This window comes from Ranitomeya variabilis, chromosome 4 (assembly GCF_051348905.1).
Source record: "Ranitomeya variabilis isolate aRanVar5 chromosome 4, aRanVar5.hap1, whole genome shotgun sequence".
In the NCBI taxonomy this organism is placed as follows: domain Eukaryota; kingdom Metazoa; phylum Chordata; class Amphibia; order Anura; family Dendrobatidae; genus Ranitomeya; species Ranitomeya variabilis.
In genome coordinates, this window is record NC_135235.1 from 66,425,824 (window position 1) to 66,714,181 (window position 288,358).

General features: G+C 43.7%; 2 protein-coding genes across 2 annotated transcripts; both read right to left on the reverse strand.

The window, feature by feature from the left end:
- Window positions 1-7,107: 7,107 nt before the first annotated feature.
- Window positions 7,108-235,137, reverse strand: SEMA4G (semaphorin 4G). The gene is made up of 16 exons (XM_077258634.1): window positions 234,916-235,137; window positions 167,902-168,100; window positions 100,370-100,518; window positions 94,169-94,231; window positions 92,292-92,390; window positions 72,519-72,612; window positions 70,149-70,262; window positions 67,592-67,749; window positions 55,807-55,970; window positions 41,664-41,808; window positions 40,435-40,657; window positions 38,918-39,033; window positions 30,625-30,779; window positions 26,447-26,508; window positions 17,177-18,337; window positions 7,108-9,341 (listed from the first exon to the last, which is right to left on the reverse strand). The coding sequence occupies exons 2-15, from the start codon at window positions 168,017-168,019 to the stop codon at window positions 17,508-17,510; spliced, it is 2,490 nt and encodes an 829-aa protein (XP_077114749.1). The 5' UTR covers window positions 168,020-168,100; window positions 234,916-235,137; the 3' UTR covers window positions 7,108-9,341; window positions 17,177-17,507.
- On the reverse strand, window positions 182,600-185,538 carry LOC143767576 (uncharacterized). The gene is made up of 4 exons (XM_077255986.1): window positions 184,576-185,538; window positions 183,961-184,081; window positions 183,727-183,837; window positions 182,600-183,279 (listed from the first exon to the last, which is right to left on the reverse strand). Exons 1-4 carry the CDS (start codon window positions 184,726-184,728, stop codon window positions 182,600-182,602), a joined length of 1,065 nt encoding a protein of 354 aa, XP_077112101.1. The 5' UTR covers window positions 184,729-185,538.
- Window positions 235,138-288,358: the final 53,221 nt, after the last annotated feature.

Genomic DNA, 288,358 nt, shown 5'->3' on the forward strand with positions numbered 1-288,358 from the left:
GGGAATCTCGCGATACATGACCCCATCCATCCTCCCTTCAATACAGTTCAGTCATCCTGTCACCTTTGCAGAAAAGCACCCCCAAAGTATGTTTCCCCCACCATGCTTCACAGTGGGGATGGTGTTCTTGATATTGTAGTCATCCTTCTTCCTCGAAACACAGTGAATGGCGTTGATACTAAAAAGTTCTATTTTGGTCTCATCTGACCTCATAATCTTCTCCCATGCCTCCTCTGAATAATCCAGATGTTCACTGGCGAACTTCAAAAGGGCATGGACATGTGCCATGAACCTTACATGCCCTGCATAATTGTAATTCATGAAAGTGTAGTGTGTTACTAATTTTAATGTTTGAGACTGTAGACCCAGCTCTCTTCAGGTCATTGACTAGGTTCTCATGTGTAGTTCTGGGCTGATTTCTGACCTCAGAATCATCCTTACCCCATGAGATGAGATTTTGCATGGAGCCCCAGACTGAGGAAGATTGAAAGTCATCTTGTTTCTTCCATTTTCTAATAATTGTGCCAACAGTTGCCTTCTCATCAAGCTGCTTGCCTATTGTCCTGTAACCCATCCCAGCCTTGTGCAGGTCTTGGCCATGGTGGAGAGGTTGGAATATGATTGACTGAGTCTGTGGACCGTTGTCTTTTAAACAGGTAAGGAGTTAAAACAGCTGCAATTAATACAGGTAATGAGTGCAGAGTAGGAGGGCTTCTTAAAGGAAAACTAACAGGTCTCTGAGCCAGAATGTTTGCTGATTGGTAGGTGATCAAATACTTTGCATAATTTGCATTTTATTGCATGAAATAAGTATACAATGTGCTTTTTTTTTTAACTTCTGTCTCTCACAGTTGAAGTGTACTGTACGATATAAAATACAAACCTCTATTCTTTGTAGGTGGGAAATCGTGCAAAATTGGCAATGTATCAAATACTTATTTTACGTACTGTAAATCCCACTGAACACCTGTGGAGAGATCTTAAAATTGCTGTTGGGAGAATGCACCCTGCAAATATGAGAGACCTGGAGCAGTTTGCAAAAGAAGATTGGCCCAGAATTCCAGGTGAGAGATGTAAGAAGCTTGCTGATGGTTATAGGAAGCAATTGATTGCAGTTATTTATTCCAAAGAGAATGCAAGCAGATATTAAGTTGAGGGTACCAACAACTTTGTGTGGCCAATTTGGGGGTTTTATGTGGACATTATGTCCAATCTGCTTTTTATTGCTCTGGGGTTTTTTTGTGTTGTGCTAATAGACACAAAGGAAATAAACCGGTGTATAACAAAACATGTCTAACTGCAATAATTTTCTGGGAGAAATACTTCATTTTCTGGAACGATTTCAAGGGTGCCAACACTTCCGGTCGTGTGTCTGTGTGTACTATAAACACACACACACCTCAATGTAAAGAATAAGCCGTCTTGGAAGTGATATGGTCCTGAGGAGCTCTAATCTTAACATTATCGAGTTTGTCTGGGATTACACGAGGAGACAGAAGGATTTGCACAAGTGACATCCATAGAAGATCTGTGGTTAGTTTTCCAAGATGTTTGGAACAATCTCCCTGCAGAGTTCCATCGATAACTGTGTACAAATGTACCGAGAAGAATTGATGCTGTTTTGAAAGCAAAGGGCGGAAAGATTGATAGGATTTAGATTTTTCTTTTGTCCATTAACTTTGCAGCTTCCTACTGTCTAAAACTTATGCAGAGTATTGTATATAATAAAAAAAAAAAGACTATACTCAATTTTTACATAAAATATAAATATATTTGTTAATTTGTACATATCACTTCACAAAGGTAATGAAATAATACAGTCCACAAAATGCAATCATGTCCATGATGAATACCCTACATTTGGGGGAACATCCAATACATAATATACATGTGACCACAGTTGATGTCATTTTAATATGTATACGGTAAATATATTTATTTTTTAGAGCAATTAAAACATCAAAAAGGTCTTTGTAAAGGAGGTCTACTGCGACAATCAGCATCCTAACCCCTACATGTAAATGCCGTCATACGCCTTTATTCAGCATTTGCTTTCTATTGTGACTGCTGTTATTAATGTTTCACAATACACACTTCAGGTGATCACATTCTCCAGGCCATCTTACAATATATTTTACTTCTATACCCAGAGGAGCGGCGCTATTTTCCATACCAAGAAAAATTACATATTTTGTAGTGATTTGGATACTGCGATGACATGTTGGTAATATATTCTTAAATGCATATTCTTTGGAATTAACAATGTTCATCATATCAAAGATGGATTTGATTTGCCAGTGTACTATTCTTTAAGTTGAATATTCATAATGTATCTTTAAAACTGACTGTAATGGGAGACATTTGGGGATGTTAACACAGCCATGGAGCTGCAGAGTTAAAGGGAATCTGCCAGTAGGATCATCCCCCCTAAGTTGTCTATATAGGAATGTAGGTCAAAGGAAGCTGAATAAAATGATACCTTGATATCTACGATCCAAAGTCTTACTCCAAAGGAATTAACATTTTTCTTAATATGTAAATGAGCTGTTAAGATCTATGGGTCAGACATAGATCTCCCCAAGAGTCTACCTCTAAAGCTTATTGTAACTGAAAGGAGTCGTTACCATTGTGAGACACTTAGATCAGACTGTCACTCATTATATGTCTCACACTGGTAATGCGAACTGTCATTTAAAATAAGCTCTGGAGTCAGATTCTCGGGGAGATCTCGGTCTGTCCAATAGAATTTAACAGCTTATTTACATATTAAGAAAATATTGATTCCTTTGAAGTATGTAAGTGAGCTGTTAAGATCTATGGGCCGGGCATAGATCTCCCCGAGAATCTGCCTCCAGAGCTTATTTTAAATGACAGTGGGCATTACCAATGTGAGACATGTAATGACTGATAGTCTGTTCTCCTGATCTACATGTCTCACACTGGTAACTCCATTTTATTTACAATAAGCTCTGGAGGCAGATCTATGTTCGACCCATAGATCTTAAAAGCTAATTTACATATTAAGAAAACAGTGGATTTCTCTGGAATAAGACATCGGATCGCAGATATCAATGTATCATTTTATTCATCCTCCTATGACCTACCTGCCCATTAGACGGCTTAGGAGGGTTGATCCTACTGACTGATTCCCTTTAATCACCTATACATGGTGCTTGGTCATTACATTCATTACCAAGAAAAATGGTTGTCACATAAGGTCCTCAGTTGGTTAAATTGCAACAAAAATGTAGTCTCACTTAAAACAATGGTGAGTTAATAACCCCAGGTATAAAACTGCCAATGTGCTTCCTCTTGCATATGTAAAGGTAGGCAAATACTGTGAGTTCTACAGATTCATATAAGCATGTCTTGTGCCATCTGGCTCCGGGCTGCAGAAGCGGATCCAAGCAAAGACATTATTACTCCAGAGACCTTTTATGGATAAATATATTGTCAGTCGGCATGAACATGGGACTAGAGCCACCTAGGTCTCTTATTTTTCATTTTCAACGGTCATGTTATATTCATGCTTGATACTGATTAACACTAACAAAAAGGTAACAATTCTTTACACTTTTGTCTATATTGTGTGTCCATGTAGCAGCATGTAAAGAATGATGCATAATGTACAGCCGGAATTCTAGATTCACTAAATTGGTGTGTAAGACTCCTGGCACAAAGCATTTGCATATACTCCAGGAAAATATCCAAGCATTTAGATGTGAAATGTGTCCATAGGGCTCTATTCACTGAACAGAAGCCAAAAACATGTACTTTTAGCCCCCATTAGGGTTGATTTGCATTTTTTTTTTTTTTTTTTTAAATCACCATAAAAAAACCCCTTTGCACTTAAAAAGTTTTTCTCAAATTTGAAACCACATGGGTACTGTACGCCAAATGATTCCAATACAAAGGCATATGTTGAAGCTTTCGGCAGGAAATCTTCCCTGAACATGTCACTGATGAAACACCAAAGTCGCAGTTGGCACAGCGCCTAGGTAGCACATGGGTGTGAGGAGGTTATACATAGGCCGCCTATATGGGACACATGCTTTCGGGTACAAGATCTCTAGTAATGCAAATGCATGCTGTGCAGACGTCCATGTAAATGTATACAGAGGTTAATCTACCATCTACATTGTATGAGGAACAGGGCAAAATAAAAAGAAAGGCAGCTTTAAAAAGAAATGCCACTCTTTCCCATAGGATATGCCGAGTATTGTACATCAGCCTCATTCACGTGAATAAATCACAATCAAGATAACGGCAAGTGATCGGTACCTATATTCCATCTAGTCTTAGCACGAACGCTGCGTTAACTTTGGCTTTTAAAATTAAAATACAATGTAGAATTAGTAAATGTAAGCATTTTCCTGCTGTCGGGATTACATTACATTACGAAGATTTAATGCTGAAGTTCCTGCCAGAGACAATAACTAAACCGATGACAAGAGGAAACTTGTTTTTGTCGTTTTTGATGGTAGAAGTGATTTAAGTGCAATGATTGAGATAGAATAATACGGACGGAAAGGTACAGGCAATAAAGAGAACCTGTCATCACAATTTAACCTGTTAAAGTAAAAATATCGCCATAGTGGCCCTGTTATACTCATTTAATGGATACCTGTAGTGAAAAAATCCATAGCCCATGCATAGCTTCGGCATCGGGGCGGGACTGTGTGCAGGGTGTTCGGCTCTGCGGCGGCCCCTCCACATTTGTATGAGCCTCTTTTATATTGAACACTTGCGTTGTTTTTTTCTAGCAAAATGGAGCAGGTGGCTGCGCATGGGTAGATTGGGATCTCAACTCAAAGACAAGCAGAGATTTTGATCTGAGCATGTGCTGCCATTTTGCTGGAGACTAAGATTAATTGGAGAACGTGCCACATATACACCGAGTAATCTTCTAATAGATGCCATTGAACTCCGCAGCATAGGATGATGTGCTGCCGAGAACGATTATCTTTTGTAGACAACAAAAGATAGTTTCACCCGACAAACAAGCACAAAAGATAGTTTCACCCGACAAACAAGGATTTTACTTACTCATCAGATAATCGACACCCTGCAAGATTATCATGAAATAAGTGCTCCTAGGCTCGTTCACACTGATCTTGCAATGTAAATGGACTTTATCAGTCTGAATATTCTGGCATACGCCACTATCCCAGATGGCAGACATATTCTTCACTTCTGAGGTCTCGCAGTGGCACAGAAACTGCCTACAGGTCTGTATAGGATCACTACAAATGGCGAGACGGCGTGTATGAGGCCTACGTGATCAATAGATGTCGGTATTGCTGTACGCACCGTTCTGTAATCACAGCGCAGCAACTACAGCTGAAATGGAGTTCATTGATCTGTAATAAGAAAAATACAATTTGTACCCAACGCACATGGCTTCCTGCATCGACGGGATAGAAACGCTTCTTGTATTGTATTCTGCATCAGCATGAAGCTAAACGCTGCAGATCTACATGAATGAGAACAGATATATAACTTCCACAGACTAATATGCACGCTATGTATCATATTGCGAGAAAATAGTCTAAGCTGTGGGAGTATTGGCAGAAAAGTCACAAATTGACTACAATTTTACAAAAAAAAAAAAAAAGTCTGACATTTTCTTAACACATTTTTGCAGAAAAGTGTGTAATTTTTTCATTTTTTTTTGCCACTTTTGAGTTGTAGGTAGTAAAATATACATAATTAATAGTCATTCAAAACGGATTAAACCACATTTCTGAAGCTAAAATTCTCATTCCATCAGTGGAATGACGTAAAAACAATAAAAGACAATAGCGTTCTATATAAAGAGGTGAAAAATGTATACGGTAATTGTGTGACCCTTTCACAACTTGGGTGCAATTAACGGGCTTTCAGCAAAAATGACTTTGGATTTACTTTTATGATAACCTTCCATAACAGCGCCACTCCACTGTGTTGGTTGGCATTAATGACGACCTCTCCACTATTCTAACATGTCTACTTTAGTAAATACCTGACATTGCTATAAAATTATTCAGAAACATCTTTTTTTCAAAAACTCTGCATGAGAATTGGACTTTACCATTGCCACTTTCATAGGCAGTGTCGGTGTGGTAACAAGTTATCATGCCATACCCCAAAAGTATGGGTCTTAGGCCATGTACCATAAACAGTAGGGTTTTTTTTTCCACCACCGTTTTCTTGCCCAGAAAAACTGATGCATTCCCTGAAAAAAAAGTTGATGCGATTTCATGTAAACTCATGCTCATGTGCTTTTAAAGATGCTGCTGAACTGTCAATTTTTGGTATGTTTTTCCCTATAGTTATCTCTAGACAAAAAATTTTGTTTTTTTTTATGTGAATTTTTTTTAAGTGCAGAATCCAAGCATTTCTGCACTAAAAAAAAGCATAAAAAATGCTGCATTAAATCTAAATCAAACATGCACCAAAAGAGGTAAAAATGCATTAAAAAACAAGCAAAACAAAGCAAAGTGCTATAGTTAATTTTGTTATTGCATATTTTGGTGCAAACATCTAAAGAAAAAAGGCATTTATCACAATTCTCACTGATGGGTTTTGGTTGTTTGGGCAGGTCAAGAATGGTCCACATAAATCACATTACTTGCTGGAGGATTTGTCACAAATATGATATCACATTTCAGATCATGATCTTTATTAAAAAAACAAAATTAGTACTTTTTAAATTTTCACATTGACCACTGGGGCATTTTTAGACTTAATTCCTGTCTTTTCTTAAGAGTTTATAGGAGGTTCAGCGAAGTAAGGATTACAATGACAGAATATCTATATACACAGCTGATAATACAGGTAATACAGACTGATATTACAGGTTCCATAAATCACAGACGGCGATGTCACAGCTGACGCTGCTCCCCCTTACTTCACAATGACCTCTGCACACGCACATTAGACACTTCAAAACATAAGAGGGGCGGGGTCTGTTATTGTGGTTAATGTGCATGTGTTATTTCCTGAAACAACAGGAAGTAGGAGTCTAAAAAAATGCCCCACTGGCCGGTGTGAAAATTGCAACATTGATATTAATTTTAATAAAGATTGTGATATGAAAAAAACAACAACACAAACATTTTTAAAAGTACATTTAACACAAAAACATGATTTATTCAATAGGTTTTTTGATGATCACTTCCATTTAAATGGGGAGACAGTGGTTTTATCACAGCCGCTGCAGTGAAATATAGTATTACATGCGTAGTTTACAATGTCCATAAATGTCAAATTTTATTTAAAAAAATATAGTATTCATCTCAATTAAGCATTTTTTGCAGTCTTCATAAATTATTTTTGTGTTTTCTAGTTTCAATTTCAATTCATTACAAACAACAATAATAATAATAGTTATAAAATAAAACGATCCTGAAATAACAGATAATATTACACTACTGGGAACTCAATGTGACTTAATATTAAAAGCAAATAAAAAAACATTTGTGAATGCATCCAGTACAGATATAACACTTCCAAGTATTTGAGGGTAGTGTGAATAACTAAACAAAATAATGGGTGCAAAATATAAATTGAAACTCTATGGCCCCGTGCACATTGCGTCAGATTTCGGTGATTATTCTGAACAAAAATGACTCGAATCTGAAACAATCCGAAGCATGACATTTCTGCATCTGCTATTCTATTGGAAGATATGCCACGTATTTGTGGTCTCCATGTGCAGGAGCTGAGAATTATGTGCGGATCTTTGGCATGAGAGGTGCAGGAGAATAAGTGTCAGCCTCAGGTTTCTGCCAGCAGACGCCATAGTATAGCCGTCCGGCCAGCAGTCACCTTAGTCGTCTCTCCCATACACAGGAGCATTCGTTCTGCTGACTGCTTCCACATTCTCTGTGTGAAAACCGCTACCACAAATCTCTGCTGACGGCTTATCTCCTCAAGAACAAAAGGATCGGCAGTCAGAAATCAAACACGTCGGGTCATTACCTCCCCCGATATCTTTTGGTGGCCGTCATACACAATAGACTGTCGGCCGAACCTGTCGATATTGGCGGGTTCAGCAAACATTAGTCGGGACTACAAGGTGACTTTGGCCATGACACCAGTCTCTGTATGCCGCTGTCATATCAAAACATAATGCATGAATGGGGTCGAATTCAGACTGGCTAGGTAGTGTGGCAAGCAATTGGCAAAAAATCCAACCCGTTTCCGACTTGATTGTTGCGGTAGCTTGTAACCCACAGACCTATATTGTGGCCAATGTCGCCGTATAGCTCCAGCCTACATCTACCATAAGTGAGTTTAGCCTATAGAAAATGTTCTCCATCAACAGACAAGACACCCATAGCAGGGCACCATGACAGGATAGGGGAAGATGGCAAACAAATACGTAACCCGACTGGTCACTATGGCATCTCCCCCTATACCTGTCGGCACTAATGAATGGGACAAAGAAGGCCTCGCTTATCACTGCTAGTAAAGAAGAAGTGCCTCTGCCGCCCATAACCACACATTTTATTTTCACAGGGCAAAAGGAAAGTGGAAATTTTGGTTGGTTGCTATGCGTAACTAGGCACCATTTCTTAAATTGAACTAAGCCCAGATGGCCTGAGGAGAATGTGATCTGACATTCAGCTACATATGCCCACAAAAAAGCGTTATTCAATAATCGCCTTTGGAAATTATACCCATTCCTGTGAGATGAGAGACGCAATGGGAGACAGCAGGCAAACATGGCTGAAACAAGCGATACCGATATTCTAGATTATTATTAAACCACACACAAACAGTGAGAACATGGAGACCGCCTAGGCCGCCCCTTCAGAACGGCAGGAATGATTGCTCGGATGATGAGGCCTTCAAAAGACTCCGGATCCGTTGTAGTAGTAGTAACAACAGATCAGTTCACTGATAATCCTCCATTTTGTATGGATGCATCATAGTCCTAGAAATCATCGCTCCAGCTAAAGTGCTTCATTCAGCTTTTGTAGGATTTTGAGCAACGCGGGGGAAGAAAAAAAGAAGAAAGAAAAAAAAAAAACAGATGAGATGTGATCCAGGTGCATTTTTGGGAGTAAAATCCTGCTTGCGTGCATACATCTCCATCTTGCCTTCGTGGAATATTCGCACATTAAAGTGAGTGCAGTCACCCCAGAGGTATTAAGAGGACAGCTGGCGCCATTAACCGACCATCTTGGATAATTAGCTCCTAATCGCAGATGCCGTTATTTGCACGGTGTTCTTGTCTGGATAATCGGATAGTCATCTCCTCGTAATAAAAGGATCTGCTGGCGCAGGCTTCCATTTTTATGATCATCTCCGCTCTTCAGTTCTCTCATCTTGTGGTTGAATACTGTATGCAAGTCCTTGAGAAAGGAAAAATGTATAAGTCATCAGTTTGATGAATATTTATATTATGGACTAATAGCAAAGACACATCGCAAATCATTTTAAATTTTTTTCATTCAGCTGCCGCGATGAAGATAATCTCGGAGCAGTCATAAATACTCGGAGGTCAGCCGAGCGTGCACAGGAAAACCCGAGCAACGAGTACACTCGCTCATCACTAATAAGGCATCATTCACACATCAGTTTTTTTGCCATCAGTCACAATCCATTGAATTTTGAAAAAAAACAATTTTTGATGGATCCGGCGAACTACGGATGAAACGTGAGGCCATCCGTCCCCGGATCCGTCAAAAATTGTTTGTCCGGCGGCCGGAGACAACGGACAAAGTAACGTTTTTTGTGTACGTCGAAAAAAATAGGCTTCCATTTTGCTAGAATGGAAACCTATGGGCGCCGGATCCGTCAAATGACGGAATCTGGCGACGGGTGCAGTTTTTTTAGACTGAGCAGGCTCTGATTTTTTTAGGATCCAATTAGCCAGATCCGCAAGTCGAATTCGGCGAAAAAACTGATCCGTCGCATCAGTTTTTCATAATCTGCGATGGATCCGTCAAACCAACGGATTGTGACGGACGGCAAAAAACTGATAGTAAGGGGCCTTACATAGCAAAAACCTGATAGATTGAAAATTTGGATTTGGAAGCTGCAGTATGCAAATTAGCACTCTCGTAAAACGAAAAAAAGCTGCATGTATGCTCAATAGATGCAAATAAGAGATGCAACTCGCGAGTACTGAAGATGCAGATTGTCGTAAGCAGCACATATTCACTTTAAAAAAAAAAAAGCATATTTTTGGTCCCAGGTTTATTTTGTTTTGTGTTTTTAGGGGAAAAATAGACAGAGCTAGTATTACTTCAAAAGTGTGAAGTACAGTGAACAATATAGGCCTTGTTTACATCTGCTTAAAATGACAGACTTATAGGAAACTACTCAAAAGACCCTATTAACCCCTTTCTGACCTCGAACAGGATAGTACGTCCGAGGTCAGAAGCCCCGCTTTGATGCGGGCTCCGGCGGTGAACCCGCATCAAAGCCGGGACATGTCAGCTGTTTTGAACAGCTGACATGTGCCCGTAATAGGCGTGGGCAGAATCGCGATCTGCCCGCGCCTATTAACTAGTTAAATGCCGCTGTCAAACGCAGACAGCGGCATTTAACCTCTGCTTCCGGCCGGAAATGAGTGCATCGCCGACCCCGTCACATGATCGGGGGTCGGCGATGCTTCTGCATTGTAACCATAGAGGTCCTTGAGACCTCTATGGTTACTGATCCCCGGCAGCTGTGAGCGCCACCCTGTGGTCGGCGCTCACAGCACACCTGATTTTCTGCTGCATAGCAGCGAACATCAGATCGCTGCTATGTAGCAGAGGCAATCGTGCTGTGCCCGCTTCTAGCCTCCCATGGAGGCTATAGAAGCATGGCAAAAGTTAAAAAGAAAAGTAAAAAAAATGTGAAAAAAATAAAAAAATTATAAAAGTTTAAATCACCCCCCTTTCGCCCCAATCAAAATAAATCAATAAAAAAAGAAAAATCAAACCTACACATATTTGGTATCGCCACGTTCAGAATCGCCCGATCTATCAATAAAAAAAACCATTAACCTGATCGCTAAACGGCGTAGCGAGAAAAAAATTTGAAACGCCAGAATTACGTTTTTTTTGGTCGCAGCGACATTGCATTAAAATGCAATAACGGGCGATCAAAAGAACGTATCTGCACCGAAATGGTATCATTAAAAATGCTGTCTCGGCACGCAAAAAATAAGCCCTCAACCGACCCCAGATCATGAAAAATGGAGATGCTACAAGTATCGGAAAATGGCACAATTTTTTTTTTTTTTTTTTTTTTTAGCAAAGTTTGGAATTTTTTTTCACCACTTAGATAAAAAATAACCTAGTCATGTTAGGTGTCTATGAACTCGTACTGACCTGGAGAATCACAATGGCAGGTCAGTTTTAGCATGTAGTGAACCTAGCAAAAAAGCCAAACAAAAAACAAGTGTGAGATTGCACTTTTTTTGCAATTTCGCCTCACTTGGAATTTTTTTCCCGTTTTCTAGTACATGACATGGTAAAACCAATGATGTCTTTCAAAAGTACATCTCGTCCCACAAAAAATAAGCCCTCACATGGCCAAATTGACGGAAAAATAAAAAAGTTATGGCTCTGGGAAGGAGGGGAGCGCAAAACGAACACGGAAAAACGGAAAATCCCAAGGTCATGAAGGGGTTAATTGGGTCAGTCAGGGGCTGCTGGTGTCAGTCGTGGTATGGGAGCTTAAATTTAATTTTTCTGCTTTTTTCTTTTCTACTGACAGAACAGAAAAATAGAATATGGAATGCATAACGGTAACTGAAGTTAAACTAAACTTTCCTTTAAATTTAAGAATTCAAACCACTATAACTACACTCCCCATTCCACCAGGGATGATAGGACCTCTATACATTTCATAAATTAAAGAAACAATATAGAATAAAGAATTAAAGCAACAATAGAATATTGTGGACAAACACCTGTTTATTTATGGGGACAATTGGTCATTCCCTTCAAATAAATAGTATCCAAACCTTGCCCAAGTGATCCCCTATGGGAAGTTATTCTTGGTGCTGGAAGCTTTTGGCAGATGTAGTAGAACTAATTCTCTATCTCATAAGCTCAAACAAACCCCAAGAATTGGAAGACAACGCTTCGCACAATTGGCACTCACAATTAGTGTTGAGCGATACCGTCCGATACTTGAAAGTATCGGTATCGGAAAGTATCGGCCGATACCGGCAAAGTATCGGATCTAATCCGATACCGATACCCGATACCAATACAAGTCAATGGGACTCATGTATCGGACGGTATTCCTGATGGTTCCCAGGGTCTGAAGGAGAGGAAACTCTCCTTCAGGCCCTGGGAACCATATTAATGTGTAAAATAAAGAATTAAAATAAAAAATATTGCTATACTCACCTCTCCGACGCAGCCTGCACCTTACCGAGGGAACCGGCAGCGTTGTTTGCTTAAAATTTGCGCTTTAACTTCCTTACGCGAAGTCCTGGCTTGTGATTGGTCGCGCGCCGCCCATGTGACCGCGACGCAACCAATCACAGCAAGCCGTGACGTAATTTCAGGTCCTTCAGGATTTTAAAATTACGTTCCGGCGTTGTGATTGGTTGCGTCGCGGTCACATGGGCGGCGCGCGACCAATCACAAGCCGGGACTTCGCGTAAGGAAGTTAAAGCGCGAATTTTAAGCAAACAACGCTGCCGGTTCCCTCGGTAAGGTGCAGGCTGCGTCGGAGAGGTGAGTATAGCAATATTTTTTATTTTAATTCTTTATTTTACACATTAATGTTGTTTCGATACCGATACCCGATACCACAAAAGTATCGGATCTCGGTATCGGAATTCCGATACAGCAAATATCGGCCGATACCCGATACTTGCGGTATCGGAATGCTCAACACTACTCACAATGTGACATGAAGTTCCTGTTTTGTTAAGCTTTGGGCACATTTCTAGAGAACAGTAATTTGTTTTCATGGCTGAACCAGCAACAGATAAATGACATTGAAATGCAAAGGACTGTTCTGAGCTGTACACAATCCAAGCCGGGGAGAGAGGAAAAAAAAAAAAGTATGAGATGCAGACTAGGCATATGGGCTATGGAGGCTGAGTCAGCAAGAGATAAATGTACTCGGCAAAGGGGTTATATTTTCACCATCCTGAATGTTAATGCTGCCTGAGCTGCCGTTTAATGGAGGTTCCCACTAACAAAGTGAGCTCCGCTGACAACTGGGTCCAGGTTTCTATCAGATTTCCCCAAAAACAGGACAGAAACCCCTACGGACCCATTCATTTCAATGAACACTCTCTGGTCTCAATCTTGGCATTATTGTTTTTTTTTCCCCAGACACAAGTCTGAAAAAGAGCAATACTGCCAGGTCGGAGGCCACAGGGTGTCCACCGTGACTCCATTGGCTTCACTGAAGTGAATGGCTCCATCGGGGCTCTGTCTCCATTACCATCAGAATCCTTTTATTTCGGGGATTCTAACAGAAATCCAGACATAGTGCGCGGGCAGAGAGCACTGTATTAGTGTGAAGCTATCCTTAATTAAATGAGAAATAAATATCTCTCTCATCACTGATTAGACAACCCCTCTTTGTTAGAAGGGTCTCTTGATAATAAGGCCCCAGTACACATTGGATAAAAGTTGGCCAAACTCACCAGTTTTGGTCAACCATCTAAAGAGGACCACCCAACCATCGATGCGGATTGGGTAGCTTGAATTCGGTCACCCAATAGTTTTGTTCTGCATTGGCCGGGTGAGTCTGGCGATGGCTTACTGCACTCTCCCCATATTTCTATATAACGCTCGGCTGAGCAGAATATTTATGTGTATGGGGGATAACTGTGTACGGGTACCTAAAGATTACACAGATTTCCTCCGGCTGAGACTTCTGGTGGTCAGGTGAAATGCGTGGGAGAATTGTGCAGATCATCCATAAAAATCACTCAAATTAAGCTTAAATGCATAAAGCAAAGCGGTTCCTCCTCTGTAAAGAGCCAGCATATTGATTACTCATTCCATCTCTTTAAAAAAAAAATCTCTGCAAAACCTTATAAGGAGTAAAGCACCTAATTCACAACACAATCTTTCTGAGAGCTTACTCGACTCGGAAGAGGTCCAAAAAGCAATGATTATAATTGAAGTCTCACTTTTTTTTTTTTCTTAGCAGGAGAGGAGGGATTGGGCGATATTGGAAAGAAACTGACTTACATAAAAACATTATTACCTGCCGAATGAAGGACATCACCAAGGCAGACGTGTAATATACAGTGATTTAATAGGTTTAATATAATATGGATCATATACTAAAAATCTAGTATTGATCAACTACGGAAAACGGCTCCATGATTAAGGTTTATGACAAGTAGAGGAAACGTCCTGGAGAAGGTCTTTTGGGTCAAAGAGCCTTTAAATACAGCGCCTGTTAACATTTTCTATGAAGGGATAAGGGCTTGCTCAGGAAACCCTTTAATGTTAAATGTTTTATGAAACCTGGAGAATAAGAAATTTTTCTTTAAATCAGAGTCGATTTGATTTGAATTTTTAGAACAATAACGTTGCATTTTGCCAAAAGCGGTTTCCTCAAAACCCTCTTTATTTGATGGTGAATGTACGTTATTGTGCCTGCATGAACCCAGATAAGAAGACACTTAGTCCATTGTTACGGAAATGTCAAGTAAGAACGTGATGTAGGATGTTCCCTGGGCTTCACGAATATTTTTAGGATCAGTCTGATGGTTTCACAGATTAATCGGTTAATGAGTATGTGAACGATGGATCATAAGATGTGATGTTAATGGATTGGGCCATGGGACGTTAGGGCAATGCATGATGGTGAAAACTCCAAATATAAATTTTGTCAAGGTTACTAAATAATATACTTTGATAGAAAGCACTGAATGTCTAGCTAATCCTATTATGCATGGTAACAGTGGAGAGCTCTTGACGCCACTCGAGACCCCTTGTATTAGCCAAAATCCCCGAGCCGAGATCCGCTCTCACGCTGGACACTTCAGTGTATCACATGGTCACCGACTGACGTCAATGGATGACACAGGAATCACAACAAATCATTTCTGAGCCGCTGTTACAAATTCTGTAAAAAAAATAAAATCTATATATATTTTTTCCCATCAAGATTACAAAACCTTGGTGGAACCCAACGGAACCTGTACGGTGCCAGTAGGCCTCCGCTACAAGTCAATGGGAGTGGAGTCATAGCTTCCACTTTCTAGAGCCAGATATCACACTTACACTAGTTATGCGAAAGCTTCCAATGAGAATAGGGCAAGTTCACACAGGGCGTTTTTGCTGCTTTTTTTCTGCAGCAAAACCTGATCTTGGCAGGAAAGAAGCTGCAGCAAAAACGCATGTTTAGGTGCATTTTTGGTGCATTTTTTTTCTCTTTGCCCATGCTAATGTCCTTGACTTTTCAGCAGCAAACACGCAGCAAATAATGACACCTGAATTTTTGCAGTGTTTTTTTGACACCCATTCAAGTCAATGGGTGAAAAACGCTGCAAAACGCTGAAAGAAGTCACATGCTCTATGTCCAAAAAACGCAGCAAAGCACAAAATCGTGAGGACAAAAAAAAACCAATGTGTGTGCATGAGATTTCTGAAGTCTCATAGGCTTTGCTGGTACTGTAAAAAGCAGCTGAAAAATTAGCATTAAAAAACCGCAGCAAAAACGCCCTGTGTGAACTTACCCTAAAAACTAATCGCTGGGATTCAACCAGTCAACTGATGGTGGAACTGCCCAAAGAGGAGATTCATCTACCAAGTCAGTTTTCTGCCTTAAGCTGTGTTTTTGCTTCAGCAAAAGTCACAAGTGCTGCATTTTGCCCCCCTGCGAGCTTGTAATAAAAAACAGCTCTATAATGAGGTGATGAATAAGTAAAATGCAGTGTAATGAAGGCTGCAAAGTGATGTCATCTTATACACGCGAGATATCTTCTGTACTGAAGCAGTCACACCTTTTTTGCCCCCATGATCACCAATTTCTCTCATATCACTAGTTTTGAAGACTATTAAATAAATGAACAGCATTCTTTTCTCTAAACTTCATACTTTAGCAGATATGGATCACCTAGTATGACTGACTGATAGTAAAAAGTGCCCAATTTTCCCTAGTAGTGAAATATGTGCATTTTCCCCAAGTTATTTACGTGTGCCCCTGGCCCTCCGGTATAGGTTAAAAAAAAGGAGATAAACAGAAATGCAGAAACAACGGTGGTCACATCTATGTAGTGGCTTTTGTTCGGCGTTGAATGAGTTGTGCAACAGATCCAAATGGTGACCGAAGAGCAAGTAATTTTGTAATGGGGTCCTCACTGGAATATCTATCATTTCAATGGTCACAACTGAGGCTTCTAATGAGGGTCCTGATGCAAATGTGAACAGACGCTTAATAGGTATGGATGTGTCCAGGGTCAATCATTACGAGTGATGAGCGGACGTGCTGGAATAAGGTGCTATCCGAGCATGCTCAGGTGCTAACCGAGTGACTTCGGCATGTAATATGTTCGAGTCCCCGCACCTGCCTGTCTTGCGGCTGTTCGACAGACAACACATGCAGGGATTTCCTAACAAACAGCCAATCCCTGCATGTGTAATGGCTGTCGAATGACACAAGACCTGCAGCCAAGGGGACTTGAACCAATTTTCGAGCACGAAGAAGCCACTTGGTTAACACCCGAGCATGCTCAGATAACACTTCATCCAAGCACGTTCACTCGTCACTACTCATTACCTTTTTTTCATTTGGTTGAGGACCTTCATTTCTCACAAATCAAACACAATCTCACGATGTGCTAGCAAAACTCCTGACAAGGTACAACGCAGATAGCAAGTAATGGGTGGTCACTAGACTTGGTGTGAATAGATTTGCACGACCTGATCCATTGACCACAACAGTATTCTGTGGCTGCTGGTCGGGAGCCAAGAGCTCGGCCTATTTTCTGGCTGGTTCACTAATCAAAACAAGAGCAGTGGATCCAGTCAGATACGTGGTGGTTCTCACGTCTCCCACCATAGTGGTGGCAGATTCCTGCCGAATCGATTCGTACCAACTCCACACAAAGACCCACATAGCACATATCCATCTCGTCATGGAATCATGTTTTCTTGCGTCTCGCAACATACATCTTTTAGGATAAGACAAAATGTAAAGAAGAGCATTTCAGTCACTGAATAAAAATTACCCCCGCATTTGCGTACAGTAGCTATCCTACCTTTATTAGGTCTTATTTTCTTCTTCTTTTGCTTTGGTCACTTCCACAACACACTGGAGCGGGATTTTCCAGGCAAGGAAGACAAGTCTCCTTGTACATGTCCATCTTAGGGCTTACACTTCACAGCAGCGGAGAACCCAGGTACTCCTCAGATAAAGGTTTGTAATGTAAAAGTCAAAGACTTCCACAGTGTTGTTTGATATAAATAAAAAATAGAGAAAAGCATGAGTAAAAGAAAAAAATAAAAATTATAATTTTTTTTAATTTTTTTAAAAAGGGATGTTCATTGAGGTAGCATTGTGTTATATCACTGTCTCTTATCAGTTCATCGCTAAACAGAACTTTCATCCAACTTTTCAACCAGCTGTGTATGTTTCCTCTTCTCCAGGATTTTACTGAGCTCCTCCGTGAAGGAATTATACAATGGCGAGCTTGCCTCGTCATGTTGTCTTAAAAGCATATAGCTGTTCCCGTTCATCTTTCTCAACATGTTGGGAAGGGTGCTGATCCCGTTGGTGAACTCTGAGGGCAGTGGTGGTGGTGGCGGTGGAGGAGGAGGGTTTGCTTTGCTTGGAGGACTAGTTGGCGCCTCACCGGGAATAATCTGTAGACAGCCGTCAGAATAATTGTTCATCTCCTCTGACTTGTCTTTGAAGTTTGATGATACGGTCTGGAGCTCTACAGCATTTATTCTGGAGCCGCCTGTGGTGTATTTACCTTTTCTTTTCTGTTGGCAAAATATAGAGACTAACACAATAGTCAGGACGAGGCATAGCCCTCCGAGGATAGTAATTATGGAAATGTACACAAACTCCAACTTGGAAGAACCTTGAGGTGCAGGTGTTGGCAACTGGACAATTGGAGTTGGTTCTGAGGAGATCTTCCCTTTTGGTAGCTCCAACAAAACGCTGACATTATATGACGTCACTAGGGCCTGCAATCCGCTTTCTTCAGAGTAACAACTATATTCACCGCTATGTTCGAGAAGAGCATCGGTGATGAGAAGCCCATCAATGCCAACTCTAAGGTGGCCGTCATCACTGTCCAGTGGTTCTGAGACGTTTACAAACCACAGTGGCTTAGCCAGATTAGAGCGGAGGTCACATTGCAGAAGAACATCGTCCCCTTTTAAAACGGTCCTCATTTTCTTCATAGGAGGAGCTGAAAAACAAAAGGTTATGTATAATTACAGCCGAGATCGCGGTTTAAAAGACACAAAATGTCACAGTGCATTAATAAGCTTGGGATGGAGAGGAATCAATAAAAGGTCTAACGCGCCAATATATATTTACTGCTCAATGAGGCACAAAGAAAGTGTTTTGATTCTCCCTTCTGTTCTTAACCTCCGTCCTCCTCAGTCTAATATTGATTTGTCAGATTTGATTAAGAAAATCCCAGATGATAAATTCTGGACGCCGGCTATGTGCAGCGAATTCCAATACACAACACACCCATTGAAAGCATAAGTAGTGTAGATGGAGTCTCAACACGAGGAGGTCTCTAACACACTGCCAGGGTCGGAATAATTACCTATAAATCCCGGTTCTGAAAGGCTTCAGGGTTTTATTGCCATACCAATCACGGTCAGACAGCATGGCACACTTTCTTACATTAAGGAGCCCTTGTAGCTCCATGTAGGATCAGGGTTTGCTAATTTCCTTCTCATCGGCTTTACCAGTGTGATTTTTAAAGCACCAGAAATTTAAATGAATGTCACTTTTCACCATTTTTTTGCTTTTTGTATTCATTTGTGATGTTTTTACCTTTTTTTATTTTTCAGTTGATAAAGTATTTTGGGCTTGTATTTTGAAGGACGGGTTGTATTTTGGCATGGCATAATTTTGGGGTACATACAGCTCTGGCAAAAATTAAGAGACCACTGCAAAATTTTCAGTTTGTCTGATTTTTCTCTTTATAGGTATAATTTTTGAGTACAATGTAAAATTGTTCTTTTATTCTATAAACTAATGACAACATGTCTCCGAAGTTCCAAGCAATACATTTTGTATTTATTTTCTGAAAATGAGAAATGGTCAAAATTTAAAAAAAACAAAAAAAAAAAAAACAGTGCCTTCAGACCTCAAATAATGCAAAGAAAACAAGTTCATAATTTAGAAACAACAATACAAATTTTTTTAACTCAGGAAGGGTTCAGAAATCAATATTTTGTGGAATAACCATGATTTTTAATCACAGCTTTCATGCGTCTTGGCATGCTTTCCACCAGTCTTTCACATTGCTTTTGGGGGACCTCAGGGCCGGACTGAGCATCGGGCACTTCGGGCAAATGCCAGAAGGGCCGATGCTTGTAGTGGGCCGCTCGATCGGCGCATGCTGGCTGAGTGGCAAGTACCAGCGTCAGAGAACAGTGGCAGAGAACAGCAGCACGCAAGCTGAAAGGTAATAACTGCCTGCGAAACTGCTTCCCTAACTTTCACTGGAAGCACAGAGTCAGCGCGGTGACATTATCTCCTGCTCTGATCTCTCTGCTTCCATTCCCGGCAGAGAAGGAGAGCCCGGGGGAGGTGCCGGGACAGAGCTGCTGTGAGCAGGAGAACCTGAAGAGCTGCACATGGACATCAGCCTGCTCTGCACCACAGAAGTGTGTGTGTGTGTGTGTGTGTGTGTGTGTGTGTGTGTGTGTGTGTGTGTGTGTGTGTAATGTGTGTGTGTAGTCTGTGAGTGTGTAAAACATGAGTGTATGGTATCTGTAGTGTGTGTAATGTGTGTGCGGTATCTGCAGTGTAATGCTTGTGTGTGCAGTATCTGTAGTGTGTGTGTAATGTGTGCAGTGTGTGTAATATGTGTGAGTTATCTGTAGTGTGTTAGTGTGTAATGTGTGTGCGGTATCTGTAGTGTGTGTGTAATGTGCGTGCGGTATCTGTAGTGTGTGTGTGTGTGGTATCTGTAGTGTGTGTGCGGTATCTAGTGTGTGTGTGAGTGTGTAATGTGTGTGCGGTATCTGTAGTGTAATACTTGTGTGTGCGGTTTCTGTAGTGTGTGTAATGTGTGTGCGGTAACTAGTGTGTGTAATGTGTGTGCGGTATCTGTAATGTGTGTGCGGTATCTGTAGTGTGTGTGGTATCTGTAGTGTGTGTGCGGTATCTAGTGTGTGTGTGTGTGTGTGTAATGTGTGTGCGGTTTCTGTAGTGTGTGTAATGTGTGTGCGGTAACTAGTGTGTGTAATGTGTGTGCGGTAACTAGTGTGTGTAATGTGTGTGCGGTATCTAGTGTGTGTGAGTGTGTAATGTGTGTGTGGTTTCTGTAGTGTGTGTAATGTGTGTACGGTAACTAGTGTGTGTAATGTGTGTGCGGTATCTGTAGTGTGTGTGTGGTATCTGTAGTGTGTGTGCGGTATCTAGTGTGTGAGTGTGTAATGTGTGTGCGGTATCTGTAGTGTAATACTTGTGTGTGCGGTTTCTGTAGTGTGTGTAATGTGTGTGCGGTAACTAGTGTGTGTAATGTGTGTGCGGTATCTGTAGTGTGTGTGTAATGTGTGTGCGGTATCTGTAGTGTGTGCGGTATCTGTAGTGTGTGTGGTATCTGTAGTGTGTGTGCGGTATCTAGTGTGTGTGTGTGAGTGTGTAATGTGTGTGCGGTATCTGTAGTGTGTGTAATGTGTGTGCGGTATCTGTAGTGTGTGTGTAATGTGTGTGCGGTATCTGTAGTGTGTGTGCGGTATCTGTAGTGTGTGTAATGTGTGTGCGGTATCTGTAGTGTGTGTGTAATGTGTGTGCGGTATCTGTAGTGTGTGTGTAATGTGTGTGCGGTATCTGTAGTGTGTGTGTAATGTGTGTGCGGTATCTGTAGTGTGTGTGTGTAATGAGTGTGCGGTATCTGTAGTGTGTGTGTGTGTAATGTGTGTGCGGTATCTGTAGTGTGTGTGTGTAATGTGTGTGCGGTATCTGTAGTGTGTGCGGTATCTGTAGTGTGTGCGGTATCTGTAGTGTGTGTGCGGTATCTGTAGTGTGTGTGCGGTATCTGGTGTAATACTTGTGTGTGCGGTTTCTGTAGTGTGTGTAATGTGTGTGCGGTAACTAGTGTGTGTGTGTGTAATGTGTGTGCGGTATCTGTAGTGTGTGTGTGTGTAATGTGTGTGCGGTATCTGTAGTGTGTGTGTGTAATGTGTGTGCGGTATCTGTAGTGTGTGCGGTATCTGTAGTGTGTGTGCGGTATCTGTAGTGTGTGTGCGGTATCTGTAGTGTGTGTGTGTAATGTGTGTGCGGTAACTAGTGTGTGTAATGTGTGTGTGCGGTAACTAGTGTGTGTAATGTGTGTGTGCGGTATCTGTAGTGTGTAATGTGTGTGTGCGGTATCTAGTGTGTGTGAGTGTAATGTGTGTGCGGTATCTAGTGTGTGTGAGTGTAATGTGTGTGCGGTATCTAGTGTGTGTGAGTGTAATGTGTGTGTGGTTTCTGTAGTGTGTGTAATGTGTGTACGGTATCTGTAGTGTGTGTGTGTAATGTGTGTGCGGTATCTGTAGTGTGTGTGTGTAATGTGTGTGCGGTATCTGTAGTGTGTGCGTGTAATGTGTGTGCGGTATCTGTAATGTGTGTGCGGTATCTGTAGTGTGTGTGGTATCTGTAGTGTGTGTGGTATCTGTAGTGTATGTGCGGTATCTAGTGTGTGTGTGTGTGTGTGTGTGTGTGTGTGTGTGTGTGTGTGTGTGTGTGAGTGTGTAATGTGTGTGCGGTTTCTGTAGTGTGTGTAATGTGTGTGCAGTAACTAGTGTGTGTAATGTGTGTGCGGTAACTAGTGTGTGTAATGTGTGTGCGGTATCTAGTGTGTGTGAGTGTGTAATGTGTGTGTGGTTTCTGTAGTGTGTGTAATGTGTGTACGGTAACTAGTGTGTGTAATGTGTGTGCGGTATCTGTAGTGTGTGTGTGTGGTATCTGTAGTGTGTGTGCGGTATCTAGTGTGTGAGTGTGTAATGTGTGTGCGGTATCTGTAGTGTAATACTTGTGTGTGCGGTTTCTGTAGTGTGTGTAATGTGTGTGCGGTAACTAGTGTGTGTAATGTGTGTGCGGTATCTGTAGTGTGTGTGTAATGTGTGTGCGGTATCTGTAGTGTGTGCGGTATCTGTAGTGTGTGTGCGGTATCTAGTGTGTGTGTGTGCGGTATCTGTAGTGTAATACTTGTGTGTGCGGTTTCTGTAGTGTGTGTAATGTGTGTGCGGTAACTAGTGTGTGTAATGTGTGTGCGGTATCTAGTGTGTGTGAGTGTGTAATGTGTGTGGTTTCTGTAGTGTGTGTAATGTGTGTGTGGTTTCTGTAGTGTGTGTAATGTGTGTACGGTAACTAGTGTGTGTAATGTGTGTGCGGTATCTGTAGTGTGTGTGTGTGGTATCTGTAGTGTGTGTGCGGTATCTAGTGTGTGAGTGTGTAATGTGTGTGCGGTATCTGTAGTGTAATACTTGTGTGTGCGGTTTCTGTAGTGTGTGTAATGTGTGTGCGGTAACTAGTGTGTGTAATGTGTGTGCGGTATCTGTAGTGTGTGTGTGTAATGTGTGTGCGGTATCTGTAGTGTGTGCGGTATCTGTAGTGTGTGTGGTATCTGTAGTGTGTGTGCGGTATCTAGTGTGTGTGTGTGAGTGTGTAATGTGTGTGCGGTATCTGTAGTGTGTGTAATGTGTGTGCGGTTTCTGTAGTGCGTGTAATGTGTGTGCGGTTTCTGTAGTGCGTGTAATGTGTGTGCGGTATCTGTAGTGTGTGTGTAATGTGTGTGCGGTATCTGTAGTGTGTGTGTAATGTGTGTGCGGTATCTGTAGTGTGTGTGTAATGTGTGTGCGGTATCTGTAGTGTGTGTGTAATGTGTGTGCGGTATCTGTAGTGTGTGTGTGTGTGTAATGTGTGTGCGGTATCTGTAGTGTGTGTGTGTGTAATGTGTGTGCGGTATCTGTAGTGTGTGTGTGTAATGTGTGTGCGGTATCTGTAGTGTGTGCGGTATCTGTAGTGTGTGTGCGGTATCTGTAGTGTGTGTGCGGTATCTGTAGTGTGTGTGCGGTATCTGTAGTGTGTGTGCGGTATCTGTAGTGTGTGTGTGTAATGTGTGTGCGGTAACTAGTGTGTGTAATGTGTGTGTGCGGTATCTAGTGTGTGTGAGTGTAATGTGTGTGCGGTATCTAGTGTGTGTGAGTGTAATGTGTGTGTGGTTTCTGTAGTGTGTGTAATGTGTGTACGGTAACTAGTGTGTGTAATGTGTGTGCGGTATCTGTAGTGTGTGTGTGTAATGTGTGTGCGGTATCTGTAGTGTGTGTGTGTAATGTGTGTGCGGTATCTGTAGTGTGTGTGTGTAATGTGTGTGCGGTATCTGTAGTGTGTGTGTGTAATGTGTGTGCGGTATCTGTAGTGTGTGCGTGTAATGTGTGTGCGGTATCTGTAGTGTGTGCGGTATCTGTAGTGTGTGCGGTATCTGTAGTGTGTGCGGTATCTGTAGTGTGTGCGGTATCTGTAGTGTGTGCGGTATCTGTAGTGTGTGCGGTATCTGTAGTGTGTGCGGTATCTGTAGTGTGTGCGGTATCTGTAGTGTGTGTGCGGTATCTGTAGTGTGTGTGCGGTATCTAGTGTGTGTGTGTGCGGTATCTGTAGTGTGTGCGGTATCTGTAGTGTGTGCGGTATCTGTAGTGTGTGCAGTATCTGTAGTGTGTGTGCGGTATCTGTAGTGTGTGTGCGGTATCTAGTGTGTGTGTGTGTGCGGTGTCTGTAGTGTAATACTTGTGTGTGCGGTTTCTGTAGTGTGTGTAGTGTGTGCCATAACTAGTGTGTGTAATGTGTGTGCGGTATCTGTAGTGTGTGTGTAATGTGTGTGCGGTATCTAGTGTGTGAGTGTGTAATGTGTGTGTGGTTTCTGTAGTGTGTGTAATGTGTGTGCGGTATCTGTAGTGTGTGTGTGTGTAATGTGTGTGCGGTATCTGTAGTGTGTGTGTGTAATGTGTGTGCGGTATCTGTAGTGTGTGTGTGTAATGTGTGTGCGGTATCTGTAGTGTGTGTGTGTAATGTGTGTGCGGTATCTGTAGTGTGTGTGTGTGTAATGTGTGTGCGGTATCTAGTGTGTGTAATGTGTGTGGTATCTGTAGTGTTTGCGTGTGTGTAATACTTGTGTGTTTGTGTGTAATACTTGTGTGTGTGTGTAATAATGAGTAATGTGTACATAATGAGCCTGTGTTGTCCACCATGTGTGCTGTGTACATGTATGATGTGTGTCTGTGTGACTATTTGATGTGTATGTAATGAGGTTGTGTTGTCCAGCTGTGTGCGGTGTACATCATACACATGCGGGCTGGTGAATTTTTTTTGTGCCAGGGCTGCTTTTTGGTCCCAGTCCGGCCCTGGGGGACCTTATGCCACTTCTGGCACAAAAATTTAAGCAGTTCTTCTTTGTTTGATGGCTTGTGACTATCCATCTCCCTCTTGATAACAATCCAGAGGTTTTCAATGGGGTTCAGGTCTGGAGATTGGGCTGCCCATGACAGGGTTGATGTGGTGGTCCTTTATCCACACCTTGACTGACCTAGCTGTGTGGCATGGCGCATTGTCCTGCTGGAAAACCAGTCCTCAGAGTTGGGGGAACATTGCCTGAGCAAAGCTAGTCAAGCTAGAAAAATGCCTTTCATCAATGAGAAGCAAAGGAGAGCCCGGCTGAAGTTTGCCAAAGACCATAAGGATTGGACAAAAAAGGACTGGAGTAAGGTAATCTTCTCTGATGAGTCTAATTTTCAGCTTTGCCTAATACCTGGTTGTCTAATGGTTAGACGGAGACCTGGAGAAGCGTACAAGCCACAGTGTCTTGCACCCACTGTGAAATTTGGTGGAGGATCGGTAATGATCTGGGGCTGGAATTGGGCAGGTTAATCTTTCTGAAGGATGTATGAATCAAGCTGCATACAAGGTTATCCTGGAAAAACAGTTGATTCCTTCTGCTCGGGCAATGTCCCCCAACTAAAAATATCATGGTTATTCCTCAAAATATTGATTTCTGTACTCTTCCTGAGTTAAAACATTAGTATTGTTGTTTCTAAATGATTATGAACTTAGGTTTTTTTTTGCATTATTTGAGGTTTGCAAGCAATGCATTTTTTTGTTATTTTGACCATTTCTCATTTTCAGAAAATAAATACAAAATTTATTGCTTGGAAATTCAGAGACATGTTGTCAGTAGTCTATAGAATAAAATAACATTGTACTCAAAAATATACCTATGAGAAAAATCAGACAAACTGAACATTTTGCAGTGGTCTCTTAATTTTTGCGAGAGCTGTACAATAAACTGATTTACGTTTTTAACTCGTAAGGTCCATTTACAATGGCAACTAATTGTAAAACAGTTTCTAAGAACCTGTCCATATAAATTGGCAATCACCTGACAAATGAACAAAACGCTTGTTTGCCGGCTTATAGGTCATTTTTATCGGCAGCACATCATTCTGTATAAACAGGACATGTGCTGGGCATAACATGGCATTTCATCTCCACAGAACAATCGTATTAACGATCGCTATGTATGAAGAGAAGTTGCGTCAGCTTTATCAAAGCAGGCTAGCAGGAATGCTGATCGGCTAGCACGCAGCTGATCGGTGGTCATTTAACGCAACAATTCGCTTATGTAACTCACTATGGAAGAATAAGGAAAACAAAACAGTAATTTCCCCAATGTTTGTTTCTCCATGGTTTTTTTTTTTTTTTTTGCTGTGAACTATGCAGAAAAAAAAAAATCACAATATTCTGCAAGTTATTTTTAAATGGAATGCGCATTGGTGCCATAAAATTAAGAAAGTTATGGCTCTTGAAAGAAGGCAAGGAAAAAAAAAAAAGCGTAAAAACTGAAAAATTCCCTGGGCCTTAAAGGGTTAACCACAGCTAAAGACCCCTTATATAAAACGTACGGGATCGGCAGCGCTTCTGTGTTTAACATTGCGCATTTGGGAAGTTTCGGAGAACACGTGGGCAGACTTACGACTTCCTGAGACTTGGAGATTTTAGGTAACAGATCCCATGTGAGCGCTTATGGCAGGAGCATCTGCTGCTTTTTCATATACTTGATATTCTAATGGAAGGCTCGCTCCTCAGATTAACGGTGAATGCAAAAATACAACAACGCTAAAAATAACATCCGCATAGATTTACTGCTCATTTCATTGGAGCACTTTGTATATTAAGCTTTAACTCGTGCAGTCCTGTGCTCAGCGTCTCCCTGGCACAGCAGCCGGCTCAGTGAGTCGTAGTCTCTTGCGATCATGCAATACTGATGTTGTAAGAATAACAGAGCGTTTACCCTCGTCGGTGTCGATTAAACATCCTTCGTTACCATTCTGCATATCCTGCGTCATCTGTACCCTGCAAGCAGCCAAAAACAACAATTCATACAGTGAAGTGCGATGACAATCTCAGGCCTCAAGTCAATTGCAGGCACAAGACGTAATAAAATTGAAAGTAAAAAAAGAAAAAGCTAGAAAAGGAAGCACAGAATTCTTGATGACATCAGGAGAAAGGTAAACAATTGCTGCTCTGCTGCATTAATTTAAAGAGAACCCGGCTTAAGGTTTTTTTTTTCATCCTGAGAGCATCATGATATAGGGAGAGAGACCCCGATTCCAGCGATGTATCACTTACTATGTTGCTTGCTGCAGTTTTGATAAAATCCCCGTTTTACCAGCTGCAGATCTACCAGTTATTTGAATGCTGAGCCCTGTAGAACCCCGCCCACACCACTGATTGACCGCTTTCTGTGTACACTGGGCATAGGCAGAAAGCTGCCAATCAGTGGTGGGGGCGGGGTTATACAAAGCTTATGAATATAGAGGACTACATGGCAGCAGGTTTACTAGTCCTCAAACGATGATATTATTAAAACTATACCAAGAAGCCTAGGAAGTGACACATTGCTGGAATCAGGGTCTCTGTCTCTACATTATGCTGTGCTCAAATTAAGTGAAAAAAAAAAACCTGTTGACAGCTTCCCTTTAAATAAATTTCTGCATCATTGTGTTTAAAAATGTTACATTAGAAAATTGTAATAAAATGTAAAGAGTAACTCTGGTGAAAACAAATTTAATATTGCTAGAAGATCCTCAAGTACAGCACGTTTGTTTTGGGGTTGAATATATGGCATTAAATGACTTCCAGCGACTCTTGTCAGGCTGAATACAGTCATATAATGAGCCCAGTCCCAGCTGGCAATGGAGGTCATACTGTATAACTATGTCCACCTAGGGCAGTGATGGGCAACCTTTTGAGCTTGGTGTGTCAAAATTCGCCAAAAAACCGAGCATAACTTGGGTGGTGTGTCACCTTGATAAAAAACCATAATTTTGTGACATGTATAGTTTAAATAACAAATATGTATAATTATAATTATTTAACTTACCTGCTTAGTGACTTCTTTGTTCATCTGTCAGTTGGTTTCTTTTGTTGGTCTTGCTATTATTTAACTTGTGTGGGGTGCCATGAACTAAGATAAGTGAGGGGGAGGGGGAATTCTTGTGATGGCGAACCTGTGGCACTCCAGCTGTTGCAAAACTACAATTCCCATCATGTCTTCACAGCCAAAGCTTTTGCTTGGAATGGCCAGGCATGATGGGAATTGTAGTTTTGCAACAGCTGGACTGCCACAGGTTTGCCATCACTAAATTTAGTGACTTTTTTGTTGCTGAATTTCAGTAGCTAAATGTTCAATTGAAGGTTGGTATTTTGTACACTTCAAGCCCAAGCAAGCGCTACTAAGTTCATCTGTCAATCTGTTTCTTTTGTTGGTTTTGATATTATTTAATGCTGAGAATAAGGTCTCACAAAAGTAGGTAGAGGGAAAAATAGTGAGTAAAGCCATTGCTATATTTTTCAGGGTGCTAAAAGTGTCTGGTAACCTATTCCAGGCACTCCAAATTTCCTGTTCATAGTGGCACTCCTCTTGATTCTCCAAGCGGCACCTTTCTAGATTCTCAAGCTTTGACCTCAAGTCAACAAACACCTGAGCCCAGATGCTGTCCTGAAATTCTGCAAGTTGCATCTCCAAATCATCAATTTGTATCCACTGGAAACCATTTAATTCCAAACTACTGTAGACTACTACATCAGGATACTTAATTATTTTCATGGTCTGTTCTAGGCTTCTAAATTGATGAAATCTATCACTGAACTGGTCAAGTAACGAGTCTAAAACATGCTGATACTTTATATGCAAGGGTTCCATTTCATTTTGTACAGCTGCACTGGCCTTCTCAAAATACGTTGTTACTCGAGGAAAATACTTATAAGTTTTAGTTTCTACATCTCGCTTGAAGTTTACTTTCAAAAGCTTTTATGTATCCAAACATAACGTCAATACTTTTGCCAAAACCTTGTAGCTTTAAGTTCAGTTCATTAATATGAACAGAGAGATCTGTAAAAAACATCAGGTTGTTGACCCACTTAGAATCATAGAGCTGAGGAAAGTTTCCCAGATCCTTATCCTCAAGAAATAGCTTAATTTCTTCAAAGCACTCCACAAAGCGCTCCAGAACTTTGCCTCGGCTCAGCCATCTTACATTATTGTACATCTGCAGTCCACTGTAGGTGGAACCAACCTCCAGTAAAAGTGCAGAAAATTCTCGCTTGCGAAGGGGGCGAGCAGCTATTAAATTAACTATTTTTGTAACAACTGACATTAAGTCGTTTAATTCAGTGAATCCTGCTTTGGCACATAAAGCCTCCTGATGGATAATACAATGAAAAGGCACAATCGGATGTCCAATACCTTCCGTAAACAATTTAACAAATCCGACTTTTTTCCCCACCATGTTTGGTGCCCCATCTGTCGTCACTGACACAACTTTAGAGATATCAATGCTTAGGTCACAGAGTGTTTGCATAACAACCTTACATATTTCACTTCCTGATGTACTTGTTGGCACTGATACTAACTGTATCAACTCTTCTCTCATTGTGAGACCATCAGAATATCGACCAATAATGGCCAACTGAGCATGTGATGTGACATCAGTAGTTTCATCAAGAGAGATCGAAAAATATTTACAATTACTTATGTCTCTCTTTAATTGATGTTGTACGTTTGTGTTCAGTCTCATTATTCGGTCTTTTATGATATTTCTACTCAGTGGTAACTCAGATATTCTCTTAATAATTGCATCTTTATTCTGCATATCATGAAATAGAACTGGTGCACATCTTAAGAGAGTATCTTTAATAAATTCTCCCTCACTGAGTGCTTTTCCATGCTGAGCTATGGAGTGAGCAATGCTCAGACTTGCAGATGTTAAATTTGTAGAGCTTTTTACAAATTTAAGGATGGAATTAGATTGGCTCTTATGAAGGTGTAGCTGCCTGGAAATGTATTCCTTCCTTTCATCCTCACTTTTTTCCAAGAGCTGGGAATGATTAGTTTCAAAATGTCTATTTACATTCCACGTTCTGCTTACCACCGTTTCACTACATAAAACGCAAAATGATCTGCCATTTTTTTCTATAATGCCATACATCTCAGTCCATGTCTCTTGAAAGGGTCGGCTACTGCTACTACTACCACTCCCTTTACTCAACTTTGGTTTTTTATTTTGTGGCTTCTCCATGAGAGAAGATTTATAGTTAGCCCTGCAGGCAATTAGCAGAAATAGGGGTTAATAAGGATGCACCACAAACAGTAATGGTGGTGAAATGGAGTCTGTACTGCAAGATGGCGTTCCTAATGGCGGGAAACGGCACCCATAGCACAGGCCTCTTCCAGCCTCCCCCTCACTTATCTTAGTAATGGCAAATGACACCCCACAGTTCACTGGATGATGGTTGCTGTAGTTGTCACAGGGCCTGCAGACAGCAATCACAGGGCCTCCAGACAGCGATCTCCTCAGGCCTCAGAAGTGCAGCCTGGGACTTCTGGCCGGCGCAGCAGGGAGCAGCGCAATGCCACCCAACAGAGCTAGGGCGCAGAGCGGACTCTAGGCATGGGACCGGTAGGTCCGATCTTTCCGGCCGGCGAAGCAGGGAGCAGCGCAATGCCGCCCAAACAACACAGCTCCGACGCAGAGGCCTGGGACTTCCGGGAGCTGCGCCTGGCCTACCGGAAGTCCCAGGCCTAGACGCTCTGCACCGGAGCTCTGTTGTTTGGGCCCACAGACCTCCTGCATGGCATCCGACCCGCGCGGAGGCCTGGGACTTCCGGGAGCTGCGCCGGGCCTACCGGAAGTCCCAGGCCTAGACGCTCTGTGCCGGAGCTCTGTTGTTTGGACCCACAGACCTCCTGCATGGCATCCGATCCGATAAAAAATCGGATCGGATGGCATGCAATGTAAAGATGCAATTTCTATGGGGCCGCGGCCGGCGTGTCACTGAAAATGACTACGCGTGTCAGCACTGACACGCGTGTCATAGGTTCGCCATCACTGACCTAGGGCCCAGTCAGCTAAGTAGAGTAAGAACAATGCTAGAAAGCGATAATATCCATAAAAATATATATTTTACCAGTCTTGAGGTTTACGAGGTTTTCGACATGTGCTGCCATCCCAGCCACAGTAGGGATTCCTGGCGAGGACGCAGTCATAGCATGAAGTGTAGCGATTACAGCCAGACAGTGGGATCTGCAGCACTCCGCTCTGCGCGCCAATATACAAACTGTTCTGAAAATAAAAAAAATATATATAGGTATAAATTATATGTTCTATGGGTAGACATTTTATGTAATATCCAAGAGAAGATTATTTGCCCCCACTGAGCTGCTTTTGTTCAAAAATAGCGCCACCTCTGTCCACAGGTTGGGTGTGGTATTGCAGCTCAGTCCCATCCATTTCAATAGAAATGCACACTTTCTTTATAAAGAAGCCGCCTCATTAAAATTTATATTTCCTAATCAATCCTAATTATCTATGTAATGGTAAGTGTATTAAAATATTGAGAGATCACCATCTTCTCCAGTGTGGTGCACCACTCCGGTCCTGCTGTGCGGCCAAATCCCACGGCATATTCTGTGCGGAGTGGTGCAGCTTTCCCCATGTAAGTCTATGGGACTCAGACACGCTTATACTAAGATAGCGACTTCCGGTCCACACACAAACCCCTGCGTGATTGGGCTGGTCTGACGTCAGGTCACACAGGCCAGAAGAGGAGCGGAGTGGTGCGGGAAATGAAGGAAGGCGACATTTGGTAAGTATGATAATAAACACCATTACATAGATAATTAAGATGAATTACAAGATACGTTTTTTGTAAGACTTCTTTCATAATTACTGTTCTATCAGAGGAACTTTGAGATGAGTTCAGCAAGTTAATGACAACTAAAATAAACTGATGCAGAGGTCGAGAACAAAATGTCTTCTTCCCCCAAATAGCTTGTTACAAAGATCATAGAAGCAGTAAACAAGACCGAAGACCGGCGTAGAAATAATTGCTTGATCTTAACCCAAACTAATTACATGACCAAACTGAATATGTAAACCATGAAGTAGCAAAAAATTAAAGCAACAGTCGTCCCAATGGATACATTGCATTATGGCTGGTACAGGCCTGGGAGTGAAGGCACATAGCCTCTCTGCTCTGTGCAGCCACAGGTCATGCATTGCCCCCTTCCCCAGACCCTGCATCATGCATAAATGACAAATATTTTGGGAGATCCGTCAAATGCGATTTTACAAAATTTCAAGTTGAGTTCTCAAGAGGCAATAATGTGAAATACGAAGAACGAGCATCAATGTAACAAATACGGATACCAGGAGTTAAAAGCCAAAATAGCTCTAGAAACAAAAGCTTAAACTAGATATTAATTTGTTATCTAAGAGTCTCATTGAGAAGTGTTCCCCAACATACACCTCATTCAGCCATACAATGGTACATGTCAATTTTATACAGTTGTTTTAGGACTCTTTCACACTTCCGTCTTTCTTTTTCCATCACAATGCGTCATTTTGTGAAAAAAATGGATCCAGCAAATGTTTCTGCTGGGTCGTTTTTTTTTTTCTCATAGACTTGTATTAGCGACGGATTGTGACAGATCGCCATCCGTTTCATCCGTTGTGCACTGGATCCGTCGTAAAATTGCTGTCCTTCGGGCGGAGACAACGCACAGAGGAACGTTTTTTCTGTAAAGTCAGAAAATTGCTCAGCGACGCATCCTGCGCTGTCCGTCGTTGGCTATAATGGAAGCCTATGGACGCAGGATCCGTCGCTGACCGTCAAAAGCAGGAATCCAGCGACAGATGCCGTCTTTTGAAACTGAGCATGAGCGGAAGAATTTCCAGTCAGGGAAATTCTCTCTTGCTCGCTCTCTTTATACTATTGACGCTGCCTATGCAGAATCAATAGTAAAAAGACAGAATGTTAAAAATAATTTTGAAAATCGTGATATTCTTACCTTCCGGCGTTCCCCTAACCTTCTTGATGCTCCCATTCCCAGTGTTGCTTTGTGAAATTACCCGATGACGTAGCAGTCTCGCGAGACCACTACGTCATCACAGGTCATTGTCTCGCAAGGCATTACTAGGAGCAGGAGCTGCCAGGAGCATCGCGAGCATCGGGAAGGCTGCGGGGGCCGCTGGAAGGTAAGAATATCACGATTTTTTATTTTTAGATTACTTTTAACATGGGTTGTGTTGTGTATGCGTTTTCGCAGCGGAAAAACGAGGCGAAGACGCATACACCATGTGGGCACATAGCCTCGACGGATCCGGAAAAAAAAAGGACCCACTGCATCCGTTTTTTACAATCTGCACAGGATCCGTCTTTCCAACATTTTGACGGATTGTGACTGATTGTAAAAAACGGAAGTGTGAAAGAGGCCTTATAAGGGATTCAAAGATTCAACAGTAAATGGACTCACACAAAATTACAGATGAAACAATAGTTTACTAAAAAAAAAATAATAATAAAAAAACCCCTAAATTATTTTCAGCCTCTATAACTGGGCTACTCAACCCTGCCATATAGCAGAGACCCCAATGGATGAGAGCTAGTGATGAGCGAACGTGCTCGGATAAGGTGTTATGTGAGCATGCTCTGGTGCTAACCGACTGGTGCAGAAGGTGAGCGGACCATGCCCACGAGGGCTCACAGATGAGATCCGACCAAATGAAAATGTAACTAGGAGTACTCCTAGTTAGAAATACTTTATTTTGCATTTGCTTCCCATGTCTAAATGGAGGAGGGGGAGGGGGGATCAATTTCTTTTAATTTTGTTCCTTGGAAACGCAAAAAAATATTTGTATGAGTTTAGCCAAGTGATAAGTAATAACGTCTCATAACTGCCAAAACTCTGCATTTGCAAATGAGCAGAAGATGCAAGGAACCATCAATATGTGCCGCTACGGAGCCAAGTACTTGAGACAAAACTAATTTCAAGACTGTTTCAGAAGATTTATACAATTGTTGTCCCTTAAGATGCACTTTAATGATTACAAATTCCCTGCCTACAACCAACATTTCTTGCCGGACTCTGCATTTATATTCTACAATTAGGATGTGTTGCATCGAAAAGGGACTTCACAGCACATGGTCACATCACTGAATGACTGCCTTGGAACAACTACGTCCCTACAGCACTCTCTGCTCACCCTCCACTTCTCTCAGCTCCTGTCAATTGTTGAGACTTTTCGTTTTGCTTACTCTGGGATTGACACAGAACCATCAACATGTATGTCCCGTCCTGTGACCTCAGATTACAAGAACACATTTACAAGATGGGAGGGAGGTCACACTGCATGACAGCTATGTACAGCGTCGGACTGGAGCACCTTGGGCCCACCAGAGAAACCCACCCATTCTTGGGGCCCACTATGTAGCTACATAGAAATAGATACAAGACCACCAATTGTGCGGTAAAAAGTGCTAACATCAGGGTATAATATAAGGTAGTTCACGTCTTAATTATGTAGCAAGGGTTGGTGTAGCCCCCTCACAGAATATAATTTAGCCCCCTCATAAAATATAATGCAGTCCCCTCTCATAGAATATAATGCAGCACCCCACAAAATATAATGCAACCCCCCTCAGGTATAACGCAATCCCCACCATAGAATATAATGTAGCACCCTCATAGGGTATAATGCAGCCCCCCTGATATATTATAATGCAGACACCACAGAATATAATGTAGTCCCGAGAGAATGCAGCCCCACCACAGAATATAATGCAGCCCCCCATAGAGTATACTGTAGCTCCTCACATAGTATGATGCAGCCCCCCATAATATAATGTAGTCCCCTGAGAATAATGCAGTCCCCCCACAGAATATAATGTAGCCCCCTCAAAGTATAATGCAGCCCCTCTCCACCCCCATCACTGTCCTCATCACCACCTCCATCATTGCCTTCTCCACCACCCCTATCATTCTCCCCCACCACCTCCATCACTGCCCATTCCACCACCTGCATCATTGCCTCCTCCCCACCATCATGGTCCATTTCATCACCTCCATCACCTCCCCCCACCACCGTCATTGCCCATCACCTCCATCATTGCCTCCCCCACCACCATCATTGCCCATTTCATCACCTCCATCATTGCCTCCCACCACCACCATTGCCCTTCACCTCCATCATTGCCTCCCCCACCACCAACATTGCCCATCACCTCCATCATTGTCTCCCCCCACCAATATCATTGTCCTTCACCACACACACACAGTTCACCACAGCAGCAGCTCATCACACACACACGCAGGCGCACACACACACACACACACACACAGATGCAGGCACACAGCACAGCTCACCTCCCCGCAGCAGCAGCTCATCCCAGCAGCCTCTTCCTCGCTGGAAGCTTTCTGCCTGAGACAGCACGCTGGATGATGACGTCATCCAGCTGGGCTGTCTCAGACAGGAAGCAGGATGCCGGGAGGCGAGCTGCTCTGTGAGTGTGTGCCTGCATGTGTGTATGTGTGCATGTGTGTGTGATGCTTTGTGCGTGTGGGTGGGTGTGCGATGCTTTCTGCGTGTGTGTGGTGGGGCTTTACAGGTGGGCAGTGTTAGCTGCAGCCTGTGGCTAACGCTGCCCGCTATTAAAGAGAAATGGTATTCACGCCTCTCCATGCCTATAGGGGCATGGGGAAGCGTGAATATTCATTTTGCTTTAGCAGCGGGGACAGGATCCTGTCTCCAGCTGCTGCTACTGGCACAGGGCGGGCCCCCTTGACTCAGGGGCCCCATAGCCACTGGCTGGGGGCCCCTGGAGCAGTGGGGGCCCTAGGCAGCTGCTGGCCAGTATGCCAGCAGGTGTCAGTGCCTGGGCCCACCGGAGAATCCTCCGGTTCTCCGGTGGGCCAGTCCGAGCCTGGCTATGTACACAACATCTAGTTTATTTTTGCATTATTGCAGGAGTTATGAGAGATAAGAGGGATTAATATGGTTTTCTGTAAGTATCACTATTTGCAATAGCACAGTGCCCTCTATAGACAATATTATCTAGAAAGTTTACATGGAATCTGGACATTGTGTAAGAAATTTACTGCTAGTTGTCTGAACAAAATCTATCATAGAACTAGAGTAAATCTGAGCCTGTTACAGCAGGTCAGAAGCTATAAAGCAAGACTTGTAAAATTCACTGCATCATCAGCTCTGGTGCTGGATTTGTTGTCCATACATTGAATTACTGCAGCTTTTATACAAGACCTTGAGCATGAAAGTAGAAGGACACTGGGTTATTTCTCGATGTGCTTCATTCAGTTTTTACAGTTCACATTGTTTGGATTTTTTCTTAAAGGGCTTACCTGATATTGCCCATACACATTTGATATACACTAATGTGCAAAACTTTCAGACAGGTGTGGAAAAAATGCTGCAAATTAATGATGCTTTCAAAAATAGAAGTGTTAGTAGATTATTTTTTATAAATTAACAAAATGCAAAGTGATCGAACAAAAGAGAAAATCTAAATCAAATCAATATTTGGTGCGACCGTCGCCTTACCTTCAAAACAGTATCAATGCATCAGTTCTTGTCAGTATGCTTGCACACAGTTTTTGAATGAACTCGGCAGGCAGGTTGCTCCAAAATGTTGGATGTCCTGTGGATGTAGGCTTGCACAAATCCTTCTGCATTACATGTAATCCCACATAGACTCAACGATGAGATCAGGACTCTGTGGGGCCAGATCATCACTTCCAGGATTCTTTGTTTTTCTTTTGTTGAAGATAAAGGTTAAGGATATTTGATGTATGTTTGCTGCACTTGTCCTCTTGCAGAATATACTTGGAGCCAACAAGAAGCCTCCTTAACAGTACTGCATGATGTTTAAGTATCTGACTGTATTTCTCAGTATTGAGGACACCATTACTCTTGACCAAATTCCCAACTTCAAACTTGCAAGGAACTTCCACCATGCTTCACTGTTGCTCTCCAGCCTTTCACGGATAAACCGCCTTCTGTTACAGTCAAATATTTCAAATTTTGACTCAATAGTCTAGAGCATCTGTTTTTTTGGGGGTTTTTTGCACCTCTATTTCTAATTGTTTTATTCATAGTTGAGTCATTTGTCCTTGTTTCCCTGTTGAATATGGTTTTTGACCACATTTCTCCATGACTAGTGGACAGGAATCTCCTAACAGATGGGTCCCATTTGTTGCTGTCAGTTCTGAATTGATGGCACTGCTGGACATTTTCAAATTTTAAATGGAAGCAAGCATGTGTCTTTCATTTGCTGCCCTATGTTTCCGAGGCCGACCACTGAATCTATGGCTCTGAACTCTGTCATTAATTGGTGTCCTCGATGCGGAGAAATACAGGCAGATACTTATCAGGGAGGCATCTGATTATTATTCTGCAGGACAATGACCCCCAAAATATGGCCGATGTCAATAAGATCTAACTTTAGGATAAAGAAGAACAATAAGTCCTGGAAGTGATGATATGGCCCCCACAGAGCCCTGATCTCAACATGATTAAGTCTGTGTAGGGTTACATGAAGATATGGAAGGATTTGCACATTTCTACATCCAAAGAAGACATGTTAGTTCCCCAAGATGTTTGGAACAACCTCCTTTCAAAACCGGTGTACAAGTGTATAGAGAAAAATTGTTACTTTGCTGTTGTTTTGAGGAAATGGGGCAGTCGCACAAATGATCGATTGGATTTGGATCTTTTTGTTCATTCAATTTTCATTTTGTTAATTGATAAAAATAAAACTATTACTTTTACCATTTTTGAAAGCATTAATACTTTGCAGCATTTTTTCACATCTATATAAAACTTTTGCACAGCACAGTATATATTTCTGATGTCACTGATTTTACCAACTAACTCAAATGAATTCACAATGTAGGAGTAGGTTTCTTTATTGTTACATTTTATGATTTCGGCTGTATAGATCGAAGCTCTCAGCTCAGTTTTGTTGAGAGGCTTTCGAGGTACTGAGACTCCCCATCAATCAATGGAATAAGAGAAGCAGAGGCACGCAGATGGGAGCTGTGCCACTTTAGCATTGCTCACCTTTTTTTCTATGAAAAAAATAGTATTAATCTATCCAAGAAAAGCCACAAATCCAGTCACTGATGATGGTGCACCATGCTCATAGGAACAATTCCGACCTTTGTTCTTACACTATATCGAAGTGACATGGACGTGACATGTATAGGCATTTTGTAATAGTAGGAACTCTTCAAATTTAGTTGGTTTCTCAGTGATAAGACAGTCAAATTTTGGAATGACCGATAAGTTACCAGATTGTTCCAACAGATGCCGCAAACAGTACAAAGATTTATTCAGCTGGACAAAAATGGATCACATTGCCTGTGTCACATACACACTTCTCAGCATGTGACATGGGGTGCGTCTGCAAGGGTTAATTTATCTCCTCTCACTCAATCTCTGTTCTAGGCTATAAAGTGAGCATAAATCACATACCCTACACAGTCTACACACCCCCATTACTTAAGTAAACACGCTGCCACCACTCACAACAGGGTGATGAGTCCCCAAAATATTTTACTGTTAGACAATTCAAAAGGTCACAAACTCTCAGAAAGGCTATGGATTCTTTTAGAGCATACACAGGTAAAGCTTAAAAGATTTTAAGCTTTAATATAAAAATATACAGTACTTACAATAAAATATATAAAAATTTAAAAATAAAACAACAAATATGCAAAACAGTTATAAAAATAAAAAACGTTTCTGTCTACAGTTATCATGTGTTTCCTTGAGGGAAGGAGAAGTGAATTATGGAGCACATCAATCAGCATACGCAGCTCTCACATGTGAACAACTCTTTCTGTGTCACTCAGCTTTTTATAGACCTGAACATAGTCTCATATTTACAGGAGGACCCGGATTGGCCCATTTAAAAGATGCCGTTTGTGAATGGATGATGGGCTAAGTTGTGGCATTTTAAATATCGTGTTTCCTCCCTTTCCCTCTAAACAGGCAATGGCAAATATTCTTTCCTAGTTGCAAACCTTTTGCTAGCTCTTTGAAGCTGCCATATTTGACACCTCTAGCATTCTTCCAACAGTCCCCCACCCTGTGGTTCATAGTTCCAGCAATAAGAATAGGCAGATGTTATCTCCTTTTGGGTAGAGGCAATATGTGGATGCAGCCTTAACTAGTTATTCTACTGATATTATAGTTTTACTAACAAGTAAATACTTCCTTCACAGCCTGTGATACTGGCACAGCACAAAATATTTTGTCGCCAGAGGCTAGTGTCCCTTCCATGGCTGTCTACACTGCACTTTACTTGTCACATCTACAAAAAACAGGTCTGACCTAACAGATAGTAGGTAGCTTACAGTATTACACAGAAATGAAACAAATAGTAGAAAAACAAAATACCCTACCTGTTTTTTGGATACAACCAAATTTTCGACAGCCTGCGGCGTCTTGAAAACCTGTATTTCTTCTATTATGTGAACCTTGTTGTTGATAACGACGGCCTTGTGAATCCAGCCATTGTCTGCAGAAGAGATGATAAAGTCTGATTGAGATGGCGTTTGTGTCCTCTTTAGTACAAGACATGGAAACCATGACATTATGGAGAAAGTAGTGGGGAAGAGAACCCACAAGCCACAAATCTCTGTTTGCAGGCTGGAATAAATGGTTCTGGGATTTCAGGATACATTCTCACCAGACTAACGCACGTCTCAAGGCACAGCTGGCCATTTGGGGAATTTAGATAGAATTTAGATATTAGAAGAAAACTGTATGAATAGCGATTACCTACAATAAGTCTAGTCTAAAATGCACCACGTACATTTACATGGCAGCCTGTATCTTTTTTACTCACACAGAGGCACAATAAGTTTAATATTTGCTGGTTACGTGCATGCTTCATGAGAACGCCTAGTGTCACTTGCACCTTTATAGAGAAACATCTCAAAAACGTGTTTATAGCAAACACCGTTTCCTGGCTCCTACTCAGACTCACAAGCCATCGGGCTACTCCCGGTAGCGATCCAAAGGACTTGCAGTGCACTCACATTGTCTCTCTGGACTTACGCATCAATCTACTAGCCCGAACTGGTTTCCTTACGGAAAATAAACCAGACTTATCTTTCACAGCTTCTTACGAAGTCTTCATCACTCATTGACGTCTGTTAGCCCACCGGTTTGTCGTTAAGTGTCAGGCCCACCTGCTGTAATTCCCGGGGAAATAATCTTTACTTTGTGCCAAACGGTCTCTTATACACACACTTCTACCTAATGACATTATCGTGCTTCAACCCAGCCCTAAAATGGTCATGGTCACATCAACATAAGACTTTTAGGACAACGGTCTCCTCCTTCCTCAAGCTAGAATCAAGAAAACTCTAGCCGTTGTATGAACTATTCTCCTAGGGTTTGGTGTCAATGCAGCATGTAGTGGCCCTCCAGACCATTACAAGAGTGGGGTGCATGAAGTATGTAGGGTACATAACCATGCAACACAGCAGAACATTAGCAGCTTTTCTTAAAAGTCACCAGGTTATCTGCGAGGAGCATGATATAGGGATCGAGACCCTAATTCCAGCAATGTAGTATCCTTCACTAGGCTACTTGGTTCAGTTTTGAAAAATCTACCAGTTCTGTGAATGCTGAGCTCTGTTTAAAACACCACTGATTGACAGCTTTATGATACACTGTGCATAGGCAGAAAGCTGCCAGGGGTATGGGCGGGAACATTAAGAGCTCAAGAATCAGGAGGATTACATGGGCACCAAGTTTACTAGTCCTCTAGTGATAATCTGCTATAAAACATTGATTCTATCAAAACTACAGCAAGCAGCCCAGAGTGTGACATGGCTGGAATGGGAGTCTGTCTCTACATTTTGCTGCTGTCAGGGTAGGCCTACAGAAGAGAGGACGTCGTCATACAGACCTGTCCCTAGAAACAGCACGTCATACTGTTCTTTATTCAGGGCTGTGACTCGATCTACAGCGATATGGGTATAGACGATATTCTTCTTAGAGAGAAGCTGTTGGTCCCCCATTGGTTTAACCACATTAGATACCAGAGGATGATGCTTCACAAAGTCGAGGACATTATCCGGGAGATCTTGTGAAGAGTTGTAGCCACTGCTCCGAAATTCATTTGTAATACACTGTGAAGAAAGAATATCCAAGTAAGTAAAATATGGATAGAAACATGTTCAAGGGAATAACTCTAATGCAACGAAAATCATCCACATATGGTGACTTCAGCATTTACTAGGACACCAATGATTAAAACAGGAAGAACCAAAATCTAAAAACAACCATTTTATAACTTTCGAACAGTTTATAAAGCCGACTTTTTTTTGGTCATCATGGTGCAATAAAAAACACTTAATTATACATATACAACAAGGTTGTAACCGATTTAAAAACCCCTTCTACAAAGTGTGATCTATGGTGGGACATCAGTCCCTACAGATCAAGAGTCATCATTCTGCGAGACTTCAGCTTTGGAGAAACCACAATTCCTGTCCTGACGGATGTATTCAGAAATAAGAAAAATTATTCTATCTTTAAATGTTCATGTCAGGATTTTTATCTAAAGCAGAGGACACAGAGCCTGGCGGAGTTCCGGGAAGTGTTGCAACTGGAGTGACCAGGAATCGGGAAGGTGAGTATGTTGTTTTCTTTTAATAACATGCCAAGCAAATTCCCGGGAAGAGAAATACCAGCTGGACAACCCATTGGTACTGTGCCGATTTTCCAAATATATCTTTAGAGTAGCGAGTTCATTTTTTTTCCAACTGTAGTGGACACAGAATCCAACTGCTGTTATATATTGGACTGACGGGCAGGATAATGCTGTAGATCCCAAAGCCAGGAAGCCATCAGGCGCTTCCTCTGCACTAAAGGAAAGTGCTCATCTACGTGGGAACGGTGCCTGTGACACGCGACCATTGTAATAACAATCACTGATTCTCCGTAGGAGAAATGTGATGATAAAAGAAAGCAATGACAGTGAAGGAAGGGGATGGATTCTGAAACCCTAGCCTCAGGCACCTAGTCCTGCCAATGAGGAGAACATAAAAGGTAAGAGCGACTTGTGTAATTCAATAAATTGGCTCATATAATGAGAGTGCACTTAGAAAATACTCTATAGAAATAATCACTTACTGAACCAGGTCTTGGTTTGGGAATGTTTCCATTATATTTGATCCATTTTTTGGAGGACTCTTGATATACCATATACGGCCCTTCAAATACTTTCTGAATATCCGGTAGTCTGTATCGACAGACTGCTGAGATCTTCATATTTCCCCTATGTACAAGAATGGAGACAAATAATCATATAACAAAACACTCCACTAGTGGACGACTCACGGCTCGGAAATCACTGAACAATAAATGATGACAGAAGGAAGCAAGTAGACCGTAAAGAATTCAGAGAAATAAAGCAAAAATATTATTATAGGTCATACAAACCCCCAAAAACCCTGTTATAGGCAAAGAAAGTGCACGAGTGTACTAAAGTCGTTTTAGGCATGACATGGATGAGGCATAATGGAAGGGAAAGGTTAAATCCAAAGTGAAGCCAACAGAACCAAGAGAAAGCAATTCTTCTTTTTCTTCTTCATCTAGATAAATAGGTTTCTAGCCCCCGGCTTAAAGGAAGTAATGTACATGAATTTGTTCCGATTAACGGAGTACGAAGCAAACAAGAGAATTATTTGGAGTGATTTTCTTGTGTGCTCCATCTCGAATACTCATTTTATGCAATGTGCGAGCAAGCGGGTGTTTGGACAGGGAGAGGAATGACAAAAACAATTACAAGGGAAGGTTTGAAATTCTGCAATATTCTGTGACATCACATGGACCAATAGTTCCCTGACAGACTAGAAAATTATTCTTATTATTTTGGACAGCTAGACATTATTAACCCTCGCTCTATCACGTAGCTGGAAGTCATCCTTAATTTGCAGAAAGAATTGCTATGTCAGTGTACCATGCTTCCTGGCTGCCAATGCATGTTGTGGGACAAGAGGAATATAAAAGATTACCATGGTCAACTCCTGAAAATGCAGCCCTAGAAGGATTCTTGCTGGACCTCATCATGAAGATCTTTTACGTAGAATTAATTTTAGTTGCCATAACCAGCAACAAGAGTAGTAATTGTAAAAGCCTCTGGTAAACCCCTAATTTTTACCAATAAGATTCCTGAAATGGATTTAGTATGTTTGAAGCTTTTTCTCCGCGAAGAGTTTTCATAAGGAACTAATATTAAAATGTTAGGTGTCAACCTATTAATGCAACGCAATTTTCTGCAACTACTAAAGGAGCGGAATCTTTTTAAATTTGAATGATCCATTAGTTCAATACATCTGTCTCTCAGATGTTCTAGTCATCCAAATAGTGGTCCTAATTATCCCTTTATTTTGTGTTTATCTATCTAGAAAGTTTAGGCCCAAATGCACTTTAGATAGCTGTTGGCCAAACGATGACCTGACTGGCAGTTTTTTCTACTGACTTTCCCATATACAGGAGCAGTAAAAGAATTGGCAGTCCAAAATCAGACATGCTGGATTCTAATATCCCTAGATGATGTCAGGGGAGGGGACGGGGCACCCATTTAAATTAGACTGTCAGCCGAACCAGTCACTATCGCTGGCATTATTCTATTGTGTATTGGGGTCTTAAGAGTGTACGTACTATAGAGTTGGGACCAGTGGCGTAACTACAAAGTTATGGGCCCCGATGCGAACTTCCAAATGGGCCCCCCCCCCCGCCATAAAATTCAATGTAACCCCCATAGAATACAATGCAGCCCCCATCATAGTATAATGCAGCCCCTCCATTCAGGGGCAGTGAGAAAGACACGAGCAAATGGTGACGAGGGGGCAGGGGAGAGGGAACAAGGGGGCAAGGAAGACAGGCACAAGGGGACACATGGGGGCTAGGAGGCAGGGGAGAAGGTTACAAGGGGACTAGTGGGCAAGGGAGACTGACACAAGGGGACAATGGAGACTGACACAAGGGGCACACGGGGACAAGTGGGCAAGGGAGACTGACACAAAGGGCACACGGGGACTAGTGGACAAGGGAGACTGGCACACGGGGACACAGGGACTAGTGGGCAAGGGAGACTGACACACGGGGAATAGTGTGCAAGGGAGACTGATACAAGGGGACTAGTGGGCAATGGAGACTGACACAAGGGGACACACGGGGACAAGGGACAAGCACAAGGGGACAAGGGAGACAGGCACAAGGGGACACACAGGGACTAGTGGGCAAGAGACCGACACAAGGGGACAAGGGATACAAGCACAAGGGGACACACAGGGACTAGTGGGCAAAGGAGACTGACACAAGCACAAGGGGACAAAGGAGACTGACACAAGCACAAGGGGACATAGGAGACAGGCACATGGGGACACACAGTGACTAATGGGCAAGGGAGACTGGCACAAAGGGCACACGGGGACTAGTGGACAAGGGAGACTGGCACACGGGGACACAGGGACTAGTGGGCAAGGGAGACTGACACACGGGGAATAGTGTGCAAGGGAGACTGATACAAGGGGACTAGTGGGCAATGGAGACTGACACAAGGGGACACACGGGGACAAGGGACAAGCACAAGGGGACAAGGGAGACAGGCACAAGGGGACACACAGGGACTAGTGGGCAAGAGACCGACACAAGGGGACAAGGGATACAAGCACAAGGGGACACACAGGGACTAGTGGGCAAAGGAGACTGACACAAGCACAAGGGGACAAAGGAGACTGACACAAGCACAAGGGGACATAGGAGACAGGCACATGGGGACACACAGTGACTAATGGGCAAGGGAGACTGGCACATGGGGACACAAGCATAAGGGAGACAGGCTCAAGGGGACACACGGCCCCCTGACCTGCCAGAGCCGCTTGCAGCTGCGACCGTGGTAGTTACGCTGCTGCCTCACACACACACATACTACAGATATCACACACACACTACAGATATCACACACACATCATACTACAGATATCACACACACATCAGTTATCACACACACTACAGATATCACACACACACATATACTACAGATATCACACACATACTACAGATATCTCACACACACACACACTACAGATATCACACACACATCATACTACAGATATCACACACACACTACAGATATCACACACACATCATACTACAGATATCACACACACATCAGTTATCACACACTACAGATATCACACACACACACATATACTACAGATATCACACACATACTACAGATATCTCACACACACACACACTACAGATATCACACACATCATATTACAGATATCACACACACACACACACACACACACAGAGACATACTACAGATATCACACACACACTACAGATATCACACACACACATCATGCTACAGATATCACACACACATACTACAGTTATCACACACACACTACAGATATCACACACACACTACAGATATCACACACACACTACAGATATCACACACACACACACACACACACACACACACACACACACACACACACACACACACCAGAGATACCAGCTCATATACACAACTCACAATCTCCTCTCTGGTACAGGGGTGGCTGATGTAAACCGGCTGCAGCTCCTCAGCTTCTCCTGACTAAAGCGGCTCTGTCCCGCACCTCCCCCCTGCTCTCGCCTTCTGTCCCGGGGTTATTTTGGCTTTCTCTTAAATACGATCTCCTTCAGACGTACATGAGATGTATGAGGGGGGAAAAATACAGACTGAGAAGCTGTCTCATCGTGATGACTGGAGCTGCTTCCTGTCTCTCACGTGCCCCGGTTGCCCCCTTCCCCTAGATACGCCTCGGACTGTTGCCGTGCAGGAGGAATCTCCTGCACTGCAACATGGTGTTGGGTGCCAGCACAGCCCGCACAGTGGTCTATCCAGCACAGCCCGCACAGTGGTCTATCCAGCACAGCCCGCACAGTGGTCTATCCAGCACAGCCCGCACAGTGGTCTATCCAGCACAGCCCGCACAGTGGTCTATCCAGCACAGCCCGCACAGTGGTCTATCCAGCACAGCCCGCACAGTGGTCTATCCAGCACAGCCCGCACAGTGGTCTATCCAGCACAGCCCGCACAGTGGTCTATCCAGCACAGCCCGCACAGTGGTCTATCCAGCACAGCCCGCACAGTGGTATATCCAGCACAGCCCGCATCTCTCGGCCCCCCCCCCCACTCTCCTTACCTTTCCTCTTGCCAGCGTTGCTTCCTGCTCCAGTCTCAGGCTCGGCTGCAGTCTGCCCGGGATCGCGCACCCGCAGTGTCAGAGGCAGAGCGCGGAATGATGGGAGAGGGAGCGTCTGTAGACGCTCTCTCCTCCGTCATTGCATTCAACTGTACCGGAGTCATAGACGCCGGTATAGTTGAATGCGACGGCAGGGGGGGTGAGTCGACGGCGGCGGGGGGAGGCGGATCGAGCGGCCCATGACTGGCACCGGCTCTTCTGGCATTGGCCAGTCCGGCCCTGCTCTGACCTGCCGGCCCCGGGCCCCTGACCTGCTGGGCCCGGTTGCAATGGCGACCGCTGCAACCGTGGTAGTTACGCCCCTGTCCATACTGTACAATGGCCACACATAGTGCTCCATACTGTACAATGGCCACACATAGTGCTCCATACTGTACAATGGCCACACATATTGCTCCATACTGTACAATGGCCACACATGATGCTCCATACTGTACAATGGCCACACATGATATTGCCTACAGTATAATGGCCACACATAGTTACTCCTACACATGCGGCTGAGCTCCGTACACATTGCACATGCGGCTCCCCTCCGTACACCTCGTACACACACGGCTCCGCTCCGTACACCTCGTACACACACGGCTCAGCTCCGTACACCTCGTACACACCCAGCTCCACCTTGTACACCTCGTACACACACGGCTCCGCTCCGTACACCTCGTACACACACGGCTCCGCTCCGTACACCTCGTACACACACGGCTCCGCTCCGTACACCTCGTACACACACGGCTCCGCTCCGTACACCTCGTACACACACGGCTCCGCTCCGTACACCTCGTACACACACGGCTCCGCTCCGTACACCTCGTACACACACGGCTCCGCTCCGTACACCTCATACACACACGGCTCCGCCTTGTACACCTCATACACACACGGCTCCGCCTTGTACACCTCATACACACACGGCTCCGCTCCATAAACCTCGTACACACGGCTCCGCTCCGTACACCTCGTACACACACGGCTCCGCTCCGTACACCTCATACACACACGGCTCCGCCTTGTACACCTCATAGACACACGGCTCCGCCTTGTACACCTCATACACACACACGGCTCCGCTCCATAAACCTCGTACACACACGGCTCCGCTCCGTACACCTCGTACACACACGGCTCCACTCCGTACACCTCATACACACACGGCTCCACTCCGTACACCTCATACACACACGGCTCCACTCCGTACACCTCATACACACACGGCTCCGCTCCGTACACCTCGTACACACCCGGCTCCGCTCCGTACACCTCGTACACACCCGGCTCTGCTCCGTACACCTAATACACACACGGCTCCGCCTTGTACACCTCATACACACACGGCTCCGCCTTGTACACCTCATACACACACGGCTCCGCTCCATAAACCTCGTACACACACGGCTCCGCTCCGTACACCTCATACACACACGGCTCCGCCTTGTACACCTCATAGACACACGGCTCCGCCTTGTACACCTCATACACACACACGGCTCCGCTCCATAAACCTCGTACACACCCGGCTCCGCTCCGTACACCTCGTACACACCCGGCTCCGCTCCGTACACCTAATACACACCCGGCTCCGCTCCGTACACCTAATACACACACGGCTCCGCTCCGTACACCTCGTACACACCCGGCTCCGCTCCGTACACCTCGTACACACCCGGCTCCGCTCCGTACACCTCGTACACACCCGGCTCCGCTCCGTACACCTCGTACACACCCGGCTCCGCTCCGTACACCTAATACACACACGGCTCCGCTCCGTACACCTAATACACACACGGCTCCGCTCCGTACACCTCGTACACACCCGGCTCCGCTCCGTACACCTCGTACACACCCGGCTCCGCTCCGTACACCTCGTACACACCCGGCTCTGCTCCGTACACCTCGTACACACCCGGCTCTGCTCCGTACACCTAATACACACACGGCTCCGCTCCGTACACCTCGTACACACACGGCTCCGCTCCGTACACCTCGTACACACCCGGCTCTGCTCCGTACACCTCGTACACACCCGGCTCCGCTCCGTACACCTCGTACACACCCGGCTCCGCTCCGTACACCTCGTACACACCCGGCTCTGCTCCGTACACCTCGTACACACCCGGCTCTGCTCCGTACACCTAATACACACACGGCTCCGCTCCGTACACCTCATACACACACGGCTCCGCTCCGTACACCTCGTACACACCCGGCTCCGCTCCGTACACCTCGTACACACCCGGCTCCGCTCCGTACACCTCGTACACACCCGGCTCCGCTCCGTACACCTCGTACACACCCGGCTCTGCTCCGTACACCTCGTACACACCCGGCTCTGCTCCGTACACCTAATACACACACGGCTCCGCTCCGTACACCTCATACACACACGGCTCCGCTCCGTACACCTCGTACACACCCGGCTCTGCTCCGTACACCTCGTACACACCCGGCTCCGCTCCGTACACCTCGTACACACCCGGCTCCGCTCCGTACACCTCGTACACACCCGGCTCCGCTCCGTACACCTCGTACACACCCGGCTCTGCTCCGTACACCTCGTACACACCCGGCTCTGCTCCGTACACCTCGTACACACCCGGCTCTGCTCCGTACACCTAATACACACACGGCTCCGCTCCGTACACCTCATACACACACGGCTCCGCTCCGTACACCTCGTACACACCCGGCTCTGCTCCGTACACCTCGTACACACCCGGCTCCGCTCCGTACACCTCGTACACACCCGGCTCTGCTCCGTACACCTCGTACACACACGGCTCTGCTCCGTACACCTCGTACACACACGGCTCCGCTCCGTACGCCTCGTACACACACTGCTCTGCTACATCCACACAAACCCCTCCTGACCTCACACAAAAGCTTACCCTCCTCCAGCACGATGACAACCAGCACTGCACTACTGTCCTGCACTACATGGAAGCCCTTGGTCATGTGACTCCGACTCCTCCCCTCCTGTGATCTCATCACAGGTCCTGTGCGCACAGAGCAGCTGCAGCCATAGTTGTGGTGTGCGGCTCTCTGCGGTGGAGGGGCTCTGCTGCGGGACAAGTGCAGTCCCACCCGTGATCGCGCATCCACTGAGAGAGTGCACGCGCACCAGGGCCTGTAAAGAAGGTTTATTTAAAGGGCCGGCGGCCCATTTTGTAACTCAGAGTCGGGGCCCCTAAGCACTGCGGGCCCCGTCGCAATTGCGACCCCTGCGACCGCGGTAGTTACGCCCCTGGTTGGGACATGTCTGATGAGGTCTCTGGAGCAAGGAGGTTCAGTCCAGGTAGGTAGGCTGCATTAATTTCTTCAATGTATGATGATAATCTGGGTAAAGGTCCTACAACAAAATGAGCAAAGTCCTCCTGTCCCAGGTGGCCAGAAGTCTGACAGCATTAAACACATCCATAAGGGGTGCAAAAGAATGTACAAATGGTCCACCTTTAATAAAACAGTCACAGAACAAAGTTGGGTAAAAACAAAAAGAACTTTACTTCTTCTTTCTTCCCATAAAGTGGCACAATTAGGCTACTTTCACACCAGCGTTTTTTGCATACATCGCAATGCGTAGTTTTGGCGAAAAAACGCATCCTGCAAAGTCATCTGCAGGATGCGTTTTTTCCCCATAGACTAACATTAGCGACGCATTGCGATGTATTGACACACGCCGCAACCGTCGTGCAACGGTTGCGTCGTGTTGTGGCGAACCTCCGGCCGCAAAAAAAGTTACATAACTTTTTTTGTGCTGACGGTCCGCCATTTCCGACCGCGCATGCGCGGACTCCGCCCACACCTCCCCGCACCTCACAATGGGGCAGCGGATGCGTGGAAAAACAGCATCCGCTGCCCCCGTTGTGCGGTGCTTGCACAGTATGCGTCAGTACGTCGAGCCGACGCAGCGAGACGGCCCAGTACCGACGCTAGTGTGAAAGTAGCCTAAGCGTGACAAAACTTGTAGGTCATGAGAGCTTTGTGGTCACACTTTATGGTGCTATTGCTCAAACATTCCAGAACACAACTTGAAGTATCTGTAGAAACTATAATTATCACTCTCACCCCTGCCACAGAGGAGTCTCTGACCTGAATTACTTCACAAGGACTTATGGACAAAGTTGGCTAGACAGCTCTTTAAACATTATCGTAAACTTACAATTCAATTTTGTAACACAACTTTTGGCATACAAACATGGTCACTCCTACCATGCTACTGCTCATTTAACTATACCATAGGTTTGATTCAACCAGGTCACTTTTTTTTTAATATATACATTTTATAAAACTTAAACAATAAGCTAACAGGTACTAGTCAAAAAGGTGCCACAAATGTATACAAAGTGATATACAATAAAAAATGGGGACTATCAGTGAGGAAGTGTTGCTCAAAAGAAGAGAGGAATCCCCCCCCCCCCCCCCCCCCCCCGAAAAAATCAAAACACTTCAAACGGGGTGGGAGGTTTGTGCCGGTGGGTTAAGGGATGGATATACCCTCCGGCTACTTCACTCTTGCCACAACCACAGATACAAAAAGTACCAATCAGCGCTCGCTCACGAAGATGGATTAATATGCAACCAGTTCTTGCAATTTCTTGGAACTAAATACAGAAGAACCATGTGAGCTGGTGTCAAAACTGTTGTAACACTCTTGATGCATTGAAGAGGTGTCTGAGAATTGATTTTGGGTTAAATTCCAAGGGAATTTCGCTATGGTGAAAGAGAAAGAATGCCAGGGTGAATGGGAGAGCTTAATCTGAGAAGGTTGATCTAATCTTCCAGACATCTCTCCAGAAGGAAAAATGTACAGAACAATCACAAAAAGTAGGTAATAAGGTTCCTTCAGCATTTTGACAATGCGAGCACTGCGATGGGAGTAAAAGTATCAAATGCGTGTAATTTACCGGGAACACTGTACCACCTAGACAGCACTTTATAGCTCATCTCATGAGCTCGGCTAGAGATGAGGGTGCCATGGGCTAAGCAATATAGCCTCAAAAGCACATTGGCTGAAGAAGACAGTCCCATAATGACATTGGCTGAAGAACACCGTTCCTAAATGGTGAAGGAGGAAGGCAACCTGTGCAGGGGAAGAAACCAATACGGCACAAATCAAGACGAGATGGTGTCTAACTGGACCAGAGCTCGAACACAAGGATTTAAATTGGGACTTGGGTTGAGCATACGAGGACACCAGATGTAGAGAGGTGAGAAAAAAAATGGAATTGGCTGGCTCTGCCAATGAACAGCGCACAGGGTTCTGTAATATCAACTTTAACAGGTCACTCTACGGTCCTTGTTTTAGACAACTTTTCTCTACAGTCTGCTCAATAGACCCTTGATGGTTAATGTCTAGTGATGAGCGAATATACTCGTTACTCGAGATTCCTTGAGCACGCTCGGGGTCCTCCGAGTATTTTTTAGTGTTTGGAGATTTAGTTTTTCTTGCCGCAGCTGAATAATTTACATCTGGTAGCCAGCATAAGTACATGTGGGGGTTGCCTGGTTGCTAGGGAATCCCCACATGTACTTAGGCTGGCTAACAGATGTAAATCATTCAGCTGCGGCAAGAAAAACTAAATCTCCGAGCACTAAAAAATACTCAGAGGACCCCCGAGCGTGCTCGAGAAATCTCGAGTAACGAGTATATTCGCTCATCACTATTAATGTCCCCCGGAGCTCCATCCATTCCACGCTTACATTGTGATCAGCCAAGCCGCTAATCATCTGATCTCTGGGCCTTGCACAAAAATATCAAGATCATTTCACCCAACAAGTCTGGGAAAAAATAACAGATGATCCTCTGTGCAGCATCACCATAGGCTACTATGTCATACTCTCTCATTCTTCAAAACCAAAGTCTCTCCAGCAATAGGCAAGTTGGTCTAACCTCCAACCACTGTTGCTCCACAATTAACACTCCCAGTGGACTGGCCTACAACTCTCTGCCACTTTTCTACTAGAGTCGACAGACAACAGTTCTAACTCTCAAAATAGGCCCAACAGAGGCTCCCTTGACACCCCATCCTTCTGCAAACTGCCTCCCTGGTGCTAAACCGCCTCTTTCTATTAGCTTTTCCTTCTTTATCAGCACTTCAGTGAAAACATTTTGCATGACAACACACGGTCCCCACGGCTTCATGCTCTTCCTAGTCCCACGCTGATGCTGGTACCTTCCCATTATGGACAACTAAGAAATAAAACATTTTTGCTACGGCCTATTGGGACTAGCATGGTAAGCTCTACTGAGTACTACGGCACACCGGTGTAGAAATCCAGGACTAACAGTGCTCAATCATCGCATAGCACACAATCATATATACATGGCATAACATACACAGTATATTTGTACGGCACAATGTACTTACACAGAGCTGCACAATAATCTTTGCTGCAAAGCTCCTCTCTGCCAAACACCACTAAAAGGCACAAAAATTACCATAGACAAATGTAGTTATCGCATGTTGTTACAGTAAAGAAGTCACATGATGGGGGAAATCGCAAAAAGTCTGCACACTTGATAATTTGGGAAGCAAAAATATACGGTTTTCCAGAAAGAAATACATTTTTTCCAGCTTACTGAACAATCTAGTTTCAGAACTGTGGCAGATGGATGATGCCAATCAAGCTGTTTGTGGATGGTAAGAAATTTATTCCTCCTCAATATTTACTAGATAACTCAGTAGATATTAGCAAACAAACCCCGTATGGCCGGGCGTCATTCTCTAGAATCTTGGCCATATTTCACATAGTTTTCTTTTGGCGTGATTTTGGGCATCTGTTAGCAGAAAATGCTTCTACTCAATCAAAAGGCCCCCTCTCACTCCTCATTGTCACCGCATGAAAGGTCGTCTTGTATGAAGTCAGTGCCAGGCGGCTTGTGAGTCACAATTCTAAAGATACCAGGTCCTAGACTGGCATAAATCCAGGAGATGGGACCATTAGGATAAAAATACCACGTCTCATATACTAATGATGTCTAATTATTCCTCCTCTGTCATCACTAATGAGAACTCTTGTGCTTTCAATAATCTGAAAAACACTTTACTTTTTCCAGACAATGACATATCCCAAGGCTATTAAATGGCTTGTATCATTCTTCATTGTTCAGCAGCGCACCGCTCCCCTGCCTCCAGTATACCTGCTTACCAGGGGTGGAGCATTTGGGATTGATTGACAGTTCGGACCAGCAGCATGGCTGCGCCACTGACCTGGATTTAAGGTTCCCTGCCGATGCTGCGATATGAGGCATCTTTGCCTCTGCAACATCTGAGCAGCTCAGTGGCACCGAATCTGGTGGGATCCAGCGATCCGAACAGCTTCAGAACAGCGCTTACAAGATCTATTGGAAAGAGATTATAAGTAATCCTTGTCAAAGAGCGTAAGAAACTCTGCTAGACTATAGAGGTGGCCGGTAACCTGGGCAATAAGCAGAAATTAAAAATACCTTATGCTATTAAGCATAGAGAGGATTTTTTAAAAATTGCTAAATTTCTTATTTTTGTAAGCACTTTAGCAATTGTAACCAAGTTATTTATTGATGAGAATAACCCTGTAAAGTAATGGAAAATGGTATGGTTATGCTATAACATGATTGGTGATAGCCGAAACTCTGGAGCACAATGGATTCTAAGAATTAACAGAATAAAAATATAAGAATAAATCAGAGTTTGATCAGAGTGTCAGCATAATGTGATCTGATTCTGTAGGATGAGGGAATCAGAGAACACTAAGGAGAAGATGGAGAGAAAAATGTCTCCATCTTCTCCATTGTGTCAGTGTGTGGAAATCGGACTGCACGCAGATGTCATTCGAGCAAAGTCCGATGATATCCACACACTCATTGATGTGCATGGTGAAGTGCAATCCGAATATCAGATCAAACTCTGACATGCAGCAAAAAAAAAAAAATGGACATGTCCACGGCCCCATAGACTAACTTTGGTCCGGGTGCGCACTGATGTTTTGTTGGATCACAATCCAACCGAAAATACGGCCGTCAGCACCTGCCCTTAGAGTGTGCAGGTACAAACACCCCCCAATTTGGTGAAACCCAGTTGTCAATTTGCTTGTAAATTTGGAGGAGGAACAAGAGGAACCGCACAATACAGAACTATAACAGAAGATGATCCAGACTTGCTATTCCATGGGAAATACAATTATTAGGATTGCTTTGCAGTCTTAAAATTGGGTTTAAAGGCATATTTCAGTTTATAAAAATGATCAACCTATAGACTGGATACTGAACAGTCGACTTATGTGCCTTATTTTTACCAGACCAGGGCTGAATGGAGTGGGAGGTCACACATCGCCAAATACAGTGTAGAACAGGTGACATTCTGGCAATCAGTAAGTTCCCAGTAGTGGACCCAAACCAGTCACCAGAATGTCCTATTCACCAAGGGGATAATACCTGTTGATAGTAATAACCCTTTAAATAACTAGAGAGCAAAGTCCTGGGAGCAGAACATTTAGAAAACTTTTCTCCGCTGGGCAAGAAAACAATGCTGCATGTCCCCGCAGAGTTTGCTCAGTGTAGGACACATTGTTTATACAGACGAGTAATTCTTTCTTCTATCCAAGAACTTTTTCTCTGTATGACAGGTCGCACATCTGGATTATTTAAACCTGGAAGCCGAGCACAGAGATTCATACTGAGAGGAAGACAGCATGCAGACAACAATCTTCATAGTCAGGGATCGGTCATGTTCCACTGATTAGAAGGAAACTTAGGACTGCAGGCATTTAACCATTTCAGAAAATTTTTCACTAAATGCTTTAACATGTCAATTCAGTAACAGGCAATTACATAAATCCCGCCACTAGTATGAAGCACCATACGGCTTTATATTGAGGGGCATATTAAAGTACATGTTATGATCAGTAACAATGTGCAGTCTCCTAAGCTCCGCTGTTCGTTGTTCCTGCCTTTGGCTTTGTATCAGCATATAGGTCTGGTGGAAGTCTGGACCTTAAAATTCTTATTACCGTAAAACGAAACTGTCAGCAAATAAAACCGCATCCATAGTGCTAATCTGCAAGCAAATACCCCGCTCCTTGAGTGACATCTTGCTCCGCCACATACACGGTCAGTCAGGGTGTAATTACAATGTATGCACTGACGGATCACGGCTCCATCGTCACCCAGATGACTGGAAGGAAGTGGCTGCAGGGAGAACGCAACTTTATTTTCTCCCTGCACCAGTACTTCCAATCATAATGCCAAAAATAGTTTAAATGGTATTTACTTGCAGATTAGCTCTACAACTGTAGGTAAAATAAAATCTTTTTTATTTTTTGCTAACAGGTTCCCCTCAATTTTTTTTATCATAAGGAATAGAATCATGTTAATGTTTGACAGAACCCACAGATGGGAAGGCATATACCATTCTACTATAGCATTGAGAAAAAACATGTGTTGGCAGGTATCATGCACCTGTTCACTGCACCAAGACCAATGGACTCTTCCTGACAAGACGCGATGTCTTCTCATCCCTATTAAAGAGGACCTGTCCCCAATGGCATTTTTTTTTTAAATGCACCATTTGGTTCCAGAGACCTGGGCCTTTGTATTTAGTACAAATTGTTATGGTTTTTAATAAGGGGACATTATCTCCATGAAAGCAACGTCCTCTTGCTAAAAATTAGAAAAATTAGCAAACTGGGCATACTAAATAAAAACGCCAATATCTGTGGAACCATATGGTGAACTTTCCAAAAGAAAAAAAGCAGATTACTGAGGGGAGGAGCAGAAATAAAATGAGAGCAAAAATTGGCAACTTTTGACTTGGCGACAGGTCCCCTTTCATCTGATGCCAAAACATGTCAGCTAGCTAAGATTTAAGTAAATAAAGTGATGGTCATATATGTAAACCACAAATCAATGGTGGTCCAAATGGTCAGAAGCCCACCAATCATAAATTTATCACCAATCTTCTTTTGGAGAGATTGCTTGTGGATCATTTTATGGATCTAGGGCAGATATAAAATAGAAAACCTACCATTGAAAAATAAAGGCTGCATAGAAGATGGTTTCATCCCAGTTTCCCACATCCAATGTGTAGGCACTCTTTAAAGTTTCATAATATGGACTAGAGCAGAACAATCTCGCCTTCAGGAATGACGTCCATTTCTTCTGAAGAATCTTCCTGCCTCCTATATCACTCTGAAATTGTAAGAAAACGGAATTAATCTTTTCTAAAAGATAAAATATAAGCAGGAGGCAAACCAAATCTTAATCCGGGTCAGTCACTAGCCATAATTTTATTTTAACATGGTATAAAATCCTATGTTCTCTTGAATCTGATTTTGTGCTACTGTTCCCGAGATATAGCTCTTGTGCCAGGTTCACATGTTCAGTATTTTACATCAGTATGTGTAAGCCAAAACCAGGAGTGAATGATAAATACAGAAGTGGTGACGTGTTTCTATTATACTTTTCCTCTATCGCCCCACTCCTGATTTTGGCTTACAAATACTGATGGAAAATACTGACCAAACACTGAACATGTGGACATAGCCTTAAAGTCTTACTTTCAAAGTACATATTTATATTCAAGGACGATTGGGCCATTTCTCAGAAAAGGATTCAGGAGAATTTTTTTTAGATTTTTCCTACTTTGGTTTTTGCGCTGTTTTATGAGTACCTGCGTAAATACTGTATGTTACATGATATGAGGTAGGAGTATATTATATAGCAGTATTAAGTAGAGTAGCTCTGAATCCAGCAGTCAGACACAATCCGGCAAATTTTGAAAAAAACAGATCCGGCAAAAGTTGCCGCTGGATCCGTTTTTTTCTCATAGACTTGTATTAGCGCCGGATTGCGATGGATGGCCTCACGTTTCATCCGTTTGTCGCTGGATCCGTCAAAAATTGTTGGTCCGGCGGCCGGAGAGAACGTACAGAGGAATGTTTTTAGTCTCCATCTAAAAAATGGACAGTGACGGATCCAGCGCCATGCGGCTTTTGCTATAAATGGAAGCCTATGGAGCCGGATTCGTCAAATGACTGAAATCGGCGACCAATTCCATTTTTTACATTGAGCATGCCCCTTAGCAGCATTTTCCATTCTGGTTCTTTTCTCTCCCTCCTCCCCGGACCAGCTAGTGCCCGGATATTACCTAGTCGGATCCGGCAAAAAAACGGATCTGTCGCATCAGTTTTTCACAATTTGCAACGGAACCGTTTTTTCTTCAAAAGTCGCCGGATTCAGCCTAACGGCGAAAACCTGATGTGTGAAAGTGGCCTTACTAGAAGCTGCAGAAAAATGTGCTCAACTCTCTGCCTCTGCCTGTTGGGCTCCTCATTTCTACTCCTCTTCCCTCTACATAGACTTTAATAGGAGCTGTAATCTGATACCTCAGTGAGCTACCTTGGGGGTCGGGAAGGAATTTTTTTCCCCATGGTGGAGCTTAGCGTATGTGCACATGTTGCGGATTTCTTGCAGAAATTTCCTGAAGAAAACCGGAAATTTTCTGCAAGAAATCCGCATTTTTTTTTTTGCGTTTTTTTTCCGTTTTTTTCGCGTTTTTTTAGCATTCTGCAAGCGTAATTAGCTTGCAGAATGCTAAAGTTTTCCAAGCGATCTGTAGCATCGCTTGGAAAACTGACTGACAGGTTGGTCACACTTGTCAAACATAGCGTTTGACAAGTGTGACCAACTTTTTACTATAGATGCAGCTTATGCAGCATCTATAGTAAAAGATAGAATGTTTAAAAATAATAAAAAAAATAAAAAAAATGCTTATACTCACCCAGACGATCTCCTCACCGGCGTCCGTTCCTCTTCCTATAGCTGGTCTGTGCGCACAGGACCTTCCGTGACGTCACGGTCACGTGAGCGGTCACATGACCGCTCACGACCAATCACAGGACAGTGACGTCATCGGCAGGTCTTTCACCGCACACCAGCTACAGGAACCGAAGCGACAGCATGCAGTGGAGGCGGGAAGACATCGAGGGTGAGTATAGGACTATTTTTTATTTTAATTCTTATTTTTTGACCAATTATATGGTGCCCAGTGCGTGGAGGAGAGTCTCCTCTCCTCCACCCTGGGTACCAACCGCACATAATCTGCTTACTTCCCGCATCGTGGGCACAGCCCCGTGCGGGAAGTAAGCAGATCAATGGACCCCTAGGTGTGCGGAATCCCCTGCAATTCCGCATTTTAATGAACATGTTGCTTTTTTTTCCGCGATGCGATTTTTTCGCGGAAAAAAAGGCTACATTTGCACAAAAAATGCGGAATACACTTAAAATAATAGGAGGCATATGTAAGCGTTTTTTTCGCGTTTTTATCACGTTTTTATAGCGAAAAAACGCGAAAAAAAACGCGAAAAATACTTAACGTGTGCACATGGCCTTATTCTCACCACATGGGTTTTTTTTGCCTTCCCCTGGATCAACATGTTAGGGCATGTTAGGCTATGGGTTGAACTAGATGGACTTAAAGTCTTCCTTCAACCTTAATAACTATGTAACTACCTTGTTTTTAATCAAGATTACTTTTACTTGTTTTTCAGTGATGTTGGAGTTTTCAGAGAACAGGGAGGATGGAGACAGACAGGATTACAAGTGGAGAAAAAAACCCCACATTTTGACAATAAGATACCGTATATTAGAAAGTTTCTTACATTCACTTGCATTATTAATGCCAATCATTTAAATTTCCATAAAGAAATTAAGGGCATAAAATACCAATGTTCAATGAGGTTGACAACTGACTAGGTCAAGTATTCTAACTTTTTAGATGCATCAATGGAGCCCAAGTGGTGGATAGGAATTCAGCAATGAATCTGAAAACCCGAGCTGTCTTGACCGACCACAGGTCTCTTTAGCTGAATTATTCAGCCTTATATGCCTACGAGGCTTTGGAGTTTGGGTCAGGGACCCGCGGACAGCCAAGAAGTAATGCTCCATATGCGAGCAGTGCTTCACAGACATATAAATTTGGACTTTTAATGGGATAAACAACCCCCCCCCAAAAAAAAAAAAAAAAAAAAAAAGCCAAGCGCTTTGCCGGATATGTTTGACCTCTAGCCAACCGGCAAGGCTCCAACTGAGGGATCTAGTTAGCTCCATATGCCTTCAAAATAGATCTTCTAAACAAAAATAATTTTAATTTATATAGCACCAACATATTCCACAGCAGTTTAGAATTAGGCAGGAACATGAAGAGACAATAAAAACATCACAAATTAGGAAGAGGGAATAGTGCATTGAGGTGATGGGTTTGTTTAAAGAGATGGGTTTTTAAAACATGCTTAAAAACATGGGGGGCTAGGTATTAGTCGGATTGTTCAGGGTAGTGTGTTCCAGAAAACTGCTGCAGCACAAGAGAAGTCTTGGAGACGGAGGTGCAAAGTTTGGATAACGGAAGAAGTTAGTCTTCGATCAGCTGCAGAACGGAGAGCACAGGTAGGGTGGTAGATTGAAGTGATGGAGGAAATGTAGGGTGGTGCAGAACTGAGGAGAGCTTTGTTGGCGAGAGGAGTTTGTATTGTATTCTGTAGTGACCGGGCAACAAGTGCAATGACTGGCACAGGATGGAAGCATCGGTGAAGCGGCTGGACAGAAATACAATGCTGGCTGCCTCCAACAGGATCTAGAAGGAATTATGTAAACAGACATGACCCTTTAAGGTTTAACTCCACTTTAAAATGTATGTGCATAGAGAAAATGTTCAAAAGAATAATTATAAGGATTTTGATGTATAAATATGTTCATATGTTCAGCCTTTTTGTTTTAGTCTTATAATGGATTCCAATTTCTACAGACACCAAGTGGTGAAAAGAAGTGACTTGATCATCCTTCCGGCATTTTCCGCTGAGAAGATGCATTATGCTTTTCAATACAAATCAATGGGAAAGCTCTCAAATGCCAGGAAGATACCTGGACATCTTTTGGAGCCCTTTGCCATTGTTTTTTTTTTTTTTTTTGCTTAAAAAACGGTAGCGGTTTCTTCATTATTTAATGGAAAAAAAAAACATCTGGAAAACAACAGTAGAGGGACATCACAAAAGCCATGGGAAAATACTCCAAAAGAAACGCTAATTGCAAAACAATACGAAAAACGCTACTTAGGAAACAACAACACAAAAAATGCTGCAAGAAAAAAAACCACCAACGTTTCCTGAAGAGTCTTCGGCTTGAAAACGTAGTGGGTTCCACAGAGTTTAAAAGATTGCATGTGCATATTCTGTAAACGAATTATGAAGAACTTCTTGAGATACGTCAAGATTGTGTTCAAACATGCAACATGCTTATCGGGGAAAGGTCCTGCGCCCTTCACCATAACTCCAGCCAGATATGGGAGCAATGGAGGCCATTCCTGTGACTCACCGACTACAGCACCTACATCCTGACCTGGTAAACAAGGCGTTATCTGGAAACAGGATCACAAACTAGAAATGGAATTGTGAAATGTCTACGTCAGCTAATGCAAACGTAAAATGTCTGAATCCTTTATTTTCTCTGCATTATCTGTTGGCTGGATCTAATCCCAGCCGTATCATCATTGAAATATTGGAGCAAGGGAATTTTAGGTGTTATTATTACTTTAATAGTCAGGCATTGATGTACATTGCAAGTATATAATCGAGACCTGCCATGTATTAGCTCACAATAAGGTCAACGTGGCGATTTATTATTGTTTATGAATATCTGTTCTCGCTCAATGAAGGCGAAAACAAAAATGGCTCCCAATGACTTTGAATGGGGTGAGAGCGTGCATGCTCAATCCGTATTCTATTTCAATAGGGGACTCTGCTACCCTCCGTTCTATTGACAGGTGGGAGTCAGGGGTGTAACTACCGCGGTCGCCATTACGACCGGGCCCCGCAGGTCAGGGGCCCAGGGCCGGCCCCTGACCTGCGGGGCCGGACTGGCCATCGGGCACTTCTGGCAAATGCCAGAAGAGCCGGTGCCAGTAGTGGGCCGCCCGCTGCACTGTTCCCCCCGCCCCCCGCCAGTGCCGCCGCCGCCGCATTTAACTATACCGGCGTCTATGACACCGGTACAGTTCAATGCAATGATGGAGGTGAGAGCGTCATCTGACGCTCCCTCTCCCATCATTCCCCGCTCTGCCTCTGACAGTACACTGCGGGTGCGCGATGACGTCATATCATCGCGCACCTGCTGTGTCCTGGGCAGACTGCAGCCGCCGGGAGCAGCGCGGGCAAAAGGAAAGGTGAGGAGAGTTTTTTTTTTTTGTTTCTTTTTAACTGGACTGTGGGGCCATTATCGGGGGGGGGTAGGGAGGGATGAGATGTGGGCTGTGCTCTATATACCCCTGTGCGGGCTGTGCTGTATATACCACTGTGCGGGCTGTGCTGTATATATCCCTGTGCGGGCTGTGCTGTATATATCCCTGTGCGGGCTGTGCTGTATATATCCCTGTGCGGGCTGTGCTGTATATATCCCTGTGCGGGCTGTGCTGTATATATCCCTGTGCGGGCTGTGCTGTATATATCCCTGTGCGGGCTGTGCTGTATATATCCCTGTGCGGGCTGTGCTGTATATATCCCTGTGCGGGCTGTGCTCTATATATCCCTGTGCGGGCTGTGCTCTATATACCCCTGTGCGGGCTGTGCTCTATATACCCCTGTGCGGGCTGTGCTCTATATACCCCTGTGCGGGCTGTGCTCTATATACCCCTGTGCGGGCTGTGCTCTATATACCCCTGTGCGGGCTGTGCTCTATATACCCCTGTGCGGGCTGTGCTCTATATACCCCTGTGCGGGCTGTGCTCTATATACCCCTGTGCGGGCTGTGCTCTATATACCCCTGTGCGGGCTGTGCTCTATATACCACTGTGCGGGCTGTGCTCTATATACCACTGTGCGGGCTGTGCTCTATATACCACTGTGCGGGCTGTGCTCTATATACCACTGTGCGGGCTGTGCTCTATATACCACTGTGCGGGCTGTGCTCTATATACCACTGTGCGGGCTGTGCTCTATATACCACTGTGCGGGCTGTGCTCTATATACCACTGTGCGGGCTGTGCTCTATATACCACTGTGCGGGCTGTGCTCTATATACCACTGTGCGGGCTGTGCTCTATATACCACTGTGCGGGCTGTGCTCTATATACCACTGTGCGGGCTGTGCTCTATATACCACTGTGCGGGCTGTGCTCTATATACCACTGTGCGGGCTGTGCTCTATATACCACTGTGCGGGCTGTGCTCTATATACCACTGTGCGGGCTGTGCTCTATATACCACTGTGCGGGCTGTGCTCTATATACCACTGTGCGGGCTGTGCTCTATATACCACTGTGCGGGCTGTGCTCTATATACCACTGTGCGGGCTGTGCTCTATATACCACTGTGCAGGCTGTGCTGGATATACCACTGTGCGGGCTGTGCTGGATATACCACTGTGCGGGCTGTGCTGGATATACCACTGTGCGGGCTGTGCTGGATATACCACTGTGCGGGCTGTGCTGGATATACCACTGTGCGGGCTGTGCTGGATATACCACTGTGCGGGCTGTGCTGGATATACCACTGTGCGGGCTGTGCTGGATATACCACTGTGCGGGCTGTGCTGGATATACCACTGTGCGGGCTGTGCTCTATATACCACTGTGCGGGCTGTGCTCTATATACCACTGTGCGGGCTGTGCTCTATATACCACTGTGCGGGCTGTGCTCTATATACCACTGTGCGGGCTGTGCTGGATATACCACTGTGCGGGCTGTGCTGGATATACCACTGTGCGGGCTGTGCTGGATATACCACTGTGCGGGCTGTGCTGGATATACCACTGTGCGGGCTGTGCTCTATATACCACTGTGCGGGCTGTGCTGGATATACCACTGTGCGGGCTGTGCTGGATATACCACTGTGCGGGCTGTGCTGGATATACCACTGTGCGGGCTGTGCTGGATATACCACTGTGCGGGCTGTGCTCTATATACCACTGTGCGGGCTGTGCTGGATATACCACTGTGCGGGCTGTGCTCTATATACCACTGTGCGGGCTGTGCTGGATATACCACTGTGCGGGCTGTGCTGGATATACCACTGTGCGGGCTGTGCTGGATATACCACTGTGCGGGCTGTGCTGGATATACCACTGTGCGGGCTGTGCTGGCACCCAACACCATGTTGCAGTGCAGGAGATTCCTGCAACAGTTCGAGGCGTATCTAGGGGAAGGTGGGGGGGGGGGCATGGGGGGGGGCCCATTTGGAAGTTCGCACCGGGGCCCATAACTTTGTAGTTACGCCACTGGTGGGAGTACCTGTGAACATCAACTTACTTTCCCTGAGAAAAGGTGAAACGTTTGGATAGTAGCTTTGAATTCAAGATTTCCCATCATCTAGTTTCTACAGCTCCTACGCAGACCTACAGCTTTTCTTTACTAAATTTGCAAAAATGTCTACATTTCTGTTTTTTTTTTCCAGTCAAGATGGGGTGCAGAGTGTACATTAATGAGAAAAAAAATGAACTTTTTTGAATTTACCAACCGGCTGCAAATAAACAGAGTGAAGAACTTAAAGGGGTCTGAATACTTTCCGTACCCACTGTATTTGTCTCCACAGTACAATAGAAGTGTTAGACTGACCCTGCAGCCATACTACGCGTTATCTGCCACCATGACCATGCAGCCATACTACGCGTTATCTGCCCCATGACCATGCAGCCATACTACGCGTTATCTGCCCCATGACCATGCAGCCATACTACGCATTATCTGCCCCCATGACCATGCAGCCATACTACGAGTTATCTGCCCCTATGACCATGCAGCCATACTACGCATTATCTGCCCCCATGACCATGCAGCCATACTACGCATTATCTGCCCCCATGACCATGCAGCCATACTACGAGTTATCTGCCCCTATGACCATGCAGCCATACTACGCATTATCTGCCCCCATGACCATGCAGCCATACTACGAGTTATCTGCCCCTATGACCATGCAGCCATACTACGCATTATCTGCCCCCATGACCATGCAGCCATACTACGCGTTATCTGTCCCTATGACCATGCAGCCATACTACACGTTATCTGCCCCCATGACCATGCAGCCATACTATGCGTTATCTGCCCCCTATGACCCTGCAGTCATACCACGCATTATCTGCCCCTATGACCCTGCAGCCATACTACACATTATCTGCCCCTATGACCATGCAGCCATACTACGCGTTATCTGCCCCTATGACCCTTCAGTGCAAACAGAAAAAATGCTTTAAAAATGTGTTATCATGAAAGGTTACATGTAAAAGCAAGAAACTTTGCACTTTACCGTTACGTGTTTAGTGTTCACTGCTCCTTGCCTTGGTTACTGACCACATCTGCACTATCAGCGATGGCCAAACTCCCAGGCAAGGAGCACAACGCTTACAAGCTCTTCTCTGAAGCTGGTTATGTCACTGGATCCCACCATTATCATCGCTCTTCCACTCCCCCAATGCACTGGAGACAAAGCAGCCTCTACTTACAGCATTGGATAGTGCACAGATCAGGCCAAGGGCACGACCATACCACTCGTGCAAGCGGTCAATAAATCGAGAGTGCACCACCTCCTGGCAAACAGGAATCCAAGTTCCAATCAGGGCTGTTGAGTCAAAGTCGATGTGCATTTTAGTGGAGTCGGGAGACGGTATAAAATGGACCGACTCCTAAAATATATAATACATTGGGTACACTAGTACAATGCAGGATGTGCTGTAAATGTTTTTCATAAGAATTTGGGAAATTTATGAAATGTCCTATAAATGTCTGTTCTGTTCCTAATCTAAGGATTTCGGCTTTTAGTTGAGATGAATCTGTGCTGCACTTTCTCTACATGCTCAGTAGTGATCAGTCCTCTGGAGTCGTAGCTGAGGTGAATCTGTGCTGCACTTTATGTACATTGCTCAGTAGTGAGGCAGGGCTGTGGGGTCGTAGCTGAGATGAATCTGTGCTGCACTTCATGTACATGCTCAGTAGTGACCAGTGCTGTGTAGTCGTAGATGAGATGAATCTGTGCTGCATTTTATGTACATGCTCAGTAGTGAGGCAGTGCTGTGTAGTCGTAGATGAGATGAATCTGTGCTGCATTTTATGTACATGCTCAGTAGTGAGGCAGTGCTGTGTAGGCGTAGACGAGATGAATCTGTGCTGCACTTTATGTACATGTTCAGTAGTGACCAGTGCTGTGTAGTCGTAGATGAGATGAATCTGTGCTGCATATTATGTACATGCTCAGTAGTGAGGCAGGCCTGTGGAGTCGTAGCCGAGATGAATCTGTGCTGCACTTTATGTACATGCTCAGCAGTGACCAGTGCTGCTGAGTCGTAGATTAGATGAATCTGTGCTGCACTTTATGTACATGCTCAGTAATGACCAGTGCTGTATAGTTGTAGACGAGATGAATCTGTACTGCACTTTATGTACATGCTCAGTAATGACCAGTGCTGTATAGTTGTAGACGAGATGAATCTGTGCTGCACTTTATGTACATGCTCAGTAATGACCAGTGCTGTATAGTTGTAGACGAGATGAATCTGTACTGCACTTTATGTACATGCTCAGTAGTGAGGCAAGGCTGTGGAGTTTTAGTTGAGATCAATCTGTGCTGCTCTTTATGTACATGTTCAGTAGTGACCAGTACTGTGGAGTCAGAGTCGTGGAAATTGAGGAGTCAGAGGTTTGGCTTACCAACTCCATAGCCCTGGTTCCAAGGAAACGGATCCTAAATATTGATGAGAAAAACCCTTTAGGGTATGTTCCCACTATGACCTTTTGGTGAATTTTTGATGTTACAGATCTTCTGCGCCATTTCTGCACCGTTTAAGAAAAAATGGTTACTTGTGTGTTTTTTGCTCTACGTATTTTCAAAAATTCACCAAAAAACAACTTAGGCACACAGCCTTAATGACTCAATTTCCACCTAGGGGTAAGTGTTGTACAAAATAATGATGGATGCTAAGAACTTATAATTTAAGGTATATTCAGGCTCAGTAAAGAAAAAAAAAAAACAGACCCATCAGACTTTTGGAAAAAATATTCTCAAAACGTACCCAATATATATAGTTTATTTAACAGAAATACATCTCGTGCCTATAGCAAAAGCAAACTGGTTATATGAAAAGACAAAACTGTTTTCCCAGTATAGGCAGCCCTGTCCTATAAAGGCAATGTTCGATACTGCAGCTCTGCACCAGTGAATTCAAAGGGACTGAGCTGCAATACCAAAAATAGCCCATGAACAAGAGTGGCGCTGTTTCCGGGAGAAAGCTATGTTTTCCTTATTTCATATAATGTTCATCCTTATCATGTAAAGTGATTACCTCTACATCTTATGCAAACACGATGACGTGACCAGATACACACTTGGTTGTTTGACAGTCACAACACAAGCTCGATGTACAGATTCACGTTATGAATGTCTGCACTTTGCGAAATCTGTTTCCAGCAGGAGGAAATGTTTCACAAATTGATAAGAAATAAAGCTATTTACCATCTGTCTGCACTGGATCCGACGGCGTGTAACAAAACAACAATGAGATCACCGGGAAAACATGCTTTATACGGATTTCTTGTCAGACAACATTCATTCATTTATGGCTTGACTTTAAATTGGGCAAACATGAGCTATTTTGTGATATTTTGGAACAAACAGGACGAGACGCATTTATTGCCTTCGGTTAACGCAAGAAACATGTTGGATAAAGTGATGAGCTGGGACCATTTCACTTCATAGGCGAGACCGTGCCAGGTACTCAAATTGGAATAAATCGCTGTTTTTCACTAGTGGGTCTGGACGGATTACAGAAAATAGACATTGGATTTGGTTTCACAGAGAACAATCAATGATCGACCCCCCCCCAAAAAAAAAAAAAAGAACATAATGGGTCACCTATATATGCTATGTAACAAAGCCGAACTCTAATAAACCTTCAAATATCTATTCCCCCATGACATCTATACGCCGTAAGACAGTATATAGTCAGCCCTTTTATGTCCTGGCCATTTACCAACTCTGGGTCCAAGAACATCAAAAGACATGGACTCCTTCAGGTCAATTTTTTGTTTAATAGGTTGTGCCAAGTTTTAAAGTTACTCCCCATCTATGTCCCGAATTCTGGGACTCCCAACACTCCATTCATTCTGAAAGGGACCCCCAGAGATAGATGTGCGCCATGTTTGGCAGCTGGTTTCCGTCACTCGCATTAAGAATGAATGGAGCGTAGTAGTGGCGCATGCTTGACCTTTACTCCATTCACTTGACGCCCTTCAGAGCCCTGTTCTTAAAATCGGTGGGAGTCCCAGAGGTCAGAATCACAGCGATCACAAAGATATCACCTATCCAATTGATAGAGAATAACTTCTGAACTTGGGACAATGAATTTAAAGTTAATGCATGTATTTTCGTCTAGGAATAATTTTTGGAATTGGGTTTTATTACAAATTTTTAACAGTTTTACTGAGTTATCTAAAAATCTGTCAGTGAGCTTGTTCTAACAGACAACTGGTCTTTAACTGAACTCCAGGGTGCCGATTTATGATCACATAAAAGTTCATCTCTCCTGTGATTTTTGGTTATAAATCAGCTGAGAGGAGCTCCGAAATAGTCAGATGAAAGTGCCAAACGCCCGTTCAAAACAAAACAAGCTCACTGACAGATTCTTAGCCAACTCTTTCTGCAGTCAGCAATGACCAGGGAAACAAACAGCACAACATGTTTAATGAAATCGAGATGCAAAATTATTTTGAGCCCAAAATACATGAATTAAGGTGAACTAACACAGATGGAACTAGACCAGCTTGTCTTACCTTGCACACGCGAGCCACTCTTGCCACCTTTGTCTTGTCTAGAAACTCTGAAGTTTCTTCCATGATATTCTCATTGAAGAAGTAGTAGATTTTATCATCGTCTCCTATGGCAGTGGTTAAACTTTCTGGGATCAACGTAGAAGTCACAAACTCTGCATCTAAAAGTGACACAAAAATATATATTTTTACTTTTGCTCACTGTTTAATTAGTTATGTAAACGTCTCAGAAAAGAAGCTGGTATTAATAGTCTAAAATCATGTCTGATGAATTGTTCTAATACATCTATGGCTGTGGGAGCTCTGCTTCTGATGTACGGTACCCAATCCTCTGCATAAACACAGCAATAAATGAGAAAATCTGGGCTTCCTGCAGAAACACATTAAAATCAATAATTACACAGCAAACAGCTCTGCTTTCACTCCCTGTTTTCTCAGTACAGACAGTGATGGTATAAAGCCAAGAAATGCCATCAACATCTGATGGGTTGGAGTCCAAGAGATAGGTCCCCTTACAATTAGAAGCTTAGAGCAGCAGACTAGGAAAATGTCATCCAACGTCTCCTGTTGGCTTAGTTCTGCTTTTTCTGAAGGCCACACTATTGTTCTCTTATAGAGCATTGGCACACCAGGCAACCACAGGAACAAAAACAAAAAAACATGGAGCTTACAGGAGACATGATGCTTTCCCAGCACCGCTGCCTGCCACTTTGTTTTAGTCTTGGATCCAAGAAGATAGGTAAAGATCCTAATGATGCCAACAATGTTTTTAGTGAGAAGGTTCCTTTAGGGTATGTGTCTACATAGGTGGCATACCCAGAGGATTATTTGTCTGGATCCGTTGTATATTACCATAGCACCATTGTGGATCAGATTTTGTGAAATGTCATCAACACATTGGAGAATATCTGTTGCGGACATTGACAATCACATTTATGAGTGATGGAATTGCTTTAAATTAGAGGAATTTTTGCAGCAGAATTTGAACAATATGATGAGACTTTTCCACTGAAGTATTTAGGTCGTCCTGTGCTGATCCACAGTTAAGTTCCCCTATGCAAATTATATAAAAAGTCAGCAAACCCTCCAGGTTTTACCTGACCATCTAATGCCTATGGGAACTCCTGACTAGTTTCCCTACAAGTTATGTCAAGGACACAAGGATTGGGAAGTTGGGATTCAATTACCAGAGCTTTTTATTAGCAGAAGACAAACAAATGGTGGATAGAAACAATTAAAGAACTCATGAAAACCTCAACGAGAAGGCTGACAACGAAGGTTACTATCATAAAGAACTCATGAAAACCTCAACAAGAAGGCTGACAATGAAGGATACCATCATGAAGAACTCATGAAAGCCTCAACGAGAAGGCTGACAACGAAGGATACCATCATGATGAACTCATGAAAACCTCAACAACAAGGCTGAAGGATACATCATCTACATGTTCCAGAGTTGTCATCTTTTCTTAAAAAAAAATGTAGTTTATCCAGAAATAGTCCAGTAATTAAAGTCCATGGCTTATTGTAATAAACAGAAAAAATGTGACAAAGAAATCATCCCGTCCAGAGGCGATATCCTTGTCACAGCCGATAAAGGAATGAGACCTCAGAAACCCAGACAGCTTCGAAAAGGCCAATTACAATCTGCCTGCCATCTTGTAAAATATCGCACTGACCCAGAATCTCATGTTTAGCAAATGTCATAACCGAGAACGTCAGAGAATGAGCAGAAGCTTTTTTCATATGTTCTACCATCAATTATTTACAGCTCTTCCCAAAAATGTAACTTGAACACAAACTGTAAGGTTGAAACAGAGGACAAAAAGCATTTTTAAAGACCATGGAGACAAGTCTGGGTACAAGCGGGGTTCAGGTGTTTGCTGCTTTAGACAAGCAAAGAGTTGAAAAGCTCAAACATTCTGGTGGCAAAGGACAACTCTGACGAGACCAAAGAGTCACAGAAATGATAACAAAATTTAGAGGACATTAAAGACACAAATGGATGGGTGACAACACAGGAGCCCCTTATACTGTGCCATGAAGAGAGAGTTTACATATCGACCAGATCCCTAATCTGTCCAGGAGGCAACCATCTACTTGAAGGGAATGTATCATCAGAAAATTACCTATTGGTTAAATCAGATTTTTGTGTTAAATGTTTTTTTTTCTTGTTCCAAATCACATTTTTTTTATGAAAACCAAAAATTAGAAATTTTTCAAATGACCATCAGCCCCCAGCAATGTGATAGCAGGGCACAGATCAGTTACAATTGCAACCGCTGCCATATTACTACTTCTGTGAAGCTCAGCCATGGGCTGAGCTTCATAGGTGACCACAGTTCAGTTTACACTATATACTGCAAGTGCTACAACATCAACTATAACTCCCAGATGACGTTATGTACCCATAGCCTTAACTCCCAGAAGATTCGCTTTCAGCTACCAGCATACATTAAAAGGCTTCTAAATAAACCACCACTGGTTCAGATATGTCTGAAAAATATATAATCTATAAATACTCAAGAGCTTTTGTCCCCAAACAAACAACATATCATACCCATTAGCCAGTGTACGGTGGATGCCTCCGTTTTTATAGCAAGTGGACCAATATTTCTTCTTATATCTGGCAGATACTGGAACCCGTAGCGAGAAGCGGTGTACAGGCCACCATCTGGAAGCAACAAAACAACCATCAAATTCAGAGTGATTAGAGCTATAATTATTACACAAAGTGGATACAAACAACATTATCGCATTTTAGAGCCTATTTACACTGCCCAATCATGGCCGTTATACGACCACTGTTCGGAAATATATAAAAGGCTATCGGTGGTCGTTTACATGACGACAAACATTCTAGATGCACAGAATGATCGGTAATAAGACGATGTTCTCTGCACACAGAACGATCCTATCAGTGGCACATCATCCCCCGAAACATCATTCTGAAAAGTGTCCAGCACGGCAAATGTTAAATATTCACGCTGCGGATGCCAGTGTGTATTTCACCCTTTGTAAAGTGGGTAATCTGCAGATTTTCTACAAAGAAATACTTCTGATTGTCGACATGGTTTATTTTTTCTCAGCAAAAAGATCCCATGGGAACATAGCCGTACTCATTTGTTGCATCCTTTTATATGAGGGTCCTTCCAGTAGAACCCGCATTTATCTCAATAACGGGGCCCCACTTGTGCGCCCACTAGTTACTAAGAGGTGGCGAAAAATACGCCCTGTCCTTTTTTTTTCTATGAATATGTGAGGCCACATCTCCACTAATAGCAGGTCCTGTGAGAAGGCCCACTTGCCCCCCAGAGATAGATGTGGGTCCCAGTGGCGAGTTCCTGCTTTTGTGACTATGCCATAAATGTACAGTGGGAGGACTACTTTAGATTGTGAGCCCCAATGGGGACAGTGCCAATAATGTCTGTAAAGCAATGTGGAATTAAAGAGGTATTCCCATCTCCATGATCCTATCCCAATATGTAATAGGTATAATAATAATATTAGCAAATAATTCCAATAAGAAAGGTGGTATAGTTTTTCTGAGTCGTTATGTCTCTTTCCTTGTGTGCAGGCATTGCAGGACCTTAGGTATCCATTAGCAACTAGCTGTCACTATATCAGTGGTCGTAACCATGGATACCTAAGGTCCTGCAATGCCTGCACATGAGGAAAGAGACATAGTAAATCAGAAGAACTATACTACATTTCTAATTAGAGGTATTTGCTAATATTTTTATTACAAATACTACATATTGGGATAGGATCTTAGAGATGGAAATACCTCTTTAATGGAGCCATATAAGTGGGTAAAAATAAATAAATAAATAAATAAATAGGAAAGGCTGATAGAGAGCAAATTCAGTCATTATCATTTCCACATGGGTTGACATCCATAAATCCCTAACTTATTAAAGGCCTTTTAGTCTATTAAGTTCTACATTCCTGCTTCAGTATTGAGTCACGGCCTCCACAACTGGGTCTGATCAAAAAGTCTGATTTGTTAGAAGAAACAAAAAAACATTTATGGAAAAAAAAAACCTTTATTATCAATCAGGTGATCTACCAAAACTGAACAACTATAATAAAGTGGAGTTGGAGACCCTTATAGTCACAGATCACTGGTTTCTCCTTTAGGCTCAAGGATGCCCTGCAGCTATAGAGGGCAGGAGCAGCAGGGCCCCTAGTACCTGTGGGATCCAATAAAAAGAAAAAAAAGAAAAGGAGCTTCAAGTAACGTCTCTGTAAATAAGGATCACAGATATGGCAGCATAACGATTTCAGATAATCTATATATTCAGTAGGATGCAGGTATTATTACTGGGAATAAGACTGACCTGTGATATCAGACATCGTCCATCGGCAGCTTCTATGGGTGCAAATTCTTATGGGGCAAAATAAAAGCAGCAGCAGCATACCACTACTGCCGATAACTAGGGCAGTGCACAAGCCTCAGACTTCTAGCAGGGTGCCTGAAATCTCCGGGGTGCACTAATTTAAATTGTACAAGACGCCAGCAACCAGGCAGAGCTGGCACAATAACGTCACTGCGTGGCATCATTTTTGCAAGCCCGTTCTGTGTGCAGGGGAGAGGAGGACACAGTTGCTCAGATTAGGAGAGTTTAAATTTTTTTTTGCAGGGGGTGCAGGCACAGAGGTGACATTATTACTGTTTACGGGGGCACTAAGAGCATTATTTGCTTTAAGAGAGGACAACTGATTGTTTTAACAGGGCACTCAAGGGGCTTTTTCTTCTTTTTTTAAGAAGTGGGTATTATTACTGCCTTTGGGGTCATAAATACTTATCTTGCCCGGGCAAACCACACTATACACCAATGAGTGAATTTAAGAGAGGTCATGCACATAAAAAATAATGAAGCAGCCTTGTTTTTCATCCTCTGTAATGCTGAATACACACACGTCTTACCTTTTATAAGGCCAGTGTAACCTATGACTGGGTCATACGGGCACTTCTCTTTCCCGTCATCAAAGGTAGCAGGTAAAAGGAATGTCCGGGCATCCTAAACACACAAAAAAATAAACAAGACTAATGGACAGAAAAGAAAACTAGACGCCACGTATCAGATAAAAGCAGACTGCTGAACTCGAGAGCCAAAGCCCGGCTGAGCTAATGGATCACAAGAGTGCGCGTCCATCAGTGAGAAGCAGCGCCCGCAGCCAGTCTGCCCAGCTCGCTCCATGTAGGACAACATGAGCGCTACAAGTGCCGATCGTGCTTCATAATGAGGGTTCAATGAAAAGTGGTTGTGCTGTCAATACCCAAACATTAGGTTTCCCGGCTTCTTGGAAATGACTCTTTAGAATAAGACTTCCTCCAGCTATAGAGGACGGATGGGAGATTAAATGTAGGCAGTGCAGTAAGACTGCGGGGTGATGGTGCGCCAACAACACTGGATTGTTAACAGCTTATTCCCAACCTACAGCTCAGCTCTAACGGCCCTTAGTGAAGCACAAATTAGATATGGGATGGATCAGCAAACATTACACCTGTCAGGAGACTGAGCCAATGCAGGTCCAGATTTAAAGGGACCAAACCAAGTACAGGCGCTCAGTGCTCCCTTGGCGGGGGCCAGTCATTTAGATACACCTTCCCACCTGCTTGTTTTACCTCAATCTCCACCCGAGAGCCAGAGGCGGGAGGAGATAGATGGAAACAAGTCAGTTGGAAGGTGCATATAAATGTTTGGCAGCGCCAAGATGCACCGAGCGCCCGTGCTTGGTTTGAACAGTCATTCTGTTCCGACAGAGTCCCTTTAAAAAGGTACCATATCAAGGTGGGAGTCTTCCTGTAATAATTACATTATTGGGGCAAGGCCAGGCCAGACTTCATGTTCGATACCACAGAGGCAAAGACCGAAACAATCTAAGGCTATGTTCACACTGGGAATTTTTGCAGCTTTTTTAATGCTAAGTTTCAGCTGCTTTTTACAGTGCCAGCTATGTCTATGAGAATTTAGAAGTCTCATGCACACACCTTGGTTTTCTTGAGATCAGTATTTTGTGCTTTGCTGCGTTTTTTAAACAAAGAGCATGTGATTTCTTTCAGCGTTTTTCAGCCATTAAATTGAATGGAAAAAACGCATAAAAAAAGCACCAAAACCGCCGCAAAAAAAAACAGCAAAACCAGCGTTTTTACTGCAGCTTCTTTCCTGCCAAGCATTCAGGTTTTGCTGCAGAAAAAAAAAGCAGCAGAAACTCCCAGTGTGAACTTTGCCTTAATGAAATCATGGAAAGACACATTGACCATCAGATATGTCTGTGGTTGTTCCATACACCTAAACTGGGCGAGCAGAAAAGCCTCATGCAGACGTACGAATAAGAATCTACGCTGCACAAATTTCTACAAGTGAATACATCCATTTCAGTTCTACCCCTCCTTCATTCACCATTTCCAGCAGAGGAAAAGTCAGATGTTCCTTTTAGGGTTGTACGAGTTGGTAAATTCCCTTTTGTTAGAACATCAACACAACCATAAGCTGAGTACAGATTGTCCCACTGCTGAGATCCCCAGTGATCAGATACTACCTGTGGTGGAATCTGACAACGTGCTTAGTTTCCCTACAGTGCCCCTTCAGGCTAAATAAGGCATTACACAAGGAACATTGTAATATGCTGTAATACATGGAAGTGCAGAGTCCTCCAGACAAGGTTATACACTAGAATTATAAATAATAATACACTTCCCCTAAAAGAGGCATTGTCAAAGTGCAGGCATGAGGTAGATACAATAGCTTAAAAATAGATGTGCAGCATCTGTGCACTAAATACACTACATATGACATATATTTACTCATAATATTCATCAAATATATCATAGTGGTATAAATTACATGCTGGATTCATGGAACTTAAAAGGGGTCTCCGGAGAGAACAAGTAGTCACCTATCTACAGGATAGGTAATAACTTATTGAGTAGTGGGGGTCCGACTGATGGAACTCGCACGTATCGGCAGAACGGGTACTTTTATCCCTGTTAGAATGGAGCATGGAGTGACCTATTGCAGCTCCATTACTTCTCTATGGAGCTGCTGGATAAAGTCGAGCACAGCACTCAAGAGTCCCATAGAGAATGAATAGAGCGGCGAGTCAAGGAAGCGCACTGCTGCTCCATTCTAGCGGGAGTACATGTGTCCCATTGGGGATAAAAAATTTTCCCACTCCGATTGGGGTGGGTCCCAGAAATTGGACCTCCACCACTCTTAAAGCGCCATCCAAAGCCGCTCACTTCCGCATCAGCAGTGACCCCACAAACCTGTTGTGATGGGTATATGATCAGTCGGTATCATGCACGTGTCCAGTTCACTAGGACAGGACAAATGCACGATGCGCTACCAATCATGCGTCTCGGTAGGTGTGCGGGTGGCAAGATCATCAGCACTGCTCACTTCTAATACAGAAGTAAGCAGCTCTGGACTCCGGATAACCTATTTAAAAGCCATCTCTCAGCTCCATTTATGGAGTAACAGCGGTTTGGTCACCATCGTTAAGTGTTTTTCTCCTTATTATAATACATTATACTAAATGAGCAGCTGCGATCAGAAAGAAATTGAATTGTGAAGACACTTTCATAACCGCTAAAGACGTGTTACTAATTATACTGCAGCTCAAATAAGGTAAGACTAATGAATCAGGGTGATGAATTCCTCGAAGAGAAAATTAATAAGTCAGAACGCATTCTTGGATCACACTAAGTGCGAGTTTCTACAAAATTATTTCTCAATCCCTATATGCAGACTTTGGAATTTCAGCACTTTTTTTTTAGTTGATGAAATATTTTGCTCTTTGACCAAATGGCACATTAAGAAATGCTGGCAGGAACATTGCCACTTACACAGCATCTAAACAGCCTTGATGCCGATGACCGAGCAGAGCAAGGGAGATGGCTCTGTCCAAGCTTTGAACTGGGACAAAGAAACACGACTAGAAGCCAAAGATGAGCTTCAGTCCCCTCTGAACACCCCGACGCTCTACATCTGGCCAACATCATGTCCAAGGCAAACATTGGTCCTTCTCAAAATGACATCCTGCTTCCATTTTAAGATTATTATAACCAATCTCTATTCTATTTGTCAACTAGCAACTTAGGCCAATCTTCGGCTACACCTGGTCATTGAACTGAGCAGCGGTGATCCAAGACACCTAAAACGGGGTCTGCTTTCTGTTCCAGAAACAGTATCGCTCTTATCGACAGGATGTGTCTGGTACTGCCGATTCTTCCCAATGAAGTAAATAAGGTTGTGCTGCAATACTTGAGGTTTCCAACTCCTGCACTTTACTAGGCACGATGGGCCTATCTATGTGCCCAAAACTACAGTAGATGTTAGTTTTTGTTGTTTTCTTTTTAGTAAATTATGTATGTTGAGCATACATAAAACTGCCTATTTGGAGTAAGTTCACACTAGGTGTTTCTGCAGCGTTTCTTTTTTTTAAAGCGTTTTTATGAAAATTTTCAGCTGCATTTTACAGTACCAGCAAATTTTATGAGATTTCAGATATATCATGCACACAGCTTTTTTGGTCATCAGAATTTTGTGCTTTGCATGGCAGGCTCAGAGCAGTCACTGACCGTTCCTGCCAGCGATTCAGCTGCTCCATGTCAACAGAGTAGCTCTTGTTCGAGGCTGCTCTGCTAACGAGGAGTGTCTTCCGATGTCATGCTGATTGGCAGTCGGCATCCTGCAGTTAAGCAGCCAATCAGCATGACGTTGGTAGTCATGACCTGTCAACAGAGCAGCGTGGAAAAGAAGCAGCTGCTCTGTCGACATGACATCAGAGTAAGCAGCTGAATTGTCGGCCGGAGCGGTCTGTGACCTCTCTGTGCCAGCAGAGATCAGCTCCTGCAACTACCTACCTGTTAGAAAAAAAAAAACCAGTATAACCTCTAAGTCTTAACACTACTGCAGCCCATATAGTGGACATGTGCGTGCAGACAGAAACATTTTACATATTCAGTAAATTCAGTCTAAATGTTAAAGTAAGCTATATTGCCTAACCGGTTACTAAGTCATATAGAAACTAATGACTGCGTTTACTTCTGCAATTCATGGTATGAATGAGATCATTAGGTCACAATCCTCTGAATAACTCACAAGAATATTTCACTAAGAATATCAAGACATAGTAATTAAGTCAGATAAAAAAAACCAGGACATTGCTATCGCATCTAACAATCTTAACACAAAGGAATTGGCATTGGGAATGTCAATGGGATTTCTAACCAGAGGTCCAGTAGAAAAATATCTGCCACTAGCCCCCCTACTGACCATTAATTTAAAGCCCCCTATACCAGTGTTTCTCGACTCCAGTCCTCAAGACCCACCAACAGGTCAAGTTTTCAGGATTTCCTTAGTATTGCACAGGTGATAATTTCATCACCTGCTAAAGCATTAATTCCATCACCTATGCAGTACAAAGGAAACCCTGAAAACATGACCTGTTGGTGGGTCTTGAGGACTGGAGTTGAGATACACTGCCCTATACGCAATAGATAGATGTCAGTTGATGAAACGTTCGTCTGACAGCCATCTCTTCAGAGTCCCCAAATTCTCAAGAAGTTTGGACAAAGAGCTTGTGTTCTCTAGAAGGGACCCACAATTAGAAATCCAACGTGCCAAGAGGTCCCAGACCCATTAGAAGACATAAGAGTCTGCCGGCGAGTTCGGCCAACATTAGTCTAATGTGTATGGAGCCTTAATGCACATCTCCAGATCTGATCATCTCAAAATCTATTTATGTGTGATTGACCTTAAAAGCTCTTCTCGTAAGAAAACCCTTATCCTTGTGACCATCATTGTACTGACTGTATGATCAGGTCATGCGCTGTGACATGGTGATGTCATGGGAGGATGGCTAAAGATTCAGTTTCACAAATGTGTGACTCAACTTACATCAAATCTTAAAGAGACACTATGATAGCGAGGCAAGAAAGAGCACACAAACAAACAGATATGGTCATCAGTGTGACGAATATTGTTATTGTATTCTCTGTCTCTGAATCAGTGGTAAAGAAGAGGTTCAAACCAACAAAACAGGGAATGGGGACAGCACTCTTGAAACCAATCTCCAGAAGTGGAGATGACTGGAACCTTATGGCTGGTACTGAACTCTCAGCATGGAGGAAGTTTTCATAACTACAGAATATTAGTACGTTTCATCCATTTTTACTTTAGACACATTAAAATAAATTCATCTAGCTGTAGAATCAGCTTCCAACTGTATTTCTCGACACTCTCCTTACACATGGTGATGGTGGGGGAGAGAAGAACTGGGCAGATTACATTTCAATGCCTAAACCTTTTGTTTTAAGGAGATACAAGCTGCTGCCAGGGGCGTCTGGAAACTGCTTTCTGCTCTGTGTTGAAAACATGAGAACTCAGCTGAGATATGTGCTCATGTGTACGGTGTACTCGGGAGATTCTGTGCACTCTGTGACTGCAGACTTGTGAATCATCACAGCAAGCACTGCACGCTGTCAAGATTCTCTGGTTCCGGCGCTGAGAGCGTGACCGCAAGTTTGCGATTTGCAGACATGCGGTCAACTGCCAACTAGACGAACACAGTCTTGCTCAATACTGGTGAATTGTGCAAGGCTGGACACTTCTAGCTGGATTGTGGTCAGAAATACACAGATTGCATACTGTCAGGATTCACAGACACATAGGTTGACTACAGCCTTAAACCCCAAGGATAGACAACTCCTTTAAAGGGTACTGCACCTCTGGATTATAGTCTACTAGAGGATTTGGTCAATCTCAGGCGTAACCGTAAAATGAGACCCGTTGGAAGCTCCACGAAGCACACAGCCCGATTCTGCTCACAAATAATCAAACATTTTTTAAGTCGTAATGTGGCCGAAAGTTTGTAAATCGCATGCTCTCCGGCACCAGCACCGGAGAAATCTGACAGTGCGTACACTGCACGCTGTGAGAATTCACAAGTCTGCAGTCACATACAGTGACATACAGTGACTGCAGACATGAGCCCCAAGCCTTTGCAACCCCTTTAAGGCTTAGTGGGCAGTGTGAAAAATACAAGATTTTTTTTTTTACATTGATGATGATATGGAAAATTGTAAAAAAAAAATTACTAAAAATGTTTTAAAAATATACATTTAACAAATACGTGAATTAAAAAATTACATACTTTTTCTGGTGCATGTTCCCTATTATGCTCCTTTTCATTTACTGTAATTGTTGTTCTACGTAGTTTACTACCTCGCTTGTTTAATGGCAAAACTCCATCATTCCCAAAAAATAATCAATCTAAAAAATAGGTAACAACTGAATGAACCTGCGCAGAGCGTCAGCCTTTCTGCTCCATGCCCCTATGTTAACTCTTCCGGTCTTCAGCCACCACATTAGGCTAAGTGCTGTCATGAACACATTGGCGCAGTGGAGCTGCATGATTCAGGTTTTAAACAAAGCTCAATATTCCTAATTAGATTTCTGAAAATTTTAGCACTTTTCCGAACAAATATTTGCAATTAACATAAAACGCCCCCTATAGCAACAATAAAACACAATCGTCACATCAATCTATTGAAAATTCTATTATTCTGGCCATTTCCTCAGAAGATACTGCACAACAATTCACATATTCCTATAAGAAACGCGAATGGTCAGTTCAGTAAGGCTACGTTCACATTAGCGTTAAGCTAATGTGCGTCGGGTTTGCGTCGGCGACGCAGCGGCGACGCATGCGTCATGCGCCCCCTATACTTAACATGGGGGACGCATGCGTTTTTTTTTGTTGCGTTGTGCCACACATGCATCTTTTTTGCCGCAAGCGTCGGACCAAGAAAACGCAACAAGTTGCATTTTTCTTGCGTCCGATTTTCGGCAAAAAACGACGCATGCGTCGCAAAATGCAGCGTTTTTGCGTGCGTTTTGCCGCGTTTTTGCATGCGTTGTGCGTTGCGTCGCCGACGCAGCGGCGCACAACGCTAGTGTGAACGTAGCCTAAATATCATTGTGCTCAGGGCTGAAACGTGTCCTAGTTTTTCCAGAACCGTCTGTAAATGTCTGTTTTGCTTTAACATCCTTTATACATTTAGTTCATCATAACAACATTAAATGGCTTCTAATAATAATCCAACATGTATAAAACGCCTTTTGATGTTGGATTAAAGAAGTTTTTAATGATATTTTTTTCTTGTTCAAATTTGAAATTAATTCCAAAATGTAGCAAAGTTCATGCTAAAATATTGCAATTCTTAACACTAGCCAAGGGTCAAGCCCCTTAGTGTGAACTATAAAAATATGTAAGAAGCATAATAGCTAAAAAAAATATAAATATTATTAAAAAAAAACAACTAAAAATAATATTACTAATAAAACTAAAAGTTTATATTAAAAAATGTATAACGAAGCATATTTAGCATTCCTCATCCATAGAAGTCCAAACAATATTTAAAATTAGATCATACATTAAACGTCGTAAGGAAAGTTCAAATTTAAAAATAAATAATTTATAGCTTTTGGTGAAAAAAAACAAGGAAAAAAAAGACAACTGGGCACAGATAAAAATTCGGAAGAGTTTTGGAAGGAGTTGTCCCACCTTCATTATAGCAGTTTCCTTGTTTCGGCAAACTCCTGAACAAAACTTCTGCAAAGAAAAAAACAAAACAAAAACCTGTGCTCTGCTCGACTTCCCTTCCCCAGCGAGCAAAGCTGGAAGTCGAGGAGCGGTGTGCTCCTGAATAAAAAAAAAAAAAAAGATGAGACTAAGGCTATGTGCACACGTCCGGAATTGCCACGGAAATTTCCACGGCAATTCCGCAACTCCCTGCCGCGGGTATATCTCATGCGGAATTGGCATGCTTATTCCCGCTAAACACTAGCGTTTTCCAAGCAATCTGTGGCATCGGATGAAAAACTGATTGACAGGTTGGTCAGACTTGTCAAACATAGTGTTTGACAAGTGTGACCAACTTTTTACTATTGATGCTGCATTCCGCACGAAGAATGAACATGCTGCGTTTTCTTCCGAAATGCGATTCCGCCGCGGAAAGAATCGCAGCGTGTTCACAAAAAATGCGGAATGCATTAAAAATGATGGGATGGTTATGTAAACTTTTTTTTTAGCGTTTTTTTCCGGTGGGAAACGGCAGAAAAAACACTAAAAAAAGCTAAAAATCCTGAGCGTGTGCACATAGCCTAATAGTGATGAGCGAGCGTGCTCGGGTAAGGTGTTATCACAGTGCGCTCGTATGCTAATAAAGTATTTTTAGCATGCTCGAAAAAAATACTGGAGTTGCTGCGGCTGAAATTTCTCACGGCTGTTTGACAGCAGCACCACATGCAAAGATTACCTAACAAACCCGAAATCCCTGCATGTGTTGCGGCTGACAAACAGCAGGGAGAAATGCAGCCGCGGCGAATCCAGTATTCTTTTCGAGCACACTGAAAATCTTCGATTAGGACACGAGCGCGCTCTGATAACATCTTATGCTCGCTCATCACTAGAGACTAACCCTTTAACATAGATGGATTGTCACAGGTCGTTTTCTAATGTCACATTCCATGTAAGCCCCTCTTATATTCGAAGCTTATAAACAATTCTCTTCCTTTTGCCCAACGCCATGCAAATATAAAATGTGGAACGCGGCTGAGCTTTTTGATCTATTCTTTTCTCTTCGCTCACGGGGTCTTGGCAGCGGCATTTCATCGTGTACACAAAATGTTAACAAGAGCGCAGGGGAGCAGAGTTGCTCTGTTCGTGTTTACATACATAAAAGGGCCAGGGCTCCCACCATCCGGGCCTGTTTTCTGCTTTAAACATGACAAATCACAGAAACCTAAACATGAAATAAAAAGGGAAAAACAACAGACACTACATCATCAATAAACCGGGGGGTTAATGAGCGCGGCTATAAATACAGGATCGGCAATTAATCCTTAGCACACCAGGTTTTGATTAAAAAACTATATATACATCTCTTTACGGAGGGCATACTGGATGCCTATTTGGGCACCAGAACATCTGCTTAGAGTTTATATGTGATGTAAACATGTAAAAAAACGTAAATTTCTATTTCTACATCGTAATATATGAGGCTGAACATATACTATGTCGTTTGTGGTCTTAGCATGTCAATCCCTAAAGCTACACATCCGCGAGGCCTTTGAAGCTCCATCTCCAGTTTACACAAGTCAGCCTATAAACCTTCCAGAAACACCAAATTAATAAATGGAAATATAGAAATAAATGTAAAGTTGTTTAACAGCTTGACTAGAAAGAACAGTCTAGTTAATCAATTCCAAGTTACAGTATATATTTAGGGAAAGCCAAGCGACAATCTACATGGTTGCCATTGTATCCACCACGAAGGTTAAATTATGGTGATGCAGTTATACAAACATTGTTCCAATATTTTTGCAAAACAAGGTAGCATTGTTCTGTTTGCTACAAAAGTTGGGTGGCAACTCATTTAACAGCTGTAATGATGGCCATATAGGTTACAAGCCAACTTTGTTAGAAAAATATGACACTAAAAACAAAGATATCCCTCAATTCAAGACATCGCCCATCGGGAAAGGGTCCGTCGCCCATCGGGAAAGGGTCCGTCGCCCATCGGGAAAGGGTCCGTCGCCCATCGGGAAAGGGGCAATCACTCAAAGTATAGCATTATGGACCCTGAATGAAGGGTCATGAAGGACACATGGTAGACCACAAAGGTGTTCAAGCTCTACCTTCCTCAGGATTTGTGACTGTCGAGTTCTAGGCATTGGGGTCCTCTGCAATTTGACATTTATTACAGAATATGTGGGTAAGTGATAAATTTCTATCACTTTGGCAGCTTGGACATTTCTTTTTATAGGAAAACAAGAAAGGGGCCTGTATGATTTCTTGCAAAAACAGAAACATTACAGGTTATGGATTAGATTCTGTAATCCGGAGAACTTATCCGATTGCCATATGTGGTGTTGGGATGGAATTTTCCACTAATATGGGGAATTACCATCTGCCTCAAGAGATTTTGGTGTTCCTCTGGATCAACATGTTAGGTGATAGACATAAATCCATCAGGTCCAACCTATCTTCAACCTTAAAAACTATGACAGGTCAACACAGACAATCTGATAAAAGGGTATTCTGATCATGTGGCCTCTAAGAAGAATCTGGTAGCAAATTTCCCTGTATAACCAACAAATGGAATAATAAATGAGAGCTATCACCAGGTTTCAAAATAGAAGTTACATACATAATTAATTAGATCCCTTGGACCTAATGACATTGGTGTACTTTCTTTGATAATTCATGCCTCTGTGGCTGCATTATCCTTTTTAAAGTTTTTCTAAGGCTACTTTCACATTTGCGTTTTAATCTGCAGCGTTTAATCCGCAAACGCAAGGACCAGAAAAACGCAGAAAAGCGCGTATAAACGCAGCGTTTTTTAAGCGCATGCGGTTAACGCATGCGGCTGTAAAACGCTGAGTTTACATGCTTTTTTATGCGTTTTTCATGCGTTTGCGGTGCGCATTGTGAAAAATTTTACAGGAGAAAAATCTAGATTCCCAGAAACAGCCAATGGGACTACAGAGGGCGTGTATTATGGGATATCTATATATAGACCCTAGGACTGCTGAAATCTTCAGATTTTGCTCCTGTATCCTGTGTCATGATGGATCTTCACATGGATAACTTTTACTTCAACCTGGATCTAAGCATCAAGCTTTTTCTTGCGTGTGCGTTTGCTTGGGAGCAACACCGAAACCGTGAAAGACAGAAGGACAAGGCGTAGGCGTTTTTGGCAACACCCCATTATAGAACTGCGGGAGAGCCGTGGTGCATATCACACCCTGTATGTCGAGCTCAATGACAACCCGGACAAATTCCCGGAATATACCAGGATGTCGCAAGACTCTTTCCGGGATTTGCTTGCTCGTGTCCAAGGAGCCATCCGGAGACAGGACACACAGCTCCGTAGAGCAATTCCACCAGAGGAACGTCTCCTGGTTACATTAAGGTACGTAATAATTCTAAACAAATGCTAGTCATAATTATTGCTGGTCTGACATGGATTCTTTGCATTTTTGTAAATTATTTTTTCTTTATTACAGATTTCTTGCAACCCGGAGAGAGCTTGTCATCCCTTCACTTCCAGTACCGCCTTGGAATTTCCACCCTGTCCGGAATAGTTTTTGACACCTGCCGGGCTTTGTGGAATGTTCTCCGTGAAGAATTTAAACCCATACCCAACGAGGAAATGTGGATGGAAATAGCAGATAAATTCTGGACAGTGTGTGATTTCCCCAACTGTTTGGGTGCGGTTGATGGGAAGCACATCCGGATTATTAAACCAGCCAGAACGGGATTCACAGTTCTTCAACTACAAAAAATATTTTTCAGTAGTTCTCATGGCAATAGCCGATGCGGACTGTCGCTTCATTGCCGTGGACATTGGTGCTTTTGGCCGTGGCAACTATTCACAGACTTTTAAAAACTCTGATATGGGCCGACGTGTTTATGGCAAAAATTTTAATTTTCCACAGCCACGACCTCTCCCCAACACTCAAGGTCCACCGATGCCATTTGTAATGGTTGGGGATGAGGCATTTCAGATGAGTGAAAATCTATTGAAGCCCTATTCAAGTCGGGACTTGAACCGCACAAAACGGATCTATAACTACAGACTAACCAGGGCCCGCAGAACAGTAGAGTGTGCCTTTGGGATTATGGTGTCAAATTGGCGCATTCTTGCACCAGCCATAAATCTAAAAATGGAGACAGTGGATGAGGTGGTAAAAGCCTGTGTGGTTCTCCATAATTACATTCTGGCTAAGGAACGACGCACCATTGAACTTGATGAACAAGTTGCAAACCCTTTGCCTGATTACCGGCATCACCCGCTGCGGTCAACTGTTGAAGTTGGCCACATGGGGGTCCAATTTGCTGCCTTTTTTGATTCAGACCTTGGACGTGTGGAATGGCAGGACAATATGGTGTAAAATGTCCTGTTGGCTTTGGGTGTGTAACAGTTATTTTCAAAATGTTGATAATGTTTGTTTTAATAAAATAATTCTGTTTTATTATCTCCACCATGTCTCCCATGTATTTGCTTACACACCACTAGGGTTTTTGGGCTTGGCTGTTGACGTCATTGCGTTCTGACTCGGTTCACCAGTAGCTATTTGAGGCAGACTGTGTACACGATGGCTGTTTGGTGCCGTCACATTCTCAGTATTTGTTCATTACTTAACATCAGTATATAAGCCAAAACCAGGAGTGGTTGTTAAATGCAGAGGGGGTGTTTATATTTTTATTTGACTTTTCCTCACATTGAACCACTCCAGCTTTTGGCTTACCAATAGTGATGTTAAATACTGAGCAAATACTGTCAGTGTGACGGAAGCCTACACAACAGATCAATAGTCATCAAGTCAGGTGTCAGAAATAATGAATTCATGATGCACCAATAAATAGCTCATGAATTTATTATTTCTGACACAAGTCCTGTTGGGTATAGATATGCCTTGTATCACCTCCATCGTACCTTCACTTTCTGTTAAATAGATTTAATGTACAAAGAAGATAAAATGGAGGTAATACAAGGCATTTATGTACTCTGCAGGTCTGGTGTCATAACTAACGATTTTGTGAAGACACGACCAGTTGAGTATAGTTACAGCTGTGTATTCAGCTGTGTATTGCAACCATTTTGTCTTCAGTCTGCGACAAAAAGTCAGAGTGAAAATACAAGTGGTTTTTTTTTGGGCAACCTTTTTTCTCTATACCAAACACACACAAACCATCTGTGTTGGAGCAGTGAGGGCTGGCTAACTATCGACGACGCAGGGGTGGCTGGAGAAGGTGCAATAAAACTACTGGGGTCGGGAAATTCGGGGATTGGGCTAGACACATGAGAGGGCAGAGACACACTAGAAGGTTGAGACAAACCAGACATTACAGACACATTGGGAGGTGAGGGGGGAAGGATAGCTATTGTCTTTGGTTTTTTTATTGCCTTTCCCGTTTTTGGATTGGCGCTGTCGTCCGGGGAGCCTCGTTGGGCTACTTGGTATTGGCCTGACCATTGTGGCCGACCTGTCACAGTCCGTCTGCCATTGTTGTGGCATTCTTGTGGTGGTGGCGGGGAACGCCAGGGCAGGGTCCGGCAGCGGCATTCCTGTGTTGGTGGTGGGTAACAGTCCTGGGTCCGGCAGCGGCATTCCTGTGGTGGTGGCGGGTAACAGGCCTGGGTCCGGCAGCGGCATTCCTGTGGTGGTCGCGGGTAACAGGCCTGGGTCCGGCAGCGGCATTCTTCTGGTGGCGGGGAACGACAGGCCAGGGTCTTGCGGCTGCAGCATGGTGGTGGCAGTGGAGGAGGTCCAAGCAGGAGCAGCAGTTGTCATGGTGGTGGCGGTGGGCTGTCCTACTGCACTCGGCATGGTGGTGGTGCTATAATAAGGTCCGGCAGTGTTTGGAATGGAGGTGGCCATGCAGTGGTATGCAGCAGATGTCACCATAGAGGTAAAGCATGACAGTGTGGGCACTGGTGGAAATGCCCCCACTGTCTGCTGAAAATACCGACTCTGCTGCATAGCCTGCACGTAAGCAGCATTACAGGCCTGCATAACACTAATCTGGAGATCGGGAGTAAGGGGTTCCGACATGCCCTGTTCTATTTGATTAAAAAAAATGATGTGCTGTCCTCTGGAGGTCGGCTTTCACTTGGGCAAGGGCTGTGGTAACCTCCTGGATATATGTACTCATATGACTAATGGCAGTATCCAGTCGGTCACCCATCGCCTTGAGTCCCTCGTGGAAGACCGAGCTCAAGTACAAAAACTCGGGCACGAGTGACCTGTCCGCGGCCCTCTGCCGCTGCCGGGAGGAGCCCCCCAAAAAATGGGCAGAGGCAGAGGACTGGGGAAGGGGATCACCTGATGGACCAGCTTCCTGGTCTCCAGTTAGTGTGGCAGGCCCACTTGCTGCAGTGCTGGAGGATGGCTGGGACAGGTCCGTGGCTGACTGATGAAGGACCGCTCCAGAACCTGGGCCAACAGTGGAGCTCCAAGTGCTGTGAAAAAAGATTAAAAAAAAATTAATACCAAACATTTACAAAACGCTAACTCCTGTGGAATATAAACATAGAGATTAAGACTGAGGTCACATTAGCACTATTTGGACTGCGTTTTACATCAGACTTTGCAAGCCAAAATCAGGAGTACTACAGTACGAAGAAAAGTATAATAAAACCATATGCTCCACATCTGCATGTATCAATCACTCCTGGATTTGGATTCCAAATTCTGATGTGGAATATGAAGGGACGATGGAGGTGATACAAGGCATATCTACACTCATCAGGACATGTGTCAGAAATAATGAATTCATGAGCTTTTTCTTTGTGTATCATGAATTCATTATTTCTGACACCTGACTTGATGACTATAGATCTGTTGTGTAGGCTGCCGTCACACTGTCAGTATTGCCTCAGTATTTTACATCAGCATTGGAGCCAAGACAAGACCAGGAGTGGAAGTATGTCAGGACAAGTATAATAAAAACAGATGCTCCACTACTGCATTTATCTACCACTCCCGGGTTTCATTTACAAAAACTGATGCAAATTATGGACCCAAAAATGGTAGTGTGACGGCAGCCAAAAGCATTTAAAAACTTTTTTTTTTTTTTTCACCATAAATATACTTACGTTCTCTGGGCAAGGACCGGTCTCAAAAATGCAAGGATGCGGTGGTACTTGTATTTACGGATCCTTGCTCCTCAACCACTAGGAAGCCGGCTCTCTTGGCGCAGGTCCTTGTTGAAGCGGTCCTTCGTCGATCGCCAACGTGTTTTGACTTTTGACACTGTTGACAAAACAAAACATAATAGTTAGGACAATGGTCTTTTGACCGTGGTCACACAACTGTGTGTGCTAAGAAAAATTAATTACTTTCTATCATCATACACATTTGTGTGAGCATGGCCAAGGTCTTGGCTGCATCACACTGCATTGCGATATTTACCAAATGCAGATCGGACCCGAGTTGGGGCATTGTCCCAGCCATCCCACAACGCTGTGGCCACCTCATTCCAACGCCGCCGGATCGTCGCGTTGTTGGAGTGCAGTGGATCCCGGGTGTCCCACAACGGGACTCGCTCATGGACCAGAGAGATTAGGTGCTCATTCTCTATGAGGTCCTCATCCCGTTCTGGAACCTAAAAAAACCCCAGAACATTAATGTTGGAGACATTAAGGAAGAAAGAAAACAGAAGCAGAGAAATGGCCTGAATATTAAAAGTTAAAAAAAAATTAGTACAGAAGCAACAGGGAAAGAAAGAGAAAAGTAAAGAAATGAAGATTCAAGAATTGTATAGTGAGGATACACTATACAGTCAGCCAGGTATACTTACACGCTGCCGCCGTGCCACCCGACTGTGACTCCGCTGCTCCTGCCCAGTCTCTGCCGCAGTAGAAGAGGAGCTCTGAAAAAAGGAAAAATAATTTGTCCTATGTGTAGATGTGACAGTGAATACTTACCAATCTGAGGAGGTGACTACTCACTTCGCTGACATTTTCCGCTTGTGCAGGCCCAGGTGTTTGATCCTCATCAGAAGAAGAAGAAGACATTCTGATGCATGCAGAAAAAAAGAAATGGAAGATATTAGGACATGTAGAGACAGAAAATAGAAAATACAGGCATTGGCTTTGATATACTCACATTGTTTAAAATCTTGTTTCCTCCAAGGTGCTTTCCGCTGTGTGGTCTGCTTCCCAGTCTGCTGTGTAGTGACCTGGCAATGCTCACTCCCTCCCTTTATCACCTTGTATGTGGGGGGGGGGGGGGGGGGGGCTAATTAGTGTCTAGACATGTTTTTCTCTGGTTCAACGCATGCGTTTACAAATGCAAGCAAATGCGTGTGCTTGTAAACGCATGCGTTTACATAGACAGCAATGCGTTTTTTTGTCGCAAAACTTACGCAATGGACCGCATGCGTTTCCAGGCGGCAAATTGACGCCTCTAAAAATTACTACATGTTGCATTTCCGCGCCAAAACAAAGCGGCAAAACGCGAACAAACAAAAACGCATGCGTCCCTAATGTTAAATATAGGAATACACAACGCATGCGGATATATGCGGTACAAACGCTGCGGACACAACCGCAAATGTGAAACCGGCCTAACTGACATTTGAATACTTAATGAAAATGCTAATGTTGCTCCAATCTGGTGACAGATCCCTTTTAAGAGTCCCTCCCAGAATTCCCAATTAAATAAGTCAACTGGCTGTGTAATTTCAGACGAAGCGGGGGTTTCAAAGTTCTGTTGTAAACAAGTAATCAAACTGAATAATATAAAGAACCGACAATACTTCTTTCCTTCAAGGGACATCAAACATAAATCTTTGCATAAAACGGCAAAGATGAATAAAACCGGGATATTCCATTCAGCGCGACACGGCTCACGGCTAAATTAGTAATGTCACACACCTAATCCTCTATACTATGATAAGGTTAAATAGACTAAACCGCTACAAGATGTCATCTGCTCGCTATACAGCACAGGTATACGTATATACGACTCTCATTGACCCCTATGCTCTTCCATCCCACAGACAACAAATATTTGGAGAGACTTCAAAGTGCAATGATGTCTGCATGCCTCGAGATATATTTTCAAAACCTGCTAAAAAACAGATTACTAAAAGGTTTCTGTGAAGAATCTTTGACTATTCTCAAAGACCCCTGAGTACTTTGTCAACCTTGAGGTATTTCACAAGTCACCCTTACCATAAATACAACTTGCTACCCCGCTTTGAACTCTATTGTACTCCCTTAAAATATAACATTTGTAACAGGGCTTGTCCACTTGTAGCAATATCTCTTTGTTGGCCTCTTTCAGACGTCAGCGTGTCCGGTAGGTGTGGTGACAGTTTCACACGTACTAGAGACAGTTATACAAGTAGACACATATAAGTGAATGGGTCTGTGCAAGTGTCAGTGTGTTTCCACGGACAGTGTGTCACCGGACAAAACACGTTGACACGTTAGTTTTTTAACAGAAGCACGGGTCTTAAAACATCCCGCACACATGCACAAGGATGACATCTGTGGGTTATCAGTGTGAAACGCACCAGCGCCTGGGAAGCAACAGTACAGTTAGCGTTGTTCCCCGGCGCCGGGTGCTGATGACTGCTCTCATCATTCTCCTCTGTGCTGCCGGTGATCAGAGCGAGCAGGGGAGAATGATGAGAGTTATATTCAAGTGATAACAGAGCAGGCGCGCGGCTGATGAGACTATTACTCCTATCAACCTACACCTGCTGCCGCTAATAACAGTGAGATCACGCGCTATAAATAAATAAAAAACCCGGAGTGGGTTCCCCTGTATTTTTGATAACCAGCCAGGCAAAAAACTTACAGCTGTGAACTGCAACCCACAGCTGTCAGAGTTAACAAGGCTGGTTATCAAGAATAGAGGGCTTGGGGTCACCCCCATTTTTGACAGCCAGACTTGCTAAAGCAGACAGCTGGGGGCTGGTATTCTTAGGCTGGTAAGGGGCCATGGATATTGTCCCCACCCAACAACCTAAAAACGGCAGCCTACAGCCATCCAAAAAAGGCACATCTATTAGATGCGCCAATTCTGACTCTCTGCCTGGCTCTTCCCACTTGCCCTGTAGCAGTGGAAAATGCGTTTCATATTTGTGGGGTTGATGTCCCCTTTGTATTGTCTGGTGACATCAAGCCCACGGGTTAGTAATGGAGAGGCATCTATAATACACCTATCCATTACTAATTCTATAGTTGTATTGTAAATAAAGACACGGCAAGTATAAAGTCTTTTATTTGAAATCAAAACAAAAACACACTTTTCCATTTTATTAAAAAATAACACACATAAAAAAACAAAAATAAAAAACAACAATAGCTTTAACCAGTCCAACGTTCTGTCTCGCACTGTAATCCATGTCTGGGGATAAAAAGTTTTCAACCTGAACGGTGCAAAGATGCGACCATCCAGGCTGAGAACCACTGATGAATGAGCTGCTGCGAGAGCAGCATCAGTGACTAATGGTGACCTCATCAAGGTTACCACCAGTCACTGAGGCTGCTTTCCCAGCAGGGCTGAACTGTGGTAGTTCATAATGAGAAATTCTCATCGAGATTCCACCCGCAGCTGTTCGAGGTACATGACAGCTGATCAAACCAGCTGTCATGTGCCGGGAAAGATGCGTGCTCAGAGCTGGAGCCTGTATCAAACACAGGAACACGACCTAAGACGTACCTATTTGTCGAGAAGGGGCTTTAAAGAGGACCTGTGACTTGCTAAAAGAAATAGCATTAAGTACTTTGTAAAAAAATCATTGAGCTCCCCTGATTTTGCTCCTGGTTTCCATTTTGAGCTGTGTTGATCCAATGCAGAGATATTCACTTATTTCATTATGTAGCGCATTATGAGATATCTTTGCTTTGCGGTCCAACTGGGAGCGTGCATTTTCACTCCTCTCTCCCAGATGCAGACATTCACCACTCAGCAGCTAATCTAGCAGTCTATCAGTCTCAGAAGCTGTGGTTGGTAGTGTCAGGGGTGAAAGAGCATGCCCCAGTGAAGACTCTGAAGAAACACCCAGTTGGGCTATAAAGCAGAAATTTCAGAGTGTGCTTCAGAAGAAACAATTGTGAATATCTCTGCAATGGAGTGATGCGGCAGAAAACGGAAAACATTGGCAGAATCAGGAGAACTCAAGGATTTTTTATAAGTTATATCTAACTCAAATTGTTTTTAGCAAGTGACGGATCGTCTTTTAAGTATTGCACAAACTGAAGATATATAAATTCTAATATGAACTTCTGTAATATATCCCTTAGATTCATTACTTTAGGAACTCTGCACTTCGTGTTCCTCTCTCCCCATCTCAGTTGCTCAAATACTCAGATCTTCCTCTCTACTGCCACATGACACAGCAAAATTTTGATAAATTTTATGGTTCATTCTTCTTCACAGCAATCAAAGCAGTTAGTGATTACAGCGATGTTTTCCTATCCACAATAGTCACGGCATTTGTCTCCTCTCCCTTGCAAAGTCAGCGTTTTCCTTTCTCCCCAGTGGTCACAGCAGTTTCCTGTCTCCCCAGTGGTCACCAGCAGGGTTCCTTCCTGTGGTGGTAACAGAAGCATTTTTTCTCTTCTCATCAGCAAAGTATTAACGTATATATGTATATCACCGTATATATATTTAGCATATTACACGTGAACAGCCCGTTTCCACTTGCAGCATGTAGTTTCTGGTCACTGCATACAACTCTGCTACCAACGATCAAGTGCGGAACCATGAAATTATATCCATGATCCAACTTCAGAAACCTTCTAGTGATCAGCTATTATCTCCAGGATAAGTTATGGCCTACCAAACACTGCCCCTTCAGGAAAAATACTGCCCCTTCAGGAAAAATAGAGTATTACATGCCAAAAGTTAAAATAAATGGCTAATTGAAAAACGGATCGGACAAGTCCACGGGAGCTAGAGAAATCCGCTCTTTGTTGGTAATGCTCTGCTCTGAGGGTCCCTAAAAGGACATATGGAAAGGATTATCCTGGTGAGACAACCCCTTTAAAAACTTAACAAAACCAATGCGAATAATTCTATTAATTGCTTCATTATGCAAATAACAATTCAGATCATTGAGGAAATGGACAGTAGATTAAATAAACAGTGTTGGTACTTACAATGTAGCAGCAAAGAGGGGAAAAGGCGTGCGTCCCGCAGACATACAGGTGGGTTTCATTAAACCTCTGCAAAAGCCTTATATGGTTGAAACACTCCGTCTGCCGGGAAAGGAAAAAAAGGAAATTATTATGTTCTAACACAAGAGCACTAAATTCTGCTGGTGAGGAGACAAACTAATCTTTTGTTAAACAGTATCTGGCTTGTAGACTGAATTTGGCAGGACTAGAGCTTCTTTAGGATATTCTATAAATGCAGAGAGATTGCACAGCGATAACGAGAACAGACAATGCTCGTTACACGGACATTCAGCTACAACCTAAACAATAGGCTTCATTATCCTCGTAATGATTAATAACAAGCTCCGGCCTGGTGCCACTTTCCATAACATTTTAGGGAAATATAAAAATAGCAACTCTAATAAAACGCTATAATTGGAATGATCGCAGTGATTATGTAACACCGCGCTGGGTTGTGGCTAGATTGCAACCTGTCAGGAATCAAAAGTATCACTATATATGGCAGCCTGTATTCTGAATCCATCCAGGCATGTAGAAAAAGAAGAGGAAATCTCTTGGATATGTCCGTCCAAGGAATGGGACTGGAAAAAGTCGGAGGTTTAGGAAGGGCCCTTGGGTAACAGAATCTCAGTACGCCCTTCTACACTTTCAATTTTTCCTCTTCAACTTTTGGTAGATAGATTTCTATCAGGATTAGTTTTTTGCTTTATGAGCTTTCGTTTTTTACCATTACCATTTTATGGTATGACTTTTTGATTTCTTTTCATCACATTCTTATTTTAGGAAACAAAGTCATTAGAAATTGTAATATATTTTTTCCCATATTGATACACACCATGTGGGATAAATATTCTGCTTTATTAGTCAGCACAGTTATGAATGCAGTGCTACTAAATGTTAAATTAAAAAAAAAAGTGTTCTGGAAAAAAGGGGATATGAACTTTTATATATATTAAAATATAAGGGTTTTTTTTGCTTTTTTTTACATTTTGTATAATTATAATTAGTCCCCATAGGGAACGTTAACCTGCAATCACTTGTACAAAACAATGCAATACTGTATTATTACAGTGCACTGTAAGTGTACAGACAAGACACGTGGCCTTCAATAGCCCCCCCCCCCCCAAGCTACCATGACATGTAGGGTGGGGCAATGGGCATCAAACGGGATAACAATGCTCATTTCACAAATAGCAGCATCTAAGAGGTTAAAATTGAGTGAACATAGCCAGCTCCAATGGCAGTTAAACTTGGGTGTTGGCTGTACAATGCAAAGCAAGCTCCCTTCCTGCGCCGCGTGGAGCAGGCCTCTCCCCCTCCTGCGCCGCGTGGAGCAGGCTTCCCCCCCTCCTGAGCCGTGTGGAGCAGGCCTCTCCCCCTCCCTCCTGTGCCACGCGGAGCAGGCCTCTCCCCCTCCTGCGCCGCGCGGAGCAGGCCTCTCCCCCTCCTGCGCCGCGCAGGCCTCTCCCCCTCCTGCGCCGCGTGGAGCAGGCCTCTCCCCCTTCTGCGCCGCGTGGAGCAGGCCTCTCACCCTCCTGAGCCGCGTGGAGCAGGCCTCTCACCCTCCTGAGCCGCGTGGAGCAGGCCTCTCACCCTCCTGTGCCAGATCTCTATGTGCAGTGTACACATCATGTAGATTCAGATTTTTGAGAAACAACTCTGGAAAATTTGTGACATCCTCATCCAAAACAAGAAGATATAAACAAAAGCCTCACCCATATGAGTGGCTCCTGGTGGAGCGAAGGCAAAGATAGGGCGCAAATGAAATGTTCCTAAGTTATCAATACAAAGGTTAGTATGTGAGCAATCACTACTTTGCCACCTTTCTTTCTCCACTGGTTCACGATTGCCCTTTTTACCTGATTGTTTCGGCCTTTGTCCTGACACGCCTTGGTCTCATCCACATTAACTTCCCAGTGAATCTAAAATAAATAGAGAGATAAATTGTTGTGGCTGGTGGCTTATTCACCATGAGATAAGACATTCTCCCTCTTGGATGAGGAGGGCATGGCCAATGCAGCAGCGTCAAGAAAAGCAAAATGTGTCCTTGCCTGGGAATCAGATATTGGTGCTTAAATATATGGTCATGCTGCCTAATATCCCTCAAAATATCAGTCAGCTCAGTGATTAAAGTTAGCAAGATGTGTATTTGAGGTACAGTACAGACGAAAATTTTGGACACACCTTCTCATTTAAAGCTTTTTCTGTATTTTCATGACTATGAACATTGTACATTCACACTGAAGGCATCAAAACTATGAATTAACACATGTGGAATTATATACTTAACAAACAAGTGTGAAACAACTGAAAACATGTCTTATATTCTAAGTTCTTCAAAGTAGCCACCTTTTGCTTTGATGACTGCTTTGCACACTCTTGGCATTCTCTTGATGAGCTTCAAGAGGTAGTCACCGGGAATGGTCTTCCAACAATCTTGAAGGAGTTCCCAGAGGTGCTTAGCACTTGTTGGCCCTTTTGCCTTCACTCTGCAGTCCAGCTCACCCCAAACCATCTCGATTGGGTTCAGGTCTGGTGGCTGTGGAGGCCAGGTCATCTGGCGTTGCACCCCATCACTCTCCTTCTTGGTCAAATAGCCCTTACACAGCCTGGAGGTGTATTTGGGTCATTGTCCTGTTGATAAATAAATGATGGTCCAACTAAACGCAAACCGGATGGAATAGCATGCTGCTGCAAGATGCTGTGGTAGCCATGCTGTTCAATATGCCTTCAATTTTGAATAAATCCCCAACAGTGTCACCAGCAAAGCACCACCACACCTCCTCCTCCATGCTTCACGGTGGGAACAAGGCATGTAGAGTCCATCCGTTCACCTTTTCTGCATCGCACAAAGACACGGTGGTTGGAACCAAAGATCTCAAATATGGACTCATCAGACCAAAGCACAGATTTCCACTGGTCTAATGTCCATTCCTTGTGTTCTTTAGCCCAAACAAGTCTCTTCTACTTGTTGTCTGTCCTTAGCAGTGGTTTCCTAGCAGCTATTTTACCATGAAGGCCAGCTGCACAAAGTCTCCTCTTAACAGTTGTTGTAGAGATGTGTCTGCTGCTAGAACTCTGTGTAGCATTGACCTGGTCTCTAATCTGAGCTGCTGTTAACCTGCAATTTCTGAGGCTGCTGACTCAGATAAAGTTCTCCTCAGAAGCAGAGGTGACTCTTGGTCTTCCTTTCCTGGGGCGGTCCTCATGTGAACCAGTTTCTTTGTAGCGCTTGATGGTTTTTGCCACTGCATTTGGGGACACTTTCAAAGTTTTCCCAACTTTTCGCACTGACTGACCTTCATTTCTTAAAGTAATGATGGCCACTCGTTTTTCTTTATTTAGCTGCTTTTTTCTTGCCATAATACAAATTCTAACAGTCTATTCAGTAGGACTATCAGCTGTGTATCCACCAGACTTCTGCACAACACAACTGATGGTCCCAACCCCATTTATAAGGCAAGAAATCCCACTTATTAAACCGGACAGAGCACACCTGTGAAGAGAAAACCATTCCCGGTGACTACCTCTTGAAGCTCATCAAGAGAATGCCAAGAGTGTGCAAAGCAGTCATCAAAGCAAAAGGTGGCTAGTTTGAAGAACCTAGAATATAAGACATAAAAAAGTGTGAAACAACTGAAATTAAATATATAATTCCACATGTGTTAATTCATAGTTTTGATGCCTTCAGTGTGAATGTACAATTTTCACAGTCATGAAAATACAGAAAAATCTTTAAATGAGAAGGTGTGTCCAAACTTTTGGTCTGTACTGTATATGCATCTAAGGTATGTAGCAAAAAAAAAAAAAAGGCAAATATTTGTGCCAGGTATACATTATGCACATGTCTGGATCTCTTGGCTTGTACTCTGCATTGTTCCATAATATCGCGGCACCTACATATATCTTCATCACATCACCATTAACCATGTGGTGCTAGCAGCAGCATCTAGATCGGGTGCCAGCGTGGTAATAGTCAACAAGAAAAAATCTAGAATATTACATTTTTTATGCTTTAGATAATACGACACTCGCCTGTTCGACATTTCACGGCATTTCTGATCTTGCTACGAGAAAGCAGCTTGTACATCGCTATAAAGGTTTATTCCACGCTGTAATGTGCATCTGCTGCCATCGGATCAATGCATACACATCTTTTTTACAACTCCCAAAAAGAAGTTTTGGCAGAAGGTCTATTAACAGCCTCTAATTCAGCAGTGTTGGAGCTAATGAGGAGGAGATGATGAAGGGGGTCATGTAGATTGTCATGAAATGCTCCCCAAAGGCCGGAACCAGAACCTCTCCCGCGTGTTGGGGCCCTTATGTTATAGAACAGGCATTTCTGTACACAGGGGCATTCACTAAACAAGAGGACTTGCTGGTGGGTCTGGCAGGCACTCAGTAAATGTTGCAAGGTCAACACAAGACTTGTATTACAAAGATTCCCCCAACTCTGATGATCTGAAGAATTGTCTCCCGAGACCACCCAGGAAACTGCTGATTTTACCGACCACAGTTGGCAAGCAGAGCCCCACTGCCAATCAAACAACCAATTTTATCCAGGGAGTCCGCAGTCCACCAGACTAACAGTCTGTAAATGAAGTAATTAAAGGGTTTGTACAAAGTAATTACAGTAAGTTACCCCTTAGGGTATTGTTCCCACGGTCAGTATCAGGCAGCGCTTTGGATGCAGCACATGTCCACTCCGTCTAAAGCGATGCCGGCTTCAGAACGCACGTGATTCCGCATGCGTTCATTAAACCGTGCAGAATCACCAGACCCAATACATTGGACTGGTGATATTTATCTTGCAGAGACCGAGCGTCTCCGCAAGATAAACAGACATGCTGCAGTCTGGAAAGACGCGCCACATGTCCGTATACGCAGGGAAGCCGCGGGTGCCGCTGCACGCATAGTGGAGATGGGATTTCTTGAAATCCCATCCACTATGATGTAACATCTGGCTGCTGCGTGTTGGACGCTGCGGATGCACACAGACTCCAACCCGCAGCATTTACTGACCGCGGAAACATACCCTTAGGCTGCTTTCACACTAGCGTCGTACGACGCACGTCGCAATGCGTCGTTTTGGAGGAAAAAACGCATCCTGCAAAATTGCCTGCAGGATGTGTTTTTTCTCCATACACTTGCATTAGTGACGCATTGCCACACGTTGCATCCGTCGTGCGACGGATGCGTTGTGTTGTGGCGGACCGTCGGCACAAAAAAAGTTACATGTAACTTTTTTTGTGCGTCGTGTCCGCCATTTCCGACCGCGCATGCGTGGCCGGAACTCCGCCATCGCCTCCCCAGACATCACAATGGGGCAGCGGATGCGTTGTAAAACTGCATCCGCTGCCCCCGTTGTGTTTTTTTTTCACAGTATGCGACGGTACGTCGGCACGTCGCATTGCGACGCTAGTGTGAAAGTATTATAGATCAGGAATAGCCTGATTGCTTGGGTCTGACTGCTGGCACTCTCAGTGCTGCACATGGCTATCTCTGGAACAAGGGTGCCCATGCAGGACCTCCACTCCATTTGGAGGGGTCTCTTCAGAGCCTTGTTGACAAGATAGATGGGAGTCCCAGCAGTGAGACCTCCAGTGATCAGGAAGTCATCACTAGTGATGAGCGATCATGCTCGGATAACGTCTTATCTGAGCATGCTCGGGTGCTAACCGAGTGACTTCGGCGTGCTCAAAAAATATGTTCGAGCCCTCGCGCCTGCATGTCTCACGGCTGTTCGACAGCTGCAAAACATGCAGGGATTGCCTGTTTGTTAATTTGTTAAGCAATCCCTGCATGTGTTGCAGCTGTCTATCAGCCATGAGACATGCAGGTGCAGGGACTTGAACATGCTATAAGAGCACGCCAAAGTCACTCCGTTAGCACCCAAGCATGCTCAGATAATACCTAATCCGAGCACGCTCGCTCATCACTACTTATCACCTATCTAATACATAGGGAGTAATTTCAAATCCTGATACATTTTGCATCCTATTGATGTGAAGGGGATTCCATCAACCTCATTTCCACATTATTGAACTCATTCTTGCAAACTCAATGTAAAAGCAGGCAGATTAGTTCCAATGAATTGGAGACAAAACACATTTAACTGCTCTTGTGTGGCATAACTCCACGTGTCAGCCTTGGATTTCTGAGGAGGATCCGGTTGTAAATAATGTTGGCTTCCCATTCAAGTAATGAGAGCTGAGCTGCAATACTAAATGCAACAAATGGATGAGAATGGAGGGGGGAAAAAAAAATATTTTTTCTAATCCTAGACAAACCCTGTACAAATGGTCCTTCCTAGTTGGGTTTTATTTGAACTGATCATATCTACAATGTAATGACCAAACAACATCATAAATTTCTTCACTTTAATCCCTGCTCCTTGCAGCAAGTAACCAATTCACACTCGAGTCGATTCCATCATGAGTCACAGGATAAAGAATTTGGACCGTGTGTGTCCTCATAGTGGTTAGTAACGGGAAGATCTGCAGTCACAAAACACGAGAGGTCTTAGAAATAATGGTTTCAATAAAAGCAACAAGTAGACGAGTCGGACTCCGATGCCGTGAGTCATTTGTTGTCAACGTGTTTAACTTGGCAAAGGAAAATCAAAAGCCGTTTTCCATCTGCCCTTAGGCTACAAGGAGTGCCCTACTATCACCTGCTTAGTCACAAAGGGGTTCGACCTTGTCATTAACGCAATCATAGAAAACATATCTAGCTGACAACAGTCCTGATACTTCTGTTAATGTGTGGTCATGACTCATACACCTACTTAAAGAAGAAAAATATTAAAAGGACTGTACTTTCCTTTTCCCTTGTCGCTCAAATTTCAACACTCAATTTTCTTTGCATACGTACAAGCACCACCCTTGAATACATGTGAAAAAAGCTTTAAGGAGGCAGAGATTGTATATGAAGCACAGAAAAGCTTCATTATATTATTGATTCCCAACCTTATTGCCATTCAGGAAACCTTAAAACAGGTTTCCACTTTCCATTTAAATTAGATTTTTTATAAAAAAATATTTTTTTTTTAATTTTACTTATGTTGGTGTTTTCTCATATTTTTGTATCTGTCCAAATGCATGTTTTTTAAAAAATATTCCACTTTGGCAGACGTCTCCCAAGCAAGCTGAAACTTTTTGGTTTCTGTAGTTGACATGTCAACTTTGCAGTATAGACGGAGACTGAATGAAAAGAGTTCTCACTATCAATAAAAAGGGTAAGAACGTTAATGACCGCTCTAATGTATCGCCGGAGATCTTTACAAGTAACCCTAAATCTCAAAATTAATTATTAAAAGTAAAAAGTGTGAGAACCCAGAAGTGAATTCCAGCTGATCGACCACATTTTCAGAGAGTGAAGCTGTAAGGGGTTGTGGCTTAGAAAACTGTGTGTTTTAATAACTTCAGCAGGACTAGCTGCAGCAGGAGCCTCCTCCCTTTTTTGTAAACACCAAAAATGGGGGAGGCTCCTGCTGCACTTAGTTCTACAATTAGAAAAAAAATAGGACAATGAAGCAAAAGAAGGAGAAATACTTAATACAAAGAGAAGATTTAGTATGTATTACTCTTGCAACTCCTTTGGCTCCGTAAGGGTCTGTATTCCTTCTGTTCTTACAATACAGGAAGAAAGTGTGTCTCTAATGAGTCCGCTCAGAGGAAAGTATTTAAAAAAATAAAATAATCACAACATTAAAAAAAACAAAAGAAAAAAACTCTTCAAGACTTGCATTTAAATATTAAAGTAAAAAATTAAATATTTGAGACATTCTTTTTAAATGTAGGCGAGTATAAAGCAACCCGGATCAGCAGCATGCGAGCTAAATTGACACCTATGCGAATGGGGGACTCAGGAAGCCTGTTCTCGCGATCCACTCAAATGAGGGATTGGGCGTTGGACACTTTCATCAGCAATTATACCATCAATTGTGCAATAGCATGTAAAAACTAATGTCTTAACAGGCTTTAAATCTAAGGATTATCCCTGCAATTTGGGAACTCATACAATATATCCATAATAGTGAAAAGTAAAAAAACACTTACTGTTCTCCGGGACCTCTGAGAAATATCGCTTGAATTGAGCGAGAAGATGGCACCTCTGGCGCCAACGTACAGAATCCCATTTTCATCCTCCAGGAGTAAAGTGCTGTAATTCTTCACATTATCGCTAAACCATTTTGCATCAGAAAGTTCTGCGGAAGAATAAAATGCAGATATTAATAATAAGATTCTATTAAATCTTATGTGGTTACAATGCAGGGTATTATAGAAAGTAGAAAAAAATGTATTACATGGTGTAGTATCTCACAAAATATTACATTTAGATGGGGCTGTCCGGTGAATAGAAGCTTATCCCCTGGATAGGTGGTCACCTATAGCTGGATCCCCCACCAATAGACAGAACATGGCACCATTGTCCCTGGTAGAATGGAGTGGTCATGGGCATGCTGGATCGGCGCTCCATTCATTCTCTATTGGAATGCTGAGCACTGCGTTCAGCTTTATCCAGTAGCCCCATATAGAAAATGAATGGAGCGATGTTCGCGTACTGCCGCTACATCCTAATGGGGAAATAAGGTACCCCATTCGTCAGATAAGTGTGGGACCCATTCAATAAGTAATAACTACTTTTCACTGGAAACCCCTTTACAGAACAGCAAATTATAAAACAGGTGTATATGTACATAATGGGATAAGAAATGCTTTCAAGATGAAATACATTCATACAACTTTAGCTCCCAGGTCAGTCTAGTTAGAACATACGTAGCCCGTGGTATTTTAAAAGTTAGACGAACTTGTATTACCAGTTGTCAGCTCATTAAAATGTGTCATGGTTCAAATACAAACCCTAAAAAAAACCTTTAAAATAGCTGTGCCCTTATCTTACAGTGCCTTGTACTACAAATTTTAGAAATCTTTGTTCCACCTTAAACCTGAACGTCTGTTCGGCAAACAGGTTTCTTATTTAATCAGATATTTCCTTTCAGTGGTGAATAAAAGAGTCAACTAAGTATTTCAGGCGATTTATTCCATAAAGATTAAATCGATTTCATCAGTCTGTCCACATGCATTAGACAGTTGTCAGAAGAACGCTTGTTTGGCTGACGGTCATCTCGCCCTACACACACTATTAGACTTACGGTATGTTGGTGGAACCTATCAATATCGATGGGTTTGGCCGATGGTCTAATGTATATGGGGAATGTCGGGAGATGGGATATCCATCACCAGAAGAGATATGCTTGGTTGCATATCTCTTCTAGCGACTGATGTCACAACTACTAATGTACAGCACCATGGAACCGATGGTGCTATATAAACAAATAACTACACTCTCTCTAGATTCCTACTTTTTATATATTAATTAGGGTTGAGAGTTGGGACCCTATCCGTGCACCACAAGATTGGTGGAGTGCTGTATGTCTACTCTATGATGGTCTGGAGAGATGCTGATCAGGCATGGCAGACTGTGGAACGCCGAACGCATTGTTCTCCCTGAGACATGCTGCCAGCCGATGCGTCAGTTGGCGGTTTTCTCATAGAGAAAACAGCAGCACTTGGCCAAACGAGCACTCGTGTTTTTGGAGGAATCAGGTTAGATGGCTGTCGGACAATCAATGGCCAACAGCCATCTAATGTTTATGGCCAGGTCTTGACCCTGTTCGCACTATGTTCAAGCCACACATTCATGACTTGATTGGGTGTTCTGGATGAACCCTTGAAAAATGAAATTTGTACTTGCTCTGACAGAAAAAAATATACTATAATTATCCAGCAGTGTCAGTCTTTTTAAGGCTACGTTCACACGTTCAGTATTTTACATCAGTATTTGTAAGCCAAAACCAGGAGTGGGTGATAAATACAGAAGTGGCGACATGTTTCTATCCTATGTTTCCTCTGATTGTTCCACTCCTGGTTTTGGCTTACAAATACTGATGTAAAATACTGACCAAATACTCAACGCATGACCATGGCCTTTTAGGTGGACACAACAGCCTGATAAACTACCGGAGTCAGCCTAAAAAGACAGACACCGCCAGAAAGGGGGCCAGACTGAGTACAAAGTGACTCAATGAAAGGTTCCGATGGGGACACAACCTAATACCGTTTTTTTAAAAGGGAGATCAGGCAGAATCCCTGAGAGCCTTGACCATGTGGCTCTAACATAATGAGAACAGGACGTGACATACACGCCGGCTTCAGCCGAGCACACGTGTTCTCGTTATGAAGAAGGAAGTATGGTAAACTGTTGCTGGGCCAGACAACTCGGACTGCAAAATCTCCAATCCTTGTCTCCCCTTCCGGCCCCAAAATAATTCTTTCGGCAGACACTCAAACAAAACAAATGGTCAGCCAATCCCAATGAACAAGGACATGCCAGTAGCCATTGATTAAAAGCTCGTGAAGTACCAACCATGTGGCAAATAGTAAGACATATTTGTCTTCTCTGCTCTAGAAATAGGAATCCAAGGATAAATTCACCCTCATTAGATTTGTGGGAGAAATATCAACTATCTCATTCCTCTTAGCAGAGCTTGTAGAAATAACTCTGACCCTTTTCCTTTGTAGAAATAACTCTGACCCTTTTCCTTTGTAGAAATAACTCTGACCCTTTTCCTTTGTAGAAATAACTCTGACCCTTTTCCTTGATTAAACAGATTTTCAGTTATATACAATTTCTGAGAGATATCGGCCTTCCTTGAAAATTAACTTAAAGGCAATCTGTCAGCAGGTTTTTTCTATGTAATATGAACACAGCATGAGGTAGGGTTTAAAAAATTATTTTAACCATGTCACTTTCAAGCTGTGTGCTGCTTACTTACAATGAAGGTTTTATCACTTGGTGATGAGCCGGCACACACTTACTAGCTCGACTCCACCCTTCCTGTGATAAGCAGCTCACTGTCTGTAGACAATGTCCATACAGAGCCTGGTGTGGCCAAGGTTAGCTTTCTGAGCTCTGCTACACCTAAAAACTCAAACTGTGTCATAACAGTCAAACTACGGTAAGTGACACATCACTCAATTCACAGTCTCTTTGCCTACATCATGCAACTTTCAGATGAGGTAGCAAAAACCTGGTAACAGATTCCCTTTAAAGGGGCTGCGAGGGTATTTAAGATTGATGACCTATAATTGGTGCATGTTGGACACCTGGTTCCCCACCGATTAACTGTTATTAGTTCTAGTAGGAAGTGGAAATGAACAATAAATAGTACAGATTCATTAAAAAAAAAAACAACTTGGATTTTATGGCAAACAGATTGCAAGAAATCTGAAAAATTGCTACAGACTAAGGATTTTGTATTATGTATTAGAAATTTTGAATGCATCCTACAGAAATGTTCTACGTAATTTATAAAAAAACAAAAAAAAACACTAATAGATTTTCAAAGGGGTTTTCAGTAAATTTAACACATTTTCTTAATATCAGCCAATGTGATAACCTAATGAAATGACCCTAACTCGCCGATCAAATCCCTGGATATTGCAGCACTGCTGTTTCCTAGGCCTGCAACAATGGTTGCTAAGCAACAAGCAACAGCCTCTACTGACAAGCAGCCAGAGGGAGACGAGCGCTGCGCTTTACACTGCCTGCCTGTCGCCATGGCATGGCCTCGGGACACAAGGGGGTTCATGCATTCCGCTCATCTGCTGACTCAGTCTTCAGAGCCTCTGGAGGGAATACAAAGTAATAGCTTAAGGCCGCTTTCTCCACAATGCAACCTCCCCTCCTGACAGACACGTCCGGGTTAATCAAGCAAACCATATCGGCAATGCAATGAGAAAATGTGAGCGTCATGTAGTAGAACATTCCTTTAATCTGGCATCCAATGGTTTAAGGCTAATACTCTACTGATCGTTCCCTATACAGAACAGAAATATTCTAAAAATTCATGGAAACAGAATATTGAGTAAGGCCATATTCACACGTACGTCAGAGTGACCGATACAACGGACACGGATACAGTGGGGACAAGAAAAATAGAGCCTGGAAATATGACAAAATCTACGATGGAAGGGTTTAAGGACTCAGATGTGAACAGAGCCTTACTCAAGGAGTTTTCTCAACCACTAAAAGGGGTAAAATGGTAAACTTTGCAATGTACCTCGGTTTAAAAATCCTCTGTAATAAACTCTATAGTCTACAGATTGTTGTCTAGGTTACCCAACTACCTCTACAGTTTCAGGAGGTAGCCAGTTTCCTAGGCAATGACAGAAGACATGCAAGCTCTTGGTTATACAGCTTGCTCTGAAGCTGGCTACATGGCTCAATCTGAGAGTTGCTGCACTCCTCCATCGCTGCAGCGGCAACGCTGCCTCTAGTGGCAGCATCTGAGACCGCGCAGTTTGGACCCGAGGTGCTGTCCTGTCCTGATCCAAACAGTCATTAAAAGTATTTTGTCTGATGACACCCCCTTCAACTGGAACAATTGGAAAAATGATTCTCTGGAAAACATAAGGTGAGCACTACCTATGCCATGCCTTGCACAGTCCAAAGCAATGTGATGATGAACAATGCTTTCTCCAGCATGAGTCAGCACCATGTCAGAAGCCAAAAAGTGATAGCCAAGTGGCTCGGTGAGCAAAACACTGACATATTGAAGAAAACAAAAGAAAAAAAACAAACGTCAGCTCACCGGGTAGAAAAAAATATCTCAAAGTAGGGTGCGGTGCACGGCAGCCTCAAGCCAGTTCCCGAGTTTATGACGCATGAGAAAGGAGAAAAAATGCCGGCAACTGCAAAATTAAGTAAATTAAAACATCACATGTATTATAGTAAATACAAATCCAAAGGGGAGAATAAAAATACGGTACTTACACAAGATAAGACACCGGGTCTTTGCGTTACGAGATGAATATCTTAATCTTAGTAATTTTGAAACGCGTAGACCCGGTGTTTCATCTTTTGTATGCATTTGTTTGTATTCTCCCCTTTGGATTTCTAAGTACTATAATAAATGTGATGTTTTAAATTTACTTATTTTTGCAGTTTGCTTGCAATTTTTTCTCATTTCTCATTGAAATGTTGGGTACATGTCCAGGAAACTCTCCAGATCTCAATCCCGGTGGTCAATCCTGAAAACAGAGGGTGGACAAAGGCAAACACAGAAAGCGTGATCAACTCCAAGCACTGATTAGACACGAATGGGTCAGCAGTCCCAGAAAATGATATCCATCTGCCAGGTCGAATTAGGCTACTTTCACACTAGCATTAACTGCAATCCGTCACAATGCGTTGTTTTGCAGAAAAAACGCATCCTGCAAAAGTGCTTACAGGATGCGATTTTTCTCCATTGGCTAACATTACACGTCGCAACCGTCGTGCGACGGTTGCGCCGTTTTGTGGCGGACCGTCGGCACCAAAAAATGCTACATGTAACGTTTTTTGCCACCGACGGTCCGCTTTTTCCGACCGCGCATGCGCGGCCGGAACTCCGCCCCCACCTCCCCGCACTTCCCCACACCTCACAATGGGGCGGCGGATGCGCTGGAAAAATGCATCCGCTGCCCCCGTTGTGCGGCGCAGAGAACGCGAGCGTCGGTAACCTCGGCCCGACGCACTGCGACGGACCGAGCCCGACGCTAGTGTGAAAGTAGCCTTACAGAAGTTTTGAAAAATTAAGGAACAGCATTGTAAATATTGAGTATTTGCATAAATTTGATGTATTTACCAATAAAAGTTCAAAAACTTATGAAATGCCGATAATTGTATTTTAGTAACCGGAGAAATATCGACTAAAAGCTCTAAAAACGCCGAAACAGCAAACTTTGTGAAAACCAAATTCTGAGTCAGTCTCTAAACTTTTGGAAACAGATCTACAGATCGGAGCAGTCAGACAACTCACTGATGGACTTTACTGCTAACTTTCTCTACAGCAGACCCTGAACTGTGATACATCGTAGCTTCAAAAGCCGAATACTACCGCAAAAATGCATGGATTTCAAAAACAAATTTTTTTAAAAAAAAGTAACGAACGCTTCCAAAATGGCCTATATCCTTTGAATAATCAATGAGTCGTTCTACAAAGTTATAGTAGCATATCTCGGGTTAGCACTTTATAACATGAACTATTATTCCAGATCATTTAATAATAAGGTCCTACTCATAAGAATGGATTTGACTACATATGTAGACCCCGAACAGCCACAAACCATGGCCAACAAGTCCATGGATTCTTGATCATTGGCCTGATTACACATACGATCAGTCCGCTTGCATATGGGATTGTTTATGTTGGCCATTAAAAATCAAACAGAATGATTTCCATATATTTCGCCTTGACCCATCTAAAATGTTATTCAAAACGAACATCTATCGATTTACTTTGTCATTTACCGGTTCTCATTATGAGCAGAGATTTTCCTGCGTAAACCTGTCTTTAATGAAGCGGAGCGCCAATACCTCACACAAATATGGTGTTATTTTTTACGAAGAAAGCATTCAAGTCTAATTCTGTACAACCCCTTTAATGAAGCCATGAAAAGCGATTACGTTATAGGAACCAAACAGGCAGAGAAGCAATGTGCACGAGCCTGAATAGAACCTCGCAGATCGCAAGGAAGATTTATGGCTGTAAGACAAAACAATTATGATAATGTAAACACACTGAAGCAGGGTGCGTTATAGATTCATGAGAATTTATTTCTCATTACCTCTGTAATCCACTGGAGTGTACTTGGACGGGAGCGAAATAAGCAGAGATTACTCCAGAAACCATTCCAACTGATGGCACTGGAGTATTCTTATTGGAGGAAACAGCAGTGGGGGTTGGTAAATGCCCCTTAATTCACTTAACTAATTGGCACAAAACTGACCAGCACATCCCTACTAGTGTGAATAGGTGGCAGCTAACATAACACTTGTAAGAAAATACAAAGCTGCATTCTGGATTGTTTTGAATGGTTCATCTAGAAAACTGGAACGGCATTACTGCCATAGAACATTGGTTAAGTGCTATATTATGTACATGTGAAATTGTGAAAAATTGGAAATGCAAAATTTGCTATAGGAAAATTTACAGTTGGGCTCATATACATTGGCCAATCTATGTGCTACTGCGCAGGCGACGCCATAATGGAGGATGACTTTTTTTTCTTCAGTATGTACAGATATACATTATGTAAACTAGGGGGCAGGTCAGTGAGGGATCAGTGACCCGTCAGCTGTCTGCATTATGAATACCTAATCAGAGCACCACATGCAGACCCCCACAGGCCGCCCCGGGGCACGACCATACCATTAACTCAAAACTGAAAATAAAGATCAGACAACAACCACAAGGCAGATTTCATCAACAGGTATCATTGTAATCAGTATAACGGCACCGACCTGACACTTAACTGAGCACAATCCTGCTGGCAGGTTCCCTTTAAGAAACCCCTAAACACAATGGCTGGCCAGTGAAGAGTTTCAAGTGACTTTTCTCGAAGGTTAATGGGGACTTTTCCACAGCAGATCAGAATGTGAGACCCAATGCATAAAATGAGTGCAGACAACCTGTTCAGCAACGCGATAGATCCAATAGGAACTCAGTAACACACAGATACAATAACATTATAATAACTTCAGAGTCCAGATGAGAGGATTGTATCCTCTGCTGCCGGGGATTGGGTAGGCAGAATAAATCACTAGGCAATATTAAACTTTAACTTATGTCATCACTCGTCTTAATCTGCAATTCAAGGATCAAAGGCCGAACAGTAACAGGCACATCATAGGTTTTCTTGCGCACGCCCTATCCACTGACATATTATCTCCAAGATAGTAAGCACACTAGTATCAAATCTTCATCCACGGCAAAGGCTGGACACACTCCCCGAAGAGTGGAGGAATAACTTCAATGGAGTGTGTCAGCACAAAATGACTATTCAAACCTAGCACAGCTGCTCGGTGCACCCTTTACAGTGGCCAAACAGTTCAGTACACTTTTGATTGACAGCCATTGTTTTACGGAAGCCAGAAAAGAGTGGAGAAGGAAGGGTGCACAAAAAAAGTTAGGCCAAACCAAAGTTCACTGAGCGCCTACGCTTGGTTTGAACAGTCATTTTGTGTTGACAGACCCCCTTTAAAAACTGCAAGAATAAGAGACCACAAGTCATTTATCCAAAAAGTGTGACATACAGAATTCTCTTTTGCCTTTGTCGCCCATATATTCATAATAAATATTAGGCTAAATTCACCGGACCAGGTGACCGCGTAATCCCCTTCCTAATAACTAGGAACTGCGGAATGTTGGCGCTTTATCAATAAAATTATTATTATAAAATATTTATTACTAGTCTCCTAGTCCATAATAAACCTTATGTTCTGACCATTTTTATGTGCAACCGATGTATAGGTGGAAAAGAAAAACGTCAGGAATATACTACTAAATCAAGTCATCTCCACCCCAAAATACCGCAATGGCGGATCCCCATAACATCCTTTCCTTATGTCTTAAGAACAATGCCTTTATTACTGCCATGACTTACTGTGCTCCGAAAACCACAAGAGAACAATCAAGATTAAGATCTCTAGTCCGCTGCACTTGTTCCTACTAATCACCAGGGAACTACGGTCTGTGAGAAGACTCCTGCACTCGGAGAAGCAGGACGAGCGGATGCCAGATATTCCCCGAGTGCATATCAAAAAATTAGGTCAACTACTAGGTCAGAACAATGAAGCGCTCGCTCGCTGAAACAGTTTATATTAATAGGATCGTTTTCATTTAATAGGTTTTTTTTTTTGAGAGATCAAGATCAAATTAAGGACCTACTTTGAGTCGTCAATTATTTTAAGGTTAACATCTTATTGTAAAAATATAAAAGGATCCCACAAATGGCCCCTTAGAGAAAACACATGCCAATCTGTACACAACTTGTGCTTTCTTCATCGTGTCCAGTTACACAAGACATAATGGAGGGGGGTCATAAAATACCAGGACCACCACCAATCATACCAATCTTAAAAGACCTGTTTCAGTAACTTTGTCTTTATATTCTTAGAACTGGAGAAACAAATGGCATATTCTGCACTACCGGAGAAAAAAAAATGAAGGATGCCAATCAGGGCTGTGGAGTCGGTAAACCAAACCTCCGACTCAGAATCCTCATTTTCCATAACACCGACTTCAACTCCATGACTCCGACTTGAGTTGGTAAGCCTAACCTCCACCTCCAACTCCTCAATTCCCATGACTCCCACTCAGACTCCACCAAAATGGGCTCCGACTCCACAGCCCTGATACCAATCCAATTTTAGGTGGTTTTATTCGTCAACGTTTTTCGAAGTATAGGACTTCCTCATCAGGACAAAACCATGATCATGATCGTACAACAAGCTGATACTATAAAGTATCCTTTTGCTTAGCACTTGGAAAGTAAAGGGGATGTCCTAAGCGCAAAATTTAGTTACTGATCCCTGGAACCCCTGTGTTAACAGGTTACTAAGTCCCCTGGGTGAATGGACCACTGGTCGCACATGCATGAGTCCCCTGTTCTAGCGATAGATGAGGGTCTCAGTAGTTGGACTCTTCACCTATCCTGACTCCCCCATACATAGGAACGTTCTGAGCGTTCTCTGATTAACAGGGATGATACTCACAGTGGGTTATCTCCCTGTAAAACAAAAGAACATTGTGTAGGTGGTGAATCGCTGACCTCCATACATAGATGGGCATCCATCCCATCAAAATCGGCCGGTGTATGGACGCATTAGAGTTTGTCTGGTCTAAAACTATGAGTCTGCAGTCACTCTATGTATCAGCAGACTTGTGAATCCTCACATCACACACACTGCACACTGTGAGGATTCTCCGGTGCAGGGAGAGGAGGGGTGTGACCGCAAGTATGGGATTGCATATATGTGGTCACATGCCAACTAGACTGTATCCAGCTAGCTCGATGCAAGTGTATTAAGCAAGGCTGGATACAGTCTAGTTGGAATATAGCGGGAGTATGTATATCACATACTTGCAGTCACACGATCCGCCTGCTCCCAACACCAGCCAATCTGCGCACTGCACACAATCTGAGGATTCACAAGTGCAGTTTTAAACTGGACAACCCCTTGAAGGCTTAAATAGGCCAAACCTTCAGATTTAGTCACCCATTATAACATATTTGGGAACCCTCAGACTTTCTACCAACATAGGATTTTGGAGGTAAACCTTTTGTTCCCAAGTGTTTGACAACGGTTACTCCCTTCTCACCTGATAAGCAGGTCATCCATGTATTTTATGGACAGACCTAAATCGATATGTCTGCAAAGACCATTTAATAATCTTGGAAAACTAGATGATTTCAGATGTCTCAAGAACCAGACCTGCATCAGTCAGCTCCCTGGCAGACTTCAAATGAAAGGGGGTGTTGATTAAACATCCCCTTTAAGTAAACACATCATACATACCGGTAAATCTTTCAGTACTGGATGTCTAAGAATCTGTTTTGAAATATCATTGCATCAGTTGGGGTAAATTATTTTCTTCTGTTGTACGGAGCCTCATTACTCCTCAGCCTCTGAGTGTCCGGCCTAATAGGAGCAATTTATTAATTGTTGCTGCTTTGTTCCCCTGTGCGGATCCCTTGGCTGCGGACCAGATATACCACAATCAGAGTAGTCGACTCTATATATTACCATTAGACAGAAGCTTCCTATTCTTGCTCTAAGAAACGTTTGACCTTGGTTCAAACAATATCTCTTCTGCTATTAAACACATTAGTGCACACGACACAGCAGTATTGTACGGCAGAGGAGGCTTTTGTCTCACAATATATAGGATTTGAGGGATACTATAGAAACTCGAAAATGTAGAAAAAGCACCAGTCAATAAAAGGCTAAAAGCAAAGCGCCATCCAACTGATTCCCTTCCAGCAGGCTCTTGTCACATGGAAATGTGACAGCATTTTAACGGTAACGTACCTAGAGGGCCCCTGCGGTAGAGCGGTGTCACAGGAGGCAGGGCTGCAGCTACTGGTGGCCGGCGGAGGAAGGAGCGGAGCGATGCAGCAAAGCCTGGATCTCAGAAGGTGTCAGCGACGGTGAGCGGAGTCCATTTTCACGATCATGTCCCTACGGCGGGCTTCGAGAAAATGGCCCTGATGCAAGATACCTTATCCTGATATACATATCCCTCCCATCCTGGTATATGTCCCCATTCTGCCACTGTTCTTTAGTGCATAGAAAAAAAAAAAAAAAAAAAAAGAAGAGTGAGAGAGAGTCGCTGTGTGCTTTTTTCGCAGGACAAAAAAAGTTTCTCTGGACATTTTCTCCGGCCGCTGGAAACGACTATTTGGACGGATCCGGAAAAAAAAAACGGATGAAACATCTGGCAATCAGGCGCTAATACAACTCTGAGAAAAAAACGGATCCGTTTTTTTCAAAACTTGCCAGATTGTGCCTGAAACCTGATGTGTGAAAGTAGCCTAAAAAGTGTACCCATTATAGTCTATGCAGTTGTTTACTTGCCTGCTTGTTGTGCCTCGTATGTGAACAAATAAAATCATTTTCTCCTGTCCGTTTTTGATTCGAGTTACAGATCATAAGTATCCATACAAGTCTATTAGTCCGTGAAAAATCAGATTGCACACATTGCTGACCACGTACAATTTCTGCTTTATGACATTGCAATAACTAGAAGGTTTATAAATTCATGTGATTTTTTTTTCATACGAGAAAAATCACTAATGAAAAAACAGAACACACTGATCGAACACTGATAAAAATCAGATCCAAAACACTAATCAAAGTCAGACCATTTTTGTGCAGGAGAACAAATTACTGAAGCCTGAATAAGGCCTAAATCAGAGAAACAGATTTAAAAAAAAACAACAAAAAAAACAAACAAAAACACGTTCTTTGTGCCCCTTTATATTAGTCACTCTTGTCTGACCCTTGGACAACTGGCTGCAGCAGGAGCTTCTCCCTCTGCACGGTTTACAGTAGGACACTGCAGACTGTCCAAGAATGTACCGACAAAGTAACATTCCTGCAAAATCTTATGTTTGTGTGCAAAATACTAATAGAAATTCTACTACGTTTTGCAGTCTGAGTTTGTACACGCAAAATCTCCCTTCACTGGAGTCCACTCACATTTTCAATATTACCTACACAGACCCAGGAAAATATCTTTACATTGAAATCAAAATGGCTAAAAACTAAAAAAGCACTTTAAGAAAGTGCACTAAAAACACAACATTTTCACTCTAGTTTTCAAGTAATTGACTTAATTTTTCATGCAGAAAAACACACACAAAAAAGCTAGGCATGAACATCCTAATGGGGTTTTTTCAAAACAGTTTTCACATGAGATACAAAAATATCCAGGTGGATTTTTGGCAGCAACCTGGTGAACCATTTGCTGCAGAAATTCTGCACAAAAAACTCAAGCCCCTAATCCTTATACGGATCAGCTGCACATCTCCAGCAGAAATCCAAGTATAAGATGTGGGTCGGATTTGCATTACAGTATTGAAATACATTTTTACAACAGTCTAACAATAAACCAAAAGAGACACACCATGGATATAAAATAAGTACTATAGCATTTCTTAAAAGGGGTTCTCTGGGAATTTAACAAAATAAATAACTACAGGAAATGCTATTATAGAAAAAAAAATCCTAAATACATTTAATTAGTAAATCACAAATGTTTTGCATAGATAAGTAATCACTTACTAATTAAAATGGCTGAAGCCTTGATTCACTGATAGAAACAGATCCTAGACTTTTAGGACAGGTGCCCGCGAGCATGAGCAATAGGAGGATCTACTGCTGTGACCTGGAGAGATTTGTATTGTTATTCAGAAACACAGGGCACACAGAAGTGTGAGCAGCCTCTCCTTACTTCAGCACCTCTGGAATCTCCATTATTAGATCAGATAGACAGGGTGGTCAGCAGTGGAAGCAGCCTCTTCTTACTTCAGCACCTCTGAAATCTCCATTATTAGATCAGATAGACAGTGTAGTCAGCAGTGGAAGCAGCCTCTCCTTACTGCAGCACCTCTGGAATCTCCATTATTAGATCAGATAGACAGGGTGGTCAGCAGTGTGAGCAGCCTCTTACATCTGCACCTTTTGTATCTCCAGAGAGCAGATATGGTGGTCAGCAGTATGAACAGCTTCTTCATACCTCAGCACCTCTGATATCTCCAGTATTAGATCAGATAGACAGTGTGGACAGCAGCCTCCTCTTACCTCAGCACCTCTGGAATCTCCAGTATTGGATCAGATAGACAGGGTGGTCAGAAGTGTGAGCAGCCTCTCCTTACCTCAGAACTGCTGGTATCTCAAGTATTAGATCAGGTAAACATGGTGGACAGCAGTGTGAGCAGCTCTTCTTACCTCAGCACCTCTGGTATCTCCAGTATTAGATCAGGTAGGGTGGACAGCAGTGTGAGCAGCCTCTCCTCACCAGCCCTGGTATCTCCAGTATTAGATCATATGGACAGGGTGGACAGCAGTGTGAGCAGCCTCTTCTTACCTCAGCACCTCTGGTATCTCCAGTATTAGATCAGATAGACCGGGTGGTCAGCAGTGTGAGCAGCCTCTTCTTACCTCAGCACCTCCTGGTATCTCCAGTATTAGCTCAGATAGACCGGGTGGTCAGCAGCGTGAACAGCCTCTTCTTACCTCAGCACTGCTGGTATCTCCAGTATTATATCAGAGAGAGAAGGTGGACAGCAGGGTGAGCAGCCTCTTCTTACCTCAGCACCTCTGGTGTCTCCAGTATTAGATCAGATAGACAGTGTGGACAGCAGCCTCTTACCTCACCACCTCTGGAATCTCCATTATTAGATCAGAGAGAGAAGGTGGACAGCAGTGTGAGCAGCCTCTTACCTTAACACCTCTGTTATAAACAGTATTATTAGTGGAGCCATCTTCCTACATATGAAGGAGGGTGGAGCTTCCCACTGCACATGCTCACAGGCCCCTGTTCTAGCATTCTAGGACAGGTTTCGTTCGGGGAAACAAGGTGACGGCCATTTTATATTTCTTGTGATTATCTCCCTAGACAAAACAAATTGTGATTTGCTAATTAAAATGTATTTAGGAGTTTGTTTATAATGACATTTCCTTTAATTACAGACTTTTTTTTTCTATTCCCAGAGAACCCCTTTAAGTCTAGAATCAAAAGTACTTGAGGAATTTGACTGTTATAAATGTCCTCACTAACCCACAGACATTCTGCCTCGCTAGTTTTCAGCAAAGTATAATAATAATAATAATAATAATAATAATTGAAATTCCCATATTCCTATTGCTAATATTAGTACCATTTTGTTACATTTTGGGGGTTTTCGACTATCGGAATAGCGAGACGAATATCTACGGTAATTAAAAATGACATGAATGATGAATATACATTCATAAGCTAGAACATACACGCCAAGGCAACAAAAGACTTGATTTAGCTACATCATGCCTCCTTCTGCCTTAAACACCATGGTGAAGGACGTGTCCTACATGTATACAGATCGCAGCAATATGGTGCATACGATGAGGACGGCTGTATTGTCTACTGCATAACAACATCTCTGTCCTGCATTCTCCTATATTAAATTGAAATTAGAAAGAATAAAGCTGATAATAGGAGGTATAAATACAATATAAATAATGCATGGTCCTCTGGGCCACACTAACAACAGCACCTACAATTTCTGCTGTACTGATGGGAGCGTGATATTAAATGCCAAGTGACATGCATTCTCTGACGGTTAATGCCATTTAAAACTGTTTTGTGTCTATTATCCCATCAGAGCGTTACTACAAGAAGGCGCTCGGGGACACGTTCTAGTTGTCAGAAAGACACATGAAGGTCAAGCATGAATAACCTGCGGAGTAAACATCCCCTACAAAGCTCTACAGGCAAAGTTCATGGTAAAGCAGTGCTTCGATTTCTAGTGTCATCTCCTGCCACCAAATTCTTCCAATTCATTTTACAAAAATCCTGCTTTCACAACCAGTGTTGGGCTCCTTACACCCACCAGAAAAAGTGGTTATGAATTGCCAAACTCCTTTTATTATTACACATACACAAGCTCATATAATAAGCTAGCGGATCAAGCCATAAAAAAAATAGACTATAGTGGTATGTGATTTGATTACATCAAAAGCCAGAGAGGAGTATGGCTACCTTTCGGTGGAAATTGTGATATCAATAGACTGGCAGGGGATTTATAAGATAAGAAATTGTTCCTCTATTTCTAATTTGATATAATTACTTTTAACCTAATTTTGGCCAAGAAAAATCTGTTTAAAGAAGACCCATCACCAAGACAAAAGTGTCCTGTTTTTGCTCTTATTTTATTCTCGCTGCTCACCTAAGTATTCTGCTTACTTTTTTCCGTACAGTTCCAGAGATATGGGTCTTTTTATTTAGTGTTAATTGTCATAGTGTGTTCCTTGGGGGCGTGGCTCACAGATTATTATGCAGAGCAGCCTTAATATATGCCCCCAAAGAATATGAATTACACCCCTGAGGTAGAGACAATAAAACTAAAGTACTAGGTAAAATGGCCCATATCTCTGAAGACATAGATAAAAAAAAAAAAATAACCAAATACTTTTTGTAGAGCAGCGGGAATTAAACAAGAGCAAAAACTGTGCACTTATGACCTCATGACAATTCTTCTTTAAATAATTTCCTACCATGATTATTAGGGTAGGTTCACACAAGCATATAACAAAAAAATTTGTATGCTAAAATATTAAGGTATATGCATGAGTGCTTCCCTCTAATAAAGTTAAATGAGCTTGATACATATGCACTCGCTGCCACCGTGAGTAAAAGCTACGAGTAAAGAAAGATGTTTATGCGCTGCAATTAACTGACGCGGATAGGATGCTAGCTTAGCTTCTAGATCTCCAAACTCCAAACAGGCTTTCCACAAATGCTTGGTGCTCCTTGCGAACAAGGAGATGAGGCGGACTGGACTTAACATGGATCCATCCCAGGTAATGAATCAGCTGCTTTAGATAATCCTCCACAGACGAAGACAGCATGGCGGCCCGTCACATTTGTCTTTTCGCCATATTCACAGCTTTTTCAGCGCCGCTCTGGTCCCCCCACGACATCTTGTGACAATAATGGATGCACCAAAATAAAAAAAATCTACTTTTGAAAAATCTACTTTTGAACTTTGCTACAAATTTCTCCTGAGTGCCAAGTATATTTCTTACTACATTTACGGGTTGGATCCCCAACTTGAGCACCTCCCTAAAGTCCTTGAGTGCCGTGGTCACCACTTTCCATCTTGTGACAATAGCTTCCGAGTGGCCGGAAGTCAGAAGCTACGTCACACGCTCTCAGTATAAGTCTGAGAGCCAGAGCGAGGCGCTCATAGACTTGTATTGAAAAGTGACCTCCGTGCCACTCCATGAAACACTACAGCTGTGAGCAGGTCACTTTTCGCCGAAGACCGAAGCTGGAAATGGATGAAGGCGGAGGCAGGTGAGTATAAGACGGGGCGGGGGAATCATATTTAAAGTGCTGGAGTGGTTCTTTAAACTACTTGAATGGAAGCTGATCAATGGTGGTCTACTGGCCAGGAACAGCCTCTCTAAATGCAGCTTTAGTTGTCCACAGTGTCAGATGGGTGCCTTTTTTTTACATTATTGTGTTGTACTAGTGAGACAAGGAATATACGCATTTGTTATCCGACCATGTTTTTCACACTGTTGCGCTTGATCTCTCAGGATTTTATGTTCATGCTCGTAACTAGTAATGTTGACAGAAGTTTATTATCCAGGTTGCGGACTGAAATGTTGATCTCCATATAACACCACACCTTCTAGACACTCTCACGATGTTTACCTTTCCCACATCCTTACCCTGTTGTCTATATAGTCACCCCACATCGATGGCACTATTTAAACAAAGTTTATGCATCTCCTATTGAAACCATGTAACCAGCAGTGACCACAGCGATTTCGCTGTATCAGTAACCATCATAGATACTTCAGGAACAATGTTTAGAGGAATTGTAGACCAGCCAATAAAACCTCCACCGTTAATCTCCCGATACACAATTGGATGGTTTTTGGTGGAACAATGCTTCGGCCGATCGCTCACTGCCAGCCATCTTTATCATCTCCTCCACACACAGGAGTGCTCATTGACCATTCCTGTACTCTCTTTGAGAAAGCCTCCGACAGACATCTTCGGCAGTGGCTTATCATCGGGGAGAACAAAGTGATCAGCAGTCCAAAATCGGGCATGCCCTCTCTATATCTACCCCGACAATCAGTTGGCCGACACCCCATACACAGTGTATTGGCATGAACGCCGATCCAAATTTAGTGTGTATGGGGGAACTTTACCAGAAATCTGGAAGTGCCTTTAAAATATTCATTTTTGTCATCTATGAAAAGAATGTTAAGATTTGCAGTATCACAGGATTGTTCAACACATACAGATTATAAAATTAAAATGTCTTTGGCAATTCACATCTTTATCTCCTAATTATTAAAATGGAGGCATGCCTACGAAAAGGTGTCCACCACTCTATTTCCAATATTGGAGTAGCCAAATGATTGTCCGACCGACAGTTATCTTCCCCAAACGTACAGGCGGACCTGTGTTCTCTATGAGAGACCGCAGCTAGGCTCCTCTGCCAGCGGCTTATCTTACAGAGAACAAAAGGATATCTGCAATTCCAACTAATTCCTTGTTTTCCGTTGACTGGTAATGTCGGGGAAGAGTTGGGAGGCCCCCCCAAAAAAAAACAGATTGTTGGCCTACCCTGCTGATATCTGTGGGTTTTGAAAAACTTTAGTCTGATGTGTTTGGAGGCTTTAAACTTCCTTTTTCTTATCCAAAAGCAGCTTAAAAGGGAGCTTGTCAGCAGGATTTCATCCCCACAAACTAGTTCTATGTACATGTAGCACTTTCAAAAACAAGTCCAGCAATACCTTTACATGGCAAGTCCATTCTTCCATTAGAGAGAAATCAGCAGTTGAATTGATATGCAAATATGGCTGAAGAACTATTTGTAGGTCTGAAGTCTCTGTCACTCCAGCTCTATTCCCCGCCCAACAGGGAGGAGGTGACGCTGGGCAGGAAATAGGGCTGGAGTGACGAAGGCTTCAGATCTACAATAGATCTGCCACATTTGCATATCAATTCAAACGCTGATCTCTCAGTAACGGAGGAGTGGACTTCTTATGTAAAGTTATTGCTGAAGTGGTCCTTGCAAAAGTTACATGAGCATATAAATAGTTTGGCGTGTGAAATCCTGCTGCCAAAATCCCTTCAAACATTTTCCTGCCACCAGAAAAAAAAGAAAACCTGTTTTTATGCATAACCATGGACACCTCTTCCTTCCTCCCAATCTGAAATCAGGAGTGGAGAGATGATGCTGCACCCCAAGCAAGAGAGTTGCAGAAACAAGTTGTCAATGACTGGCAGGTATTGTGCACATGTCCTTGTTAACTAGATATGCACAAGTAAAATTCCACCATGAAAAGTAAATTTGAGATGTCAGAGAGACATGATTGGGGAGTATAAACTCCCAGGAATTAATGAGAAGGAATGAATCTGCTGCATGGATTCAAGTCATTCTACAAGAAATATTTCGCTTAGACCTTGTGGGCACGTCACAACCATAGACCAGTTCCATGGTAGGGTTTTCAGAAAGCAAATTCTACTGTTGGCCTTAGAAACTCAGTATGATGCCAATTTGAGGAGTCATTCCACTCACAAATATCAGCCCTGTGGTGGCACCAAGCCATGGCCTTAGTGGTCACATACTGTATTTTACTGGTATCGCCACTGAGAGCTGAACCATGATTAACACGACCAATAGAGTTGGTGCAAATCGTTTTGCATGATCAGGTCTATCGGCCATTTCGGTAATCTGTCAATGTTGGAGAGGAACCCTGAGAATCGCCTCATCCCTGACGGCATCTCCAGCTCCTCAACAGATTAGCTGGCCTGGTGCAACAGCATTAATGCCAGAGTAGCTAATTATAATCATAAATTATTATTTATTTATATAGCACCATTGATTCCATGGTGCTGTACATGAGAAGGGGTTACATCCAAAATTCAAAGATCACTTACAGTAGACATATTGACAATGGTAGACTGGTACAGAGGGAAGAGGACCCTGCCCTTGGGCTTACATTCTACAGGATTATGGGGAAGGAGCCAGTAGGTCGGGGGTTACAGTAGCTCCGTGTTGAGGTGGTAGTGTGGTCATTGTAGGTTATAAGCTTTCTGGAAGAGATGGGTTTTCAGGTTCCGTCTGAAGGATCCGATTGTGATGGATAATCGGACGTGTTGGGGCACAGAATTCCAAATGTTGGGGGATATTCGGGAGAAGCCTTGAAGCTAATCAAAAGAACAGCCACTGATGCCATCAGTTAAGAGGCTATTTGCAGGGCTCCTGTCCAGTGGCCTCAGATTACAAATCGATTTGCACCAATTCTAGCGATCACTGATTGTCTGCAGCAGTCATGTGCTGGCCGCTTGTTGGCAAAGCATCTGCGCAGGCTGCATTTTTTTAATCTATTTGCTGGTGTTTTCTGGTCTCTTATTTTTTTAAATTGGGATAATCCCTTCAATGTTGAGCTGCCAAATAGCTGTATGGCCACAGCATTACGATTCATTCATATATCTTTTTAAAGAAAAATCGAGAAAACTTACTTTCTAATTTTAATCCATAAATTGCATCAACCTCTTTATGGTGCCCTATGCAGAGACCCACTCCTTTTTCCTTGCCCAATATTGCAAGGTAGTCTATTTCTTCATGCACAAAGCTTCACTTTTGGTCTAATGGTCCTTTAACCATACAAATTACATACTGTCTACAATATGGAAGTAAAGAAAAGGTGGATAAGTCCAGACTGAAGTACAAGACAAATATAAAACCTTTTCTATTATCACTGTAAATGTCTAATTTGAAGCCTAAAGTCGATTTAAATGACAATCTGCCTCCGCCATTGTAGAGCCGTCTAATGAGGCAGAATAAGCTGCGTTATTAAAATTGAATTTACAACACTCCTAAATAAAACTGGAGGGGCGACGGAGCAGTAAAGCCACACAGCCGTTGAGATCACTTCTTCCACAAATGGTGAGGATTGAAGGAGCTTTATTTTCCTCCTTCCCTGCCAGCCTGAAATTGTCATTATTACATCTTGATTAAGTTCCCTAAAACTGCTGGAAAGGTTGAAGTTATTGCAAAGCCCATCTCTAAGCAAATTACAAGGTCTCCGCAGCCTTCCTTGCCTTGGCCGGCAGCCAGGAGAACATTACTGCACAACGTGTTGGAAGGTTGGTCTTCTAGGAGATGCTGACCATTCTCGATTTCTACTAAAATACCAAGTCATCTCCCTCCAGCCCCCTCCGATAATGTAATGAGAAGTAGAAAAGAAGATCACTTATCCCAGCGAAGAGTAGATTTGTGTCTTTAATTACCAGAGAAGATGAATAAGACGTTGGCCACCTTTGTGCCAGATATACAATATTCTTTCAATTCCTTTCTCCTTTAACTGCTGCAATTAAAAAGGTTCTTTACAATTCAATTCATTTTTGTATTATCAAAGCTATTACTCATCCGGCATTAGTTATAATTAAAGGGGAAGCACAAAAATAAAGTGTTAATTGATCTAAGAATAAGAAGATCTGCAGCAGCTCACTCTTTCCTACTCCCTTGCATGGACTGACTACAAGTAAAAATATAACAAACCTTAGTTTACTTCTTACATTTTCTCTTAGAAACCAAGACTTATCATTTATTGTTAAATGTTTCACATGTAGTGTGTTCTGCTTAGTGCAGGGCTTTAAGTTGTGGTGCATGACACCGGTATTCAAAGAATATCGCAGGACAGGTGAAGAACGTACGATTCCTGAGGACCCCACCGATCACTGGAATGGGACTCCCGAGCCCCATTTCTTCCTTATCGATGTTGGATATTGATTGGAGCAGCATGTCTATGCATGGATGATCCATCTACATCAGTTAAAAAGACTTTACTTACAGCAGCAGTTTCAACTTTTTATGGGAAATTAGAACAAAATCTTTTGTGCTTCAAGCAAAGCAGACTAATTATAAAGCAGAGAAACTCATTAGATAAGGATAAGCCGACAAGAGTCATTAGAGGCATAAGGGAGAAAAATCTATTTATTTCACTTTAAAATTAAAACGTTGCACAAATTAGTTTCTGGTTTTATTTTGCTAATGATCTGGAAACAAAGGATGAAATGTACACAAACATTTACATATACTACACACATTATATATATATATATATATATATATATATATATATATATATATATATATATATATATATACACACACACACACACACACACATACATACATACACACACACACACACACACACACACTAGATGGTGGCCCGATTCTGACGCATCGGGTATTCTAGAATATGCATGTCCACGTAGTATATTGCCCAGCCACGTAGTATATTGCCCAGCCACGTAGTATATTGCCCAGCCACGTAGTATATTGCCCAGCCACGTAGTATATTGCCCAGCCACGTAGTATATTGCCCAGCCACGTAGTATATTGCCCAGCCACGTAGTATATTGCCCAGTCACGTAGTATATTGCCCAGTCACGTAGTATATTGCCCAGTCACGTAGTATATTGCCCAGCCACATAGTATATTGCACAGCGAAGTAGTATACAGTACAGAGCCACATAGTATATTGCCCAGCCACGTTTGTCACAGGTTAAAAAATAAAAAATAAACATATACTCACCTTTCCGAGGGCCCCAGGGTTCGTCTGAGCGTAGGACCTGTGATGACGTCGCGGTCATGTAGCGGTCACATGACCATGACGTCATGTCAGGTCCTTCTGCCATACCATCTTTGCCACCGCAAGCTGCAACGGAAGATGGCGGGCCGCGCGAGCGGCTCAGCGGACTATAGAGGGTGAGTATAGCAGGTTTTTTTTTTATTATTATTTTTAACATTACATTTTGTACTATTGATGCCGCATAGGCAGCGTCAACATTACAAAGTTGGGGTCACACAGGGTTAATAGCGGCGTTAACGGAGTGCGTTACCCGCGGCATAACGCGGTCCGTTACCGCCGGCATTAACCCTGTGTGAGCGGTGAGCGGAGGGGAGTATGCGGGCGCCGGGCAGTGAGTGCGGGGAGTAAGGAGCGGCCATTTTCTTCCGGACTGTGCGCGTCGCTGATTGGTCACGGCAGCCATGACAGGCAGCTGCCGAGACCAATCAGCGAACGAATAACCGTTACAGACAGACAGACAGAAGGACAGACGGAAGTGACCCTTAGACAATTATATAGTAGATATATATATATATATATATATATATATATACACATACACACACACACACACACATACATACATACATACACACTCAGCTCAGAAACAAAGGAAAAACTTAATACAATGAGAGCTCAACTTGTCCCGTTATGAAGCAACTCCAAGTGTGTGTCACTGTACATATAATTATGCATACATATTTTCATACACGTATAACGTAATTTTTCGGCGGCATAGATAAAAAGTGCCAATACAAGTCTTTGGTTCAGTGAATAACATGGACAGCACATGGAATTGTAATTTATTTATCCAACCGCGAAAAAAACTCATGACACACTGATCCAAAACCTGGACAAAACGGCACCATTTATGTATATGAAAAATACTGACGGATAACACAAAGCAAATAAATTATTAAATAAACAAAACAAAACTGAAATCAAGCATCAAAATTACATCTTATATCCAAAAAGGAGAGGTAGCAATTACAAATGAATTGCACTATGCTCAGAGAAAAGCTTCAAACCCTACATCGCTGGTGTGGACAAATATAGTAAAGCGATCAGTGCTTCTCCTGGGGCCCTCGCAATCAGGGCCAATGCTGCAGGAAAGCATTACCTGCCATATTTACATCAGCTGTGCTGTATAGATGGATGCAATGCACTTTTTCAGGCTGGCTGCCGTGCCTACATTGCTACGGAGCGTACAAGCAATGGTTCAGCCTGGGCTCCAAAAATAACACAACCGGAGATGAAATTTTAAGATACACAGTACTAGTTTATACTTTAAAAAAAAGGGGGGAATGGAGGAACCTAGTTAAGATAGAAAGAATTTCTTTTATTTACTCTTGACAAAAAAACATCTGAGGGGGACATAATTAAACTTGTATAAGTACGTAAATGGCCCACAAAAAAAAAAACAACTCAAGAGCCAAGAGGGCACTCCATTCTCCTGGGAAAAATAAAGGCTCAATCTCCATATGCTTTCAATTTTCATTTCTTTAGAAGATATCCAACATCTATGGAAGGCCTCATTCAGACTTCATGTTGATCGTACATTTTCTATCCGCTAGTTTTTCAATGATGCAACACATGCCCATTACGGTCTATGGTGCTATTCACATGCAATATGCACAGAGACATGTGCATTTTCCTCTGCTATCACGGCAGAAACAGTGAAAATACAAGTCTATGGGTCTGTGAAAATCACGTGGAGCACATGGATGGCATCAGTGTACAGTCCGTGATCTACACATATTTAACATTGTAAACAACAGGAAAAGCTTTGTAGTTCATCTATCCATCTATGAAAAATACTGATGGTAAAAACGGACATAAGGACAAAACACTAATGAAGCTGATGGTAAAATGGACACAAGGACAAAACACGGATGGTAAAACGGACACACGGACCAAACACTGATGGTAAAACAGACACACGGACCAAACACTAATGGTAAAATGTTCACAAGGACCAAATACTGAAGATACTGATGGTAAAATGGGCACACGGACCAATCACGGATGGTAAAGGTTCACAAGGACCAAATACTGAAGACACTCATGGTAAAATGGACACAAGGACCAAACAATGATCATAAAAAGGACACAAGGACCAAAAAGTGATGGTAAAACAGACATATGGACCAAACGCTGATGACACAGATGGTAAAACGGACACAAAGACCAAATACTGAAGACACGGATGGTAAAATGGACACATGGACCAAACACTGATGACACACTGATGGTAACACGGACAAAAGGACCAGACACTGATGGTAAAATGTTCACACGCACCAAACACTGATGGTAAAAAGGACATACAGACCAAACACTGATGGTAAAAAGGACATACAGACCAAACACTGATGACACACTGATGGTAAAATGGACATAAGGACCCAACACTGATGGTAAAATGGAAACACGGACCAAACACTGATCCAAAACACTGATGACACCAGTTCCATTTTTTCATGTATGAGTTTAAGCATGGACGTGTGAATGAGGCCTAGATGTGTAAAACTCATGTTCTGACTATTGATCCAGCTTTGTCACTCTGGATCAGGAGAAAAAAAAATTGCCATTTTATTCCAAATTGGTTTATGGATGTATCATTCTTTACCCCTTCCCTTTACCTTTTCCCATTCCTCAGTTAAACTTCATGGACGTGTGTCTTTACTTTTCCCTAGGTATGTCCACTCGTCTTTTACAGATTACTACTTAAACTGCCCTGGAAAAGCGCCAAATAAATGCTAAAAAGACTCAACTTGCAGTACTATTCATAGCAAAGTAAAAACGTCTTGCTGTTCATATGTTCAGTCTTTAGAAACCTGAAACAGTTCAAAGAAACTCTAAAGATACAAAGCAGTTCAGAGAAGTGACCCGACCATTCATCGGGTGTGGGTTTCTTTACTTGTGTTTTTTTTTTTATCTGCGTTTTACTCTGGAAGGACGCCGGTAAATGGCCGAACATCTCTGTACAGAGAACGACTATTAGTACGATAGTTCTGTGTGCACAAAATATGTATACAGTGCCTTGCGAAAGTATTCGGCCCCCTGGAACTTTTCAACCTTTTCCCACATATCATGCTTCAAACATAAAGATACCAAATGTAAATTTTTGGTGAAGAATCAACAACAAGTGGAACACAATTGTGAAGTTGAACGAAATTTCTTGGTTATTTAACATTTTTGTGGAAAGTAAACAGAAAAGTGGGCCGTGCAATATTATTCGGCCCCTTTACTTTCAGTGCAGCAAACTCACTCCAGAAGTTCATTGTGGATCTCTGAATGATCCAATGTTGTCCTAAATGCCTAATGATGATAAATATAATCCACCTGTGTGTAATCAAGTCTCCGTATAAATGCACCTGCTCTGTGATAGTCTCAGGGTTCTGTTTGAAGCACAGAGAGCATCATGAAGACCAAGGAACACAACAGGCAGGTCCATGATACGGTTTTGGAGAAGTTTATGGGTATGTGTCCACCTTCAGGATGGCCGGCGGTTTGGACGGAGCGGCAAACCCACTCCGCCCTAAGCCCCGCCCCCTTCTGTGACGCGATGATGTCGGATGTGTTCATTGCACACATCCGGCATCATCGCACCTCACACATAGGGCCCTGTGATATACCTTTCAGCAGCGCCGCAAGGTATACGGACCTGCTGCGATCTAAAAAGACGCGCAGCATGTCCGGAATCGCAGGGCCGACGGATGCGTGTTACCATGCATAGTGGAGACGGGATTTGATAAAATCCCCTCCACTATGCTGTAACATCTGGACGCTGCTTGTTTGACGCTGCGGCTCTGCACAGCGTCAAACACGCAGCGTTTCCTGCATGTGGAAACATACCCTAAAGCTGGATTTGGATACAAAATGATTTCCAAAACTTTAAACATCCCAAGGAGCACTGTGCAAGCGATCATATTGAAATGGAAGGAGTATCATACCCCTGCAAATCTACCAAGACCCGATCGTCCCTCTAAACTTTCATCTCAAACAAGGAGAAGACTGATCAGAGATGCAGCCAAGAGGCCCATGATCACTCTGGATGAACTGCAGAGATCTACAGCTGAGGTGGGACGGTCTGTCCATAGGACAACAATCAGTCGTACATTGCAAAAATCTGGACTTTATGGAGGAGTGGCAAGAAGAAAGCCATTTCTCAGATACATATCCATAAAAGTTTGCAACAAGCCACCTGGGAGACACACCAAACATGTGGAAGAAGGTGCTCTGGTCAGATGAAACGAAAATCGAACTTTTTGGCAACAATGCAAATGATATGCTTGGCGTAAAGGCAACACAGCTCATCACCCTCAACACCCCATCCCCACTGTCAAACATGGTGTTGGCAGCATCATGGTTTGGCCTGCTTTTCTTCAGCAGGGACAGGGAAGATGGCTAAAATTGATGGGAAGAAGGATGGCGCCAAATACAGGACCATTCTTGAAGAAAACCTGTTGGAGTCTGCAAAAGACCTGAGACTGGGACAGAGATTTGTCTTCCAACAAGACAATGACCCCAAACATAAAGCAAAATCTACAATGGAATGTTTCACAAATAAAAGTATCCAGGTGTTAGAATGGCCAAGTCAAAGTCAGACCTCAATTCAATCGAGAATCCGTGGAATGAGCTGAAAACTGAAAACGATCTCCATCAAACCTCACTGAGCTCGAGCTGTTTGCCAAGGAAGAATGGGCGAGAATTTCAGTCTCTCGATGTACAAAACTGATGGAGACATTCCCCAAGCGACTTGCAGCTGTATTAAGTTAAAGGGGCCAAATAATATTGCATGGCCCACTTTTCGGTTTTTGAATTTCCACAAAAATTTTAAATAACCAATAAATTTCGTTCAACTTCACAATTGTGTTCCACTTGTTGTTGATTCTTCACCAAAAATTTACATTTGTTATCTTTGTGTTTGAAGCATGATATGTGGGAAAAGGTTGAAAAGTTCCAGGGAGCCAAATTCTTTCGCAAGGCACTGTATATATTTTTTTTGCACTAGGCGCAACACAAAGTGTTTTGCGGATTTGTCACCCGAGTGGTGGCTTGTTTAGATACATTGATAAATCGGGAAATGAGGCACATTCTCACCATTACAGGCAAATGTGAATGCAAGGTGTATGGGCGCCATTATAGAGATCAATAGTTAAGATGGAGTGTGACACAGGGTAAACGGATCTTATATTGGGGGAAAGCAATGCAAGCACAGAGATCACTTTGAGCTTCAATGCGGTTATTAAATGATCATGACATTACAAATAATTCTACATTTTTGGCTATAACTTTTTGAAATGGTTTCCCCATCTTAATATGGATATGCGTTAGTGGTCGTACTCCCTACAAGACATTCTATATTCTGTCCTTCCTACAGACAAGTGGAAAATTCCAGTCTGCTTCCATAATAATAAAAAATGACATGGTGTAGATGAGAGAACAAGGCTAAAATGTCTCCTAATTAAATAGAATTCTTCACTAACAAAGCACAAACCAAGGACGGCTCCTTGACGATTGCAAGGATTGGACAAGGCTGCATGAAACTCTATACACAAGGTCATGGTAAGAAAACCTAAGAGTAAAGCCGCTGCCATCAGTCACATGTACGGTAAGGGTACGGGTGTACCTGGAGGTTCTCACATATGGAGGTGAAGAAACTGGACAAGAAGAAGAACTGGAAGAAACAACAAGAAGCACAATAGGGTTTTACAGTAACAGTGGGGAGACCAAACACAATGGTGCTCACCTGGTGTGTGACCACAACCACAAGAAAGGCTCAAGGTGGCTGCAAACCCACAACTGAATTGGAATGAAAGGGTTTAGTCTGCGCCGCCAGTAGATCAAAGATGAAAGCGGTATCCAGAAATCCCATTAGTCAACGCGTTTCAAAGTTACAAACTTCTTCATGAGGACAAGACATTGTCTTTCACCGGGAAGGAACAACCACGGGAAGGGCAGCATCCAATTCATTAATTGCTTGCATTGAGAAACATGTGATGGTGTCTCCGCGGCTTTTCTACATGCATTTGCATATTTCCCATTAGGGATGGGGGCAGTGTTCTGGATCACTGCGTTGAGACACCATCACGTGTTTCTCCGCAGTGTTGGATGTTTTGATCTCCCCGAGGTCATTCACCCTTATGTTTATAGTCTTTTTACTAGGCACTGCTCCTAATAGACAGTTTCCTACTCCACACTGATGAGGGGCAAATACCCCGAAACAGCTGTCTGTGGATGGATACCATGTTTTGGCATAGGTGGTTTTCCTTTATTGGATGCTGCCCTTCCCGTGGTTGTTCCTTCCCGGTGAAAGACCTGGCTATTCATTGCTTGCGTTGAGAAACACGTGATGGTGTCTCCGCGGCTTTTCTACATGCATCTATTTTTTTTCCCACCTTCTCCATTATGACAGTCCATGAAAATCAGGCGGCACTCGGATGTTATCTGAGTGCAATCAAATTTTTTTCACGGACCCACTGAATTGTATTGTCGATTATGATCGACACTTGCATAAAAATCAGACATGTCTCCGTTATTTTCCGCAGACCACTAGGTCCGAGGAAAAAAAAAAAAAAAAAAAAAAAAAAAAATCAGACTTGTGCACAGACCCATAAAATATTAGCACGGGTGCTATATGTGAAAACCACGGATAGCACGAGAAATCAGAAATGTGAATGAGCTTAAGTTTGATGGTAAAAACTGACACACTGACGTGTAAATGAGCACAAAAAAAATGTAGCATGCCTTAAAACTGCGATGAAAAAAGAAAGTATTCATAAATCACTAGAATCACACAATTCGCCAGTGCAGGCAAAATCTCTCTCTCTCTCTATATATATATATATATGTCTGTCACGGAAATCCCGCGTCATGGATTCAATCAATCCAATCAGCGACGGGCACAGTCCGGCCGCAAATTTGCCCCTTCCTACTCTCCGTCAGTGCTCCCTCCATACTCTCCTCCAGTCAGCGCTCACACAGGGTTAATGGCTGTGTTACACCGCGTTATGCCGTGGTGTAACGCAGTCCGTTAACGCTGCTATTAACCCTGCGTGACCAACTTTTTACTATTGATGCTGCCTATGCAGCATCAATAGTAAAAAGATCTAATGTTAAAAATAATAATAAAAAAAAATCATTATATTCTCACCTTCCGGCGCCTTTCCCGCTCCTCGTGACGCTCCGGGCCATGCATTGCGGTCTCGCGAGATGATGACGTAGCAGTCTCGCGAGACCACAATGCATTCTTGGGACCGAAGCGTCGCGAGGAGCATCGCTAAACGCTTCGCCTGGATACGGGGGCCGCCGGAAGGTGAGTATATGACTTATTTTAATTTTTTTTTTCTGTGCTATACACTACGTGGGCTGTGCTATATGCTACGTGGCCTGTGCTATATGCTACGTGGCCTGTGCTATATGCTACGTGGCCAGTGCTATATGCTACGTGGCCAGTGCTATATGCTACGTGGCCAGTGCTATATGCTACGTGGCCTGTGCTATATGCTACGTGGCCTGTGCTATATGCTACGTGGCCTGTGCTATATGCTACGTGGCCTGTGCTATATGCTACGTGGCCTGTGCTATATGCTACGTGGCCTGTGCTATATGCTACGTGGCCTGTGCTATATGCTACGTGGCCTGTGCTATATGCTACGTGGCCTGTGCTATATGCTACGTGGCCTGTGTCATATGCTACGTGGGCTGTTGTGAATTCTGTTCTTGGGTTCCCTCCGGTGGTTGTTGGTGGTAATGCAGTTGTCCCTGGATTGCAATCCTGGGCAGGTGTCCCTGCTGATTGCAGTGGTGACTGGGGTATTTAAGGTTGCAGGATTCAGTCTGGTTCCTTCTGCCCTGCTACCAAATCAGCAAAGATAAGTGTCTGGTTTTTGTTTCTGCAGCACACATGCAGTGTGCTTTACAGATCAGTGCTATTCATTGTTTTTTCTTGTCCAGCTTACACTGTGTCAGGACTTTTCCAGTCAAGTTGGATTCTCAGAGATGCAGATATACGTTCCATGTCTTTAGTTAGATGGTGGAATTTTTGTATTATCTGCTGTGGATATTTTCAGGGTTTTAATACTGACCGCTTAGCATTCTGTCCTATCCTTTCTATTTAGCTAGAGTGGCCTCTTTTGCTAAACCCTGTTTTCTGCCTGCGTGTGTCTTTCCTCTTATACTCAGTCAATATTTGTGAGGGGCTGTCTATCCTTTGGGGTTCTGCTCTGAGGCAAGATAGGATTCCCATTTCCATCTATAGGGGTATTTAGTCCTCCGGCTGTGTCGAGGTGTCTAGGATTGTTAGGTACACCCCACGGCTACTTCTAGTTGCGGTGTCAGTTTAGGGTTTGCGGTCAGTATAGGTTCCACCTACTCCTGAGAGTCTCAAGCGGCTCCAAGGTCACCGGATCATAACAGTACAACTGGCCAACAATGAGTTAAATGCATCTCAGAAGAAGGGAATAAAGGTGTTGAGCCATTTTTTTTCTGTAGCCTGCTTTGTCTTCTCTTCCCTCTTTTTCTCTGGGTGGCTGAGGAGTCTGGTGCTAGCATGGATATTCAAGGATTAGCTTCTCGTGTAGACCAGCTTGCTGCTAGGGTACAGGGGATTTCTGATTATATTGTCCAGACTCCGGTTTTAGAGCCTAAGATTCCTATTCCTGATTTGTTTTTTGGTGACAGGTCCAAATTTTTGAGTTTTAAGAACAACTGTAAACGGTTTTTTACTCTGAGACCTCGATCCTCTGGTGATTCCATTCAGCAGGTTAAAATTGTCATCTCCCTGCTGCGTGGTGATCCTCAAGATTGGGCATTTTCCCAGGAATCTGGGAATTCAGCCTTGCTTAATGTAGACTCCTTTTTTCAGGCGTTAGGATTATTATATGATGAACCAAACTCTGTGGATCAAGCAGAAAAGACCTTGTTGGCCCTGTCTCAGGGTCAAGAAGCAGCAGAATTGTATTGTCAGAAATTTAGAAAATGGTCTGTGTTGACTAAATGGAATGATGATGCTTTGGCGGCAATTTTCAGAAAGGGTCTTTCTGAATCCGTTAAAGATGTTATGGTGGGGCTTCCCACGCCTTTCGGTCTTAGCGATTCTATGTCTCTGGCCATTCAGATTGATCGGCACTTGCGAGAGCGCAGAACTGTGCGCGCTGTGGCGTTGTCCTCAGAGCAGATGCCTGAGCCAATGCAATGTGATAGGATTCTGTCTAGAACGGAACAACAAGGATTCAGACGTCAGAATAGGTTGTGTTTTTATTGTGGCGAATGGCGATGCTTCTCATGTCATTTCAGTCTGCCCTAAGCGTACAAAGAGGATCGCTAGTTCACTTACCATCAGTACTGTACAACCTAAATTTCTGTTATCTGTGTCCTTGATCTGCTCATTGTCATCATTTTCTGTCATGGCGTTTGTGGATTCAGGCGCCGCCTTAAACTTAATGGACTTTGAGTTTGCCAGGCGTTGTGGTTTTCACTTGCAGTCTTTGCAGAACCCTATTCCTTTAAGGGGCATTGATGCTACACCTTTGGCTAAAAATAAACCCCAGTTTTAGACATAGGTGACCATGTGCATGGCGCCAGCCCATCAGGAAGTGTGTCGATTTCTGGTGTTGCATAATTTGCATGATGATATCGTGCTGGGTTTTCCGTGGTTGCAGGAACATAATCCTGTGTTGGATTGGAAGTCTATGTCTGTGACTAGTTGGGGTTGTCAGGGGGTTCACAATGACGTTCCTTTGATGTCAATCTCCTCTTCTTCCTCTTCTGAAATTCCAGAGATTTTGTCTGATTTTCAGGATGTATTCGATGAGCCCAAGTCCAGCCCTTCCACCGCATAGGGACTGTGATTGTGCTATTGACTTGATTCCAGGCTGTAAGTTTCATTAGGGACGACTTTTCAACCTGTCTGTGACTGAACATACCGCTATGCGGAGTTATGTTAAGGAGTCTTTGGTGAAAGGGCATATTCGGCCATCTTCTTCACCGTTGGGAGCAGGATTTTTTTTTGTTGCTAAGAAGGATGGCTCCTTGAGACCCTGTATTGATTATCGCCTCTTGAATAAGATCACGGTCAAGTTTCAATACCCTTTACCTCTGCTTTCCGATTTGTTTGCTAGGATTAAGGGGGCTAGTTGGTTTACTAAAATTGACCTTCGGGGGGCATATAATCTTGGTCGTATTAAGCAGGGTGATGAATGGAAAACAGCGTTTAATACGCCCGAAGGCCATTTTGAATATCTTGTGATGCCATTCGTGCTCTCTAATGCTCCATCTGTTTTTCAGTCCTTCATGCATGATATCTTCCGGACTTCTCTTGATAAATTCTTGATTATATATTTGGATGACATTTTGATTTTTTCCGATGATTGGAAGTCTCATGTGGAACAGGTCAGGCTGGTATTTCAGATCCTTCGTGACAATGCTTTGTTTGTGAAGGGGTCTAAGTGTCTCTTTGGAGTGCAGAAGGTTTCTTTTTTGGGCTTCATTTTTTCTCCCTCATCTATAGAGATGGATCCGGTTAAGGTTCAGGCCATTCATGATTGGATTCAACCCACATCCGTGAAGAGCCTTCAGAAATTTTTGGGCTTTGCTAATTTTTATCGCCGTTTCATTGCTGGCTTCTCCAGCGTGGTTAAACCCTTGACCGATTTGACGAAGAAAGGCGCTGATGTGACGAATTGGTCCTCTGCGGCTGTCTCTGCCTTTCAGGAGCTTAAACGCCGATTTACTTCTGCCCCGGTGTTGCGTCAACCGGATGTTTCTCTTCCGTTTCAGGTTGAGGTTGACGCTTCTGAGATTGGCGCAGGGGCCGTTTTGTCCCAGAGGGATCCTGTTGGTTCCTTGATGAAACCATGTGCCTTCTTTTCCCGTAAGTTTTCGCCTGCCGAACGTAATTATGATGTCGGCAATCGGGAATTGTTGGCTATGAAGTGGGCGTTTGAGGAGTGGCGACATTGGCTTGAGGGAGCTAAGCATCGTATTGTGGTCTTGACCGATCATAAGAATCTGATTTACCTCGAGTCTGCCAGATGGCTGAATCCTAGACAGGCTCGATGGTCCTTGTTTTTTTCCCGTTTTGATTTTGTGGTCTCGTATCTTCTGGGTTCTAAGAATATTAAGGCTGATGCCCTTTCTAGGAGTTTTTTGCCTGATTCTCCTGAGGTCCTTGAACCGGTCGGCAAGAAGGGGTGGTCCTCTCTGCCATTTCCCCTGATTTACGACGGGTTCTTCAGGAATTTCAGGCTGATAAACCTGACCGCTGTCCAGTGGGGAAACTGTTTGTTCCTGACAGATGGACTAGTAGAGTGATTTCTGAGGTTCATTGTTCTGTGTTGGCTGGCCATCCTGGTATTTTTGGTACCAGAGATTTGGTTGGTAGGTCTTTTTGGTGGCCTTCTTTGTCACGTGATGTGCGTTCTTTTGTGCAGTCCTGTGGGACGTGTGCGCGGGCCAAGCCTTGTTGTTCCCGTGCTAGTGGGTTGCTTTTGCCATTGCCGGTCCCTGAGAGGCCCTGGACGCATATTTCTATGGATTTTATTTCTGATCTTCCGGTTTCCCAGAGGATGTCGGTTATCTGGGTGGTTTGTGACCGGTTCTCTAAGATGGTTCATTTGGTGCCTTTGCCTAAATTGCCTTCCTCTTCAGATTTGGTTCAGTTGTTTTTTCAGCATGTGGTTCGTTTGCATGGCATTCCGGAGAATATTGTGTCCGACAGAGGTTCCCAGTTTGTTTCTAGGTTTTGGCGGGCCTTTTGTACTAGGCTGGGCATTGATTTGTCTTTTTCCTCCGCATTTCATCCTCAGACAAATGGCCAAACCGAGCGAACTAATCAGACTTTAGAAACTTATCTGAGATGCTTTGTGTCTGCTGATCAGGATGATTGGGTGGCTTTCTTGCCATTGGGCTAGTTCGGCTACCTTGGTTTCGCCCTTCTTTTGTAATTTTGGTTTTCATCCTCGTTTTTCTTCAGGGCAGGTTGAGCCTTCTGACTGTCCTGGTGTGGATTCCGTGGTTGACAGGTTGCAGCAGATTTGGGCTCATGTTGTGGACAATTTGGTGTTGTCTCAGGAGGAGGCTCAACGTTTTGCTAACCGTCGTCGGTGTGTTGGTTCCCGGCTTCGGGTTGGGGATCTGGTTTTGTTGTCTTCCAGTCATGTTCCTATGAAGGTTTCTTCCCCTAAGTTTAAGCCTCAGTTTATTGGTCCTTATAGATGATTAATCCGGTGTCTTTTCGATTGGCGCTTCCGGCCTCTTTTGCTATCCATAATGTCTTCGATAGATCTTTATTGCGGAAATATGTGGTGCCCGTTGTTCCCTCTGTTGATCCTCCGGCCCCTGTGTTGGTTGATGGGGAGTTGGAGTATGTGGTTGAGAAGATTTTGGATTCTCGCTTTTCGAGGCGGAGGCTTCAGTACCTTGTCAAATGGAAGGGTTATGGCCAGGAGGATAATTCTTGGGTTTTTGCCTCTGATGTCCATGCTGCTGATTTGGTTTGTGCCTTTCATTTGGCTCGTGCTGATCGGCCTGGGGGCTCTGGTGAGGGTTCGGTGACCCCTCCTCAAGGGGGGGTACTGTTGTGAATTCTGTTCTTGGGTTCCCTCCGGTGGTTGTTGGTGGTAATGCAGTTGTCCCTGGATTGCAATTCTGGGCAGGTGTCCCTGCTGATTGCAGTGCTGACTGGGGTATTTAAGGTTGCAGGATTCATTAGTCCCTGACAGTTGTCCATTGTTCTAGGACGTTTTGGATCTCAGTCTGGCTCCTTCTGCCCTGCTACCAAATCAGCAAAGATAAGTGTCTGGTTTTTGTTTCTGCAGCACACATGCAGTGTGCTTTACAGATCAGTGCTATTCATTGTTTTTTCTTGTCCAGCTTACACTGTGTCAGGATTTTTCCAGTCAAGTTGGATTCTCAGGAGATGCAGATATACGTTCCATGTCTTTAGTTAGATGGTGGAATTTTTGTATTATCTGCTGTGGATATTTTCAGGGTTTTAATACTGACCGCTTAGCATTCTGTCCTATCCTTTCTATTTAGCTAGAGTGGCCTCTTTTGCTAAACCTGGTTTTCTGCCTGCGTGTGTCTTTCCTCTTATACTCAGTCAATATTTGTGGGGGGCTGCCTATCCTTTGGGGTTCTGCTCTGAGGCAAGATAGGATTCCCATTTCCATCTATAGGGGTATTTAGTCCTCCGGCTGTGTCGAGGTGTCTAGGATTGTTAGGTACACCCCACGGCTACTTCTAGTTGCGGTGTCAGTTTAGGGTTTGCGGTCAGTATAGGTTCCACCTACTCCTGAGAAAGTCTCATGCGGCTCCAAGGTCACCGGATCATAACAGTGGGCTGTGTTATATGCTACGTGGGCTGTGCTATATGCTACGTGGTCTGTGTTATATGCTACTTGACTGGTATATTTCTCTGCTGCATCTGTGCATCCTGAATCGTAGTATGTGTTAAAGAGGGGGGCCCACTGAGACTTTTCCGCCCGGGGCCCTCAGAAACCTGGAGCCAGCCCTGGTTTCACTGATTGTTCGCTGCCGGCCGGGCGTGACCAATCAGCGACCGTCGCAGTCTGGACGCGGAATTTGAACCACGCTTCGCAAATTGGTCGCGCCCGGCCGGCCGAATCCTGTGTATACATTGCATTATTCTGAAAACTTCATAAATAAACTACATACATATTCTAGAATACCCGATGCGTTAGAATCGGGCCACCATCTAGTACTGTTATAAAACCGCTATGTAGAATTAATATGAAGAGGAAAGTCTATCTACAGCACGACTGGACTCGGGGCTAATGAGAATGACCCTGCTCTAATGTGGGAAGAAAGTTTTAATCATTTTTGCAGATCAAGGAAAATATTCTTGTCATGTACGGATTGTGCTTCCCGAGGGATAAAAATTGCATTTAATGTACAAGACAGGAGGACACGTGGTTCTCCAGTCCATCACTGGAATTCTCAAGGGCTTTTGAGGTCATTTAAGTTGAGGTCTATTTCTGCCCAATTTCCACTGAATTTCGTTGTGGAGGTTACATATTAATTGCCTCTCGACTATCGCTCCAGGTTACATCCTCAGTGTTGTAATGTCACAGTTAAACTCATGGCGTTTTCAGCGCTCGCCATTTAATCAGATGATAGCAGCATGTTCCAGAAAATCTTACTTTAGGCTTGTAAGAGCCGTGTTTGGTGGGTTCTGAAAGGTTTCGTGTAGTAAACATCTCGGGATCACGATGTGCAGGATGTTCCCAACAAAAATAGATTTTATGATGTTCTGAAAATGCATTTAAAAGATAAAGAACGCAGAAGAGCCGTTTCCAGAACATTCAGCATTATCTGCCCCAGAGTGCAAGAAATGTGCCACGAACGAGCCAACAAAAAAAACACAACCAGAGACCATTGCTCTCCAGGATCAGGTTTGTGTAGGAACGCTCATAGATAAAACATTAAGACTGCGTTCACACTGAGTATTGTTATTGGAAAAATATATAGGACAATTCCTAAACTGGCCCTCAGATTACTACCATGTGGACACCAAGGGTTTATTCATTCATTTATTTTTATTTATTTTTTAGGAGGTTTTGGAATGGAGACAAAACTGAGCGCAAACTCTCCACATCCTCAGCAAGGACTCAAAAACCTGGGACGTTTTGCTCAGTTTCCGATCTGAAAATTCAGCAAAATTATTCAGTGAGCACATATCCAAATACCTAATAATAAACATACCTAATACCATACCCTAATACAAGTGTGGATATTAAAAATGTTTTTTGTGTGTGGATTCCAAAAATGTCTATTATTTTTCTTAATACAATCTGTAAATTTGAGGGAGAAAAAAAAGAAGAGGTATATGAACTAAAGCAAGGATTCCCAATTAAAACAATGGGGGGAAGTTTGCAGGTGGATTTAAGAGGATTATTGAGTGAAAAGTGTACCAAAATACATGTTATAAGTATGCAGTGTGAATGTACTTTTAAAAGAATATTTTAGTACAAAATATTGTTAATATAAAGTTTTTATAAAACATTTTTCTTCATGTTTTACTGTGATTATCCACATAAAATCAAGAAATGCCATTTTTAGACTAGAGCAGTCACAATCGGCTGATTAAACAACATGAGACTGGCAGAAAAGGTATATGGGGTTGTCTACAGTGCTTTATCCTTAAGCCTTTATGGCAAAAATAGTAACTGAGTTTGGGTAGTGGACAACCACTTTAACTCGCTCACTCTTTACTAGTATCAAATGATACTACATATTCTGTCCCAGTCTATACTTCAAAGCTGACAAGTGTGTAAAGAATTAAGAATCCTTGGTTCCCTTCTAACAACATTTCCCATCAGCCCTTGTGCTGCGCTGCAAGGCCGCATTGGCATACCCTCTTTAATCCTGCCGAAATCCCACCCAGCGTCACACACAGCTCCAGCACAATCTCCTACATTGGGCACTGTTCCAGGGAATAGAAGCAATGCACAAAGCACCAGAACAGCAGACTAAAGGATGGGGGATAAAGATATGAATGCATGAGTCTGCAGGGAGGGTCCTATTATCTGCAGTAGCATGCCCAGGAGCAGAGTGAGCTCTGCTGAATGGAACCCACCCACACATCCACCCTACAAGCCCTGCTCACCCACCCACCCTACAAGCCCTGAATACAAGCCCTGCCCAACCACCCACCCTACAAGCCCTGCTCAACCACCCACCCTACAAGCCCTGCTCAACCACCCACCCTACAAGCCCTGCCTACCCACACTAAAAGCCCTGCCCACTCACCCAACAAGCTCTGTCCACCTACCCAACAAGTTCTGCCCACCTACCCAACAAGCCCTGCCCACTTATCAGTTTCCAGAATTGGGAAGTAAGGGAGAATCTGACAAGACATCTCAGGAAGTCAAGGGATTCCCAGCCAGGCATCATATGACCATAAAAACAACAAAGGTTTCAGAAGGATTTGGGAAAACAAAGTATTTAGTAAAGTGCTTATTTATGGCAATTAGTCCACATGAAAGGGACTTTTAAAGTAATGGCTAATCCCTTTAATGACCGCTAAATTGTTCTGCTTTTAAGAAGGTAAGAAAAGGGTAAGATAGCAACAAACAGATCAGTCTCTATATGCGTCTGGCTGTTCTCTGGTGGGCTTTGCACTCCATCACTTCCATGGAGACTGTAAGGCGGGGGTCACACATGCGTGTTTTACGGACGTAAGAGCGCAGAAACTACGTCCGTAAAACTCGCATTAAATATGGCACAATTATTCTCAGTGGGGCTGCTCCTATTAGCCGTATATTACGGTTCAGTATTATACGGCTTTCTACGGCCGTACAAAATCGCAGCATGCTGCGTTTGTCAGCGTATTGCGCAAAAAAATCGCCAATGAAAGTCTATGGGGGCGAGAAAAATACGGATTCCACATGGACCAGCAGTGTGACTTGCGAGAAATACGCAGCGGTGTTAGTGAAAAGTCGGTAATTCAATTGCCGGCTTTTGCTCTCTCCTTCACAAACCCGACAGGATATGAGACATGGTTTTCATACAGTAAACCATCTCTTATCCCCCTTTTTTTTGCATATTCCACACTACTAATGTTAGTAGTGTGTATGTGCAAAATTTCAGCGCTGTAGCTGCTAAAATAAAGGGTTAAATGGCGAAAAAAAAATTGGCGTGGGCTCCCGCGCAATTTTCTCCGCCAGAATGGTAAAGCCAGTGACTGAGGGCAGATATTAATAGCCAGGAGAGGGTCCATGGTTATTGGCCCCCCCGTGGCTAAAAACATCTGCCCCCAGCCACCCCAGAAAAGGCACATCTGGAAGATGCGCCTATTCTGGCACTTGGCCACTCTCTTCCCACTCCCTGTAGCGGTGGGATATGGGGTAATGAAGGGTTAATGCCACCTTGCTATTGTAAGGTGACATTAAGCCAGATTAATAATGGAGAGGCGTCAATTATGACACCTATCCATTATTAATCCAATTGTTTGAAAGGGTTAAAAAAACACACACACACACACACACACACACACACACACACGATTTAAAAGTATTTTAATGAAATAAACACAGCGGTTGTTGTAATAATTTATTGCTCTCTCAATCCATTTCCAGGCCCTCGCTTGGCAACATAATAAACGCACAAGATACATACCCTCAGCTGAAACGTCACGTCCCACGAAGTAATCCATCTGAAGGGGTTAACTAATATTACAGGCAGGAGCCCTGCTAATGCAGCTGTGCTCCGTGCCTGTAATCCCCGGCGAATGAATGAAATGTAGGTCATTGACCTACATTTCCTTCAGCCGCAGTGATGCGCCCCCTGGTGGATGTCCTCATATGACCTGGAGCGTGTGAAAAAGTTCCCAGGCTGCAGTTCATGAGAACATCCACCAGAGGGCGCCTCACCGCGACTCAATGTAAGTACAGATCCAGCTTTCCTTTCAGCACCCGGGGATTACAGGCACAAGCGAGTGGTTTATCGCAGCTCGTGCCTGTAATATTAGTTAACCCCTTCAGATGGATTACTTCGTGGGACGTGACGTTTCAGCTGAGGGTATGTATCTTGTGCGTTTATTATTTTGCCAAGCGAGGGCCTGGAAATGGATTGAGAGAACAATAAATTATTAAAACAACCGCTGTGTTTATTTCATTAAAATCCTTTTAAATCATGTGTGTGTGTGTTTTTTTAACCCTTTCAAACAATTGGATTAATAATGGATAGGTGTCATAATTGACGCCTCTCCATTATTAATCTGGCTTAATGTCACCTTTCAATAGCAAGGTGGCATTAACCCTTCATTACCCCATATCCCACCGCTACAGGGAGTGGGAAGAGAGTGGCCAAGTGCCAGAATAGGCGCATCTTCCAGATGTGCCTTTTCTGGGGTGGCTGGGGGCAGATGTTTTTAGCCACGGGGGGGCCAATAACCATGGACCCTCTCCTGGCTATTAATATCTGCCCTCAGTCACTGGCTTTACCGCTCTGGCGGAGAAAATTGCGCGGGAGCCCACGCCAATTTTTTCCGCCATTTAACCCTTTATTTCAGCAGCTACAGCGCTGAAATTTTGCACATACACACTACTAACATTAGTAGTGTGGAATATGCAAAAAAAAAAGGGGATATGAGATGGTTTACTGTATGTAAACCATGTCTCATATTCTGTCGGGTTTGTGCAGGAGAAATGAGAAGCCGGCAATTGAATTACCGGCTGTTCACAGATATCGCGCTGAATGAAATCTAAATACAGAATATATATATATATGTGTCTCAATGACATATATATATATATATATATATTATACACACACTGTATATATGTTTTCCCTAACATTTGAGCACATAAATCCATTAGATGTCGGTTTTGCAAGCCTGCGCGAAAATCTCGCAGTGCGGATGCCATACGGATTACATACGGAGGATGCCATGCGCAAAATACGCTGAAACACCCTGACTACGGATCAATATTTTGGGAACATTTCTCCGTATTACGGCCGTAGTACGGACGTATAATACGTGGTGTATTGTCTTACGCCAAGTGTGACTCCAGCCTAATAGTCCGACTATCCTTTGTCAATCAATTCCAATTCTTTTTGTGAACAAGGTAAAGCAAATGCACTATGATTTGTTTGTTATTTTGATTTTATTAGAAAAAAAAACAAACAAAAAAACAACATTCAGAATATTCTACAACTAAGCAATCCTAAATGCACCAAATTTATCACAGTGGCTCATGGTGGATAAGTCTAGTGCGACTGCGGACACCTCTGTCCAACTTTATTGCACTTCTTACCTCGCTTACTTTAAGACCATTTTTGTTTGCACGGGAAACTTTGGTGAAAATTAAGCCATCCCCCTCCTTGTAAAGCACCTGTTATCCCTATAGAGTATGGCGCAAGTGGAGTCTTAAATACCGATGAGTGAATATTTCAATATTCGGTTCGGATTAAGAACGTTGTATTTGTAATATTCGCCGAACATAGCAGAACGCCACTGAAGTCAATGGGAGTAGAGATGAGCGAATATGTTCGTAAACGATCATCAAACAAATTTGGCACAAATATGGAAAATTTTGATTCAGCAGTAATTTTCCGAATGCTCATTTCTAGTCTTTAACACATTAAGTCTAGAACTAGATACAAAAATTGGTTGAATTCTCCCGCAGAGTCGAGACGCACTGACAATAGTGAATCCACTGCATCATTTCCCACCGTTAGACTAAAGTGTAATTATAAAACTAAAATGAAGTACGTGAAATATTCCTTATATTGGAGATTATCCTAACAACTATGGGTTTGATGAGCAGATGATCAGCTGTGGTCACCGCGGGAAGGTCGTTTCCAAATAAACTAGTCATGAAAAGCAAAAAACGCCACGTCCTGGCAGAACGGGAGCCGCAGTCTGGCTTATAACGAGGTTTCCCCTTTTATGATGGTTAAAGTAATGCCTGCCTTCCTAATTATATCCCAGAATACAGCCAATCATAAGCATGAAACTATTCTCCGACATTTATTTTAATCAAATAGCAAGATGAATGGACTCTAAAAATCATTAATTATCAAATCATTCTTAATAAGAAATCTAATCATACATTGCAAGAATTGGAGGAAGCATTGCTTAACTTTATTACTTTCAGGGCTAGAATACCATATGACAATGCTTTGTACTGGGGTAAACCCCGACGTGTGACTTTGAGGTTGCGCTGCCCTTTGCTCTTCGCTGATGTTTGTTAATGTTCTCACATATCAGGAAAAACAAGTTAAAGCTTGTGGTTGTCACGTCCGTGGGTGTTTTTGCACTAAACGTTCACCTATTTGTCATCTATTTGTTAATAATAGAAAGATTAAGCCCTGGTCAGACCACAATATTTTTTTATCTGTAGACCAGGGGTTCGTTAACCCTAGACTCCAAACATTTGGGTGTTGCAGTTTTGAAACAGTCAGAAATCACAAGATGAAAAACGTTCCGGGGTTGTCCAGTCACCAGATATTAATGACCCATACAAAGAAAAGGATTGGAGGAGGTCACACATCTGAAACCCCCTCTACTGTAGAACACTGCCCCTATTCATGAGAATGGCCCCAATTCTAATAACTTTCACATAGTAATTTGCTTCCTCTTACTGGCTTTAGTATTGGCACATTATTCAATATAGGATTTGCACCATTTCTTAAGTTTTAATTTTTTTTTAAGTCTTCTTTCATTTTTTTTACTTGCCAGCTTTGCTTATGTTTGAGACAGATTCATGACTTTTACCAAATGTCACTTTTTTGGTTCATATCATTTCAGTCCACCCCAGAGTAAGGTTTCTGGTCGCGTTTCAAATTGGCGCATTTTTTAAGGTAAACATACAACTATTCAATTGTTTGGGGACTTTTGGCATTGAAAAATCACCAAAACTGTTAGACAGAAAAAGTAAATTTTAGAAGAATTTGTCGCAAAATATATCAGCAAATACCACAAAATAAATAAAAAAAAGAAAATGGACTTAACAAATGATCAGTTGCTGAATTGGGGCCAATGTGTTTACATCCGGCCGCCACTGGAACTTATAACAGCTGATAGTTGGATGTGCCAGGTGTTCGCCCCCCACTGATCGGATAGTCTTACTCACTCACCAGTTAACGGTGTTTTTTGGAGTCCATGACAGCACCACGGAGAGAGGGGATCCTCCCTTCAGGAACAGGAAACCTAAAGATACATAAGGGCGGCACCTCTCCCACGCATCAGTTGGTTTACAGAGCACAAGAGGACCACCAAGGTTAATAGCATACATAATAAACAATGATACATCTACTAACTATTCACTACCGGTGAAATATATAAATAAAGGAAGAGGTGTACACCCAGAACTTAAGAAGATGGGAAGGAATGTACGGGTGCTGTCATGGACTCTGAAAAACACCGTTAACCGGTGAGTAACCAAGACTTTATCGGTCGTCCATGACAGCACCACGGAGAGAATTACAGAGAGTAACTATCTAGGGAGGGACTACGGCTTGCAGCATCCTTACACCGAAAGAGAGGTCAGAAGAGGCACCCAGGTTCAATCTATAATGGTTATAGAAAGTGTTTGGAGAAGACCAAGTAGCAGCCTTACAAATTTGGTCGATCGATACCTCCAACCTTTCCGCCCACGAGGCCGCCATAGCTCTGGTGGAATGCGCTTTTAGACCTTCAGGCGCCGGCTTGCCCTTTGAGATGTATGCCAGCGAAATAGCCTCCCTGATCCACCTAGCTAACGTAGATTTCGATGCCCTATGACCTTTCCTGCTACCCTGATAGGACACGAATAGGGCGTTATCTATCTTCCAAGGATCAGTCGCTGCTAGATATACCAGGATACATCTTTTTACATCTAAAGTGTGTAGTTTCCTTTCCTTATCATTAGTAGGATTAGGGAGGAAAGATGGAAGAACTATTTCCTGTGTTCTGTGGAATCTGGACACTACCTTAGGAAGATACGATGGATCAGGGGACAGTATCACTCTAACATCCCTAAGCTGCATGTACGGGGGAACCCTGGATAATGCCTGGATTTCGCCTATCCTACACGCTGACGTCAGGGCCACCAGGAAGCCTACTTTAAGAGACAGATTTTTAATAGAGGCTGAAGAAATTGGCTCAAATGGGGCCTCTGTCATGGCTGACAGGACTAGGTTCAGGTCCCATGGCATGACCCTATTCTTCACCATTGGCCTAGACCGTTTTGTCGCCTTGATGAATCTGCTGATCCAGTAATTTTCAGCAATGTTGCAGCCAAAGAGGGCCCCTAAGGCCGACACCTGTACTTTAACCCCTTCATGACCTTGGGATTTTTCGTTTTTCCGTTTTCGTTTTTCACTCCCCTCCTTCACAGAGCCATAACTTTTTTATTTTTCCGTCAATTTGGCCATGTGAGGGCTTATTTTTTGCGGGACGAGTTGTACTTTTGAATGACATCATTGGTTTTACCATGTCGTGTACTAGAAAACGGGAAAAAAATTCCAAGTGCAGTGAAATTGCAAAAAAAGTGCAATCCCGCACTTGTTTTTTGCTTGCCTATTTTGCTAGGTTCACTAAATGCTAAAACTGACCTGCCATTATGATTCTCCAGGTCAGTACGAGTTCATAGACACCTCACATGTCTAGGTTATGTTTTACCTAAGTGGTGAAAAAAATTTCCAAACATTGCAAAAAAAAAAAAAAAAAGAAAAATTTGCGCCATTTTCCGATACTCGTAGCGTCTCCATTTTTCGTGATCTGGGGTCAGGTGAGGGCTTATTTTTTGCGTGCCGAGCTGGCGTTTTTAATTATAGCATTTTGGTGCAGATACGTTCTTTTGATCGCCCGTTATTGCATTTTAATGCAATGTCGCGGCGACCAAAAAAACGTATTTCTGGCGTTTCGATTTTTTTTCTCATTACGCCATTTAGCGATCAGGTTAATGCTTTTTTTTTTATTGATAGATCGGGCGATTCTGAACGCGGCGATACCAAATATGTGTAGGTTTGATTTTTTTTTTATTGATTTATTTTGATTGGGGCGAAAGGGGGGTGATTTAACCCCTTTCTGTCATTAGACGTACTATTCCGTCCATGTGGGGTGGGCCCTACTTCCCAAGGACGGAATAGTACGTCATACGCGATCGGCCGCGCTCACGGGGGGAGCGCGGCCGATCGCGGCCGGGTGTCAGCTGCATATCGCAGCTGACATCCGGCACTATGTGCCAGGAGCGGTCACGGACCGCCCCCGGCACATTAACCCCCGGCACACCGCGATCAAACATGATCGCGATGTGCCGGCGGTGCAGGGAAGCATCGCGCAGGGAGGGGGCTCCCTGCGGGCTTCCCTGAGCCCCCCGCAGCAACGCGATGTGATCGCGTTGCTGCGAGGGTCTTACCTCCCTCCCTGCCTGCTCCAGACCCGGATCCAAGATGGCCGCGGATCCGGGTCCTGCAGGGAGGGAGGTGGCTTCACAGAAGCCTGCTCAGAGCAGGCACTGTGAAGCAGCCTGCACTTCTCGCAGATCGGTGATCTGTCAGAGTGCTATGCAAACTGACAGATCACCGATCTGTATTGTCCCCCCCTGGGGCAAAGTAAAAAAGTAAAAAAAAAAATTTCCAAATGTGTAAAAAAAAAAAAAAAAAATATTCCAAAATAATGAAAAAAAAAAAAAATATTATTCCCATAAATACATTTCTTTATCTAAATAAAATAAAAAAAACAATAAAAGTACACATATTTAGTATCGCCGCGTCCGTAACGACCCGACCTATAAAACTGGCCCACTAGTTAACCCCTTCAGTAAACACCGTAAGAAAAAAAAAAAAAAAACGAGGCAAAAAACAACGCTTTATTATCATACCGCCGAACAAAAAGTCTGATATAAATAACCATGGTACCGCTGAAAACGTCATCTTGTCCCGCAAAAAACGAGCTGCCATACAGCATCATCAGCAAAAAAATAAAAAAGTTATAGTCCTGAGAATAAAGCGATACCAAAATAATTATTTTTTCTATAAAATAGTTTTTATCGTATAAAAGCGCCAAAACATAAAAAAAATGATATAAATGAGATATCGCTGTAATCGTACTGACCCGACGAATAAAACTGCTTTATCAATTTTACCAAACGCGGAACGGTATAAACGCCTCCCCAAAAAGAAATTCATGAATAGCTGGTTTTTGATCACTCTGCCTCACAAAAATCGGAATAAAAAGCGATCAAAAAATGTCACGTGTCCGAAAATGTTACCAATAAAAACGTCAACGCATCCCGCAAAAAACAAGATCTCACATGACTCTGTGGACTCAAATATGGAAAAATTACAGCTCTCAAAATGTGGTAACGCAAAAAATATTTTTTGCAATGAAAAGCGTCTTTCAGTGTGTGACGGCTGCCAATCATAAAAATCCGCTAAAAAACCCGCTATAAAAGTAAATCAAACCCCCCTTCATCACCCCCTTAGTTAGGGAAAAATAAAAAAATTAAAAAATGTATTTATTTCCATTTTCCCATTAGGGTTAGGGTTAGGGCTAGAGTTAGGACTAGAGTTAGGGCTAGGGTTATTGCTAGGGTTAGGGCTAGGGTTGGGGTTAGGGTTGGGGCTACAGTTAGGGTTGGGGCTAAAGATAGGGTTAGGGTTTGGATTACATTTACGGTTGGGAATAGGGTTGGGTGTGTCTGGGTTAGAGGAGTGGTTAGGGTTACTGTTGGGATTAGGGTAAGGGGTGTGTTTGGATTAGGGTTTCAGTTATAATTGGGGGGTTTCCACTGTTCAGGCACATCAGGGGCTTTCCAAACGGGATATGGCATCCGATCTGAATTCCAGCCAATTCTGCGTTGAAAAAGGAAAACAGTGCTCCTTCCCTTCCGAGCTCTCCCGTGTGCCCAAACAGGGGTTTACCCCAACATATGGGGTATCAGCGTACTCAGGACAAATTGGACATCATCTTTTGGGGTCCAATTTCTCCTGCTACCCTTGGGAAAATACAAAACTGGGGGCCAAAAAATAAGTTTTGTGGGAAAAAAAGGATTTTTTATTTTCACGGCTCTGCGTTGTAAACTGTAGTGAAACACTTGGGGGTTCAAAGTTCTCACAACACATCTAGATAAGTTCCTTGGGGGGTCTAGTTTCCAATATGGGGTCACTTGTGGGGGGTTTGTACTGTTTGGGTACATCAGGGGCTCTGCAAATGCAACGTGACGCCTGCAGACCAATCCATTTAAGTCTGCATTCCAAATGGCGCTCCTTCCCTTCCGAGCTCTGTCATGCGCCCAAACAGTGGTTCCCCCCCACATATCGGGTATCAGCATACTCAGGACAAATTGGACAACAACTTTTGGGGTCCAATTTCTCCTGTTACCCTTGTGAAAATACAAAACTGGGGGCTAAAAAATCATTTTTGTGAAAAAAAAAAAGAATTTATTTTCACAGCTCTGCGTTATAAACTGTAGTGAAACACTTGGGGGTTCAAAGCTCTCAAAACACATCTAGATAAGTTCCTTAGGGGGTCTACTTTCCAAAATGGTGTCACTTGTGGGGGTTTTTAATGTTTAGGCACATCAGGGGCTCTGCAAACGCAACATGGCATCCCATCTTAATTCCAGTCAATTTTGCATTGAAAAGTAAAATAGCGCTCCTTCCCTTCCGAGCTCTGCTATGCGCCCAAACAGTGGTTTACCCCCACATATGGGGTATCGTCGTACTCAGGACAAATTGCACAACAACTTTTGTGCTCTAATTTCTTCTCTTACCCTTGGGGAAATAAAAAAATGGGGGCGAAAAGATCATTTTTGTGAAAAAATATGATTTTTTATTTTTACGGCTCTGCATTATAAACTTCTGTGAAGCACTTGTTGGGTCAAAGTGCTCACCACACATCTAGATAAGTTCCTTAGGGGGTCTACTTTCCAAAATGGTGTCACTTGTGGGGGGTTTCAATGTTTAGGCACATCAGGGGCTCTCCAAATGCAACATGGCGTCCCATCTCAATTCCAGTCAATTTTGCATTGAAAAGTCAAATGGCGCTCCTTCCCTTCCGAGCTCTGCCCTGCGCCCAAACAATGGTTTACACCCACATATGGGGTATCAGCGTACTCAGGACAAATTGCACAACAATTTTTGGGGTCCAATTTCTTCTCTTACCCTTGGGAAAATAAAAAATTGGGGGCGAAAAGATCATTTTTGTGAAAAAATATGATTTTTTATTTTTACCGCTCTGCATTATAAACTTCTGTGAAGCACTTGTTGGGTCAAAGTGCTCACCACACATCTAGATAAGTTCCTTAGGGGGTCTACTTTCCAAAATGGTGTCACTTGTGGGGGGTTTCAATGTTTAGGCACATCAGGGGCTCTCCAAATGCAACATGGCGTCCCATCTCAATTCCAGTCAGTCAATTTTGCATTGAAAAGTCAAATGGCGCTCCTTTCCTTCCGAGCTCTGCCATGCGCCCAAACAGTGGATTACCCCCACATATGGGGTATCAGCATACTCAGGACAAATTGTACAACAAATTTTGGGATCTGTTTTCTCCTGTTACCCTTGGTAAAATAAAACGAATTGGATCTGAAATAAATTTTGTGGGAAAAAAAGTTAAATGTTCATTTTTATTTAAACATTCCAAAAATTCCTGTGAAACACCTGAAGGGTTAATAAACTTCTTGAAAGTGGTTTTGAGTACCTTGAGGGGTGCAGTTTTTAGAATGGTGTCACACTTGGGTATTTTCTATCATATAGACCCCTCAAAATGACTTCAAATGAGATGTGGTCCCTAAAACAACATGGTGTTGTAAAAATGAGAAATTGCTGGTCAACTTTTAATCCTTATAACTCCGTCACAAAAAAAAATTTTGGTTCCAAAATTGTGCTGATGTAAAGTAGACATGTGGGAAATGTTACTTATTAAGTATTTTGCGTGACATATGTCTGTGATTTAAGGGCATAAAAATTAAAAGTTGGAAAATTGCGAAATTTTCAAAATTTTCGCCAAATATTCGTTTTTTTCACAAATAAACGCAACTTATATCGAAGAAATTTTACCACTATCATGAAGTACAATATGTCACGAGAAAACAATGTCAGAATCGCCAAGATCCGTTGAAGCGTTCTAGAGTTATAACCTCATAAAGGGACAGTGGTCAGAATTGTAAAAATTGGCCCGGTCATTAACGTGCAAACCACCCTTGGGGGTGAAGGGGTTAAACTTATGTTTTTTTTATTTTTTTCACATTTTTAAAAACTTTTTTTTTTCACTTTTGCCATGCTTCTATAGCCTCCATGGGAGGCTAGAAGCAGGCACAGCCCGATCGGCTCTGCTATATAACAGCGATCATCAGATCGCTGTTATGTAGGAGAATTGCAGGTGCGCTGTGAGCGCCGACCACAGGGTGGCGCTCACCGCCACCGGCGATCAGTAACCATAGAGGTCTCAAGGACCTCTATGGTTACCATTCAGAAGCATCGCCGACCCCCGATCATGTGACGGGGGTCGGCGATGACGTCATATCCGGCCGCACGGCCGGATGCGGTAGTTAAATGCCGCTGTCTGCATTTGACAGCGGCATTTAACTAGTTAATAGGCGCGGGCAGATCGCGATTCTGCCCGCGCCTATTGCGGGCACATGTCAGCTGTTCAAAACAGCTGACATGTCCCGGCTTTGATGCGGGCTCACCGCAGAGCCCTGCATCAAAGCAGGGGAGCTGACCTCGGACGGTATAGTACGTCCGAGGTCAGTAAGGGGTTAAGAGTGTTTGGGGATAACCCCATATCTAACCCCTTTTGTAAGAATTCCAAAATCTGGTCTATTGGTATTGACTGACCAGCTACTATCCCCGAGTTCTGAAGAGATCTCTTCCAGATCCGGACATAAATTTTTGTGGTGATTTCTTTCCTGCTTTTCAGCAGAGTGTTAATGAGGCCCGGAAAGAACCCCCTATCTTTTAACAGCGCCCGCTCAAAATCCACGCTGTCAGATGAAGGCCAACTGCCCGAGGATGGTAGACTGGGCCCTGGGATAGGAGATCCGGGATGTCTGGTAAGACCCATGGGTCGGATATTGACAGAGTCCTGAGGCATGGAAACCACGTCCTTCTGGGCCAGAAGGGGGCAATTACTATAACAGTGGCCTTGTCCTTCCTGATTTTCCTCACCACCAGAGGAAGTAGAGACAGGGGAGGAAAGGCATAAGCTAGCCTGAAGTTCCAGTCTATGAGGAGGGCGTCTACTGACAGAGGATTTTCTCTGGGGTTCAGAGAGCAGAATTCCCAAAATCCAATCGCTACTGGAAATTTTGGACCAGGCCGGGTAGAAGGCAGATAGTCTACCTCCCACCGGGGCGACTAGTCATTGGGGTGGTTTTTTGATCTCACGGGATGGCTCCTGACGTCCCCCACCTCCAAACATAAATCCAGTACCTTTCTTCTTTTTATCGTCCCATCTGCTCTGGTCCCTAGCTGGTCTTCTGAGAAAGAATCTTTTGCCAGTGAAGAGACAATCGCCTATAAGAAGTATTCGGTAGACTGGGAAATTTCTTTTTCTCATTTCCGGCTTTCTCCAGCAGTTCATCTAGGACTGGACCGAACAGGTATTCCCCTCCGCACGGGATAGAGCATAGACGGATCTGGATTGAAGGTCACCTGGCCAACATTTCAGCCATAGGGCCCTGCGTGCCGCATTTGATAATCCCGCCGCTCTAGCCGCCATTCTTGCAGAATCTGCAGATGCGTCCGCGAGAAAAGCAGCGGCATTCTGAATTGTTGGCAGGAATTTTAACATGGATTCTCTGGAGACTCCATCTTCCAATTTAGACCCTAGTTGATCCAGCCAGACCATCATTGATCTGGCCGCGCATGTCGCAGCTACTGCGGGTCTTAGGGCACCCGCCGACATCTCCCAAGTCCCTTTAAGAAACGAGTCTGCTTTCTTATCCAGAGGATCCTTTAGGGAAGCCATGTCATCAAAGGGAATAGAGGATTTTTTAGACGCCTTAGCCACCGCTGCATCTAATTTTGGTGCCTTATCCTATGTGGTCACCAGGGGATCCTCAAAGGGATATCTACGTTTAAAGGCCGGCGGAAAGGAGCCTTTTTTGTCTGGCTTTTTCCATTCCCTTTTGATAAGGTTCTGAACCTTGTCATTAAGCGGAAATGATCTACGCTTTTTCGGGTCTAGACCGCCAAACATTAGGTCCTGCGCTGAAAGTTCTGGCCTTTCGTCAGCCACCCCCATGGTGGATCTAACCGATTTAATCAGCTTGTCCATCTGGTCCAGCGGGAAGCAGAAACGATTAGAATCCTCTTCTGAAGAGGACGCCGAGGAGACGGAGGATTCCGAATCATTCTCCCTTCTAGGGCCAGCGGACGAATCTGAATCTGAGGCGCTAGGCTCCCTTCTTCTCTTGGAAGGCTCCCCCCGGGACAAGGATTTTAGGGAATCTTTTACTTCTTTCCTGATAATCTCTCTAAGGTCTGAAGTAAAATCGGGACACTCTTCCACCACCTATGGGAGCGGAGAAAAAAGGCTATGTAATCCAACTGGAGCTACTGCTACACAATGTCCCATCGTTTTATTCCCTACCGTCTGCCGCACACACGACTGACAAAGTCTTTTAGGGTAGGCGTCTGGCAAAGGGCAAGCGCATAGTGCGCACTCCTTGTTCTTTACCTTACCAGCGCATTTTTTCCCCTAAAGAAATAAACATAGGAAAAGACTGCATCAGGGTACGTTCACGAAGATCTTACCCGGGCAGTAGCGGTAGGTACCGGATTACTGGGGAAGCGAACCGGATCCTTCTGTTTGGATTTGCGACTGGGCTGGTTACCGCATCCGTGGGTCTTCGGCTAGGGGTTTGCATGGGACCTCTCTGAGGATCTGTCCTGCTCCAGCAGACCGACGGCAGCTTCTGGCTCATCCATAGCTGCAGATGGGCTCACAAGCAGCCCTGCAGCGTTATGTTCGGCTATATATAGCCCTTCCCCCGGATCCGGATCATGTGCAGGTGTGTGGCCAGGATCCATCCCACCACGTGCTGGTCACTGCCACACCCCCCCCCCCCCCGGTCTCTGACCGCCCCCCACGCCGACATCGCCGCATGCAGGACAGCGGCGTTCCCAGCAGAAGCCGGCCGGCGTTTGACTTCCGCTCCCGGCCCTGCCCCCTCCCGCGTTACTTCCGGTATCGGGCAGTGCGCTCAGGGACGCGCCAGAAAGCTGGGGACGGCGCCGCCGGACGACCCCACCGCACGCCGCCCCGCCATCGCTGCTCATGGCCGCAGCATAGCGGCGATCGCGGCAGAAGCCGGCCCACGTCCGATCCCCGGTCCCCGCGTCACCTCCGACCCGAAAGGAGCGCAGAGGGATGCTCCAGGAAGCCTGGCACCGCACCGACGATGACTAGAGGCAGGGAAAGCCGAGGCTCAGGAGAGTGAACGGACCCCCGGGGGGAGAACATACTCACCTCGCTGGCCTCTGGAGACGGACGTCCTCCGGCCAAGCTCCTCTCTGCACCGCTCACTGCCGTGGAGCCCTACCCGGACCCACCGTGGCGCTTCCAGGGACCCGCACTGCCCGAGGTAGGAGACCCCCTCGCTACCTGGGTCGGACAGCCGGCCTGGGTATTGATAGATGAACTAAAGTCATATCTGTAGGGAATCCTGTCCTCCAGGAACAGGAAACCAACTGATGCGTGGGAGAGGTGCCGCCCTTATGTATCTGTAGGTTTTCTGTTCCTGAAGGGCAGATCCCCTCTCCGTGGTGCTGTCATGGACGACCGATAAAATGAGCACCTATGTAAAGAAGAGCTCATCGATATCGGATGACTGGACAACACCTTTAACAGCATGTGTACCTAGGTCATCAGTTAACCGTCTATAGACAATATCATGTAGATGGCTGCATGTCTATTGCCGCTCGCCAACGCTAATTTTTGGGTAATGCAGTGGCCGCCAGTGCAGCTATTTTTTATGTATCAGGAGGTATTGTCCTGTGAAGCCGCACACCTGGTTAGATGAAACTGCGCATCATCAGACATGATGCATTTCAACCGGTCCAAATGACGGCATACAATATCCAAATATTTCCTTCTTACCCCGCACCCTTTATCTTTTTACTGTGCAATTATACATGTGATATTTTATTTGGCTGCTTACCCTGTGTAGGTTACTTCATCTGTACCTCTTCTCTTCTACATCTGATCAGTGGCAATGGGAAATCTGGAACTCCCGACGATAAGTTGTTTCTGCCAGAACAGCTCAGTTTCGGAGCTGCACAGCTCCATCGAATGAATAGTGGCTCTGGGTACTGCACATTCGCAACCTATTCAAATCAATAGGGGCGGAGGTGCAGTACACGATCGCGTCTACTACTCCGTCAATGGAGCTCTGCAGCTCCGTAACTGAGCAGTTCCAGTCATTGCCGACACTGAGAACAGCTGATCGGCAGGAGTGATGGCTGTTACATCCCCACGATCAAACATTGATGACCTACCCTAAGAATAAACCAGCAATGTTAAAGTCCCGGACAACCTCATTAAAAAGCTGAGGACTTTGGTACCAAAATAACGTGTTGTGCATTTTTATTAGAACGTATAGTTAGTGTAGTTTGGGTCCTAATGAATGAGGGTCCATCCTATGTCCACATGTCACTCTAGTAAAATGAACGCTGAGCTCTGATTTCTATGCAAAAAAGACTTTTACTGTAGGACAGTTTTGCTTAATGAGGCCAGATATGTATACGGTACAAACCAAACAAGGGAAATGGGGCTTTCATGGGCCCAAGTAGGTACACGAGGAGACGCTTAAATTTTTGGTTGTATTTGCAAAAGATTTCTCCATAGCTAGTTTTTAAACTAAAACCAACCCAGGACTGTATACCTTGTGAATGGATTTCTGACGACATTATACACATTCCTGCCTTGTGGATTGCATTCTAGCCATTTTCTGGAGGTTGCATGTGACATTGTATTACACGAAATGCGAGGGTGGAAGCAAGAAACTACAACCCACTCCACATGCTACAATTACTGATTGTTAACCATAAGTCAACAAACGTGGCCTTGTGATGGAGCAGAACGGAGATAACTAGAGAGGTTGAGTAGATTTTTTTTTTTTTTTTTATAACTTGACAGTAGAAAGAGAGTACTCCCATGAAACACAAGTGACTGTGTATAAATGCTTTGCTTTACTTCGTTCGTACTAAGCTACAGCCTGAATTTGAGTATGAGCACATGGTGTATCTGGTGTCCACTCAAAAAAAAAAAAACAACACAAAAACCTAACACAGGATAAACATATGCACAGCGATATCACCACGACTTGCTGTGCACATGTTCCGTCTTTTGTAACCTCTTTAAACCTCTTCAGGCTTCAAAAGCCACAAAGCGGCTATAAGAAGTGACCGGTCCATTCTTCCTTAGACAAATAATAGTGATGAGCTAACGAGCGCATTAGCTAACCGAGTATTTTTGGCGTGCTTGAAAAATATGTTTGAATCCCCGCGGTTGCATGTCTCGCGGCTGCTCAAAAGCCGCAACACATGCATGGATTGTCTGCTAGGGAATCCCTGCATGTGTTGCGCCTGCCGAACCGCCGCAAGACATGCAACCGCCGGGGCTCAAACATATTATTAGAGCACGCCGAAGTCAGTCAGTTCACACACGAGCATGCTCAGATAACACCTAATCTGAGAATGTTCACTCATCACTAATAAATAATCTAGCCATTGGATAATGTATAACTGGTCAAGAAAGGTTGAACTTGATGGACCTGTGTCTTTTTCAACCTATGTGACTTTATAACTCTGATAAACAAACACAACTTCCCTTCAGAAAAGAAGCAATGGAAAGAAAAAAGAGGCACAATATTGGTTTTCCATATATGAAACTTAATTGCTGTGGGTTCAATTCACAGTAATGGTAAAAAAAAAAAAAAAAAAAAAAAAAAAAAAAAGACATGCATTGCTCTGATTAGAAAGCATTTCCTAAAAAACTGCTTTCCTCTCAAACGAGCCATTGTATTAAGTGGAGCCCGGGCTTCCCAAGTCTAATCAGTGTACGAGTTCTTCTTCCTTTCCTTGTACAATTCTGGAAGCCGACGTTGTTTTACTTAATATTACCCATTGTTTAGGTTAAAAAGTGGAATTTTTCGTCTGGCACTCATAATACCTGTTTGTACAGGGAACTGGAAAAGTGTCAAAAAGTGAACTCACCAATCCATCTTACCAAACGGTGCTGTTGGGCAAATTATTAGGAAACCTACGCTTTAAAAAAAAAATGGCGTTAGCCTTTAAACTTTTGTGTGTCATTTGCAAAAATATGCATAGCCGAAAAAAAATTATGAGGCCAGATTCAAGAAAATCCATCAATATGAAAATCTACCAAGGGACTTGGTATTAAGAAGAAAAAGCTGAGCAGATCGATATAAAGTATTAATATAAATCCTAGCGCTTTGTAAGCTTGAGTCCAGGGGGAGGTCCTGGTCAGATGCAATCACTGTACGCATGCTCATGTAAGGAAGGCTGCCAATCATTGAGTGGGACCGCCCACAGGACTCCTAAGTATAAAAATTGTAATTAATAAAAGGCAACTTTTACTGAGTCTTTTCCCACAAAATTATACATCAATCCGCTCAGCTCCTCCTGCTCTACAATATGATGCTGGTAGATTGGACTGCATTTTCATACTGACGGGTTCCCTTTAAATGCGGTGAGTGCCGATCTACCCAATCCAATTAAAATATTTTTCTTTTTTATGTCTGGCTTGATACGCAGACCAACCCAAGTCTAGAAATCCTTGCCTTGGCATCCATTAAATACTTCACAGCAGTAATGACCCCAGTTACCCGACTTCTCTGCCTAGAACAAAGCAACAATAACCTGGAAACCTTCCTTAAGCCTTTCTGTGTCACTTTGATGGTTGCAGCCAGTTATTAGTTATTAAACCCGTTGTTTCTAGATGGAGCGGAGAGCCTGATGTCAGACTGAAGAGCTCCTTGCTTTGAAGAGGAGATCTCTGTATACTTTGTGACACACAAGTTCCAGTCATTATTTCTTTTCTGGGATTTTCTATGTTTTCACTGTGCCATAACTTGCTGTATACTTAAATGAATACTAATACAAGTTTCAGCTTCTTGTGGTTCTGCAATATTATGGTTTATAGCTTTCTTAGGTGTCCGCAACAGGATACAGTGTTCATATGTGTAAGGCCATAAGTCTGCACAATACAATATTTTACTAAAAGAACCGAGATGCCTAAAGTAATTTACTGGCAGCAAATACTGTATATAGGAGGGCTGGAAAAAAAACAAAAACAAAACCACCAGTCGGAAAAGTCAAGCTTTGGGATGAAAACTGATAAATTTCACATGTGCATATAAAGAATCACTAGTACACATTTATAAGCAAGAGTGTAGAATGGATATAAAAAGTCAAATGCCCCCGTTAAAATGCTAGGTTTTATAATGTAAAAAAATACAAAGAATAATAATTTCAGAACTTTTTCTTCCTTTAAAGTCACCCATAATCAGTCCAAAACCAATGGAAAAAAACACAAATCATTTTGAGGGGGAAAATATAAATAAAATTAATATCCAGTGGTTGCATAAGTGAGATCACCATTTTATAATTGGAGATCTGATTGTCTTCAGAATTAGCTAGTCACATTGATGCTGTGTGCCCATGGGAGGAAACCCACACAATCATGGGAAGAACATACAATCTCATTGATGGAGAGGTTGTCCTTGATGGGATTTGAACACAGGACCCCAGCGCTGCAAAGCTACAGGGCTAACCACTGAGCCACCGTGAATGAACGTGCTACTACTTTTAAATTGTTTCAGGGTTTGGAAACCATGACATAAAAATTAACATGTGCACAGCGATGTCTTTTGGATATTGCGGTGATTCATGTTCATTTTATGGGCCCTTTTGCGGCACTTTTACAAGCAGGTTTCAGCCAAAAAAAAAGACATTATGCCCATATACCCCAAGTGTTCTCCCTTCCAGTGCAGCCACACCATTAAAATCAAAGCGTCTTTGTACTCGGCACTACAACACTGCCCGCTCAGGATTACTGTTAAAGTTCCAAGAACTGGAAAAGTACATTGGAAGCATGCATAATACTGACCTGAAAAAGCAATGACTATGGCAGGGAAAAGGCAATACACTACATAATACTGACCTGAAAAAGGAATGACTAAAGCAGGGAAAAGGCAATACACTAAAGTCTGACGTCTATGGACAACTAAGGTGCAGTTTTATAAAGCCACATATGTAGGCAGAATTAAAGCTCTCAGGCCCCCCCCCCCCCAAAAAAAAAAATAGCACTTAAAGAATTTTTCCAGGATTTCACAATCATTGACATGGAATAGAGAATGCTAAAAACTAAAGAAATAATTACTGATGACGAAGATCCATCACTCTGGTGATCAGGTCATAATAATGTCCCGTCCATAAAGCTGAACAAAAAGGTTCACAGGATCCTGGTCCAGCATCTACGTTAGTATTCCATGGACGCTGGACCAGAGTCCTGCAAATGCCGGCATCCTGGACATCTCTGGCATGTTAAAAGCTTCCATGACATCGGAGGGGTCTTGTTAATGCCAGAGATGTCCAGCAATGAGTGGTGGCCAGGGAAGTCCACAAGACCCCGGTCTGACTGCCACACAGTACCAACATCTATGCCAAACAAGGGCCCGCAAATCTTTTTGATCTGCAACCATTCCATCATTCACAAGATCGCTGCAACTAACCACTGTGCTCAGCATTGACGTTTTTGTATGTGCAAAATGTGGCCAATGAGGCTGGGGATTAGCTACAGCATTCACATGAATAGTGGACGGAACTTCACTTATTGAAAGAGGTTGTCTACTACTCTAGCACTGATGATCTATCCGTAGGATAGGTCATCAATGTCTGATCGGTTGGAGACCGACATCCGGCTCCCCTGACGATCAGCTGTCATCGGTGTCAGGCGGTAGTCACTGGTGGAGCTGGTCGTCTTCTGATAGTGGCCGAGGCTTGGCACTACACAGCCGCCTCCTATTCAAATCAATAAGAGGCGGATATACAGTACCTGCGGCGGCCATTATCAGAAGGCGGCCAGCAACACAAGTGAGTAATCCCGGCCGATGGCTGCTGCTGATAACAGTCGATGTCAGACCCTGACCAATCAGACAATAGAGAAAATCCAAATTTTTGTCCAAAACCTGGACAACCCATTTAACTACCCCCCCCCATACCTTTTCTCTACCCTTGTTATTTGTCTCTACATGGTCTCCTGAAAGGAACAGGAGTAAGTCGACGAAACCTAATCTTAGAAGAATCCCCCTTACCCGGCCCACCAAGCTATACACAGATCTAATGGTGCTTCTAAATACTGAAAAATAAATGAACTCCCACTGAATATATGACATAATAAAAACACATCAATGGTTTATATTGGAAAAGTCTTCCATTGAACAATTATTCCATCCATAATAACCTTGAACGTGACCTTCACGCGTTTTACCAGGAAAACTAATGATATTCTTCAGAAAAGCCTTACGGCAGTTTTCCTCCTCGAAATAAAATTTTCCAATACACAGAGCACTCGGATGTATTTCTGAAGAGCTCGGCCTGGTTATATTTAGTTTGTTGTTCAGACTTTATATTACAGCTATTGTGAGATCTTGGACGCAGCGTGGACTAAGCGACCATAGCGTATTACACCGTGCCGGACCCGGGTTACGTAGCACAAGCATCTACAGCATCAGTTCACCCTCGTAAAAGTGACTTACGAGCCTGGGAATGGGCTCCGCACTAAATATCTCAGGAATGAGACGATTAGGTGATTGACAGCAAAATCACTGTCCTCATTAGCACCCTCGTTAAAGAGTGATCTCTAGTAGAGATATTTTCTTTGTTAAGTGTTACGGACAGTTTCATTATATTCGCAATAGAAGACTTGTAAATGAGGAAAAGGAGGATAATCAGGGAAATACTAGCAGTGTGTCAACATAGGGACTGAAATAAAGAAGGGACCCAAATAATTGCAAATACAAGCAAGGCTATAATGCAGCGTAAGGATAAAGAGGAGTCTTCTCCGGACGTCTGTTTTAGTAAGGAATTGCAATTCCCATGAAATAATGCGGAAACAATTTCTTAGAACTTTGTGTTGTCCGTTTCCTCTATTATTCCTCTTGCAAATGTATGAAATTTACTGACAACTTAGAGTAACTGAATGGGGTGCGTGACCATACAGTCTGAGGACAGGTACAGATTTTTTTATAACACGAGAGAATCAAATCAATTAATCAAATGACTGATCAGAGTTAGATCGGAGTGTCATCATAGTCTCATCAGATTCTCTCGGTCTGGAGAAAAAAAAATTTCCCCATCGTCTCTATTGTGTGAGGCTGTGGAAACCGAACTGCACTCAGATGTCATCCGAGTGCAATCCGACGGTTACCACAGACTCCTAGACTTGCATGGTCCAGTGCTATCCAAAAATAAAGTTTTGTCCTTCTCGGTTGCTGGTCTCCTCTCTGTTTAGCTACATAGAGGTACAACAAAGAGGTGGGATGAGTGTTCAGGCACCTATAGTGCTGGTAGAATGCTGATGAAAAGAAACTGCAGAGTTGACCGCACAATTACAGGGAGTGAGGATACAGACAGTTACGGTACATACTACATTAGACTGGCATGTGCTTCAAAAGCATTTTTAACTTCTTGGGCCATTATTTTATATATTTATTTTCTCAAGAACAATAAAGGTAAACAAAGATTTTTCTTATATAATATGCATAATTCTCATTCCTTCTCCCAACCTGATCCCTTTCCTCAAAAGCAAGGGAATCAACAAATAAAAGTAACACATGTAAAGAACATTGGGGCACAGAACAGTCATCTTGTTTAAACCTGTGGGTCCTCAGATTTTCATAAAAGTTGCATGTTTTCCTTAATGCCCATAGACCTTGGCTTCACACACTGTACTACATTGCAGCGATTTCTGTTTCCGTGTTACAGAAGTCTAGCATTATAATTGCATTTGAAAGCTCCATGGTTGGTTAGTATTGCGCTGGCTGGATAAGGGCCAAACACCACATCCCACAGCACCAAGATATGCAAACTACAGTCCTCGCTTCAGACGGGCCCCGTTCATAATGGTTTCCCCATTTCCTTTCACAGAAGAATATCTGGATGTCGGCGTCAGTTCTCACCGTTTCCACATCACTTCTCACGAGAACGAGCCTATGTTTTCATTTTGTTCTTCCTACAAGATAATTTCTGTAGTTTATTAACCTCCTGCACCTGGATAAAACAGCTTTTATAAAGCCTATTGAAAAAGAACAGACGCAAACATATTTTATGAGATCAAACAAGCGCTAATCAAGCAGTTTGTCAGGTCACACCGGCATCTCACAGAGGAAAATTCCACTATTTACACTCCTCTTCCCCTTATCACATGATAATCCGGACGGTGCCTGAATGCTCTGTGCAAAGCTTTGCCAACAACATTCAAGTCTGCACAGGTATATAACATGAAACGTCTGCATAGTATCTGCTGTAAGGGCACTTAAGGTACCTTCACACGAAGCGACGCTGCAGCGATAGCGACAACGATGCCGATCGCTGCAGCGTCGCTGTTTGATCGCTGGGGAGCTGTCACACAGACCGCTCTCCAGCGACCAACGATGCCGAGGTCCCCGGGTAACCAGGGTAAACATCGGGTTGCTAAGCGCAGGGCCGCGCTTAGTAACCCGATGTTTACCCTGGTTACCAGCGTAAAAGTAAAAAAAACAAACAATACATACTCACCTGCGCGTCCCCCAGCGTCTGCTTCCTGCCACTGACTGAGCTCCGGCCCTAACAGCACAGCGGTGACGTCACCGCTGTGCTTTCACTTTAGGGCCGGCGCTGTAAGTGTCAGGAAGCAGACGCTGGGGGACGCGCAGGTGAGCATGTACTGTTTGTTTTTTTTACTTTTACGCTGGTAACCAGGGTAAACATCGGGTTACTAAGCGTGGCCCTGCGCTTGGTAACCCGATGTTTACCCTGGTTACCAGTGTAAAACATCGCTGGTATCGTTGCTTTTGCTTTCAAACACAACGATACACGGCGATCGGACGACCAAATAAAGTTCTGGACTTTATTCAGCGACCAGCGACATCACAGCAGGATCCTGATCGCTGCTGCGTGTCAAACTAAACGATATCGCTAGCGAGGACGCTGCAACGTCACGGATCGCTAGCGATATCGTTACAAAGTCGTTTCGTGTGAAGGTACCTTTACACTCACAAAATAGCCTTCCTCCACGAAAGCAAAAAAAGGCTATATATATATATATATATATATATATATATATATATATATATATATATATACACACTATTTGAACAAAAGTATTGGGGCACACCTCTTAAAGAGAACAGGTATTTTCTCCTGTGAGATGTAATGACAGACAGAAAGTATAGATCAGCGATGAGTAATTACAGCTCTGAGAACACAACACAATAGGTGCAGAGAGCAGGATTGTGTCATTAGATCTATCAGAAGAAGAAATGTTCTTCTGGAGGCGTGTTCTTTTTCCCCTGCATGATGTCTCCTTCTGATTGGTCAATGTCATACGGGGAAAAAGATAAAGATCATAAATTATATCCTGAACTCAAAAGGTCACAAAAGTTTGGCAGTCAAAACTGCAATCATAATTTATACCACAAGTGACACAAGGCAGTTGAAAAATGCGTCAAGTTCTTCTTCACAGAGGTGCACAGAAACGTGTCCTGTGGAGTGATGGATCACACTTCTCTATCTGGCCTTTGAGTCACAAGTCTGAGTTTGGTGAATGCCAAGGCGTCCTTTATGTGCCTGACTGTATTGTGCCACCTGTAAGGTTTGGTGGAAGAGGATAATGCTACGGTTTGTTCTTCAGGGGTTGGCCTAAGCCACTTTGTTCCAGTGAAGGGAAATCTTAATGCTTTAGACAAACAGGATATATTGGACAATTGCAGCCTCAAATTTTGTGGTAACAGTTTGGGGAAGGCCCTTTTCTGTTCCCTATGACTGTACCTAGTGCACAAGGTTCATAAAGCCATGGTTAGATGAGTTTGGTGTGGAAGAGCCCGACCATCCGCACAGAGCCCTGCCCTCAACCACGTCCAATTTTGGGATGAACTATAAATCGGAGATCATGAACTCAGACCTTTCATCCAACATCTATGATTAACCTCACAAATACGCTTTTGGCTGGAGGTGAGAGGAGGAATATCTCCCCATTAAATAATGTGACTTGATAACTTTTGTTTTTGGCTCGGCGAGTGCCACCCTGGGTAGGTAAAACTGGCCAAGAAGCTGCATGATTAACACTTGAACATGAAAGTTGTTGCAGCTTTTGGATGGATTATTGGAAATGGAATACATATTGATTGCTCATCTTTGAAACACGGATTTGCAAAAACCACGGTGCAACATAAGCAAATATTTTACACTCACTTTTTAATAATCCTTTTAAAAGCCACTAGTAGAACAATCCTAACCTGGTTTCACGCGGCAGAACTTGATCCAATGACTGTCTCCAATTATGATGGTTATGGTTAGTGTCACTTTTGTAAATGCAGAATTACCATATACATTTATCATATCAGTTCCACAAGTGAAACCTCTGTACGTGGCTTATTACTGGGGGATTACATTCTCATGGCTGGATTACAAGTGATCAGCAGTTTGGCACCAGGCTGCTTTATGCCTGACAGAGATGTCACCTCAGATTCACAAAGCTAGGAAGATCCTCAGCCATGTGTGTGCAGAATAAAGCCTGCAATCAGATGCCCCTCTACTGCCTCTGATGTATGTAGCTGATGCTTAGGTTAGGCCCATTGTAGTTAAGAGGAAAATGGGTTACAGATATAGTCTCTGGACAGTCATTAGTCTGTATCAATTTTGTTACAATTGTGTTTTTTCTTCCACAAAACACTTTGTGGAGACACGGAGTTCAGCCGGTGCCCTGGTCTGGTAGCCGAAACCACACAGAACGCCTGCTTCTGGGCGTAATACTATCCAGACAACACTTGGTGAGGGTAAACCAACGTGGCAATACTTTATAGAACCGCAAAACAGGCAAAATAACACATAAAACAACCCCAGCAAAATACCCAAGATGGTGCAAGTTACAGAGTCTCACCCTTTCGCTGACTCGATGACTGAATAAGAGCAGCTGTTACTTCGCAGCCTCCAGGGCCGACTACCCCGCCTGTGGCACACACACAGAGAGGAGGTAACCAAAAGCTTAGGAAGATGACAGTCCATTGAGATACAAGGCCAGTTGACCGGAAGGTCACAACCTGGCTTCTCTGAACATCTCCATGGAGCCAGGTGACTGGTGGATCTCATTCCTGGCTTTCCCAAACGTATCCATGGGGCTCAGGTGACCGGTAGGTCCAAATCCTTACTACCTCAAACGCATCCATAGTTCAGTGATGGTCAATGGAGCAGATTTGAATTCTTTCAGCTGGGGCAGTTGTCCCCTAAGCTGGCATCCTGTAGAATGACAAATCTGTATCCCTCGTGATGTAGCCATGATGTCTTGGCTGCTGACTTGTAAAGAGTCTCTGGTTCTGTGGATGTTTGGATGTCTTGGATGAATCTCTGTATATGGAGGTATCTGATACAGAGGTACATAAATCCTCTTTTTATAGTTAACAACTGTCCTTCAAGCCAGCATCCAGAGATAAAGGGGAAGAATGGTGATCAGATCAACTTGCATTATTTGAATATTTAACCTATTTGCATAGTTTTTCCTCCTCTGTTTTGGAAGTCAACAAGCAACCTGGCCTGGACAATGTGTAATCAACATAGCAGCAAACATCATTGTTTAATTTGCCTGCGTCTCTAGTTATCCAGTATAACAGAACAATATGTTACATCAAATGTCAACTTAAAAGTCATTATTACCGGCTTATAAGAATAAAAGTATGTTTGTTTGGGGCTTATCTCACATGACAGCAAAGGATTTGACATGTTGAAATCCAACATGCCCTATCCTTCCTTTCCCTGACATCTAACCCTAGGGAGAATCAGGACACCCCAATATACACATTAGATGGCAGGGCCCATCCTTGTTTGGGTAAGGACTAGGTCAGGTGCTGACTTATGACCACATCAAAAGTTCAGTTCCACTTCTATGTGGTCACTAATCAGCTGAGAGAACCTCAGAAGAAGACAGATAAGAATTACAAACTCCCTGTCATGAGAGCAGACTGACAGATTACCAATATAAATATTTGTAGCCTAATATGAATGCATATAAATTAAATAACCTGGCACCGGTTACTAAATATCTCTAAGTCCTGTTCAGGCTGTCCACTTCATAACACCAGAAGGAAGAAGAGATGTACCAGAATTTGGAAATCCAGTGTCACCTTATGCATTTAAAAGGGAACCTGTCAGCAGGATTGTGCTGAGTAACCGATAGACAGTGTGGATCACCGATAGCTGCTACTGCGCAGGCGCCATTTTCAAATGGATTCTTTTCTTTTTTTAGAATATCAAGAGAACCTCAATCATATTAATTATATACACAGTATATGTGATTACGCTGCTGCAGCGCAGGTGCCTGCCTGCAGAAGAGGTTTTTTTTTTTTTTTCAATATGTACATATAATATTCATTATGGAAACTAGGGGGCAGGTCAGTGAGGAATCAGTGACCTGTCAGCAGTTTGCGTTATGAATACCTAATCAGACCCCCACACAAAGACCCCTCACAGGCCGACCCGGAGCACGAGCATATCTAACTCAAAACTGAAAATAAAGATTAAACAGCAACCACAAGACGGATTTCATCAACCACGGTATCATTGTAATCAGTATAACGGCGCCAACCTGACACTGTCTGTAGTTTACTGAGCACAATCCTGCTGACAGGTTCCCTTATCTCCAGTCTGGGAGATGGGGAGAAGCGGCTAAAGAAGAAGTTCTCCCACTTATAACTTGTATAATTGATAACTATGTTAATATCAGCACAATTATATAAGTTTTCGTGCAGATGGGCAACTACTCGAGCCTATAAATCCTTTGTTTCTAAGGCTACGTTCACATTTGCGTTGTGCGCCGCAGCGTCGTCGCCGCAACGCACAACGCAAACAAAAACGCAGTTGCGTTTTGAACAAAAAAATGCAGCGTTTTGCGCCGCATGCGTTTTTTTTGGGCATTGAGTCATTCTTCATCCCCCCCCCCCCCCCCCCAAAAGTCTAGACAATGTTTTGCATTTTTTATTGGAAAAAGCATGCGTCGTACAACGCACCACGACGCAACTACTTGCGTTGTTTGCGTTGTCAATACAAGTCAATGGGAAAAAAGGCGCATCGACGACGCAAACACGACGCATGCGTTTTTTAAAAAGTCTGCGCCGCACAAAAAATGCAACATGTTGCGTTTGCCGCGCCCTGACAGGTGCACCCTAACGCCGCATGCGGCGTACAACGCACCAAAACGCATGACAACGCATGTACATGCGGCGCCATGCGGCCCCAATGTTAAAGATAGGGCCGCACGACGCATGCGTTTTGTTGCAGCGACGACGCTGCGGTGCACAACGCAAATGTGAACGTAGCCTAATACAGCCGACAAGTAGTATTGTCGTACGGATGTAGAGCACAGATTAGATTCGCTACTTGTCATATATTCTACAAGCGGAGATGTACCCATTGCAGGGAAAGCAGTTAATAGCAAGAAAGCAGCACGCAGAGGAAGCATCCAGGAAAAAGCCATCACAATATTGTAACTCACCTTGACAGCTTTATACTGAAAGATAATTATACTGCTGAGGAGTGTGATATCACTGAAGAGAAGGCGATTGTGTACCGGTGGATCACACTGCATACTATCACTACATACGGATATGGCTATATGGGAGACTCAGCATTTATTCACACTGACAATTTATTTCCAAAGCCTTTTTGAAAAGCATTTTTTTTTTTCATCACAGATGCTTATGTTAATATGTTTTATAGAGATGACTAAGGGGAAACGCATCAAAAAAAGAAGAAAAAAAAGGGCATAGAAAATGCACCAAAAGAATAAAAGATCTCCACAAACAACAAGAATGGTTTGGAAGGTGAATTACGAGACCGCGGTGTAGCAGAGGACACTACGGGTGTAGTTTCATCACCGCGAAGAAGAAACGTCACAAGACTAGAAGTGCGGTTGGATTGGGAGGACAGCTCCGGCCTCCGTCTTGATGACTCTGTTCCATAGTTGCACCTTCAGGTCCAGGGCTAATAGCCATTTCACAATTTTGTAAAAAAATCAGTCATGCTTAAAGGGTTATTCCATTACTTTTGCAATGCTGACCTCTTCTAAGGATAGGCTATCAATATCAGATCGGTGGGGTTCTGGTTCCCGACACCCATATTGGTCAACGGCTGTTGATGCCGGTGGCCAGATTTTAGCAGTTTAGGAGCTGAATAGTACAACTTCTTCAACTGTGTAGCGGCAGCTGTCAGGTCCTGCAGATCTACTCCTAATTACTCAAACAGCCACGGATGTGCAGTACCGGGCTGTCATCATTAGAGGGCGTAATGATCAACTGCTAACGTCCGGGCAGCTTAGCAGCTGATCTTTGGGGGTGTCTGACCCCCACTGATCTAATCCACAGACTATCCATAAGATATGCCATTAATATAACATTTGTGGAGAAATCCTTTAAATTACAATGGCACATTACCCTAACATGGTCAGCCTGCTGAGGACCACAAACTTACAAGGAAGCCAACCATGATTGAAATGCTACAAAATGAGTAACAATTCTAAATCTTCCTTCTAGGTTCCTTTTCAAATAGACCGATCTGCCTTTTGATAGTTTCCAGTTTTTTTTAGGGAAAATAATTGGCTAAAGTGCTCAAAAACTAGCAAAATCGGTAGATAAAGATGATAAGCAGATGAAAGCATTTGGTAGGAGTCAAGGTTAGACACATCAGCTTTGTTTGCATGGAAGAAAAAGCTCAGCAGAAAATAAACTAATGATTTGTATATATTCAAGGACAGAATCTCTGGGGAATATTCCCTCTGCCAATCTGTGCAGGTGACAAGGAATCATCCCTTCGTGACTATAACAAAGATACGCCACTGATGTTCACAAATATCCGGCAGCCACATAGCAAAAAAGGGAAAAATAATAAGGCTGGATTATAGGATTGCATGGTGACTCGCTGACACAGGCCATTTGATGTAAAATCACTAGTGAGGAGCGAAAAGTGCTCAGATGAGGTGTTATCTGAGCATGCACGTGTAGTAACAGAGTGGCTTCGGCGTGCTCGAAAAATATGTTTGAGTCCCCGCGGCTGCATGTCTCGCGGTTGTTTCAGAGCTGCAACACGTGCAGGGATTATCTAACAAACAGGCCATCCCTGCATATGCTGCGGCTGTAGAACAGTCTCGAGACATGCAGCCGTGGGGACTAGAACATATTATTTGAGCATGCCAAAGTCACTCGGTCAGCACACGAGCATGCTCAGATAACACCTTATCGGAGCACGTTCGCTCATCACTAAAAATCACCGGTTTCTTGTAGGAGAAAAAAAAATTGCACTTGATCTAGAAATGGTTGCAAAAAAGTTCCAACATGGCTAATCAAGTCATTTACAGTCGCAGAGGTCCCACAATTTGAGAGCAAACAAAAATCTCCATGTGGCATTGACCTGAAATTCCTTCCTTTTTGAAAATAGACAAAATTCTTTCAACCATTCTGTTCTGATGTTTCTGGGTTCTTCTAGTCTGTGGTGACGTGGTGATAGACTGATAGGCAGGTTTACCAAATGGGACTATTTAAAAGTTCGGCAACAAGTTTTGTGAAAGAGTGTAATGTAAAGTATATGGACAACCTCCCGGGTTTAAGGAGAAACAGACGTAACTAAGAAAAAACTTGACCAAACAGTAAAGAAACAAATGTAGCATCTTTTTTTAAAGCCCAAAAATGTTTCTAGATTTATCAGTAGCAATAATTACACATCTCCCCAAGGGGACGAGCAAGCCAAGTCTTTAACACATCATTAGCATGTTGGTAGAGACTTGCAGGAAATGATCTGCGCTCTTTGCATCATCATCATCATGGCTCCTTTCTGCCCGAGTCATCTACATAAAGCAGCTAATCATCATTAACAGCAACAATTCATCCTCGGTAAACACAAAATGCTGCTACCAGCAAGTGTCAGCGCTCCACTGCTCATTAACCAGTCAATAGTGTCTGATGGACGAGACTGATAGAAGACCACGTATTATAAGCGCGTCATCTGGCTGACCGGCCACGAAAAACAATGCCACGATTTCACCGCTTTATCGGTTCTCAGAACACCTTAAGAGAAGCTTAATAAACACGGCATTACCGTTATACGTCACCGTGATCCTGGGAGTCGCATCCAAATCTGCAGCTGACCTCTCTGACAGATATCCAATAGTTATTGCACAAAACGCCACAAAGTAGCAAGCCGCGCGTTTCTTCATCTTCTCCTGCAAAATCCCTGTACTCAGTGTTCAAAGCTGGAAAGATTTAAGAAGCTGCCGCTCACCGCCGGTAATTTCATCCTGAAAGATAAAGAACATCTGTGTGAGAATCTGGGCTATTCTGCAGCAATCCATTATATTCCTTATTAGTATCAACCTGGAAAATGTGAACATATGGTAAAAAAAAATAAATAAAATAAAATCAGGAAACTTCTTGTAACATGATAAATATAGGTTTGGGGTCTTTTTTTAAACTTGAAAATGAAAATTTAATTGACACACGGGTAAAACTGGAAAAAGGTTCTATGGCTTGTAGCTCATGAAATCATTAAAAGGAAGAAATAATCAGAAAATTATCTATTGTTTTAAATCACTTTTTATGACTTTTTTTTGCTTTGGAAATTATTTTATTTTCTATATCACACACTTTATTAAAGGTTATCTGTCAGCAGATTTATATGCAATCCGAGCAGCATGGTGTCTGGACAGAGACCCTAATTCCAGAGATGTCCTGGGCTGCTATTTGTAATTTCAATAAAATCAATGTTTTATCAGCAGGAGATTATCAATAGAGGACTAGTTGTCGCGTGCCATGTAGTCCTCTCCTGCTCTGTTTAACCTTGTCCCTACTACTGATTATCGGCTTTCGGTGTACATGGGGAAAAAGCTGCCTACCAGTGGTGTGAACAGAGTTATACCCAGTTCAGCTTTCTGATAGCTGTCAGATTGGCAGCGGAGAAAAATAGGATTTTATCAAAATGACAGCAAACAGCCCAGTAAGCGATACATCACTCAGATCAGTGTCTCTGTCCCTACAACATGCTGCTCTCAGATTGCACAGCAAAAACCTGGGCACCCGGTAACCTTTAAATATAAAAAAAAGTTGTCATCTTGCAACTTTCTCATACAAATTAGATTATTAGGGGTTTGGCCAGATTGGGATGATAACACAAGGCGGACCCCTGCTTTCTCAGGTTAGAGAACTTATAAATAAGTCAATTTTTATGCATTAACATACTTCCAAAACATTTGTAACATTACATTTATGCCCAACATAGAAAAGTATTTGGTATCATTAATCATTCAGCAGATTCAGCAGAAGCCCCGGCCAGCCTCCCTCATCTGTATTCTGGAGGTCTCCCCTACAAGTCATAATCAACTGCTCAGCTAGCTTTTCTAGGAAAATGTCAAGCCTCATATTAATGGAGATGCATCAAGTTTTATATTTTTCTGCTCTGAATTAATCTATAAACTACCAAGTGCCAATGTCGAGTGCAACCATCTGCGTAAGACCGCCATCGCTCAACTCTTTAGATGCCAAGGCGAGAAATCTTAGATTTAAAAAAATGAGTAATGGTATTAAATTATCACTGGAGTATAGCGGGGGTAGCAGGGGGTGGCAGATTAAGATGATGCCTTGGCATATTTTGGATTGTGGTCTTTCTTTCAGGACGCTCCCACTAAAGGTATAAAATATATTCTTATCAATGGATATACATTTTGACTGGAGGTGGAGCAAATTAACAGATACATAGATGGACAGACATAAAAACAGTCAGGCAGGCAGATAAAAGGAAGGCATCACTCGAAGAGTAATGGGCTAACAGATGTATCCCCCATTTTGGAGAGAGTTGCAGTGAAACCACAATCGACTAGGAGCAGTCGACAAGGCTGCAAGACATAGAATAAAACGAAGAAACGCAGTATAAAAATCCCACAAAACATACTAATCATAAAAAAGGGACTTTATTAATACAAATCAATAAACATTGTAGCCCATACAGTGAGGAAATATGGAGGACACCTGAAGGTACGCTGGTTTAGGTAGGAAGAGCTAAGGACATCCAGAGCAAGTTATCGATCAATGACCGTTATTACATAATACCATCCACATGGTAGAGAGGTTTAACAAACTAAGTGGGTGCCAAAGGCAGTGCCCCGCAAATCACTCCCAGTCATTGGTCATTCATACATGCTTACCCATAAGTGAGTGGACGGCTCTCCCACTTGCCCCAGCAGCCCCCTGAGCATTCTTATGCTTTTAATAATAGAGACTGTTATAAAACCGGCACAATAATGAATAAGAATTGCTTTACCAATTCCTAACATCTCGTGTGCGCCCAGGCAGGTAGCTTTCTGTAAAGCAATATGTATTTAGTATACCGCTGATGAAAACAAAGCTCTCCGGCGTGTCATTACCATATTACTTATTAATACCCCACACATGCATTATATCACAGTGACAATAACAATTTGCCTCAATAGACTGAACTTTCAGCACTGCTGTAATTATACGGTTATGTACGAACGCTATTTAAGAGATTTTTTTTTGGTGGATTGTCCCCAGAAGGCTTAAATGTAGCAACTAATTTTCTCACAAAGCGTCATATACTGTACACTCGACAGTAGCTGCCATGGAAGATGTCATGTGTCGTGGATCAATACAAGACGTCAATTTACTAATCTACTCATTATATATTTTAGCTCTGCAAACAATACCGTGATGGACTGGAGTATAGTTTTAGCAAATTACTATTTTATAATTTTTTTTATAAATATCTTAAAGGGATTGTAGAACGTCTCATTATGGATGACAACAGGCTGGGATCTTTAACATGAAATTTATAAAAAAACATTTTTGTTAATTTTTTCACCATACAAAGAATAAAAAAAGCTACTAAAATTTAAATCCCTTTCTAAATGGGAATGCATAATCGGAAAATGAACTATTGCTTATAACAGGTTTTTATGAGATAGATATTTATATTTATACACAGTTATATGAAAAAGTTTGGGCACCCCTATTAATCTTAAGCTTAATGTTTTATAAAAATGTTTTTTTTTTGCAACAGCTATTTCAGTTTCATATATCTAATAAATGTTGGACACAGTAATGTTTCTGCCTTGAAATGAGGTTTATTGTACTAACAGAAAATGTGCAATCTACATTCAAACACAATTTGACAGGTGCATAAGTATGGGCACCTCACCAGAAAAGTGACATCAATATTTAGTAGATCCTCCTTTTGCAAAAATAACAGCCTCTAGTCGCTTCCTGTAGCTTTTAATGAGTTCCTGGATCCTGGATGAAGGAATTTTTGACCATTCCTCTTTACAAAACAATTCCAGTTCAGTTAAGTTTGATGGTCGCCGAGCATGGACAGCCCTCTTCAAATGATCCCACAGATGTTCATTGATATTCAGGTCTGGGGACTGGGATGGCTATTCCAGAACAGTGTAATTGTCCCTCTGCATGAATGCCCGAGTAGATTTGGAGCGGTGTTTTGGATCATTGTCTTGCTGAAAGATCCATCCCCTGCGTAACTTCAACTTTGTCACTGATTCATGAACATTATTGTCAAGAATCTGCTGATACTGAGAGGAATCCATGCGTCCCTCAACTTTAACAAGATTGCCGGCATTGGCATTGGCCACACAGCCCCAAAGCATGATGGAACCTCCACCAAATTTTACTGTGGGTAGCAAGTGTTTTTCTTGGAATGCTGTGTTTTTTTGCCGCCATGCATAACGCATTTTTGCATGACCAAACAACTCAATCTTGCTTTCATCAGTCCACAGGACCTTCTTCCAAAAAGAAATTGGCTTCTCCAAATGTGCTTTTGCATACCTCAGCCGACTCTGTTTGTGGCGTGCTTGCAGAAACGGCTTCTTTCGCATCACTCTCCCATACAGCTTCTCCTTGTGCATCGGTCAACTATACAACGCACTTTGCACAGTGACACCATCTGCAGCAAGTTGATACTGCAGCTCTCTGGTGGTGGTCTGAGGATTGTCCTTGACTGATCTCACCATTCTTCTTCTCTGCCTTTCTGATGTTTTTCTTGGCCTGCCACTTCTGGCCTTAACAAGAACTGTACCTGTGTTCTTCCATTTCCTTACTATGTTCCTCACAGTGGAAATTGACAGGTTAAATCTCTGAGACAGCTTTTTGTATCCTTCCCCTGAACAGCTATGTTGAATAATCTTTGTTTTCAGATCATTTGACAGTTGTTTTGAGGAGCCCATGATGCCACTCTTCAGAGGAGATTCAAACAGGAGAACAACTTGCAAGTGGCCACTTTAAGTAGCTTTTCTCATGATTACATACACCTGGCTATGAAGTTCAAAGCTCAATGAGGTTACAAAACCAAAAAAAGTGCGTTAGTAAGTCAGTAAAAAGTAGGTAGGAGTATTTACAACAAGAAAATGATAAGGGTGCCCATACTTATGCACCGGTCAAATTTTGTTTGAATGCAGATTGCACATTTTCTGTTAGTACAATAAACCTCATTTCAAGGCAGAAACATTACTGTGTCCAACAGTTATTAGATATAGGAAACTGAAATAGCTGTTGCAAAAAAAAAACAATTTTTATAAAACATTAAGCTTAAGATTAATAGGGGTGCCCAAACTTTTTCATATAACTGTATTATATATATTTTCATATTCCAATCTATATTAAAAAAATAATCTTGCAATGTTCACATTTGCCACTACGAGAGACAAGCGGGGATACCGTGTCTGGACACAAGCACAGCACCTATCAGCATGAATAAGTCCATTCTGTGTGCCTAAACCTATCTGCGCAAATACCAGACGCAGACCATGCTGTGCCTTATATGACACTACAGTCATTTACTTTTTTCATCATAGTACGTAACTGATGAAGGTCCAGATATAGGACCGAAACGTTTTTGGCTACTACGATTAAAATCTCACAAGCATTAAGTTGAGTGCCAGGTTCTTTCTTCTAATCTCACATTTGCCACTAGACCTTATATTAGACTCCTACTTCTTGTTCTTCAGATGGATATTGGCAGAAACAGACCGACTTTATACACTATTTTGTATAGAGACATAAACTGGACATGTTTAATCTGGGCAGAGGTCATAGTAAAGGGGAGATGAGGAGGTGAGCTGTGACCTCGCCTAATGTGAATGGTGGTGTGAAGGGCTCACCTACTGAGGTACTTCTAAGCCGTAGGTCTTGGTAAGAAACATGGGGCAAAGGTGATGACACAGCAGACAGGGTCTTAACCCCTTCACCCCCAAGGGTGGTTTGCACGTTAATGACCGGGCCAATTTTTACAATTCTGACCACTGTCCATTTATGAGGTTATAACTCTGGAACGCTTCAACGGATCTTGGCAATTCTGACATTGTTTTCTCGTGACATATTGTACTTCATGATAGTGGTAAAATTTCTTCGATATAATTTGCGTTTATTTGTGAAAAAAACGAATATTTGGTGAAAATTTAGAAAATTTCGCAATTTTCCAACTTTGAATTTTTATGCCCTTAAATCACAGACATATGTCACGCAAAATACTTAATAAGTAACATTTCCCACATGTCTACTTTACATCAGCACAATTTTGGAACCAAAATTTTTTTTGTGACGGAGTTATAAGGGTTAAAAGTTGACCAGCAATTTCTCATTTTTACAACACCATTTTTTTTAAGGGACCACATCTCATTTGAAGTCATTTTGAGGGGTCTATATGATAGAAAATACCCAAGTGTGACACCATTCTAAAAACTGCACCCCTCAAGGTACTCAAAACCACTTTCAAGAAGTTTATTAACCCTTCAGGTGTTTCACAGGAATTTTTGGAATCTTTAAATAAAAATGAACATTTAACTTTTTTTTTCACAAAAAATTTATTTCAGCTACAATTTGTTTTATTTTACCAAGGGTAACAGGAGAAAATAGACCCCAAAATTTCTTGTACAATTTGTCCTGAGTACGCTGATACCCCATATGTGGGGGTAAACCACTGTTTGGGCGCATGGCAGAGCTCGGAAGGAAAGGAGCGCCATTTGACTTTTCAATGCAAAATTGACTGGAATTGAGATGGGACGCCATGTTGCATTTGGAGAGCCCCTGATGTGCCTAAACATTGAAACCCCCCACAAGTGACACCATTTTGGAAAGTAGACCCCCTAAGGATCTTATCTAGATGTGTGGTGAGCACTTTGACCCAACAAGTGCGTCACAAAAGTTTATAATGCAGAGCCGTAAAAATAAAAAATCATATTTTTTCACAAAAATGATCTTTTCGCCCCCAATTTTTTATTTTCCCAAGGGTAAGAGAAGAAATTGGACCCCAAAAATTGTTGTGCAATTTGTCCTGAGTACGCTGATACCCCATATGTGGGTGTAAACCATTGTTTGGGCGCAGGGCAGAGCTCGGAAGGGAAGGAGCGCTATTTTACTTTTCAATGCAAAATTGACTGGAATTAAGATGGGATGCCATGTTGCGTTTGGAGAGCCCCTGATGTGCCTAAACATTAAAAACCCCCACAAGTGACACCATTTTGGAAAGTAGACCCCCTAAGGAACTTTTCTAGATGTGTTTTGAGAGCTTTGAACCCCCAAGTGTTTCACTACAGTTTACAACGCAGAGCCGTGAAAATAAAAAATCTTTTTTTTCCCACAAAACTTATTTTTTGGCCCCCAGTTTTGTATTTTCCCAAGGGTAGCAGGGGAAATTGGACCCCAAAAGATGATGTCCAATTTGTCCTGAGTACGCTGATACCCCATATGTTGGGGTAAACCCCTGTTTGGGCACACGGGAGAGCTCTGAAGGGAAGGAGCACTGTTTTCCTTTTTCAACGCAGAATTGGCTGGAATTCAGATCGGATGCCATGTCCCGTTTGGAGAGCCCCTGATGTGCCTAAACAGTGGAAACCCCCCAATTATAACTGAAACCCTAATCCAAACACACCCCTTACCCTAATCCCAACAGTAACCCTAACCACTCCTCTAACCCAGACACACCCAACCCTATTCCCAACCGTAAATGTAATCCAAACCCTAACCCTATCTTTAGCCCCAACCCTAACTGTAGCCCCAACCCTAGCAATAACCCTAGCCCTATCACTAGCCGTAACACTAGCCCTAACCCTAGCCCTAACCCTAGCCCCAACCCTAGCCCTAACCCCAACCCTAACCCTAGCCCTAACCCTAGCCCCATCCCTAGCCCCAACCCTAGCCCTAACCCTAGCCCTAACCATAACCCTAGCCCTAACCCTAATGGGAAAATGGAAATAAATACATTTTTTAATTTTTTTATTTTTCCCTAACTAAGGGGGTGATTAAGGGGGGGTTTATTTACTTTTATAGCGGGTTTTTTAGCGGATTTTTATGATTGGCAGTCGTCACACACTGAAAGACGCTTTTCATTGCAAAAAATATTTTTTGCGTTACCACATTTTGAGAGCTGTAATTTTTCCATATTTGAGTCCACAGAGTCATGTGAGGTCTTGTTTTTTGCGGGACGAGTTGACGTTTTTATTGGTAACATTTTCGGACACGTGACATTTTTTGATCGCTTTTTATTCCAATTTTTGTGAGGCAGAGTGATCAAAAACCAGCTATTCATGAATTTCTTTTGGGGGAGGCGTTTATACCGTTCCGCAATTGGTAAAATTGATAAAGCAGTTTTATTCGTCGGGTCAGTACGATTACAGCGATATCTCATTTATATCATTTTTTTTATGTTTTGGCGCTTTTATACGATAAAAACTATTTTATAGAAAAAATAATTATTTTGGTATCGCTTTATTCTCAGGACTATAACTTTTTTATTTTTTTGCTGATGATGCTGTATGGCAGCTCGTTTTTTGCGGGACAAGATGACGTTTTCAGCGGTACCATGGTTATTTATATCAGTCTTTTTGATCGCGTGTTATTCCACTTTTTGTTCGGCGGTATGATAATAAAGCGTTGTTTTTTGCCTCGTTTTTTTTGTTTTTTTCTTACGGTGTTTACTGAAGGGGTTAACTAGTGGGGCAGTTTTATAGGTTGGGTCGTTACGGACGCGGCGATACTAAATATGTGTACTTTTGTTTTTTTATTTTATTTAGCTAAAGAAATGTATTTATGGGAATAATATATTTTTTTTTTTTTTTTTTTACACACGTGGGGAATTTTTTTTTTACTTTGTCCCAGGGGGGGACATTACAGATCATTTGATCTGACAGTGTGCACAGCACTCTGTCAGATCGACGATTTGCTGTGCAGGGCTGCAGGCTTACCAGCGCCTGCTCTGAGCAGGCACTCGGTAAGCCGCCTCCCTCCCTGCAGGACCCGGATGCCGCGGCCATCTCGGATCCGGGACCTGCGGCGAGGAGGAAGGTAAGAGACCCTCGGAGCAACGCAATCACATCGCGTTGCTCCGGGGGTCTCAGGGATGCCCGCAGGGAGCCCCCTCCCTGCGCGATGCTTCCCTATACCGCCGGCACACCGCGATCATGTTTGATTGCGGTGTGCCGGGGGTTAATGTGCCGGGGGCGGTCCGTGACCGCTCCTGGCACATAGTGCCGGATGTCAGCTGCGATATGCAGCTGACACCCGGCCGCGATCGGCCGCGCTCCCCCCGTGAGCGCGGCCGATCGCGTATGACGTACTATCCCGTCGGTGGTCATACGGGCCCACCCCACCTCGACGGGATAGTACGTCAGATGTCAGAAAGGGGTTAACAGACAACAGAGGGATCAGCAAGGGCTAAGATAGTTGACTAAACAGCACGGCAGGTAAAAAAGCAGGTAGCACAAATGAAGCACATCCAGGTAAATGGACACAAAGGAAAAAGTTACTTATAGGAAACAGATATTTTCCAGCAGGATTACAGTTAACCACAGGAATACAATCTGACTAGAGATGGGCAGACAGGTGGAAGTTCGGGTTCTGGTACCTGACCCGAACTTTTGTTTAGAATGTTGGGTTGGGGAACCAGAACAATATACGGACACCATTGAAAATATTTTCTCTCTCTCGTTTGCAAACTGGCAGCAAAATTGTTTTGAAGAGATGCGTTAACTTTGATTGCAGAGGCCAGATGTGAACAGAACTGTGAACATTTGCGTAATTTGCTGATACTTTGGTGTGGACAAACACCAAGAAAACAAGGCAGAACTTGAAAATAACTCCTGTTCTAGCATGGAAGTCAGGTATTGGGGTGCAATGGATTACATGGTCTTATACATTTGTGTGGTCCCAAAGTAACACCACACGGTCAAATGCTCGAATGGCCAAATTAGATGATCCCAAAATTAGTGTACAAGTGCTTATAGGTACGCTCGCTCCTGACTATCGGCCCGTCTATACAGCATAGCAATTACCTGAAGAATCAGAAAAAAAAAAATTGCCAGGTACGAAGATTATTTTCAGGCGCAGCACATCAATCCACGTAAACAGAATGTGCTGCTGATAACATGATATTCTATACGCACACTCTAGCCGGTACATATCTTTACATCGGCACCATACAATCAGGTAAACGCTCTCATATCAGCTGAATAAAACGCTATATCAATGTGAAGTTTTGACATTAGGTCTCATTTTATTTGTAGGGACAGGAGAGATCATAAATTTGCAAGGTTGTACCAAACAATATGAACTGCGTAATCACACAGTTCCTTGGCCGCCAGGTCAGGATCCTTCCCAAGAACGCCCCAAAAGGTAATTCTCAGATTAGTGTTACACGTACAGTGCAGCTTTTCACACATGACTCACACTAGGCTAATAATCTGTAATGTGCTGGAGTTTACACAGTGTCAAGGAAGAGACGTCAACTAATTATACAAGGGGTGTTACATCAAGCAATTCACATAGCAAACATATGGGGAGTCAGATTTTGATACAGGGAAATCTTATGAGGATACGCTCTCTTGACTTAACAGGATTGTCCAGTTTAAAAGGAATCTGTCAGCATATTTTGTCTATGTAATATAAAGACAGCATGAGATAGAGGATGAGACACAGAATTCAGGGATGTGACAATTGTCAAAGTGCTGCTGTTTACTAGCTGTGAAGGATTTTTCACTAAGAGATTAACATTGCTGGACTACATGAGTCCAGCAATGCCCCCTCCTCCTGTAATAAGCAGCTCACTGTCTATGAACTTAGTAAACAGAGAGCCTGGTAGGGGCAGGGTTAGTTATGGTGTGAGAGGGGTCACCTTTCTCAGCTCTGCTTCATTCTAAATCTAAAAGCTCTGATTGTGTCAGAACGGCTGCACTCAGTAATCTCAGTGATATTTGAAAGAGAAAGTGAAAGGGGGCACGGGATAGGGGGCGAGAGAGAGCAAAAACAAGAGGGGGTCGACAGAGCAAAAACAAGAGGGGGTCGACAGAGCAAAAACAAGAGGGGGTCGACAGAGCAAAAACAAGAGGGGGTCGACAGAGCAAAAACAAGAGGGGGTCGACAGAGCAAAAACAAGAGGGGGTCGACAGAGCAAAAACAAGAGGGGGTCGACAGAGCAAAAACAAGAGGGGGTCGACAGAGCAAAAACAAGAGGGGGTCGACAGAGCAAAAACAAAAACAAGAGGGGGCGAACAAGAGCAAATACAAGAGGGGGCGAACGAGAGCAAATACAAGAGGGGGCGAACGAGAGCAAATACAAGAGGGGGCGAACGAGAGCAAATACAAGAGGGGGCGAACGAGAGCAAATACAAGAGGGGGCGAACGAGAGCAAATACAAGAGGGGGCGAACGAGAGCAAATACAAGAGGGGGCGAACGAGAGCAAATACAAGAGGGGGCGAACGAGAGCAAATACAAGAGGGGGCGAACGAGAGCAAATACAAGAGGGGGCGAACGAGAGCAAATACAAGAGGGGGCGAACGAGAGCAAATACAAGAGGGGGCGAACGAGAGCAAATACAAGAGGGGGCGAACGAGAGCAAATACAAGAGGGGGCGAACGAGAGCAAATACAAGAGGGGGCGAACGAGAGCAAATACAAGAGGGGGCGAACGAGAGCAAATACAAGAGGGGGCGAACGAGAGCAAATACAAGAGGGGGCGAACGAGAGCAAATACAAGAGGGGGCGAACGAGAGCAAATACAAGAGGGGGCGAACGAGAGCAAATACAAGAGGGGGCGAACGAGAGCAAATACAAGAGGGGGCGAACGAGAGCAAATACAAGAGGGGGCGAACGAGAGCAAATACAAGAGGGGGCGAACGAGAGCAAATACAAGAGGGGGCGAACGAGAGCAAATACAAGAGGGGGCGAACGAGAGCAAATACAAGAGGGGGCGAACGAGAGCAAATACAAGAGGGGGCGAACGAGAGCAAATACAAGAGGGGGCAAAAGAGCAAAAACAAGAGGCGTCGACAGAGCAAAAACAAGAGGGGGCGAAAGAGCAAAAACAAGAGTGGTCGAGAGAGAAAGAGCAAAAACAAGAGGGGGCGAACGAGAGCAAAAACAAGAGGCGAGATAGCGCAAACAAGAGGGGAAGAAAAAACTAGGGTGAAGGAGAGAAAAAAAATTAAAGAAAAAAATGGAGATTATGAGGAAGAATATTTGGCACATGATAATAAGAAAACAGGCACACGCCGCTTGTGAAACAGGTTAATTTTTCCCAGGTCACTTGTGTGTTAAGAGTGCAGACACTATCGGTGGCCCCAGTGTACAGCAATGTCCATTTACAGATACTGATATCAGAGGCCGTGGGGAGTCATTTTGCAGCTGTGACAAAGCGATTTTCATTACAGGGAATAAAACTAAAACATCCATTTTATTTTTACTACGTATTAATGACAACTGGAGGGCCTGCAATCTCGGGAGAGAAAGTGACTGCAAAATCCCTATAAATAGGCCTGCATTGATGTCATCCATAGGATGCAGGTTGCCATGGTAACAGCATGCAGCCTCTGTACTCCGCGATGCCCCTGAGCAGCATCTGCAGCCTATACGCAGCGGCCTCCTGGCTGCCCCTACACACGTTGCCGTATACTCCCCCTTCTTCATGGTGTACCACACACCGCAGCGCGGGGAGGAACGCTTATTAACCGCTTATGAGGCAGTTTATTGCCTGGCACAATCTCACCATGTCTTGCACAAGACATGCTAATTGCTGCAGGCATTAACGAGAACAGGATATTATCTTACATGCAGACAATAGAAGACCTATAGTGATGGCTTATTTTCCAGGGCTTATAAAAACTGGTTATAACAATATCACTTCCCAACCTGCAGACAGCTCCGAGCGCTCAATGAATGTTTTGCAACCTTGACTAAGAATCGCCATGGTTAGAGGAAACGCCGCCATAATGGCCATTCTGCAACTGTCATTAAACGTACTGTACTACAATGTCAGAGCTGCGTGTGCTGTATTCAGCACAGACCAGGTCCTAATGAGCCGGCAGTCTCCAGCCGACAGTCCCCGCAGTAACCCTTTCAGAGCATGGGATCCTTCTCTGTATGAGCAATGGTATCATTCTACCAAAGAATTAGGATATTACTCTAGTCTACACCTTTAGTAAAGAATTTTAGTTCTGGATTAAAATATCCAAAAATATCATTATATATACATATATAGCAGGTAAAATAAGTTTTGAAAACGTCACCAATTTTCTAAGTAAATATATTTCTAATGGTACTATCGACATGAAAATCTCACCAGATGTCGGTAACAACCCATCCAATCTACACAGGAAAAGAAATCAAACCATAGTTATCCATAAATTATGTGTAATAATGAGAAATGACAAAGGGAAAAAGTATTGAACACGCTTACTGAAATGTGTTTAATACTTTGTACAAAAGCCTTTGTTGTTGATGACAGCTTCAGGACACCTCCGGTATGGAGAAACTAGTTGCAGGCATTGCTCAGGTGTGATTTTGCCCCATTCTTCCACACAAACACTCTTCAAATCCTGAAGGTCCCGTGGATTCCTTCAATGAACTTTGTGCTTTCGTTTCTTCCATAAATTTTCTATTGGATCCAGGTCCGGTGACTGTCTCGGCGGCCATTCTAGCACTTTATTTTCTTTATCTAGACCAATTGAGAGTTTCCTTGGCTGTGTGTTTGGGATCATTGTCTTCCGGAAATGTCTACCCTCGTTTCATCTTCATCATCCTGGTAGATGGCAGCAGATATTTATCAAGAATGTCTCTGTACATTTGTTTATTCATTCTTCTTTTAATTATAGGAAGTTTGCCAGTGCCGTATACCGAAAAACAGCCCCACACCATGGTGTTCCCACTGCCAAACTTCACTGTTGGTATGATGTTTTTGGGGTGATATGCAGTGCCTCCAAAGATGTGTATATTATGGTATCCAAAGAGTACAATTTTTATCTCATGTGACTACAATCAATATATTATCAGTATTCACAGGCTTGCCCAAATGTTGTTGCGCATCTTGTAAACACGCTTGAACATGCTTTTTGCTCAGTAATTGAGTCTTGCGTGGTGAGCGTACATACAGGCCATGGAGGTTGAGTGCATTACTTAGTTTTATTTGAAAAAAGCCGGATTACTCACCGGTAATGCTCTTTTAGTGAGTCCACGACAGCACCCCACTGGAGAGAGGGATCCGCCCCGCAGGAACAGGAAACCTATTGAGAAATAAATGGGGGCGGTCCGCCTCTCCTCCTCAGTTTTGATTTCAGAGTACCCGGAGGACCGCCAGTATTAGGCAAATATCATTTATTTCATTGTTTAAACTTATTTGCTTATGACTAAAAGGATTTTACTCAAATAATATGTATTATATTAATCTAGGGAGGGATGTAAGAGGATGCTGTCGTGGACTCACTAAAAGAGCATTACCGGTGAGTAATCCGGCTTTTTACTCTTCGCCACGACAGCACCCCACTGGAGATCTTTCAGAGACCATCACCTAGGGAGGGGACCACCGTGCTGAGGACAGTCCTGCCAAAGTCTAGGTCAGAAGTTGACGATAGGTCTAGCCTATAGTGGTTATAAAATGTAGAAGGATTTGACCACGTTGCCGCCTTACATATAGTTTCAATCGGGACGTCTCCCCTCTCTGCCCAGGAGGATGCCATCGCTCTGGTGGAGTGTGCCGTTATGCCTTCCGGAGGGATTTCTTTCCTCGCGGAGTAAGCCAGTCTGATAGCCTCTCTGATCCACCGGGATAAGGTGCTTTTTGTTACTCCATGACCCTTCTTGACTCCCTGGAAGGAAATAAACAGAGCCCTACTCTGTCGCCAGCTGCTGGTCTTTTCAATGTATTTTAACACTACTCTTTTAACGTCTAGAGTGTGATATTTTTGTTCTTCAGGAGTGGAGGGATTACTGAAGAAAGTGGGCAAGATTATTTCTTGTGACCTGTGGAATTTTTTCGCTACTTTGGGTAGGTAGGAAGGGTCTGGTTTAAGAGTTAACTTATCCTGAAAGGTTAACAAAAAGGGTGGATCTATAGAGAGTGCTTGGATGTCACTGATTCTCCCTAGCTGAAGTCAGTGCTACCAAGAGGGCCGTTTTTAGTGATAGACATTTAATTGGTATTGAGTCTATTGGCTCGAATGGAGAGTCTGTTAGGGCTTGTAAGACTAAATTTAAATCCCAGGGTGGAATCCTAGGTATGTTAACTGGATTCATTCTTTCGCAGGCCGTAATAAATCTGGATACCCATCTATCCCCCGCGATGTTATGGCCATAGAGGGCTCCTAGTGCTGAAACATGAACCTTTAGGGTGTTTACAGTTAGACCTAGTTCTCTCCCTTTTTGAAGAAACTCCAGGATAGAATGTATCGGTAGATGTATGGAATTGAAAAAATTTTCTCCATACTCTTGTATAGATTTTTGTGGTGGAGGGTTTTCTACTATACGCTATCAATTAAACCCCCCGAGAATCCTCTCGATCTTAACATCTGCCTCTCAAGTTCCAGGCCGTCAGGTGTAGATTGTCCACCTGAGGGTGGAAAAACGGACCCTGGAAGAGAAGGTTGGGCGTTGAGGGGAGGACCCAAGGATCTGAGACCGACATGGTCTGTAACCATGAGAACCATGGTCTCTTGGGCCAGAATGGAGCTATCAGTACAACTCTCGCCCCTTCTTCCCTGATTTTGCGTATAACTTGAGGTAGCAATATGATCGGAGGAAACGCGTACGCCAGACTGAACTGCCAAGGGGCTTGGAGAGCGTCCAGAATGTCCGGATGATCCGCTGGAGATAGAGAAGCAAATCTCCGGACTTTTCTGTTTTTCCTTGTGGCGAAAAGATCTATCTGAGGACGGCCCCAAAGAGATATTATGTCCAGAAATATCTGCTGGTTTAGACACCACTCTCCTTGCCTCAGGGTGTGTCTGCTTAAGAAGTCCGCCTGCTGATTGCTTGCTCCCCTTATGTGCAATGCAGTAAGGGATGTTAGGTGACTTTCTGCTAGATTTAAGATTTCCGTAGCAGAAGACATCAGAGTCTCTGATCGCGTGCCTCCTTGCCGGTTTAGATACGCCACCGTGGTGGTGTTGTCGGACAGGACTCTGACGTCTTTCCCCCGAATCTGTGGGAGGAAATGGTATAAGGCGTATTTTACAGCATTCAGTTCTTTAAAGTTAGAGGAGCCGCAATTTTCTTCCATGCTCCATGATCCCTGGCAATAATCGTTCCCCATATGAGCGCCCCATCCATAAGGACTGGCGTCAGTGGTTATGGTATGAGATGGCGTTATTACCCATGGAACCCCACTCAACAAATGGTTTGAGTCTAGCCACCACTCTAAAGAAGTTAAAACCTCCTGAGATAAGGTTATTTTTGTATTTAGGTGACCAAATAACCGTCTATCCTCTTGTAAAATTTGATGTTGTAGTACCCGAGTATGGTGTTGAGCCCATCTCACTGCTGGTATACAAGAGATAAGAGACCCTAATAACGACATAGCTTGTCTTAGGGATATGCGAGGATTATTTATTGCGGCTAGGACTTTGTGTCTGATCAGTAGGATTTTTACCTGCGGCAGGAGACACTTTTGAGATATGGAGTCTAACTGGAACCCCAAGAACGCCTGACGGGAAAGCGGAGTGAGTCTGGATTTGTCGGTATTGATTATCCAGCCCAGGTCCTGTAGAGAGGAAATTGCGTGAGCTAAACGATCAGCACATTGAGTAACTGAATTTCCTATTACCAAAAAGTCATCCAGATAGGGCACAATCAAAGTTTCCTTCTGGCGTAGGTATGCCATCACCTCTAGCATTATCTTGGTGAAGATCCTCGGCGCTGTTGAGAGGCCGAAGGGTAAGGCCGCATACTGGAAGTGACGAACCTCGTTGTTGATTTTTACCGCCACTCTGAGGAATTTTTGGTATCTGTTATGAATGGGGAGATGATAGTAAGCATCCTTTAGATCAATGCCCCCCATCATACAGTTTGGGAAGAGGAGTTTTATGGTGGACCTAATGGACTCCATTTTAAATGTATAATTTTCAATGAATGAATTGAGTTTTTTAAGGTTTATGATGGTTCTGAAAGAACCGTCGGGCTTAGAGATTAGGAATAGGGGAGAATAGAATCCCCTACCCTCCTGTCCCACTGGCACTTGGACTAGGACCCGTTTTGATATCAGGGTTTGAATTTCAAGCTCTAAAGCCTGTTGCTGTATAGGCGAGCTGAGAGTTGTTATAATATAAGACTCGTGGGGTACACGAGAGAATTTTAATTTAATTCCATCTCGGACGATATTTAAAACCCACGAGCTAGATGTTATCTTCTCCCATTGGGTGGTGAAAAATTTAAGTCTGCCCCCAACTGGTATGTCCTCAGTATTTGTCTTTTGGGGGGTTGGGTCTTCTAAACATGGTACCTCTCTGCTTGTCGTCTTTAGGGGTCCATGTTGTAGACCTATCCATTTGCCTCCTTTTGCCAAACGGCCTCCTTTTAAAGGCTCTCCTGTAAAACGGAATAGAGGTTTCAGGAAAAGCTTTCTTCCTGTCCTTTGCCTTTTTGAGTATCTCATCTAAGGTTTTACCAAAGAGGTACTCACCCTCACATGGGATTGCGCATATTTTAGACTTAGATTGCGCGTCCCCTTTCCAACTCTTCATCCATAGGGCTCTTCTTGCGTTATTTACAAGGCCCGCAGATCTTGCTGCTAAACGGAGTGAGTCGGCGGAGGCGTCTGCCAGAAAGGCCGCTGCTCCTCGTATTAAAGGGATGGCTGCTCTTAGTTTTTCCCTCGAGCTTTTCTTTTCAATTTGCTGGTCTAACTGATCAATCCAGATGATCATTGACCGGGCCGCGCAAGTGCTGGCTACTGCAGGTTTGAATATTCCTGTAGCCGCTTCCCAGGAACGTTTAAGGGATGATTCAGCCTTACGATCCAAAGGATCGACCAATAGTCCCGCATCCTCCACAGGTAGAGTGGATTGTTTGGAGGTAGAGGCTACAGCTGCGTCGACCTTAGGGACTTTGGTCCAAGTAAGAAGCTCCTCGTCACTAAACGGATATTTGCGTTTTGAGGCTGAGGGTAGAAAGCCTCTCTGATCTTGCTTCTCCCACTCTCTTTTAATTAATGTTTTCACTGCTGGTATAACCGGAAAACATCTCCTCTTTCTGTCTGCCAAACCCGCGAACATTATTTCTTGCGCGGTTTGCGCACCCTTAGACTCCTCACACCCCATGGTATTTCGAATAGATTTTACCAAGTTGTCCACACTGTCCAAGGGGAAACATGAGCGTCCCTCAATCTCTGATGAGGATGATGACGCTGGACATGATGATAGGGAGGCATCTGACAGTATCGGTTGGTCACTGTCGGAGTCTGACACAAGTGTCGGCATTTTAGATTTAGAACTACGCGGTTTTTCCTGGGTCATATTTTTTAGTTCTTCTCTAATAATGGCCCGTAGGTCCGTAATGGACACTGCTGCTCCCTGTGTTTCTTTTAAACAGTCCTCACAAAGTTTTTTGGGGTATGAGTCAGGGAGGGGCTGGTTACACAAGGCACATTCCCTGTGCTTCGTTTTTTGTCGTTTTTTGCTCTAAGCGTGTAAGTAGAGAGAGAAAGGGAAAAGAGAGAGATAGGGAGACAGCATTAGCTTAATAGGCAGAGTTCACAACTCACCCAGTGAAGCAAATAATACCGGATCAGAAGGCCGAGATCCTGTTCTGGAACCGTCGCTTTTACGAGCGGTGTCCGAGGATCCTTTGGCGTGATCTTTGGCGGGGGGTACTGGAACTCCGGTTGTGGGGTCCATGGCACCTGGGGATGACATCTCTGCATCGCCGATTCAGCGTTAGTGAGCGCTTTAAATAGAGCGCCAAAACGTTGGTTTTTTTTTTTTTTTTTTTTTCCGCGCATGCGCAGATCAGTGCCGGCTCCCCCGCCCTGGATCCGGCCTAGGCGCCCCGGAAGTCCAAGAACCACTTCCGGGGTAGCCTGTATGTGCGGCGGTTGGCGCACGCGCGGCCCGGGATTCAACGCCGGCCGCTGGAAGGTCACCTTACCCGGCTCCTGCTGCCGTACCGCACGCTGGGAAGGACGCCGGTCGGCCTTTCCCGGACCCGGCCGTCTGCCCGCTCCATCAGACGAGGGGGGAGCCGTCTAACGGAACTCCCCCGACGCTGCTTCTGAGCCGCAGCCCCTACCGTTCTCACGGATACTGCGCAGGCGGCATGCAAGCCCAGGTATGTTTCTCAGTAAGAAGTCCTGTCGTTCCCGCAGGAACAGGAAACCTAAACTGAGGAGGAGAGGCGGACCGCCCCCATTTATTTCTCAATAGGTTTCCTGTTCCTGCGGGGCGGATCCCTCTCTCCAGTGGGGTGCTGTCGTGGCGAAGAGTAAAATTGGCCCTTTGCTCTTTGACAACTCTCCTGATAATTGTTTTCACTCCTCTGTCTAAAATCTTGGGGGAGTACCTTGTCGTAGCCAGTTTATGGTGAAATGATTTTCTTTCCACTCCGGAATTATGACCCTAACAGTGCTTGCTGGAGCCTTGAGTACTTTATAAAATCTTCTTTAACTAATGTCATCAGTATGTTTTGCAACAATAAGGTTGCAAACGTCTTGAAACAGCTCACTGGTTTTACCCATCAAGAAATGTTTCTTGTGTAGCACCTTGATAATGAGACACCTTTTTAAAAGGCCATCAGTTGAATTATCTAATTACTTTTCACAAAGTGGCAGGATTGCCTTCTAACTACTGGAAGATTTCAGCTCATGTCATGACTTTCCATGGCTTTTGCCCCATTAATTCATGTGTTCAATACTGACAATTTCATGTTAATACCACTTTTAGTAATAAATTTACGATATATTATCATGCATCATGCTGCAGTGCAGGCGCCGCCACCATTTTGATGAAGTTGAATTTTTTTTTGTAACTAACAATAATATATGCAGTATGTAAAAAGGGGGCAGGTCACAGATCAGCAACCTGTCATAAACCGTTAAAGATACATATGTAAGCAAAGCACCACATAAAGACCCCACCTCACCACCACCACAGGCCACCCCAAAGCATGAGAATCTCAATAACAAAGCTACAAATACAGATTAAAGCACAAGATGGATTTCACCAACCCAGGTATCATTCTAATCAGTATAACAGGGACGAGCTGACAATGTCTGTAGTTTACTGAGCAAAATCCTGCTGACTGGTTCGCTTTTACTGTAAGTGTTATCCACTATTGTTTTTTATTTTAAAAACAGGTCAATGGTGGCCTAAAAAAAAAAAAATACCGGTATATGAATAGCGAGGGTCTAACACACAAGTATCTATTTTTTATTTTGCTTGTCTTTCATTTTCTTATTTTTATTTTGAAATTAAATTGAATTGGACTGTGGTGGGTTCCCCGGGTGTGCCTCCTTGGTAACTATGCCTTGTTTATACCAATATAGCTCTGTATATTTATGTACATGTTGGTGGTTACTATTAGATATTGCCGTTTGATTTCTCTTCGCTCTTCTTGTGCAAACATGGATACAGCTTTAGCTTAGATATATCTTTACTTATTGATATTAATCTTTATTATCACTGGATTTTGATTTACTTATATTATTGTACCTCTGATATCCTGGTTCGCATATTGAAGGCGAATTGGCTTACGTATTTTTTGTAACACTACCATATTTGACACTTCATTTGTCATTGTATTTTATGATATACTTTGTATATTTTTTGGGGGGGGCGTCTTCGTGGGTGTCCCACCATTTTTTCTCCTGTATTTGTGGTTATTGCCCTGTTTTTAATGGCTATATGCATTTAATAAAGACATAGTTTTTATATATTTTGGCCTCATGTGAAGGGTTTTGTTCGGTTTTCATTTGTTTTGAAATTGCCAAATCCAATTTTAAATAAGAATTAAATATGAAAAAAAAAGTAGAAAGCCAAAATTCCCATAAAAGACTAAAAAAAAATAGATTTTTAGAGGAACAAAAAAAATAAATTAAACATTAATGTATATGTACAACAAAAAAAAACAACTGACCAGCCAAAAATGGAGACCTTATTTAAAAGTGGTAATGCAAAAATAAAAATTATATTATCAGGAATTCATGGATGAAAAACTAAAATATGTGTCTGGTCATTGATTATGGATTCCACAGAACCAGGTTATCTGTCCAGCTCATATTTTAGCTTTCTAGGTTTTTTAGGTACCAAGTAGTAAAGCTTTTCTTTCATGGTGGTATGAAGATACAGGGGGCTGCCACCCGGCGTTAATATACGGTAATTACAGCAATCAGATGATTACTCATTAATAAGCAGAGGGTGAAACGTAAGCAAATTCCTTTATATTTATATATGAACAAGTAATTTGTAGTAAATAACATACCTATCACAAAGGGAAACATATGGCCCAACAGTAGCTCCAAGGCTTACTTGGCAAATTACTACCTGCAAATTCATCAATACCAAAATCTGGAAAACTGCTCAGTCGAATACCCTTCCCTTCTTCGGGATCTGCTTCGTCGCTCATTAAAAGGGAAGCATGACCCAGCTTGTGGACTGCAGTGGTGTCTGTACATGGGTAGTCTGGCACTGCTCTAGTAGATGAAATGCAGGAGGCACAGAGACACAGCGCAGTGCCACGGTTGCCACAACACTGTAATGGGTTTGCTTTAAGCCTAGGCTTTGATCATGAATATTTTCCAGTTCATGCTTAGTAACCCATGCCTGTTCTAGGTCACTTGTCGCAAGAAAAGCTAGAGAGAAAACCAGAATCCTGTAGCAATCACTGGATGTACAAACACTAGATGGAAACAGACACGGAGAAAAGAGATAATGAAAAGCAAATCCTAAGCAGTAATTGAGAACGCTCATGCTATGTTCACACGTTGCGGTTTTTTTTTTTTTCAGCCTTTGTTTATGCAATTTTTTAGCAGCGTTTTAAAGTAACAGTCTATGAGATTTCAGAAATCTCATGCACACCCCTTGGTTTCTGTTTTGTCCTCAGTATTTTGTGCAATACCTTGCTTTTTTGCCAAATGCAGCACATGACACTTCTTTCAGCATTTTTTTTTTTCATCCACTGACGGCAATGGGTGGTGCAAAAAAGTGCTGCAAAAAAAGCAAATCAGGTTTTGCTGTGTTTTTGGTGCCAAGTAGAATCATAGATTTTATTATCTTTTTTTTTAATGCACTAAACAAAGAGACAAATGTAGCATGACAAACAAGCAGCAATAAAATGCAGCAAAAACTAAGCAAAAACCTGCTATTTTGAGACAAATTTCTTACTGCCAAGAGAGCAGGTTTTGCCTTAGGAAAAAAAACGCAATGTGTGACCATAGCCTCAGAGGAGAATACTACTATCATGGCAGTATGCCACATTGTACAGATTCACTAAAGGCCCCGTCTCACTAAGCGATTTACCAACGATCACGACCAGCGATACGACCTGGCCGTGATCGTTGGTAAGTCGCTGTGTGGTCGCTGGGGAGCTGTCACACAGACAGCTCTCTCCAGCGACCAACGATCAGGGGAACGACTTCGGCATCGTTGAAACTGTCTTCAACGATGCCGAAGTCCCCCTGCAGCACCCGGGTAAACATCGGGTTACTAAGCGCAGGGCCGCGCTTAGTAACCCGATGTTTACCCTGGTTACCAAAAAAAAACAAACACTACATACTCGCCTTTCGGTGTCCAGGTCCCTTGCCGTCTGCTTCCTGCTCTGACTGTGCCGCCGTACACTGAGAGCAGAGCGCAGCGGTGACGTCACTGCTGTGCTCTCACTTCTCACTGTACGGCCGGCAATCAGTGAGAGCAGGAAGCAGACGGCAAGGGACCTGACGGACATCAGAAGGCGAGTATGTACTGTTTTTTTTTTTTACATTTACGCTGGTAACCAGGGTAAACATCGGGTTACTAAGCGCGGCCCTGCGCTTAGTAACCCGATGTTTACCCTGGTTACCAGTGAAGACATCGCTGGATCGGTGTCACACACACCGATTCAGCAATGTCAGCGGGGCCTCAACGACCAAAAAAAGGTCCAGGCCATTCCGACACGACCAGCGATCTCGCAGCAGGGGCCTGATCGCTGGTACGTGTCACACATAGCGAGATCGCTACTGAGGTCGCTGTTGCGTCACAAAACTTGTGACTCAGCAGCGATCTCGCTAGCGATCTCGCTATGTGAGACGGGGCCTTAAGAATATGGTACAACATCTATATGCCTCTGCTTAAAATCGGAGGTCTATGGAGATACAGAAGGGCCAGCAGTATGTGTTGTTGTATCACTTACTGTGTTCCTTGCTTTAGTTTTAATAAAATCCCTGTTTTATTTACTGCAGATCTAGCAGTTCTCTTGAATGCCTGGCTCTGTATAACCCCGCCCACACCACGGATATGCAGCTTTACATATACACTGTGCATAGGTAGAAAGCAGTCAGTGATGTGGATGGTGTTATACAGAACTCATGAATATGGATGACTACATGACAGCAGGTTTACTAGTCCTCTAGTAATATACTGATAAAACTGTGATTACATCAAAATGACAAGCAGCAGCCCAGTGAGTGACATATCGTTTAAATCAGGGTCTCTGTTTCTACACCTTGCTGCTCTTAGATTAGATGTCAAAATTTGGTCACACAGTCCCTTTAAGCATCTTAAAAAAAAGGAAAAAAAAAATAAAAAAAAATCAGAGGAATTCATAGATTTTTTTTTTTTTTTTTTTAAATGAACGTTTTAACAGATTGTCCAGGATTTTACAGAAAGATAACCTGTGTAGAGCCCTGTTGCTCCAATGGGTGCACTATTACTGTGCTGCACAACTCTGATTGAATGGAGCTATATTATTATGAATGGAGCTATATTATGGCAATTTGCCGTAAAAACGTGTTAAATAGTGCTGTAAAAACGTCTTAAATAGTGCTGCTATCTGTGCTCACCCTTCACGTAAGTAAAATCACCAACTACGCGTACGTCTTTAAACTTCCTAAAACATTTAAAGCCTATGATTCCCACAATATTTTCTAGAGAATGTTTCCTAATAATTTAGCTCTTTATTAATAAGTCAACATGCTGACCGAGAGAATCTAATCTATGAAACGCACGTCAGTATTTCTAGTCTTGTGACTTTAATTTACTGGAAAAGGAGTTTCTCGACTGGACACATTTTAATTAAAACTTCCTGTAAACTCCTCCATACAAAAATAAGAAGAATCATCATACATAAGAGACTACAAATCACAAATGTAAAATGAGAATTATTATTACTCAAACAATCAAATGGAATCATGTATAAAAGTATACAGAACATTTGTACAAAAAAAAATTAAAATAAAAAAGAGTAAAACAACAAACGCCTACGTCATGTATGTGCTTAAAGGTGTATTCTACCTACCTGAAAAACTGTACTAGGAGCTCAGTTGTTCTATGTACTACAGATCCCAAATATTTCATTGAGATTGATGGAATTGTGCTCAACTCTCGTTCCAAAGTAATTTTAAGAAATCCAGACAAACATACTGGATCCGATGGCGACACCCGGTGAGAAGGTGACCCCGATGTCCCAGAGGAATCTCACATTCAGACTAGAGACTAGATAATAGAGCCATATAGAACAGGAACTACATTTCAGCTTTAGAAAAGTTTAGGTTCTCCATGAAAGGTGGATCCAGACAGACAAAAAAAAAAATGCAAAACACAATCCGTCACTCCCCCTCTCGGTATGACAATTCTCAGATCTCGATCCCATAGACATGGCTGCACTGACAGAGGATTAGCTGTGGAATGCGCTGATGAAGGGATTCCAGCAAAAAGCATGAGCGTTTACATCATGGAAGGAAGGCCACGTTCACACCTTCAGTATTTTACATCAGGTTTTTTTGCCAAATTTCTGTTTTTTTTCATAAATAAATGTAAGTCAAGTACAATATGTCACGAAAAAACAATCTCAGAATCAGTGAGATCCGTTAAAGCTTTCCAGAGAGTTATAACCACATAAAGTGACAGTGGTCAGAATTGTAAAAATTGGCCTGGCCATTAAGAACAAAATTGGCTCTGTCACTAAGGGGTTAAAGTAACAGAAATGTGACAAATATAAAAATGTAGGACCTTAGCTGCTTTAGATTTTCCTCAAAGATTACTTTTACAATAATCAGATATTAGTAGTTAGAGACTAAATGTTTGATAGTTGCCTAAACTTTGCTGCTTCCCTCAAAACTACTGATCAGAAGAACAGAGTAATGTGAGGCCCTGTTCACACGGTGTCTGCAGTGCGTTCAGGGGTTGCGCTTCAATTGCCTTGAGGTGTGTGCGCGAGCATTTTTTTTTTTTTTTTAAAGTGTCCATCTTTTTGGATGAATACAGAAACGTGGCTAGCTACATTTCTGTGACTGCCAGAAAAGGACAGTTTAAGAAAAAATTTAAATGAGCTCCTTTTTTTAATTTGTGCCATTGCAGTCTATGACCTTGTTGGAGGTTCATCTGAACCCCATTTTCAGGAAGAGTAATACGAAAACCTGTGCGCACTTTAAAATGCAGTGTGAACAGGGTCTAAGACAGGCCGGATGCCAGGTGATCTTTGCCTAGCAACCAGCATTCATTTGAAAGTGCACCCTAGCAACCACTGCACTTTCCAGCACAGAAGGTAAAAGGGACTTTGTTAAAATTGGACGGCAATATCGATTTGGTCCGAATTGAAAGTACATTTATTTAGTCTCTCCAAAAACCAACACATAATAAATGGAGGCACGGACAGAAGAGGACCTGTGCAAGAATAATATACGGGCCATTTGCTGTCTAATCGCTCATCATAATGCGCCATTCCATCGGTTTTGAAGTGGAAGTGGCCCCCTAACCTCTCTGCACCCATGATATATCCGCCACTGAACAGAGGTCCAGAGAGGGAATAAAAAAATATTATAAGATTGTAGTGACTGGTCCTTGGCCTCCCCGACCAGTCACTGACATTTGTCTCGCCCCGTATGTGGCCTTCTGTAACTACAATGTGACATTACACTAGGGAAGGATTGTCAGGGTGCGAACAAGTCCCCAGGACCATCACACTGCTATCAAATAACAAGTGTACAACTTCCATCCAGTATACATAAATGAGCACAAAATGCTCTTCCTCTTTATCTGAAGACAGCAGGACAGTTTCACAAAGGCAATGATCATCTTTTACATCCATGTATTTCCTGTCCCCCAACTAAACACATTATCATCCATAAAACCTATTGGTTGTTAGCCAGAGCCAACAATAACCCAATTACAGGCAATCAGTAGTATAAGGAAAAAACAACACAAAACAATAGGAAATGTACAAAATAAAATATGGGAACTAATTAAAGGCCGTTACTAAGTAAGCAGTAATACTATACATTATTACTAACCAAAGGGAGGGAAATCGGCATCTCAAGACAAATCAAGATGTGTCAACCGGGAGAGATGTTCACAGGGAGATACAAGAGCAGAAAGTCACAGCAAAATAGGAGAAGCGTTTATATTTTTTCCTTCAATGGACTGGATTCATATATGCTCCTTAACTTACTTTAGACCCCAGACATATACATACACATATATATATATATCATCCACCTCTCGTGTCTCCCCTTTTCCTCATAGATTGTAAGCTTGCGAGCAGGGCCCTCATTCCTACTGGTATCTGTTTTGAACTGTGATTTCTGTTATGCTGTAATGTCTATTGTCTGTATAAGTCCCCTCTATAAGTTGTAAAGCGCTGCGGAATATGTTGGCGCTATATAAATAAAATTATTATATATATATATATATATATATATATATATATATATATATATATATATATATATATATATATATATATATATATATATATATACATATACACACACACATATATTTAGGCTATGTTCATGCAGCATTTTAGTCCACAGTCACAGGCACCGTGGGGCTTATGTGTGAAGTCCTGGAGGATCAGAATCAGGCTTATGTGCCGATGGGGCCATTGACTGAAACAAAGCAGATGGAGTCGGTGAGAGCTCTGTCAGACATCATGGTCAGCCATATCCACCTATTTGAGGCAGAATCCAAGACGAATTCAGCTGCATGTTGAAACCCATCTCCAATAAGTGTATGTGACGGAAAATGATGTCTGATAGAGAACATAGTGACTGTCTGCATCATTACAATCATGGCTCTATAAGCGTATATGCCGGAATCCAATCTTCCAGGTCTGCCGACGTAAACGCCAATGGAGCCAATGACGGTGGTCTAAATGCTTTACGAACAGTCGAGAATGAAGCAAGCGCAAAATAGGGTCTTAACCGGTAAACAGGTATGTTGAAAGAAGGGGAGTATTACGCTCACCTGATGAAGTTCCACCTTTGTTACATGCACAACGCATGAATCAGCTGCTGTAGGACATGGGTCCAAAGACCAAAGAGAATTGTGGATCCCGAAAAAATGTGTCCGTACCTGCCCTGCTGATGAAGACCGCTGGATATGGAGATTTTTCTTAAAAACGTTTTATTTGAATAGTACAAACAAGTCAATGGGCTCCTAAGTCACGCAGGACCTCTTCCTCAGGACAAAAACTAATGTTAGTTATGTATGTACATATCTCTTCTAACTTCACTTATCCTCAATAACCCAAGTATATTATCAACTGTACAAATATGACAATGAGATGGAAAGTCCCTAACTCCACAGTATGAGGGAAAGGAACCACTAGCAATCCAAACACCTCTGTGCTGCCATAAAGATATGCTCCAGAAAACATCACGTCCTACAAATGGAAACAAAGTAGGGTGACACTACAGGGGCAACACCATTAACCCCTTAAATGGGAATGTCAGTAGGATGAACACTTCCAAGCTGTCTATATGGGCATGCAGTTCATAGAAAAGTTGAATAAAATAATACCTTGATATCTGTGATCTGTTATCTTATTCCAGATAAATCTATGCTTTTCTTAATATGTAAATGAGCTGTTAAGATCTATGGGCCGGACAAAGATCTCCCTGAGAATCTGCCTCCAGGGCTTATTGTAACTGAAAGGAGCTGTTACCAGTGTGAGACATCTGCCTGGTGTGGAGCGGGCTCAGCTCTTGAGCTCGTTTCATACACCTGTACTTCCTCCATGGCATTATGGGACATGATTGTGTGTCAAGGGGTTAAATGAGTTCCCCAAGATTTAAAAAAATATGTCTTCTTTCAAAAACATGCTACATTTGGTTACAATTGTTCTGTACACAATTGCAGCTTGGTGTCATTCCCTTTAATTAAAAGGATTTGCAATACCTAACACAACCACTGTACGGGGGGGGGGCACCATTCTTATGAAGAGACTACTAAATCATGTTTTGACCAAGTAGATTCCAACTCCTTTAGACAATTCTTGACCTGAACATGGTAATTTGTACCTTACATTTCAAGCATCATTTAATCATCTGTCCATATCTTTGTGTCTATTAATTTTATATTATGGGCTCAATTCATCAGTTACAATTTACTTTGCTTTTTTGCTGCTTCTTATATTTGCAAATTTTTTTGTGCTAAATTCTTAAAAATGCCTCATGACAACTAAAAAATGGCCCAAATCCTATATACTAAAACAACTAAAAACAGAGCAAAATACTCCAGAAAACTGGAGAAATGAGGCAGATTAATCAGGGTCTCTCTCTTTATAGGGGTTAAGAGCTTGGTTTTTCTGTAGGGGCGTTTTCACATTGCGTTCCGGCACCCTTTCGGTGGCCCAATCAGGGCTTATGTTTAAACTCCCCACAAAACGGTATTCAGAAATGTGCGCTGATGGGGCCATAGACTACAATGGTGCCGACAGAGCTAACGTGTATCATTTTCGGGCATATACGCCTACTGGAGGGGAAGGCTCAGATGCAGTCTACTATATTTGGGTGTCCACAAATACATCCAAATTCCATTCTGCGGGGGGGGGGGGAGGGGATCAAAAGTAAGTGGTGGCGAAGAAGGCGTTGTCTCTTTAATAGAGACTGCCTATTCGCTTCCTTCCAGACCAGGACTTGTTGAAGTGTCTGATCGATGCGAAACGGCTGTCGTCCTCCGCTGCACCTGCCCCCCTGCATCCAGGTACTACTTGTATTGAATAAAGAAAGCATTGTTTTACTGCATCACTGAGAGCCACCTATTTTTGCCTCTTTGGTCTTGACTTTGTACAACGCTGATCATTTTAGGTGTTGCACCCTGGATTTTGCAAGTTGCACACTGCTGGTCGGCCGACTAAGCATGAAAAGGTTTGTTTTAAGTTGTTTGGTGCTGGTTTTTCTCATTTTCCATTATAAGCATGGTAAAACACTAAGAAAAGAGCGAGAGACCAATATATCAATTGACATATGAATGTATAATTGGTTTTTTTTTTTCGCAAATTGTGATTATTATTTTTTTTTTTGCAAGTCAAAAAAGGATTGCAAGAGAAATATACTTTTCTTATTTAATCTGATTTTTCCAAGGACACGGATTGCAGATTCTGACCTGGCATTCAGTACAATATCAGAAATGTGCCCGTGATTTTTCACGTAACACTTGTTTTACAAAAAAGAAAAAAAATCGGACATGTGAACAGCTCCACAGGCTTTACAAGTTACAATTTCTGTAAAAAAAAAAACAAAAAAAAACACTCAACTTGTACACGAAAAACGGAAGTCTGAATAAGGTCTTACAAAAGAGATACTGGGACTTAGCAGAAATTGGAATCAGAACTACAAATATACAGTGCACCACTCAGAAAATCTGAAATTCTCAACTTCGCACAAGCCCGTTGCACTCGCTTGGCTAGCTGAACACAAGTGTCAAAGAAATGTTATCAGGTCCTATTAATCCTTAAGATCTTGTAGCTGCAGCCACAGGAATAAAGAGGAGAAACCGATCTGAACAAAAAACATCCTCTCCCTTAAAGCGACAGTAAATACAGTAAAAACAGTAAAAAAGGCTCGAAGCAAATATTGTTCAGATGTGAACGAATTCAAGCATAATGTTAATATCACCGTGTAAATAGTTACAAAAACGGCTGATCATGCATAAAAACTTCAAAGACGTTCCCAATCATGCATGGGCGCTCGTCCTGCCTGTACACATTAAACTAGAACAGTAGTTTCCGTTTTCTCTTGGGGTAAATGGGCTATAACCTGCTATATACTGTCTGACTGGCTCTAAATATACATACTGGTACATACATAACCCCTTTTTTTGAAAGGGAAGTTTCTCACACACAGCAATTTTTAACCCCTTCCTAAAAGGAAACATTTTTCCTTTTTAAAATTTGAATTCATTTTTTTTTATTCCAAAAGCCTTAACTTTTTTGTTTCCCTTGACAGTTGTAATGGAGGCTTTTTTTTTTTTTTTTTTTAAAGGGACAAGTTGATTTGAATGACACCATTCAAAATTACCAATAATGTACTAAAATTAGGCAAAAAAAAATCACAGGTGGTGAAAAAAAGTAAAATTTCGCCATCTGTTTTTTTGTTTTTAACCGCTTCATCCCGCAAAAGAATCATTAATTTGGAGAAGACATCCTCTTTTCAACGTCAGCTTTTTTTTTTTTTTTTTTTTACAGATGGTGTTAGGTTTGCATCAAGAATTTGTGGAAATGTCATCGAATCCATTCTTCCCTCTACCCGTGAAATGTTCCTTGTGCCATTAGCTGCAGCACAACATCAACATGACTGGTAAACCCCCATGTTTAATGGTTGTCGAGATGTTCTTTTCCTGACATTCTGTGCCCTTTTTTCACCAGACATTTGATCATTGTGGCCAAAGAGTTCCATTTTAACCTCATCTGTACACAAGACTTTTTTTCCAAAATGCATCAGGCTTTTATAGATGCTCTTTTCATACAGCTGAAACTGAATTTTATGGTAAGGACGCAGGAGAGGTTTTTTCTGATGACTCTTGAATGAAGACCATATTTGTGCAGGTGTCTTTGATTGAACAGTAGAACAATGTACTACAACTCCAGAGTCTGCTAAATGTTTCTGAAGGTCTTTTGCAGTCAAGCAGGGTTCTGATTTGACTCTAGCAATCTTATGAGCAGCTCTCACTGAAATTTTGCTTGGTTTTCCTGAACTTATCTTGACCTCCACTATTCCTGTTATCTGCCATTTCTTAATTACATTTCAAACTGAGGAAAGGGCAACTTGAAAACGCTTTGCTATCTTCTTATACCTTTCTCCTGTTTTGTGGGCCTCCACAATTTTCATTTTCAGAGTACTAGGCAGCTCCTTAAAAGAACCTATGGCTGCTGTTTTTTGGCACAAGGTTAGAGGAGGCTGGGTTTGCATAAAGCTGGGAAATTTGCATCACCTGGCCTTTCCTAATGATGATGGTGAACAAGCCATAACCCTAACAGGCTAATTAACGTCTGAAAACATGGTCAATGTTATCTGAGCACACATCTTCCTTTTTGGTAATTTTTAAAATGAAAAATATATATATATATATATATATATATATATATATATATATATATATATATATATATATATATATATATATATATATATATATATATATATATATATATATATATATACACACATACATACACATACACAAAGGAAATGTGTTATCTTTAACCTTAAGCAAGTTGAAGATCTCTAAAAGGCCTAACTGTTCACAATAGCAGTAATTTTTACTGGCAGTGTCGAAACTCTTACATGCCACTGTAGATAATTGGCATATAGTGTGTATTACCTACTATAGGATATTATTGGTGGCATTTTACGTGCCTCGGCTTCTGCTTCTCTATGCCCTCAGTACGACATGCAGTTTGGAGTCCTGCACAGTCCATCAGGGCTGTCCTTTTTCATTTTTGCATGTTTATCTGCGCCCTGAATAGGTGGGGTCTCCGTGTTACATTTCTCCCCCCTCTTAACTTTTTTTTATTGTATTGGATTAATTCCTAATAAAAATTATTATTTATTTGGCTGTATTTGTTTCCGTTGTTTTTTGGGATGACAAATATATTAATAATTTACATATATTACCAGTATTTATAACCTAACTTCCATTTCTCAACTAAAGAAGTAATCTGCCTAAAACCAATTGAGCAACTTTATTTTGGGAGTTTTACATAAAGTTAGAGGCACAGACCCTCTCAGGTGGCCCAAAGAGTTGCTACAGGTCTCTAACATGGCTGAATAACATTTGACTGTGCTTGCCTGAGGTTTTGACTGCCAATTTCCAGATTTACAATACAAACCCATAAAAAGGGACACAAAACCCACTCTCTTTTCAGAAGTCTTGTAAACTTTAAAAACTTCCTTTGTAATTACCTGTTAGTCCTTACAGTCTAATTACATATTCTATATAATTTATTTTTAAAGAAAACCTCGTCAAGTAAAGACAATGGGGGAAATATTTTAAAACTAGGGACTAGTCGATGGGCGTTCATTGCCCCAGACTAGTCAGTCCTCTTTCCATGTTATCTCACCCCTGCGAGAGTGATAAATCATAAAACATAATTTGGACAAGCAAACATCATCGCCAGGTGATGCAAAACTGCCCATGACCGGAAGTTCAGAAGATGGCTTCCGGTCATGACAAGTGCGCCTATGAAGTCGGGAAGCCTATTAATTTTGGCAGAGTGATGCTGTCAAAATGAGCGATGCGCATGTGTAAGATTTGTATCAGCTGACGATGACACCACCTAGTGTAAATTATGTTATGGGCGTGATGACATGGAAAGAAGGCTGACAAATCTGGGGAAACTAACGCCCCATCGACTAGTCATAGCACTCATTAGCATAGCAACCTGGGACATTCTAAATGATTTTTCTATGCCTCGCTTTCACCAAATTACATTATACAGGGCTGGTTAGGCAGGAAATTTATTCATACATAGGTGAATGCTGCTGGGTTCAAAGGCATGGGGGACCGGACAGGTTCCCTTAAATATCATGGAGGTTCCAAAAAAAAAAAAAAGGGAGAAGACCTCTTCGATTCAGAGTTAAAAATCCTCTGGGTACCAAAGAATCCTGCTAATTCTGACAGAAAATGAAAATCACATTTAGGGAACATGGAAGAGCTCTGGACAAGGCGTGAAGGAGACAGGACCAGGAAGAGAGATGTAGCGACATACAACAAAAAAGGTTCTTTGCATTTTGAGCAGAGCAGTCAATTTAGGCTACTTTCACACTAGCGTCGTGCGCTGCACGTCGCGATGCAACGTGCCAACGCAACAACGCTAGCGTTGTATGCGCCGCACAACGGGTACAGCGGATGCTGTTTTTCAACGCATCCGCTGCCCCATTGTGAGGTGCGGGGAGGAGGTGGCGGAGTTCCGGCCGCGCATGCGCGGTCGGAAATGACGATCTCGACGCACCAAAAAACGTTGCAAGCAACGTTTTTTGGTGGCGACGGACCGACGCAACACGACGCAACCGTCGCACGACGGTTGCGATGTGTCGCAATGCGTCGCTAATGATAGTCTATGGAGAAAAAACGCATCCTGCAAGCACTTTTGCAGGATGCGTTTTTTTCTGCAAAACGACGGATAGCGACGTGCAGTGCACGACGCTAGTGTGAAAGTATCCTTAGTCACAAACTTCAACTAAATAAATTTGATAAACAATTTTATATTATAAGTTTTATTCTCGCGCTCACATCCAGTCATCGTGGAGGTGCAGGGAGCGGTTACAGTCATTGCTCACTATACAGCGAGGGTGTTATCACTGCCCGACACTAACACTCTGCTCTGCCCATATACGCTGGAGATGCAGCTGCCAATCAACGTGTCGGAGGACAACATCTCGCTCACTATGTAGTTAGCAAAGACGGTAAAGCTATGTTCACACATTGCTTTTTATAGCATTTTTTTAATGCAAATTTTCAACTGAGATATCAGAAACATCATGCAGTTTGTGTTTTTGTCCTCAGTATTTTGTGCAATACCTTGGTTTTTGACACATGCAGCGTGACACTTAGCGTTTTTTCAGCATTCTTCACCTATTGTAAGCAATGGGTGATGCAAAAAAAGTTGGAAAAAAAAACACTGCAAAAAATGCAAGTATCAGTTTTTACTGCGTTTTTTGTGCCAAAACCTGATGAAGTAGAATCAGATATTTTTTATGCACTAAAATTTATCCGGGTCCGGCACCTCCCATCTTCATGCGATGACGTCCTCTTCCTTGCTTCTGTCGCGGCTTCTGTGCAGGCGTACTGTCTGTCCTGTTGAGGGCACAGCACAGTACTGCAGTGCGCAGGGCCTGGGAAAGGTCAGAGAGGCCCGGCTCCTGCGCACTGCAGTACTTTGCTCTGCCCTCAACAGGGCAAATCAGTACGCCTGCGTCGGAGACGACAGGAAGCAAAGAAGAGGACGTCATTGCATAAAGATGGGAAGCGCCGAACCCGGACCTGCGATGCCCATCGGACCCGAACTGGGACCCCCCCTGGGTGAGTATAATCTTACTTGTTTTACTTATCTTTCAGGTTACATCGGGGGCTTATCTACAGCATTCCAGAATGAGGAGTTTTCATTCCAGAAGGAGGATTTATAAATAGGAGTTGTCAGTAAATTATTTTTGCACATAATGCATACATACGTTCAGTATGTGCTTGTGTATAACAGATACTATATCTTATTGTACAGTTATTTCTGTTAATGAGGAGGCCTGTCAATCTTTTTTGAGCCTTAGCCAGACATATTTTGCCAAGCACCAAAACCCTTTCAATTCAGCTAATGTGCTCATATCACTCAGACTTCCAATCAGTTAAGGTACCTTCACACAAAGCGACGCTGCAGCGATAGCGACAATGATGCCGATCGCTGCAGCGTCGCTGTTTGATCGCTGGGGAGCTGTCACACAGACCGCTCTCCAGCGACCAACGATGCCGAGGTCCCCGGGTAACCAGGGTAAACATAGGGTTGCTAAGCGCAGGGCCGCGCTTAGTAACCCGATGTTTACCCTGGTTACCAGCGTAAAAGTAAAAAAAACAAACAGTACATACTCACCTGCGCGTCCCCCAGTGTCTGCTTCCTGACACTGACTGAGCTCCGGCCCTAACAGCACAGCGGTGACGTCACCGCTGTGCTTTCACTTTCACTTTAGGGCCAGCGCTCAGTAAGTGTCAGGAAGCAGACGCTGGGGGACGCGCAGGTGAGTATGTACTGTTTGTTTTTTTTACTTTTACGCTGGTAACCAGGGTAAACATCGGGTTACTAAGCGCGGCCCTGCGCTTGGTAACCCGATGTTTACCCTGGTTACCAGTGTAAAACATCGCTGGTATAGTTGCTTTTGCTTTCAAACACAACGATACACGGCGATCGGACGACCAAATAAAGTTCTGGACTTTATTCAGCGACCAGCGACATCACAGCAGGATCCTGATCGCTGCTGCGTGTCAAACTAAACGATATCGCTAGCGAGGACGCTGCAACGTCACGGATCGCTAGCGATATCGTTACAAAGTCGTTTCGTGTGAAGGTACCTTTAGGACTCCCACCGAGCGCCGAGTCAGACGCTACACTCAGCAAGAGGTTAAAGCCCCGTCACACATAGCGAGATCGCTAGCGAGATCGCTGCTGAGTCACAAGTTTTGTGACGCAACAGCGACCTCAGTAGCGATCTCGCTATGTGTGACACGTACCAGCGATCAGGCCCCTGCTGCGAGATCGCTGGTCGTGTCGGAATGGCCTGGACCGTTTTTTGGTCGTTGAGGTTCCGCTGAATCGGTGTGTGTGTGACACCGATCCAGCGATGTCTTCACTGGTAACCAGGGTAAACATCGGGTTACTAAGCGCAGGGCCGCACTTAGTAACCCGATGTTTACCCTGGTTACCAAAAAAAACAAACAGTACATACTCACCATCTGATGTCTGTCAGGTCCCTTGCCGTCTGCTTCCTGCTCTGACTGAGATCCGGCCGTACAGTGAGAGCAGAGCGCAGCGGTGACGTCACCGCTGCGCTCTGCTCTCACTGTACGGCGGCACTCAGTCAGAGCAGGAAGCATCTCATCTCATCTAAAAGACGAGGTTAAAAAGACATATTAGACAGAAACCTAAGCACACTGCTCTGAACACAAAGTAATGCGAAACCTAGTCATTGCAGCAGAACACACCGTTAACGAGAAGGTGATGGTCTCTGCCTCCCCTAAAAAAAAAGTCTCACTATTTGTGTTAAGAACTTTCAGACTAAAAAGCAGTTTTTATTGCCATTTTGTGTCTCTTCAGGCTCTGCATTTCCATTGCTGTTGTCTAAAGGGAAAATATAAGGGTTGCATCATGTGTTGCTCTTTGTTCGGCATTGACAAATGCCATTTGCTCCAGACGGTCCGGCCAATGAGCGAGTGCTAGATATTCTCCACCCTACAGGCAGCTCAATAAGCAAGGTCAGGCCTTACACGCCAGGTGATCGTTTCACAACACAGGCATGAATTTCCAGTTCAGAGCATTGATTCTTTTACACTTATACACAAATCATGGATGGGAATTGTAGGTTTAGTCAGGAAAACACAAGCTGCTACTTACGGAACAACAGAGAAAAGGGACAGATTCACAATTATTTTCCACCATCAGTAATCATATAGTGACATCTTGCCAACTTTTTGCACCCACCTCATCACTTTAAAAAAAAAAAAAAGGGGGCAGATCTTACATATTCACTATGGGATTCACCAGTAAGACCCAAAGACCACTGTACTACATCTTGAACCTGCCATTGGAGATAAAATTTCTGACGAGAAAATACACAATCCTCTACCCCGCCATGATATGCCAAATGACACTGACTGCAGATGGCCAGCCGACAATGTCAGATTGAGGACATTGCTGTGCACTATGCCCATTTCAGTAGCAGTTTTTCAGGTGGATTCTGGGCGGAATCCGCCTGAAATAAAAAAATACATTGTGTGCACATAGAGTTATAGATCCAAGATCGGGTATGTGACGACGTCTGTGTTCTGCCGGACTTTTTCCTGAAGAGGCTCCATTGGAGACTTTCCCTTCATTTTGTTTTTCTCCGGTATCTTTACGCTGTACTTTCCGGAAGGCGCCCAGGTACTGAGCATGTTACTTCTTTTAACCAGTTCTCAGTTTCCAAATCCTGAAGTGGCTATAAGAAGTAACAAAAGAATGAACCGTCATTTTTACATTGATGTACACTAGGTTTATTTTTTTAGCACTTTTTCAGGTGGCTTACAAGCGGAATAGACACATTGCGCACGCACATACCCTTACAGTGAACGTAATCCAGCGCACTTCACATCTTAAAGGTTTCATAACATGTGAATTGCCTGAAAATATTTTTGCTCCCATATTTTTTATACTATTAATAATTGAAACGTGTTTTGTGAGTCATCAAGGGTCACTTCATCATCATTATTACCAAAGCACAGAAGATTTATTTTCCTGCTAAGGGCACTGACTAGAGAACAGTGTAAACAGGTCATAAATATTAAACTAAGCTCACGAAAGTCAAGGAGAGGTGCCAGAAATATTATTCCGAGTGGGTAATGCCGGAGAATACAGCTGGGAAGGACACAGACAGCAGAGGGTCCTCGTACAAAAACAAATGAGCCACCTTCACCAATCATAGAGTACTTCTTGTATATCTCTAAGAATTTCTTAGCACTTGTCAACCATCAAATTTATTATCCTAAAAGGGTTCTGCTTTTGTCCTTGAGATGAATAACAAGCAACTTTGCAATTTTCTTAGTAATAATAATCATCTCAGGAACGGAGGGATTTTTTTATTTGGTTGGATAATGTTCACTGTCTAGGTTACAGTCCACCACTGCTATCCATGAGCGGTGGCCGAAGTCGTACCAAGGAAAGTGGCACTTACAAGCTTTTTGCTTTAAACTTTGAAGTCGCTGATCTGAATCTGGCTGGACTGTTGGATCTGGCCAACCTTAGTCACCCTGAACTCTGCCGCAGCCTCTGCTTGCTGCCTGAGATCGCGTAGGGTTCGGGCCAGCACCGCATACATGACAGAGGTCCAAGCTGTCATTCAGTGTTCCCCAACTCCACTCCTCAAGAGCCACCAACAGATCGTGTTTTCAGGATTTCATTACTATAGTTCAGGTGTTGGAATTATTACCTGTGCAAGACTAAGGAAATCCTGAAAACATGTTTTGTTGGTGGCTCTTATGGACTGGACTTCGGGAACACTGCTGTAAATTCAGAAGGGTCACACAGCCTCCGGCAAGTAGGAAGCTGGGTGGAAGGGTGCGGTACTCTGCTAAAGACAGAAGATGAGAAATTACTTACCGTACATGCAATTTACAGTCAGAAGCCACCTTGGACTTTGAAGATGGCAGTGGGCCTCCTAACCTACTGGGCCCATGTGCAGCTGCACAGATCACACAGTATGCCCACCCCTTTTTTTTTTTTTTTTTCTTTTAAATCAGATAATTTTTTTATTAACAGTAGTCAAGTTGACAAACAGACACTATTGTGTCAAAAAGGAGAGTAAACATGTTACAAAAAGTTTTTGAAACAGTCCCCCCAATTCTCCCCCCCCCCCCTTACAGCCTCTATAAACAAGAATAGGACAATAGCATACATTGCTTACATAATAAAGCCACATTCCCTTGGAATCAGTTCCTCTCCATCCATGGTTTCCAAAGTGTTTCAAAGGTTTTCACACTTTTCCTTTTTTCATAAATACCCTTATCCATACTAATAACCATATCAGACTGTCTATAAAATTCCTGCAGAGTCGGCGGTACTTCACTCAACCAGTGCCTGGCAATTAGCTTTCGTGCAACATACAATAATCTAGCTATGGCCACTTTATGATGATTTGGAACTCGGATCTCTTCCACATATCCCAAAATATATATCACAGGATCTCTTTCAATTGCACAGCCATACGATTTTCCATTTGCTTCTCCCACATCCAACCAATATGAATTCAATCTCGTACAATGCCATAGCATGTGTAGAATCCTTGCCCCCTCGGACTGGCACCTAGGACACTCGGAGGTCTGTCTCAGCCCTGCCTTATATAGTCTATCTGGAGTTCTATATACTCTGAAGTTCTCTTCACAGAGAAAATTTCTGAAAAATGTGTGAAAAATTTCTCTTTTGCTTTAATAGGGAATCTATTAAGAAAGGTATATAACAAATCCCTATAAATATCCGAGACTACCCCTTTCATTCCTCCCGTTGCACAGACAGTCTACCAGAATATCTCTATAAATTCCCATATCAACCATTTTGCTCTGCGCAAGATAGGCATGTCTCAACTGTCCATATTGAAACCTACAGGTCTCCTGCAACCCATAACTCTCCTGCGGTACCTCAAAGGATAACAGTCCTTGTGCGTCCTGAATCTGAGCCATATATTGAATACCCAATGCTTTCCAATTTTTTAATTCCCCCATTTTAATAAATTCAGGCAATATTTCATTGTGCCATATTGGGGAGAGATTTGTTAAAAGTCACAATCCCCTTGTCTTTTTAATTGTCTCCCATACCTTTTGAATCAATGTCATGGTAGGATAAGCCGTTCCAAACTTCCTGAATCCCCCCGCCCCCAATCCCTGAACCAATGGGTCCCTTCCCATTAACCAGACCAAAATCCGTTGAACCGAGCCCAGTCCATTCACCTCTCCCCAACTTCTCATCTGCTGACCCTGCGCTGCCAAAAAATGGAACCAGGGATTCGGAAGGGCCAGTCCCCCCTCATCTTTAGGCCTCTGAAGCAATTCCAGCCTAATTCTTGGCTGCTTCTTCCCCCAAACAAGGTCTCGAAATATAGAGTTAATGGTGTGAAACTACTTTTGGGACAACCAAAACGGGGGAATTATGTAACACATACAATAATTGGGGCATAAGAATTATTTTAATTAAGTTCATCCTTCCCGCCACTGAAAGGTATAGTTTGCACCATGCCCCTATTTTCTTCCTAAACCTGTCCAGCAATTGGGACAGATTCAGATCGACGTAGCTCGAAAGAGGAATAGACACCTGAACACCCAAATATTTGAACTGTGAAACCACTGTCAGCTTACTACCTTCCCCTGATATTGGGATGTCATCGCCCCCTTTATCCACTATCAAGATATTTGACATCTGCCAATTGATTTCAAGACCCAATATATCACCAAATGTCCTGAGAATATTCATCGCACCCTCCAAGGCCTCTCCAGAAATTTCTAAAAATAGGGCTATTTTCTCCTCTATCATGCCATACCGGAACCCCCTAACCGAAACCGAGTTCCTAAGTGTCTGTGCTAGGGGTTCCACTGCCAACACAAAAAGAAGCGGAGATAGCGGGCACTCCTGCCTAGTCCCCCTATATAGGCCAAAACTTCCAGACAGCTCTCCATTAACTCTCACCCTAGCAGTCGGAGAAAAATACAATAACCTCACCCATGAGATAAAAGTCAGCCCGAAACCAAAAGATCTCAGAACCTCCCAAAGATAGCACCATTCAACACTATCAAACGCTTTACGCGCATCCAGTGAGACTACAACTTTATCACCCTCGGTGTCCGACGGCAGCTGAAAGTTCAGGAACAATCTTTGTAAATTAATCGCTGTAGACTTATTTGGCATACAACCAGATTGATCAGGATGGACCAGATTCTGAACCACACTTGCCAACCGTTTAGCCACTACCTTAGCCAAAATCTTACCATCCGCAACGAAATCGGCCTATATGACTCCGCCAATCCCGGGTCCTTACCTTCCTTTAAAATGACCACTACTATCGCCTCTCTTATGGACGCCGGCAACTCTCCCTCCTGTAGCGCGTCAAAGACTATCTTTAATTTAGCCACTGAAATATCCAATAAATTCTTATATATCTAAACCGGGAGACCATCAACTCCAGGGGCCTTGTTATTAGTCATTGACATGATGGCAAGTTTAATCTCCTCCTCCATTATTGGTTCATCCAACCTCCTCCTATCATAGTCCCCTATTCTGGGAAGTTTCGCCTCACCCGGGAAGTTTACAATGCCCCCCAATGTAGCCCTCAACCCAGATGAATACAGTTGCTCATAAAAACTTCTAAACTCACCCAGGATAACTACTACATCTGTCAACACAGTACCTCCATCTGTTCTTAATTTGTACACATACGATGATTCTTTAGTATGCCCACCCCTAGTCTACAGTGTTAATGTGATCTTGTATCTCATTAAAGGGTACACACTATTCCTGAGCCCCAGAAAGAGGTTTTCCAGGCTTTAAATATTGATGACCTTTCCACCGTAGCCACTACCCAGTGAATGCAGATGTACTGTTGAAGCTCCGGCTCCTGTTTACATCTGACTGTCGCCAGAGGTACAAACAACTGATGCGTGGGGTTACCAGGTTTATGACCCCCCACAATTCTGATATTCATGACCAATCCTAACAACAGGTCATCAATATCGCAAGCATGGAGGCCACAGTTTCCATAGAAAATAGCCAGAGAGTAAAGCAATGTCTGGATCAATGTTTCCAGGCAGGGCTACGTTCACACGTTGCTTTGCTTCCACCATACAAGCATGAACAGTGCAAGGTGTTAGGCCACCAATGCAAGACATATGTCAAACCATAAAACATTTTTGGAAAATTTTAATGGAGAAGGATTTTTTTTTTTCTAGTATCTTAAAAAATAGTGACTATTCTGAACAAAAAAAAGGTTATACGAGGTATCTACAAATACACAACATAATTTTCTCTGTCTGTATCTAATATATATACCCAGGCGCCTCACGTCCCTACCCACAGAAGTCACGATTTATGTCTGCATTTTAGCAGATTATTAGTAATACACCCTGCACTCCACATAATGAAGTCTACATGTGGATTTGACCATCTAGAGCTGACTATACACAGAAGTAACCCGCCTGCTTCTGTATTTTCCTACTGATGGCTCCCTGCAGATTAAAGCAACACAGGAGACGATTTATCCATACAATCTGTAGAAGAGGGTTCGGCATTATACGAAAAACGATCATTAATTTGAGCAATGTCTGCAATATATCAAATGAAATGTCAAACGACTCCTGATACTACAGATTGGTAATACAAGCACAAGCTATGGCCGGTCATAGTTATGCTCCACTTCTGTCCAGATAAAATATTATACAGTCTAAAAAAAAAAAATAATGGCAAAACTGACAAAAATGGAACAGGTGAAAAAAAAAAAAAAAAAAAGTATATGATGACAGAATTCTACATTTCTCCAGCCCATCTCAGGGCATGGCCAATGGAGAAGGGAGCTGTGGCCACGAGAGTCCTTATGAGAAGATAAAAGGTCTTCCACTTTGGACAATACCTACAGTACTTGTTAGGCTAGGGTCACACAATGTTTTTTTCTTTGAACCGAGTCAGCCATGCGAGGGTCCCAAAAGAATAATATGGGGACAAGTGTACCACTGAGGTCACCGCTCTGCTCCTCCCAGTCTTAGGTTCTCTCGCTGAGCTGCATCTTGAAGCAATTCCAATTCTGCTGCATCCTACTGCTGATAGTGAGTCTCCATCTGGCTATAAGGAAGCAAAGCCAGACTTTGCAGGAACTCAATCACTTGTGTGTTGAGTTTGGTTTCCTATCCAATCTGTAGGCAGCTCCTCCCACCACTCCTCACCTGAAGGTAGGTTCCCAGTAGCTTGTCTCTAGTTCCCGTTTATGCGTGTTCATTCTGTCTCTCCTGTTATTGACCAGGCTTGTTTACCGTTTATCCTTTTTTCTCCGCTCCTGACCTTGGCTCCGTATATTGAACCTGTGTCGCCTGCCCTGATCTCACATTGTCTGACCACGTCTTTGCCTTTGTCCCCCTGCACCTCGTACCTGTGCCTCTGACCCTCCGGTCAGCTGCTGCTGACCTGGGGACTTCCCTGCAGTGGTACCTGGTGACTACCTACGACCAAACCTATCCTCACCATCAGAGGCTCTAGTGAACACCAGGTAGTCAGTTATGCCCCACCAGGGTAATCCCTGCTCGTGGCACAGTGGGTCAACATTCACCATTGTTACAGAGCGATATCCGTCAAAACAACAGATAGCACTCTTCTAATTTTTACGGTCATGTGCAAGCGCCCTTAGAAAGGTTCATTAACTAGCTGGTGACAGAGTATCTTTCTGGCGATACCCCAATGTGATCAGCAGTAATTAGGAATATATGGCATTTTGTGTGCAGTATTCCTGCAGTGCCAGCATATGTAGCGCAGGAGAGGACAGATCCTCCAGACCCAGAAATACGTACGCTACTTACCTGGTAGCAGTGTTTTTTCAGGAGCCCATGACAGCACAACGAGAGAGGGGATCCGCCCTTCAGGGACAGGAAACCTACAGACATAAAAGGGCGGTACCTCTCTCCCACATCAGTTGGTTCCAGAGCATGAGAGGACCACCTTGGTTAGTAACACAGATGCAGCATACGATTATGTACATTTTATTATGTGAGTGAACATGGAAGAGGAAAAACGAAAAAGTGTTGCATCATCCAAGAAAAGAATAGGGTAGGGAATATAAGGGTGCTGTCATGGGCTCCTGAAAAAACACTGCTACCAGGTAAGTAGCGTACGTATTTATTCAGTCGCCATGACAGCACAACGAGAGACTTTCAGAGAAGTATGGAAGATTAGGGGGGGGGATAACAGCCTCCAGTACCCTTCTCCCAAACGTGAGGTCCGAGGAACTACCCAGATCTAATCTGTAGTGTCTACGAAAGGTAGATGGAGAAGACCATGTGGCCGCCTTACATATGTCTTCGATTGATACTTCTGATCTCTCTGCCCAGGAAGATGCTACGGCCCGCGTGGAGTGTGCCTTTATACCATCTGGAACCTCGTTGCCACCTGCTGTATAAGCGAGAGAGATCGCCTCCCTGATCCATCTGGCTAGAGTGTTTTTAGATACTCTAAGACCCTTCCTCACTCCTTGATAGGCTACAAACAGAGAGTTATCTTTTTTCCAGGCATCTGAAACTGAAATATATCTAAGGAGGCATCTTCTTACATCTAAGGAATGAAATTTACGTTCCTTATCATTAGTAGGATTAGAGCAAAATGAAGGTAGGACTACCTCTTGTACCCTATGGAATTTTGAAGCAACTTTTGGAAGATAAAGGGGATCAGGTTTCATGATTACTCTATCCTCCCTAAACTGCATGTATGGTGGATGTCTGGAAAGTGCCTGCAGATCACTAACCCTTCTTGCAGATGTGAGTGCAACCAAGAGGGCTGTTTTGATTGAAAGGATTTTTACAGGGATGGTATCAATAGGCTCGAATGGGTCTTGCGTTAAGGCTGAGAGTACAAGATTTAGGTCCCATGGAACTAACTTTTGTTTAATGATTGGTCTGGACCTAGTGACTGCCTTGAAAAACCTAGATATCTAGTGATTGCTGGCTAAGTTAAAATTGTATAGCACCCCCAGAGCCGACACTTGAACTCTGAGAGTACTTGTGGCCAAGCCCATCTCTAGACCCTTTTGTAAAAATTCAAGAATCTGGTTTATACATGGTTTCTGGTCAATTTGAGCCCCTGAACTTGATAGAAATTTTCTCCACCTCGAAGGGATATCTTCTTTTAAATGCAGGCGGAAGTGACCCCTTCCTCTCGGGTTTCTTCCATTCCCTTGAAATTAGCGTTTTAATCTTGTCGACCACTAGAAAGGCCCTTCGGGATTTCCGTTCTATACCCTTGAACATAACGTCCTGAATGGACCATTCCGACTGGGTGTCCTCTATCCCCATTGTACTGTTAACTGCTTTAACCAGATGGTTAACTCTATCAAGGGACAAACAGGCCCGACTAGACTCCAATTCCTCAGAGGAGGAAGAAGACGGGAGGGACCCTGAGCTCAGCTCACCTGAGTCCGAAAACACTTCTGATACAGGGGATGACTTTTTAACTTCCGTTACACGAGACCTGGATTTCACAGAACTTCTGACTTCTTGTCTAACCATCTCTCTTATTGTAGAGGTCAGATCAGGAGCCTCTTCCTCTAGTAATTGTTGTATACAGGTTTTGCACAACCTTTTTAAATGCCCATCCGGAAGCGGGTCTGCGCATTTGGCACACTGCCTATGTTTGGCCTTAGTTAAACACTTCCTCCCCTAGTAAGGAGAGAGGGAATATAAGGGGAACAATCAATCAATAAGTGAACTTTCACGAAGATCACTTACCCAGCCAGCAATGAGTGGTACCGTAGATGGGGGGGGGGTCCTTCGTAGCCGGCAATTCCTTACGGCTTGAGGACTTTGGTCTTGATATCTGAGCCCCTTTAGCTCCACCAGCACGGCTACTGCCACTAGACCGACGCTGGGAGCTCCTTCGAGGCTTTTCTGACTGCTGAAGCGGCTGCTGCTGCTGCTGGCTGCTCTGAGTTCCTTCCGGCGACTCCATTATGGAATGAATCAGGAACACTCAGCAGCCCACGTCTGCAGCTTTAAATAAGACCCCCAGGGTGCCGCCCCCGGATGGGGGTCAGCAGGGAACTCCAGGTGCCGATTACGGTATGAATACCGATAGGGTCCGCCTCCGCTCCGTGCCGCCGCTGCCCGTCGTGAGACCGTCGGACCACCCCCCGAAGCCAGGCCCGCCCCAGACGCTGGGCGCCACCATCGGCCAGAAAAAAGGCGCTATTGCGCATGCCCGGCCGCGTCATCAGGCCGCGCCACTCGCCGCGTCATCCGGACACGCCCCTTCCGGATGCAGCAGCGGCCCGCAAGCAGACACGCGGACCAGGACGGCAGCAGACCCCCCGGACCGACACGGACCCCCACCGCAAGGCACAGACAGACCCCAGAGGACCCGGCAGACGCAGCACCAAGCCCAGATCCCTACTCAGCAGGTACGCTTCCCCTTGCTGTGGACACCATAGAAGCCAGCCTATTCGCCTGAGGCAGCTTCCTCCTGCTGCCACCTACACAAGCAGTCCCCCTGCCGTGTGGTGCTTCCGGCCCCCTGATCAGGCCGAGGTAGGGGACCCCCGCTACCTGCATCGGCCTGTCAGGAGTGGGATTCCTTCATATCTTCGACCTTCTTCATAAGGCCTGTCTGAAGAGGTTCCGCTGTCAGGGACAGGAAACCAACTGATGCGGGAGAGAGGTACCGCCCTTTTATGTCTGTAGGTTTCCTGTCCCTGAAGGGCGGATACCCTCTCTCGTTGTGCTGTCATGGCGACTGAATAAATGTTCTTTGTAATTGCTCTGCTCTTTGGCCTAGAGATGAGGACCTCTCAATGAACAGAGAAGCTAATAGGGTAAATGAAAATAGGTTTTGCAAACTGGGCAACACTTAACCCCTTCTCGACCCATGACGCCTATGTGGCGTCATGGAATGATCGCGTCCCTGCAGATCGGGTGAAGGGGTTAACTCCTATTTTACCCGATCTGCAGGGAGAGGGGGAGTGGTACTTCAGCCCAGGGGGGGTGGCTTCACCCCCCCGTGGCTACGATCGCTCTGATTGGCTGTTGCAAGTGAAACTGCCAATCAGAGCGATTTGTAATATTTCACCTAAAAAACTGGTGAAATATTACAATCCAGCCATGGCCGATGCTGCAATACCATCGGCCATGGCTCTAAAACCTGAAGTGACCCCCCCCACCCCACCGATCGCCCCCCCAGTGCTCCGTTATGGGGTCCGGTCCCCTCCGTCCTGTGCTCCGCTCCCCCGTCCCCCTGCCCGCTCCCCCCCTGCTCCTATGTCACCCCCCGGTGCTCCGACGCCCCCCCCCGTGCCCCGATCTCCCCCCCCTTATACTTACCGAGGCTCCCGGTGTCGGTCCGTCTCCTCGCTGGGCGCCGCCATCTTCCAAAATGGCGGGCGCATACTCAGTGCGCCCGCCGAATCTGCCGGCCGGCAGATTCATTACAAGTACATTTTGATCGCTGTGGTAGGTTCTATCACAGCGATCAAAATAAAAAAATAATAAATAACCCCCCCCCCCCCTTTATCACCCCCATAGGTAGGGACAATAATAAAATAAAGAAAATATTTTATTTTCTTTTTCCACTAGGGTTAGGGTTAGAACTAGGGTTAGAACTAGGGGTAGGGTTAGGGGTAGGGTTAGGGTTATGGCATGTGCACACAGAGCGGATCGGCCGCGGATCCGCAGCGGATCGGCCGCGGATCCGCAGCGGATCGGCCGCGGATCCGCAGCGGATTGGCCGCTGCGAATTCGAAGCAGTTTTCCATCAGGTTTACAGTACCATGTACACCTAAGGAAAAACAAATCCGCTGTGCCCATGGTGCGGAAAATTCCGTGCAGAAACGCTGCATTGTATTTTCCGCAGCATGTCAATTCTTTGTGCGGATTCCGCAGCGTTTTACACCTGTTCCTCAATAGGAATCCGCAGGTGAAATCCGCACAAAAAAACACTGGAAATCTGCTGTAAATCCGCAGGCAAAACGCAGTGCCTTTTACCTGCAGATTTTTCAAAAATCGTGCGGAAAAATCTCACACGAATCCGCAACGTGGGCACATAGCCTTAGGGTTAGGGTTGGAATTAGGGCTAGGGTTTGAAATAGGGATAAGATTAGGCTTGTGGTTAGGGTTACGGATAGGGTTAGGGTTGTGTTGGGGTTACAGTTGTGGTTAGGGTTGGGATTAGGGTTACAGTTGGGATTAGGGTTAGGATTAGGGTTGGAATTAGGGTTACGGTTGTGTTGCGGTTAGGGTTGTGGTTAGGGGTGTGTTGGGGTTAGGGTTGTGATTAGGGTTATGGCTACAGTTGGGATTAGGATTAGGGGTGTGTTGGGGTTAGTGTTGAAGTTAGAATTGAGGGGTTTCCACTGTTTAGGCACATCAGGGGTCTCCAAACGCAACATGGCGCCACCATTGATTCCAGCCAATCTTGCGTTCAAAAAGTCAAATGGTGCTCCCGCCCTTCCAAGCCCCGACGTGCGCCCAAACAGTGGTTTACCCCCACATTTGGGGTACCAGCGTACTCAGGACAAACTGGGCAACAACTGTTGGGGTCCAATTTCTCCTGTTACCCTTGCAAAAATAAAAAATTACTTGCTAAAACATAATTTTTGAGGAAAGGAAACACATTTATTATTTTCACGGCTCTGCGTTATAAACTTCTGTGAAGCACTTGGGGGTTCAAAGTGCTCACCACACATCTAGATAAGTTCCCTTGGGGGTCTAGTTTCCAAAATGGAGTCACTTGTGGGGAGTTCCTACTGTTTAGGCACATCAGGGACTCTGCAAACGCAACCTGATGCCCGCAGAGCATTCCATCAAAGTCTGCATTTCAAAACGTCACTACTTCCCTTCCGAACCCCGACGTGTGCCAAAACAGTGGTTTACCCCCACATATGGGGTATCAGCGTACTCAGGAGAAACTGGACAACAACTTTTGGGGTCCAATTTCTCCTGTTACCCTTGCAAAAATAAAAAAATTCTGGGCTAAAAAAATATTTGAGAAAATAAAAATTATTTTTTATTTTCATGGCTCTGCGTTATAAACTTCTGTGAAGCACTTGGGGGTTCAAAGTGCTCACCACACATCTAGATGAGTTCCTTGGGAGGTCTAGTTTCCAAAATGGGGTCACTTGTGGAGGAGCTCCAATGTTTAGGCACACAGGGGCTTTCCAAACGCGACATGGTGTCCGCTAACGATGGAGATAATTTTTCATTCAAAAAGTCAAATGGCGCTCCTTCCCTTCCGAGCCTTACCATGTGCCCAAACAGTGGTTTACCCCCACATGTGAGGTATTGGTGTACTCAGGAGAAATTGCCCAACAAAATTTAAGATCCATTTTATCCTGTTGCCCATGTGAAAATGAAAAAATTGAGGCTAAAATAATTTTTGTGAAAAAAAAAGTACTTTTTCATTTTTACGGATCAATTTGTGAAGCACCTGGGGGTTTAAAGTGCTCACTATGCTTCTAGATAAGTTCCTTGGGGGGTCTAGTTTCCAAAATGGGGTCACTTGTGGGGGAGCTCCAATGTTTAGGCACACGGGGGCTCTCCAAACGCGACATGGTGTCCGCTAAAGATTGGAGCCAATTTTTCATTGAAAAAGTCAAATGGCGCTCCTTCCCTTCTGAGCCCTGCCGTGCGCCCAAACAGTGGTTTACCCCCACATATGAGGTATCAGCGTACTCAGGACAAATTGGACAACAATGTCCGTGGTCCAGTTTCTCCTTTTACCCTTGGGAAAATAAAAAATTGTTGCTAAAAGATCATTTTTGTGACTAAAAAGTTAAATGTTCATTTTTTACTTCCATGTTGCTTCTGCTGCTGTGAAACACCTGAAGGGTTAATAAACTTCTTGAATGTGGTTTTGAGCACCTTGAGGGGTGCAGTTTTTAGAATGGTGTCACTTTTGGGTATTTTCAGCCATATAGAACCCTCAAACTGACTTCAAATGTGAGGTGGTCCCTAAAAAAAATGGTCAAATTTTAACCCTTATAACTTCCTAGCAAAAAAAAAATTTGTTTCCAAAATTGTGCTGATGTAAAGTAGACATGTGGGAAATGTTTTTTATTAACTATTTTGTGTCACATAACTCTCTGGTTTAACAGAATAAAAATTCAAAATGTGAAAATTGTGAAATTTTCTAAATTTTTGCCAAATTTCCATTTTTTTTTCACAAATAAACTCAGAAATTATCGACCTAAATTTACCACTAACATGAAGCCCAATATGTCACGAAAAAACAATCTCAGAATCGCTAGGATCCGTTGAAGCGTTCCTGAGTTATTACCTCATAAAGGGACACTGGTCAGAATTGCAAAAAACGGCAAGGTCATGAAGGGGTTAAGATTGCTTCCAAAATGCTTAAGAACAACTGGCACAAAAGGAAAATAGAATGTAGAAAATATTCCCTTTAAGCCAAGATCTCATCACCTAACGTAGTGAAGAAATGTTTCTGCACTTGGTGCCAGTTTACTAATCAGGCACCTAGAGAAAACACACTTTGAAATGGCAGCCAGGGATGATGCGACTAGTCCAAAAATTCAGGTCTCCGTTGGCCACAAAAATAAATGTTCTCTTATGATAAGTTGCACCAGGACAAACTTGCGTTACTTATATCTAAATCTTTTCAGAGTCATTAGAAAAGCCATTTCTAGAACGATACATTTTAGCAATGCGGCTTCAGGAACAGATTTGTTTTCCTGACTAATAATTGTAAATCAGGCAGGATTTAAACAGCGAAAATATGGATCAATTGTATTAACCAATAAATAAAATCCATTGCCTTACAAGCAATTAGCGCACATTTATGTCTCCCAGGGAGCAGGAAATGGACTGCGGAGTTTGATGCCAAGGGCTAAATTCTGTTGGCTGTGCGTTACAATATATTTCCACAAACTCAACAAACCGAAAAGAGACACCTAGGCAAAACTACACATAAGGAGCTTTTCCCAGGACATGCTTAAAGGGAACATGTCACCTGAATTTGGCGGGACAGGTTTGCGGTCATATGGGCGGGGTTTTCGGGTGTTTGATTCACCCTTTGCTTTTCCCAACTGCGGGCAAAGCCGAAAAGCATTAGGCCAGTCTCACACGTCCAGATAATTCCGGTACCGGAAAAATCGGTGCCGGAGTTATCCGTGTGTCCGTGAGCTCACGTGGCACATCAGTGTGGCACACGTGCGGCAGCCGTGTGCCGACTGGGTACCATACGGACCGTGCAGGAGACAGCGCTACAGTAAGCGCTGTCCCCTGCTTTGGGTGCTGAAGCCGCCATTCATTTCTTCTCTCCAGCAGCGTTCGCTGGAGAGAAGAAATGAAAAATCATTGTTTTTTTTTGTGTGTGTGTTTAAAATAAAGATCCTTGTCACCACCCCTATGGGAGGTGGAGCCGCATATTCATCACTGTAATAAGCGGCACCACGTGACCGCTCATACAGGAAGAAGCTGCGGCGCTGAGAGGAAGCATCGAGGGAGCTGGGTGAGTATTTTATTTCCAGCGGGCGGGCGCACAGGGGGTGGTGACAAGGATCTTTATTTTAAACACACAAAAAAAAAAAACAATGATTTTTTCATTTCTTCTCTCCAGCGAACGCTGCTGGAGAGAAGAAATGAATGGCGGCTTCAGCACCACGCTGGGGGGACAGCACTTAGGCTACGTTCACATTTGCGTTGTGCGCCGCAGCGTCGGCGCCGCAGCGCACAACGCAAACAAAAACGCGGCAAAACGCACGCTAAAACGCTGCGTTTTGCGCCGCATGCGTCCTTTTTGGCCGAAAGTTGGACGCAAAAAAAATGCAACTTGAAGCGTTTCTTGCGTCCAACGCTTGCGGCCATGCGGCGCAAAACGCAGCACAACGCATGTCCATGCGCCCCCATGTTAAATATAGGGGCGCATGACGCATGCGGCGCCGCTGCGGCGCCCGACGCTGCGGCGCTGACCGCAAATGTGAACGTAGCCTTACTGTAGTGCTGTCTCCTGCACGGGACACGGACTGCACACGGACAGCATCCGTGTGCGGTACGTGTTTTACACGGACCCATTGACTTTAATGGGTCCGTGTGATCCGTGCGCTCCTACGAACACTGACATGTCTCTGTGTTTTGCACACGGACACACGGTCCGCAAAAAATCAATGACATCTGCAGAGACACATTGATTTTAATGTGTCTACGTGTGTCAGAGCCACTAACGTGTGAAGCCGGCCTTAGTGTGCATGCGCCGGCGCACTATGTCCCGGAAGTATTTTGCTGTGTTCTGGGTCATAGTGCGCCGATGCATGCGCACTAATGCTTTTCGGCTTTGCCCGCAGTTGGGCAAAGCATACTGCGCGTGCGCAAGGCAAGATTGCCTTGCGCAGGCGTGTACTACGGAGGACACAGCATGAACTTCAATCCAATATTGCAGCCAGCGGGTAAGCAAAGGGTGAATCAAACACCCGAAAACCCCGCCCATATGACCGCAAACCTGTCCCGCCAAATTCAGGTGACAGATTCCCTTTAAAATTCCCACTGCTCTCCTGAGTATTCCATAATTTTTCTTGTTTAAATCCACATTTTGATTCCAAAGAACACAAGCACCACAAGACGGATTTCTTCACCCCAGGTATCAGTTTAAGGGCTCATACTCACTTGCACGAGACTCGGATGAGTCTCGCATGGCAATACCCGGAACACAGGAGCGGAGCGTGTGGCTGCATGTATTCCTATGCGGCCGCACGCTCCGATCTGAGTGCCAGCAGCAGCGCCGGGTATTGCTGTGCGAGACTCATCCGTGAGTATGAGCCCTAACACTGCCAACCTGACACTGTCTGTAGTTTACTTAGCAAAATCCTGCTGACAGGTTAGCTTTAATTGAGATTCTTCACGCCACTGACAGATGTCTGTTTGCACTAGCAGATATGAAGATGACAAGCAATTTTAGCCCAGTGTAAAATGCCCTTAAGTGTATAGCAAAGAGCAGGAATGGACACAGACAGAAGAGGGCCGTTGTGCAAAAACATTATACGAACCCTTTGCAGTCCAATGATGCATCCGTAACAGAAACGGATTGTTGCTTTGGAGGTAGAAGAGGTTTCCCTTACACCTTGCACCAATGGCATAGAATCTTTTAGAGGTGTGATCTCACAAAACATTTTTGCAGAATTGAATACAGCTGCAGTTATTGTTGTGAAAACTGTGCATCAAAAGGTGAAATCTGTGATAAATCCGCAGCATACACTGACGTGTTGAGGGTTTAATTTATGCTGGCAATATTAAAAACTCTCATGCACAATGCTGGTACTATACAATGGGGAGGATTTTATCTGAAAATCTGCTGCATTTGTGCCCCATGGTACTACCATACTGGTTTGCATCAACTGCTTGCGTGTTCTACCCTGTGCCAGTTCAGAGGTCATTGACCGCTCCTGCCAGTGATTCAGTTTCTCCATATCAACACAGTAGCTCTTCTGGGTTGCTTGGTTAAGATGTGTGCCTCCTGATGTCATTCTGATTGACAGCCAGCTCCCTGCAGTTAGGCAGCAGGGAGCCAGCTGTAAATCATAATGCTGTCAACAGAGCAGAGAGGAAGAGAAGCCACGACACATTAGGCGGAAGTGACAATCGTCAGCAAGAGCAGTCTGTGACCGCTCCGAGATGGCAGAGATCGGTTTATGAAACTACCTGCCTATTCATTTTTACACCAATGGTAAACAAATTAAATTGTCTTGGAAAACCCCTTTAAAGATGCTGTTGAACGGTGTTTGGGAGTTTTCTTTTTACCTGTAGGCTTCTATGTTGAACCTGGAAAAATGGATGTAAAAATTACAATATCCCAGCATTTCAGAACTTAACATTAAAAAAAACCCAGGAGAATGCATTAAGAAAAGCAGCAAAAATGCAATAATCACAGCGGGTGACTATTACGCATTTTGGTGAGAACACATGCAGAAAAAATAAGCAGAGTTCTTCCATTTGGAAACATGGGTTTTACAACATACAAAAAAAAAAAAAAAAAAAAAAAAAACACATAAAGGAAGAAAGGTCATTTAAACAAATGCATCAAAAATGTAATAACTAGAGCAGATAGCTATTCTGTATTTTGGAGCAGACACCTACAGAAAATATGCAACAGAAAAAAAAGCAGCATTTTCACACGTGGGAACATAAGCTCCACATGCTCCAATAGTCATCATAAGACAAGCCCTGAAGGCCTCATGCACACAGTCCAGATTTATAGAACCAGAAACACATGGGCTACTTGCACACTGAACAAGTCTGTAGGAACCTGTTCACACCACCAGAAAACTTGAAGACACAAGTGGAGCAGCTTAGTATACATTTTTTTGCAAAAAAACGTATCAACTAAATACCCTGTTTTCTTTACATCTTTTGACTAGCACTTGCTTATTACTGTGATTTTTTTACAACAGAGTATTTTTGACCTCACTGTGCTTTTTTGTGTCTTCAAGTTTTCTGGTGGTGTGAACAGGTTCCTACAGACTTGTTCAGTGTGCAAGTAGCCCATGTGTTTCTGGTTCTATAATTGTTCTCTTGTTTCTACAAGACTGGGGAGTCCACCACTCCTCTGTGGGTCATTTGCATTTAAGCTGTTCCATCCTGCATGTCCACATGTATATTTTTTTCTCTCTGAACCCTGCTTATACAGGTACTATACAGATAATCAGGTTTTAAATATATCAGATAGGGATTGCATACATTAGTTAGGACTGCTCTATAAGGGTATACCTTGGCGATTTGGTGGAGCAGCTTAGTATACATTTTTTTGCAAAAAAAGTATTAACTAAATACCCTGTTTTCTTTACATCTTTTGACTAGCACTTGCTTATTACTGTGATTTTTTTACAACAGAGTATTTTTGACCTCACTGTGCTTTTTTGTGTCTACACAGTCCAGATTTGTTGCAGATTTGCAATTGTGGATTTTCAGCAACAAATGTGCAAAATAAAATAGTACAAGAACTATGGCTGGGATTTTACACTGCTTGCCTGCCTGGATTAGCAGGGTATATGGACATCTCAAATACGAGCCTATGGTAGGAAAAGCTCCACAGGGAAATAGTCCATTCAGAAGACTAGAAAAGTAGGACCAATCTTGGGGGAGCAGTCATATATGGCATAAATTATCACAAATGGGCCTCTCAGAAGCCTGGGAAAGCAACATGAAGAACGCCATGTGAGCAGGAATACAATGGCTGACACTTACTACAAATTACGAGGGCGCGGACAGCTACAATCACAAACATGCAAAAGGGATTTTTTTATTTTTATTACCCGAGGGAAGAGTGCAGTAATTAAAAGGAAGTTTGAAAGGAAGCTCACGAACTGTGTAATCCTGTCCTGTGCCAGGATTAATAGATGAAGAAATCTGGAATTTCCAGATCTTCGTTGCTTAATGTAATTGGATTAAAATACAATTGAAACTGGTCAAGGCCAAAAAAAGTTACTAAATACGAAGGTGCAATTCTAGAAAGCCCCATTTTATCTGCCATCACAAAATCCCAATATGGGTGAGACATACAGCCAAGTTCATCCTGAGCCTCCTAGTTCAAAGCTAGGGAACACTGACAAGACCAAATACAGATAAGAATGGAGATATTAATCAGGACCTGTCACTTACCACAAATAGTATTTTTTACCTCCTATAAATACTGCTGTTCTCCAGAATCTGACATAATTTTCCTTTTGTTCCTGCGACTCTCCATTCTTGAGTTACGGCCTCCTTTTTCCTGTATGTAAATTTACCCTTCGTAACTACATAGGCGTGGTCTTCAACCTTCCATTGGAAAATATTTAAAGAACCACACCCACATAGTTAAAAAGACTAAATTTACATACAGAGAAGAGGGGGCCATATCTTAGGAAAGGAGAGGAGCAGGATCAAAAGGAAAATAACTCTGGATTCAGAAGAACAGCAGCATTATACCAGGTTAAAAAAAATACATACTTATGGCAAGTGACGGATCCCCTTTAAATTTAAGAGGGACTATGTCTGCAAAGCAATGCACTTTTCTACATCATTAAGGACCTGCGAATAGGTAGGTAATGTTGCTGCCATTAGAGCTAGTCTCCTAAACAGCTTGGAAGACAAAGATAACTCAGACATACTGTATATAAGGGCCGATTCATCCTTTGCGTTTTTCTTTTATGCCACTTTTCTTTCTTGTCCTGCGGTGTTCATTTTTTTTTTTTGCTAAATGCTTCAGAATGGCACACAACCATAAATTCTACACAAAATCAAAAAAGCTCATTTTTTTTTTTTTAACCCCTTCATGACCCAGCCTATTTTGGCCTTAATGACCTTGCCATTTTTTGCAATTCTGACCAGTGTCCCTTTATGAGGTAATAACTCAGGAACGCTTCAACGGATCCTAGCGATTCTGAGATTGTTTTTTCATGACATATTGGGCTTCATGTTAGTGGTAAATTTAGGTCGATAATTTCTGAGTTTATTTGTGAAAAAAACGGAAATTTGGCAAAAATTTAGAAAATTTCGCAATTTTCACATTTTGAATTTTTATTCTGTTAAACCAGAGAGTTATGTGACACAAAATAGTTAATAAATAACATTTCCCACATGTCTACTTTACATCAGCACAATTTTGGAAACAAATTTTTTTTTTTGCTAGGAAGTTATAAGGGTTAAAATTTGACCAGTGATTTCTCATTTTTACAACAAAATTTACAAAACCATTTTTTTTTAGGGACCACCTCACATTTGAAGTCAGTTTGAGGGTTCTATATGGCTGAAAATACCCAAAAGTGACACCATTCTAAAAACTGCACCCCTCAAGGTGCTCAAAACCACATTCAAGAAGTTTATTAACCCTTCAGGTGTTTCACAGCAGCAGAAGCAACATGGAAGTAAAAAATGAACATTTAACTTTTTAGTCACAAAAATGATCTTTTAGCAACAATTTTTTATTTTCCCAAGGGTAAAAGGAGAAACTGGACCACGAACGTTGTTGTCCAATTTGTCCTGAGTACGCTGATACCTCATAAGTGGGGGTAAACCACTGTTGGGGCGCACGGCAGGGCTCGGAAGGGAAGGAGCGCCATTTGACTTTTTCAATGAAAAATTGGCTCCAATCTTTAGCGGACACCATGTCGCGTTTGGAGAGCCCCCGTGTGCCTAAACATTGGAGCTCCCCCACAAGTGACCCCATTTTGGAAACTAGACCCCCAAAGGAACTTATCTAGAAGCATAGTGAGCACTTTAAACTCTCAGGTGCTTCACAAATTGATCCGTAAAAATGAAACAGTACTTTTTTTTCACAAAAAAATTATTTTAGCCTCAATTTTTTCATTTTCACATGGGCAACAGGATAAAATGGATCCTAAAATGTGTTGGGCAATTTCTCCTGAGTACGCCGATACCTCATATGTGGGGGGTAAACCACTGTTTGGGTGCACGGCAAGGCTCGGAAGGGGAGGCGTGCCATTTGACTTTTTGAATGGAAAATTAGCTCCAATCATTAGCGAACACCATGTCGCGTTTGGAGAGCCCCTGTGTGCCTAAACATTGGAGCTCCCGCACAAGTGACCCCATTTTGGAAACTAGACCTCCCAAGGAACTAATCTAGATGTGTGGTGAGCACTTTGAACCCCCAAGTGCTTCACAGAAGTTTATAACGCAGAGCCATGAAAATAAAAAATAATTTTTCTTTTCTCAAAAATGATTTTTTAGCCCACAATTTTTTATTTTCCCAAGGGTAACAGGAGAAATTGGACCCCAAAAGTTGTTGTCCAGTTTCTCCTGTGTACGCTGATACCCCATATGTGGGGGTAAACCACTGTTTTGGCACAAGTCGGGGTTTGGAAGGGAAGTAGTGACGTTTTGAAATGCAGACTTTGATGGAATGCTCTGCGCGCGTCAGGTTGCGTTTGCAGAGTCCCTGATGTGCCTAAACAGTAGGAACTCCCCACAAGTGACTCCATTTTGGAAACTAGACCCCCAAGGGAACTTATCTAGATGTGTGGTGAGCACTTTGAACCCCCAAGTGCTTTCACGCAGAGCCGTGAAAATAATAAATGTGTTTCCTTTCCTCAAAAATATTTTTTTAGCCCAGAATTTTTTATTTTTGCAAGAGTAACAGGAGAAATTGGACCCCAAAAGTTGTTGTCCAGTTTGTTGTGAGTATGCTGGTACCCCATATGTGGGGGTACACCACTGTTTGGGCACGTGCCGGGGCTCGGAAGGGAAGTAGTGACGTTTTGGAATGCAGACTTTGATGGAATGGTCTGTGGGCATCTTGTTACGTTTGCAGAGCCCCTGATATGCCTAAACAGTAGAAACCCCCCACAAGTGACCCCATTTTGGAAACTAGACCCCCCAAGGAACTTATCTAGATGTGTGATGAGCACGTTCAACCCCCAAGTGCTTCACAGAAGTTTACAACGCAGAGCCGTGAAAATAAAAAATCATTTTTCTTTCCTCAAAAAAGATGTTTTAACAAGCAATTTTTTATTTTTGCAAGGGTAACAGGAGAAATTGGACCCCAACAGTTGTTGCCCAGTTTGTCCTGAGTACGCTGGTACCCCAAATGTGGGGGTAAACCACTGTTTGGGCGCACGTCGGGGCTTGGAAGGGCGGGAGCACCATTTGACTTTTTGAACGCAAGATTGGCTGGAATCAATGGTGGCGCCATGTTGCGTTTGGAGACCCCTGATGTGCCTAAACAGTGGAAACCCCTCAATTCTAACTTCAACACTAACCCCAACACACCCCTAATCCTAATCCCAACTGTAGCCATAACCCTAATCACAACCCTAACCCAACACACCCCTAACCACAACCCTAACCCCAACACACCCGTAACCCTAATTCCAACCCTAACCCTAACCACAACTGTAACGCCAACACACCCCTAACCCTATCCGCAACCCTAACCACAAGCCTAATCTTAACCCTATTTCCAACCCTAACCCTAAGGCTATGTGCCCACGTTGCGGATTCGTGTGAGATTTTTCCGCACGATTTTTGAAAAATCTGCAGGTAAAAGGCACTGCGTTTTACCTGCGGATTTACAGCAGATTTCCAGTGTTTTTTTGTGCGGATTTCACCTGCGGATTCCTATTGAGGAACAGGTATAAAACGCTGCGGAATCCGCACAAAGAATTGACATGCTGCGGAAAATACCACGCAGCGTTTCTGCACGGAATTTTCCGCACCATGGGCACAGCGGATTTGGTTTTCCATAAGTGTACATGGTACTCTAAACCTGATGGAAACTGCTACGAATTCGCAACGGCTAATCCGCTGCGGATCCGCGGCCAATCCGCTGCGGATCCGCAGCCAAGTCCGCACTGTGTGCACATGCCATAACCCTACCCCTAACCCTACCCTTAACCCTAACCCTAGTGGAAAAAGAAAAAAAATATATTTTCTTTATTTTATTATTGTCCCTACCTATGGGGGTGATAAAGGGGGGGGGTTTATTTATTTATTTTTTTTATTTTGATCGCTGTGATAGAACCTACCACAGCGATCAAAATGTACTTGTAATGAATCTGCCGGCCGATTCGGCGGGCGCACTGAGCATGCGCCCGCCATTTTGGAAGATGGCGGCGCCCAGCGAGGAGACGGACGGACACCGGGAGCCTCGGTAAGTATAAGGGGGGGGAGATCGGAGCACGGGGGGGGGGTTACATAGGAGCACGGGGGGAGCGGACAGGAGGACGGGGGAGCGGGGAACAGGACGGAGGGGACTACGGGACAAATCGGTGGCTTGGGGGGGGGGGGCGATCGGTGGGGTGGGGGGGGGGGTCACTTCAGTATTTCCAGCCATGGCCGATGATATTGCAGCATCGGCCATGGCTGGATTGTAATATTTCACCAGTTTTTTTAGGTGAAATATTACAAATCGCTCTGATTGGCAGTTTCACTTTCAACAGCCAATCAGAGCGATCGTAGCCACGGGGGGGTGAAGCCACCCCCCCTGGGCTGAAGTACCACTCCCCCTGTCTCTGCAGATCGGGTAAAATTGGAGTTAACCCTTTCACCCGATCTGCAGGGACGCGATCATTCCATGACGCCACATAGGCGTCATGGGTCGGATTGGCACCGACTTTCATGACGCCTACGTGGCGTCAAAGGTCGGGAAGGGGTTAAATTTTTAGTGCAAAGTTGCATGTACTGGTAAAATGTTGCAAAATGTGCCCAAAATATATAAACATACATAAAATCACTCACTCTGATGAGGGTGGGGGTATGAACGTTTGCACCAAAATTTTGTGACTTTTTAAGAAGTTGTAATTGATTAATCTGCTGAAACTCTCCCAAACTACAAAAATAAAAAAAACAAACAGGCAAACATGTAAAATAGACTTAAAATGGTGCATTTCAAAAGAAAAATTAGGCAAAAATTAAAAAACACAAAGAAAGCGAAAATGCAATAATGAGTCGGTCTATAATGTCCAAGAACTTGCTTCATTTTAGACAACTGTATTGCTGACATTTTGGAGTTTATGCAATGGTGGTTTTTGGATTATAATGCTAAAAAAACCAGACTTGAGCAATGAGAAAATATGAAGTGAGGCAGAAGCCAGTGTAGAAATACATGTGACTACAGTATTAAAAAACTACTGTCTATCGATGTTTGTAAGGAGGGGAGTGGCAGCACATTAGTAAAACTAAAACTGACTGTTAGATTTAGTGCTAGTGTGAATCTAGCCTATCAGGCCAGTTACGCCTGCAAAACCTGGACGAGACTGGCTCTATTGCGGATGAATGCAGGATCTGCCCGATATCACATGCATAGTGATGAGCAGATCAGGTGTTATCTGAGCATGCTCAAATATTATATTTGAGTCCCCACGGCTGCATGTCTCGCGGCTGTTCGACAACTGCTCATCACAGATTTCTCGCTCTCTCTGGACCCGATATCACCTCCTTACTAACCAGAATCCCAAAATGTCTGTCCGCTATTTCATCCTTTCCCGATAAATTTCTAAAACTTAATATGGACAAAACAGAATTCATCATCTATTCCCCTTCTCACTCGACCCCCCAATGGCCCTATCCATTAAAGTAAATGGCTGCTCACGCTCCCCAGTCTCACAAGCTCGCTGCCTTGGGGTAATCTTTGACTCTGATCTCTTCTTCAAACCACATATCCAAGCCCTTTCCACTTCCTGCCAACTTCAGCTCAAAAATATTTCCCAGATCCATACATTCTTCAACCAAGAATCTGCAAAAACCCTAGTGTATGCCCTCATCATCTCCCGCCTTAAGTACTGCAACCTCCTGCCCTGTGGCCTCCCCTCTAACACTCTAGCGCCCCTCTAATCTATTCTAAACTCTGCTGTGAGACTAATCCACCTGTCCCCCCGCTATTCCCCACCCTCTCCCCTCTGTCAATCCCTGCACTGGCTCCCCATTACCCAGAGACTCCAGTACAAAACCCTAACCATGACATACAAAGCCATCCACAACCTGTCTCCTCCATACATCTGTGACCTCATCTCCCGGTACTTACCTACACGCAACCTCCGATCCTCACAAGATCTCCTTCTCTACTCCCCTCTTATCTCCTCTTCCACAATCGCATACTCCCGTGCATCCCCCCCACTCTGGAACTATCTACCCCAACATATAAGACTCTCGCCTGCCATGGAAACCTTCAAAAGGAACCTGAAGACATACCTCTTCTGACAAAACTACAACCTGCAGCAGCCACCGATCCACAGTTGACCACTGCCTCTACTACAGATCCTCTCCTCCTTTGGCCTCAAAGACCTCTCCCTATCCTGGATCTCCTCATACTTTTCCAACCACACATTCAGCGTCTCCCGCTCCCACACTACCTCGTCATCCCACCCTTTCTCTGTTGGAGTCCCCCAAGGCTCTGTTCTAGGACCCTTACTCTTCTCAATCTATACACTTGGCCTGGGACAACTTAAAGTCCCAAGGATTCCAGTACCACCTTTATGTTGATGACACTCAGATCTAACTCTCTGGCCCAGACATCACCTCTCTGCTGCCCAGAATCCCAGAGTGCCTATCAGCCATATCCTCCTTCTCCTCTCGCTTCCTTAAACTCAATGTGGACAAATCTGAGCTCATCATCTTTCTTCCATCTCACAGATCTTCCTTACCTGATCCATCACCATTAATGACACCATGCTTTCCCCCGTACCGGAAGTTGGCTGCCTCGGAGTAACACTTGACTCTGCCCTGTCCTTCAAACAACACATCCAAGCTCTTTCCACGTCCTGTCGTCTCCAGCTCAAAAATATCTCCAGAATCCGTCCTTTCCTCAGCCCTCAATCTACTAAAATGCTTGTACATGCCCTCATCATCTCCAGCCTCGACTACTGCAATATTCTTTTCTGTGGCCTCCCTGCTAAGGCTACTTTCACACTTCCGTTTTCTGGGGCCTGTCGTGGTGCAGTAAAATGACGTATCGACGGATGTCGAGAGAGAGAGAGAGTCGAGAGAGAGAGAGGAGAGAGAGAGAGAGAGAGAGAGAGAGAGAGAGAGTCGAGAGAGAGAGAGAGAGTCGAGAGAGAGAGAGAGAGTCGAGAGAGAGAGAGAGAGAGTCGAGAGAGAGAGAGAGAGTCGAGAGAGAGAGAGAGAGTCGAGAGAGAGAGAGAGAGAGTCGAGAGAGAGAGAGAGAGAGTCGAGAGAGAGAGAGAGAGTCGAGAGAGAGAGAGAGAGTCGAGAGAGAGAGAGAGTCGAGAGAGAGAGTCGAGAGAGAGAGAGTCGAGAGAGAGAGAGTCGAGAGAGAGAGAGTCGAGAGAGAGAGAGTCGAGAGAGAGAGTCGAGAGAGAGAGTCGAGAGAGAGAGTCGAGAGTCGAGAGTCGAGAGTCGAGAGTCGAGAGTCGAGAGTCGAGAGTGAGAGAGAGAGAGAGAGAGAGAGAGGCGTTTTTTCTCAATTGACTAACATTAGCGACGCATTGCCACCCGTCGCGAGACGGTTGCGCCATGTTGTGGCGATCCGCCGGGAGCAAAAACACGTTACATGTGTTTTCGCCCCCACCTCCCCGCACCTCACAATGGGGCAGCGGATGCGCTGGAAAAATGCATCTGCTGCCCCCGTTGTGCGGCGGAGACAACGCTAGCGTCGGTGACCTCAGCCCGACGCACTGCGACGGGCCGAGCCCGACGCTAGTGTGAAAGTAGCCTAACACTCTTGCACCTCACCAGTTCATCCTTAACTCTGCTGCCCGACTAATCCATCTCTCTCCTCGCTACTCCACCGCTTTTCCCCTCTGCAAATCTCTTCACTGACTCCCATTCCCTCAGCGTTCAAATTACTAATAATGACCTACAAAGCCATCCATAACCTGTCTCCTCCGTATATCTCTGACCTAATCTCCCGATATCTTCCCTCACGTAATCTCCGATCCTCCCAAGACCTCCTCTCCTCCACACTTATTCGCTCCTCACCTAATCGCCTCCAAGACCTCTTCTGAATATCCCCCATCCTCTGGAATTCTGTGCCCCAAAACGTCCGACTATCAACCACATTCGGATCCTTCAGACTGAACCTGAAAACCCACCTCTTCAGGAAAGCCTACAGCCTGCAATGACCCTGCTGCCTCCTCACCACTACCGGAGCTAAAGTGTCACCAACACCAGAGCTGCTGCAATCCCCCAACCCATTGTTTCCTTCCCCACCATCCTGTAGAATGTAAGCCCGCAAGGGCAGGGTCCTCTCCCCTCTGTATCAGTCTGTGATTGTTAGTTTGCTTACAAGTAAGTGATGTCTGTAATTTGTATGTAACCCCTTCTCATGTACAGCACCAAGGAAACAATGGTGCTATATAAATAAATAATAATAATCCACCAAACCGCTGCACGACCAGCTCTACTGTATCCTCATCCACCCCTTGTAGATTGTGAGCTTCGCGGGCAGGGTCCTCTCTCCTTCTGTACCAGTCGTGACTTTTATTGTTAAGATTATTGTCCTCATTTTTATTATGTATACCCCTCACATGTAAAGCGCCATGGAATAAATGGCGCTATAATAAATAATCACTACACATGCACCATTCTGGTATGTAAAATGGATCAAACTAGTGCTGGATGCAATGTTTTCAGTATAGACAATGGGTCAGCGTGGAGAATCTTTGGGAAAGTTATGAAATGTCCTATAAATGTCTGTTCCTGATCTAAGGATCTCGGCTCTTAGTGGAGATGAATCTGTGCTGCACTTTATGTACATGCTCAGTAGTGACCAATGCTGTGGATTCGGAGGTTTGGCTTACCGACTCCACAGCCGCTATCCACCCTGTCCATCTGATCTAATACAGGAGATTCCAGAGGTGCTGAAGTAAGAAGAGGCTGCTCACACTGCTGTCCACCTGGTCTATCTGATCTAATACTGGAGATACCAGAGGTGCTGAGGTAAGAAAAGGCCACTCACCACCCAGTCTTTCTGAATGTAAAGCGGCTGCTGTGACAGTGCATGGAATACGTTTTCTCTAGGTCACTGCAACCACTCAGTATTTGGAAAGATATGGAGGACAACAGTGTGAGCAGCCTCTTACCTCAGCTCCCCTGGAATCTCCAGTATTAGACAGACAGGATGGACATAAGCGTGAGTCTCCTACCTCTGCAACCCCGATATCCCGGGACAGGGTGGGCAGCAAAATGATTGTCCTTTTACCTCAGTAACCTGAAGATATTGTGATATTGTGCCATCCCGATCCCCTAAGAAGAACTCTGCAACTTTTCAATTGCAACTCCAAGTTATAGTTTCTCACCATTTTAAGATCTCTACTTGCATGATAATGAACACAAACATTCATTTTCACATGCAGAGTTTAAGAATTGTGAAAACTGGTCATAGATGATATTTGATCAAAGATGGTTGAACCTGGCAGTGACCAGTGTCATGTGTATGGTGCCATTTTTGTCATTCTTGCAATTTTCTGGTGTGGGAACATGGACACATGAGCCTGCTGTTAGTGACGTAGGTTGACAGAAGATGCAGCGCGCTAATGGTATCTGCAGACTTATTTGTTCAGAACATATATATCCACGCATGAAATTATCCTGTAATTTAGAAGAATAATTTCAATGCCGATTGTAATCTGATTTGTACAGAATATTTGACCCCTTTTAAAGAAAAAAAAATCCAATAACATCTGCCAATCTGATTACAGCTAGGAAGTAATTGTAAGGCCAATGGTGGAGGAAGGAAAGCCATTTAACCCTTTTACTACTGGATTACAAGTGACTACTCTATGGGCCCAGTTCATCATTTGTAATTTAATGAAGTCACTTTTCTTTTTTGGCACTGACACTTTCTTTGAAATTTCGCTGCAAAATCAAAAACGCTTTTTATTTCTCTTTAACCAACTTTTGTAATTTATTAGCTCCAAAAGTCACAAAATAACCAGAAAATGCAACATTTGGTAAAGGTCACATTTCATGAATCTGTCTCAAACATCTGGATAAGCAAAGCTGAAGAGGAGGAAATCCCCCCAAAAAAACAAGACAAAAGAAAAAATAAAAAGTGCCACAAAGCGTACATAGAATAAAGCAAAAATGAAAAAAAAAAAAAAAAAAAACCACACTAAAAAGGAGTAAATTACTACAGAAAATTAGTACCAGCAAAGATGAGTCAGGACCCTTGTGCCTATTTTTGTGGTAACCTGAGACTTGACAGGTACACAGCTCCCGGGTAAGGGGACTGTTCAGCCTGTTTGTCATGGTCATGCCTTGTTCTTGCTGTTAAAGGGGTTTTCTTAAAGAAAAAAAAAAGAAAAAAACTAGCCCTTCTCTAAAGAATGGGGGGTTTTGGATTCTGGTGCCCCCATCAAGAGGGAAAGTTTCTGTTGCACATTCATGTGAATAGTCGGCATCTTACTAGATGTAGTCGCTCTCTGCTTCGGCTCAGAGGTGGAACACAATTAATATGCACGGATAATTGAAGCACCGGTTCCCAGGGTGAGGAATAACCGATAAATCACATTCTCAGTCCCTCAGCTCTCCAGTTCCTCTTTACTAATCAATTAAAAAGAAATATTGCGGTTTCCGAGAAGTAACTGGTGGTGGCGTTACTGGCGTATCAACGTGCACCATCGACTCTTCACTGGTATTATGTATGGCTGTGGGACCCCCCAACCAGTGGCTCATGAGCTACATGTAACTGGTGGCCCCTGATGTGGGACTCGTGGCCGTAGGCTCAAGCAAGTGCGACTCTCTGCATCAGTGTCCACAGGGGCATTATTACTTTAAAATGGTCACTGTTCAAACATTATTAATTCGTAAGGGGGCACTCCTGGCATTACCACCTTGTAAGGGGGCACCGGAGCTATTAGTACTTTATATGGAGACACACTGAAAATTATACCCTTCAAATTGGCGCAGGGGGGAATACTATGAGTTATTCGCACAGAATGTGGCTCACGACAATATCTTCAAACCGAATGTGGTTCTTGTGGTAAGAAAGGTTGGGAAGCCATGATGTCAAGCATCAAGATCACAGCAATGTCAAGGGCACATACCCTCCCTATAGGGCGGCACATGTTCTCTACGGATCCATATTAATGTGTTGTGTATCACCGTGAAGCCTACTAGAATACATCATATGCCGCACTATAAAATATAGGCCAATAAAAGTCTATAGGTGCAGCAATAAGCCCAATAATGTCCAGACAGCGCAGACTACCTGGCAGTATCACGCTGCCCCCGCAGCTTGGCAAAAAGCAAAAACAATTCACCTATTCAGTAAAAGCTCGCTCATACGTCCATTATTCACGTACTTGCTCCATCAGGGTTTGGCACGTATAGAGCATGTGCAGCTTATAGTCTATGGGGCTGTTCGCATGTGGCTTTTTGTGCACTGAAAAATAAAAATAAAGAAAGCGCGTCCATATCTTATCTGAGGTACGGATCAAACTCGCCATTTCAAGGATATGGAAATGTGAAGAATTAGGACACGGCATTGATGACATCCTTGTTGCATCCTAGTGCGGTCCATTTTTCAATGTCTGCTAATAAAAAAAAAATATTTATTTTTTTTTAAATCTAATTTTTATTTAGATTTTTTCTGTATATGAGAAAAGCTAATGACACACTGATAGTAGGAAATGCACTGAGGAACCAAACACTGACGACACGTTGATGCAGTGCACTGATTGAAAAAAAAAAAAAAGAGGACATCTGAATGAGGCCTTAAAGGGACATTGACAATCGGTAACTATGCTGTTCCCCCTTTAACCCTTTCCTCACCAGCTATGGCGCAAACCATCTGATGGCGATCATTACATCCCGACAGCAATACAACAGTAGTAGAAACCTATACCCTGTAATAGCCATTAATGGCACCGCCAGTGGGGACTCGCAGTGCGTTTATGGTGGGATACACACGCACCACGCCGCCGGTGTGATCATCACATTGCAGTAACAGATCGCTTTATGCACACTGCAAATTACATGTGCACTATAGAGCGATCAACAGGGGCATCATTAATCTTACTCTACGCACCTATCCCAAAAACTGTTTAACCCATTCTCAGCCGGTAAAGGCCCATTCACAAAAGAAGGACAGTCGATAAGGCACTGCCGACTCAGCCACATAGTAATGATCTCGCCGTCACCATTTACATCATTATTTTGCCAATGGATGACATTAGGATATCACCGGTATCTGCAGATTATTACATCCCTGCGCTCAGGAGACTCATCTGAATGGAGCTGGCTTTACAATAGGCAGCTCCAGGAAAAATCCTCTGGACGTGCAGGGGTTAATAAGCAAGCAAACAGGCAGGCAAGCAGCAGTGAGCCTGATCCAGCACCTTGGAGGGTTAATTCACATACTGGGACCTAAAGCAATGCAGTCCTGCAGGGGGGTCCTTGTGGCATGTCCTGCAGGGGGGTCCTTGTGGCATGTCCTGCAGGGGGGTCCTTGTGGCATGTCCTGCAGGGGGGTCCTTGTGGCATGTCCTGCAGGGGGGTCCTTGTGGCATGTCCTGCAGGGGGGTCCTTGTGGCATGTCCTGCAGGGGGGTCCTTGTGGCATGTCCTGCAGGGGGGTCCTTGTGGCATGTCCTGCAGGGGGGTCCTTGTGGCATGTCCTGCAGGGGGGTCCTTGTGGCATGTCCTGCAGGGGGGTCCTTGTGGCATGTCCTGCAGGGGGGTCCTTGTGGCATGCCCTGTAGGGGGTCCTGGTGGCATGTCCTGTAAGGGGTCCTTGTGACATGTCCTGTATGGGGGGTCCCCTAGCAGTATAACAGATCACACCTGTATAATAAATGGGGAAGGGGTTGGGGGGAATACAAAAGCACAACGGCAGCAGCCCCCTAATATAAAGACTGGAGAGGGTATTCTCCAGCAATGGGGTCAATGCAAAGGTGAAGCAATGCAAGGGTTAAATGCATAAGGCACAGCTTCCTTACATTGTGCAGGGATAGGTAGGACTGAGGGCAGGTTCCCTCCAGCGCAGGACACTGAACCCTGCTCCACCTGTGCAGCTCTTACCGTCTACGTGCGGGCTGGACTCAAGCACCGGCAGGCACCGTGATAGATACCGGATAAATCCCGTGTCACGGCCCCGGCTTCCGCTCCCGTGCTCGGCTACAAGACATCCGCAGGTTCCTCCGGACTCACAAAGACAACGCGCTACTGCTGGGAAGTGCACACAGGTAGCGCCTCCGCACTCCCCCTAGCGGCCGAGCGGGGGTCTGCAGCTGCTCTTTCCTCAGGAAACGTACACGAGTGTGACGATTTATTACAGCCCGGAGGAAAGGGTTAATCCGCGCATAATTCGCCAAATAAAGTATTTTCCACGGAAAACTGACTAAAAATGTCATGCTGTAACATACACGAGATATATTTCACAGAGTCCATGAGGTATGCAGTGCCCTGGGCAGTGTTACCCTTTATGACAGGAACCTGAATACTGTAGAAGCAGGGCTGTATTGGGCTATGTGCACACAGAGCTTCTCTGGATTTTTTTTAGTGGTTGCACTCTGAAAAGCGCTCAAAAAATGCTCTTGATTTGTTTCTACCTAGAAACGTCAAACACTAAAAACGCTGTTCAAAAGCACCAAGCTGTTAATATGAGCGACCGCTCTTCTGCGTCCTCCGCTGCACGCACGCTTTATAGTAAAAGTCAATGCGACATCAATAAAAACGCCAGGAGTCATCTGGGCAACATTTTCAGCGCTTTCTAAGCATTTTTTTTTTGCCTAAAAAAAAAAGTGAGCGTTTTATTAATTTGTTGACAGATGACAAAACATGTGAGAAAATTGCCTTCCCTCTTCCTAAAAAAAAATGGTAACGAAAAAAAGAATAAAAGCTCCAGCAATTGTAATCAAAGCACTAAGAAAATAGCTTTCCTCTTGAAAAACGCGACAGTTTTGACCACCAAAAATTATGGAGTTTGAACAAAGGTATAGTATACGCGCACAGGAAGGTTTTTTGTTTTTTTTTTAGTTAAAAAACACAGAGTTTTCTAATGGAAACTTCAGGAAACATTTGAGAAGCCTACCAGGGCAATGGGGATACTCGGCACCAGGTCCAGTCGCTAAAAGGGGATGTCACGGTGGCTGCGACCCGGTCCGTGGCCTGGGACTCACTGTAAAAGGGAACGGTCTTTAAAGGGGAATTGTGAATAAGTCTGTCGTGACGCCACCTGTGGTGTTTGGTCAATAGGGGGACCGGCGCTGCTTTAAAGAGGTCCTCTGGGGGATCTTGTTGCAGCAATGATGGTGATGCTTCCCACAGGTAAAGTGGGGTCCCCAGGGGTCCTAGAGTGTATGGTGATGATGGTGTTTGCCAGTCAATGAGTAAAGGACACAAGTTGTAAAGTCTTTACCTGGTTTACTGTAGTTGGCAGACCACAGTCCAGGGTACCGGCAACAGGTACATTAGGAGTCCAGGCAGCCCAGAAACAATTGAAATCCCCTTGGCAAGTCAGGTTGGGAGCCCCCCACTGTGCGCTTGGTATAGTCCCTTGCTGTCTGTAATGTCCTATCAAGGTCCTGGTTCCCAGGTACCTGTATGGTAGGCAGCTTGAGCCATTCCTTCTGGGGTCTTTGCACAGTGACTCCAGGGTGCTGCTGTACCACATGCTTAATTTGGGCAGTATAGGTGTAGTTCTGTGCCCTCCGGTTCTGCTAGGTGTCTTACAGTTCCACTCTAGCCTCGGGCTCCCGGTACCGTTTTCTGCGCTTTGGCTCCTCAGAGGCCAACTTGCAGCCTCCTTGAGCCCTAAAATCTCTCCTCTGCTGCACTCCAGACTCAACTGCACTCACTGGTCTCTCTGGACCAACTGTCTCTGTCCACTGTCTCTCTCAGACTGGCTAACGCCTCCTCCAGACCAGGATGTTTATTCAGGGAAGCTGCCCTGAAACCGGGTTTTGATCTCCCCCTCCTGGCCTGGATTCAGAAGGTGTTGTGTGTGAGAATTACCTGCCAAAGACATCCCTCTTGTTTCCAGGCATAGCACTACCCTCCCCGAGAGGAAGGCAGCACTACTGTGGTACCCGAACTCCTGGGGTGCCACACATTTCTTTTTTGGTAATCTTTGGAAATAATTATTTGTCTCCTGAAGCGATTTTCAAGACTTTTCGAAGCATTTTGCAAGAGTATTTTTTTCCTAAAGTTTTTTTTTATTTTTTGTACTCTTCTGTTTGGACAAGAGCATCAAAAGAAATGACGTGTACTATATTTTGAGATATTTCTCAAAACTTGAAGCACATAAAAGTGCTCGAAAGACTGAAAATATGAACAGAAAAGTGGTTTTACAATAGCGATAAATAGGAAAACTCTTTCAAGTGGGGTTTTTTTTAGCAATGTTTCAGGTGCTTTTTGTAGTAGACTCATTCAAAAAAACTTAGTATCTTTATAAGGAAAATTAAAAAAACATAATTATTTCCTAGGGACCACTGTTACGAGGGATGAACAGGTCCACTACAGTGAGGTTAGGGTCACACAAACGTTTTCTCCCCTTCTGAAAAAAAATGGGCCTATTACGCTAATCACACTGATCCGTTTTTCTCAGAGGTGGAGAAAAAAAAAAAAAGTTTCTCCACCCTCTTCATTCTGTCCATAAAAATCGGTCCGCACTCGGCGAGTTATTTTCCACAGACCCATAGACTTGCATTGTTGATTTTGATCCAATACTCAGATCAAAGTCAGACATGTAAATTAATTTTTCTTCAGACGGCTCGGTCCAAGGAAAAAAATCGGACATGTGCACAACCCCATAGAATATCATAGGTACGAGCGCGATCTGTCAAAACCATTAATAGCACTTATCCGATTTAAGCAGTTTAATGGCAACCACCCACTCCACTGGCTGCTTCTTCAGGCAGGGGACATCAGTTGACTGCTAGAAGAAAGAACTAGGAGAATTGTTTCAGCTGGAATGTGACCGCTGCAGCCATTCCATGGCTGATGATTGGCTGCAGTGGTCAGGGGAAGGAGAGGGTCAGGGGACGTCTGGGTGTTGTAACCATAAGGCCGGGATCACACATGCGAGAAATACGGCTGAGTCTCGCATGTTAATACCCGGCATTGCGGTCACTCATGAGCGGAGCGTGCGGCCGCATAGCAATATATGCAGCCGCACGCTCCACTCCTGAGTGACGGTGGCAATGCAGCGTTTTAACATGCGAGACTTGGCCGTATTTCTCGCGTGTGTGATCCTGGCCTAACATGAATGATAAAATGTGGCTGTTTGAGGTCGGATCTAGCCTTAATGCAATATAACAAGGTTCTGGCTTCATTACATTTCCAATTTCCTATAGATAATTCTATTGGAATTTTACATATTTTGTAACCTCCTGTCCCCTGATTTCCTTGCACCCTTCGCCCGGTTATTTCGCACGTGACCTCCTGCCTACATGTAATGTTTAACAACCTCTTGCTGGCTTAGTTGTTTTTTTGTGCAAACAAACCATGACATGAATGATACTGTGTAGGCGTCTGTAAGGGAGAAGTAACGTAAGAAATGTAATCATTGCACCCACATGAAGTACGCTCCTCAGATCACTCACATCTTTTCATATAGAAATTTTCAGTACGTACTGACCGTCCACATCCAAGCTACAAATACTGCCATTATACAAAGGGTATTATGTGCTGCTTATTGCTGCTATGCTTGGTGGAGAGTTTCCATGCAGAAGTCGTTATACGGTACTATACTATGTATTGGATCCAGGTGGCCAGGACGTAATGACATGTCAGTAGTGGTAGGTTGCATAGGAGCCTGTCAGCAGAAGCTGCGTCCTTAGATGGGAAGATGTATTAAACAGTTTGGCTACACCAAGGGTTCAATGAGTGCCTGTGCTTGGTTTGAACAGTTATTTTGTGCTGACATGCTCCATGTTATAGTAGATTAGCCTTTGGCTACTGGTAAAAGTAGTATCAAGTAGAGTCAATATTGGTCCAGGCACAACATCAGGTTGAGCGGAGGATTGGAGATACCCATCAGACGTAACCATGACCAGAATAGACCCCTGACACCTTTACACAATGATGCCATTTATAAACCTACCACTATAGTTACCTTTTAGTATTAGTCTGGGGAGCCTCCATCATACAGAACACATGCAGGTCCATGTTTTTATTAAACATACACTACACTGGTATCATTCCACTGAAACCCATTATTAATACATTCTAAATGGTTCCCAGTAGCACATGATTGGTCATACATCCACTACTACCAAAGTTGCATTTTGCTGGACCTTTGGGGCCCATTACTGTATCAGAACCTGAGCACACAAGATCCAAGGATTCAATGGATTTAGATTCAGTAAGGTTTAATATCGTATTGCCATTAGAACTCCATTATTAGACTCTATTATTTTCTTTAGAAATCACTAATTCATTATCTTCCACCGTAACTATTTTCATTAAAAAGAACATGTCAAATTTAATTTTAAAGGTTCCGTTTTAATTCTTTACCAGGTTATTTATTTTTCTATTTTTAAAACTTTCCTGACTGGTCCATATTCTGGAGCAACACACTTCCTTCCTGTTGTCTATACAGGACAAGACACAGCAGCAGGGTGTGAGCTTTTTGTTAGACGCAATGAATGGGAGTTAATTGTCTAAAAACATATCAATTCATTGTGATGGAATACACAGGTGAAAGAGGCAGGAGATCAGTATACAAGCCTCGTCTATGGGAATATTCCTGGTGCCCTGTCTCAGTCACGTCTCCATCAGGTGACATTACTTCTCTTGCCATGTGCTCATCCTGTCCTAGTCTACACAGCAAAGTACACAAGTCACATTTTAGGGTATAATCTGCTGGAATATGTCAGGATTTTTTAATGGATACTCACATAAAAATTCACTACCCAGGATAAAAAAAAATATTTATAATGACAATCTAAGATGTGTCATTTTCATGATACAAAGAACTTACTTTTTAAATGGAGAAGTTTTATACACCTTCAATGCATCAACTGATCTGATAAACGCTTAAAAAAGCACTATAGGGATATATTCACACATGGAAAGTTTTGTTGCTGAAATTTCTACAACAGTTCCATTCATTAGAGTAGGTATGGCAGAAATCAATGCACAGGCTGCAGAAAAAAAACATCCATATAAACTCCTAAAGTGGTTTCACCACAACTCTTTTGGTTAAAGAGAACCTTTCAGCACTATATAGCCATGTAAAGTAAACACATGGCTGTATTGGTGCTGTTATACTGATTAAATTGTTACCATTTGTGAAGAAATCCACTCTGTGGTTCTCGTTTAATCAGCATTAGAAGCTTTCCTCCGGGTGGGTGTGTGGTCTCAGATGGGCTCAGGGTGGGTGGGCCCAATTACCACTATCTCCATGAGGTCCCCGCATGGGTGGGCCCATTTACCACTATCTCCATGAGGTCCCAGGGTAGGTGGGCCCAATTACCGCTATCTCCATGAGGTCCCAGGGTGGGTGGGCCCAATTACCACTATCTCCACGAGAGTCCTGGGAAGCTAGGCCCAATTGCCACTATCTCCATGAGGTCCCAGGGTAGGTGGGCCCAATTACCACTATCTCCATGAGGTCCCAGGGTAGGTGGGCCCAATTACCACTATCTCCACGAGGTCCCAGGGTGGGTGGGCCCAATAGGCACTATCTCCATGAGGTCCCAGGGTAGGTGGGCCCAATTACCACTATCTCCATAAGGTCCCAGGGTGGGTGGGCCCAATTGCCACTATCTCCATGGGGTCCCAGGGTAGGTGGGCCTAATTACCGCTATCTCCATGAGGTCCCAGGGTGGGTGGGCCCAATTACCACTATAATAATAATAATTTTTATTTATATAGCGCCAATATATTTCACAGCACTTTACAATTAAGCGGGTACATGTACCGACAATAGAATTAATACAAGTTAAGACAATTTAAACAGTGACATGAGGGGTGAGGTCCCTGCTCGCAAGCTTACAATCTACAAGGAAATGGGGGGACACAATAGGTGAAAAGTGCTTGTTATTTCAGGTCTGGCAATTATAATAAATAGGGATTTTCATATAAAGCTGCATGATCCGGTCATCAGCCCGTGTGTTTAAGTTCAATAGTCAAGTATCAAGTGCAGTTATGTGCATGGAGGGTGTGGAGACAGATGAATAGTAGGGTGCAGATTCAGAATAATGATTGGAAGGAGGGAACAGGGCAAAGTTAGTTTACTGAGTAGTTGATGTGGTAGGCTTGTTTGAAGAGATGGGTTTTTAGAGTGCGCTTGAATAGGTCGGGGCTAGGTATCAGTCTGATGATCTGGGGAAGTGCATTCCAGAGAGCTGGCGCAGCACGAGAGAAGTCTTGGAGACGGAGGTGCGAGGTTCGGATTACAGGGGATGCTAGTCTTAGGTCATTTGTAGAACGGAGGGCACGTGTAGGGCGAAAGACAGAAATGAGAGAGGAGATATAAGGCGGTGCAGAACTGTGGAGAGCTTTGTGGGTGAGAGAGATAAGTTTATACTGGACCCTGTAGCGAATGAATAGCCAGTGTAATGACTGGCACAAGATGGAGGCATCGGTGAAGCGGCTGGACAGAAATATGACCCTGGCTGCCGCATTCAAGATGGATTGGAGAGGAGAAAGTTTGGTAAGAGGGAGACCGATCAGAAGAGAGCTGCAGTAGTCCAGACGAGAATGAATAAGAGTGACAGTAAGAGGTTTAGCAGTTTCAAAGGTGAGAAAAGGTCGGATGTTTTTAAGATGCAGGTGACAAAAGTGAGTGAGTAATCAGATATAGGGAGTAAAGGAAAGTTCGATGTCGAATATGACACCAAGACAGCGGGCATGCTGCTTGGGAGTTATGGTTGAACCCTCCCGGGTAATTTCGATGTTGGGTAGAATGAGGTTAGTAGAAGGGAGAAACACAAGAAGTTCCGCTTTGGAAAGATTTAGTTTCAGATAGAGGGAGGACATGATGTTAGAGACAGCAGACAGACAATCCTTGGTATTTTAAATTAGGGTAGGGGTGATGTCAGGGTAAGAAGTGTATAATTGGGTGTCTTCAGCATAGAGATGGTACTGGAACCCAAATCTGCTGATTGTTTGTCCAATAGGGGCAGTGTATAGAGAGAAGAGGAGGGGGCCTAGGACTGAGCCCTGCGGAACCCCGATAGTAAGGGGACGAGGAGAGGAAGAGGAGCCGGCAAAGGATACAGTGAAGGAGCGGTCAGAGAGGCAGGAGGAGAACCAGGAGAGGGCTGTGTCCTTGAGGCCTATGGAGCGGAGCATAGTGAGGAGGAGCTGGTGATCCACAGTGTCAAATGCGGCAGAGAGATCCAGGAGAATCAGCAGGGAGCAATGACCTTTGGATTTAGCCGTTTTTAGATCATTAGAGACTTTAGTGAGGGCAGTTTCAGTGAAGTGTAAAGAGCGGAAACCAGATTATAAGGGGTCGAGAAGATAGTTATCCGAGAGATAGCGGATTAGATGGGAGTGGACCAAGCGTTCCAGGAGTTTAGAGATGAAGGAAAGGTTTGAGACAGGTCTGTAGTTAGCAGTGCAGTTCTGGTCCAGGGATGGCTTTCTGCATTCTGTAATGCTGTAGATAAGCCGCCGATGTTACCTGAAAGAGGAGAAAAAGAGGTTAGATTATACTCACCCAGGGGCGGTCCCGCTCCAATGGGCGTCTCAGGTCCGGTACAGCGCCTCCCATCTTTATTACATGACGTCCTCTTCTAGTCTTCATGCCGCGGAAAGGTCAGAGAGGCCCGGCGCCTGCACACTGCAGTACTTTGCTCTGCCCTCAACAGGGCAGACAAAGTACGCCTGCGCCGGAGCCGCGGCGTGAAGACCAGAAGAGGACATCATGGAATGAAGATAGGAGGCGCCGGAGCGGACCTGAGACACCCGTTTGACTGGACCGCAGCGGGACCACCCCTGGGTGAGTATAATCTAACCTCTTTTTCTCCTCTTTCAGGTAACATCAGGGGCTTATCTACAGCATTACAGAATGCTGTAGATAAGCCGCTGATGACGGTGAGCTTACCTCACCATCAATTTTGGGGGTGACAGGTTCCCTTTAAGGGAATTAGAGAGGAAAAAATCGTGAATGTAAGTTAGTTTGTTACACACAGACTATGTATTCCAGAGAGCACAGTGGAAAGCAATAAGAGAAGGCATGCAATGAATGTTAATAAGATTAGCAGGGTTTCTATATGTAGCAGGAGGAGAGTAATGTATGCTGGTGGAGGGAGGCCCAGGGTTGGGGGAAATGTCGCCTGCAACTAGTAAAAGGAGAAAAAACAGAAAGAGCAGGTGGTGCGATGATTTGTATGAACGTTTTGAGTGCTGCATGGAGGTATTAGATGGTTTGGAGTGGGTAAGAAATGTCAGTAGAGCCTCAGAGTTATACATGGGAGAGGGATGAAGGGAGGGGTGGATATGGAGAGAGTGCACAGAATGTGTTAAAGGGCAGGCGAGTTGTGAGAAAGCAGAAGTAAAAACAAACAAGAAGCAGATTGATATGATCAATGCATAATGTAGTATAACTGACCAAGAAGCATGTTTATGTGAAAAACGTATGCACCTTACCTGTCTCACTATCTCCACGAAGTCCCAGGGTGGGTGGGCCCTATTACCACTATCTCCACGAGGTTCCAGGGAAGGTGGGCCCAATTACCACTATCTCCATGAGGTCCCAGGGTAGGTGGGCCCAATTACCACTATCTCCACGAGGTCCCAGGGTGGGTGGGCCCAATTACCACTATCTCTATGAGGTCTCGGGATAGGTGGGCCCAATTACCACTATCTCCATGAGTTTCCAGGGAAGGTGGGCCCAATTACCACTATCGCCATGAAATCCCAGGGTGTGTGGGCCCAATTACCATTGAGCCCATGAGGTCCCAGGGTAGGTGGGCCCAATTGCCACTATCTCCATGAGGTCCCAGGGTAGGTGGGCCCAATTGCCACTATCTCCATGAGGTCCCAGGGTGGGTGGGCCCAATTGCCACTATCTCCATGAGGTCCCAGGGTAGGTGGGCTGTTATGTCCCATGAATAAGACATTTTACAGATTGTCCTGTACATTTCACATGCTGTATTGCAGTCTCTCATATTGTTTATTGTTGGTATGTGTTCCTGTGCTTGCATAGCTGAAATCCTCCCTTTCCATGAAGTTTGTCCCTTCTGTCTCCCTCTGCTGGGTGTCATGTCACTTCCTTCTTCTTCTCCCTGTGCCTCAGTCTCCATCTTGGCTTCATTAGAGGCATATGTGCTTTCAGCCTGTCTGAAGAAAGTCTTCTTTACCTGCTGCTGTTTGTATGTATTCAACAAGAATTCTGAAAGAAATCAAAGTCTCTTCTGGATTCTTCATAACATGTGTGCCTGCAGCTGAGTTAAGCTATCTGCAAATGTCGCCAATTGTAAGTAGGGAGAAGAGATTTAGCATCTCGCATAGCTATATTTGCAGCCACATGCTGTAATTAAGCCCCCGATGTATCCTAAAAGATAAGAAAAAGAGGTTAGATTATACTCACCCAGGGGCGGTCCCGGTCCGGTCCGATGGTTTTCGCGGTCCGGTCCTGCGCCTCCCATCTTCATCAGATGACGTCCTCTTCTGGTCTTTGCCAGTGCCGCAGCATGAAGACCAGAACAGGACGTCATCCTATGAAGATGGAAGGCCCCGGACCGGACCGCGACGCCCACCGGATCGGACTGCCCGCCCAGGTGGGTATAATCTAACCTCTTTTTCTCATCTTTCAGGATACATCGGGGGCTTATCTACAGCATTACAGAATGCTGTAGATAAGCTTCTGATGCCGGTGGGCTTAGCTCACCCTCGATTTTGGGGGTGACAGGCTCCCTTTAACTTATGACCAGGCTTTTTTCCATTTTTTTTTTGTTTTATTTTTTTTTCTCCCGTTCTTCCAAGAGCTATAACTTTTTTTTATTTTTTCTTCCACATAACCATATGAGGGCTTGTTTTTTGCAGGACAAGTTGTACTTTTGAATTACATCGTTTATTTTATCATGTGATGCACTGGAAAGCAGGAAAAAATCCAAGTGAATTGAAACTGCAAAAAAAGTTAAATTCCACAGTTGTTGTTTTTTTTTTCATTTACCATGTTAACTATATGGCAAACCTGACTTCGAAATATGATTCTCCAGGTCAGTACGATTACACGCATAGCAAACCTGTATATTATTTTTTATTTATTTAAGTGGTGAAAAAAAAGTCAGAAATTTGTAAGAAAAAAAAAACACATTTTGCTTGTGTCACCATTTTCTAAGACCTGTAACTTTTTCATTTTTTGGGGAAATGGGGCTGTGTGAGGGCTAATTTTTACTCCCTGAGCTGATGTTTTACTGATACTATTTTGGAGTAGATACAATGTTTTGATCACCTCTAATTGCAATGTTTCTGTGGCCAAAAAAAAAATATTTCTGGCATTTAGATTTTTTCTTGTTACAGATTGGATATTTTTAAATATTTTTATAGACCAGACTTTAATTAAATCAATAATATTAAATATGTGTATTTATTTTTTTTAAATTGCTTTCTTTTTAATGGGGCAAAAGGTTGGGATGATTTGAACTTTTGTATTTTTTTATATTTTTAAAACACCTTTTTTCACTTTTTTACTGAAAAGCTCAAGTTTTATTGCATTTGTTAGTCCCCTTATGGAACTTGAAGGTGCTATCATCCCCATATACATAGCCAATCTACAGGCTGCGTTTCACTAGAGAATCATCATGACAAGTAATGGAGGTCTTCAGCAGATGTCCGGCTGTTATAGCAAACCATTGGCACCCCGCAATCGAATCACGGGCACACCGATGGGCGCATGGAATGACTCATCCCCCTGTATGTCATATTTCATGAAGGGGTTAAAAAAGGCACAAATGAAATAAAGAATAAAGAGCGAACATCGCTATTAAAATGAATGGCTGCAGTGCTCCTGACATAACAATCTTGTGCTAAACCCAGAGCTGATATCACTGGAACAGCATCGGTAATCGGGCATTTAAGAAGGAACCCCTTTAAAGAGAATATGTCATCAAGATTTTGCGGCCACGATTGAGGAGCATGATGAAGGTAATGACTTGGATTCCAGTGCTGTATCACTTACTGGGCTTCATGCTCCAATTGTGATCAAATTCTCTCTTATCTACTGCCAGGGCCGGCGTTAGGGCCAGGCAGACTAGGCAGCTGCCTGGGGCCCCCACTCCCTTGGGGGCCCCCAGCATCTACAGCAGAAGCTTCACTGATAATAGCATTATCAGTGAAGCTTCCGAGTAGAGACTGGTTAAGGACCTGTAGTGACATCACGATCAGGTGACCTGCCATGTGACCGTGATGTCACCACAGGCCATGTACTCTGGGAATGTTTGTAGCAGTAAAATAGGAGCCTGCAGTGAAGCACAGGAGCAGCGGCCACTGAACCTCCCCCATCAGCGTGATAGAAGTGCTGATTGGCCAGCGCCCTGTCCTGCTGTACGGAGCCTCTGAGGGGAAGGGAGAGAGACCCAGCACCAGTAACAACCTGAGCCGGCAGATAAGTAAAGAGCACCCGTCCCACTGTGTGTGCTGCTCCTGGTGATGATGGCTCCTGTCCTGCTGTCAGCAACTCCTGCTCTTGTCGGCAGTCCCAGCAGAGGAGAGGGCAGGAAGGTGTCTGCTGGGAGCAGGAGGAGCTGCATCTGATAGTGTGCATCATCTCATTCCCTCCAGCATAAAGGTGTGTGTGTGTGGTGTGTATAGCATGTGTCATGTGTAGTGTGTGCTTATGTGAATCACATGTATCAAATGAGCATTTGTTGTGCTGCATGTGTGTGCCGTGTATGTGTGTGTGTATAAGTGTGTCTTTGCTTGCCGTGTGTATATATATATATATATAATGTGTGTGTATGTATGTGTGTATAAATGCGTGCCATGTATATATGTGTGTGTATAAGTACGTGCCATGTATATATTTGTGTGTATAAGTGCGTGCCATGTGTGTGTTTATGTGTGTGTAATATATATATATATATATATATATATATATATATATGCGCTATGTATGTGTGTATGTATAAGAATGCTATGTATGTGTCTGTGTATAAGTGCATGCCATATATATGTGTGTGTATATAAGTGTGTGCCGTGTATGTGTGTATACGTGCGTGCCATGTACATGTATGAATGTGTGTATAAGTGTGTGTGTATAAGCATGTGTCATGTGCGTGTGTGTTTAATTGTGTGTGTGTGTATATATATATAATTTTTTGCATTATTCTATATAAACATACAATGATAGTGTGTGTGTTCCATGCACATTTTAAAATAATGGTTGAACAGACTAGAGTGTGTGTGTGTATATATATATATATATATATATATATATATATATATATATATATATATATATATATATATATATATATATATATATATATATATATATATATACACACACACACACACAGCCCTGCTGCTTATAGCATGATACTATATGGGGACAGATTGATCTACTAGTGTTCTGTCCCCATCATTCGATTCGTCCTCAGACGATGTAAAGAGGCCGAGAAACAAGAGCCAAACGACTTCAATGTTGTCAATCGCACGCATCGAACGGTCTGAACTCAACGCATGTAAATGCAACCAAAATGTTTGAGCGTCATGGTGCAATATGTATGTGAGCATTGGGGGCCTCATTTTAAACTTTTGCCTAGGGCCCCACTTTGTCTAAAACCGGCCCTGTCTACTGCAGCTCTTCTAGCCCTCTCAATGTGGGGCTCCTGCTATGTAGTCACTTGACAATTATGGAGACCGACTATTCCCCATTCCCAGTGTCCCCTCCCTCACTGATTGGCAGCTTTCTTGGGTTGAGTTAGATTGAGCTCATCATTGAAAGTACTAGCAGAGCTGCAGTGGATAAAATAAGGATTTATTAAAAGTACAACAAGAATCCAAGTTGCCCAGCTTTGCAATCAGGCTCTCTGTCCCTATTTTATGGGAAGGATAAACCTAGTGTTAGAATCCTCTTAAGGCCACTTTTCACACGTTCAGTATTTGGTCAGTATTTTATATCCGTATTTATATGCCAAAATCAGGAGTGGAAGAATCAGAAGAAAAGTATAATAGAAATACGTCACCTCTTCGGTATTTTTCACCTGCTCCTGGTTTTGGCTTACAAATACTGAAATACTGACCAAATACTGAACGTGTGACTGTGGCCTATCGCCTAGCCTAGGTAGTGCTGTACTTACTGTGGCATTGAGGGTTCACTTCTTTAGTGAAAAATGTAACATATATTCTGGCATAAGCTCATAACAAATATTGATTTTGCCATACACAAGTTTTTTTCTTGGATTAAATTATCCTTGAGTTCATCGGCCACGAACCGCTGGCTCAACTTCTTTTGCACCTGCAGATGTGCTGAGGACCCCATCTTCTTCAGTATTATTATTATTGATATAGTAAACTTTGAAGTAATATCGCTCTCCGCTCCAGTCCCTATGGGTGTGAGGAATTATTACAGTTAGTGCATTAGCTCCGCACTTGTACATCCCGCTCAGACCTACACCGGGCTCAAGCTGAGGCCATAATTGGGTGTGCTCTTCTATAGAGGATAATGGAAGGTGTGTGTCTTCCTCAGATGACATTATCCAAGACTCCATGAATGCAGTGAGTGTGGGATGTGTGATGGATGAAGATCACGGTAAATGAAATGATTTGTTAATGGCTTTTAATATTAGTAGTGACACAAGTAAAGTTTTGCCAGTAAAATGAATAATGACTCAGCGGGGAAATATATTCTGTATCTGGATAAATTACTTGTCACACAAGTGACTCAGTGAAGAAAGAACCTCTGAATTACATTGTATGGTGCTGAATGAATTAAAAATGGGTGAAATCTGGTCACTTTGTTTCTCTAATTTCTAAAATTAATCATCTTCTTAAGACAAAACAGGAGTTGGAAATAGTAATGAAGTGTACAATTTACAGTGGGTACGGAAAGTATTCAGACCCCTTTAAATTTTTCACTCTTTGTTTCATTGCAGCCATTTGGTAAATTCAAAAGTTCAATTTTTTTTTCTCACTAATGTACACTCTGCACCCCATCTTGACTGGGGGAAAAAAAACAAATGTAGAAAATTTTGCAAATTTATTAAAAAAGAAAAACTGAAATATCACATTGTCATAAGTATTCAGACCCTTTGCTCAGTATTGAGTAGAAGCACCTTTTGAGCTAGTACAGCCATAAGTCTTCTTGGGAATGATGCAACATGTTTTTCACACCTGGATTTGGGGATCCTCTGCCATTCTTCCTTGCAGATCCAGTTCCATCAGGTTGGACAGCCATTTTGGACAGCCAACGTTGGTGGACAGTCATTTTCAGGTCTCTCCAGAGATGCTCAATTGGGTTTAGGTCAGTCAAAAATGATCACAAAGTTGTTCTGAAGCCACTCCTTTGTTATTTTAGCTGTGTTCTTAGGGTCATTGTCTTGTTGGAAGGTGAATCTTCAGCCAAGTCTGATATCCAGAGCTCTCTGGAAGAGGGTTTCATCCAGGATATCTCTGTACTTGGCCACATTCATGTTTCATTCAATGGCAACCAGTCATCCTGTCCCTGCAGCTGAAAAAAACCCCCATAGCATGATGCTGCTACCACCATGTTTCACTGTTGGGATTGTATTGGGCAGGTGATGAGCAGTGCCTGGTTTTCTCCACACATACTGCTTAGAATTACCTCCAAAAAGGTCTATCTTCGTCTCATCAGACCAGAGAATCTTATTTCTCATAGTCTGGGAGTCCTTCATGTGTTTTTTTAGCAAACTCTATGCTGGCTTTCATATGTTTTGCACTGAGGAGAGGCTTCCGTCGGACCACTCTGCCATAAAGGCCAGACTGGTGGAGGGCTGCAGTGGTAGTTGACTTTGTGGAACTTTCTCCCATCTCCATACTGCATCTCTGGAGCTCAGCCACAGTGATCTTGGGGTTCTTCTTTACCTCTCTCACCAAGGCTCTTCTCCCACGATTGCTCCGTTTGGCTGGACGGCCTGGTCTAGGAAGACTTCTGGTGGTTCTAAACGTCTTCCATTTAAGGATTATGGAGACCACTGTGCTCTTAGGAACCTTGAGTACTGCAGAAATTCTGTTGTAACCTTGGCCAGATCTGTGCCTTGCCACAATTCTGTCTCTGAGCTCCTTGGCCAGTTCCTTTGACCTCATGATTCTCATTTGGTCTGAGATGCACTGTGAGCTGTAAAGTCTTATATAGACATGTGTGTGCCTTTCCAAATCAAGTCCTATCAGTTTAATTAATCAAAGCTGGCCTCCAATGAAGGAGTAGAAGCATGTGACTTAAATATGAGTGTCTGAGCAAACGGTCTGAATAGTTATGACCATGTGATATTTCAGTTTTTCTTTTTTATTAAATTTGCAGAAATTTCTACATTTCTTTTTTTTTCAGTCAAGATGGGGTGCAGAGTGTACATTAATGAGAAAAATAATGAACTTTTTTGAATTTACCAAATGACTGCAATGAAACAAAGAGTGAAAAATTTAAAGGGGTATGAATACTTTCATACCCCTTTAATATTTAGCTTGTTTAGTATCATAATAGAAATGCTATAAAAAGTAGGAACAAGAGGTTTGGTAGGTGCAGTGGTGGCAGTCACGCATTGACTTTGGAGTCTAGGGAGCCCAAAAGAATCCCCTTGGCTCATATGAGAAGACCAATATTAATAAAAACCCATGAAAGGTGGGGACATTGTTGTATATTTTACATTGGGGCCAACGAGAATCAGGTTACACCACTCATGATACCGTGTACATTTCCCATACTTAAATATCAATTAACGATCCATTAAGGTATAAAACGAGCTCAGGTCTTTGATTTCTGAACAATAAAAGCCCATGACATCAGAGCCAAAAGTAGACGGCCCCTGTAGTTATTGAGCTCTGTTGCAAATCAGCTTTTTAATTCAGAGCTAGAAATGTGATCTCCGTCAGGACTGTAACATGGCGAGCACAATGGTGCCCTCCGACCCCGCAGTGTACATGTTGCCCCACAACTGTCAAGGCGATGTCAAGGCTTTTCGCCAGGAAATTATCTCACAGTCACTTTCATTTCCATGCTGCTTGGTTACCCCGGTACTTATGTTTGCATATAATTTGAATGCATTTATGGGGATTAGGGGGAAAGTACAAAGAACCATTTAATTAAATGCACCGCAGCAGATGTTTTTTTTTAGGCTGTTTTGCTGCTGCTCTAAACAAAGAGATTTTGTTGTGGCTGTTCCTTAAATTAAACCAGCAGTCTACCATTGAGGCCTCATTAAATTCCCCTCCCACCAAGCTCCAACGCTGCCCAGTTTTACAGAATATCAGTTCAGTGCTTTCTTGGAAGACGAGGAATACGTAATATACACACATTACCATCATTTCAAGTACAGCAATCCACCCCTTCCCCACATGGGGTCTACTATAATTTCCACCTCGTAGCTTTCATTGTCCCATGAGAAAGACAATATTGAGCAATCATAAAGACGACATGGCTACAACTAATCACTAAACAACCGCAGTTATTTCCAGAATGACAACTTCAACATGATCACTTTTCTTTTGTGCTGATTCAGGTAAAAATCTTTACAAAACTTTCAGATATATAATATACAGATTATTATTCTGTTTTATTGAAGGGGTATTCCCATAATTCTAAAATGGCATAATGTTAGTGTATCCCTTCCTTTACTGATTGGTTGAGGTACTGGCAGACATCTTTGGAATGAAGGACACGGTCATGTTCTTTGCCATTTTTTGTGTAGCGATCTGCAACATTTCCCTGCACAATTGATGGCTGACTGTGCCGCTGTCCAGGTAATGAGCAGAAGGGATCAAAATTGTTTTGTTTTCATGATCCGTGATAATTTAAGAGTAGTTTAACCCTCTGGTTGCAAGAAATTCGACTTGGTCTAAACTGCAAAGTGTTAATCCTTGGGACTTCTTGTCATTCACCCTTTAACTCCTGTGCAGGTATCTAAATTTTGCTGCAGAGTTTCCCAGAACACAACGTCCGAGTAGATGCTTTAAGATACAGCTAAGGTAATGGCATCCGAGATGTGAGACCAAGATATAATCAGAGAAGTGAAATGAGACTATACTTGTCATGACTCTGTTGTGAGATTACCTGGACCAGGGGCTCCTTCCCTGTTCCTAATGCTAGGGGCACCCTAGCTATCCCTGCTCCCTGGATTACTTCTGATGATGAACACGCCAGCGCCATTTACCTTGCTGAACTCCTGAATCAGCCCTATATCTGTCCCCCTCCCCCAACTAGGGAAGTGGGGAGTAATAGTATATGAATATACATAAATCAGACAAACAATGAAGGACATACAGGGATAAAGGAAAAATACCAATCAAACAAATATGCACTCACAGACAACAGAGGGGCACACCAGGGGGAAAAGGAATAAAAACCAAAAAGGAGAGAAAGAAGATTTGCAAAAAGCCACAAAGTCCAAGCAATAGTCACAGATCAAAACTCCAAACACCTCTACCAACAACCAACTCCTCCACTCCACATCAGGCAGTACAAGACTTAACACTGGCAAACCAGATTTCCAGAGGAAAGTATATATAGGAAGAGAAGTGGCCAATACTAAACAGCTGAGATCATCCAAGCAGGAGGACTTCAGAGACGCTAAACTGAACAGTTTAACCCCTGCACTGCTAATAGAAGGCTGCACCATTTAATATGAAAGAGACGTGCTTCTCATCAGTGCAGGAGTATGTGAAATCAAACACTTCTGACCCCTGTCTTGGTAAACCTGTGACAATACTGATGTCAGGGCAGGCAGAGTTCTATCAATACTGTGGTCAAACAGAAGGTCAGAGCGGACCATCAATGCAGAAAACTAGCAAAAAGTTGGGGCTGGGGTCAGACAAATATTCTGATGAGAGTACAAGCTGGGTCAGAAACTGGAAGACGACAATGGAGATCTCTTTTAAAAGAAACTAATCAGTAGATTTATGCTGTCTGGAGCAGGGGCAGCATGTATCCTAACCTGGTTGTGTGATTGCAGCCAGTTATGATTTTGTCTGAAACACTATGGAGTTTCATAGACAATACAATTTAAAAAGTCCCCCGGGAACCATAGAGAGAGACCTGACAAGTTTGGTGCTAGCCCTGGCCTGGGTTTGGTTTGCACAAAAGCATGGAGACTTGTCCGATATTGATCTAGGCTCACAGTTGCCAATGCAAGCCTATAGATCCGTGAAAAAATCCGACTGCACTCGGATGCCATAAGTGTTCCGTCCGTTTTTCACAGACTGATGAGAGAAGCCTGAGAAACTTGCATCAGTTTTTTTTATTTCATCCAAGAAACACTGATGAAACTCTGACCAAACTCTGACCAAACAGACACAGACCAGACTCTGGTGACAGTGACCAAAAACACTTATGAAACTTGAACAGTTTTTTTTTTTTTTGCATACATGAAAAATCACTGATGTGTGAATGAGCCCTTGTAATATATCATAAGGCATCTGCTTCCCTAGTCTGAAAGTAGAACTTGTGTGTAGAAATCTGTAATAATCATGTTGCCATGTCAAGTGCTCCTCACAATGATTCCTGCCGTAAGGTTCTTCTGACATCCTCACACAAGTACAAGTCCAATCTTATGTTACTTTGTCATCTCCGTCATGAGACTTGGACGACTTCTCATTCATTTCTACAATGTTATCAAAATCCCATTCTCCACGGACCACTGCCTTACCGGTATTAGATATGTGTGCTAAGACTTCCTTCATCAATTTTCACTTGAAAATCCTTCTAGACTTTCACTCTACAATATTATAGCTATGTATATCAGTCTGTTCCCCTGCCACCAGGGCAATTTAATTCAGATTGCCCAGCATTGGTGACATTCTTCAAAGTTACAGTTCAGGGTTCTGAGTACACGTGAGCTCTTCTTTTGGCCTGAAATGCTCCTAAGTAAAGTATTATGATTGTAGGTTGTTGGAACGAAATAATGATTTTTATATTTTTCAAATGTTCTTAATAACCTTCCTGAAAGTGATTGTTTTGAGCTATGCACTTATTACGTGTATTGTAAGTGTAGGCGTCCATGGGTTATGGCATCTGCAATCAGACATCAACCAACATTTGTCTTCAGGAAGTGACAAGCTCCCTTCCCCAGAGCTGAAGTGATAAGGAACATACTTAGGGTACCGTCACACAGTGAAATTTCCATCGCTACGACGGTACGATCCGTGACGTTCTAGCGATATCGTTACGATATCGCAGTGTCTGACACGCAGCAGCGATCAGGGATCCTGCTGAGAATCGTACGTCGTAGCAGATCGTTTGGAACTTTCTTTCGTCGCTTGATCACCCGCTGACATCGCTGGATCGTTGTGTGTGACAGCGATCCAACGATGTGTTCGCTTGTAACCAGGGTAAACATCGGGTAACTAAGCGCAGGGCCGCGCTTAGTAACCCGATGTTTACCCTGGTTACAAGCGTAAACGTAAAAAAAACAAACAGTACATACTTACATTCCGGTGTCTGTCCTCCGGCGTCTCAGCTTCTCTGCACTGTGTGAGCGCCTGCCGGCCGGAAAGCGAGCACAGCGGTGACGCGGTGACGTCACCGCTCTGCTTTCCGGCTATGGTGCTTACACAGTGGAGAGAAGCAGAACGCCGGGGACAGACACCGGAATGTAAGTATGTACTGTTTGTTTTTTTTACGTTAACGCTGGTAACCAGGGTAAACATCGGGTTACTAAGCGCGGCCCTGCGCTTAGTAACCCGATGTTTACCCTGGTTACCCGGGGACTTCGGCATCGCTCCAGCGCCGTGATTGCAAAGTGTGACCGCAGTCTACGACGCTGGAGCGATATTCATACGACGCTGCGACGTCACGAATCGTGCCGTCGCAGCGATGGAAATTTCACTGTGTGACGGTACCCTTAGGAAGACTTACCTGCGGGTATCACACTTTATCTCATCCCTCAGCAGTAGAATAGATCTGTCATTAATACACAGATAACCATTAGACCTTTTGACCCAGCTTTGTCTCATATTGAGCAAAAATCTGAGAAATACAAGTCTATAACAAAATCTTCCACGTCTTCCAGTAGATCATCTATTCCCAGTCTTCTCACAAACCTGTAGAAGGCTGTAAGACAACTTGCTGCAGCAGAATCCCCATCTTCCCTGTTTGCAGTAAGACATAAATATTGTTAAAACAAAGAATGTTTGATATGTCAATCAGTGGGGATCCTGGTCCTGAACCCCATGTCAATTACTCAAAGGGGCAGAAGTGCCCAATTTATGCTCCAGTTTGAGCACAGTGGTGTACGAATCCATAAGACATCTATGGATCTGTATTATGTTTTGTGCACATTCTAGACTAAAGGTACCTTCACACGAAACGACTTTGTAACGATATCGCTAGCGATCCGTGACGTTGCAGCGTCCTCGCTAGCGATATCGTTTCGTTTGACACGCAGCAGCGATCAGGATCCTGCTGTGATGTCGCTGGTCGCTGAATAAAGTCCAGAACTTTATTTGGTCGTCCGATCGCCGTGTATTGTTGTGTTTGAAAGCAAAAGCAACGATACCAGCGATATTTTACACTGGTAACCAGGGTAAACATCGGGTTACCAAGCGCAGGGCCGCGCTTAGTAACCCGATGTTTACCCTGGTTACCAGCGTAAAAGTAAAAAAAACAAACAGTACATACTCACCTGCGCGTCCCCCAGCGTCTGCTTCCTGACACTGACTGAGCGCCGGCCCTAAAGTGAAAGTGAAAGCACAGCGGTGACGTCACCGCTGTGCTGTTAGGGCCGGAGCTCAGTCAGTGTCAGGAAGCAGACGCTGGGGGACGCGCAGGTGAGTATGTACTGTTTGTTTTTTTTACTTTTACGCTGGTAACCAGGGTAAACATCGGGTTACTAAGCGCGGCCCTGCGCTTAGCAACCCGATGTTTACCCTGGTTACCCGAGGACCTCGGCATCGTTGGTCGCTGGAGAGCGGTCTGTGTGACAGCTCCCCAGCGATCAAACAGCGACGCTGCAGCGATCGGCATCGTTGTCGCTATCGCTGCAGCGTCGCTTCGTGTGAAGGTACCTTAAGCTGAGAACTATATGACCCTTTAATTAAGCAATCAGCAGGGGTCTTGAGACTATCACCTTCACTGATCAACAGCCCCTTTAGGGTATGTGCACACGTCAGGATTTCTTGCAGAAATTTTCTTGACAAAAAACGGACATTTCTGCCAGAAATCCGCATGCGTTTTTTTCGCGTTTTTAATGCCGTTTTTGACGCGTTTTTTGTGCGTTTTTTTCCAAATGCATAGAATTGCGGGAAAAAACGTGGAAAATCCGCAAAATTAATGAACATGCTGCACCATGTGCACAAAACATGCAGAATGCATTCTAAATGATAGGATGCATAATGTATGCATTTTAATGAGTTTTTATAGCGTTTTTATTGCGAAAAAAACATGAAAAAACCTGAACATGTGCACATACCCTAAAAGGTCTACAACCTATCAAAAGTTATTTAAAAATTTAAGATCTGGCTAAATCTTAACCTCTCAACCAAAAATGAAAGAAATCAGCATCATAGTATCCCTTGCTTTCTGTAGAAGATTTACAAGAGAATATGCTTCTCAACTATCTAGAGAATCCTGCAGACTAATAAAACGGTTGACAACTTTCTTCTCTTTATTTTACCATTAGCTTCTACTTTTAGTGTTCCTTTATTGAAAATTACATGACTCTGTTCATTCTCTCCAAATCTGTGCTGCAAAGCTGGTCAGTGATCTAAGCAGAAGAGAAAATAGAAAACATCGGTATATTATGGCTGCTCCAGTGGTCATTGTGAAAACTGGAATACTTCAATATTTTTATGCGGATAATATAATAATAATAATAATAATAATAATAATAATATAAAAAACAACCAGGAGGAATTAAAGGAAATCTGTCACCTGTTTTTTTGCCATGTAATCTGAGAGCAGCTTGATCTAGGGGCAGAGACCCTGATTCCAGCAATGTGTCCATCAGAGGTCTGCATGCTGTCATTTTAATACAATCCCTGTTTTCTCTGCTACAGATTTAGCAGAGCTCAGAATGCTGAGCTGTGTATAACCCTGCCCACAACACTGATTGGCAGCTTTTTGTGCACACTGTACATTGATAGTAAACTGCTAACCAGTGTTAGGGGCAGGATTACATAGCCCAGTTGACTAGGAAACACGAGACACCTAGTCCTGTAGTGATAAAACACAGATTTTATTGAGGCCTCTTTCACACGTCAGTGTCTCCGGTACGTGTACTGACAGTTTTCCCACGTACCGGAGACACTGACACACGTAGACCCATTCAAATGAATGGGTCTATGCACATGTCTCCGTGTTTTCACGGACCGTGTGTCCGTGTGGTCCTCAGGCGGCACACAGGTGGCACACGGCTGCCGCATGTGTGCCACACTGATGTACCACGTGACAACACGGACACGGATAACTTCGGTACCGATTTCTCCGGTACCGGAATTATCTGGACGTGTGAAACTGGCCTGAAACAGCAAAGCACAGTCTAGTAAGTGATACATCGCTGGAATCAGGCACTCTGCCCCTACAACATAATGCTCTCATATTACCTACCAAAACCCTGCTAATACACTCACTAAATGTTTCTAATCAAAGCCTGATTAATATTCTATATAGTTATCTAAAGGTACATTTCCTTTATTGCTGCAAATGTTTCACTATTAATATCTGAACTATACATTAATATCACTTACAATCCGAATTATTCCTCATTTGGATTTCCAATCTTTAGCCATGCCCAATTTTTGGCTCAGGAAGTGAGTAAAAAACATAAAGGATGGTTGGCATCCTTGATAATAAAATAAAAGAAGATGTAAAACAGCTAAAAAAAACGATACAAACCCAAAGAACAAAATATATTGTTTGAGCCAATTTATATAACTCAGGAGCTAGATGACTATTGTCTGCACTTTTACTCTAGATGCCGCCTATGAAAGAAAATAGTAGTTAATTTCCCATTAAAAGCTGTCACGTGTGGCTGGTGCTGAACTAAGAGGTACAATTACCGCTTCTGCCTTCTGTACGCGATACAAGTTCATATAAAGAAAGCTATAAAAAATGTGATCGGACTTCATGTAACTGAATGTTTAATGCGACGTACTGGAGATCAACCTTGAATTCTGTATCCTGGCTCTAAGACGGCAGAATGTGACCGAGCGGTTTGTTTTACTCTTTGTCAGTGTCTTTTTTGTCTTCTATTTAATACAAAGACATAGTAAAGCAGTGAAACTCTTTCAAGAATGCAATAAAAGACAGAACAAATAAAGTATAAGCCTCATTTGGGACACCCGTCCTTGACGTATCATGTTTTATTCCGCCTTTATAACGTGTTTGTGACTCATAAACTCCATAGAATCAGCTAATGCACTCAACTTTCTTCACTCAGTCCTTCTTCAAAGCCATATAGGAGAGCAAATCCTTTCTCGCACACAAGACAATACAAAGTGTAGACTATTCGAAACAATAGAATGTGGGTAAAAAGTTTCCAATCTCAAGTTTTAACACTTACACGTCTATAGCCTAGTGGAATTTTTCTCTAGTAATTGGTCAATAAAACAATAATGTTCTGTGTTTTATCCTTGAGTTTATAAAGGATTTTGAATCTTGCCTTGTTATCAAGGTAATAAAAGTCTAATTGAAAAATGGAGGCTATGAAACAACTGAGGATAAACATAGTGATTTAAAGGCTATTTTTTTATTTGTATCCTAATTACAAAGTTAAGCATTTTTCTAGTCTACATTAAAAATATTCTTCCATTTTGTTGCTCCAGACGTCTGAAAGTCCTTTATGTAGCATACAAATAATGTGAACGCCTCCTCCTGACTTCCCTCTGCTCACAGTCTCAGAGTTAGGGTGACCGTACAAAAAAAAACGGTCCGATTTGCATCCATGTGCAATTTGTTTTATTACTTAGCAGCTATTAATCATTTACAGAATTATTTACAGTTTGCTATGTTATAGAATTGTAATGTATCAGTAAAAAATGGATGAAACACTATGGGTCTATATGGCATCCAATTTTTTTCTTGCACTGTACAGATTTCCTCACTCTGAATACAGTTGAGAAAAAATACAGATCTGCACTGCCTCATTGAATAACATTGGTCCGAGGGCAATCCCTTTATTTATCGGATTGCACTCGTCCGATATGCACAGATAGCAGGAAATCGGGAAAGAGGGGGTTGTACACAGATCTGAAGTGGAGAAGCAAGAAATTATGTAAAGTCTTGTAGAGTGAAAAGAGGCGATAAACAATGATGAAAGCAAATGGAGCGGAAATAAGTGCAGATCTGAACCTGTACTGATATGAGAGTGAGCGAAGACGGATACATGCAGCGCCGACATTCAGCCTATATTACAGATACAGACACTCCAACAAGAGAAAAATCTGAAACTTGGATCAGGATGCAAACTGTATATAACAAAGTAGGAAAAAATGAAGATAGAAAATTCAAAAGTTCTACTTGCTAACTAATAAAACTGACATAAGCAAAAATATTTTTTTTTTTTCCAAAGGTATCCATAGCCTTTACGACTCATGCACAGACTCCACATAAATTCCAATTAGTGCAGAGTTGTAATGTGACGCTCCTCTAAGGTAGTGGGGCTGAAACGTATGTCTATATGCTTCAGATTTTAAACAAAGATCTGCTCAGATTCAGGATCAAAACTAACAGTCATGCTCCATCAGATACCAAATTATGGCGATCTACCATAACATGGTGCTATACGGAAGCCACACGGTATACTTACAGTTCTGCAGTACAGAGCCATATAGACCGTATGCAGCCATATAGGCTCAGCCTAAAACTTGAGTTGTTCTATCGTCAAATATAAATCGCTACTAGCAGAATAATCATTGTCGGAGGTGGTGCAACTGTCTAAGAAAGGACGTGGTATGTGAAACTCGCATTGGGTTGCAACACAGAGATTGGCAGAATGACACTGGGACAGGAGTAACATTGAAATATGTTGCTCAAAGGTCCCTAATATAATATAAATTGGTGAGGGAACTTGTCCTGCATTCAGCAAAGTGGTTAGTACTGCGGCTATTTGTATATAGATCTGTTGGGGTATCATTATAGACACGTCACTATCAAGCAGATTTATGTAGTATTCTAGTTCACCTCCCTTGTATTTTTTAATGATCTCATTGAATCTCTTGATATTCTAATGCTTAGGCTATGTGCACATGTCCGGAATTGCCGCAGAAATTTCCGCGGCAATTCCGCAACTGTGCTGCGGGTAAAACGCATGCGGAATTGGCATGCGTTTTCCCGCTAAACACTAGTGTTTTACAAGCGTAATTAGCTTGCAGAATGCTAGCGTTTTCCAAGCGATCTGTAGCATCGCTTGGAAAACTGATTGACATCAGTTACAGCATCAATAGTAAAAAGATCTAATGTTAAAAATAATTTAAAAAAATAATAAATCGTGATATTCTCACCTTCTGGCGTCCCTCGCAGCGTTCCCGCTCCTCGCGATGCTCCCATTCCCAATAATGCATTGTGGCAATGACCTCAGATGACGTAGCTGTCTTGCGAGACTGCACATCATCACAGGTCATTGCCGCAAAGCATCATTGGGAACGGAAGCATCGCGAGGAGCGGGAACGCTGCGAGGGACGCCAGAAGGTGAGAATATCACAATTTATTATTTTAATTCTTTTTTTTTTTAACAATTATATGGTTCCCAGGCCTGGAGGAGAGTCTCCGCTCCTCCACCCTGGTTACCAACCGCACATGATCCGCTTACTTCCTGCATGGTGGGCAATGCATTCCTATGTGTGCGGAATCCCCGCGATTCCGCACAAGGAATGAACATGCGTTTTTTTCCAGAATGCGATTCCGCCACGGAAAAAAAACGCAACATGTGCACAAAAATTGCGGATTGCATTCTAGTAATAGGATGCTTAATGTATGCGTTTTTTTCAAAGGTTTATAACGTTTTTATATTGAAAATAACGCAAAAAATCCTGAACGTGTGCTCATAGCATGAAATGAATGAAAAAAATTGTCATATGTTTATAAAATCATAGTGCGTTACTGACTTCCCTTGATTACTGTATTATGAAGGGTTGGGTGGTAAATGACTGATACAATATACTCATCCGTTATAAGTAAATGTTGGCTTGTTATTTATTTTGTGGTCACATATGACCATTGCAGCCAATCAGTGATTGGTTGCAGTGGTCACAAGTCTGGACCAAACAGGAAGTTTAGAGACTGGTGGGGGAGCCAGGCAGAGTTGAAACAGGAGCAGTATGAGATCAATTAGGTAAATATTCTTCAATTCATTTTTTTTTTAACAGACTTCTTGATGTTTTTGCTTTATCTCCTTTCCCTTATGCATAAAGAATCTTGATGATCAAAGCAAATGTAGCATTCTTGCTGTGCCTTTATTTAATGGTGTACAAATTGTGTATATTATTATTTATTATAATGCCATTCATTCCATGGCGCATTACATGAGAGGAGAGGTATACATAATGAAAAACAAGCACAGTAATCTTAAACAATAAAAATCCTTGACTGGTACAGGAGAAGAGAGGACCCTGCCCGCGAGGGCTCACAATCTACAAGGGATGAGTAAGGATACAGTAGATGAGGGTAGAGCTGGTCATGCAGCGGTTTGGTCGATCGGTGGTTACTGCAGACTGTAGGCTTGTCGGAAGAGGTGGGTCTTCAGGTTCCTTTTTAAGTTTGCCTGTGTAGGCGAGAGTCTGATATGTTGGGGTAGAGAGTTCCAGAGTAAAGGGGGTATGAACGAGAGAAATCTTGTATGCGATTGTGGGAAGGGCAGTAGAGAAGGAGATCTTGTGAGGATTGGAGTTGGGTGCAGGTAAGTATCGGGAGACAAGGTCACAGATGTATGTAGATGTATGGAGGACACAGGTTGTGGATGACTTTGTATGCCATGGTTAGGGTTTTGAACTGGAGTCTCTAGGTAATGGGGAGCCAGTGAAGGGATTGACAGAGGGGAGAAGCCGGGGGATAATTTGGTTAGTCGGGCAGCAGTATTGAGGATAGATTGGAGGGATGTGAGTGTTAGAAGGGAGGCCACAAAACAGGAGGTTGCAGTAGTCGAGGCGAGAGTTGATGAGGGCATACACTAGGGTTTTTGCAGATTCTTGATGAAGGAATGTACGGATCCGGAAAATATTTTTGAGTTGGAAGGAAGTGGAAAGGGCTTGGATATGTGGTTTGAAGGCTAGATTAGAGTCCAGGGTTACCCCAAGGCTTTTGAGCTTGAGGGACTGGAGAGAGTGAGCAGCCATTTACTTTAATGGATAGGTCTGTTGGAGGAGTTGAGTAAGTTGGGGAAAGATGATGAATTTTGTTTTATCCGTGTGTTAGAAATCTAGCAGAGAAGAATAATGAGATAGCGGACAGACATTGTGGGATTCTGGTAAGTAAGGAGGTGATATCGGGTCCAGAGAGGTAGATCTGTGTGTCATCAACATAGAGGTGATACTGAAAGACGTGCGATTCCATGAGCTGTGCCAGGCCGAAGATGGAGAAGAGCAGGGGCCCTAGAACGGAACCTTGGATGACACCGACAGATAGGGTGAGGTGGTGATGAGGAGGTGGTGTGTGAGTGGGAGATGCTGAATGTCCGGTCTGATAGGTTTGAAGAGATCCAAGATAAGGCCAAGTCTGTGATGCCAAGAGATGAGAGAATCTGTAGTAAATGGGAATGGTCGACTGTGTCAAAAGCAGATGATAGGTCCAGGAGGAGGACGACAGAGTAGTGTGGCTTGGATTTGGACGTTGGTGACTTTAGTCAGTGCAGTTTCAGTGGAATAATGTGATCAGAAGCCAAATTGTAAGCGGTCGAAGAGGGAGCAGGAGGAGAGGTGGGAAGACAGTTCAAGATGGATGTGTTGCCCCAATAGTTTTGAGGCATAGGGGAGAAGTGATATAGCTAGACACAGAGGAGGGTCAAGGGAGGGCTTTTTGAGGATGGGTGTGATCGAGGCATTTTGGAAGCAGAAGGGGAAAATACCAGTTATTAGTGATAGATTGAAGAGATGGGTTAGGGTTGAATCCCATGACTTTTAAATACTTTTTATTCAGAAGAAACAAGAGTTTTGGTGATGTATTATAGGTAATTTTTTCTCGTTTGTACTTTTTTTTTTTTAATCTTACTTAGAGGCCAAAAATGTGCAAAAATCCAGTTTTCTTCAATTTCTTATGTAACAATTTTTATTCATTGATATAATATATTTACTAGCTCTAATCATAGTTAATGTTAAATAAAGTCTGAACAAGATACACAATTATAATTGAGACGATAGAGGGGCAGCTGTGGCAGTACACAGCAAGGCAGTTACCGCTTTTGGCGCTGTGTCCCTGTCGGGGCATGCGTCCAGATGCCGTTTTGTGCAGGATGTCGGATGTAAGCCCCGACAGCGATACACAACACGATGCAAAAGCATCCTTTGTTACACCTATTGCAACCTTCCTCCATGCCCCAGCCAGTGATGGAGATTTCAGCAGTAATCTTTTTCTACATCCGTAAAATGACTGTAGAATAATGTCTAATGACGGCATATTGGCAATCATAAAGGGCTTACATTCAGGGCTGTACAGCTGCTCTAACTATATTCCTGACTTTTCAGTTGCATTAAATTTGCCAGGTTTTAAAACACCTATGCAATTAATTGCGAAAATGTATTTACAAATGAAAAAAATAAACGTTATAAATAGTCTTGTTGAAACATTTCCTACTGATTTGCATCCACGGTTCCTGTGTAGACTCATGTGTCTCCATGGTTACAGACTACAAACAACCCTTGTGTAGTCTGAGGTCCTACTTGCATCTAAGAACTGATGGAAGGGAGTATGATTGTCTATTAATACACGGGTGATGATTGCTTCTATCAATAGAAACTAAATAATGTTCAATTCCCAAAACAGATTATTGTGCTCAGAATAGAAGAATTATCTCTTAAGCATCCTTTGCCTACGTTCCCACGACCTTCTTCTGGTTTAGCATAGATTAAATATATTCTCTTATCATTTGGCTTCCTTCCTCCCATATTGCAGATATGTTCTCCAAGCACCAGAATAATCATTTATGAAACAGCCAGTTTTACATATCCAGTCCTCGTGGTGTGTGTGACCTGCAGCATGCTTGATTTCTCACGTGCACTGCATGGAAAAAGTTCTGAAAATATCTAATATAATTTCAATTCCGCATCCTACTGAAGATCACTGTTTGATATCACCGAAAAAAATGTATACGTGTTAATATAATCAGAGGTTGAAAATCCACACAGACCGAGTCCTCACAATGTGAATTAGGGCATAACAGAAAACAAGTTGATGGATGAAGCTCCCACAGAAACACAAATCTCCCTGGATCCAAAGTAGAGAAGAAGAAGAAGGACAAAACTACAAGAAGCAACTTCACCGTTAAATAAAATAGTCCTTATGTAGTCTGGGGCGTGACTGGGAGATCAGTAGTACGCGGCCCGTGAGAGCAGGGCGCACAGCTAATAATGAGAAGACAATATACATAAAAAACGGCTTCTGTAACAATGCCGTACAGGCTAAAGTTGCATTAAAATAAATTGTCCAGAATTTATATTAAAGAGACTCTGACACCAGGTTTTTGCTACCTCATCTGTAGGGGCAGAGAACCTGATTTCAGTGATGTGTCACTTTCTGGGCTGCTTGCTGCAGTTTTGATAACATCACAGTTTTTTTTATGCTGTAGAGCTCTCTGAGTGCTGAGCTCTATACTGTATATCCCTGCCTGCACAGCTTTGTGTACACTGTGCATAGGCCGAAAGCTGCTAAGTAATGGTGGGGGTGAGGTTTTACAGAGCTCATGAATATGGAGGACTACCTGGCAACAGGTTTACTCCTTCTCTAGTGATAATCTCCTGCTGACAAAACAGCTATTTTATCAACACTACAGTAAGTGACATATCCATGGAATCAGGGTCTCTGCCTCTACAATATCCTTCTCTCAGATGGAGTAGTAAAAACCCATGGACAAATTCTCTTTAATTTTTGAGAGTCTGGGTGTATTAGTAGTCTATCCTGGTAGTACCTGAGACCATGAGAGATCAAGAGGGGGGGCTGTATGGGGCGCAGCTAAAAGGAAGCTCCCACATGACTGCGTTGCCATGGGGAGCAGTGCAGTAATGTTTGAAAAATTAAACAGGGGGTCCCGGGATTGGTAGGATAGGAATGGGGCGGGGATTTTATGGGAATGGGAGGAAGGGGCTTGGGAAAAGTGCGGGAAGGGGGTCAGTTGGTCAGAGACAGGCGAAGTGAGTGGACCTGCTGCCACAGCGTTACTTACCATGGCCACAGTGGACAGCTTGGTCGCTCAGCTTCGCAGAGAGGCACGTTCCAGGAGGGCAGCAGGACCAGGAGGACAAGGCCGCCAGAGAGGCTGTCTCCCGACGTTATACCGTGTGGCAGGCGCAGGCTGCGGAGCCCCTCCGGGGACCCTGCGGGGGCTGGGGGACGCGTCGCAGCCACCTCGCCCGCCCCCTCCTCCGGCAGGAATCCAACCGGCGGCCCTGCCGGCGCGAGACGACGAGGTGCCAGGAGAACGGTGCAGGCGCGGCAGGATGCCAGCGCTGCACCGGCAGCCAGGGCCGCACTTCCGGTGCGGCCTAGCAGTGGGCGCGGGGGCGCCGCAGCGCTGGGATCTCCAGCTAGTACCCGCCGGGGAGCAGCTCCAGCTGCGGCGGCGGCATCAGCGACGGGACATGGGAGGAGATCAGCAGCGGCGGCATCTTCCAGGAGCCGGACAGGATGGCGGCGGGTGCACCGGTATCCCAGCCGCACGGTGCACCTGGCTCAGGGTCAGGTCGGCAGAGCAGGATGTCGGGCAGGCCGGTGGCAGCGCTGCGGCAGGGAGCGGGTCGCGGTCGTGCCGCGGGAGCGGTGGCCAGAGGGGCCAGTCCGGCTGCAGCACAGAGAGGGCCCACGGAGGCTGCCAGGTCCAGATCCAGCAGGAGGTCGAGGGACCGGTCGCCTTCACCAGTCTCGGTCCCCCTGGTGACGTGGAGGCCAGGGGCGCGGGCCTCGGGCAGATAAGTGGCAGCGACGACTCCGGGAACGAGCATCGGGACGAAACGGAGCGGCAGGATTCAGGAGGCACGGCTGGTGGGGACACAGCACCTGCGCAGCCCCGTGAGTATATTCCAGTCTTTTTACGGTGCCGGGTGTGTCGGGGTTAGTTGAGCGGGGTGGGGGCGGTGGCGAGGTTCTGGGCGTTAGAGAGCTTTTGGCGGGTATGTCGCAGATTCTGAGGAGATTGGATGGTGGGGTTGTGGATAGTGTGGGAGCGTCGCCCGCAGGGGCTTGGATGCCAGTTGGTGGTTGTGGAGTAGAGGGTTCGAGCGAGGTTGCCAGTTCTGGTAGCGGGCCGCCGTCTTCAGCGGCGGGGGTGTCGGTGTCGGTGCAAACAGAAACAGGGAAGGGCGATACGGTGAAGTTAGATGACAGGGCAAAAGGCAAGGTCTATGTGTGATTTTAGGGTCCTCTGGGGGCCCATTTGAAGAAAGAGGTGAAGGAAAAAATTTGGAAGGACGAATACGTAGAGATTTTCTCTCTCCTTCCTTTAAAAAAATTTAATTTGGATAAATGTTATGACCTGGTGGTTACGGAGTGGTACTGAGATGACCTGGTGGGTAAAACCAATCATGGACAAGCTCAGAGGAGGTGGCAGCTCTACAGACAGTAATCACCAATATGACCTAGTGATTACGGAGCAGCACTGAAATGACCTAGTGGGTAAAACAAATAATGTACTAGCTCTGAGGAGGTGGTAACTTTACTGACCGCAATCCCTACTCCTAACACCAACACTAGAAATAGCCGTGGAGCGTTCCTATCTCTGCCTAGACGCCTCTTCACAGCCTAAGAACTAGCTACCCCTGAAGATGGAAACGGAAAACTATCTCGCCTCAGAGAAACCCCCAAAGGAAAGATAGCCCCCCACAAATATTGACGGTGAGTGAAGAGGGAAATGACAAACTCAGAAATGAAACTAGATTTTAGCAAAGGAGGCCACTACTATCTAAATAGACAGAGAAAGAAAAGGCTACTGTGCGGTCAGTATAAAAACTAAATGTCCACGCAGAGTTTACAAAAATAACCTCCACACCGACTCACGGTGTGGAGGGGCAAATCTGCAACCCCAGAGCTTCCAACTAGCCGGAATATTTCATGATGACAAGCTGGACAAAAGAGACATAACTTAAACTGAACAAAAGGTCATAGGCAGGGAAACACCCAAAAACTTATCTTAAGCTGAAATGGACTGGCCAACAGAGAACTTCCAGGAAAGGACTGAATCCACAGGAAGGAACATTGACAGTTGGCATCAACTACAGCCAAAAGCCCAGTTAAATAACAAGGCCAGGGAACCGATTAGTGAAAGCAGCTGCTAAATTCCACTTGAAACCACCAGAGGGAGCCCAAGAGCAGAACTCCCAAAAATACCATTCGCAACCACAGGATGGAGCCCAAGAACGGAATTCACAACAGATAAAGGAAAGAAAGACGATAGAGAGAAGGAGGAGGAAGAAAAGAGGCGTTGGCGCCTTATTCCTCAGACGTTCGTAAATTGGCAACAGGCCTTTGCCATTCTGGCAAGTGTTATAGGGGAGAAAGCCCCAGAGAATTGCTTGGGCCTTTTCTGTTATTTTGATGCCATTGGGGAAGCACATCGTACCTACGGGGGCCAGGCCTAGCTGCGATACGATGAACAGTTCAGGCAGCGAAAAGCGGTGAGGCCTGAGATAAAATGGGATCAAAAGGACATTGGATTGTGGTTGAAGGTGATGGCTCCGGTGCGATATGGGCAGTCCTTTCAGGGATACGGGGGGGATAGCAGTCAGCAGTCAGGACAAAGTGGGGGAGGACAGGGGTCTCAGGGGGCAAAGGAAAGAACGGGGACATGCTGGCAGTTTAACGACGGCCAGTGTAAGTATGGCGCCACCTGTAAGTTTAAACACGTGTGCTCCCATTGCAACGGGGCCTCACACGGGACTGCTAAGTGTTTCAAAAAATCCCGGGGTAAGCCATCAGTGGGTGGCGGTCAAGGGGGTGACTCCAGTGAGGCTTCGAAAGATGGCCCCCTATCTAAATAGATACCCGGACTATCAAAAGGCGGAGGTTATTAGGGATGGTTTTCTTGAGGGGTTTAAGATCCCTCACCCGACGCATGTGGTCCCCTTTTCTACAAAAAATTTGAGATCGGCTAGTTTGCATTCGGAGGTTGTTTCGGCTAAGTTGGCAAAAGAGGTCGAATTGGGAAGAATGGCGGGGCCGTTTAGTTTGTTGCCCATGGCTGGTGTAATTGTTTCCCCGCTCGGGGTGGTGCCAAAGAAGGAGCCGAACAAGTTTCGGCTAATTCAGCACCTGTCATATCCCAAGGGATCCTCGGTTAATGATGGGATTGCGGAGGAGTTGTGCTCCGTTGTTTACACGTCGTTTGATGCGGCTGTCCAGTGGGTGCGAAGGTACGGGGCTGGGGCCTTGTTGGCGGTACACCCGCAGAGCATTCCTTTGTTGGGTTGTTGGTGGGAGGGTGGATTTTACTTGGATAGGTGTTTGCCTATGGGATGTTCGATTTCTTGTTCATTGTTTGAGACTTTCAATACCTTTTTGGAATGGGTAGTTAGAGACGTTTCGGCTGTTCCTTTGGTCATTCATTACTTGGATGATTTTTTGTTTGTTGGTCCACCGGATTCTGCGGTGTGTGGTCAGCTACTTGCTACCATGGAATGGGTGGCCGGACAGTTTGGTGTTCCTTTGCCACAGGATAAAACGGAGGGCCCTTGCAAGGTTTTGAGTTTTCTAGGGATTCTCATTGATTCCGAAAAAATGGAGTGTAGGTTGCGGGACGATAAGTTGTCGTTGCTTAAGCAGGAGGTGGTAAGGATTGGAAAATTGCAGAAGACAACTCTGAAGGAGTTGCAGTCGTTGCTGGGCCGCCTGAATTTTGCTTGCCGCATTATGCCGATGGGCAGGATTTTTTGCCGCAGATTGTCCAGGGCTACGGCGGGAGTCCGGTCGGCCCATCATTTTATCCGTTTGGGTAGAGAGCATAAGGACGACCTTCTTGTTTGGCAACGTTTTTTGGAAAACTATAACGGCAGGTCGCTTATTCTGCAGGAGGATCTGAATGCCTTTGACTGCGAGATCTACACGGACGCAGCGGGCGGAGTTGGTTATAGGGCCTATTGTGGAGGAAAATGGACTGTTGGGGTGTGGCCTGAAGATTGGCGAAAGAATGGGCTTACTGTTATGGTTCTCAATGGCAAGAGAACATAGCCCAGCATACATAGGAACTAGCTCTTGGAAGGATGGAAACTTAAACTGACCATGAACTAAACCTGCCGCACAACTAACAGTAGCCGGGTAGCGTAGCCTGCGTTTTATCCCTAGACGCCCAGCGCCGGCCGGAGGACTAACTAATCCTGGCAGAGGAAAATATAGTCCTGGCTCACCTCTAGAGAAATTTCCCCGAAAGGCAGACAGAGGCCCCCACATATATTGGCGGTGATTTAAGATGAAAATGACAAACGTAGTATGAAAATAGGTTTAGCAAAATCGAGGTCCGCTTACTAGATAGCAGGAAGACAGAAATGGTACTTTCATGGTCAGCTGAAAACCCTATCAATACACCATCCTGAAATTACTTTAAGACTCTAGTATTAACTCATAACATCAGAGTGGCAATTTCAGATCACAAGAGCTTTCCAGACACAGAAACGAAACTGCAGCTGTGAACTGGAACAAAATGCAAAAAACAAACAAGGACAAAAGTCCGACTTAGCTGGAAGTTGTCTGGTAGCAGGAACATGCACAGAAAGGCTTCTGATTACAATGTTGACCGGCATGGAAGTGACAGAGGAGCAAGGTTAAATAGCGACTCCCACATCCTGATGGGAACAGGTGAACAGAGGGGATGATGCACACAAGTTCAATTCCACCAGTGGCCACCGGGGGAGCCCAAAATCCAATTTCACAACAGTACCCCCCCCTCAAGGAGGGGGCACCGAACCCTCACCAGAACCACCAGGGCGATCAGGATGAGCCCTATGAAAGGCACGGACCAGATCGGAGGCATGAACATCAGAGGCAGTCACCCAAGAATTATCCTCCTGACCGTATCCCTTCCATTTGACCAGATACTGGAGTTTCCGTCTGGAAACACGGGAGTCCAAGATTTTTTCCACAACGTACTCCAACTCGCCCTCAACCAACACCGGAGCAGGAGGCTCAACGGAAGGCACAACCGGTACCTCATACCTGCGCAACAATGACCGATGAAAAACATTATGAATAGAAAAAGATGCAGGGAGGTCCAAACGGAAGGACACAGGGTTAAGAATCTCCAATATCTTGTACGGGCCGATGAACCGAGGCTTAAACTTAGGAGAAGAAACCCTCATAGGGACAAAACGAGAAGACAACCACACCAAGTCCCCGACACAAAGCCGAGGACCAACCCGACGCCGGCGGTTGGCAAAAAGCTGAGTCTTCTCCTGGGACAACTTCAAATTGTCCACCACCTGCCCCCAAATCTGATGCAACCTCTCCACCACAGCATCCACTCCAGGACAATCCGAAGATTCCACCTGACCGGAGGAAAATCGAGGATGAAACCCCGAATTACAGAAAAAAGGAGACACCAAGGTCACAGAGCTGGCCCGATTATTGAGGGCAAACTCCGCTAAAGGCAAAAAAGCAACCCAATCATCCTGATCTGCAGACACAAAACACCTCAAATATGTCTCCAAAGTCTGATTTGTCCGCTCGGTCTGGCCATTAGTCTGAGGATGGAAAGCAGACGAGAAAGACAAATCTATGCCCATCCTAGCACAGAATGCCCGCCAAAATCTAGACACGAATTGGGTTCCTCTGTCAGAAACGATATTCTCCGGAATACCATGCAAACGAACCACATTTTGAAAAAACAGAGGAACCAACTCGGAAGAAGAAGGCAACTTAGGCAGGGGAACCAAATGGACCATCTTAGAGAAACGGTCACACACCACCCAGATGACAGACATCTTCTGAGAAACAGGAAGATCCGAAATAAAATCCATCGAGATGTGCGTCCAAGGCCTCTTCGGGATAGGCAAGGGCAACAACAATCCACTAGCCCGAGAACAACAAGGCTTGGCCCGAGCACAAACGTCACAAGACTGCACAAAGCCTCGTACATCTCGTGACAGGGAAGGCCACCAGAAGGACCTTGCCACCAAATCCCTGGTACCAAAGATTCCAGGATGACCTGCCAACGCAGAAGAATGAACCTCAGAAATGACTTTACTGGTCCAATCATCAGGAACAAACAGTCTACCAGGTGGGCAACGATCAGGTCTATCCGCCTGAAAATCCTGCAAGGCCCGCCGCAGGTCTGGAGAAACGGCAGACAATATCACTCCATCCTTAAGGATACCTGTAGGTTCAGAATTACCAGGGGAGTCAGGCTCAAAACTCCTAGAAAGGGCATCCGCCTTAACATTCTTAGAACCCGGTAGGTATGACACCACAAAATTAAACCGAGAGAAAAACAACGACCAGCGCGCCTGTCTAGGATTCAGGCGTCTGGCGGACTCAAGATAAATTAAATTTTTGTGGTCGGTCAATACCACCACCTGATGTCTAGCCCCCTCAAGCCAATGACGCCACTCCTCAAAAGCCCACTTCATGGCCAAAAGCTCCCGATTCCCAATATCATAATTCCGCTCGGCGGGCGAAAATTTACGAGAAAAAAAAGCACAAGGTTTCATCACGGAGCAGTCGGAACTTCTTTGCGACAAAACCGCCCCAGCTCCGATTTCAGAAGCGTCGACCTCAACCTGAAAAGGAAGAGCAACATCAGGCTGACGCAACACAGGGGCGGAAGAAAAGCGGCGCTTAAGCTCCCGAAAGGCCTCCACAGCAGCAGGGGACCTGTTGTGAATTTGGGTTCTGGGCTCCCCCGGTGGCTACTGGTGGAATTGAACTGGTGTCTTCATCTTCTCTGTTCACCTGTTCCCATCAAGATGTGGGAGTCGCTATATAACCTTGCTGCTCTGTTAGTTGCTTGCCGGTCAACAATGTTATCAGAAGCCTCTCTGTGCTTGTTCCTGCTCCTAGACAACTACTAGATAAGTTGGACTCTTGTCCATGTTTGTTTTTGCATTTTGTTCCAGTTCACAGCTGTAGTTTCGTTACTGTGTCTGGAAAGCTCTTGTGAACGGGAATTGCCACTCTGGTGTTATGAGTTAATGCCAGAGTTTTAAAGTAATTTCTGGATGGTGTTTTTGATAGGGTTTTCAGCTGACCATGAAAGTGTCCTTTCTGTCTTCTGCTATGTAGTAAGTGGACCTCAAATTTGCTAAACCTATTTTCATACTACGTTTGTTATTTCATCTCAACTCACCGCCAATACATGTGGGGGGCCTCTGTCTCCTTTCGGGGTATTTCTCTAGAGGTGAGCTAGGACTAATATTTTCCTCTGCTAGCTTTATTTAGTCCTCCGGCTGGGCTGGGCATCTAGAATCAACGTAGGCATGCTACCCGGCCACTGCTAGTTGTGCGTTAGGTTTAGTTCATGGTCAGCTCAGTTCCCATCTTCCAAGAGCTAGTTCCTATATATGCTTATGCTATGTTCTCTTGCCATTGAGATCATGACAGTTTGACCGGCCAGCAAAGTGTTAATTGTTTGGGCTGAAGCAGGAGAAAAAGAAGTGTTGAAGGGAAATTTTTTTTTTTTTTTTTTTTCCCCCTCAGAGTTCTGCTGCCTAGCCCTTAATTGCTGTCTAGCTGCTTCTTACCTCCTCTTAACCCTTGAATGGCTTTGTGTCCACCTGTTTGTAATGGATCTTCAGAGTGTAACTGCAGGTTTGAATAAACTCGCCACGAAGGTACAAAATTTGCAAGATTTTGTTTGTCATGCACCTGTATCTGAGCCGAGAATTCCTTTGCCGGAATTTTTCTCGGGGAATAGATCCGGGTTTCAGAATTTTCGAAATAATTGCAAATTATTTTTGTCTCTGAAATCTCGCTCTGCCGGAGACCCTGCACAGCAGGTCAGGATTGTGATTTCCTTGCTCCGGGGCGACCCTCAAGACTGGGCTTTTTCATTGACACCAGGAGATCCTGCGTTGCTCAATGTGGATGCGTTTTTTCTGGCCTTGGGGTTGCTTTATGACGAACCTCATTTGGAGCTTCAGGCAGAAAAAACTTTGATGTCCCTATCTCAGGGGCAAGATGAAGCGGAAATTTACTGCCAAAGATTCCGTAAATGGTCTGTGCTTACTCAGTGGAATGAGTGCGCCCTGGCGGCGACTTTCAGAGAGGGTCTCTCTGATGCCATTAAGGATGTTATGGTGGGGTTCCCTGTGCCTGCGGGTCTGAATGAGTCCATGACAATGGCTATTCAGATCGATAGGCGTTTGCGGGAGCGCAAACCAGTGCACCATCTGGCGGTGTCCACTGAGAAGTCGCCAGAGAGTATGCAGTGTGATAGAATTCTGTCCCGAAGCGAGCGGCAGAATTTTAGACGGAAAAATGGGTTGTGTTTCTATTGTGGTGATTCTACTCATGTTATATCAGCATGCTCTAAGCGCACTAAAAAGCTTGGTAAATCTGTTTCCATTTGCACCTTACCGTCTAAATTTATTCTATCTGTGACCCTGATTTGCTCTTTGTCATCTATTACCACGGACGCCTATGTCGACTCTGGCGCCGCTTTGAGTCTTATGGATTGGTCCTTTGCCAAACGTTGTGGGTATGATTTAGAGCCTTTGGAGACTCCTATTCCTCTGAAGGGGATTGACTCCACCCCATTGGCTAATAATAAACCACAATACTGGACACAAGTAACTATGCGTATTAATCCGGATCACCAGGAGATTATTCGCTTTCTGGTGCTGTATAATCTACATGATGATTTGGTGCTAGGATTGCCTTGGCTGCAATCTCACAACCCAGTCCTCGACTGGAGAGCTATGTCTGTGTTGAGCTGGGGATGTAAGGGGGCTCATGGGGATGTACCTGTGGTTTCCATTTCATCATCCATTCCCTCTGAAATTCCTGAGTTCCTGTCTGACTATCGTGACGTCTTTGAAGAATCCAAGCTTGGTTCGTTACCTCCGCACCGAGAGTGCGATTGTGCCATAGATTTAATCCCGGGTAGTAAATACCCAAAGGCATACCTCCCAACCGTCCCGATTTCAGCGGGACAGTCCCGCTTTGGCACCGGGGTCCCGCTGTCCCGCTTCGGGCATTTAAAATCCCGAATTTGCGGCCGCCGGTGAAGCCCCGCCCACTTCCGGGACGTAGAGACGATTAGGACTAGTCCCGCACTCCGGGCGGGGTCAGTGACGTAAGCGGCCGGCATGATCACACTCTGCAGCCTTTGTTTAGTAAATCTGGGCCAGGAGATCGGGGAAGGAGGGACCAGCTGCGTGCGCGGCGCCGACTCCAGCCTGGTGTCTCCCCCACCACGCACCGCAACGCGCATGCGCGGGAATCTGTGGTACCCGATGCTGAGGCGCAGAGTCTGGTCCTTGTGTCACTCGGAGGCGGCAGCGGCGTGTGAGGGGGAGGGAGGCGGTCATCATTACCGGCACACACCGCATACCTCCCAACCGTCCCGATTTCAGCGGGACAGTCCCGCTTTGGCACCGGGGTCCCGCTGTCCCGCTTCGGGCATTTAAAATCCCGAATTTGCGGCCGCCGGTGAAGCCCCGCCCACTTCCGGGACGTAGAGACGATTAGGACTAGTCCCGCACTCCGGGCGGGGTCAGTGACGTAAGCGGCCGGCATGATCACACTCTGCAGCCTTTGTTTAGTAAATCTGGGCCAGGAGATCGGGGAAGGAGGGACCAGCTGCGTGCGCGGCGCCGACTCCAGCCTGGTGTCTCCCCCACCACGCACCGCAACGCGCATGCGCGGGAATCTGTGGTACCCGATGCTGAGGCGCAGAGTCTGGTCCTTGTGTCACTCGGAGGCGGCAGCGGCGTGTGAGGGGGAGGGAGGCGGTCATCATTACCGGCACACACCGGCATGCATTGTGTATGGCGGATAAGGGGCGGCAGGGAGAAGCCTGCAAACCAGATAGTGCAGTGTGTCCATGCACCTCTCCATCCACAGGTAGCACTGTAACACCTCTAACAGTGCCAGCCAGCACCCTCCTAGTGCCAACCTGGCTGTGGGTGTGTGTGTGTGATGGCTGGGTGTGTGTGTGATGGCTGGGTGTGTGTGTGTGTGATGGCTGGGTGTGTGTGTGTGATGGCTGGGTGTGTGTGTGTGATGGCTGCGTGTGTGTGATGGCTGGGTGGGTGTGTGTGTGTGATGGCTGCGTGTGTGTGTGATGGCTGCGTGTGTGTGTGTGTGTGATGGCTGCGTGTGTGTGTGTGATGACTGCGTGTGTGTGTGTGATGACTGCGTGTGTGTGTGATGGCTGTGTGTGTGTGTGTGTGAAGGCTGCGTATGTGATGCATTTGTGTCAAAGCTGCATGTGTTTGTGAGCTGCGTTTGTGATGCTGCGTGTGTATGTGTGATACTGTGTGTGTGATGCTGCATGTGTGTGAGCTGCGTGCGTGTGTGAGCTGTGTGTGTGCTGCGTGTGTGTGGGCCGTGTGTGTGAGCTGTGTGCATGTGTGTGAGCGTGTGTGTGTGAGCTGCGTGCCTGTATGTCATTATACAGTATGGAGAACTGTGGCCATTATACAGTATGGAGCATCATGTGCGGTCATTATACAGTATGCAGCATCATGTGCGGTCATTATACAGTATGAAGCATCATGTGCACCCAGCATACAGTATGGAGCATCATGTGTGGTCATCATACAGTATGGAGCATCATGTGCGGTCATTATACAGTATGGAGCGTCATGTGCGGCCATTATACGGTATGGAGCATCATGTGGGGCCATTATACGGTATGCATGCCGTCATTATACAGTATGGAGCGTCATGTGTGTTCATTATACAGTATGGAGCGTCATGTGTGGCAATTATACAGTATGGGGCATCATGTGCGGTCATTATACAGTATGGAGCGTCATGTGTGGCAATTATACAGTATGGGGCATCATGTGCGGTCATTATACAGTATGGAGCATCATGTGCGGTCATTATACAGTATGGAGCATCATGTGCGGCCATTATACAGTATGGAGCATCATGTGCAGTCATTATACAATATGGAGCATCATGTGCAGCCAGTATACAGTATGCAGCATCATGTGCGGTCAATATACAATACGGAGCATCATGTGCGGTCATTATACAGTATGGAGCATCATGTGCGGTCATTATACAGTATGGAGCATCATGTGCGGCCATTATACAGTATGGAGCATCATGTGCGGTCATTATACAGTATGGAGCATCATGTGCGGCCATTATACAGTATGGAGCATCATGTGCGGTCATTATACAGTATGGAGCGTTATGTGTGGCCATTATACAGTATGGGGCATCATGTGCAGTCATTATACAATATGGAGCATCATGTGCAGCCAGTATACAGTATGCAGCATCATGTGCGGTCAATATACAATACGGAGCATCATGTGCGGTCATTATACAGTATGGAGCATCATGTGTGGCCATTATACAGTATGGAGCGTCATGTGTGGCCATTATACAGTATGGGGCATCATGTGTGGTCATTATACGGTCTGGAGCATCATGTGCAGTCATTATACAGTATGGAGCATCATGTGCGGCCATTATACGGTATGGGGCATCATGTGCGGTCATTATACAGTATGGAGCATCATGTGCGGTCATTATACAGTATGGAGCATCATGTGCGGTCATACAGTATGGAGCATCATGTGCGGACATTATACAGTATGGAGCATCATGTGTGGCCATTATACAGTATGGAGCGTCATGTGTGGCCATTATACAGTATGGAGCATCATGTGTGGCCATTATACAGTATGGAGCGTCATGTGCGGTCATTATACAGTATGGAGCACTGTGTGGCCATATTTTTTTGTTTATAACTATTGTATATGAAACAGTGTGATCAGCAGTGCTAAATGGGTGTAGTTGGGACGTGGATATGGGTGTGACTAATTATGAATGGGTGTGGTCAGAGGCGTGGCCTAAAATTTGCCGCCGCTAACTTTGTCCCTCTTTCCCATCTTCAAAAGTTGGGAGGTATGCCCAAAGGGTCGTTTATTTAATCTGTCTGTGCCTGAACATGCTGCTATGCGAGAATATGTAAAGGAGTCCTTGGAAAAGGGACATATTCGTCCATCGTCATCTCCCTTAGGAGCCGGTTTTTTCTTTGTGTCAAAAAAAGACGGCTCTTTGAGACCATGTATTGATTATCGGCTTTTGAATAAAATCTCTGTTAAATATCAATACCCATTGCCGTTGCTGACTGATTTGTTTGCTCGCATAAAGGGGGCCAAGTGGTTCTCTAAGATTGACCTTCGTGGGGCGTATAATTTGGTGCGAATCAGGCAGGGGGATGAGTGGAAAACCGCATTTAATACGCCCGAGGGCCATTTTGAGTATTTAGTGATGCCTTTTGGTCTTTCTAATGCTCCGTCAGTTTTCCAGTCCTTTATGCATGATATTTTTCGCGATTATTTGGATAAATTTATGATTGTGTATCTGGATGATATTCTGATTTTTTCGGATGACTGGGACTCTCATGTCCAGCAAGTCAGGAGGGTTTTTCAGGTTTTGCGGTCTAATTCTTTGTGTGTGAAGGGTTCTAAGTGTGTTTTTGGGGTACAGAGGATTTCCTTTTTGGGATATATTTTTTCCCCCTCTTCCATTGAAATGGATCCTGTCAAGGTTCAAGCTATTTGTGATTGGACGCAGCCCTCTTCTCTTAAGAGTCTTCAGAAATTTTTGGGCTTTGCTAACTTTTATCGTCGATTTATTGCTGGTTTTTCGGATATTGCTAAGCCATTGACCGATTTGACTAAGAAGGGTGCTGATGTTGCTGATTGGTCCCCTGATGCTGTGGAGGCCTTTCGGGAGCTTAAGCGCCGTTTTTCCTCTGCCCCTGTGTTGCGTCAGCCTGATGTTGCTCTACCTTTTCAGGTTGAGGTCGACGCTTCTGAGATCGGAGCTGGGGCAGTGTTGTCGCAGAAAAGTTCTGACTGCTCCGTGATGAGGCCTTGTGCCTTCTTTTCCCGTAAATTTTCGCCCGCTGAGCGGAATTATGATGTTGGGAATCGGGAGCTTTTGGCCATGAAGTGGGCTTTTGAGGAGTGGCGCCATTGGCTTGAGGGGGCCAGACATCAGGTGGTGGTATTGACTGACCACAAAAATTTGATTTATCTTGAGACCGCCAGGCGCCTGAATCCTAGACAGGCGCGCTGGTCATTATTTTTCTCTCGGTTTAATTTTGTGGTGTCATACCTACCGGGTTCTAAGAATATTAAGGCGGATGCCCTTTCTAGGAGTTTTGAGCCTGACTCGCCTGGTAACTCTGAGCCCACAGGTATCCTTAAGGATGGAGTGGTATTGTCAGCCGTTTCTCCAGACCTGCGGCGGGCCTTGCAGGAGTTTCAGGCGGAGAGACCTGATCGTTGCCCACCTGATAAACTGTTTGTTCCTGATGATTGGACCAGTAGAGTCATCTCTGAGGTTCATTCTTCTGCGTTGGCAGGTCATCCTGGCATTTTTGGTACCAGGGATTTGGTGGCAAGGTCCTTCTGGTGGCCTTCCCTGTCACGAGATGTGCGAGGCTTTGTGCAGTCTTGTGACGTTTGTGCTCGGGCCAAGCCTTGTTGTTCTCGGGCTAGTGGATTATTGTTGCCCTTGCCTATTCCTAAGAGGCCTTGGACGCACATCTCGATGGATTTTATTTCAGATCTGCCTGTTTCTCAGAAGATGTCTGTCATCTGGGTGGTGTGTGACCGTTTTTCTAAGATGGTCCATTTGGTTCCTCTGCCCAAGTTACCTTCTTCTTCCGAGTTGGTTCCTCTGTTTTTTCAAAATGTTGTTCGTTTGCATGGTATTCCTGAGAATATCGTTTCTGACAGAGGGACCCAATTCGTGTCTAGATTTTGGCGGGCATTCTGTGCTAGGATGGGCATAGATTTATCTTTTTCGTCCGCTTTCCATCCTCAGACGAATGGCCAGACCGAGCGGATTAATCAGACCCTGGAGACATATCTGAGGTGTTTTGTGTCTGCTGACCAGGATGATTGGGTTGCTTTTTTGCCATTGGCGGAGTTCGCTCTCAATAATCGGGCCAGCTCTGCCACTGTGGTGTCCCCGTTTTTCTGTAATTCGGGGTTTCATCCTCGATTTTCCTCTGGTCAGGTGGAATCTTCGGATTGTCCTGGAGTGGATGCTGTGGTGGAGAGATTGCATCAGATCTGGGGGCAGGTGGTGGACAATTTGAGGTTGTCCCAGGAGAAGACTCAGCTTTTTGCCAACCGCCACCGTCGTGTTGGTCCTCGGCTTTCTGTTGGGGATTTGGTGTGGTTGTCTTCTCGTTTTGTCCCTATGAGGGTCTCTTCTCCTAAGTTTAAGCCTCGGTTTATCGGCCCGTATAAGATATTGGAGATTCTTAACCCTGTTTCCTTCCGTTTGGACCTCCCTGCATCCTTTTCTATTCATAACGTTTTTCATCGGTCATTATTGCGCAGGTATGAGGTACCGGTTGTGCCTTCCGTTGAGCCTCCTGCTCCGGTGTTGGTTGAGGGTGAGTTGGAGTACGTTGTGGAGAAAATCTTGGACTCTCGTGTTTCCAGACGGAGACTCCAGTATCTGGTCAAGTGGAAGGGATACGGCCAGGAGGATAATTCTTGGGTGAAGGCATCTGATGTTCATGCCTCCGATCTGGTTCGTGCCTTTCATAGGGCCCATCCTGATCGCCCTGGTGGTTCTGGTGAGGGTTCGGTGCCCCCTCCTTGAGGGGGGGGGGTACTGTTGTGAATTTGGGTTCTGGGCTCCCCCGGTGGCTACTGGTGGAATTGAACTGGTGTCTTCATCTTCTCTGTTCACCTGTTCCCATCAAGATGTGGGAGTCGCTATATAACCTTGCTGCTCTGTTAGTTGCTTGCCGGTCAACAATGTTATCAGAAGCCTCTCTGTGCTTGTTCCTGCTCCTAGACAACTACTAGATAAGTTGGACTCTTGTCCATGTTTGTTTTTGCATTTTGTTCCAGTTCACAGCTGTAGTTTCGTTACTGTGTCTGGAAAGCTCTTGTGAACGGGAATTGCCACTCTGGTGTTATGAGTTAATGCCAGAGTTTTAAAGTAATTTCTGGATGGTGTTTTTGATAGGGTTTTCAGCTGACCATGAAAGTGTCCTTTCTGTCTTCTGCTATGTAGTAAGTGGACCTCAAATTTGCTAAACCTATTTTCATACTACGTTTGTTATTTCATCTCAACTCACCGCCAATACATGTGGGGGGCCTCTGTCTCCTTTCGGGGTATTTCTCTAGAGGTGAGCTAGGACTAATATTTTCCTCTGCTAGCTTTATTTAGTCCTCCGGCTGGGCTGGGCATCTAGAATCAACGTAGGCATGCTACCCGGCCACTGCTAGTTGTGCGTTAGGTTTAGTTCATGGTCAGCTCAGTTCCCATCTTCCAAGAGCTAGTTCCTATATATGCTTATGCTATGTTCTCTTGCCATTGAGATCATGACAGGGACCAATCAGCAACATCAGCACCCTTCTTAGTCAAATCAGTCAATGGTTTAACAACATCAGAAAAACCAGCAATAAATCGACGATAAAAGTTAGCAAAGCCCAAAAATTTCTGAAGACTCTTAAGAGAAGAGGGTTGCGTCCAATCACAAATAGCCCGAACCTTGACAGGATCCATCTCGATGGAAGAGGGGGAAAAAATGTATCCCAAGAAGGAAATCTTTTGAACCCCAAAAATGCACTTAGAACCCTTCACACACAAGGAATTAGACCGCAAAACCTGAAAAACCCTCCTGACCTGCTGGACATGAGAGTCCCAGTCATCCGAAAAAATCAGAATATCATCCAGATACACGATCATAAATTTATCCAAATAATCACGGAAAATGTCATGCATAAAGGACTGAAAGACTGAAGGGGCATTTGAAAGGCCAAAAGGCATCACCAAATACTCAAAGTGGCCCTCGGGCGTATTAAATGCGGTTTTCCACTCATCCCCCTGCTTAATTCGCACCAAATTATACGCCCCACGGAGATCTATCTTAGAGAACCACTTGGCCCCCTTTATGCGAGCAAACAAATCAGTCAGCAGTGGCAACGGATATTGATATTTAACCGTGATTTTATTCAAAAGCCGATAATCAATACACGGCCTCAAAGAGCCATCTTTCTTAGACACAAAGAAAAAACCGGCTCCTAAGGGAGATGACGAAGGACGAATATGTCCCTTTTCCAAGGACTCCTTTATATATTCTCGCATAGCAGCATGTTCAGGCACAGACAGATTAAATAAACGACCCTTAGGGTATTTACTACCCGGAATCAAATCTATGGCACAATCGCACTCCCGGTGCGGAGGTAATGAACCAAGCTTAGGTTCTTCAAAAACGTCACGATAGTCAGACAAGAATTCAGGAATCTCAGAGGGAATAGATGACGAAATGGAAACCAAAGGTACGTCCCCATGCATCCCCTTACATCCCCAGCTTAACACAGACATAGCGTTCCAGTCGAGGACTGGGTTATGAGATTGCAGCCATGGCAATCCAAGCACCAACACATCATGTAGATTATACAGCACAAGAAAGCGAATAATCTCCTGATGATCCGGATTAATTCGCATAGTTACTTGTGTCCAGTATTGTGGTTTATTACTAGCCAATGGGGTGGAGTCAATCCCCTTCAGAGGTATAGGAGTTTCAAGAGGCTCTAAATCATACCCACAGCGTTTGGCAAAGGACCAATCCATAAGACTCAAAGCGGCGCCAGAGTCGACATAGGCATCCGCGGTAATAGATGATAAAGAACAAATCAGGGTCACAGATAGAATAAACTTAGACTGAAAAGTGCCAATTGAAACTGACTTATCAAGCTTCTTAGTACGCTTAGAGCATGCTGATATAACATGAGTTGAATCACCACAATAAAAGCACAACCCATTTTTTCGTCTAAAATTCTGCCGTTCGCTTCTGGACAGAATTCTATCACATTGCATATTCTCTGGCGTCTTCTCAGTAGACACCGCCAAATGGTGCACAGGTTTGCGCTCCCGCAGACGTCTATCGATCTGGATAGCCATTGTCATGGACTCATTCAGACCCGCAGGCACAGGGAACCCCACCATAACATCCTTAACGGCATCAGAGAGACCCTCTCTGAAATTCGCCGCCAGGGCGCACTCATTCCACTGAGTAAGCACAGACCATTTACGGAATTTTTGGCAGTATATTTCAACTTCATCTTGCCCCTGAGATAGGGACATCAAGGCTTTTTCCGCCTGAAGCTCTAAATGAGGTTCCTCATAAAGCAACCCCAAGGCCAGAAAAAACGCATCCACATTGAGCAACGCAGGATCCCCTGGAGCCAATGCAAAAGCCCAATCTTGAGGGTCGCCCCGGAGCAAGGAAATCACAATCCTGACCTGCTGAGCAGGATCTCCAGCAGAGCGAGATTTCAGGGACAAAAACAACTTGCAATTATTTTTGAAATTTTGAAAGCAAGATCTATTCCCCGAGAAAAATTCAGGCAAAGGAATTCTAGGTTCAGATATAGGAACATGAACAACAAAATCTTGTAAATTTTGAACTTTCGTGGTGAGATTATTCAAACCTGCAGCTAAACTCTGAATATCCATTTTAAACAGGTGAACACAGAGCCATTCCAGGATTAGAAGGAGAGAGAGAGAGGAAGGCTGCAATATAGGCAGACTTGCAAGTGATTCAATTGAAAGCACACTCAGAACTGAAGGAAAAAAAACTTATTTTTTCTCTCCTTTCTCTGCCAATTAATTTAACCCTTTGTGGGCCGGTCAAACTGTTATGGTTCTCAATGGCAAGAGAACATAGCCCAGCATACATAGGAACTAGCTCTTGGAAGGATGGAAACTTAAACTGACCATGAACTAAACCTGCCGCACAACTAACAGTAGCCGGGTAGCGTAGCCTGCGTTTTATCCCTAGACGCCCAGCGCCGGCCGGAGGACTAACTAATCCTGGCAGAGGAAAATATAGTCCTGGCTCACCTCTAGAGAAATTTCCCCGAAAGGCAGACAGAGGCCCCCACATATATTGGCGGTGATTTAAGATGAAAATGACAAACGTAGTATGAAAATAGGTTTAGCAAAATCGAGGTCCGCTTACTAGATAGCAGGAAGACAGAAAGGGTACTTTCATGGTCAGCTGAAAACCCTATCAATACACCATCCTGAAATTACTTTAAGACTCTAGTATTAACTCATAACATCAGAGTGGCAATTTCAGATCACAAGAGCTTTCCAGACACAGAAACGAAACTGCAGCTGTGAACTGGAACAAAATGCAAAAAACAAACAAGGACAAAAGTCCGACTTAGCTGGAAGTTGTCTGGTAGCAGGAACATGCACAGAAAGGCTTCTGATTACAATGTTGACCGGCATGGAAGTGACAGAGGAGCAAGGTTAAATAGCGACTCCCACATCCTGATGGGAACAGGTGAACAGAGGGGATGATGCACACAAGTTCAATTCCACCAGTGGCCACCGGGGGAGCCCAAAATCCAATTTCACAACAGCTTACCAAGAATTTGGCGTTGTTAGAACTGTTCCCAATTGTGGTGTCGGTGTTTATTTGGGGCGACATTTTTAAGGACCAGCGAGTACGTTTTCATTGTGATAACTCGAGCGTGGTGTCTGTGATTAACAGCTTATCTTCTTCCTCCCCCCCAGTAATCAGGCTCGTCAGGGAATTGGTGTTGAGATGCTTGGAGTTGAATGCATGGATTTCGGCGGTGCACGTGCCAGGCGTTCAAAACAATGTAGCTGACGCTTTGTCTCGTTTGCAGTGGGACCGATTCCGGGAATTGGCTCCAGATTCGGAGGCGACAGGAGCAGCATGTCGTTTGCATCTGTGGCAGGTTGTTACGGAAGGGGAGGCCGATTGATCCAAGCTTCAGTGTCAAGCACGACATGGTCAGATTATACGGCGGCATGGGCTATGTGGGAAGGTTGGGTGGCCCAATGTAGCTCGGCTGAGTCTGATTGCGATAGGACGATGGCGTTATTGGCCCTGATAGGTAAGGTGGTGGAGTGGGGTTGGTCTGTGTCTAGGTTAAACAAGTTTATAGCAGGTCTGGCTTTCGGTTTTCAGTTGCAAGGGTTAAGGGATGTTGCAAAGGACTTTGTGATACGGCAGGCGTTGAAGGGTTTTTCGCAAAGGTAATGTGACTTTTGATAAGCGTAGGCCCATTTCTTTTGGGATGTTGCAGCGGCTAGGTGAGGCCTTAGGTGTCATTTGTTCTTCTCAGTTCGAGGCGGTACTGTTTCGGTTGGCCTTTTCTTTAGCATTTTTTGGTGCTCTGCGTTTGGGAGAGTTGGTTTCCCCGAGTAAAGACAAGGCGGGTGGTCTTTTAGCAGAAGATGTGGTTTTTTGGGATGGTGGTATCACGTTTTGGATCAGGCGTTCAAAGACGGATCAGCTGGGCAGGGGAAAGAAGGTAGTGTTGGGAAGGTTGGTTGGTAGCGGTATGTGCCCGCAACACTGTTTGGAAGCATATTGGAGTTTGTGCCGGGCTAGGTCAGGCCCTTTGTTACAACACCAGGAAGGGTATTTTCTGTCACGTTTTCAATTTGTAGCCATTTTGAAGAAAGGCTTGGGATTCCTGGGTGTCAACCCGGATAATTTCGGTTCGCACTCTTTTAGGATTGGGGCCGCGTCCGAGGCCGATGGTTTGGGCCTGGGTCCGGATGTGATTAAGAAAATAGGCAGATGGAGTTCTAATCGTTATCTGTCTTATGTTCTACATTGAGTCAACGATGCTGGAGTGTGCTTTTACGTATTGTTAATTGTGGTTATGTTTTCCAGGTCGGACACCCTGCTTGGCTTGGATTGTTGGACACTCTTTCGTTTACTGGGGTGCCCTCCGGGCTGATGTTAGATCGAATGGTAGGCAATTGGGTTTTGGTCGGGAGGCGGTGGTCATTCGTTGGATGGGTTTTCGGGGTATGTTGTGGCGTAGTTTGTTGCCTGAATTCTCTCGCGCCGCCCGTTTGGATCGCCCCCCGGACATCTTGGTGGTTCATCTTGGAGGTAACGATTTGGGGGCAAAACCAGTGAGGGAACTGATTCGGGACATCCGGTTTGACTTGTTGAGACTATGGGTATCTTTTCCTGGTATACTGACGGTGTGGTCGGACATTGTGCCACGGCGGACGTGGCGGGAGGCCCGTTCCCTTAAAGGGATTAATAGGGCCAGGGTGAAACTGAATAGGACGGTGGCGAGCTTTGTGTCTCGGAACGGGGGTATTGCCGTGAGACATTTTGAACTTGAGGCCGGGATCGATAATTTCTGGAGGGATGACGGAGTGCATCTCAACGAGATAGGTATGGATTTATGGGCGTTCGGTCTACAGGAAGGAGTAGAAAGAGCTTTGGCAATGGTGGGGCACTCACGAGCCTGAGGTGGTCAGGGCTGTTCGTGTGTGGCGGGGGGTGGGGTTCTTGGAGTTGGTGATGATGCTTATAGGGTTGATCTGGTTTTTGTTATGGGCTCTGGATGGGGTGTTTACCTCGGGAGCTTTGTGGTTGGTTTGCCCGAAATGGGTTACATGGTGCCCTCGAGCTGGTGGTTACGGCTGAGGGTAAATATGTGTTTTTTGGTTAAATTTTGTGGTAGGCTTTCTGCCTATTATGAGCCAGATTTTTTAGCTCCAAGAACCCTCCCCTCGAGGTTTTTTATATTTACAATGTTTACATGTTGTTATTCATGTATTTGTTAATAAAATGGCCGCTGTGGCCAAATTATCCAAAAGAAATTTATGTGTTCGTGTGAATTTCTTGAGTAGTTAAATGGAATGGTTTAAAGGGAGCAGGGAAGTTGGGGATGAGGATTTCTTACGGAAAGGATCCTTTATTGGCGATACGCAGTCATGGAGATTGGGCTCTTTAAGAGGTCAACACTGGACCCTAAGTTTTACCATTGGAAAAGTCATCATTGAGTGTGGTTTGATCAGAAAATGTTATTGGATTAATAGAGCAAATCCATGTTGGAGGCAAAAAAAAAAATCTTTAAATGAACCTCATGGAGTCGTAAATGACCTTTATAAACTCTGGTTGTCTATCTGTACTGTGCTCTAGATGTCCACTGGTTTCTGGGGAGCTAAGGTATGAAGTCACTAATTGTCGAGGGCCCCAGGATGGCGTTATATAACTTACCGGCCGTGTAGGAAGCTCTGTATAATAAGACATTTCAGTAAGCAGGAATGACATTGATCAGAAATAACTTGTACATATTACCGTGTTTTCCGTTACATATTTAGAGGAGTTAGTTTTCATATCTTATCTGCAATCAGTCAGGCAGAGCGATGTAAAACATTACTCCCTCCAGAGAAGCCTCCTGTTATTATCTGTCTCATAAATGTTATAGAAATCTGTTCACACCTCTCTACCTTTCCTTTCCTCTCTTATTGTCTACATTCCTACAATTTATTTCAGAAACAGAATGATTCACCCATTTCATTTCCTAAAATTACATCTTTCTATTTGCTGTTTCCTCAACATCGTGAATGTGAATAAAACATGAACAGATTTTATCACCGCGGAAATTTTGTAAAGATGTTATACATAGGCAGAACTTATTAAAGGGGAACACCTTTCACTTAGTTACTTATAAACTATTGTCTGTCCATTGGTTCAGGTGGTAAGAAGGACCCAGATGTTAGTCCCACTGACAAAAAAAAGTGCTGACATATTTTAGCAATATGACATTGCTTCCTACAGAACACAGAATTTTTTTTTGCCACTCTGTTGCAGAGATATTAGCAATCCAAGTATTTGGCACCTAATGATTTCACTTTTATTAATTCCAAATAGGTGTTATGAGATGGCTTTCACTGGGAGCGTGTATTTCTTACCCTAGTAGATATTGCCCAATCATAAGCAGGCAGCAACATACAGGAGGATAAGAACACACCCCGCAATATCTCAGTGAGATGTAACAACAGCCTGCTCTGAACTCACTGAGCACAACAGAAATAAGGATCATTACTGACAACTTTAAGTTCTCATCTCAGGACAAACAGTCCGGGTGAAGGGCAGTTTAGCAGAGGTGATAGTGCTATGAGACAAGTAGAGCTTTTAGAGTGGTAAAAAAAATTCCAAACTTTGCTAAAAAAAAGCGCAGTTTTCTGTTACCCGTAGCGTCTCCATTTGTCGTGATCTGGGGTTGGGTGAGGGCTTATTTTTTGCGTGCCGAGCTGACGTTTTTAATGATACCATTTTGGTGCAGATACGTTCTTTTATTCGCCTGTTATTGCATTTTAATGCAATGTCGCGGCGACCAAAGAAGCGTGGCATTTTTACTCTTTTTCTCGCTATGCCATTTAGCGATCAGGTTAATCCTTTTTTTGTTCATAGATCGGGCGATTCTGAACGCGGCAATACCAAATATGTGTAGGTTCGATATTTTTTATTATTATTGTTTTATTTTCAATGGGGCCAAAGGGGGGTGAATTAAACTTTTACATTTTTTTTTATTTTTTTCATGTTTTTAAAAACATTATTATTTTTTTAAATTTGGCATGCTTCAATAGCCACAACTCGATCACCTCTGCTACATAGAGGCGATGCTCAGATCGCCCCTATGTAGTAGAATTACAGCATTGCTATGAGCGCCGACCACAGGGTGGCACTTACAGCAATACGGCATCAACAACCATAGAGGTCTGCAGGAGACCTCTGGTTATTATACCGACGCACCGATGACCCCCGAGGGGGTCACCGATGCGCGCATTTCCAGCTGGATGGCTGGAAGCAGTTGTTAAATGCCGCTGTCATCAGAGTTTGACAGCGGCATTTAACTAGTTAATAGGCCGGCAGAATCGAGATCAAAACAGCTGACAGGTCCCAGCTTTGATGTAGGCTCACCGCCGGAGCCTGCATCAAAGCGAAGGTTCTGCCATCAGACGTACTATCCCGTCCGATAGCAGAAAGGGGTTAATATCAAGTGATAAAACTTTCTGACAGGATTATACCAGCATTCTTATATGGATTTTTTGAGAATAACTACACTAAAACTTATCAGGTCTAAGAAATCTATTTGATCATGTATTTAGTTTGAATTTTGAAAACTGATGATCGATCCACTTTTTGGCAATACCAGGGGCTGTGTAACGTGACTCAGGGCGGTAGCCATGGGCGAGGAAGTCATATTTAATGCCCTGGCATGCTACATGAAAATGAGGCTCCGGGCTGGGTATGTGGACTTTAGCTATTGCGGCAATCACATGGTTCAATGAGGGAGGCCATGGTTC

Coding starts and splice junctions, on each gene's coding strand:
- SEMA4G (XM_077258634.1), bottom strand. CDS start 168,019: ATGAAGAAACGCGCGGCTTGCTACTTTGTGGCGTTTTGTGCAATAACT. Junction 100,519..167,901: donor GATCACGGTGACGTATAACG/GTAATGCCGTGT, acceptor ATTCTTCCGCAG/AACTTTCTGATGCAAAATGG. Junction 94,232..100,369: donor CTCAGAGGTCCCGGAGAACA/GTAAGTGTTTTT, acceptor TATTTATTTTAG/ATTCACTGGGAAGTTAATGT.
- LOC143767576 (XM_077255986.1), bottom strand. CDS start 184,728: ATGAGATACTCAAAAAGGCAAAGGACAGGAAGAAAGCTTTTCCTGAAA. Junction 183,838..183,960: donor TCACCAAGATAATGCTAGAG/GTGATGGCATAC, acceptor TCCTCTCTACAG/GACCTGGGCTGGATAATCAA. Junction 183,280..183,726: donor AAAAGTGTCTCCTGCCGCAG/GTAAAAATCCTA, acceptor TTCCTCCCACAG/ATTCGGGGGAAAGACGTCAG.